Here is a 288,358-nt window from a genome sequence, read left to right as displayed (position 1 = left end):
TATCGGCTCCAACGCTAGTTGTATGTGGCAGGGCTTGCAGACGAAAACGGATCACAAAGGGAAACCCAGCCATGAGTTGCCCAGCGATGCAGAACTCACAAGTCAAGCTAAATGCCTTTCCTGCTTGCTTCGAGGAATCTTAACAGTGTCCCTGTTTTTCCGAATGACTGTGTGATCTCTCTCTCTGTGGCCGATATGAGCAAAAAGTTTAAACAGGTTAACAATCACAAGGCCGGCAGGCAGAATACCAGCGCGCATTCTCAAAAACCAGCTGGCAAGTGTCTTCACAGACATTTTCAATCTTTCCTTGTCCAAGTCTGTAGTCTTAACATGTTTCAAGATGACCACCATTGTCCCTGTTCCCAAGAGCGCCAAGGTAACCTGCCTATCTCGCTGTAGAACTCATCTGTAATTATGAAAGGCTGGTCATGACACACATCAACACCATCATCCCAGACACCCTAGACCAGGTATTCCCAAACTGGGGTATGGGCTACGCACAATGCCGTCAGGGGTACGCCAAATAAAAATGTGATTCACATTTCAAATATAAATATATTTTTTTTTCTTGACATTTTCTTGAGTTTTTTCTCTCTCGCCTGAATAGCCTCGTTACACTGCCAAAAATAAAATTAAACCATCTAGTGTTCAGAGAAATAACAACACAATGTCAAATACAGGTAGCCTCGTTAAATATTTGACTAATTAGCATTCAATCACATTAACTGTTACTCTCTCGCGGGAATTCTACTAACGGTTTGTTATTTTTTCTTCACATTTTCAAACAATCCATTTATATTTTCCAATGGGGCTAAGCAATTGGGTGAGTTTTTTCTCTCTCGCCTGAGTAGCCTCGTTACACTGCCAAAAATAAAATTAAACCATCTAGTGTTTAGCGAAATAACACAATGTCAAATACAGGTAGCCTAGTCAAATATTTGACTAATTAGCATTCAATCACATTAACCGTTACTCTCTTGCGGGAATTCCACTAACGGTCCATGTGTAGCCAAACGCAGCTTCTGCTCATTCCTTTTGCTCGAAAATTGATAAATGGTTAAAAAAAGTAAGGCCCATGTCCATAGAGACACATAACAGCTCTACTGGAAGTACTGTTACTACCAGCAGCACTACAACAGCACCTGTCGATGACACAAGTTGTCAATTTGGTCAATTAAGGAAGACATCCTCTTCAGCAAAAGATTACAGGGACTCTCCGCAACTACTTTATATTCAATGTGCGGGACAAAATTGACTGTATGATTAGGAAGTTGGAGCTCTTCTCTGTCTGCATTAATAAGGACAACACACAGGTCTTTCCATCATAGTATGATTTTTTTGGTGCAAATTAACTCAAGCTTACAGACAATGTCAAAATGTCAAATAGCAAAGCACCTACAGTGCCTTGCGAAAGTATTCGGCCCAATTGAACTTTGCGACCTTTTGCCACATTTCAGGCTTCAAACATAAAGATATAAAACTATATTTTTTGTGAAGAATCAACAACAAGTGGGACACAATCATGAAGTGGAACGACATTTATTGGATATTTCAAACTTTTTTAACAAATCATAAACTGAAGAATTGGGTGTGCAAAATTATTCAGCCCCTTTACTTTCAGTGCAGCAAACTCTCTCCAGAAGTTCAGTGAGGATCTCTGAATGATACAATGTTGGCCTAAATGACTAATGATGATAAATACAATCCACCTGTGTGTAATCAAGTCTCCGTATAAATGCACCTGCACTGTGATAGTCTCAGAGGTCCGTTAAAAGCGCAGAGAGCATCATGAAGAACAAGGAACACACCAGGCAGGTCCGAGATACTGTTGTGAAGAAGTTTAAAGCCGGATTTGGATACAAAAAGATTTCCCAAGCTTTAAACATCCCAAGGAGCACTGTGCAAGCGATAATATTGAAATGGAAGGAGTATCAGACCACTGCAAATCTACCAAGACCTGGCCGTCCCTCTAAACTTTCAGCTCATACAAGGAGACGACTGAACAGAGATGCAGCCAAGAGGCCCATGATCACTCTGGATGAACTGCAGAGATCTACAGCTGAGGTGGGAGACTCTGTCCATAGGACAACAATCAGTCGTATATTGCACAAATCTGGCCTTTATGGAAGAGTGGCAAGAAGAAAGCCATTTCTTAAAGATATCCATAAAAAGTGTTGTTTAAAGTTTGCCACAAGCCACCTGGGAGACACACCAAACATGTGGAAGAAGGTGCTCTGGTCAGATGAAACCAAAATTGAACTTTTTGGCAACAATGTAAAACGTTATGTTTGGCGTAAAAGCAACACAACTCATCACCCTGAACACACCATCCCCACTGTCAAACATGGTGGTGGCAGCATCATGGTTTGGGCCTGCTTTTCTTCAGCAGGGACAGGGAAGATGGTTAAAATTGATGGGAAGATGGATGGAGCCAAATACAGGACCATTCTGGAAGAAAACCTGATGGAGTCTGCAAAAGACCTGAGATGGATGGAGATTTGTCTTCCAACAAGACAATGATCCAAAACATAAAGCAAAATCTACAATGGAATGGTTCAAAAATAAACATATCCACTTGTTAGAATGGCCAAGTCAAAGTCCAGACCTGAATCCAATCGAGAATCTGTGGAAAGAACTGAAAACTGCTGTTCACAAATGCTCTCCATCCAACCTCACTGAGCTCGAGCTGTTGTGCAAGGAGGAATGGGAAAACATTTCAGTCTCTCGATGTGCAAAACTGATAGAGACATACGCCAAGCGACTTACAGCTGTAATCGCAGCAAAAGGTGGCGCTACAAAGTATTAACTTAAGGGGGCTGAATAATTTTGTACGCCCAATTTTTCCGTTTTTGATTTGTTAACAAAGCAAATTTGAGAAAATTCCAATAAATGTCGTTCCACTTCATGATTGTGTCCCACTTGTTGTTGATTCTTCACAAAAAAGTTTTATATCTTTATGTTTGAAGCCTGAAATGTGGCAAAAGGTCGCAAAGTTCAAGGGGGCCGAATACTTTCGCAAGGCACTGTAAGTGTCACGTCCTGACCATAGAGAGCATTTATTTTCTATGGTAGAAAAGGGCGTGACTAGGGGTTTAGTCTAGTTTATATTTTCTATGTGGGGTTCTAGGTTGTTTTTTCTATGTTGGGGTTTTGATATGATTACCAATTAGAGGCAGCTGACTATCATTGTCTCTAATTGGGGATCATACGTAAGTAGCATTTTTCCCACATTTTTTTGAGTTATTGCACGTAGCATCTCTGGAGTCACGGTTCGTTGTTCGTTTGTTTGTTTCTTGTTTTGTTTTATAGTTTCACTTTAATAAATAATGTGGAACTCAACATCCGCTGCGCCTTGGTCCGATATTCATTCTAATGAACGTGACACAGAGTGAATTGGGTGCACAATTACACAGGTACTTTCCCGAAACGGATGACACAAACAACTGGATTCGTTATCCCTTTCATGCCCTGCCTCCAGTCCACTTACCGATATCGAAACAAGAGAGCCTCATCAAAATTGCAACAAGCAGTCCTGTGAAAATTGAATTTAATCAGAAGCCACTGCCAGATTCCTGGATTGGGCTGCGCTCAGAGTATCCTGCATTGGCAAATCGTGCTGTTAAGACACTGATGCCCTTTGAAACCACGTACCTGTGTGAGAGTGGATTCTCGGCCCTCACTAGCATGAAAACTGAATACAGGCACGGACTGTGTGTGGAAAATGATTGAAGAATAAGACTCTCTCCAATACAACCCAACATTGCAGAGTTATGGGCATCCTTTCCAGCACACCCTTCTCATTAACCTGGGGTGAGTTATTCACAATTTTCGATTACCAAACAAGGTTTTACATTTAAGATGGTTAAATAAAGAGCAAAATTATTGATTATTATTAGTTGTGCCCTGGTCCTGTAAGAACTCTTTGTCACTTTCCACAAGCCAGGTTGAGACAAAAACTCACACTCATTTTATGTTAAATAAATGTATCGTATAGTGTGTGTGCTTACAATGATGGCAAAAAAAAAACATTTGAGAGTGCGCTGACCCTGGTGCTAGAGGATGTACGCAGCAGGAGGTTGAATGTTTGAAGGGGTATGGGACTATAAAAAGTTTGGGAACCACTGCCCTAGACCCACTCCAATTCGCATACCGCCCCAACAGATCCACAGATGACACAATCTTAACCTCTTACATCTATGGGGGCGCTATTTCATTTTTGGATGAAAAACGTTCCCGTTTTAAACAAGATATTTTGTCACAAAAAGATGCTCGACTATGCATATAATTGATAGCATTCGAAAGAAAACACTCTGACGTGTCCAGAAATACCAAGATATTCTCTGTGCGTGCCCTAGAATGTGAGCTTCAGGCAAAACCAAGATGAGATGGCATCCAGGAAATGACAAGGATTTTTGAGGCTCTGTTTTCCATTGTCTCCTTATATGGCTGTGAATGCGAGAGGAATGAGCCTGCCCTTTCTGTCGTTTCCCCAAGGTGTCTGCAGCATTGTGACGTATTTGTAGGCAGATCATTGGAAGATTGACCATAAGAGACCACATTTACCAGGTGTCCGCCCGGTGTCCTGCGCCGAAATTGGTGCGCAAAAGTCACCTGCCAGTATTTTTCCATGCGATACAGAGAGGAAAGCAAGCTTCCACGAACTGCATATCAATGAAGAGATATGTGAAAAAACACCTTGAGGATTGATTCCAAACAACGTTTGCCATGTTTCGGTCGATATTATGTAGTTAATCCGGAAAAAGTTTTACGTTGTAGGTGACTGAATTCTCGTTTCGGTAACCAGACGCAATGTAGAAAACGGAACGATTTCTCCTACACACAGACGCTTTCAGGAAAAACTGCGCATTTGGTATGTAACTGAGAGTCTCCTCATTGAAAACATCAGAAGCTCTTCAAAGGTAAATGATTTTATTTATTTGGTTATCTGGTTTTTGTGAAAATGTTGCGTGCTAAATGCTACTCAAAATGCTATGCTAGCTTTGCATACTCTTACACAAATTAGTCAATTTCTATGGTTCAAAAGCATATTTTGAAAATCTGAGATGACAGTGTTGTTAAGAAAAGGCTAAGCTTGAGAGCAGACGCATTATTTTCAATTTATTTGCGATTTTCAGAAATCGTTAACGTTGCGTTATGCTAATGAGCCTGAGGCTTTAGTCACAAACCCGAATCCGGGATGGGGAGTTTCAAGAAGTTAATAGCCCTCTCCCAACTGGACCATGCTATTCATAGACTACAGCTCAGCGTTCAACACCATAGTCCCCTCCAAGCTCATCACCCTGAGACTGTACCCCTCCCTCTGCAGCTGGATCCTGGACTCCCTGGTGGGCCAGGCCAGCCCCAGGTGGTGAAGGTAGGCAACAACACCTCTGCCATGCTGACCCTCAACACAGGGGCCCCTCAGGGGCATGTGCTTAGTCCCCTATTGTACTCTTTGTTCACCCACGGCTGTGTGGCTGCGCACAACTCCAATAAAATCATCAAGTTGGCTGAAGACACGACAGTGGAAGGCCTGATCACTGACGGCAATGAGTAAGCCTACAGGGAGGAGATCAGAGACTTAGCAGTGTGGTGCCAGGACAACATTCTTTCCCTCAACGTCAGTAAAACCAAGGAGCTGATCGTGGACTATAAGAGAAAGAGGGGAGAACAAGCCCCCACCCACATCAACGGGGCTGTTGTGGAGCAGGTCGAGAGCTTAAATTCGCTTGGCGTCCACGTCACTGAAGACTTAACATGGTCCACACACCCACACAGTCGTGAAGAGGGCAAGGCAGCATCTCTTTCCCCTAAGGAGACTGAAAGACTTGGCATGGACCCTCGGATTCTCAAATAGTTCTGCAGCTGCACAAATGAGAGCATCTGGAAAGCCTGCATCTCCATTTGGTATGACAAATGCACCGCCCTTGACCTCAACGCGCTACAGAGAATGATGCAAACACCCAGTACATCACTGGGGCCGAGCCGAAATCCCCCCCTCCTAATTTCCTTAATTTTGCGGCTTGAGTCAAATACTTTCTGTGGCACACATCAGAGTCAAATACTTTCTATAGAACAAACTTCAAGTCAGGATAGGCAACGGAAATTATGTATGTGTGTTATATTAAACATAGAGGAGGGAGTAAAATGTAGGTAAGCAATAAACATTTCAGAACAACTACTAGTCGAAAAAGACATGGGAGAGATGACGAATTTTGGCAAAGAGATTTATTTATGGACTAATACACTTGAAACAAATAGCAAATAGATGTATTTATAAACTAATACAGTGGAAACAAATAGCTAAACCGAAAACTGCAGACATTACTAGTGCCTCCCCGTGATCAAACCGCCATAAAAAAATGAAACGCAGCCTAACGTGATCATTGACAGCTGACTTGAAGGACACAAATAAAACATGCTTTCTGCTACTAAGATCAGTGAAATGTTGGCTAAACTGACAACAGAATGAAGAGCAGAAATCTCAACTAGCAAGCGAGTCACAGCAATGAAGAATTGAGTGAGTGTGGGTTCACGCGAATGGGGTGGAGAATTCTGTACTTTCAGTTTGATGCCAGTCATCCTTGTTGATTTAAAGCCTGTATTGTGTGGTTTTAATATTTAATTTCATAAAGCTTTCAAGACGTTTATGCATTTGAGCCTAAACAAAGACAATTTTGTTGATCTGAGACAGTTTTCTGAAGGACGTGACCTGAATATCACCATATATAGTCTTCTCTTTCAATGGTGTAATTAGTTAGCAAAGCATCTACTGTTGCTTGCTAGGTCTGCAGCTTGGTCTCATAGACTACACGTAACATAGCATACTAATTTGAGTGTACATTTTCTATGTTACATTTGGTATGGTTATATAAAGACATGGTTACATAAGGCAAAAAGGATGGGTGGGTGGATAATGCAAACGTCTAGAAACACAAAAGTTGCATGTTCAAATCTCATTACGGAGAACTTTAGCCTTTTAGCTTATTGGCAACTTTTCAACTACTTACTACTTATTAGCTACTTTCCAACTACTTAGGATGTTAGCTAACCCTTTCCCTAACCCTAACCGTTCAACCTAACTCCTAACCTTGAGCCTTACCTTAATTAACCCTAACACTTAGCCTAGCCAACGTTAGCCACAACAAATTGTACTTCGTAACATATCAAAACAATTGGATGATGGACATCCACAAATGAATACATACCATACGAAACGTAACATGTCATACTAAATGTGGTGTATCGGATTTACGTAAAGAATAATACGAAATGCTCTGAGACAGGTTTGTGCATGTTCTATGAATCAATTTAGCCTGGCATGTGCCTCCTGAGTAGTGTAGCAGTCTAAGTCACTGCCCTGCAGTGCTAGAGGCGTCACTACAGATCCGAGTTTGAGACCGTGCTGTGTCACAGCCAGCCGGGACCGGGAGACACATGAAGCAGGGCACAATTGGCCCAGTGTGGTGGCCGGGTGTGTGCATGCTGACTTCGGTTGCCAGCTCTATGGTGTTTCCTCCAAAACATTGGTGCTGCTGGCTTCCATGTTAAGTGGGCAGTATGGCTTGGTGTGTAAGGTATGACATTCCTCATTGTATGTTTATATGACCATGTAAAGAGCGTTTCGTAATAGAATAATAATAATAATATATGCCATTTAGCAGACGCTTTTATCCACAGCATTTATCCAAAGTGACTTACAGTCAGTTGTGCATTCCTCTACAATTATCCAAAGGGTGTTTTTATACGGCACAGTCTCAGTGTGGTGAACATAGACGATGCCAAAAGGTGGACCTTATACAGCATTCCAATTAACAGGCTATTAACAGAAAAAGATGACTGCTATGGTGTGTGGTCATATAGCTAACACATTTAGACACTATATGAAGTGATCAAAAAGTACAAGCGTGGAGGCTTTTGGGACGCACCCAGATAGAGAGCTTCTAGGTCAAAGGTCATGTCCTGCTCCCTGTGCTGGTAATTTGTCAGGCATGCACATGTAGATAGAGTTGACCTTCTCGTTGTAGCTTCTGTGCCATCTGCCTAAATTCTTCTCGTGCATACTAGAGGCCTGAGAACAGAGTCTACATATCATCACATACTATATGTTAAACAGACACATGTATAGCAGGCTTTGCAAAACAAACTATTTGTTTTTTCTTCTTAATTTTAACACCTTTCAATCACTTCTAAGTAAATAGATCAGATCGCTACCTTGGGCTGGTGTTCTACCACATCCTGTTGAGAGACAGTCCTACAACACAAACAGAGCATCAGCACAGTCACACAATTAACCCATTATGTCACAATATTCAATAACACTTGCAGGTAAATAGTTTCAGATTGATATGCAGTCTTAAAGGCAGAGATCACTTTTTACATTTAAGTAATTTAGCAGACACTTTTATACAGCACAATTTACAGTAGTGAGTGCATATATTTTTCATACTGTTCCCCCATGGGAATCAAACTCACAAACCTGGCGATGCAAGCACAATGCTCTACGAAGTGAGCCGCACGGAACTACATTGAGTTTAAGGTCTTAGTCCTATTTCCATAAATACTGGTCTTTTATCAACCAGCACATTTGAGTTCAACCGTAATATTTGTTTTATATTTTCTGGGGGATGAAATTGAAATTGTAACCAGCTCTGTGATTCTTGGTTGAAAAAGAGAGATACTTTGAAGGTTTCATTTTCAATTAATTGAAGATGAGACATGGCAATCTGCACAAAGGCAAAAAGGTCATTTTTAAACAATGGATGAGCTTTTCTTAGTAATCTACTTGAGCACCATTTTGGGTTCAAGTGAAACTTTAGAGAGAGGTTTAGTGCTTTTATTTTTAATCATCTCAAACAACCCAGTTCATATTCATTATATAGATAGGCACGCTTCATCTTGTCTGGTTTAGCATCCCAGATAAAGAGAAGGATTCTTTACTAATATGATTTGAAAAAATCATCAGGAGTAGGCAGTGCCATAAGTAAGTGAGTAAAATGAGATATGACTATGTAGTTAATCAGTGTAGTTTTTCCATAAATAGACAGGTATTTACCTCTGCATGTTTGCAGGATCTTGTCTATTTTTACTAGTTTTCTATTGAAATTCATTGTGGAGAGCTCATTAATATATTTTGAGATACAATGCTTAATATGGTACACGTATCAAAATAGTTTGTCCAGAGAGGCCAGGAAAGTTATCTAGATCTTCAATGACAATTTGCAGGGATCTAGCTTGTGGACTGAATATAAAACTTGAGTCATCGGCATACATGGACTCCTTTGTTTGGATTTCATTGGATATCTAATCCTCTAATTTTATTATTTGATCTGATTTTAATAGCTAGCATTTCAATGGCCATAACGAATAGAATGGTGACAGCGGACACCCTTGTTTAACCCCTCTTGACAGTTCAAAACTCTCTGAGAAGTAGCCCGTTTTTACTATTTTACACCTGGGGTTGCTACGATGTTGTAGTATTCAAGACCGGTCTCGGTTTCAAAACCACATTTTGAGTGTCTTGTCTTGGTGTTAGATACATTTGTACTCGGTCTTGACTCGGTCTCGGACAGTGAGGACTTGTAATTTCTTCATGAGACCAGCGGAGTAAAATAATCTAAATTATCATCTTCCAATAAGTCAGCACATGAAAGCACTTCACAAGGCCAAATATATACACTCCTTTCTTGAAACATTAATACAGTATCTTAACAGCCTATATGTATTATAGACATGATGGCAAAGTGGCAAACCTATAGGAGAGTGCACTTTTTGTTAAACACAAAGGGCTAGTGGTGTAGTGTAGGCAATACGCAGGTACAGTATAAACCATATACCCCATTTATTTCAGTGCACATTGCATATACTCACTTCTTAATTCCTACTGATGCATATCAAAGTAGTGTAGTGGAGGTATACGATTTATGAATTATGTAGTACAATAGAGAAATCATGCACAAAGTAGCCTACACAATCGCAAAGCACGCAGCCTAGTTTTAGCGGAATATTATCTGCAGACAGCAAGTGTGTGCAGCTCTCAACTGGTTTTGACATGGAGCAGCTCACAGAAGAATGCCATCAGTAGCAGGTAGGGTAGGAAAGATGTTTGAACTTATGATAACTACCAGTAAATGCTAAGTCAACAACGGGTATGCAAACCAGGTATTGAAAAAGTTTAGTCCAAAGTGTTGGTTGTTTGCATCAGGGGTGTAGACATGGACGGGCCTGGGTGAAAAATGCTGACAGGCACATGCTATCCTGCCTGTTTGGCCCTGTCCGGGGGTATCATCGGATGGGGCAACAGTGTCTCCTGACCCCTCCTGTCTCAGCCTCTAGTATTTATGCTGCAGTAGTTTGTGTCGGGGGCTAGGGTTAGTCTGTTATATCTGGAGTACTTCTCCTGTCTTATCCGGTGTCCTGTGTGAATTTAAGTATGCTCTCTCTAATTCTTTCTTTCTCTCTGAGGACCTGAGCCCTAGGACCATGCCTCAGGACTACCTGGCATGATGACTCCTTGCTGTCCCTTGTCCACCTGGCCGTGCTGACCTGTTTCACCCTCGACAACCACTGTGATTACTATTATTTGACCATGCTGGTCATTTATGAACTTTTGAACATCTTGGCCATGTTCTGTTATAATTCTCCACCCGGCACACCCAAAAGAGGACTGGCCACCCCTCATAGCCAGTTGGTCCCAATCATAAGAATACAACACCACCACCATTAAGCATTTCCCAATCTAAATTATTACTTCCCATTGCAGAAAACATTTCACGTTTAGCACACAAAAAAGTGGAACTGACAGCAGTTTAACTACTTTGCAGATATGAAACAAACAGTCAATCATACAGTGCATTCGGAATGTATTCAGATCCCTTGACTTTTTCCACATTTTGTTAAGTTACAGCCTTATTCTAAAATTGATTTAAATTTAAAAAATCCTCATCAATCTACAAACAATGCCCAATAATGACAAAGCAAAAATAAAAATACCTTATTTACATAAGTATTCAGACCCTTTGCTACGAGACTCAAAATTGAGCACAGGTGCATCCTGTTTACATTGATCACCCTTGAGATGTTTCTACAACTTGATTGGAGTCCACATGTGGTAACTTCAATTGATGGGACATTATTTGGAAAGGCACTCACCTGTCTACATAAGGTCGCACAGTTGACATTGGTCTCAGAGAAAAACAAAGCTGTAGACCTCCGAGACATGATTGTGTCGAGGCACAGATCTGGGGAAGTTTACCAAAACATTTTTTGCAGCATTGAAGGTCCCTAAGAATCCAGTGGCCTCCATCATTCTTAAATGGAAGAAGTTTGGAACCACCAAAACTGAGCAAACGGGGGAAGGGAGGGCCTTGGTCAGAGAGGTGACCAAGAACCCAATGGTCACTCTGACAGCTCTTCAGAGTTCCTCTGTGGAGATGGGAGAACCTTCCAGAAGGACAACCATCTCTGCAGCACTCCACCAATCAGGCCAGACAGAAGCCATTCCTCAGTAAAAGCACATGACAGAACGCTTGGAGTTTGCCAAAAGGCATCTAAAGGACGCAGATGGTGAGAAACAAGATTCAGGTTGTAAATCACAGTTGGTACATTGTTTGCTGCCTCCATTCAGGATGCACAGGACAAAAACAGATGAATGTAACTAAGACTGGGAATGTCAATGCAATCCAACTAGCAAGGGCAATGATCACAGGTCAGTCATAATGTGGCTAATAGGCTAGCGTATCTATTTATGTAGCAAGGTAGGTAAAATCCAGGAGCCTAACGTTAGCTAGATAGCTGCTAAGAGGATGTCATGTCATGTCATGCTATTGGAGGAGTGGGTAAGTGACTGACTCTTCCCCCTCATATCGTTTTTCGGAGGCTATACACAGCTAGAAATGCAGGTGTCATTTGTTTAGCTAGCAAGAACTTGAACGACTGTTATCCAATTAGCATGTCTCTTGCGTTTGCAAATTCACTCTGGCTATCTACTCCGATTTCAGAGCACTCTCATCTGAGTGTGCCAGAGCACAGAACAACTGATGAATTTATGAACGTGCAACACCTGCTGAAAAGGACCGGTGTCAGTAAACGTAGACAAATTTAATAGTTAGTCAAGGCTCTAGATACCATGTAAACGACCCAACCAGCTCTGCTACAGTGAGTAAAATGGTCAGAGTTGTTCTTTCATTTGTTTCTGGAAATAGCTAGCGAGCAAGCTAGCCAACTTTACACAGTTAGCTTGGGTGCTTACTTGGGACAAGCATGCAAGCTGTAGAAGAACAACAAGACTACAATTCTCCATCGTTTATCGGTGCAATTTTGACAGCCAACTAGCTGAAAAAGTTTGAGAGGGTTTATGTAATGTTCCTTTGTTAGATTTCAGCTCATCTTGCTCTGGCTAGCACTAGTTGTTGATCTTGTTGTTGTTGATGTTTATAACTGAGGGAGAGAGAGAATATATTTTCATGGTTGTTTGATCAATAGGAATGTAAAGTTCCCAAATGTAATTGGACTCCCGTGGTGTTTACATATTTGCAGAAATCCATTCAGGTTTATTTTGTGGCTTTTGGCAAATGTGCTCAAATGATCTAAAGTCACGTTGTTGCAACTGCCTGATTACACACAGTCCAGTTCAAAGTGAATGATTGCAGGTATGGGTGGCAAATGTCTTGTTCATATAAAGGCCTACTGTAGCTCTGATTGGCTATAGCGCACCGGTCTGTGTAGGTCTGTGTTTTTACTCTGTTGTATTTACTGCAGTGTCTATTAATAGGCCAAACAGCACAGCCACTTTCCCACTTCATATTGCTATAGAGTTTTTACAAATGCCTTAGTATACATAATTTCCAAACAATCCAAGAATTTATGAAAATGTGAAAATTACCATATCTAAGCGGTCGCTTCTTTTGAAGTCCTGGTCTCTGTCTTGAACCAGACTCGATTTGCTCTGGTCTTAGTTTTTGAATCAGTCTCGCTTTAGGTGGTCTCGAACACAACACTGGGTTGCTATACATTACTTTTACCCATTGAATAAGAGACTCACTGAAATTGAAAAAATCCAGGCATTCATTTATCAAATCCAGTTTGATTGTTTTTGTTAACGGTCATAGATGATATTGTACTGCCAAAATCAGAACAGGGCCACGATCACCTACCTGTGTATCTTCAGTTTGTGAAGGGGGGTGATGACAGCATATGCGAGAATGAGCATGATCGACAAACCCAGACACGTGATCGACAGTCGAGTAAAATCAGGAAGTCGGCTAATTTCTGAAATTTCTCACTTTTCAAATGTGTTCTCAATGAATTATCTGGTAAAATAAAAGGCACAATAAAAAATTAACACACACGCACATTATAATTGGCCATGACTTTCACCACTTGCACTTATTTGAGTGTCTGCTAGTGTCATACTGTGATAATGTAATACATATTTGATTATTACTGTAGGCCAAATACACTCCACAAAGAGCTCATATTGAGAAGCATGATTCTGTAAATGTGAAAAGATAAACAATTTGAAAGGACATCATGTTTCATCACACTGTGACCGATAGGGAGCAGAAGAAAACTAAACTCTTGATCAGCTCAGATTGTTGTAGTAGTGTAGTCATAGCAAGCAACATGATGGCTGGGCATAGAGTGCTTCAAACTCTGAGGTAGTACAGTAGCTTACGTTTTAATTCCTGTGTGTGTGTGTGTGTACACCCATGCAGACTCCGACATAGGTGTATTGGATTCAGCAGCTGTAACCGCTGGACCACACAGGCACTGAGGCCACTAGTCATTGATTCTGCATATTGATTGCCTTGAACATGTAAAATAACTGATCTAAAACAATTAATCTTACATAAAAATACATTTACCCCCACAAATATGTACAGGTATTATAATCCACATGCGAGATGCGCTTAGACTGCATGTAGCCTACATAGACTACTTGAACTGGCACCCAGTGAACCTGCAGTCTAAGGCACAATGTAGGTACGGTACTGCATTGTATAAATACCGCTTCTAGCTGCCTTCTGGCAGTCATTCTAAATATTTCTTCAGTTATTCCAACCCTTCTGCTGCAGGATTATTTTCCTACTGCTATTAAACAGGCCAAATTAAGATCCGACATCTGTATGATAAAATTCTACCTGTTTGCGTGTCTGTTTCACACACATTTTTTTTTAAGAAAAACCCATAGTCTATACAACATGTCAATTTATATTTGCACATTGTAAAAATAAAAAAAAGTCAAACAGCTTAATGGCATGCGCCCCCTGTTACCATTGGTGCCAGGTGGCGTACACCACTAAGGCGGTAAACTCTGAATCTTCCGGTTGCAGTAACTGTGCATTCGAGGAAAAAACGATTCACTTCTGGTCGCATATGTGACGAAGTGGATGATTATTATAATAAGGCATATAAAAGGTTGTACATTTAAGTGTACACGTCTGCATACTGTGTCTAATAGCAGATTAAAACTGGAGATTTGACTCCATGTGACAAAGCAGTCTATAACATAGAGTGCACATATCCATTTGGTGTGTGTGTGAGGTGTGTATGTTTATATGATTACATGATGAGCCCTGTATCTTTATATGACCATGTAATATAATAATAATAATATATGCTATTTAGCAGACGTTTTTATCTACAGCTTTTATCCTATGACTTACAGTCAGGCGTGCATTCTTCCTCTACAATTATCCAAATGGTGTTTTTATATGGCACAGTCTGTGGGTGGTGAACATAGGTGTTGCCATAAGATGGACCTTATACAGGATTCCATGAACAGGCTATAGCAAACAAATTTAGACACTATAGTGTTGGTAAAGTACAAGTGTGGACGCTTTTGAGACGCACCCAGATAGAGAGCTTCTAGGTCAAAGGTCATGTCCTGCTCCCTGTGCTGGTAATTTGTCAGGCATGCATGCAGATAAGAGTTGACTTTCTCTTTGTAGCTTCTGTGCCTTCTGCCTACTCTCTTCTCCCGCATACCAGAGACCTGAGAACAACAGAGACTACATATGCTATATGTTAAACAAACATGTTTTGCGTCATCATCAAACAGGGGATATAGCACATGCATAGCAGGCTTTGCAGAACAAACATAATTTGGCCTTTTCGCTTTAACAACTTTTAATCACTTCTAAATAAATAGATCAGTTAGCTACCTTGGGCTGGTGTTCTACCACATCCTGTTGAGACAAAGTCCTACAGCACAAGCAAAGAGGATCAGCACTGTCACAGACACACAATTAACCCTTTAAGTCAAAGAGCCTAATGACCTTGTAAAATAACTGGAATGTTTTTGTCACAATATTCAATAACACTTACAGGTAAATAGTTTCAGATTGATATGCAGTCAGAAAGGGAGAGATCACTTTTTACATTTAAGTCATTTGGCAGACACTCCTATAAAGCACAATTTTCAGTAGTGAGTGCATACATTTTTTGAGCCACACAGGACTACATTGTGTTTAAGGTCTTAGTCCTGATCTTAATCTTAATCTAGTGTCCTCCAAATCACTTTTCATCCATTAGCTGGATTAAACTATCAACATCCAGAATAACCTGGCTAGAATTTTTGGAGAATGAGGTAATTCTAGCAGAAACTGGATTGTTTAAAAAAAGTAATTTCATTTTTGGGGTATTTATTGAATATTAAAACATACAACCTACCTGCAGTGAAGCCGCTCAACATTTACATTACATTCAGTCATCTAGCAGACTCCCATGCAGAGCGGCCCACAGGAGAATCTAGGGTCATGCGCCCCGCCCAAGGGCACATCGACAGATCTCCCACCAAGTCAAATCGAGGACCCGAACAAAATACTTTTCGGCCACCGGCCCAAGCTCCCAACTGCCAGGCTACCAACCATCCAAGATCCCCGGACAGTTCCCCAAGAGCTGCCCCTCAACCATCCGAGACCCCCACCCCCAAGTCCCTTGCCCTGAAAAAAACCTCTCCCTCCACTCTCCGCTTTTTGTTGGTTTATTTTGACATTATTTTTTACTTTAATCTTTGACCGTCATTCTATCCCTCGCCCAGCAACTCCAGTCCCACTTGTCTCCAGTTCCACATCCCAACCCTCAATTTCCCTCAGCCCATCCCACCTATCTCTGATGGCCACCCTCTCCGGATTTCTACTCGCCATATATCTTTCAACTATGCTGTGATGTTTAACCTACAATTTGAATCTATCTAATAGAATAGAATCCACAAATTGCGAGTTGAAGATAAATACTTTTACTAAGAGTAGTAGTATATTAGTAATTGACCAACCAAGTTTCTTCAGATCTCCCAACAATGCTATTTCTATGGTCAATTTTAGATTAATGTTATGCTTTTTCAGCCATTCCTGAACTGGAGACCAGAAACAGGCTACCTGAGAGCAAGACAAGAACAAAAGCTCCATTGATTCTGTATCCTCACAACAAAATTTGTAGAGCTGCGATGATTGTATGCCCCAAGTATTCAACATTTTGTTGGTGGCAAGAATTCTGTACAAGCATTTGAGCTGAAAAGCACGATGTCTTGAATCTTGCGTCTTTTTATATATCAAGTCCTACACCCTGTGCCATGAAATCCGTACATAAAAAAATCTATTCACAGTTATTTTTTACAATCTGTATGGCACAGCTGTCAACATCCTGGTCCTCAAATGAAACTAGTATACTTTCCTATTTTTTCTATTTTTGTTCCTCCGCCAGTTTTGATCATTTATATTAGACAGACAGACGAGTTCCCTACTTCCTACCGCTGCCACTTGCCTCCTCCATTTTTGGTGTAGTGCTGTAATCAATTAGTTGTAATCTTGAAATGAGCAGACCTTCCTATAACTCCATGAAAGACATAATTCTACCAATCCAATTTACAATATAATTTAGGAAAAAAATACCCTTTTCAAACATCTTTTCCATAAATAACAGTCTTTTATCAACCAGCACATTTGAGTTCAACCATAATATTTGTTGTAATATTTGTTCAATATTTTCTGGGGGATGAAATTGTAACCAGATCTACAATGCTTGGTTGAAAATGAGAGATACTTTGAAGAAGGTTTAATGTTCAATTAATCAAATATGAGAGATGGCGATCTGCACAAAGGCAATTTTTTAACAGTGGATGAGGTTTTCTATTTGTAATCAACTTGAGAACCATTTTGGGTTCAAGTGAAACTCGTGAAGCTTTTAGAGAGAGGTTTAGTGCTTTAATATTTAATAATCTCAACCAACCCAATTCATATTCATTATATAGGCACACATTATCTTCTCTGGTTTAGCATCCCAGATAAAGCTAAATATGTTTTGCTCATGTGATTTGAAAATAAAAAAACGAATCATCAGGAGTAGGCAGTGCCATAAGTAAGTGAGTAAACTGAGATATGACTATGGAGTTAATCAGTGTAATTTTATATATAAATAGACAGGTATTTACCTCTCCATGGTTGCAGGGTCTTGTCTAATTTTATGAATTTTCTATTGAAATTCACTGTGGAGAGCTAATTTATATATTTTGTGATATGAATACTAAGTATGTCTACTTCACCGTCAGCCCATTTTATAGGTAAGCTGCAGAGTAATGTAAAATCTGTGTTGTTTAATGATTCAATTCTTAATATTGTACACTTATCATCATTGTTTGTCCTGAGATGCCAGAAAAGTTATCTAGAGCTTCAATAAGACGTTGCAGGGATCTAGCTTGCGGACTTTGTTTTTAAGCCTTGGATTTCTAATCCTCTGTTATTACTTGATCTGATTTTAAAAGCTAGCATTTCAATGACAATAATGAATAGATATGGTGACAGCAGCTTCGGGACTGGGGTGGGGCCCACTGCAGCACCCGCTGCTCGTTGAGAAGAATAAGAAGGATATGTGCTTTCATAGAAAAGTCTTCAATAACACCAGAAAAAGTTGCTATATTTGTCGCTCGTCGATTTTTAAAAGATGTGTCGCTAGAGGGTTTTGAATACTTGCTAAATAAAGCGACAAAGTCGCTAAGTTGGCAACACTGTTTCAAGAAGGCAGAAGTTTACGTAGGTTTTTGTTCCCACCCATTAAGTCAAAATATGATTGGATGATTCCACTGTCACTCCAAAATTAGGCCCTAATACAGTTCGCATTTGCAACTGCGACCTGGCCAAGATAAAGCAAAGCAGTTCGACACATATAACAACACAGTTACACATGGAAAAATCAAACATACAATCAATAATACAGTAGAAAAGTCTATATACAGCATGTGCAAATGAGGTAGGATAAGAGAGGAAAGGCAATGAATAGGACATGGTGGCGAAGTAATTACAATATAGCAATTAAACACTGGGATTGTAGAATGTGCAGAAGATATACTGGCGTGCAAAGGAGCAAGATAAATAAATAAATACAGTATGGGGATGAGGTAGATTGGATGGGCTATTTACAGATAGGCTATGTACAGGTACAGTGATCTGTGAGCTGCTCTGACAGCTGGTGCTTAAAGCTAGTGAAGGAGATATGAATCTCCAGCTTCTATGATTTTTGCAGTTCGTTCCAGTCATTGGCAGCAGAGAACTGGAAGGAGAGGCGGCCAAAGGAAGAATTGGCTTTGGGGGTGACCAGTGTAAGAAACATATTAAACGCATGTAATAACGCATTCACTGACTGTTGTCTGCCTGTGGCCTAACCATGCAATTGTGGCTTGTACACTGTGTCATAACCCTACCCTCCCCCTGTTCCTTGTGTAGATACTAATCGCACTGGTACAACCCTGTTTGAGTGTCTGATTGAGATAACACATTAGCGTCACTGCACATATATATTGGAATCCCTAAAACACCCGACCTCCTTTGGGATGGGCTCCAAAGACAAAGAACTCTGTCAAGAACCAACGGGATACGGACACCAGGCTGGAGGGGACTGTCTATCACCTACAAGCAACCTACCAGAAACCAGGACTACCAGAATCTACCTACGTCACTTCAATGTATTTAAGGGACTGCATATCATGTTTTGAGCCCTCTTTTTCCGAAAGTTCCATAAGAGCTGGACGAAGGAGCCGTGCGCACGCTTTGCCAGACATCATTACGCATTGAATACTTGAGTAAAAGTCTAAAAGTATTTGGATTTTAAAAATATTCTATAAGTAAATGGAATTGCTCAAATGTACTTACGTATCAAATCACCACCTTCCGGAGACACCTGAAACCCCACCTCTTCAAGGAATACCTAGGATAGGATAAAGCAATCCTTCTCACCCCCCCTTAAATGATTTAGATGCACTATTGTAAAGTGGCTGTTCCACTGATGTCAGAAGGTGAATTCACCAATTTGTAAGTCGCTCTGGATAAGAGCGTCTGCTAAATGACTTAAATGTAATGATGTAAATGTAAAAGTATAAACCATTTCAAATTCCTTATAGTAAGCAAACCAGACAGCACAATTGTATTATTTTTTATTGATGGTTAGCCAGGGGCACACTCCAACACTCAGACATCATTTACAAACAAAACATTTGTGTTTTGTGAGTGGGCAGATCAGAGGCAGTAGGGATCACCGGGATGTTCTCTTGATAAGTGTTTGAATTGGACAATTTTCCTGTCAATATGTAACGGGTACTTTTGTGTGTCAGGGAAAATGTATGCAGAAAAAAGTACACCATTTTTTTTAGGAATGTAGTGAAGTAAAAGTAGGCAAAAATATAAATAGTAAAGTACAGATACCCCCCAAAAATACTTAAGTAGTACTTTAAAGTATTTATACTTAAGTACTTTACACCACTGCGCACATGTAGCCTATAGCCTGTTTTAGAGAAATGTAATCATTGAATATTGTAAGAGCTTTCATTGTCTGCTTATATGCCCCTTTTATTTATCCTACGGTTCTGACTTGGTGTACAGGGAGAATACTGTAACAACGGCCCATGTTCTGAATTCTGTCGCTGTACATTTCAAAAGTGCTGAACAAATAGTTATATTGACTACGTCCTAGCTCGCTCATTAATGTCGTAATCGAAATTACGGATTGCCTCTTATCCGCTCGTCATCTCCTTATGCCATAGTTTGTACATCTCAAATGTCAGTAGAAACCACATTTGTTTAAGCAAGTCAGCCATAACAGCTATATATTTTTTAAAGGCAGTAAATGAGGCTGAATTAACTGTTTCGGTGCCAGACAAGGCTCCGCTGATAGCCTGGTGTAGCAGTGGTAAGGTGTTGGGACAGCTTTATGTAGGCCCTAACAGTGTGTGGATACTTTTTGTCACTGTTCTAGTGCAATGAATGTATTGTTTATTGTTGTGGAGTGGCTTTGCTGGCATGCATAAAAAATGTAATAGAGTTTACCCCACCAAGATTTAGATGCTAAAATCGGCACTGATTACCGGATAGCCAGGGGCATACTCCAACACTCAGACATCATGCAGAAACAAAGCATTTGTTTACCCGCCAGATCAGAGGCAATAGAGATGACCAGAGACGTTCTTAATAAGTGTGTGAATTGGACCATTTTCCTGTCCTGCTAAACATTCAAAATGTCACGAGTACTTTTGGGTGTCAGGGAAAATTCATGGAATAATGTTGCTGGTTCAACGTCACAATATACTGTATGCTTCCCTACATTTCTTCAAATGGTAAAGGTAGAACTTCAGATGAGTCTTGTGAGGCCTGTGGGCGTCCTAGAGCAAAAAACACAAACATGTACAGTGCCTTGCGAAAGTATTCGGCCCCCATGAACTTTGCGACCTTTTGCCACATTTCAGGCTTCAAACATAAAGATATAACACTGTATTTTTTCTGTGAAGAATCAACAACAAGTGGGACACAATCATGAAGTGGAACGACATTTATTGGATATTTCAAACTTTTTTAACAAATCAAAACTGAAAAATTGGGCGTGCAAAATTATTCAGCCCCCTTAAGTTAATACTTTGTAGCGCCACCTTTTGCTGCGATTACAGCTGTAATTCGCTTGGGGTATGTCTCTATCAGTTTTGCACATCGAGAGACTGAAATTTTTTCCCATTCCTCCTTGCAAAACAGCTCGAGCTCAGTGAGGTTGGATGGAGAGCATTTGTGAACAGCAGTTTTCAGTTCTTTCCACAGATTCTCGATTGGATTCAGGTCTGGACTTTGACTTGGCCATTCTAACACCTGGATATGTTTATTTTTGAACCATTTTTGAACCATACAGTGTTATATCTTTATGTTTGAAGCCTGAAATGTGGCAAAAGGTCGCAAAGTTCATGGGGGCCGAATACGTTCGCAAGGCACTGTACGTGTTCTTGAGAGTCACCTTGCCATAACTGCAGGCCACAGGGTTTTGGAATCTCTTGCCCTTTTGATTATGGAGTGTGGTGCCGTCTGAAGATTATGGAATATTTTGCCGTTGTAATTATGTTGTTTATGGCACAGTCTGTGAGTGGTTTAGATAAAGGTGTTGCCATAAGGTGGACCTTAGACAACATTCCAAAAACAGGCTTATAGCGAACCAGTTTAGAAACGACTGTATATAAAGTGATCAGGAAAGTACACGTGAATTTTACCATGCACATTTACGGATTAATACTTACATTTGCATTTTTTTAAATGTAATCTCAAATCAGAGCAAATATATTTTACTAATTAGTATTTTACTCATTCCTCTGTCTTTAAAGATTGAAGAGACGAAATATCTATTTTCTCTTTATTCATGTATTACACATGTAACATTCACTTAATTAGGTTTAAAGAGAATGATTAATCAGTAATTGTTGTGAATTACTTGCTCAAATCTAGAGTCAGACTGCAGTGTTTCCAGGTTAGAGGTCATTCCCTGCTTCCTGTGCTGGTAATGGTCAGGCATGCACAAGTAGATGGAGTTGATCTTCTCTTTGCAGCTTCGGTGTCCTCTTTCTACTCTCCTCTCTGCACACCAGAGACCTGAGAACATACAACAACAGAGTCTACATATCATCACACACTTTATGTTAAACTGACATGTTTTTTCGTGTCATCATCTAATAGGGGATATAGCACATGTATACAGATAGGATCATATTTTGATAACCCCGTTGTTGCAGGAAATGTCCGCAGGTTGACATAAAGTGCAGTCAACTTAACTCTAAGGGCAACAATTATCTGATTGGTTTAGGGCAGCACAAATCTGATTTGGTTTCTTAAAAAATCACAGAAATGTCCTACACAGCAGGAAATGTAAACTTATAGTTTATATGAGGTTGAAAAAGGCCTCTAAAGTGTATTTCTACTTTAAAATGGCAGACTTGATTTAGCACTACCTAAAAATGTAACCAACAAAATGTCCATTAATTATAATCCACAGATTAATTCATATTTCCTGTTGCTGCAGGAATATTTTCCCGCTATGAGAAACTGGTTAAATTAAGATCCTACACCTGTCGTAGCCTTTGCAGGATAACATAATTTGGCTATTTAATTTGAACACCTATCAATCATTAAGTAAATAGATCAGTTAGCTACCTCAGGCTGGTGTTTTACCACAGCCTGTTGACACAGTCCTACAAAACAAACAGAGAGCATCAGCGCTGTCTCACATACACACATACACAATAATTCAGCCCTGGCATTCTATCCACACCTGCCCACATCACTGTGCGCGCCATCAACTCAAGTCATGAGGAATCATCTTAGAAAAGTTATTCATATGCTTTAATAGGAAGTATGATAAATAGACTATTGAGGTTTTCAATAAATGAGTTGCTTCATCTAACACGTCAAAAAATCATGCATTCCGCATGATTCAAAATAATTTGATGTGTAACCTAATCTAGTGATCAGAGCCCCCAGAAAACGTGTGGCGAGACAACATTTACCCCAGTACTTTTCAATCTAGTGTGGCGTCGCCTCACCGCTTTCAAAGCACCAGCACCGAACGTGTTTACCAGAGATATTCATTAGTTCATTTCATAGACAAGCATAGAAAAACGTTTTGCAATGGAAAATAAAGCAGGCGTTTCAGCCCATTTGTGTCGGCTTTGTCTTAGTAAATGCAACTCTCCCCCGATTGCACACGGTAACCCCCACACTTGCAGCGACAGGTGGGTTCACTTGTCAGTCACTTGTAACTCCTAGCTACAGCCTACAGAGCCTCATCAACCACTCCTCTCAACAACTCTGACTTTGCACTTGGTTTCTTTCCTCACTCATGCTACTCTCCGGTCTGTGGGAATCCTGGTGGAATCTGACTTTGTAGCTGTGTTATCTAGTGGTGACTCTCCTCTCCTGCCTGCCTGGTTGCCTTCCTCATACGAGAGTGAACACAAATGTCCATGGAAAACAAGGTATGTGTTAATAAAAGCAGTTTAGTCATTCTCTAAAACTATCTAGAATGATTCAATCTATAGCTAGCTATAGTTAGCTTGTTGGTGATTATTGACGAATTAAGCAGAGCCAGAAAGGAAACCCGAGTGCCCCACCTCAGCCGACGCATCAGCTGAGATGGTACCAATTACAAGCTAGTATCAATCACGTCTACCTTATTTGACGGTTTAATTAAACTGACTGTGTCCCCTCACTCATTCTGCTGCTGCTTACTGCGCTGAAGTCTTCTTGGGTATGACGCCACAAGCTTGGCATACCTGTATTTGGGGAGTTTCTCCCATTCTTCTCTGCAGATCCTCTCAAGATCTGTCAGGTTGGATGGGGAGCGTCGCTGAACAGTTATTTTCAGGTCTCTCCAGAGATGTTCGATCGGGTTCAAGTCCAGGCTTTGACTGGGCCACTCAAGGACTTACAGAGACTTGTCTCAAAGCCACTCCAGCATTGACTTGGTTGTGTGCTTAGAGTCGTTGTCCTGTTGGAAGGTGAACCTTCGCCCCAGTCTGTAGTCCTGAGCGCTCTGGAGCAGGTTTTCATCAAGGATCTCTCTGTACTTTGATCCATTCATCTTTCTCTCAATCCTGACTAGTCTCCCTGTCCCTGTCGCTGAGAAACATCCCCACAGCATGATGCTGCCACCACCATGCTTCATTGTAGGGATGGTGCCAGATTCCCTCCAGATGTGACACTTGGCATTCAGGCCAAAGAGTTCAATCTTGGTTTCATCAGACCAGAGAAAAACATCCATGTGACTTTTACTGAAGAGTGGCTTCCGTCTGGCCACTCTACCATAAAGGCCTGATTGGTGGAGTGCTGCAGAGAAGTTAGTCCTTCTGGAAGGTTCTCCACAGAGGAACTCTGGAGCTCTGTCAGAGTGCCCAATGGGTTCTTGGTCATCTCCCTGACCAAGGCCCTTCTCTACCGATTGTTCAGTTTGGCCGGGCGGCCAGCGCTAGAAAGTGTCTTGGTGGTTCCAACGTTCTTCCATTTAAGAATGATGGAGGCCACTGTGTTCTTGGGGACCTTCAATGCTTCAGACATTTTTTGGTACCCTTCTCCAGATCTGTTCCTCGACACAATCCTATCTCTTAGCTCTATGGACAATTCTCTCGACCTCATGGCTTGGTCTTTGCTCCGGCATGTACTGTCAACTGTGGGACCTTACATAGACAGGTGTGTGCCTTTCCAAATGATGTCCAATAAATTGAATTTACCCGAGAGGTGAACTCCAATCAAGTTGTAGAAACATCTCAAGGATGATCAATGGGAACAGGATGCACCTGAGCTCAATTTCAGTCATAGGGTCTGAATACTTATGTAAATAAGGTATTTCTGTTTTTTAAACCTGTTTTTGCTTTGTCATTATGGGGTATTGTGTGTGGATTGATGATTTTTTGTTTATTTAATACATTTTAGAATACGGCTGTAACGTAACAAAATGTGGGAAAATTCAAGGGTCTGACTACTTACCGAATGCATTGTATATTGCCTTAATAAATTGTTAAAGATATTACAACACTGAACAAAAATATAAACACAACATGCAACAATTTCAAAGATTTTACTGAGTTACAGTTCATAATATGAAATCAGTCAATTGATATAAATTCATTAGGCCCTACGGATTTCACATGACTGGGAATACAGATATGCATCTGTTGGTCACAGATACCTTAAAGAAAAGTAGGGGCGTGGATCAGAAAACCAGTCAGTATCTGGTGTGAGCACCATTTGCTTCATGCAGCGCAACACATCTCCTTCGCATAGAGTTGATCAGGCTGTTGATTGTGGCCTGTGGAATGTTGTCCCACATCTCTTCAATGGCTGTGCGAAGTTGCTGGATATTGGCAGGAACAAGAACACGCTGTCGTTCACGTCGATCCAGAGCATTCCAAACTTGCTCAATTTGGTGACATGTCTAGTGAGTGGGAGAACTGGGACATTTTCAGCTTCCAGGCATTGTGTACAACTATTTGCGACATGGGGCCATGCATTATCATGTTGAAACATGAGTTGATGGCAGTGAATGAATGGCACGAAAATGGGCCTCAGGATCTCGTTACTGTATATCTGTGCATTCAAATTGACATTGATAAAATGCAATTGTGTTTGTTGTCCGTAGCTTATTCCTGCCCATACCATAACCCCACTGCCACCATGGGACTCTCTGTTCACAATGTTGACATCAGCAAACTGCTCGTCCACATGACACCATCTGCCCTGTGCTCATCGAAGATGAGTCAGGTCACCTGCAGTCAGGTCAAGATCCTGGTGAGGACGACAACCACGCAGTTGAGCTTCCCTGAGACGGTTTCTGACAATTTGCGCAGACATTCTTTGGTTGTCCTAGTTTCATCAGCTGTTCAGTTGGCTGGTCTCAGACGATCCCACAGGTGACAATGTTGGATGTCAAGGGCCTGGGCTGGCATGGTTACATGTGGTCTGCAGGTTGTGAGGCTGGTTGGACGTACTGCCTATTCTCTAAAACGACGTTGGAGGCAGCTAATGATAGAGAAATTAACATTCAATTCTCTGCCATCAGCTCTGGTGGGCATCCCCCCAAAAATATATTTTATGTGTTGTGTGACAACTTCATATTTTAGAGTGATGATTTATTGTCCTCAGCACAAGGTGCACCTTTGTAATGATCTTACTGTTTAATCAGCTTCTTGATATGCTATAACTGTCAAGTGGATGGATTATCTTGGCAAAGGAGAAATGCTCACTAACTGGGATGTAAGCAAATTTGTGGACAAAATTGGAGAGAAAAAAGCTTTTTGTGCATATGGTAAATTTCAGGTAAATTTTATTTCAGCTCATGAAACATGGGACCAACACTTTACATGTTGCATTTATATTTTTGTTCAAGACCATGGCATTTTCTTTCTGGACCATTTGCGGCGCAAGTCCTTTTACTTTTAGATTTGTGTGTATTGTTGTGAATAGTTAGATACTACTGCACTGTTGGAGCTAGGAACACAAGCATTTCGCTACACCCCCAATTACATCTGCTAAATATGTGTATGTGACCAATAAAATGTGATTTGAATTTCATGGCGTAAAAGTAAAAAAGCTACAAATTCTTTCCCCAAAACAGTCTACACTGACAATATGAACCCATTTGTCCAACCATAATATACCAAACAAAAATAGAAACACAACATGTAAAGTGTTGGTCCCATGTTTCGTGAGCCTGTCTTGTGATTCTCACACTGTTCAAACCCCACAGTTGAATAAAAAGATTGTGAAGCTCTCTTAACCTATAGATCACATAATTGCAAACAAATCATCTGAACTAAATATTATTATAAAAAAAAAAACATTTTTGAACGCTGAGTTCACAAAAATTGTCTGAAAGGAAACAAGTGTGAAAACACCCTTAATGATAAAGATCGAAGAACATAGACCAATAGGAAAGAAGCAAAGCGTCTAAACATGGAAATGTAAACAATATTGCCTGGTATGTGATAACGACAGAGTGCAATATAAAGGGGAAGTTATCAGGGGGGTGATGAATTCCAGGAGTACCTAATGAGGCTTAGGTGTGAGTAAGGATGTGTTGCCAGGACCGGTAGTTAGTAGACCGGTGACGTCGAGCACTGGAGAGAGGGAGCAGGAGAGGGCGTGACAAGGGACAACAAAGACCTGAACTCAATTGGTTTTAGATGTGTATGTCATTTGGACTGGAAGTTATTGAAAATGTGATATGTAAGTGAATTAATAATCGCAGCTGTATAGGATAAATATTTGTAGAAAATCAAATGAAAGGTGTACCTTTGACAAGAGAGGTCAAGGAACCCACCACACGTGTCTGTAGATCTGTAGCTCATATGCACAGAGAGCTATTTGACCCATTCACAGGAAATATATGTGTCAAATCAGTGAAATGAAAATGGGCAATTCTAATGGGGGTAGCCTATTATGGACAGGGGATGTCAGAGACCTAACCTCAAGTGGTTTTAGATGTATATGTCATGTGGATAGGAAGCTATTGAACATCAGATATGTATGTGAATTAATATCTAAATCTGTAATAGTAAAAATATTTGTAGAGAATCAAATGGGAGGAATAAAAAGAAGTGTACCTTTTGATAAGAGAGTTGAAGGAATCCACAGCCCTTGTCTGTAGATCTGTATCTCATCTGGATTGAAAGGTTTTCAAAATTAGGCCTATCAGAAGAAATATGCCTATACAATCAGGGAAGTGGTAAACTGGAATGTTGATGAATGTAGCATGGATGAGGGGAGTCAGTGACTTCACAGTATGTGGTTGTACATTTCCATTTCACCTGGATAGGGAGCTTTTGAAAAGTATCCTTGTGAATGGGTCAAATATAGTACCCTTAGTAGTTAGAGGTAACTAATAAAAATGTTGGGCCCGTCAGCGGCTGGCGGCCCTATGCAGTGTGTGTAATCTTCATGGGAATGCAAAACATAAACATTTTTGCGTACATGCAATCACATGTATTGCACTTTAACGATGGTCCCTAAACCACCTGAAAACAGCACAATGCCTCATTTTCGGCTCTGTTAAAGATGAACATTTCAGAAATTCCTCTGCCATTTCATGGCTAATAAAATTCAAATAGTTAGCCTAATTTCAGTTTAAAGGACATAAGAAGGAACTATAGTGTAGAGAATCGTTGTACCATCGAAACCGCTGTGAAATATATTTTCCACAACCAAAAATATTGTATTTCCAATTGTTTGAAATGTGATATGTAAGTGAATTAATAATCGCAGCTGTATAGAATAAATATTTGTAGAAAATATAAAAGACGCAAAAAACGAAACATCTCTCTCATCATCCTAGGACCTTGAGGAGCGAATTCAGAAAATCTAAAGTAAACATTTTTTTACTGTGGTGGAAGTAAACCATCTGGCGCGAGCAACTCGTTGAGGGAGGGAGACTAGAGCAGAGCCAGAAGTTCTGACTGAATGGATACACATTTGAGCCCCCCAGGACGGTGCATTTACTTTGTGTTATTTTAATTTATGCTATGAAATCCTACGATGCTATGAAATCCTACGATTTCATTGGGGCAGTTCCCCCTTATAGCAAATATCTGGCAAAACAATGGAAGCAACGTTTGCATGACCTATGCGCCCACGGAGCTGGCAGCCAGTAACCAGGTCTCCATCTAACCTTTTTATACCATGTCAGATAAGAAATGTCATGTAACAGTCCTGATGGAAACAGAAGATTTGTCAGTAAACTTTCCAAATGTCAGAGACACACAGAGACACTGAGGCTGCATTTTTACCACTAATTGGTATTTTGACCAATCCCATTAGACCTTTTCACATCAGATCTTTTTCAGAGCTGTTCTCGATTGGTCAAAAGACCAATTAGTGAGGAAAAACACTGAATTGGGCTGCTTGTGTAAATGCAGCCACACACAGGCACACACACACTGGTAGTAAATAGTAGGAATTCCAATAAAACATATGCTATTGTGCTACCTTAGAGTTTGAAAAGAAAATTATGCTCTATGCCCAGCCATCATGTTGCTTGCTATGACTACACGACTACAACAATCTAAGCTTGTCAAGAGTTTAGTTTTGTGCTGCTGTGAAGAGACATATTGTCTTTTCACATGTATAGTAACATGCTTCTCAATACCAGCTTTTTTGTGGAGTATAACCAAAAATGTGTTGCATTATCACAGTATTTGACAAGCAGACACTCGGAGTACCATCGATTCTATGAAATGTAAGTGTTTAGGTCAGGTGAAATGTATTACACACCGATACAATTGATGTAAGTCATGGCCTTTTATACTTGCAAATTACAATACATACTGTGTGTGTGTGTGTGTGTGTGTGTGTGTGTGTGTGTGTGTGTGTGTGTGTGTGTGTGTGTGTGTGTGTGTGTGTGTGTGTGTGTGTGTGTGTGTGTGTGTGTGTGTGTGTGTGCAACCCAAGTCTGTATGTGTGATGCAGAAAAGACAAGGAGGCGGCACCTCTTGACCACACCTGACCTTTAATTGGCCTTGTTCACAGTTTCAGAAGATGATACTTGCACACAACTATGAGCAAATAGGACTACAAGTTAGTAAAACGTTTTTTTTTTCTAAGACTAAGAATACTTATTTTCATTGTAAAAACGGAATAAAAGAATGACTTTGATACCGCTAGGACACTGAACCCTATGTTGAGGTTTGAAGTCACACGGCCCTCGTCTGTCTCTTGATTATTGGAAATGAACACAGCTTGATAATAAACTAATATTTCCTACTGATATTCCCGATATTCCCTAATATCTCAGATATTCCCTACTGATAAAGGAATTTATATGTTTAAAGTAATGATTAAAGTATTACACCCTGTAATCATATAATTGTATGAAATGTGTTAGTCATAATTTAATAATGTGTGTGCCTAGACCATTGTGTTACTATTTCGCAATATGAGCTGGTAGGGCCTTACACCCTCTGGGGAATTGGTCAAAGCTATAAAATAGTTCAGTTAGAACATTGGGATAAAAAATCTCATTTACACCTACTGACATTCAGATGAGCAGGGCAGCAAGGCCGATGACTTTCAGCATGGCTCAATGTTTAACTGGATACCTTGCCAACGTCATGAATTCGTTTTGGATTTAATTTTTAAATGAGATTTCATCAAAATGAACAGCACCCCATCTGGAGCAGCCCTAAGAAGGGAATGTCTGCCCTGTTCACATTACACACATATCTGAGCTTTGGGCTAAGTTGATAACCGTGCAGCCTGTAGCGTCTTGTCTAGGACAGGGGGTTGAGGGGCCTCTACACTATACTGAAATGGTTTGCGTTTGTTGGTTGAACAAGGCTCAATACTCCCCCCTCCCATGGAAGCATTACTTTCCAAATATATCAGCACTCAGAAATGTTTGCTTTAACTCCTCTGGCTGGTGATTGTGCTAAACGCCTCTCATTATTTGTTGCAATGTGTTCATGGCGATACTGATTGCTGAATCATTCGGCCTCTGGCGAAATGGTAGGACTTAGTCGGAATGAAAGCACCATTGAAATGTTTATCAGAGAAAAATCTGTGTTTCAAATCAGTCTTAAAAGGCACATTGTCTGGAGCGTGGTGATCTCTCGTCTGGGTCCTGTTCATTTGGGCACACAACGGAACACGTTTTAAAATGTTTTTGCCAAAGCAAATGAAAACAAACCAGTTACAGTACTTCCTTTCTGTTTGTCTGTTTGGTGCCTAATCAACACAACCCTGGTGTTTTTCTAAAGTAGGGTGATGGGTAACATATATGCCAAACTTTGAGGAAGGAAGATAGAAGGGAGATTTTATTTCTCTAAACTGTATGTTTTGAATAACCTAAAATAGAATTGTGATTTAATTCAAATTAACGACAGTAGAGCAGTTCCCAGAGCAACAATGCCTTAACCACTACACCGTTTTAAATAGCATTTTTTTGTAAAATAATGAAAATAGAAATTAAAGCGACAACACTAACGCGCTCATAAAAACATTACAGACATCCCATTTAGACACACAATTCCACCTTCAATTTCACAATATGATGTTTCAACGTCACAATATAGAAGGGCTCAGACAGACTGAAGACAAGTAACAGAAAGTATATCTTTAAGGCACTTACAGTACTAAATGTTTCCATAGTTCAAAAGCAAGGTTGATTTTAAGGCCCGTAAATTGTTTCACTTCAGCATTTAGGTTCTGCCACTGTCCAGTTAGCAGAATTAGTGTCAATGGGTTTCTGATATGTATAGTTTTCATTTGTGGCACAAATCAATCGACTGGATAACCAATACAATTTAAATACCTCTTCATCATATATTTGTACATATGAACATCGGTAAAGCAGGATGGCATATTGCCTGACAATATGACTCTTGGTTGATCTGTGTCGACACCTGACCGACATGATAGACGTTAGTGTGTTGACCACTGTGTAAATTAATTCATTGCGAGGCCCTCATTCTAGTTTTGAAATATACATTGCGAACTGAGCACTTTGGCTACACTGCTTATGGTTGTTACATTTCATGAGATGGAATCAAAACGTTGTTTTCTTTCAAACTTTGTCAAGGAAGGCCTGTTTTGTGAATATTTGTTATTTATTTGTTTCTCTCTTGTTCAACAATACTTTGTGCTGATAGGGCAAGATCTTTATCATCATAGCGGAAGAAAGTATTTGGCCCTCGGTAGCTTCCATGGTTCCCATAGTTATCAATGAAATACGTTTATCAAGGTTTTTCGATACATGTTGTGGATTAAAAACGTAAATGCCAAGATTGATGTCAATTTGCATTTAACCAGTGGTCCTTTATTTTTGTTATTTTTTTTAATGTTGTTGGCAATTCTACGAGAATGTGATGTTTCACCTCACAGATAAAAAAAAATAAAAAAAATCTAATGGACATTATACAGCTTGCACACATACTGTAGGTCTATTAGGTGAAATAAATTAGTTGTATATGTTTGAGTAGATGAGGTGTACTGATTGTAATACATACACACACGATCAAGTGTAACCCTGACAGTACTGCAAAAATAGCTTGTTCAATAGAAATATAACATTTAACATCAAGCTAAATGGCTAGTCAAAAAATGTAAACATCAGAAGCGTTTGATCATTTTTGGTTAAAACTCTTGATAGAAAATATGTGAATTAAAAAACAGCACATTTGTGTTAAATAATAACCTCCTCTTGTACAATACAAATCATGCTGAAAATGGCCTTTTTTCTTTCTGTTACCTTTTTAAATAGATTGATAAAAACAGTACAAAAAATGCTGTCTTATAAAATACAGGTTTATCTTTCTTTTAAAACTAAAGGCTCCTTGCACATTGCACAGCATTTTAAACTCTTTTTTAACAAGCTGATGTTAACTTCCCTCACAGCGAGAGTTAAGGCTCTGTGAGGCTTTGCTCCCATGCTTTTTCACATTGATTTCACTTTCATACTGTCAAATCATCTGACCTTGCCCTGCTGCTGGCTTTGCTTAAACTGCTGAGTGGTCTGGTGTCTGCTATCGTGTCGGTAGCCTCAATGTCGGGGTCCGCGGGGCCCTCGTCCTCGCCGCTTTCCGGTAGGACCCTCACCTCTGCCCCAGTGGTCTGGACGTAGGAAGGCAAAGACTCGTCGTACACTTTAGAGACATTCTCACTTTCCACCTGGTAAGGTACGGGCAGCCTGCCTGCCTCCATGCCCACCTCTGTTAAGGGGAAGAAGTGCGATGCGTGCTTGTCCTCCTCCAGCTGCCGGTAGCCCTTGGCCTTCTGGATGGACGACACGGCCATGGAGTGCAGGCTCTTTTCCTCAGGGGGGCTCTGGTCTTCGCCGTCCTGACCGCCCTGGGTCTGGGGCGGCGGCTTGCGGAACACGAAGCGGATCTTCTTCAGGCCCAGGTGGCTGATCTCCACAAAGTTGAGGAAGAGCGAGACGCATGCCACGGCCAACATGAAGATGATGAAGACAGTCTTCTCGGTGGGGCGCGACACGAAGCAGTCCACGGTGTTGGGGCAGGGCCAGCGGCTGCACTGGTACAGCGGCAGGATGCGGAAGCCGTACAGGAAGTACTGGCCCACCACGAATCCCACCTCGAATAGCGTCTTGAAGATGATGTGGCAGATGTAGGTCCTCAGCAGGGTGCCCTCTAGCCTGAACTTCTTGCTGCCCTTGGTGCTGGTCTCCTTGGTGGTGCGCACACTGCCCTGGTCAGGCGCTAGCGGCAACCTCTCCTCACTCAGCTCCTGCTGGCGGTTCAACTCAGCCTCCTCGCGCTCCTTGCGCTTCTCCTCCATGTGGACATAGTGCACAGCGTGGCCCACGTACACCAGCGAGGGTGTAGACACAAAGATGATCTGGAGAACCCACAGACGGATGTGCGAGATGGGGAAAGCCTCGTCGTAGCACACGTTCTCGCAACCAGGCTGCTGGGTGTTGCACACGTAATCCGACTGCTCGTCGCCCCACACAAACTCAGCGGCTGTGCCCAGGATGAGGATCCGGAAGATGAAGAGCACTGTGAGCCACACCCTCCCAATCACCGTTGAGTGTTCATTTACTTCCTCTAATATGTTTCCCAAGAAGCTCCAGTCACCCATGATCAACAATCAGCGCTACATATTGAGGTTTGGAGAAGAGAAAAGCAAGTTATAAATCAATCTGACGACAAAGAATGCAAAGAATCCTTGCATCCACAACTCTCCTTTGTCGACCCCCATATAACAACCAAAAATGTTCTTTATAGCTAGCTACAGCAATGATGAGCCACTCACTCACTCTTTGTCAAATCCAGAGAGCGCAAACATAAAATCTCTGCATGCCTCTTTGCCTCACCCCAAATGGCTAAACCCAACAGTCCAAAAGCACATTTTAGCTGCAAACACCATAGCAATAAACACCTTAACTCTCTAAACTCTATATAAATAATCAATCCCAGGATAGATTATTCCAGAAACACGAATATAATATTGGTGAAAGTTAACAAATGGGCAACTTGCCACAGTGAGAGCTCCAGTGTAGTTGTGTTCCCCTTCTCTTGGCACCCAATGGTGTGAAGTGAACTTTTTTCCTCTCTCTTTCCCACCTAAGGCCCCTAGTCCTTGTCGCACCACTGAGCAGAAGTGAATGAATTGAGTCTGATGGTTGGTTTTTAGTTTGCTGCAATATTTAAGCTGGGAGCCAGACAGCCTTTATTCGCCGGGCGATGTGTGGTGACGCAGAAAACAATGGGATCACCCAACACAAACGGGAATGTATGGGACACCGCAGTTGGGAATGATACCAACTCATGTAGTGTACAATATACATGGTGTGTCCTATTGAATGGTTTTATATTAGGGAGGGGAAGGAGGACAGGCAAGGCACATCCTAATGAGGTTGCTGCCGACAATAAAGCTGTTTACTGACTTGGTTAGACAGAGAGATATATCAACTGATGTAGATTGTTTATTGGATGAATTAGATATTTCATGTGGAATGTACTGTGATCAGCAACAAATAATATACTGTACACTGTTCTGAAATGTGTGTGATTTTTTTGGGGGGGGGAGAAAGTTTACATTTTGTTGGTATTGACAATGTTGATTGTAAGGTCAGGTCATCCTTGTTTCTGTGGGCTTTTATAAATGCCTAGGAATGTATGATCTAACATTTTAGCAAAAATAAAAACAGGACTTTGGTTTGCTCATAATCAAAATAAATATTGGTAACACTTTAGCATCCAGGTATAAAGCTTTTCCAATTTTGTTCTTGGATTTTACTATATCAAAAAGGTAAGGTGTTGGTTTGGTCAGCTGTGACCCACAAAAATGCAAACTGAGATGTGGGGACAACGGTATTCTTCTACCGTCTAAACAGTTTCTCTTATGATGTTCCCAGGAAACTGTAAGCAGAACAAATGTTATAAAGAGACAAAAGACTTAACAATTATTTGCTAATGTTCATTTATTTGCAATTTGTCTACATACCATTTCCACTACATCTGTGTATATGGATGTTCATCAAGATATCGTACACTCAATGGCTAAAAGTGTCCCTCAAAGACAACCAGGAACTTTACAGCAGCTATTTCAGATGTACAGAGATCTCGGTAGAAATTTGACATACCCAAATCTAACTGCATGTAGCTCAGGACCTGAAGCAAGGATATGTATATTCTTGATACCATTTGAAAGGAAACACTTTGAAGTTTGTGGAAATGTGAAATGAATGTAGGAGAATATAGCACGTTAGATCTGGTAAAAAAGAATACAAAGAAAAAAAAAAAACCTTTTTTCTACTTTTTTTGTACCATCAATTTTTAAATGCAAGAGAAAGGCCATAAAGTATTATTCCAGCCCATGCGCAATTTAGATTTTGGCAGCAGTGTATGTGCAAAGTTTTAGACAATAAACCATTGCATTTCAGTTCCACATTTTGAATCAAGACTGCCCAAATGTGCCTAATTGGTTTATTAATAACTTTTCAAGTTCATAACGTTGCACTCTCCTCAAGCAATAGCATGGAATTATTTCACTGTAATAACTACTGTAAATTGGACAGCACAGTTAGATTAATATATTAACAAGAATTTAAGCTTTCTGCCAATATCTGATATGTCTATGTCCTGGGAAATGTTCTTGTTACTTACAACCTCATGATAATCCTATTAGCCTACGTTAGCTCAACCATCCCGCGGGGGACCCACCGATCCTGTAGAGGCGTTAACCTCACACGACCATGGTTTATTACCCAAATACAGTTACTATGTAATGTAGTAAAATGGTATCAGAGCTGGAAAGCGTGAAATTACCTATTTCCGTTATTACCATGTTATTGCAAATGTATTCTGCGCCATAGAATGCTACCAATATTTCTGTATTGATATTATTGTATTTGTCTATGAATAATTTTTATTGCATCTGTATTTTATTTGTATATTTAGCATGGCCCCAGTGTTTAAATGTACACAAACTACCACATTATCTGATGTTATTGTCTGCCGTGTTTAGTCGTACTCAAACAAAAAAATAAGTCATAAGATTGTACGTGTGGCCTACCTAATGTGTTAGATATGGGGTTAACACTTTGGTGTGCAGGGGTATAATGCATATGAGTGCATCATAATAATAATAAGTACCTTTGAACTATTTATAATGTGTTAGTATCGTCAAGACCTGCACCAGGCTGGGAAGACTGAATCTGCAATAGGTAAGCAGCTTGGTTTGAAGAAATCAACTGTGGGAGCAATTATTAGGAACTGGAAGACATACAAGACCACTGATAATCTCCCTCGAGAGATCTGGGGCTGCACGCAAGATCTCACCCCGTGGGGTCAAAATGATCACAAGAACGGTGAGCAAAAATCCCAGAACCACACAGGGAGACCTAGTGAATGACCTGCAGAGAGCTGGGACCAAAGTAACAAAGCCTACCATCAGTAACACACTACGCAGTCAGGGACTCAAATCCTGCAGTGCCAGACGTGTCCCCCTGCTTAAGCCAGTACATGTCCAGGCCCGTCTGAAGTTTGCTAGAGAGCATTTGGATGATCCAGAAGAAGATTGGGAGAATGTCATATGGTCAGATGAAACCAAAATAGAACTTTTTGGTAAAAACTCAACTCGTCGTGTTTGGAGGACAAAGAATGCTGAGTTACATCCAAAGAACACCATACCTACTGTGAAGCATGGGGGTGGAAACATCATGCTTTGGAGCTGTTTTTCTGCAAAGGGACCAGGACGACTGATCCGTGTAAAGGAAAGAATGAATGGGGCCATGTATCGTGAGATTTTGAGTGAAAACCTCCTTCCATCAGCAAGGGCATTGAAGATGAAACATGGCTGGGTCTTTCAGCATGACAATGATCCCAAACACACCGCCCGGGGAACGAAGGAGTGGCTTGGTAAGAAGCATTTCAAGGTCCTGGAGTGGCCTAGCCAGTCTCCAGATCTCAACCCCATAGAAAATCTTTGGAGGGAGTTGAAAGTCCGTGTTGCCCAGCAACAGCCCCAAAACATCACTGCTCTAGAGGAGATCTGCATGGAGGAATGGGCCAAAATACCAGCAACAGTGTGTGAAAACCTTGTGAAGACTTACAGAAAACGTTTGACCTCTGTCATTGCCAACAAAGGGTATTTACTGGTTTGATACATTGACCTCTGAAGGTCAATAATGTACTTGAATTCAGTAATCTTGCTCTGATTTGTCATCCTGAGGGTCACAGAGATTAAATGTAGCATAGTTTTGTTTGATAAAAATCAATTTTTATATTCAAATGTAGGAACTGGGTTCTACAGTTTGAACCCCTCCTATCTCTGGCTCCACGCCCACCCCGCCCGGCCATCTAGATGTGTGAAAGTTAGTGTATAAGCTAATGATCCATCATGTATGACATTCCTGGGAGTGTGTTAAATTCAATTTTGTATTACCATATTATTTTTGTATGTTCTCTATAGTTATGTACTTGAAAATGTATCAATTGACCAATCTGAAACTTTGCACACACTGCTGCCATCTAGTGGCCAAAATCTAAATGCCGCCTAAACTGCAATATTATATTATGGCCATTCTCCTGCGTTTCAAAGATGAGAAAATAAAGGAAAACACGTTTTTTTGTTTGTATTATCATTTACCAGATCTAATGTGTTAAATTCTCATTCATTAATTTCACATTAAAACAAACTTCAAAGTGTTTCCCTTCAAATGCTATAAAGAATATGCATATCCTTGCTTCAGGGCCTGAGATACAGGCAGTTATATTTAGGCAAAAATTGAAAAAAAGGGTGTTACTAAAGTGTTACTAAAACCGGTTTCAACAGGGAGTGTCCTCAGGGTCATAATTCACAAACCACATCCTCTCTGCTGATTCTATTGGATCCACAACAGGACGTACCTTTCATCCAATGAGAAAGCAATCTGCAGATGATACCTTCTGTCTCTCATTGGCTGAAGTGCGACAGTGGGCCCTCACGTATGAGGGGGCTTGCTGATGACCCACTTGTTTTTAAGTAGAATACTGCATATTTTCTTTGCCGCAGCTGTAAGTATCAGTTCCATGGATTGCAATATGCCCCAAAAAAGTTCCGTCATCCCTCGAGATTGGAAGTTTAATTCCAAAACGCTATATATCAGAAATGTTGGTAAATAAGCTTTAATTGTTTAAAGAAATTAGGAAAGAGATGTGTTTTTTTCACTATATAATCATGGCATGGGGTCGTTCAATGATAAACATGTACAGTATAGGTTTACAATATGTCACATGATGGTTTCATTTCAGATTGACAAATAATCATGTTTTTTTTTTGCAAAATGCTATATATCCGCCCCTCAGAGAAATAAGTAGTACTGCTAGGTTTTACACAGTCAAATGTAACAAATAACAAAACTATTTTACAAAGAACTGCACAAATGATACATTTGTGACATCAATATAAAAACATGAATATATTAATAATATTATTCAATACAGTAATATGAGATCTGTATTTAAAACATTTACATTTGACATTTTTGTAATTTAGCAGATGCTCTTATCCAGAGTGACTTACAGTCAGTGCATTCATCTTAAAAAAGCTGAGTGAGACAACCACATATCACAGACAAATATACAGGATATGAATGTTCCATTCCAGCTAAACTATTTATATACTGTATAGCGTTTTGCAAAAAAAAATATTTTCATGCACATCTAAAATGTATATATTTGAAATCTAAGAATTAGTTATATTTTACATCCACATGAAGGTACCCATAAGCAATTATTTTCTGATTAAAAAAAACCCCACAAATGTAAAAAATCGGTGCGTTTTGGAAATAAGCTCTTCATTTATATCCCATTTTATCTGAAATGTTTGATGATTGACCGGAGGTGGAAAGCATGGGTTAGAGTCTTTGAGTTACTATATAACTGGTCCAACTATACGATATTACAGAAGAAAAAGTATAATGCTATATTTCAAAACATAGCAAGTCTAAAAAAATCAGTTGTGTGAGAACACCGGACAGCCAGCAGTAGTGATGCCCTTCAGCACATTGAGGCTGGGGTCATGGAGGTCATAGCACTAGAGGGAAGAGTCAGACCAGACAATAGTGGGTCAAGGATGCCTGCTAGTTATGACCGTGTGGTTTGGTTAATCAGGAACAAAATTAACTGCCATTTTTTTATACAGCTTTTACATTGTTGTCCCTACATCTTGTGCATCATTAACCCGTTTTCCCCGTACTTTCCCTAAAGTGAATTTGAAAGGATATCCAGGTACAGAGACACATGTAGGCTAACGGGGCTAGTTCTCCGCGCTGTACTTGTCTGTTAATGGCACTACTTGTTGATATTGCCAGTGCTAACGACCTAAGCCGAAAGCAGAGCTGTGAATGGCGCAGGGATTTTGCACAAAAGCATGATGTCATGATGGGGCATGCGGGCTCTATTGAGCAAGGGCGCTGAAGCGTGAGCCCAGATTGTGCCAATGAAGCACCTACTCGTTGCAAAGCGGAGGACTATCCCGCCAACAAAGTTATCTTATGCTTATCTGCCTACACGCCGTCGCGCCACACGTTTCCTGCTCTTGGGGTTGCGATTTAGCTGACGATCCCATAACGATGCGATGATTTGGGATAGAGAGGATGCAAGGCATTAGGGGAAATGAAGGCCAGAGGGGACTCTCACGCTAGCATGTAGTAGTTATTTGGAGGGGAAGCATGCTAGTGCGAGTGAGTCTGGCCTCCATTGCACTCTATATGGAAATAGGACAGCGCAGCCATTTAAACAGGCATAACAATGCAGACTAATGTCTCTCTCTTAGGATATCCCACCTGCATGAACTTACTTAGCAGTACCCAATACCCAAAGCACTGAGGTTATTTCTTCGCTATTTCTTGCACTGTAATAATATGGCTATAAGTTTTCTCCTTGATCTTTGGGTGCTGCACAGTGGGTCTCTCTGTCTGTCAGTTAGTGAACGTCCCAGTCCCACATTGATTCCCCTCATCTCGTTTTCCTGTCATAATCCCATTAATCTCTATTCCAGGATCAGTCTTTTGATGATACCCAGGCGGGACGCTCTCTTCTATGTTCTTTGTGCATACCAGAGATACCAGCCACAATAAGAAGGATTTATCTGATTCAGCTCACTTACACTGGGGGATAGAGGGATGGTCCCTCTTTGCTGCCTTACAGTGGAAAAGCGATGTTATAGTTGGAGTGGGACTAAGCCAGGGCAGCAATGATGCTTTGTATGTGTAATAAACTGTGGTCTCACCCTCTCAGCCAAACTTTATTGTATGATTTGTTTGTTGATGTTATTTGATGTCATGGAATGCAGTCAAACTAAATGTGCACATACGTGACGTTGTATTACGTGACTGTTGTTCATCGAATGATTAAAGTTTCTAATTGTGTGATTAACTGAATCGAGCGATTATTAACTCATTAACCTGGGGCACCATGGGAAAACTAGTTTTTATTGAGTTTCTATTTCCCAAAAGAACTCAAAGAATATCAGAATATCGATTTTACAACAGCCGGTAATTAACCAGTTGCCTCTACCAATCTCGTTCTGAACGTCCTATAGCCCATGAATCTGCACGGACCCGGGTCTCACCAATGAATTCGTACCACACCAATCTTAGTTGAATATCTAAACTCAAAAGCTAAAATGATGATAAAAGATACACATAGACCAAACACATTATAGGCTATTGATTAGAACTTAGTATAACGGGCCAACACACAATGGCGCATGTTACCCACAATGAGGATTTCAAAAGAGAGAGAAAAAGAAAGTACACAAGAGAAATATACATTTGGGTGAATTTGTCAGCTATGCTATTCTAACCCTAGCCTTGCCCCAAACTGCCGCACTTATGGGTCAGAATATAATGATGTAATTACGTGGGGATGATCTCCGAGGATTCTCTAAGTAGGTCTTCAGCTGTTCGATGACACACTACTCCAGCGCACCTCTTTGAGAGTCCTCCCGCTGTCAGTGTCCTTTTTGGCTTAGGAGTCTGTTCCCTCACCATTTGCTCTGGAAGGGGTCTTCTGAGGACAGACAGCTCTGTAGCTCAGAAACCCTTTAGATACCACGATTCGATGGGAGATGGAGGCTAGGTGGTTATCTTGAATTCAACCGCTTAGACACATCTACTCATCCATAGCTTGGGTAGAAAAGGTTTTCTTTGTCCTCAAACTTGCGTTGCGTTCTGGGTTTGTTGACTTTTTAGACCTTGCTGCAGCTGGGGTCACGTAGTCCTCCTGTAAATTCTATACTCACAGGTTTTATATCCTTGGGTCAGAAGTGGGCTAACCGCCTTTAGGGCAATTCTCTGGGCGTACCAAGTTAATGAGGCAAGGTCTAGATTTTATTCAAATCCAATTTTAGACAACTGACTTAACATTTCATCTTCCCCAAAACATTCTCTTTGATTTGGATATTTTCCATACAACGTACAATGTATAAACATCAAACATATACTCGGAAAACAATGTTTTCATAATAAAGTCATCTATTAACCTTTAATAACAAAACAAAAATAACATTCATTTTCATATTCCATCTATCGTCATGACCTCCATTGTGGCTGATGGAAACCATTGTTCCAAAGTCCCTTTATTTCATGTTTAATGTTCTGAGGCTGTTTCTCTTAACAGGTGTGCCTTGGAAATAATTTTCTTCCTAATGCGTTTGAGCCAATCAGTTGTGTTGTGACAAGGCAGGGGTGGTATACAGAAGATAGCCATATTTGATAATGACCAAGTCCATATTATATCAAGAACAGCTCAAATAAGCAAAGAGAAACGGCAGTCCATTACTTTAAGACATGAAGGTCAGTCATTCTGGAAATTTCAAGAACTTTGAACATTTCTTCAAGTGCAGTCGCAAAAACCATTAAGTGCTATGATGAAACTGGCTCTCATGAGGACTGCCACAGGAAAGGATGACCCAGAGTTTCCTCTGCTGCAGAGGATAAGTTCATTAGAGTTACCAGCCTCAGAAATTGCAGCCCAAGTAAATGCTTCACAGAGTTCAAGTAACAGACACATTTCACCATCAACTGTTCAGAGGAGACTGCGAGAATCAGGCCTTAATGGTCGAATTGCTGCAAAGAAACCACTACTAAAGGACATCAATAATAAGAAGAGATTTGTTTGGGCCAAGAAACACGAGCAATTAGACGAGTGGGAATCTGTCCTTAGGTCTGATGAATTTGAGATGTATTGTTCCAACCACTGTGTCTTTGTGAGACGCAGAGTAGGTGAACGGATGATCTCCGTTCAAATGCAAGAGACAGGCCATAATGTATTATTCCAGCCCAGGTGCAATTTAGATTTTGGCCACTTTAGCCTCAAACAATAGCATGGTATTTTTTCACTGCAATAGCTACTGTAAATTGAACAGCAAAGAGAAACGGCAGTCCATCATTACTTTAAGACATGAAGGTCAGTCATTCTGGAAATTTCAAGAACTTTGAACATTTCTTCAAGTGCAGTCACAAAAACCATTAAGTGCTATGATGAAACTGGCTCTCATGAGGACTGCCACAGGAAAGGATGACCCAAAGTAAATACAATATAGCAAGTAAAACACTGGAATGGTAGATTTGCAGTGGAAGAATGTGCAAAGTAGAAATAAAAATAATGGGGTGCAAAGGAGCAAAATAAATACAGTAGGGAAAGAGGTAGTTGTTTGGGCTAAATTATAGGTGGGCTATGTACAGGCACAGTAATCTGTGAGCTGCTCTGACAGCTGGTGCTTAAAGCTAGTGAGGGAGATAAGTGTTTCCAGTTTCAGAGATTTTTGTAGTTCGTTCCAGTCATTGGCAGCAGAGAACTGGAAGGAGAGGCGGCCAAAGAAAGAATTGGTTTTGGGGGTGACCAGAGAGATATACCTGCTGGAGCGCATGCTACAGGTGGGTGATGCTATGGTGACCAGCGAGCTGAGATAAGTGGGGACTTTACCTAGCAGGGTCTTGTAGATGACATGGAGCCAGTGGGTTTGGCGACGAGGATGAAGCGAGGGCCAGCCAACGAGAGCGTACAGGTCGCAATGGTGGGTAGTATATGGGGCTTTGGTGCCAGAACGGATGGCACTGTGATAGACTGCATCCAATTTGTTGAGTAGGATATTGGAGGCTATTTTGTAAATGACATCGCCGAAGTCGAGGATGGGTATGATGGTTAGTTTTACAATGGTATGTTTGGCAGCATGAGTGAAGGATGCTTTGTTGCGAAATAGGAAGCCAATTCTAGATTTAACTATGGATTGGAGATGTTTGATGTGGGTCTGGAAGGAGAGTTTACAGAGGCTTGCCTGGAGGGTTGTTAACACAGTGTCCAAAGAAGGGCCAGAAGTATACAGAATGGTGTCGTCTGCTTAGAGGTGGATCAGAGACTCACCAGCAGCAAGAGCGACATCATTGATGTATACAGAGAAGAGAGTCAGTCCAAGAATTGAACCCTGTGGCACCCCCATAGAGACTGCCAGAGGTCCGGACAGCAGACCCTCCGATTTGACACACTGAACTATCAGAGAAGTAGTTGGTGAACCAGGCGAGGCAATCATTTGAGAAACCAAGGCTGTCGAGTCTGCCGATGAGGATGTGGTGATTGACAGAGTCGAAAGCCTTGGCCAGATCAATGAATACGGCTGCACAGTAATGCTTCTTATCGATGGAGGTTAAGATATCGTTTAGGACCTTGAGGGTGGCTGAGGTGCACCCATGACAAGCTCTGAAACCAGATTGCATAGCAGAGAGGGTATGGTGAGATTCGAAATGGTCGGTAATCTGTTTGTTGACTTGGCTTTCGAAGACCTGAGAAAGGCAGGGTAGGATAGATATAGGTCTGTAGCAGTTTCGGTCAAGAGTGAGGTCCCCCCCCCCCCTTTGAAGAGGGGGGTGACCGCAGCTGCTTTCCAATCTTTGGGAATCTCAGATGACACGAAAGAGAGGTTGAACAGGCTAGTAATAGGGGTGGCAACAATTTCGGCAGATAATTTTAGAAAGACAGGGTCCAGATTGTCTAGCCCGGCTGATTTGTAGGGGTCCAGATTTTGCAGCTCTTTCAAAACATCAGCTGACTGGATTTGGGAGAAGGAAAAATGGGGAAGGCTTTGGCGAGTTGCTGTGGGGGGTGCAGTGCAGTTGACCGGGGTAGGGGTAGCCAGGTGGAAAGCATGGCCAGCCGTAGAAAAATGCTTCTTGAAATTCTCAATTATAGTGGATTTATCAGTGGTGACAGGAAACACTGTCTTCAGTGCAGTGGGCAGCTGGGAGGAGGTGTTCTTATTCTCCATGGACTTTACAGTGTCCCATAACTTTTTTGAGGTAGTGTTGCAAGAAGCAAATTTCTGCTTGAAAAAGCTAGCCTTGGCTTTTCTAACTGCCTGTGTATAATGGTTTCTAACTTCCCTGAAAAGCTGCAATTCACGGGGGCTGTTCGATGCTAATGCAGAACACCATAGGATGTTTTTGTGTTGGTTAAGGGCAGTCATGTCTGGGGAGAACCAAGGGCTATATCTGTTCCTGGTTGTATATTTCTTGAATGGGGAATGCTTATTTAAGATGGTTAGGAAGGCATTTTTTTTAAATAACCAGGCATCCTCTACTGACGGGATGAGATCAATTTCCTTCCAGGATACCCCGGCCAGGTCGGTTAGAAAGGCCTGCTCGCTGAAGTGTTTCAGGGAGCGTTTGACAGTGATGAGTGGAGGTCGTTTGACCGCTGACCCATTACGGATGCAGGCAATGAGGCAGTGATCGCTGAGATCTTGATTGAAGACAGAAGAGGTGTATTTAGAGGGCAAGTTGGTTAGGATGATATCTATGAGGGTGCCCGTGTTTACGGCTTTGGGGTTGTACCTGGTAGGTTCATTGATTATTTGTGTGAGATTGAGGCCATCAAGCTTAGATTGTAGGATGGCTGGGGTGTTAAGCATGTTCCAGTTTAGGTCGCCTAGCAGCACGAGCTCTGAAGATAGATGGGGGGCAATCAGTTCCTATATGGTGTCCAGAGCACAGCTGGGGGCAGAGGGTGGTCTATAGCAGGCGGCAACGGTGCGAGACTTGTTTTTAGGGAGGTGGATTTTTAAAAGTAGAAGTTCAAATTGTTTGGGTACAGACCTGGATAGTAGAACAGAACTTTGCAGGCTATCTTTGCAGTAGATTGCAACGCCGCCCCCTTTGGCAGTTCTATCTTGTCTGAAAATTTTGTAGTTTGGGAAGAAAATGTCAGAATTTTTGGTGGTCTTCATAAGCCAGGATTCAGACACAGCTAGAACATCCGGGTTGGCAGAGTGTGCTAAAGCAGTGAATAAAACAAACTTAGGGAGGAGGCTTCTAATGGATGATAGCGGGGTGAACAGGCAGTGGCTGGGCTGGTTGATGTCCTTGGTAATCTTTTTGGCCTTCCTGTGACATCGGGTGCTGTAGGTGTCCTGGATCGTGAGTAGTTTGCCCCTGGTAATGCGTTGGGCAGACCACACCACCCCCTTCGTGAGCTTTGCGGTTACGGGCGGTGCAGTTGCCATACCAGGCAGTGATACAGCCTGACAGGATGCTTTCAATTGTGAATCTGTAAAAATTTGGGAGGGTGTTAGGTGACAAACCAAATTATCTGTGTGGGTGGTGCATTTTAGTTTGTCAGTGATGTGTATGCCGAGGAACTTGAAGCTTTCCACCTTCTCCACTGCGGTTCTGTCGATGCAGATAGGGAGGTATTTCCTGAAGTCCACAATCATCTCCTTTGTTTTGTTGGCATTGAGTGAGAGGTTGTTTTCCAGGCACCACCCTCCCAGACCCCTCACCTCCTCCCTGTAGGCTGTCTCGTCATCATTGGTAATCAAACCCACTACTGTTGTGTTGTCTGCAAACTTGATGATTGAGTTGGAGGCGTGCTTGGCCACGCAGTCATGGGTGAACAGGGAGTACAGGAGGGGGCTGAGCACGCACCCTTGCGGAGCCCCAGTGTTGAGGATCAACGAAGACGAGGTGATGTTTCCTATCTTCATCACCTGGGGGCGGCCCGCCAGGAAGTCCAGGACCCAGTTGCTCAGGGCGGGGTTCAGACCCAGGGCCTCGAGTAGGTGTCCAAACTTTTGACCGGTACTGTATATACTGTCATTTTTCTTTTTAAGCAAAGTGAAGTTATCTTGCTTGATTTGAATGAAATTGAGATTCATTGTACTGTGTACTTCCCACACAGGAATGGCCCTGGAGAAATATGACCACTCTTAAAATCACAGATGTCACAAATGCCTGCATCCCTGTACATCACAATAGGCCTGCACGGCAACACCTTATCCCTGTTCTATAGTCACCAATGGTCTCACACCTTATCATGCTTCCTAACAACCAGTGTTGGCTATAGATCCCACCCTGTTGGACACAGCCTTAACCACACACACACACACACACACACACACACACACACACACACACACACACACACACACACACACACACACACACACACACACACACACACACACACACACACACACACACACACACACACACACACACACTTACTTAATGTACAAGAGACAAGGCCATATAAGAGAGGGGAAAGGGGTGATTGATTGTTCCCTCCCTTTTGAGCAGAAGTGAATCCAAAGCTTCCTCTGTGACTGTGTGGGACTGAAGGGCCCGTGGGAGGAAAGGCTCATACAGTGGAGGAAAGAGAAAGAGTGGAATTGGTGCTGCAGTCATAGTGGAGAGAAAGAGAGAGCGGTGGAGAGTAAGAAATTGTGTGTTTAGCAATGAGAAAGAAGAAGAAAAGATAAATAAATAAATACACGTAAGAAGGAAGTAGAGATGATGAAAGAAAGGGTGAAGAAAGAGAGCGAGTTAAAGGAGTATCAAAACTCAGCGCTTTTGTTCCACCCAAAGCATCCAGTCAGATATGAGTTCACCCCCAAGTTCCTGTTGCCAGCTGCTGCAACACAATGTTATCAGCCTGTGTGCACGCAATGGCCATTCCGTTCTGTTTGGACACACACACACACGCATGCACATGCTTAATCGTTCTCTCAGGCGTACACACACAAACACACCATCTCTCAGGGCCAGGATTCTATCAGGTTTCAGATACAGGCTTCCCTCAGCACCACCCATGTGGATGGGACACACTTTGTCAGACGATAACCCTGCCCTGCATGGTGTGGCTATCACACGCCAGGGTTTAACAGTGCTGGGGGCTCTTTATAAAAATAGGGTATCAAGAGATTAGGGTTTATGTCCCACTACACTCTAGATTTATTTCACAGAAAATACACAGAAAATAAATCTGGGCTAAAAGTAACAGTTGAAGATGTCAATGGATGTGAAGGTGTCACACCCTGATCTGTTTCATCTGTCTTTGTGATTGTCTCCACCACCCTCCAGGTGTCGCCCATCTTCCCCATTATCCCCTGTGTATTTATACCTGTGTTCTCTGTTTGTCTGTTGCCAGTTTTTTTTCTTCAAGCCTACTAGCATTTTTCCCCTCTGTTCCTGTCTCTTGATTGTTCTGTTTTTCTAGTTTTCCTTGTTTTGACCTTTTCTGCCTGCCCTGAGCCTGCCTGCCGTCCCGTTCCTTTGCCCCATCTATCTGGATTACTGACTTCTGCCTGTTCTTGACCTGTCTTTTGCCTGCCCCTGTTGGATTAATAAACTGGTGTTAATTCGACGTTGTCTGCATCTGGGTCTTACCTTGAAACGTGATAGAGGGTACCTGGAAATTGTAATTGTAAATTGTAATTTTGTCTAAAACTTGAGTACTTCTTGTTAAAAGGTTAAAAGGCCACAGTTCAAAAGATTGTGTTATGATACTCGTTAGCACTCACATTTAGCTTCCTGAGAGACATCACAATGGAACTTGGTACATTTATTTCCCTCAAACTCAAACATCTATAACTAGATCTGTAATCTATACCAAGGTTTTGTTCTTTTGCCATTTCATAAATCCTATTTGTGGACAAATAAACTGAACAGGGTAAATCGGTAGAAACTGAATGACTCTATGAGTCTAGCATGTATGTTATGTGCAGTCAGACGGTGAGGTGCCCCACCAAGCAGTGTGAAATTAGGCCAAGGCAGACGGATGACTGAGAGTCAGGTATCTAGACCAGGAGACCCAACCCTACAGAATGTTGTAGTAGTAGTAGTAGTAGTAGAAAATGTCTGTAAAAACACCAGCCAATTGTATAGCACTGTGCTGAACAATTGGCTGGTATTTTTTACAGACATTTCCAATCTTCACTCGACCAGCAACACTTGCCAGTAATGTGGAAAAAGTCAATAATTATACCTATTCCTAAAGCAGATATCCATCTGTGCTGAATGACTGTTGCCTTGACATCCTCAGTAATGAAATGACATGAGAAAATTGTGAATTGTAATGTTCTCAGCGCCACCTAGAAGCTCCTCGACCCATTTCAGTTTGCCTATCAGCTCAGCAGAGGAGTTTATGATGCCATTCTTACTCTGCTCATCATGGTCTATAGACATCTAGAGCAGTGGTTCTTAACCCTGTTGGAGGTACTGAAGCCCACCAGTTTCATATGCGCATTCACCGAACCCTTCTTAATTGGAAACATAAAATATGATTTTTTCAAATTCAAAACATAGGTACATATTTTGCAGGTGCACAAAATGAACCGTGCATCAACATCACTGTGTTCAAAGAACAAAATCATCAAAACACCATTTTCACACAAAAACAAAAACATAATAATTAATATTTACTGCAAATCAGTGTTACTTCTGCTGTTGCCTTTCAGAGACCAGTTCAAAAATGCGCGGCTTCACCTTGGCAAGTGCCACTCTCATGTCATTTTCGCAAAAAAAGTCTGTTCCTTTTCTTCGTTTTTATGTCCAGCATCCTCGAAAAGGATTGCTCGCAAAGTTATGTTGTAACAAACGGTATGAAAATCTCCAGAGGTTTCTTAGCAATAACAGGGTACGTTACCATTTGTTGACACCAAAACGTTGAAAGCGTTGTTGTTCTGAAGAGTTGCTGTTGAACCTGGCTCTGCTGAATTTCAATGATTTCATCGAGGTATTCATCATTGACATCTGTTGTCTCAACACTAAACGTGAACGGCTGTCTCACCCATGCTAGATATGACTCTCTTATAGGGAAGTATCCGTCGAGAGACTTTGCAAGCTCAACTAAGTGCGTGGCAATTGCTTGCTTCAGTTCCGCGGGTACAGAAATGTCTCCGATTCCAGATACATCTTCGATCTTACTTACACCCTTTCGTCCAGCAGGGGAAAGTTTGCGAAGTTATCGTTCTCTGTTCGTCGTTTCCATAACGGTAGCTTTTTTTGAAAAGCCTTCAGGTTTTCCTCCGCTTCGATGATGTTGACTCCACCGCCCTGCATCTTTTGATTGAGATGATTGAGAGCTGCGAAGATATCAGCCATGTACGCTAAAATGAGAATGAACTCAGAATTTTTGAAGCAATCTGGATGACAATGTTGGTGCACTTCCAAAACAGGGCTAATTCCACACGCACGGCAAAAACACGATTCAGCACCTGTCCCCGGGATAACCACCAAACGTTAGAATGGTACAGAAGTACCTCAAATTCAGAGCCCATTTCTTTACACAGCTCACTGAAGATGCGGTGCCTCAGAGCACTAGTTCGCACATAGTTCAGTCATTACACTACAATATTTAATACTTCTGCCAGTTTTGGAAGCAAGGTTTTTGTTGCCAACGCATGCCTGTGCAGAATACAATGCGTAACAATGATGTGTGGTGCATCGGCTTTCACTAGCGCACCAAGACCAGACTTTCTTCCCAGCATGACTGGAGCTCCGTCCGAACAAACTGCAGAAACCATATCCCACGAAAGATTGTTGTCTTTGAAGAAGTCATCCACAAGTTTCTTCACATCGGCTGCCTTAGTTGTTGTTGTAAGAGGCTTACAAAATAAAAAATCTTCCTTTATCACGTCGTCTTTCACATAGCGCACGAATACAGCAAGCTGGCTTAGATTGGAAACGTCTGTGGTCTCGTCGAGTTGAAGGCTGAATTTTGCCGGGATTGAAATCAGATCTGCAACTACTTGAGCCAAGATGTCTTTGCTCATGTCCTCTATTCTGTCGCTGATGGTGTCATTTGAAAGAGGAATTTGGGATAACTTAACTTCAGCCTCTTTTCCCAGCATGATATTCCCCATCTTCAACACAGCTGGTTTTATGAGTGTTTCACCAATGGTGTGTGGTTTGCCCTGCTTTGCGATCAGGTAAGCAACTTCTTTTGAGGATCGGTTGCTTTGAGGATCAGTTTTTGATGGGTACCATGTCGAGAACAGGTAGAGTAGCCTTTTCATCGAATCTGGCTCTCTTCACCTTGAATTCAGTGAGCGTTGTGTTCTTGTATTTTCCATCTCCATGCAGCTTAAGGAAGTGTTCTCTTAGTTTTGCCGGTGCTAGACTAGAATTACTCAACTTGGCATTGCAAATCATGCAGTTAGGACGCTGACTCCCATCACGTTCCATCATACATGTGAATCCATATTGTACATATTCGTCCAACCACTTTCTTTTTTTGCTCGACATAGTAAGTATGAAGGGATTAAAATATTAAGAAAGAAATCACAAAACGTACCATCACGACAGTCACAAGTTGACTACTGAGCAGCACAGATAGGCCAAGTGATGTAGCGTGATCACCTGCAGCCAATGATGGCCAAGCAGGGCGTGTCATCACGAATATGAGTCGGATGTGTGTCTTGACCTCCGCCGAACCCCTGAGACTGACTCACCGAACCCCTGGGGTTCGATCGAACCCAGGTTAAGAATCACTGATCTAGAGGGTGCCAAATCCCATGTCAGGGTTTTGTTTGTTGACTTTTTTCTGCTTTCAACACAATCCAGCCTTACATTCTGGCACAGAGACTCATTCGGGACTTCTCCTTAGATGAGGGGCTGGTTTTGTGACTGTTGGACTTCCTAAGCCAGCGGTCACAGCGGGTCAACATAGGTCCCCACGTGTCGGACATACGCACCACCAACACAGGCTCTCCTCAGGGATGTGTTTTGTCCCCACTCCTGTACAACTTGTACACTAATAGTTGTACTAGTTCCCATCCTGACAGACACCTCGTTAAGTTCGCTGATGGCAATGTCTTGATTAGCCTGTTGCATGATGATGAGGAACACCTTGGCCCAGTCCTAAATGACTTGGTAGAGTGGTGTGAGGAATCACACTTGGTCCTCAATACCAACAAGACCAAAGAGATGTGCATAGACTTCATAGACACCTACCTCTGCAACATCTATCAGAGGTCAGAACATAGAGATTGTAGAGGAATACAAATATCTGGGTGTCCTCTTGGACAATACACTTCAGTGGAGTAAATGTACAGACCTGATCTACAAAAAGAGTCAACAGAGACTGTACTTTTAATGTTGACTGTACTATACTGACTCTGTTTTACAAATCTTTCATTGAGAGTATTTCAACTTTATTGTATTGTTTGTTGGTTTGGCAATGCCACTGTCAGCCAGAGAAATATGCTGAGAACGATTATCACCACAGCATGCAAGGTACTTGGAGTCAAACAGACAGGCCTGGATGAGATCTTTAAGGTCAGGGCCCTCTGCAAGGCTCACTAAATCATTTTAGACCCAAGCCACCCCCTGTACCCGGACTTTGAACTACTCCCTGCTGGGCGCAGGTATAGGGCCCCTCTCTGCAGGATAAACAGAACTAGACAATAATTTGTGCAAGGTGTGATAGCCCTTCTAAATAGCTCTGGCTAATGTTCCTATCGTCCCAGTAAGGCCAGCATGTAGTATGTAACTGTTATGAAAGTTCTGTTGTCAATTTGGGTGGCAAGTAGCCTAGTGGTAGCAAGTAGCCTTTGAACGTGTACATGACACTGCAACAAAATTTCCCCATGGGGACAATAAAGTCAGTAAAATGTAGCAGTAGTAGTACTTTTGCTTCACTACACGTTCCCCTGCTTCCCCCGATTGGTGTAACGTTAGAAGCCACAAGTGTTTATTCAGATAATGAAAAGGCACCCTCGAAAGAAAGTTAGAAAGTTTCATGTCGTTCGTGGCGTGCATGTTCATTAGCAAACCCACTGGGTAAAATTTGGTTGAATCAATGTTTTTTCCATGTCATTTCAACTAACACCAAAAAATATGATGACGTTGAATCAACGTGGAAAACTCGTTGGATTTACAAAAAGTAATCCATGTAAGGGCATTTTTTTTATGTCAACTTTAACCTAAATCCAATGACCAAACCATTTTTATTGAATTCACGTTGAATTCAGAATAGTTGACAACTCAACCAAATATAAATCAAAACTAGACATTGAACTGACGTCTGTGCCCAGTGGGAAGTCATTGTAGCCTATTATTTCACTTCCCACGTGAGAATCATGAGCACATGCTTTGTTGTACCGCAGCAGAAGCCTGCCAGCAGCCTGACTACCGAGGGTTGCACCAAGTCCATTACAATGTAGAAAAACACATTTCAGCTATATTTCAATGGTTATCCATATTACAGGCACTTCATCTTATTGTAACTATTTCTATGATGAATTTGCGGCCGCAATTTATGAAAGCTGACAAAACGTTGGAGATAACAATAGATGACAAAGTCAAAGATAGGCCACTGGTTTTCCTAAATCAATGCTTATGACAAGTCCTGCTCCAGAAACAGCCATAGAGCCAGCTGGCTAATCTATTGAATACACTGTAGTAAAAAAAACACCAGCAACAACAGATAATATTAGTTAGCTAGATAAGGTTAGCATGCTAGCTACACTGACAGCTGTCAGTGCCCTATTTGTTGATGTTTACTCCACATTGAAATTCCCACACCCAATTCATAAATAAGTATAAGTAGCCTTCGTCATTCTTCGGAGGTGGAACCTAAACGTGCGTTTTCTCTCTAGGACAGGAAATTAAGTTGAAATAGTGGCGGCAATTTCCTCTGGGAGGGTCCTTTAAAATAATTTCAATATCAATAGAAAAGTACAGACATTTAATGATTAGATAAAAGAACAGCTTCCCTTCTTTCTAATCGCATCATCAAATATATTAATACATGTTCACACATAAAAAGGATAGTTTAAAAATGACAAATACACCATATCCTATGGAGAACATTGCTATAGCTTAGCTTTAGCAACATTGCTAAAGCTTAGCTCTGGATGAGTAAACAAGTCCCAGATCTCAGATCTGTTTTGTGATGTCTCCCTCTTTCATGACCTCACCTTGCATATCATTATTTTTTATTGATAACCCAGCTATGTGTGATTGGATTGCAGATAGTACCATGTAGCACCAAGTTTAAAGGTGTTTGTGCACATAGAACTTTAAAAAAAAAAAAATTTCATCGTAATGTATATATTTTTTCTGACATATCTCACATGTGAAGGGCCAAGTAAAGAGCAACTCTATATGAATAACAATTTGTTTCCTGCAATTCATATGATATGTTAGGAATTCCGATTCGTACGATGTGTTACAAATTTGTAAGTACTTAAGATCCTGTTCAATCTCTTTAAATCGTTTAGCCACTTTCTACCTAGCTTTAGTCGTTTCAGTTCAGACTGGAGTATTTTTTCTATCAAAGTTGGGTCGGCTAAAGGGCTTCTGAGAAATGGCACTGAATATCAACACGTAAAATTGTTGTCACAAAGTCATTGTAGGCCTATGGTTTTCTAATCTATTTTTTCTATGGCTTCATGACTCTTCAAAAGGCACTATAGTGGATATTGTGTGTGACCGTAGGACATCTTGTATGGACTTTTCAGGAACACTTCAAACGTTTGGACTGCAATGAGCAATTTTGTCTTGTTGGTTGGATCGACTGCTAATTCAGAATCATCCAAAGATCAATGTAGAATGAATGCTATCTGAATTCATGTTCATTTCAATGTCAAACTCTTATTTTAAACTGGAAGAATTCCTAATCATTCCAACGCCACATACTTTATCTTGCATGAGGTCATTCAGAGATGAGCAAGGATTTGACAGAGTACGTGAAATTGAAAATTGAATTGAAAATGTGTCTGGTATTCACTTTTCCTTGCAGTGAGAACGTTCCCAGGCCGGGTCGCCATCGCAGAAAGTGCTTTCCCCTCTCGGTCTCTCTCTGTCGCTCGCTCTCTCTGTTCTTTCTATTCTTAATACCAGGTTCAGATGTCAGTTCGGGGGAAAGAAAGAACTTTTGTTGGGCGGAGTCGATAAGAGTGAACCCTTTTGCTGAGTAGGGAAAACTGCTGCATTTCTCCCTATTGTTCAGGGAGGTTAAAGAAAAGAATGAGAGGTGACACGGGTCCACCAGGGGAAATGGAGGCGAACACCAAGGGGTCTACTTTGCTTTTTGTTTTTGTCTCTTTTTGTGCTCGAAACAGAGATTTTAATGGTCAAAGTATTAACCTCATAAAGAGACACCTGTGTCTTTTGTTTTACCATTGTGAAGCCAGACGACATGATTGTGCTGGAATTGCACAACAGTGTTCATTTCGCCAATAAAAATAATGACTAAAATATTAGTCAAACACCTATATTTCAGTGGCATTTGACGACACTATAATTGACTAAATAGGCCCAGAACAAACTATAACTACATTTCAGTTGACTAAAACAAGATAAGACAAAATGATCTCTGTGACTAAAATCTGACCGCTAAGTGGACTGAACTAGAGGTTTTGGAGAGATTGAGAGCTTTACAGTGATAAGCACAGGTCATAATAGCAGGGCGACGCGCTGTGCAGTTCTATTCTGCAGTGGGAAGGACACCACACAGCCTACATCAGCGGGGGAGCAAGCAATGAGCGTGGGCAGACAGACAGACAGACTCCGCTCCAGCTCCAATTATAAACCGTCCGACTCGATTCAGACTTGAGGTTTAGTGACTCGACTACATCACTGGGCGAAACAGTCATTAGCTCCCGTTCTACTTTTGGACACCAATGCGGCTGCAGCATCTGTGGAACGTTGATAACAATGGAAATGTCACCGAGTGATGGAGGTGCAATCCATATTACTTTGCCAATACTCTGCGGCACCATCTGGTGATTGTGCTACTCTCTCTCTCTCTCTCTCTCTCTCTCTCTCTCTCTGTCTCTCTCTGTCTCTCTCTCTCTCTCTCTTCTATATGTTTGTCATATTTCTGCTGCTGGGAAGAGAATAGTATTTTATGCAGAAATATATGTTGGTAGGACAAGGCTATGTATGTTTGTGCACATGGAAGTTAGTGATGTATGTTTCCTTTAGGGTTAATGAGGCAATACAAATGTGATGTGACTAAAAAGACAATAACTAGACTAAATCATTATTCAAATGACAAAATGACTAAGACTAGACTAAATCCAAAAAATAATGCCAAAACGAACAATGCACCCAATTTCCAACAAATATGTCACTTATGAATGAGACATCTAATATGCATGTCACATATTGACACAATGTGAAAACTTTACATATAATAATAATACTATATTCCACTTAGCATATGCTTGAATGGCAACACATAATGGTACACATGCTATTGGACTAGGACATTTTTTTTTCACATTGTCCAAATCCTAAACCTAAGGCTCGATTCAAACAGTACCGCAGACGTACAGCAGAAGATCCGCGTTATTGCTCGATTGAAATTCCACTAGGCAAGCTCAGTCAAGTGCAGCGAATGTATTGGGGCGGAAAACAAATACTATTTGAACCCGACCCACCCCTAGATGAAATATGTACTTTAAGTATTCTGAACGGTTACATTAGGTTGCTGAATCTAGTCAGTGTACCCATCCTCACCACATTAGTATGTCCTCTCTCTCCCCTTTCCCCTTTTATCAGGACATAAGCAAGGCTCTCCCTGACAGGCTCACAGGCAGGCGGTTGTCATGGCATTACTCTCACCTAAGCTGGGTGGAGTGAGAGAGGGCTAAATAAAGGGAAGGCATTTTATCTTCGTTCTCATGACCAGCAATATGGAGAGGCGATATGAGAGGTGTCGGGATTCAGAGAGGTGCTGATGACAAGTGCTAGAGGCCTGCTCACACGTTCCACTTAAAGTTATAAACCCCATCCCCGTAGAGGGAGGGAGGGAATTACCGAGAACAGCGGAAGAGACAGAGAGTGAAAGGATTATCAACGTAGTCTAATGATTATCACCTAATGCGTATCACATAACATTTTGACGCCAACCGACTTCATCAGAAAGAGGAACCTCGATGTTTCCCATTTGCTTCAACTGGGGCCAAAAGGTCAAAAGCCCCCTAATGCTGGCACAGGTCACTGCATTATCTACTGCTCCTTGACAGAGCTGCGATTGGTCCAACCCAAAGCATGTTGAGTGGCCAACCGAACTAGGACATGAAAAGATTTAGAAACCTGTAAAGATTGAGAAGCTGTAAACAGCTTCCTGGTACAGGCCTATTCATTCAAATTAAAGGGGCAGTTCACTCCAAATATGTAACGTGGATGTTTTCAGACGTTAAATGTGGTCTAGTGTAGAGATGAGTCTATGTCATATGCCATCAAATGTGTAGGTACAGCTGCATGTATATGCCTCAAATTCCAAATAAATGGAAAATGATAAGTGCATACTAAAAATCTGGAAGTTATGTGGCGATTCTCTTTTCCATTCCACAGATGGCCTGGGACAAATACTTATCTCAACATAAGACCACTTTTGAAATGTCTGAAAACATCGGACCAACTTTGATTTTGGAATGTACGTTCCCTTTAACATAATGGTCAACATTTAAGCAGGAAAACAACACCTTTGTTATTGAAAGTCTAAAGTAGTTTAACTTCGCCCAGATTTGTGTGGACACTGGTGCCAGGACCTAACTCCAGACGAGACAATCACCTAGCAGGAAAACTCATGATACCAAGACAACCGGCTAAATGTGTACCCTCTCGGACAGATGTTTTGTCACAAGTCTGAACATCACAAAGCTGTTCTTTCTGATTTGAAGTTGGAGAAGAAGGGGTAAATAAAGGCCTAGCACCCACAGGAGACAAACACGCTCTCTGTGTGGTTACGATTGAGCTCCTCTGGCCATGCTGATTGGTCTACAATGACTGACATGACAGTTGATGCCATGAACCTGAAATTTTCAGACCAACCATGTGCTTGCCTGAAAATTCTCCATGGTCCTTTGTGAAAGGCACATTTGTTTTTGTAGAAGGAATAATTGTCGTTGAATCATGCCAGAGCTGTAGGCGATCAGTCGAATTTGAACGGTTGGAATACTGCAGCTGTCCATATCAATGCCAGAACACAGCCTATATTCTGATTATTTAAGAATGTGTTCCAAAAGGTTTCTTTGGCTGTCCCTATAGGAGAACCCTTTTTGATTCCAGGTAGAACCCTTTTGGGTTCCATGTAAAACCCTTTCCACAGAGAGTTCTACATGGAACCAAAAAGGCTTCCACCTGGAACCAAAAAGGGTTCTCCTATGGGGACAGCTGAAGAACCCTTTTGGAAACCTTCTTTCTAAGTGTGTACTTGCTTATAGCCATAAGGCTGTAATGGTATTCCAAACATGCCTTGCAAAGCAATCAGTAAAACCCAGGAAGTCATGGAAAATCAAGTTGTAATTTGGGTACTTGAAAATAGATTGCATGTACCCCTCTCTTTCTCTCAGTCTCTCTCTCTCTCTCTGTGTGTGTGTGTGTGTGTGTGTGTGTGTGTGTGTGTGTGTGTGTGTGTGTGTGTGTGTGTGTGTGTGTGTGTGTGTGTGTGTGTGTGTGTGTGTGTGTGTGTGTGTGTGTGTGTGTGTGTGTGTGTGTGTGTGTGTGTGTGTGTGTGTGTGTGTGTGTGTGTGTGTGTGTGTGTGTGTGTGTGTATGGTTTAGGGTGCAGAGACAAAATGGGAGTTAGTGGTCAATGTAGAATTGCCATTGTGTTCTAATACAATCTGACTTCCCCTCCTGACCTGAGATATTCCTCTCTCTAGAATAGATTACCAGGCAGGCAAACCGAGGGCATTGTGGGCTGAGAGAGAGAGGAAGCCAAAGGAGGAGAGGAGGAAGGGAGGAGGCTATTAGAGGGCTGCCGGGTGCTGGGTATGTTAGGAAGGACAGGCCACAAGTGATGTCTGGTATTTCTTCCACTGCCACCATGCTTAAGGCTGCATTTCTGCCCGTGTTCTGTCTAGTAATCTCCTACATTACAGACAGCTGCTCTAGCTCATCAGCCTGAGGTCTGTGCCCTCATCTACTCCGTCCGTCCTCGAAGTCTGCATCACCCGTCCCTCTACCCTGATCTCTGCCAAGGAATGAAAAAAGGGAAAGAGAGGGAAATAGTCATTATAGTTGACGAAAACATTTCAGTTTTCTTAAAGTTGAAAGATTCTGTTTTCTTCCGCTGATCATTGACAGATAGTGGATTTGATCTCTCAACACATCAAGCCAACTGGTGATAGACTCAATTTTCTGCCTCAGGGGAGAGAGATAAACAGCTTTCTGTTTGGACTCTAGAAGAGAGACTCGACATTGGGGGACAAACCCAGTCATCTTTAGCCAGGACACTGAAAGAGACTAAGTTTTCTGCTTTACCCTGACAGACACAACTTTCTGTGTCAAGACAAGACATGACGAGGAGTCTTCTGTCTGAACAGAGACACACAGCCTAGAAAGAGAGACCAAGACTTGAATTTCACCCTCTCAGGGACAGCTTTTTGCCTTAATACTGAAACGGAGACTACGACTGCTCTACTACAATATTCCTTAGCCCTAATATTGAGAGTCCTTCACTTTTCTTCCCTGTCACCTGAGCACTGAGAAAACCTTTCTGCATTTTCATTTTCAACAGAAAAGGAACCTGCCTGGTCTAAGCAGCTGCATCTCAGGTAGAGTAACTGTGTGTGTGTGTGTGTGTGTGTGTGTGTGTGTGTGTGTGTGTGTGTGTGTGTGTGTGTGTGTGTGTGTGTGTGTGTGTGTGTGTGTGTGTGTGTGTGTGTGTGTGTGTGTGTGTGTGTGTGTGTGTGTGTGTGTGTGTGTGTGTGTGTGTGTGTGTGTGTGTGTGTGTGTGTGTGTGTGTGTGTGTGTCAGTCAGTCAGTCAGTCAGTCAGGAAAAAGTACCCAATTGTCATACTTGAGTAAAAGTAAAGATACCTTAATAGAAAATTACTCAAGTAAAAGTGAAATTCACTCAGTAAAATATTACTTGAGTAAAAGTCTAAAAGTATTGGGTTTAAATATACTTAAGTATCAAAAGTAAATGTAATTGCTAAAATATACTTAATTATCAAAAGTAAAGGTACAAAATGTTTTTATTCCTTATATTAAGCAAACCAGACAGCACCATTTTCTTGTTTTTTAAATATACATGTAGCCAGGGGCACACTCAAACACTTATACATCATTTACAAATGAAGTATTTGTGTTTAGTGAGTCCGCTAGATCAGAGGAAAAAGGGATGACCGGGGATGTTCTCTTGATACGTGTGTGAATTGGACCCTTGTCCTGTCCTGCTAAGCATTCAAAATGTTACAAGTGCTTTTGAGTGTGAAGTACACAAAATACATGATTTTCTTTAGGAATGTAGTGAAGTAAAAGTAAAAGTTGTCAAAAATATAAATAGTAAAGTACAGATAACCCAAAAAATGTACTTAATTAGTACTTTAAAGTATTTTTACTTAAGTACTTTACACCACTGGTGCGTGCATGTACTGTATGTGTGGATGCATGTGTCTGTGCATGCCATGGACAATGCATACAACTTTACATTAGCAGTTTCTAAGCCAGCATAGATCTGCAGCATCTGCTGTGATGTTGAACGATTAAGCCTTGTTTTGTTAGTACTGAAATATTATCCGACCTGCCAGATGAATTTGAGATCTAAAGTTGACTCATTCAGACCAAGGGATTGCAGCCTAAACATATAAAAGCAGTTTATAGTCAACTGCTCTGGCGTTGCCTCCAAAGACAAAAAACCTCCTTGTCTTTTCGACTTCTCGTTTGTGCTTCTGGTGATCATGCTAGCAGCACCGAGCAGATTCGGATGATAAACCAGAGAGCACATGCAAGATAAGTGACGTGAAATCGAGCCCGAAAATAAAACAAACATGACATAAAGGAAGGAAAAGAGCAGCAAGCCAAACAATATAGAGAGCAGGAGAAAGTCAAAATAGGGAAGTCATACTTTCTCAGAGCTTGGACTATTGTTATTAATAATGGGTGGAGCCTTATCCTGATGTAATATCTTAATATGACATTGTCCTGTGACCTTGAGGCGAAATGTGGCCAACAGTATTCAATGGGCTTGGAGTGACATGAAAGGATGGTGTTGGAGCTGAAAAGAAAAGGACATGATGCCAATTCTGATCCACAGTTAGATGGTGCTGACGCCTTTTACACACGCGACATATACCTTTCTCATGAACCTTTCGTAGAAGCAGTTGACTTTAGACACCTAAAGAAGTCGCTTGATAAATAGTTAAGCTTCGAATGACTCGTGGCAATTATTCGGTCAAAGCTAATTCTCCAAATTGTTTAAAGTTATAGGGCTATGCTCTGTGAAATTGAAAAATGGTCTTAAGTAGTCTCTTAAAAGTAAATAAGTAAAAGGGACTGAACGATTCAGGAGGAGTCCATTACCCTCATTGGCCAGACTTCTAAAAGTAAAGAAAAGTGTGGAATTGCGTATAGACTATAAGGATAGGCTAAAGATGATCCAAACGTCCAAACCCTTTAGTCTGTAGCTCCCAGGTGGCAATAACTGGGAGTAAATGGTGTGTGTGTGTGCGTGTGTGTGTGTGTGTGTGTGTGTGTGTGTGTGTGTGTGTGTGTGTGTGTGTGTGTGTGTGTGTGTGTGTGTGTGTGTGTGTGTGTGTGTGTGTGTGTGTGTGTGTGTGTGTGTGTGTGTGTGTGTGTGTGTGTGTGTGTGTGTGTGTGTGTGTGTGCGTGCGTGCGTGCGTGTGTGTGTGTACCACAACATAACATAACAAAGTCATGTCTGCTTTACTCTACAATAACAGCACCTCTACGGAAGGCTATCATTCAGGTACCAAACTTTAGTAAACCCTGCTGGAGAGAGAGTTCACCTTTTTGACGTTTCATCTTATTTTCTACTTTCAAATGTGAGCTATCCCTGATGGGAATATTTTTCATTTGTGACTAACTGGTCCGTATGAAGATTGATTATGTTAATAATAACTTTTTTTATGAGCAGTGTGGGAAGGCAAAGGCCCCTGTGGACTGTCTCCCCTATTTCAAATGAGTCAGGGAGCTAAGAGTCAAGTCTGCCAGGAAAACGTGAGTCCAAATCATCTATCTGGCTGTGACTGACCTAGAGGGACCAGACTGTATGTATGCATTGACCTCCAGGAATGTGGAAATAGTGTTTGGTGTGGAGTGTACAGCAATCAAGCCACATTGTGTAGATCTAGACGACATGGGTGTGCGAATGATTTAATAAAAAAATATCATATATATATATATATTTAACCTTTATTTAATTAGGCAAGTTAAGAACACATTCTTATTTACAATGACTGCCTAGGAACAGCAAGGAGCATAAGAGCGAGAACAAGAATGATAAAGGGAGTCAAGGAGCTTTGGGACTATCATTATTTGGTTAACACAGACATGAGACAAAACGTAGAATAAAGGATTTCCTTATATCACAGAACAGAAAGAACCACACTGTCCACTCCTATCAGGTGTCCCAGAGTGTTTTCAAGGTATTTACCCCCTTCTCTCTCCGTTCAACAGCTGCCCTCTGTGTCACCAGCACAGAAACTTAATTACCACAAGAGACATTCCCATTTAAGTCAATGTTCTGTGTAGCCATGAGTGTGAAATTGCCGTGGACTGATGGGCTTTGTCCATTCTAGTTTTCCTATTTATATGGACTTCAGACAAGCACCAAGCACTGTAATGCGAGCATCATTGTTCTCCTTTCCGAGGTTAACAACAGCAGGAGCAGGACGGAAGGGCAGAGGGAGCACCTTCTTCCTCCCTAAAGTACCCCCAGCTGCCAAGACCCCAGTCAGGTACATTGTCCTGGTGCTGATCTAAGTAAGACGGGGCCTGCAAAGTGCCAACAAGCACTGAGGAAAACCATAATGAGCTGGTCTGGGGTATTTATTTTTAACACTGACAGCAGGACTGCTTGGCCTGCTGGGTGTGAGAAAAAACGATGGAAGAGTTTTTTCTCAAAGCTTAGAGAGACTCGTTTTCTTGAGTACGGGCGATTTCCTTTTAAGTGCCGTGGCAGTAGGAAATCATATTGTTTGACATTGCTTCCTCGACTGCCTAGGGGGGAGACAGGATGGCGACCAAGTCCCCTCAGACAGAAATGCAAAGGGAGGTGAGTTTCTATGGGAAGTGAGTCGGTCTCAATGACTGTTGTCAAAATGTGCACCAGCAGTAAAAAACATTCTTCCCCCTAGAAATAAATTCCAGGTTATTTTGCCATGTTTGAATAACCGTTTCTATACACCAATATGGGCCAGTATTATTTCTATTATGTCTTACAAAAAAAAAAAAACTTTCCACTCAGCCATAGTTCCCATAACTTGCCTGAGGTCACTGTCATGTGGCCACTAGAGCTTAAATCGTCCTCACACACAAGCTACTGGTCCGCTGTAGATGAAGAAGGGAAACCCTATTACCCCACTTACCCTCTTCCTCAGACACACACACACATGTGCACGCATGCACACACACACACACACACACACACTGTCTAATCAACACCCTCACTTGAGCTTAAAGAGCACTGATGCTGCAACTCCATACTTTCCATTGGTCCTGCCCTTCAGGAGAAAGAGGGGGGAAATGCTACAACGTTACAGTAACACACCGTCTCGTCTAGAGAGGAAGACTGAGGATCTACACAGTCTGAAGTAAATACAACCTTCAGTGCCAGATGGATTTTAGTCGAAGGAAGGTTCAATGTCTCTGCTGGTAAGACTGAACACAACTTCTTAGGAGTGAACACAACCTTAACTTGAACCACTTAGTCTGTACAACGGTAATTATCATACTGCATGGTTTGTCAAACATCAAGCTGGCATAGCTGTCTTTTTACATATGCTATTTAGTTGAAGAAAGGTTTTCACTGTGTGCCTACTGTATGAAACTAAGTACTATGAAACGTTGTTTAATAGACACTACTTAGTTTATCCATTTGTTTGAGTGTGAGTGGGGCGAGTCTGGGGTATACACTACTGTACTGTCTGTGCTCATGGAGGTGTGGAATCGCCAGCTAGTGAGCTGTGTGTGCTAGTAGTGTTCAACATAGAAGTAGCTGTTTCCTTTGCTCTGCAAGGGCCAAGGCTTTGGTACCGGGGCAGGTAACGCTGCTAGTTCGAGTGCAGATGTATATGCGCAGAGAGAAGAGCTGAGAGTAGAGTTCATGGGGTGATGAAATGGTAAAGCTCCGGTGTTCATAAGTTAGACCTAAACGACCACCAAGATGAACAAGACTTTCGTAGACTAGAAATAATATAGTTCTTTACTGTATATTGTCATATGATCATATGACGTCTGTTATTGGAAATTGCATTTTGAGGGAACGGGTCCTTTGGAAATGTCTTGACTCAGTTCTGAGACGGATTCATTTCTATCAACAGAAACAAAGTGCATTGATTTATTCGTTCTTAGCTCTTTATACATCTTTTACATCTTTTACCAGTCACCACTTCCTTATTATACCTTGTTTGTTGTCAATGTGTCAAGAAACATGCACCATCAATCTCTGGCCAAAGGACATGTAAATCAGTATGTCTCACTCTTTCCCAGGCGAAGTAATGCAAAGATAAGCCCTGTGACATGTTTATTTCTGTGTTTCTGTTGACTTTAGACTTCCTTAAAACTGACATCCGATTTCCCAGATTGCTGGGCCAGGCAGGGCTGTGGGAACATACTTGGCTCAAGCTTGGTCAGTCTGCTGAGCCCACTGTGGCCACGCAGGGAGAAAAGTCTATTAATATACCAACTCCACAGCCCCAAATACATCGCGTGGTACAATACAGCACAGCATTGCTCAGTACGGTACAGTACAGCATTACTCGGTACAGTTCAGTAAGGTACTGTACAGAGCAGAGCAGCTCAGCACAGAATAATTTGGTGTAATGAAGAGAAACTTGGAAACCAGTCAAATAATAACACAAGTCCACACTGCATGACACAAGTGAATTAAGTCACAAAGTGTGACAAGCCATGAAACAGAATAATCAAACGTCCTGAAAAAAAGAAACACAAATAAAATATCCCACAGAACAACAACAGCACTTTCATTTAATGCAGAAATGTCATTCATTTATCTATAAGCGCAGTAGATCGTAGTTAACGCGGTCCCAGATCTGTTTGTAATGTCTTGCCAACTCCTACCCTCAATGGCATCCCAGTGACCATCGGCGTTGGAATGACAACGCAAACAGATCTGGGACCAGGCTAGATGGTAGTTATAGATGGTGACTGACTGTTCCCTGACTGCTCTACTCTCTCCCAGGCCGTTCTAGAGGTGTGGTGTGTGACGGGTGATGGCCGACTGGAGTCTCCTAGGCAACTTCTTGGAAGAGGTGCAGGAGCACTCGACGTCTGTGGGCAAGGTGTGGCTCACCATCCTCTTCATCTTCCGTATTCTGGTCTTGGGCACGGCCGCCGAGTCGTCGTGGGGCGACGAGCAGGAGGACTTCACCTGCGACACGGAGCAGCCCGGCTGCGAGAACGTTTGTTACGACACGGCCTTCCCCATCGCCCACATCCGCTACTGGGTGCTGCAGATTGTCTTCGTGTCCACGCCGTCGCTCATCTACATGGGCCACGCCATGCACACGGTGCGCATGGAGGAGAAACGCCGGCGCAAGGAGCAGGAGGACCAGGGTGGAGGTGACGGGGAGGAAGGAGGAGGGGAAGGCGGAGAGGAGAAGCATTATCTGGAGCACGGGGAAGAGAAGGGGGGAGAGTGCGGGAAGGAGGGCAGCGGCATGGGCAGGGTGCGTCTGCGCGGGGCGCTGCTGCAGACTTACGTGTTGAGCATCCTGATCCGGACGCTAATGGAGGTGGTCTTCATCGTGGTGCAGTACATCCTCTACGGAGTCTTCCTCAATGCCCTGTACGTGTGCCACAGCCGGCCCTGTCCACACCCGGTTAACTGTTACGTCTCGCGGCCCACGGAGAAGAATGTGTTCATCGTGTTCATGCTGGCCGTGTCGGGCGTGTCGCTGTTTCTCAGCGCCGTGGAGCTCTACCACCTTGCCTTTAAGCAGTGTCAGAGGTTTCTGAGGAGGAAACGACAACAGCAGCAACAACAGCAGCAACAGCTGCTACAAGGACGCACGCCTTCAAGTGCTACGGTCATCACCGCTGAACCTGACAGCCCACCCCGTCCATCCATGCCCTGCACCCCACCCCCAGACTTCAGCCAGTGTGTTAGCTCTTCCCCTCACACACACCCCATGCACACCCAATCCCACCCCCATCCTAGCTGCCCCCCTTTCAACAACCGGCTGGCCCACCAGCAGAACTCAGTCAACATGGCCACTGAGCGCCACCGTGTTGTCCACAATGACCTTGAAACGGAAGACTTCCTGCACGTGACCTATGAGGGGCACGCCGACACACCCAACGCCTGCACCCCGCCCCCTTCGCTGCTCCAAAACGGCTTCCAAAATGGTTTCCTGAAGGACAAGAGGCGTCTGAGCAAGACCAGCGGCTCCAGTAGCCGTGTGCGACCCGATGACTTGGCTGTATAGCTCCACTTCCCAACACACACACTGTCCCTGGATCGTTTCAAACACACACACACACACACACAAGACTGGGATGACTATTACTCATCTGTTGTGGGGGACTAATTGGAACACTGCATGGCACAAGTCAACGAAGTCACAAAGTATCACAAGTCATGAAACGGAATACTCAAACTAATCAAACAGCTGTAGAAGGGTTAGTGCCTTCATATTTAGCCCTCAGGACTAATCCACTAATGTGACTGTCTGAGACCTTGGTCTGACTGCGTCCTAAATGGCTCCCTATTGCCTGTGTAGTGCACTACTTTAAACCAGGGCACATATAGCTTTGGTCAAAAGTAGTGCACTATATAGGGGAATAAGGTGCCATTTGAGACAGAGACATTGACTCTGACTGCTGTCGTGGAGTCTCTCCCTGAGAGACAGGGGGGCCTTGTGCCAGACCTGAGAATGAGTGGGTCACTGCCACACTATCAGCTTTGTGACACTGACTGGCTGCTGGGGACAGCTAAGTGGGACAGATGAGAGCCAGTCTGTCACTCAGAGACAGAGAGAGATATGTGAAGGACGGCTGCCTGTCAATGACCCACAAACGTATGCTTAGACGAATGCTCTGCGTGTGTAAGCTTGCTCTCTCTCATGCATGCACACGAACACACACAAACACTTTACATTTACAGAGGCACGCAGACACTTTCGTTGGCATACAACACAAACACGCAGACACACCATGTGAATCCTGATGTTGGCATCACTTCCCACCAGAGATCCAGTAGGAACCTACAGGGATGACCCATGGGATTAAAATATATTTTATTGTGTACTTTGTATGGTTAAAGAGAGACAGACAAAACTACATCCTATTCTGATAAGGGCTTTATTTATGTGGAGCCATCATCGGTTAAAGCAGACATCCCAAGCTTCCCAGGGTGTGGGGAGGACATAGTTCATAGTGCATAGTTGAGATACCCTGACTGACCTGGTTCCCCGTTTCCCAAAACCATCTTAAGGCTAAATTCATTGTTAGAACCTTCGTTGGAGCATCATTATATCTCAGAGCTGTTTCCCGAAACCATCGTTATCAACTTTGCAATTGAGAAACGCTCGTAATCTAACGACGGCCTAAAAAAAACTGCTAGAACAGCGAAGCGCGTCGGATGCTTTTTCCGCCCTCCCTCGTCACTTTATACAGATAAATCTCTGTTAAACATTGAATCACATGGTTTATATGTCTCTGTGACGCCGATAACTTCAGAACAAAGTCGACTCGAAATACAAAGGTGCCAATGTGTTTGCAATTGATACAAACAAGCGACAAATACAAATATGCTTCAAATGAAAACCCGAGATGACTGCATTAAAGTATAAACAGTAGGCTGTAGGCCTATTTCAATAATATTGAAATATATTTCATGTTCAATCAATTGAGTTCTATTTTGTTCAGGGGCACAACTTTGGTTTTAGACGTGGGGGGACATACATATATATATATATATATATATGTTTATCCAGTCAGATAAACACTCCAGAAATGCAACTTCAGAATGTGGGGGGGACATGTCCCCCGTCCACAGTGAAAGTTGCACCGCTGATTTTGCTACTGTCAGTATTTGTCTCAACATATTCCCTGATGTGTGCGCAATGATGTGCCAAATCGGTGATTTGGTGCATTTTCATTGGGTAAGCATTATTCATAAAAACTGCCTCAATGGGAGCTGATCCGTTGTCAGTATTGTGAAATAATTATAATGCTAAGGAAATATTTGAATGGAGAAAGCTGATCCGAGACCAGCGCTCTTTTTCTTTAGAGCCTATCAGTATCAATGCACCAACGACGCACTTTGCGAACGTTCTCTCTGCGTGGTGTTTTGGCAGACGCATGTTACATCTTCCTTCGGTCGTTGTAGGACAGGTGCATCATTAAAACACTCTTAAGCCTAAATTCCATCGCTATCAGAAAACCGGGCAGAGACCTTGACCGCGAATCTTGCCAAACGAGTGCCTGTCTATTGTCAAGGAAAAACCGTTTTAGAAAAGCCAGATATTCCTTAATTTTTGGAAAGTCATTCCCTTTCAGATATATATAATATATATATATATATATAGATATATATATATATATATATATATATGATCTAGCTTTTTTATATGGCAAAGTATGTGGTCAGAAACTGAAATAGTTTTGCACTGGTTTACAGAATCTGTGTGTATAGTCATTTTTAAATCTCAGATTTACGTTTTGAAATGTTTAACTAAATCTAAATACGAATTAACAAAAAACATGTTGTTTCAACACATCTTTGTTTAATGTGAATTAAATTGTATTGGGGTGGTGTCATTGCGATCACATTTTTGTCAACTTTACACTTTAGCAAAAGGCAATGTGAAAATCTATGTATCTTTAGTGTTACAAATGTTTTCATGTTAATTTTGTGTATAAATATATATCGTCTGCCGTTAAAAACACATTTACCCGTGACACATGATAGGAATTTGCAAGCTGTCTTATCTACTCATGTTTCAAGTAGAGCGATTCTATTTTGCACACTGATACCGTTCACTGTACTATCTGCATTATATTGTATATTGACTGTGTACGGTAAAGACCACTGATTCCCTTCGCATTAAGACGAAATGTAAAACGAGCACAAACTCAATATATACATCCCATATGTACCATGCACTGTATTTGACTGATATTTTCTAACCTATGAACACACCTCATCTGAGATATATTTTTTAACTGGCCTCTTATCGAGCAACAGAGTCAATAATTTGTTGAGTTTCAGTATCAGTTTCCATTCTTTTATAACCCTTCGTTATAGCCATATTTAATCTGTGTGTATAAACCAGAGGCATGAATGCCGGCTTCACAGCTGGAGGACACACTCACCGCTCTAAAATTAGTCGAGGGCAAAGCCCCCTTGACCAGGCTGACGGACCAGGCTGTTCTCTGGAATGCTGGGTAATTATAGTGCCTTGGTGGACATTCGGAGCCAGAGGAAACCTTGAGAACTGATTCCCAGCGTTTATAAGTTTTGATAATAGGCTCGGGAACTATTCCCAATGTTTCCCAGGGCATGGTCTGGATGGGAGCCAAAGAGAATTGCCTGGGGATTGGTTAACTTACATACAATGTGCATGTATGGACATTCAATGGAAATAGTCTCAATACCTGTGCTTGAATTCACAACGCATCTCAGAGTAGCAGTGCCGATCTAGGATCAGTTTAACCTTTTTAAGTTAAAAGAGGGGGGACCTGATCCAAGCTCAGTACTCCTACTCTGAGACACTGAGGAATACGGGGCCCCGATTGTATAGTTATCATTTTGGCCTGATACACTTGATTTCAACACGTAGTAGAATCACTTGCCAACACCAGTCTGTCGGATATTGCTGAAAGTTCCAATCTTCAAAAACAAAAAGGGTTTAACAATGCACTAGTCTCTACTGAGCAGTAGTTCAACCAGGTCACCCTGGGGGTGCTTTGACTATCCACAGGGAATACTCGTAGAGACTCAAAAGACCATAGGCTTTCTGGTAAAATGCACACGGGGGGGTACTTCAGGGAACAAAATGTGCTTGGGGATCCAGTAACCCAAAAAGTTAGAGAACCACTGGAGTACCACAATAGGAGAGTTGTTGGCATTGGACCCATGGGCCCTGGAACGGGATGTAAGCATCACTGACCAGGGTTTCTCCACTAGGTGGCCACATTGCTCCATACAGTTGTGAGGTCCATTGCAATCGACACAAAGGATTTTTCCGTATAGTTGATGGAAAATGACATCAATCATACGTCGATGACAACTCCAAAAGGTGTGATTGACTGGTGTGCCAGGGGGAAAACAGTATACCACACGACACAGGCCACTTGTATACCAAACAATAGATTTTATTTGTCTTCCAACACCACAGCCCTGTACCAAATTCAATGGAGTCGCATGACAAATGTGTTAACACAGGAGAGGCAGGGACACAGATACAACCCATGACCTCATTTTCTGTTGTTTTTTTGTGTGTGACATTTTTGTTTTAAAAAAATTCTGCAAAAATTCATGGTCACCCCTCCAAGTAATCCAGACATGGTTAAGGCTGCTTCTTCTTCTTCTTCACTCTCCTCTCTGTACTCCTAGCCTAGAAGGGTGAGAGCAGAGGCTTTGCTTACTGCCGTGTCCGTTTGTCCGTTAGGGCTGAGAGGGGTTTCTAAACCAGGCCTCATCAGCACCTCACTGCGTATGCCAGAGAATCACCCCTCCTACCAAGTGTTTTTTGACAAAAACAGGAGAAAAGAAAACGCTTTCTTTACAGTTAAATCATGTTTGTGCTTTCTTTTAATAATACTATTATCTGTATGAGGTCATCGTTTGGCATATCATGTAGAGTAACAAAGGAAAATGCAGTTTTTAAAATACTTTGACCCCCCCCCCCCCACATGGTAAACAGCATTTCAGAGTGGGAGTTGCAGTGGCATTTGGCTACCCTACCCCCACCCCCCTCTCCACACCCCCACCCTCCTTTACAAAAGAAGATGGGAAAACAAACTAGAAGTCACTAGTAAAATCCCTTTAACAACACAATTACAGTACGCAAATACAAAGAGCATTGAATCTGTGGAGGGTAGTGATGAGATGAGATGTAAACATACAGCCAAAAATGGGACAAAAAAAACAAAAGACAAAAAAAAAAGTGACCTTTTTGTCTGTTCATTCAGTTCATTGTGTTTTTAATGTTTCATTGTTCTTTACATTTCGTAGTTTAGCTGTTCTTATAACAACAGTAAAACTACGGACCTCTGTTCCCGGGTCATCCCTCGAGTTTTTAATGAAGAGGCCCATTTCCTATCCGCCCGTTGAACACCGGAGCTTAGACTCGTGCCGTACATTCTACGTTTATCACAAACAGAAAGATCAGTCCCCTCTGAAATGGTGTACATCCGCCTTCCCCTCAGTGGAACACACTGCAGTTGCACCACCACACCCGACAGACTGCTAAAACAGCCCAAAAGTGTCTCGGGATGTGTGAGTATGTACCAGAGTGAATGTATGTGTCCCCAGTCCACACAACAACCGCCTAAGAGAGCACAAGTCTCATTTGTATTCCTTTGTTTACGCAGGTTCTAGACTCCTAGGTTTCCGAGTAAGGTCTTTAGTTTCTACTTGGCTGTAGCAGCTCAGAACATGAGGTTCCCGGGGTTTCCGGAACCAGGGTTGAAGCCCATGCCCATATCCCCTGCCATGCCGCGAGGCCTCATCTGAGGCGGCATCATCATAGTCTGCTGGGGGCCACCCATGCCGTGGAGTGACATCATCATGTTGGGCGAGCCCACGGGGCCCGGGTGATTGTACATGGGCCCCCCCCTCTCTTTAACCTGCATCATCCCCTGCCCTGGTCCTCCCATCATGCCCGGCTGCTGCCCCGGCGACAGCATCCGGTGCTGGGGTCCCATCATGCCCTGGGGCATGAAGCCGGGGTGGCCCGGGTGTGGCTGCCGCATGGGATTGTGGCCAGGGTTCCCCATTGGCATGTCTTGGGGCCCCCCCATGTGGCCAGGGCCCGACGGACCCCCCATCCCCTGCATGGGCATCCCCATCCTGGGGTTCCCCTCCACCATCATTCCCTGCATCTGGGGAGGGAAGCCCTGGGGGCCGGAGGGGTGAGGAGGTTTCACCCCCGGGCCATCACCTCCGCGGGGGAAGTAGGACAGAGTCTGGCTGGGCTTTTCCGATGGGATAATCCGGGAGAGGTCAAACTCTGGCATTCCGGTGGCTCCTGTTCGCATGACCTCGTGGAGGTCGTTATCATTGTTGAACATGTTGAAGTCCTGGCCTCCTCCAGAGGTGTTGGGTTTACACATGCCGCCCGGATCCCCACCGGGGCCCATGTTGCCCATTCGGCCCATGGGGCCCCCCTCCACCTGGAAGCCCATGCCGTGAGGGAAACCACCCTGGGGCCCGGGGCCGTTGTGGGGGAAGGGGACCTGCTGAGGAGGAGAGTGGCCAGGGGGGAATCCCTGGCCTCGGTGGGAGAAGCCCATACGGCCCTGAGGTATCATCTGAGGGTTGCCCATCCCTGGGTCCTGCCCGCCAGGCATCATCATGCTGTGAGGCCCCATCATGCCCGGCCCCATGGGCCCCTGGTGTGGTCCCCCCATCGGGTTGGGCGAGGGCATCTGGTTAGGCATGCCGTGGGAGAGGGGCTGGGAGCCCATGGTGTTCATGCCCATGGGGCTGAGAGCGGTCATGGGGCCTTGTGACGTGGGAGCCATCATACGGTTGTGGCCCGGGTGGAGGTTCATTCCCATACCTATAGGAGGCAGCAGAGAGACAAGGCAGGGTGAGATCACTACATTCAAACCATAAAACAATGAGCAAAAACATTAAATGCTTAACCTCTTGGGTAGGGGGCAGTATTTTGACGTCCGGGTGAAAAGCGTGCCCAAAGTAAACTGCCTGTTACTCAGGCCCAGAAGCAAGGAGAATTGGTAGATTTGGATAGAAAACACTAAAGTTTTTAAAACTGTTAAAATTATATCTGTGAGTATAACAGAACTGATATGGCAGGCAAAACACCAAGGACGAGAGCGCGTTCTTTGTTTGTTTTTCTCCGGTAAAGACTAAGAATTCTCAGTCTTAAATTTGATCGTTTATTTATGTATTAGGGTACCTAAGGTTTGATTATAAACGTTGTTTGACTTGTTTGGAAATGTTTCTTAGTAATGTTTGGGAATTATTTTGTGTGCATTTTGATGGAGGGAAACTTGGTGGATTATTGACTGATGACTGAGTTTTTATGGACCATTTGTGATGTAACTGGGACCTTTTGGAGTGCCAACAGAAGAAGATCAAAGGCATTTTTTATATCGCTATTTTTGACTTTCGTGTCGCACCAATACAACACCATGTGTTTGTATGTGGGGCGCTGTCCTCAGATAATCAGATGGTTTGCCTTTTTGAAATCTGACACAGTGGCTGGATTAACAAGAAGTGAAGCTTTATTTGATATATTACACTTGTGAGTCTATGAAAGTTAAATATTTATAATACTGTAGTTTGAATTTCTTGCCCTGCAATTTCACCGGATGTGGGCCAGGTGGGAAGCCACCGTCCCACCTGCCCATGAAGTTTTAAGCATACACTTACGCCTCAGTATAGTGAATGTTCTAGGCTCCAGGGGTATGTGTAGAAGAAAATTGGAAAGGTGCAAATTTGGATACAGATATGTATAGGTATTTATGATTTGTGATGTGTTAACGAAAAATGGCCTGGTCTAAACAGCTACCTCTCTGGTGCAGCTGTGTGTGTTTGTATGCTAAATATAACCGCATGTTGGAGCTCTTACCAGGCATGTTCATGGGTGGCAGGTTCGGCGAGCGGGCCGGTGGCGAGTCGTCGTCCGAGCTCGCCACCGTTTTGATGGCGTCGTGGTAGAGGGGCGTGGAAGTGGGCATGGCGAACTTGGACATGCGTGACATCATGATGGACAGCGGGTTCTGAGATATCGTGGGCTCAGGGGGCAGGGCGTAGGGGCTGCCAGACGGAAGACTGGAAGCACTACTGGAAGGGGGTACTGTGGTGGGACCATTCCCTCCTGAAGGGGACAGGATGACGAAAAGGGGGGAGAGAAGAGAAGGGGAGTGAGAGAAGAGGGAGAGAGAGGAGAGATCAGATACATAAATATCCATGGTATCTTCTTATGCAGAGCACATGTAGGGCTGAATCCTACTTAAACTCAAGCTTTCACACAAATCTCCCATTGCCTGAGTCCGAGTTAAAAGCACAGATCTCAAGTCAAGATTCAGTCCATAAAGCACAATCTACTGAACTGATGGAAAGCTAACAGAGGAGAAATTCCTGGGACTCACCTTGCTCCACGTTGCCCATCATTTTGGGTGAGGTCATGCTGAGCGGGGGCTGCTTGTTGTTCTGGGGGATGCCTGGGCTCTGCATGGGGGGCTTGGGAGACGATGTCCACCCTGGGGAGGGTGCCGGGAGCGAGGGTGACTTCATGTGGACGGGAGAGGCTCCGGCCGAACCCATCATGGGGGGAGACTTGATGGAGGCAGCGGCCGCGGCCACTGCCGCCGCCGAGGGTCCCTGGAGCATGCCGGCCAACTGGGAGGGTGTCTGGGGGGACTTGAGGTTCCCAGAGGGCGAGCCCAGCATGGGGGACTGGACCTGCCTCAGCGTAGGGGACTTGAGGGGGTTGATGTTGGGTGAGTTAGCCTGGCCGCCCTGGATGTCCTGAGGACCCTTGCGGCCCCCCATGTTCCTCTGGTTGGGAGGCGGGCCCGAGTTGGGGGGCATGTGGCTGAGGCGACCGTTGCCGCCGTGGTTGGGTCCTCGCTGGTCAGGGCCGAAGGGGGGTTCGACTCTGGGGCACCTAGGGTTCCCTGGCCCGTGAGGCCCCATACCCGGGAAGTGGCGGTTGGGGCCCATGTTAAAGTCCCCTGGGTGGTGTCCCTGGTCAGGAAAGGGAGGCCCCTGCATCATCTTCTGAGGGCCCATGTTCTCTGGCATGGAGCCTCCTCTCATCTTCATCATCTCCTCGGGGCTCATGTTCATGGGAGGCTCCCCCCTCATCTTAGCCTGCATCATCTGTGGGTTGGGCCCCATGTTCATGTTCCCAGGGCCCATGCTGAACTCGGGGCCCATGTCCCGACCCAGGCCCTTGACAAACTCCATCCTGGAGGATGGGCTCATAGGGCCAACATCGCCAGGCATTCTGGGAAACATCATGCCTCCTCCGTTAGGGCCGTTGCCGGGGCCGTCCATTGGCCCTCGGGGGCCGTTTCCCCCCATCATCCTGTTCATCTCCATGATCATGCCCGGTGGCAGCCCCATGCCCTGCTTGTCACCCCCCATGCCCTGCTGGAACATGGCCTCCTGCACCGCCTGTGGGTTGGGGAACCTCTCCACCCGACCCCCTGGCCCTACAAACGGCCCCTGTCCGGGCAGGAAGCCCCTGCCGTCGCCCATGTTGGGTCCCATGTCGTCAGGCCAATTCATTCCAGGCCGGGGCCCCCTGGGGTTGGGGCCGCCCTCCATACCTGGGTTCATCATGCCAGGAGGGAAGCCGCCGGGCATCCTCTGCATGTGGTGATGCATGGGGCCCCGGGGTCCCATGCTCATCTGCTCTGGGAAGTGCTCGGGGCCCCACATCTCCCCAGCTGAATTGATCTGGTAGGGAGGTGGGGGCCCGCGCATCATGGGGCCCCGGGGGCCTTGTTGGTGCATCATCATGTCGCCCATGGGCCCCCGGTGCTGCATCTGCTCCTGCTTCCTTTTCTTCTCCTCGTAGAACTCCTGCTGCAGCTTCAGCCATGCCATCTGCTCCGGGTTCATCCCTGTGTGATCTCCGTGCTCACCGCCGGGCCCTCCGTGAGAATTCATAGGCGGTCCAGGAGGCGGAGGCCCCAGTTCGTCCGGGGAGAATGACATGTCTCTGAGGCCTCCGGGCCCAAATGGAGTGCCATCGGGCCGGGGCCCCACAGGGCCTCCAGGCTTCCCCAAGCTCTGGGACTGGGCCATCATGGCCTGGAGAGGGCCCTGCTCCCCAGGTTTCTTGGGCCCCCCCTCCATCATGCTGGGGTTGGGCCCAGGAGGCCCGCCTGGGTTGCCCTGCCCCATGGCTACCATGTCTTTGAGGGATAACTCCTTGTCATCGGGGAAGAGCATGCGCTGGATGTCCCTTAGCGTCTGCAGTGAGCGTTCGCGGTGCTCCAGCTGCTCTTGGGACAGGCCCTCAGAGTTGTCCCCCATGCTGGACATCAGCTCGTGTGCCAGTTGCTGCTGCTGGGCCGTGAGTTTGGCGTCAGCGCCATTGGGAAGGTCCAGAGAGGGGAAGCCCTGTTGGGATGCCCCAGAAGGGGTCTGGTGGCCGGGCGTCCCTCCAGGGTTGCTGTTAGCGTCGTGGGGCATGCCGTTCTGGGGGCTTCCACTCTTAGAGTCCATGCCCCCAGAGGCGGCCACGTCCTGGAGGAAGCTCCCAGGCTTGGCCCCCTGAGGCTGGGCCTCTGCTGGCTGCTGTTGGCCTGGTGGAGGTGCTTTGGAGGCTTGCTGGTGGTTCTGGTCAGAAGGGTGAGATGACTGCTGCTGGGGGGCTCCAGCCAGCTGCTTGGAGTCACACCGTGGGGGTCCCATCTGATTATTCTACAACAAAGGGTGAGGGCGAGAGAGGGGTTGGTGGGGTTACCAAAAGTCTCCACTCACTGACATGCACACATTGAGAGGCTTATCAAAGCATGCCAGGGTGCATAATTAATATAGCTTCAAAAAAATACACAATTATTTTGAGTTGGACAAATATCATAATTGTCCGAAACATGCTTAAAGTTTTAACATTGTTATATAACATTATATTACCAGACCAACAAGGGGCACTATGCAAATGGTCTGATAACGGCAAAATGGCCGATTTCGATGACACCCCAAATGGTATGATAAATAATAGGCTCGTTAAACGTGGTTTTTGTATTGAAGTGGGTTAGACTTACCACAGGTAGATGGGTCTTGTTGCCGTTGGAGTTGTTGTTCATGTGGAAGGCAATGATGTTGTCCGAGTGGCCTGTGAAGACCGCATCAGCCGCCCTGCAGACAGCGGAGCACACTCATGAGTAGGTAGCACATAGTAGTAGCGCATGCGTTTCAAACAGGCAACAGGTGGAAGAGGCCCATTTCAAAATCAGGTTAATAAATGAATAATTGAAGCCGATCATCAAAGTCATATATTGAGCACAATTGTGAACAATACCCACTGAAGACATTAAACAAGTTCCAATGCGAACAGGTATTTTTTTTTGAGGTAACAATTAGGTACCTTACTGTGAATGTTCTCATATTTTGTTACTAAAGCACCTTATACCACCCACCAGTGCGACCTGTATGCTCTAGTCGGCTGGCCCTCGCTACATATTCTTCGCCAGACCCACTGGCTCCAGGTCATCTACAAGTCCATGATAGGTAAAGCTCCGCCTTATCTCAGTTCACTGGTCACAATGGCAACACCCACCCGTAGCACGTGCTCCAGCAGGTGTATCTCACTGATCATCCCTAAAGCCAACACCTCATTTGGCCACCTTTCGTTCCAGTTCTCTGCTGCCTGTGACTGGAACAAATTGCAAAAATTGCTTGCGTTGGAGACTTTTATCTCCCTCACCAACTTCAAACATCTGCTATCTGAGCAGCTAACCGATCGCTGCAGCTGTACATAGTCTATCGTTAAATAGCCCACCCAATTGACCTACCTCATCCCCATACTGTTTATATTTATTTACTTTTCTGCTCTTTTGCACACCAATATCTCTACCTGTACATGACCATCTGATCATTTATCACTCCAGTGTTAATCTGCAAAATTGTAATTATTCGCCTACCTCCTCATGCCTTTTGCACACAATGTATATAGACTCTTTTTTTCTACTGTGTCATTGACTTGTTAATTGTTTACTCCATGTGTAACTCTGTGTTGTCTGTTCACACTGCTATGCTTTATCTTGGGCAGGTCGCAGTTGCAAATGAGAACTTGTTCTCAACTAGCCTACCTGGTTAAATAAAGGTGAAATAAAATAAAAAATAAATAAAATTAAATAAAAAGAAAACGGTCAAAAAGAAACAAAAAAAACTCCTCCTTAGCAAAGGGCAATTTCTCAAGCAATGATTTAGCCAGGACTGTCTGGGAGTGGTCTGAGTAGGGAGGGAAAAAGCTCTTATTGTTCTGTTAACTAAGTTACTGCATGGTGAAATCATGGGCCTTTAAATACATCTGCTTAGCGTAGTCCTTGGACCTTGGTTCACTCCTCAGAATCCCAGACAAATGGCAAAAGTAATGGACAGAAGATGAAAAGGGAAGGCATCTATACTTGGTTTCAAACAGCAATAACCACGAAGGACCCTCGAGACGATCAGAAACCATAATCGCCCATCTTTGAATAGGCCACAGCGGCCTCAATTACTCTCTCCAATTACTTCGTCCATTCATGTAGACTAGAGTGCAGAATCTAGAACACCTCCATCCGTCTCAGAACATTCCAGCCCGGAAGGTGGTGGCAATGCACCCAATACTGGAATGCACACCACCGTAAAACCCCAACGAGGAAGGAGTCCTCCGTTCACTGCAGCTCAAGGATTCTACTAATCAGAATCCTACTAATCAGTCTTCTGACGAGTCATATCAGCTCTTTTGTCAATGATTGGGCAAAACATCTGAATTGGAATGCCTGTGTAAACACAGCCAATGTGTTCTGGGCGGGAGTTCAAGCAACTATAAATCAGTAATAGCCAGTTGAACTACACAGGTGAACTAAACAGTTGAGCGTTCCATGGTAAGAGGCGAGTGGCAGGGCCTCCTGTTGTCCATTTCTCCTCATCAATCTATCAAAAGCATTTATAAAGTCCTTTTTACATCAGCAGATGTCACAAAGTGCTTATACAGAAACCCAGCCTAAAGCCCCAAAGAGCAAGTGACGCAGATGTAGAATCACAGTGACTAGGAAAAACTCCCTAGAAAAGCAGGGAACTCTCTAGAAACCTAGAGAGGAACCAGGCTCTGAGGGGTGGCCAGTCCTCTTCTGGCTGTGCCAGGTGGAGAATAAAAGAATACATAGCAATTAAGGCTAGATTGTTCTTCGAGATGTTGCAACAGGTCAGCACCTCGGGAGTAAATGTCAGTGGGCTTTTCATAGCCGAGCATACAGAGGTCGAGACAGGCAGAACACACTGATTGGGGGGTTGGCTGGGCTACTCAGGGCAGATAAGTGGCGGGGGGGGGAGAGCGAGAGCTTGTCATCATCACTTGTCAATCAAATGGGACCACCCCACTAGGGGACAGACCGGAGTTTGGGTGACCCTCTGTCATTATTCACAGCCAGTATGTCAGTGACCAGCAGAACACAATGACCGATGGCTGGCTAGGCTCCTCAGGGCACACCAGGGTGTGTGCAGGGGGAGAAGGGTGTGTGAGGAGTGGATGGTAGTGCACGGGTCAGAGACAGGGAACTGGCTAGATCTCTCCGAAGAGTCAGGAGGGAAGGGGACAACACCCAACACTAAGGTTTCCATCAGGTGTCTTCACTTCATTTTGAATGCATTCACTAGTCTCCACCTTTCTCCAGAAGTGTGAACTAGCACCCTCCTTGTCAGATTTAAAAGCATCGGATTGGTCAAAGAAGCATTGGCCTGAGGGAGTTTCCACCATTGTTAAATCCGGAGAGAGAGTTCAGTGTGTGGTATACTTTAAAAGTACAGATCATGAACAATGACCAATCAACCATACAAACACACAGCCAGAGCTCGCTTACTTGTTGGCCATCTCTGTGGTGAAGACGTACACAACCTTTGACCCGGGCTTGGGACCGCTGCTGCCCAGCTCCATGCTCTGCCCTCCAACGGTATTGTGTGTCGACGTGGCTGAGCTGAGCGCGTTGTTGGAGTCCAGAGGCTTCATCTCTATCAAATTGCAGTCTGGGGAGAGAAACAGGAAGTAGAGGTGAGAATAAGAGAACACTATGGACCAGACCATGATGGTCTGGTTGTCTCCATTGTGCATCTCAAAATATAAACATTTCTCCTGGAGCGCTGTGAGATCAGATATAATGTGTTCACTGAAATAAATACAACCTGCAATAAATACAAACTATTCAGATGAGATATACAGTATCAAGCGTCTCCGAGTAGAATCAGTTCCTCGCTGTCCAAGTAGTCTTATTCACTGTGATCTAAAAAGTTACACTGCTCCTAGATCAGCACTCCTACACTGAGACGCTTGACACCAGATCATTAGGCCTGTGTAATCTGATGTAGGAGGGCCATGGGGAGCACGCAAAGCAAATCACGCTTCTATTCCTTCCCAACCCCAGTTCACTGGTCTGGCCCCAGATCTGTTTGGCTGCGTTTACACAGGCAGCCCAACTGACATTTTTTCCAATAATTGGGCTTTTGACCAGTCACATCAGATCTCCTCACATCATATTTTTTTCCAGAGCTGATCCGATTGGTCAGATGATCAATTCGTGAAAAAGAGGTCTGAATTGGGCTGCCTGTGTAAACGCTGCCAGAGGACTGTTTGTGGCAGTGGCCATAGGAGTTGGTAAGACTGTACAAACAGATCTGGTACCAGTTGACCAGGTAGCTACAGTACTTACTAAAGAACCCTGGGTCTTCCTCGTCACTCTCGCCCCCAGAGCACCAGTCCGCTCCACTGTAGGGCTGCCGCCGCTCAGCTACACATAGCCTCTTGGCTCGGCTGCCCAGCTCTACACCAGAGAGAGAGAGATGAAGGAGCTAAGTCGTGCTTGATTGACACTAGCCAACCTATAAAGCTGTACTCATTACAACTTACTGATTTTGTCATGCACATGTGAAGGTAATTGAACAACACATTTGGGCCGAGCTGGTGTTTGATGGGTTTACAATAATGTGATGCAGCATTCTATGCTTGGTTCCAGATCCGTTTGTGCTGCCTTGCTAAATCCTATGGACAATGACGATATGAGTTGGCTGTAACAGCACAAACAGACCTGGGGCCAGGCTAGGCGACAGCATTAAGCACATTACGACCAAATAACGTGTTGACTATTCACTAGTTCAGATCAATGCTCTCAGCGGGCCAATGGGTGGAGGGAGACGAGCTGCCTGTGAGGCATGTTGGGGTAAAGTGGGCGCGCCTGATTGATCTCTAAGAGAGAGAGAGAGAGAGACTGGGGGGGGGTAAATTATTTAGCCCGGTGTCTTAAAACAGACAACAATCACAGGGAGCCCAGCGGGACACTGGGGGGTGGCCTGGGTTGTGTTCATGAGGCAAAACGTTGTGCAACGGAAAACAAAAACAAGTGTTCAGATCGTACAGCCCCATTTCACTCCATTTTTGAGTGTTTTCGGTGCCAACCGAATATGACCCTTACCTCTTACCCCAAAGTCGTACATGTCGACAACCAAACATGCACAAACAGTCACTAATTTAAGATAGCATTTGGAACTTTAAAGGCCGGTTTCCCTGACCCAGATTAGGGAAACCGGGGCTCTCCAATAAGTCTAAGTACTTTTAGTCCAGGACTAGGTTTAATCTGCGTCCCTACAACAGCTCCCGGTCTGACATTGTACGTACACTTTTAAAATGAAGTCAGTCTCACATCACTAGGAGTGTGCATTGTCGACACACCAAACCACTCACTTTCAGAACTACAGAACCTTCTGTCCCTATCGCCAGACCCAAACCCGTGGGCACCTCCAGGCAAGCAGCTGTGAGCAGTGCACTGCAGGCCCCGAGGCCAAGAGCCTGAAAACTTTATGAGGCGGTGTGTGTGTGTGCGCACGTTACAGTGGAAGCTCCCTGTGCAGAATGATCCACATGCTACATCAATAGACACGCATGCCACAAACAAAATGGCCACTGGCACACACCTAAAGCATGTCAATTAAATCAACAATTACCTACATTAACACTAAGCAATCATACTGACGTGTCTGGAGGGGTATTCTGGGAGTGTGTGTTTTATTCATATACACTACACCCATTCCCATTTCTTTTCACATGCTTTTACCATTTGCCCCACTGTCATTTTCATTCATCTCTAAAATATCTAGTTGTGGTAGGCTCAATACCCCCCCAAAAAATTCTGTTCACATTTATATGATTTCATATCATGAAAGACGTAGAACCAGATCCCGCTCAGTAACAGCAATCTCAGTAGTAACCACCAGATGTCTCAGTGAAATAGAAATACTAAAGGGGAAAATGACTGGACACCCCCTTGAACACAGTGAGATGGTTTCTTCCAAGGCTCCAGCCTTCACAGAGTTTCTTCCACCAGGAGATAAACAGGGTTGTGGATGTCTTAATGCAGCACTACAACCAGCCCCGAGGAGGAACACACACACACACTCCCTCTTACTAGGGTGAAAGCTACCAAGAATAGTGTGACTAATGACATTCCCTGTGGGGTCCTGGGGGCCATCGTGACATGCAAGATAAGCCTGGGAGCCATCTTATAAGGACACAACTCTATGTCTGTCACAAAGCCCACTCAGACAACTCCATATCATGAGTTAATAATTCACACCTCAACATCCTAGACCCAGTCTTTGTATTTTGGCACTTTGAGTTCACCCCTCTGACTAGTTGAAGTCCCGGCGTACCGTTGAGAACAAGGTGATGTTGAACGTGAAAAGAAAATGCTGGTTTTCAACGGGACTTTCTTACTATTTGATATGAACAGTCATTTTCACTCGGGGACAATAATCTACATTGAGATTCTAAAGAAAATGACAGTAAGAGGAGCATGTGCATATCTGAACTCTGAATCGGGCCACATAAGACTATTATGATAGTCGTAATACTGTAGGTGCCATGGGATGTTGATCATTACCCCGTCTTCCATATCAAAAGCATTCTTTTAGGTTGACAGACTTAAACCTGTCGATGGCTCCATCACTAGTTGTAGGGGAGGGGCTCGGCCTTACCTTTCTGGTCCCCCTCGTTGTTGTTCGTCCCCGTGTCACGATGCTCAAACGACTCCACCGAAGTGCTTCTTTCCCTCTTCATTTTGCCCTTGGCCCCGTTGCCTGCATTCAGGCCTTGTCCGTTTTTTAATCCCAGGCTCCCTACGGGCCCCTTAGGGCCTAGAACTTTGGGGTCACAGGGCGAGGGCTGCGATTGGCTGCCCGCGCCCCCCGGCTTTCCCTGATTGGGCAGTTTTGAGTCCATCTGGGCGGCGCTGGAGGGAGACATGACGGGTGGGGAGCGCACCATGGCCTCCTGCTTCTGTTTGGGACTGCTGATGGAGAGGAAAGACAACCAGAGTTAGTCGGTGAAAATCAAACAATATGCAATTGCTGATCTCAACAAACAAAAAAAGGAAAAAAACAAGCAAGTCTAGTCACATGCGCTTAATAGTAGAAACTAATACACCCGTCGTTATCAGCGTCGTTATCAGGCTGAGGGAGGCTCAAGGCAGCTCCCCGCCCTGAGAAAGCATCACTCTTAAACGAGCAGCTGGGTCATGTTCATTAGGCACCAATGCGTTAGAAAATGGACTGAAACATTTTGTTGCGTGCCCTAATGAACACAGCCCAGATCCTGGTTGGGAAAGCATGACGCACGCAGGTGAGTGATTAAAAAAAAGGGTAAACAGGGCCACCTCCAGTCCTCACCCATTCTTTGTTGACAGAGTTGGGAACAGCAGGGGAGGTGGAGGGGGGTGTTAATATATAAATCGGTGCCTTGTTAAAAATAGGCACTAGTACACAGCCTTATTTCTCCCTGTGCTGGGCTGACACCTAGAGACAGGAACACAACTCGCCCCATTGCCATGGAGACCAGTTACACATGGACAAAGCAGGGGGAAAAAGGGGGCTGCTCGATGAAGTTGGAGGAGAAACGGGAAGTAGAACACAGGGAAGCACAACAGATACGGAACAGGTAGTCTGACCAAAGATGGTGGATAAATGAAGATAATTCACTCATTGAAAAAGAATTGTCATTTCCGGTCTACTTAACTGGATGTGTCTTCTATAAACACCAATGCAATAGCACCTGGGTCTGGTCTACTTAGTTCATGGAATTCGCAGCCTTCCTCTTACGTCTCTGGTCTGACGACACACTAATGTAGTTCGAGAACTGCCGGAATCCTTTGCTGGTGGTACGAGTTTCTGCATGACCACTGCATTGGGCTAAAATTCCAGGGACAGATCGAAAATAGTTGACTGCACCCAATGGGAGTAACAACAATCTACAAACAGGACCCTACCAGGCCTTTCCAGCTAGCAGTGAAACATAAGCCCTAGCACTCTCCTAAAAACCTAGCCAAAATGGCCTTGCGGCCAAAACCGGAGCCAATATGGATCCGAAGCCAAACATTGAGCCAATATGGCCGGCGTGCCTACTGTGAGACAGGCCCCAGCAGGGCTTTGGCAGTGCAGCTGCAGCCTTTATACTAGTCCCAGAGGGCCTGAGTCAGCACGGGCCAGGCCGGGATGGGCTGGCAGAGAGGCAGCTGTAGGGTGGAGACACTCAGGTCACTGTTCCAGGGCTCACGCATAGCCAGGACCTGCTGCACTAGATTAAGCTTTAACAGGCCAGAGTAGTTCATCAAGTCTGGTCGTCGTGTAACTTCATACAGGATGCCAGATCTGATAGATCTGAGCTCGCCTGGCCTCTTAGCAGGTTTAGGAGCGGAGGACTTCGATCCAACTGCTCGGCAGGATTCAATAAATACCACGCTATAACTACAACACAGAACGGAGAGTCAGATGGCACGGCAGTTAACACGGTGGTCTTAAAATCAGAGAAGGACAAAAGGTTCATTCTAGGTTCTAGGTCTTTATTGCAGTGACTGTCCCGGAGAACTGCTAAACATCTCAAGAACCACGCTGAGATGATACAGCAATCTTCTGAGATATGCCGCAGGTTTGTTTTTGAGGCAACGTGGAAGGCATTCAAACTCTTTCACTGCGCAGCGGGATTGACAGGTTATCAAGCAGGGATGTACAACCTGTGGCCCGAGGAGCGGCCAAGGAGCGGAGGATAATTTGTCCTTAAAAGTTGAGTTGTACCCCTGTTTTAAAAGAGCCAAGAGAGAGACATACTAGCAGACAAGGACCCAGCTCACCTCTGCGTGTTAGCCGATGGGGAGTTCCTCACTTTGGGATTGCTGGAATGCATTGACGGCGATCCCAGGGAGACAGAGGGCGGAGTCAAGTGCTGGTGCGGGCTGGCCGAGGGTGTGGCCTTGGCCCGGGGGTTCCTGTGGCCAGTGCCGGCGAGGGCGGCGTTGTGGTTATTAGAGGAAGGGTTAGTGTTGCTATTGGCTCGGCCACTGTCCGGGCCTGCCTCGTCCCGCTCCTTCTTGACACGCTCTTTCCGGCTGAAGTTTCCTGCTGCTCTTTCCTCTTGCACCTCCAGCATCATCTGGATGTCAGTACGTGTGAGGTGTTGTGTGCCTGGAGTCTCAAGGAGCTCTCACAGTCCTTGGGCACACTGGTAAGGACATGGGTGGAGGGAAGGGAAAAAAGAAAAACAGGAGAAAATGTTAAGGAACTTCACAATGTGTGCATGTTGGTGACTTACAAAAGTTTTGGAACGCCACTGTTGTATCAGGCACCCCTGGCATCTCCTCAGATGGTTCGCGTATCTCAAAACGAGCCGGTGACATAGACAACTAACCAAATCATGACCACTTACTTGGTTTGACATTGCACAGCTCCATACCAACTGACAGGACAACAGTATCTTAGACCAGGGGTTGAGAAAACAGACAAAGGCTCTGTTTGAACAGCCACACTAACATGCTACTAAGTATTCAATCCTAATGCATGGCGTTATTCTAAGTGGTATGCGTGTAACCTTGTTTGGCATGTCATCCTCCTCTCCCCCAGGGCCCTTTTTCTCCGAATCACTATCATGAGACAGTTCCCTGTGCTGAGAACATGCACACCCAGAACCCTACCCCCAACAACAACCACAACCCTGCACGTGGAAATGAAGAATCCCAGCTTTTGTTACGGTCTACATTCCAACTGGAAACCTATTCCCCAAATAATGCACTACTTTTGACTAGGGCCCATAGAGGTCTGGTCAAAAGTAGTGCACTGTGTAGGGAATAGGGTGTCATTTGGGATACAGACACTGCCTGTGTATGTGAGAAGGAGCTAGTCTCCCATGTGCACTGGTAAGCATGCTAGTTCTGGTTCGTGAATGAAGGCATAGGTGTGTGTGTGTGTGTGTGTGTGTGTGTGTGTGTGTGTGTGTGTGCGCGCGCGCACGTGGGTGTCAATGTGTATTCTCAGTGTGAATAAAACTTTTATTTTCTTTTTTTTTTTTAAGTATTGCTCACTACCCTCAGGTAGTGAGCAATATGAGAAACTCCTCCATAAAGCTGCACTGTTAAGATAACATAAAATATTCAGGAAAGCTTCCAAGATACTCTGATGATGCAAGTGGTTCCATAAGCCACCTCTGGCTAAAGGGTGGGAGCCTGAAACCAGTGAGAGAATCATCCAAATGAAAATAAGGCTGTAACTTCAGCTTGGCCACAACCACCAACACATAATTCAAATCAATCAAATTTCAAATCAAATGTATTTTTTTATATAGCCCTACGATATCTCAAAGTGCTGGACAGATACTAGACTCACAATCAAAACACAAAATGAGTTCAACGATCACCAAGAGTTTCTTAACTCTCAACTAGTGATGCACTGATATGACATTGTTGCCCAATACCAGATATTTTCCTTGCCCCCCCCCCCCCATACAGATAACCGATATTTAACATTTTAGCAGCCTTTTAAGCATTCTAGTACAGTTAACACACACATTGATGCAGCGGTCTAAGGCACTGCATCTCACTCTCTGGTTCAAATCCAGGCTGTATCACATCCGGCCGTGATTGGGAGTCCCATAGGGCGGCGCACAATTAGCCCAGCAACGTCCGGGTTTGGCCGTCATTGTAAATCAGAATTTGTTCTAAACTGACTTGCCTAGTTAAATAAAGGCTACACACACACCACACTGACCAAAAAGTTATTTTGTTGCCATTTACGTATGTCCCCACTACCAGTAAAACGTAATCAAAACCTATTTTTCACTTACTTTCTTTGTTCATTTGTTCAGTCGTTTCATTCTCAACCAGGATTTCTATGGAGATACACCGTTTGAGACTTTGACGTGTCAAATAAGCTTGTTGAACAATCAGGACCTGAATATGACTGCACATCACATAATAATTCAAAGGCGTTCATATATTTTTTACGTAGTTATTACACCATCACTCGTAGTTCATATGTCACAACGATTCATCGATACGTATGCTATGATGCTGGTAAACTTGTCTCGCCCACCTACTGTGCTGGTCATTAAAAAAAGCTAGCGAGCTCATGGATGCCGACAATGTTCTTCCCCAAAAACATAGCAAAACGACACCTGTTTCAGTAGCTATAGTTAGCTAGCTAACTAACTATATAGCTAGGTGTCATCATCTAAAAATAACCCTAATTTATAAGACAGTTCTTATTTGAATAATGGTGGTTGGATCCATCTATGTGAAGCTAGCCACAATAAGAATTAGCCACAACAGTAGACTTTGCAGTTAGTCTTCAAACTAAGATTGTGTCATTGACAGTGATGCAAATGAATACAAATAGTAGAATTATGCCATAATTTAATAGATCATGCTAAACGAGGTTGGAATGTTATATAAAAATCAACAAAAGACAATAATTTGTTAATTTGTTGCCTTACCTATGGATTGTGGATCAATGACATGGGGCATCTGTCTACTCAGTGACACCCAGAGAACATTAGAGTCGTAGCTCTTATTGAGGAACTCTGAAACAACTGAATTGTGCCACATTTATTGTCAACCTATGTGTATTGAACACTATTCACGAGGAAAACAATACCGTGTGGATGTATTAGAGTCTGAGTACATTGGGAAAAAATATCTTGGGTATTGAGTAGACTGATAGCCCATTTCATTGATCCCCAATCTTTAGGTAAAGCTGTACAGTGCAATATGAATGTCCATACACACAATAGGCTGACTGGGGAGGTGATTTTATCACAGTCACAGTCCTGCAATAAGAGCTACAACACTAATATTTGCGTAAAATACAATCAAACATATCACATGCGCCGAGTACTACAAGTGTAGACCTTACCATGAATTGCTTACTTACAAGCCCTTAACCAACAGTGCAGTTCAAGAAGAGTTAAGAAACAATAACGAGGTATACGAGGTATATACAGGGGGTACCGGTATCGAGTCAGTGTACAGGTTAGTGGTCATTTGTACATGTAGGTAAGGGTAAAGTGACTATGCATCGATAATAAACAGCGACTAGCAGCAGTGTACAAAGCAAATGGAGGGGGGGGGGGGTGTATGTAATAGTCCGAAGGCCATTTGATTAATTGTTCAGCAGTCTTATGGCTTGGGGTAGAAGCTGTTCAGGAGCCTTTTGGTCCTAGACTTGGAGCTCCAGTACCGCTTGTCGTGCAGTGAAAGAGAAAACAGTCTCTGACTTGGGTGACTGACAATTTTTTGGGCTTTCCTCTGACAGCGCCTATTAAATAGGTCCTGGATGGCAGGAAGCTTGGCCCCAGTGATATACTGGGCCGTACACACTACCCTCTGTAGTGCCTTACGGTCAGTTGCCGAGCAATTGCCATACCAGGCAGTGATGCAGCCAGTCAGGATGCTCTCCATGGTGCAGCTGTAGAACTTTGAGGATCTGAGGACCCATGCCAAATCTTTTTAGTCTCCTGAGGGTGAAAGGTTTTGTTGTGCCCTCTTCACGACTGTCTTGGTGCATTTGGACCATGATAGATCATTGGTAATGTGGACACCAAGGAACTTGAAACGCTCAACCCGCTCCACTACAGCCCCGTCGATGTTAATGGGGGCCTGTTCGGCCCGCCTTTTGCTGTAGTCCACAATCAGCTCCTTTGTCTTGATCACATTGAAAGAGAGGTTGTTGTCCTGGCACCACACTGCCAGGTCTTTGACCTCCCCCCTACAGGCTGTCGACGTTGTCACTGATCAGGCCTACCACTGTTGGGTCGTCAGCAAATTTGATGGTGATGGAGTTGTGTTTGGCCACGTAGTCATGGGTGAACAGGGAGTACAGGGGGGGATTAAATACACACCCCCGAAGGGCCCCAGTGTTGAGGATCAGCGTGGCAGACATGTTGTTACCTACCCTTACCACCTGGGGGCGGGCCGTCAGGAAGACAAGGATCCAGTTGCGGAGGGAGGTGTTTCGTCCCAGGGTCCTTTACTAAAAACTCTTCACAGTTGTGTTCTGTGGGTGTCACCGAGTAGACTGATATTGCTTCACATTCCAACCTTGTTTAACATTATCTAGTCTAAATAAGGCATGATTCAACCAATTGTAACCTTCTGCATCACTTTCAAATAGGTACTTTTATTTTGAAGGCAAACCGCAAATTCCATTATTGTGCCTAGCTTCACAACACATAACATGTTCCGGTTGAGCCTCACTAGCCAGATGAAGCTACCTGGCTGCTTATAACGTTAGCTTTGGGCAACAGGGTCAAGTAGCTGGCTAGCTATTTATTTTCATGAACTGAAGTTCAACTTCAATAGGCGAACAACAAGTTGCAACATAGCTAATACTTACTCACAAGGATTCCTAAATCATTGCTAAGAGTAATGAAAATGACTGCAGTTTATACTGGTCATTGTTTTCAAGCTGGATGTATTGGTGCTAGCTAGATACCAAGCTAAAGCTAGCTAGCTACCCCAGAAGTTGCGAAAAAACAAATAATGCTTTATTACCAATGCGGTATTGTAAACACATCGTTCGTGGCCAGTGTTTGCAGACTTTTTTTGTACAGCTTTGACAGAGCTACTGATAGTAGTGGTGGCACTTGGCTTCCAGGTGCAAATTCAGAACACACAACATTCTATAATAGAACTAAGTTATTTGACGTGTCAAATGAAAAGCTTATTTAACATGACACATAGCTTTATTGTCAAATAGTGTTATTAGACGTGTATCTTTTTGAAGTCGGAAGTTTACAGACACTTTGGAGTGTTGGAGTCATTAACACTTGTTTTTCAACCACTCCACAAATTTCTTGTTAACAAACTATAGTTTTGGCAAGTCGGTTAGGACATCTACGTCGAGCATGACAAGTCATTTTTCAAACTATTGTTCACAGACAGATTATTTCACTTATAGTTCATTGTATCGCAATTCCAGTGGGTCAAAAGTTTACATACACTAACTTGACTGTGCCTTTAACCTGTTGATGCTCTGGGGGCGCAATTTCATTTTTGGATGAAAAACGTTCCCGTTTTAAACAAGATATTTTGTCACAAAAAGATGCTCGACTATGCATATAATTGCTACCGTTCGAAAGAAAACACTCTGACGTGTCCAGAAATACAAAGATCTTCTCTGTGCGTGCCCTAAAACGTGAGCTTCAGACAAAACCAAGATGAGATGGCATCCAGGAAATGACAAGGATTTTTGAGGCTCTGTTTTTCAAGATCTCCTTATATGGCTGTGAACGCAAGAGGAGCGAGTCAGCCCTTTCTGTCGTTTCCCCAAGGTGTCTGCAGCATTGTGACGTATTTGTGGGCAGATCATTGGAAGATTGACCATAACAGACCACATTTACCACGTGTCCGCCCGGTGTCCTGCGCCGAAATTGGTGCGCAAAAGTCACCTGCCAGTATTTTTCCATGGGACACAGAGAGGAAAGCAAGCTTCCACGAACTGCATGTCAATGAAGAGATATGTGAAAAAACACCTTGAGGATTGATTCCAAACAACGTTTGCCATGTTTCGGTCGATATTATGTAGTTAATCCGGAAAAAGTTTCAAGTTGTAGGTGACTGCATTTTCGGTTCGTTTCGGTAGCCAGACGCAATGTAGAAAACGGAACGATTTCTCCTACACACAGACGCTTTCAGGAAACACTGCGCATTTGGTATGTGACTGAGACTCTCCTCATTGAAAACATCAGAAGCTCTTCAAAGGTAAATGATTTTATTTATTAGGTTATCTGGTTTTTGTGAAAATGTTGCGTGCTACATGCTACACAAAATGCTATGCTAGCTTTGCATACTCTTACACAAATTAGTCAATTTCTATGGTTCAAAAGCATATTTTGAAAATCTGAGATGACAGTGTTGTTAAGAAAAGGCTAAGCTTGAGAGCAAACGCATTATTTTAATTTTATTTGCGATTTTCAGAAATCGTTAACGTTGCGTTATGCTAATGAGCCTGAGGCTTTAGTCACGATCCCGGATCCGGGATGGGGAGTTTCAAGAGTTAAACAACTTTCAAAATTCCAGAAAATTATATCATGGTTTTAAAAGCTTCTGATAGGCGAATTGACATAATTTGAGCCAATTGGAGGTGTACCTGTAAATGTATTTCAAGGCCTACCTTCAAACTCAGTGCCTCTGTTTGAAAACACGGGAAAATCTAAATGATTCAGCCAAGATCTCAGAAAAAAATGGTACACCTTCACAAGTCAGGTTCATCCTTGGGAGCAAATTCCACGTTCATCTGGTACCACGTTCATCTGTATAAACAATAGAACGCAAGTATAAACACCAGAGCCGTCATACCGCTCTGGAAGGAGACGCAGTCGGTCTCCTAGAGATGAACGTACTTTGGTGAAAAGTGCAAATCAACCCCAGAACAGCAGCAAAGGACCTTGTGAAGATGCTGGAGGAAACGGGTACAAAAGTATCTAAACTCAGCAAAAAAAAAAAAAAAAAACTTTCAAAGATCGTTTGTAAAATTCCAAATAACTTAACAGATCTTCATTGTAATGGGTTTAAACACTGTTTCCCATGCTTGTTCAATGAACCATAAAAAATTAATGAACATGCACCTGTGGAACGGTCATTAAGACACTAACAGCTTACAGATGGTAGGCAATTAAGGTCACAGTTATGAAAACGTAGGACACGAAATAGGCCTTTCTACTGACTCTGAAAAACACCAAAAGAAATGGTCCCTGATCATCTGTGTGAACATGCCTTAGGCATGCTGCAAAGAGTCATGAAGACTGCAGATGTGGCCAGGGCAAAAAATTGCAATGTCCGTACTGTGAAACGCCTAAGACAGCACTACAGGGAGACAGGACGGACAGCTCATCGTCCTCGCAGTGGCAGACCACGTGTAGCAACACCTGCACATGATTGGTACATCTGAACATCACACCTGCGGGACAGGTACAGGATGGCAACAACAGCCCGAGTTACACCAGGAATGCACAACCCCTCCATCAGTGCTCAGACTGACCGCAATAGGCTGAGAACGGCTCGACTGAGGGCTTGTTGGCCTGTTGTAAGGCAGGTCCTCACCAGACATCACCGGCGACAACGTTGACTATGGGCACAAACCCACAGTCGCTGGACCAGACAGGACTGGCAAAAAGTGCTCTTCACTGACAAGTCATGATTTTGTCTCACTAGGGGTGATGGTCGGATTCGCGTTAATCATAGAAGGAATGAGCGTTACACAGGGGCCTGTACTCTGGAGCGGGATCGATTTGGAGGTGGAAATTTCGTCATGGTCTGGGGCGGTGTGTCACAGCATCATCGGACTGAGCCTGTTGTCATTGCAGGCAATCTCAACGCTGTGCGTTACAGGGAAGACCACCTCCTCCCTCATGTGGTAGCCTTCCTGCAGGCTCATCCTGGCATGACCCTCCAGCATGACAATGACACCAGCCATACTGCTCATTCTGTGCATGATTTCCTACAAGACAGGAATGTCAGTACTTCCAAAGTTGTGGCAAATTGGTTTAAGGACAACAAAGGCAAGGTATTGAAGTGGCCATCACAAACCCCTGACTTCCAGCCTATAGAACATTTGTGGGCAGAACTGAAAAAACGAGCAAGGAGGCCTACAAACCTGACTCAGTTACACCAGCTCTGTCAGGAGGAATGGACCCAACTTATTGTGGGAAGCTTGTGGAAGGCTGCCCGAAACATTTGACCCAAGTAAACAATTTAAAGGCAATGCTACCAAATACTAATTGAGTGTATATAAACTTCTGACCCACTGGGAATGTGATGAAAGAAATAAAAGCCGAAATAAATGACATTTCACATTCTTAAAATAAAGTAGTGATCCTAAATGACCTAAGACAGGGAATTTTTACTCGGATTAAAATGTCAGGAATTTAAGAAAACTGAGTTTAAATGTATTTGGCTAAGGTGTATGAAAACTTCCGACTTCAACCGTAGCAGTGACACTATTACGGTGTAACTCCGGTAGGGCAACATCTGAAAAATAGCTCACTTGGTAGTGTGTACTGGTGCCCGACCAGTCGCGAAAGCCAACATCAACCACGACAGAGAACGGTTGATTGTCAAGGGCAATGAATTCCATTATCTTGGCGTTAATGGATTTCACCTTTGAGTTGTCTCGCTGAAATGTTCTTACTCTTTCAAATGACTGATAGACTTGTTGACTGCTAGATCCACACAGCAGACATTGTGGGCTAGGTTAGGAATGCTGTGTTGCACGTGCAGCACAAAATGTTACGTGTCGTCATTATGTCATGTATAGAGGTCGACCGATTAATCGGAATGGCCGATAAATTAGGGACGATTTCAAGTTTTCATAACAATTGGAAATCTGTATTTTTGGACGCCGATTTTGCAGTTTATTTTATTTTATATAAAAACAAATAAAAAATTACACCTTATTTAACTAGGCAAGTCAGTTAAGAACACATTCTTATTTTCAATGACGGGTAAATGTAAATGGCCTAGGAACAGTGGGTTAACTGCCTTGTTCAGGGGCAGAACAACAGATATTTACCTTGTCAGCTCAGGGATTCAATCTTGCAACCTTACGGTTAACTAGTCCAATGCTCTAACCAACTGCCTCACGAGGAGCCTGCCTGTTACGCGAATGCAGTAAGGAGCCAAGGTAAGTTGCTAGCTAGCATTAAACTTATCTTACAAAAAAATAATCAATCAATCATAATCACTAGTTATAACTACACATGGTTGATGACATTACTAGTTTATCTAGCGTGTCCTGCGTTGCATATAATCGATGTGGTGCGCATTCGCGAAAAAGGACTGTCTTTGCTCCAACGTGTACCTAACCATAAATATCAATGCCTTTCTTAAAATCAATACACAAAAGTACAGTGGGGCAAAAAAGTATTTAGTCAGCCACCAATTGTGCAAGTTCTCCCACTTATAGGTACACTTCAACTATGACAGAGAAAATGAGAAAACAAAATCCCGAAAATCACATTGTAGGATTTTGTATGTATTTATTTGCAAATTATGGTGGAAAATAAGTATTTGGTCAATAACAAAAATTTCTCAATACTTTGTTATATACCCTTTGTTGGCAATGACAGACGTCAAACGTTTTCTGTAAGTCTTCACAAGGTTTTCACACACCGTTGCTGGTATTTTGGGCCATTCCTACATTCAGATCTCCTCTAGAGCAGTGATGTTTTGGGGCTGTTGCTGGGCAACACAGACTTTCAACTCCCTTGAGATCTGGAGACTGGCTAGGCCACTCCAGGACCTTGAAATGCTTCTTACGAAACCACTCCTTTGTTCCCCGGGCGGTGTGTTTGGGATCATTGTCATGCTGAAAGACCCAGCCACGTTTCATCTTCAATGCCCTTGCTGATGGAAGGAGGTTTTCACTCAAAATCTCACGATACATGGCCCCATTCATTCTTTCCTTTACACGGATCAGTCATCCTGGCCCCTTTGCAGAAAAACAGCCCCAAAGCATGATGTTTCCACCCCCATGCTTCACAGTAGGTTTGGTGTTCTTTGGTTGCAACTCAGCATTCTTTGTCCTCCAAACACAACGAGTTGAGTTTTTACCAAAAAGTTATATTTTGGTTTCATCTGACCATATGACATTCTCCCAATCTTCTTATGGATCATCCAAATGCTCTCTAGCAAACTTCAGACGGGCCTGGACATGTACTGGCTTAAGCAGGGGGACACGTCTGGCACTGCAGGATTTTTTGTCCCTGGCGGTGTAGTGTGTTACTGATGGTAGGCTTTGTTACTTTTGTCCCAGCTCTCTGCAGGTCATTCACTAGGTCCCCCCGTGCGGTTCTGGGATTTTTGCTCACCGTTCTTGTGATTATTTTGACCTCACGGGGTGAGATCTTGCGTGGAGCCCCAGATTGAGGGAGATTATCAGTGGTCTTGTACGTCTTCCATTTCCTAATAATTGCTCCCACGGTTGATTTCTTCAAACTAAGCTGCTTACCTATTGCAGATTCAGTCTTCCCAGCCTGGTGCAGGTCTACAATTTTGTTTCTGGTGTCCTTTGACAGCTCTTTGGTCTTGGCCATAGTGGAGTTTTGAGTGTGACTGAGGTTGTGGACAGGTGTCTTTTATACTGATAACAAGTTCAAACAGGTGCCATTAATACAGGTAACGAGTGGAGGACAGAGGAGCCTCTTAAAGAAGAAGTTACAGGTCTGTGAGAGACATAAATCTTGCTTGTTTGTAGGTGACCAAATACTTATTTTCCACCATAATTTGCAAATAAATTCATTAAAAAATCCTACAATGTGATTTTCTGGATTTTTTTTTCTCATTGTGTCTGTCATAGTTGAAGTGTACATATGATGAAAATTACAGGTTCTCATCTTTTTAAGTGGGAGAACTTGCACAATTGGTGGCAGACTAAATACTTTTTTGCCCCAATGTATATATTTTTAAACCTTTAAAAGAAATCCAGTATAGCAGGCAATATTAACCAGGTGAAATTGTGCCACTTCTCTTGCGTTTATTGCACACAGAGTCAGGGTATATGCAACAGTTTGGGCCGCCTGGCTCATTGCGAACTACTTTGCCAGAATCTTACGTAATTATCACATAAGATTGAAGGTTGTGCAATCTAACAGCAATATTTAGACTTAGGGACGCCATCCATTAGATAAAATATGGAACGGTTCCATATTTCAATGAAAGAATAAACGTTTTGTTTTTGAAATGATAGTGTCTGGATTCGACCCTATTAATGACCTAAGGCTCATATTTCTGTGTGTTATTATGTTATAATTAAGTCTATGGTTTGATAGACCAGTCTGACTGAGTGATGGTAGGCACCAGCAGGTCCGTAAACATTCATTCAAACAGCACTTTTGTGCGTTCTGCCAGCAGCTCTTCGCAATGTTTCAAGCATTGCGCTGTTTATGACTTCAAGTCTATCAACGCCTGAGATTAGGTTGGTGTAACCGATGTGAAATGGCTAGCTAGTTAGTGGGGTGCGTGCTAACAGCGTTTCAAACGTCACTCGCTCTGAGACTTGGAGTGGTTGTTCCCCTTGCTCTGCATGGGTAACGGTGTTGTCGGTGTGTTCCTGGTTCGAGCCCAGGTAGCGGTGAGGAGAGGGATGGAAGCCATACTGTTACACTGGCAATACTAAAGTGCCTATAAGAACATCCAATAGTCAAAGGTATATGAAATAAAAAATGGTAGAGAGAGAAATAGTCCTATAATTCCTATAATAACTACAACCTAAAACCTGGGAATATTGAAGACTCATGTTAAAAAGACACCACCAGCTTTCATATGTTTCATATGTTCTCATGTTCTGAGCAAGGAACTGAAACGTTAGCTTTCATACATGGCACATATTGCACTTTTACTTTCTTTATCCGACACTTTGGTTTTGCATTATTTAAACCAAATTGAACATGTTTCATTATTTATTTGAGGCTAAATGGATTTTATTGATGTATTATATTAAGTTAAAATAAGTGTTCATTCAGTATTGTTGTAATTGGCATTATTTAAATATATATATATATATATATATAATAAATAGGCCGATTAATCGGTATCAGATTTCTTTGGGCCTCTAATAATCGGCATCGAAAAATCATAATCGGTCAACCTCTAGTCATGTACCTACATTATATAGGTATACGCTTTGACATCAGCATTAAACTAGACATCGGGCCGGGCCGATGCCGATATTGGCATTTTTGGCAAATATCGTCCGATTCCGATATATCATACATCACAACTCTCAATCCTAAAAAGTTGGCTGCCAGTCAATGAAATATTTGGTTCTGGCTTCTGAGATGACTAAATAGCTTAAAGATGAACACTACTCAGTAAACTACTTCAACAGCCCTCCTACCTTGACGTGCAAACTACATGTGAAAATCTAATAATCTAGTGACAAGAGGACGGGATCGGACTCAGGAAACTAGGGTCCTATTCACTTGACATCGGAAGCAAACGGACCGAAACGGGCAGCAGCTACCTGGACTTAAAAGATAACCAATAAGAAACTAATTTTCGTTGCAAGACATACCTTTCTACGTTTAGCTATTGTGTGCACTAATGAATACGGCCCAGCAATGGGAGCACTTCTCAGCAGACGTAACAGGCTCGGTATCAGAGTGCGTGAGTCAGGTTTTGTAGAGGTCCTGCTATATCTAACACCTCCGTGCCCTCCGGGGTATGCAGTGGGGGAAAAATTAGGTCATCAAAACCCAGAAAGAGAGGAGGAGTCAGTTGGGAGGATGTGAAAGAGAGGGGTGAGCTCACCAGTATCAAGCCTTGAACAGCTCTACCTCTCCCATCAATGACAGGGTTCTGTTCATTAGAGCACATCATTGCAAAACATTTCTAACAGGCAGACACGTGGGCTTGGTGGGTCCATCAATTATGAATGACGAGCCATATAACAGAGTTGTGTTCATTAGGGCACACAAGTTTTTTTATTTTTAAATGCAACGGAAAACATAGCATATATTATTGGATAAGTTCAGATCGTACCTCTCCGTTTCACTGGAGCGTTTGTCCATTTCGTGCATAATGAACACAACCCAGGCCAGTTATGTTCATGATATTCAAAAAAGACACAGAGACACGTGTCTGTATAAGGCCACTGTTTCCATTCCACCACTCGAGTGTGGTAAGCACAAGCAGAGGCATAGTGTCAGTCGAGCTTCTGCGCCGGGGAGAGAAAGACAGAGACATTACACTTCACTAACAAGCGTGCACCCACGCGGTCGCCGTGGCAACGCCACTGGTATCTGAATCTGAACGACTCCCAGCACAACAACACGGGAGTGTTTGAGTGCGCTGTGCCGCTCAACAGACAAGCACCCACCCCCGCACACTGGGAGAAACACTGGGAAAGATACACACACAGTGGGTTTTCAAATGATCTGGACCCTACACCTTCATTTCAGACTAAATGGAATTTCCTTCAGAAAGTAGAAGACGCCTTAAACACTGAATAGCCCAAATTGGGCACCTCAACATTCAGAAATCATCTAGAAGAAAACCTACACCGAAGCATGCTGTGAATCAAAGCTGTCTGACTGAATATGATGTGTGAATGCAGACATGCATGCTGCGTGTTTGTGTTTACCCCAGGGGCAGAGGGAAACTAGGCAGCCTCCAGCACTGCAGGGGAAAGAGGCAGGAGGACCACAACCTCCCCAACCAGCCTCATTCAGACCGACCTTCCCCCACACACACACTTCCCTCACGGAACCAACCTAAAATTCCAGAATGCACCAGCATTTATCTGCTCCCTCCCTTGGCCTGTACTGTGAGATCTTGGGTGGACTAAATAACGGGGATGATGACACAGTGTAGCAGGCCCGCTGGTCCAGCGCCAGGACAGGAGAACATAACAACCGGACGACAAGAGTGGTGCAGCAGCAGCCTTCAAAAGGCCGGGTCAGGTCAGGTCACAGTGCCTTGGCTAATGCCCCTCTCAGCAATGGACCAGAAAACAAGCCAAAATCGCTGACACTTTGTGTGATGATGCTGAGAGAGACAGTATGAAAAGGATAGGGAAAGGGGAAAAGGGAGAGGGGGGAGTAGAAGGAGCGGAAGAGAAAGAAGATTGGAAAGAGAGAAAGAGGAAAAGCGGGAGAATGAGGAGAGAGAGGAGGAGGAGCAAGCGAGGGAGGGAGGGAGACGAGGAGAAAGGGACAGGTGCTCACCCAACCGGCATCCTCTCCCACCGATAACTAGCCAGGTTCGTCTCAGTCTAGCGATCATGGCAACTAATTGGAAGAATTTAAACAAACTATTAGCCCAGCTCTGCGCAACAACAGAGAGCCATTCACACAGACAAGACGGAACAGACCCTCTACGGCAGTCTGCTTTGCTGTGGTGCCACAGGGGCTCCATGCTAATAGCTAACGCGTCTCCTTAAAATGCCTGTATGAACCGCAACTGCTTGCGGTTTACTCTAACAGCCTTCTCTGTGTAACTGTTTGTGTTTCGCGAGAGAGGGGGAGAGACAGAGTCAATGAAAAAGAAAGAAAGAGAGAGTCAACAAGAGAGACTCACATTTATTTTTGCATTGCTGGAGGGATGTGCAAAGCGTTGCAACATGCCCTCTCTCAAAGAGCACTCATTTCCATACTCCCAGCGAAGAGATGAGCGCTCTCAAATTGACCTTGAAGAGGGCTCCGAACAAACCCGCCGCAAAGACACCAAAGCATGTCTTTTTATCCTACCGAGCACCAGATAAACATCACGCAACTGTGCGAAGTCTCCCCCTAGACGTGCTGCGCACTCCAGAAATATCCTGAAACAGGGGGGTGCTGGATAGAATTAGTCCAACCAACAAATCTCATAGAGTGCATGTAACCTGGTGGTGGTTATGCAATACGCATGCATGAATGGAAAGTATGGATCCCAAATTACACTCCGATGTTTCACAAACGCAGATCTCAACTTGCTGAAGGACCCATTTTTCTGGCCCAGACAGGCACATAGGGTACACACACGCAGGGCACATACACCCTGGCTGTGCCCACCAGCATCTACCAGCCATATTATGTCAATTCCATTTTGAAGCAAAGCCACTACTGATCAGTTGCTACTCTCTCCCCCTCCCTCTAGCCCTCCTGTAGTAAGGACATAACCAACAGAGGGAGAGTATAGGCTATGTGCTTGGCTGCCAACAGGCACAAAGGCTCACACACATGAAAACGAAGCCTGGCCAAAATTTACAGATTCAAAACTGGCAAAAACATGTGTGCATTTTTCACATGCGTGTGAATAAACACACACACACACCTATACACAAACGTGTACAAATGTACATGCACAATAATAATGTATGATCAAAGTGTAGAAGAGTGCTACACTGAGACAAAAAAGGGGTTTCTAAGCTTCTTCTTAACACAGACAAGGCAAAGTCATTCTGCAAAGCATCGGTCAGTCTGTTTTCTGCCTGCCTGCCGGTCCATCCAACCTCCTTCCCGTTCCGTCTGTCTACACTAGGCGTAAACCTTGGTCCTTGATATTTACATCTGTATCGCTTTCCAAACACGCTCACATTTCAATAGAGGTCAGGGATAATTAACTGGTTGGCTGCTTGCAGAAGTAGGGTAGCATACATTGTGATCCTCTTCCAAAGACAAAACTAGCATCACACCAAACCGTTTCACTGGCTAACGGTCGCCGTCAGTCTTGACAAATGTCATCGGTGTCACCTCCACTCCCTGTGAACTTTAAAACCACAGTTTGCGCTCAAGGAGCGTGACACGTGACACACTCTCGGGAGGACGACACACTCCTACGGGACTCTGGCTCGGCTCAGTGTGTGCATGTAAAAGGTTGGTTGCAGCCATTAACCGGTGGGTATAAGATGAAACTGAAAACCCTTCATTCAGAATGAGCCAGACATGAAAGCTAGAGAAGGCTATGGCTCCTCATGAGTCTAAAACAGCCTTTTAGATCGAAATTAGCATATTTTAAAATGTTTCACAAAGCCAAAACAAATATAATAAAATGGTGATTTGGGACTTTAAGAGCAGCTAATGTTATAATTCTCCGCTAACTAATACAGTCTGTTTCCACTAGCATTGCTAACATGCTCCAAAAATGCTAGCCAGGGGATTCCAGCCATTGCTAAATAACCAATGACTTGGATGAAATGATAGCCTATGTAAGACGAAAATAAGCTCAAATGTATTTTAAAGCCAACTATCCTTTTTAAATTCAGGTGAGTATTACATACTCTGGGGGAAGAAAAAAAATCTCAGACTGGTTCAAGGAAGGAGGAGAATAGGAAGGCTTAACTTCTGAACATACAGTTCTTTGTTGCCAGTTTTCTTCTAGGAAATTGATTATGGTTGACGTCAGGGGCTCATTCCAGGGAACTGCTGTTCTGTGAAAAGGCAACTAGCTTTTGTTTAGAAATCACCATCCTCAAACTAACTCCTTGTATAGCTTTCATAGAGGATGCCCAAGTCAAAGCGCTTAACTCTGAGATCGTGTGATCTCTATTTTGCTTTCTAATCTAGATACCCAGTAATCTGCAGGCGCCTTTGAGCCAATGTCACAGAAAGAGGCCCGAAGCAAAATGTTCACCTGAGCTAGCTAACTAGAGGGAGTGCGGTACACTGTGCTGCCTCTAGTATGTCTGTGCCTCAGGGACAAAGGCGAAGGAGAACTGAATGTACCCTCCCTACCAACCACTTACTCTCTACCTCTCATCCAACCTGTACTGCTCGCCCTCCTCTCCATTCCCCTCCACCCCCTGCTCTTGCTTCACCAGGCTAATGCCCCGCCCCCCCCCCCTCCACCCCCTGCAGTCAAGCGGCTTGTCTGTGCGTGTGTAGCACTCACCATGTCCCTCTGTGTCACGATATAGCCGTGGCCATGTCTGCATTGCAATGGGCCGGCGCTCGTCAAATCCCCAACGCTGCTGGAGACAAAGAGAGGGACATCTCTCAAATCACAACAACACACTGTCCAACATGGCTGGCACACACACACAGGCTTAGCAGACAGAGCTACGGGCAAGCACTTGAGCGGCTCCCCTTTTCATGATATAACGCAACTCGATTTAGCAGTCTATGACAGCACGTAGACAGCTAGTGGTTCAGTATAGCAGGAATGAGGACTATTTACATGTACAAATATACATGATTAGGAATAGCACGAAGCAAAATCAAAAGGGAAGACCATTAAATGTCATTTAAAACATTACATTTCATCCTAATTTCAGAACACCTCCACCGGACGTTCTAATTGGTTTGTTAATTACATTTCCTATTAGTCTACCTGCTCATTGCGGCAATTTAAAAAGAGATCTATTGAAATGAACACTGAATGCATATCATATTGAAATGAACACTAGATGCACATCATATTGCAATGAACACTAAACGCATATCATATTGAAATGAACACATGATGCTGATCAGAACATGATGCCGTTCAGTCATGATGAAGTGACACCCATGTCAGATGTAAAATATGCCCGGTTCAGTCATGATGCTGTTCAGTCATGACGGAGCGACGCCCATGTCAGATGTAAAACATGCCCTGTTCAGTCATGATGCTGTTCAGTCATGATGCTGTTGGGTCATGATGGAGCGACACCCATGTCAGATGTAAAACATGCCCTGTTCAGTCATGATGCTGTTGGGTCATGATGGAGCGACACCCATGTCAGATGTAAAACATGCCCTGTTCAGTCATGATGCTGTTGGGTCATGATGGAGCGACACCCATGTCAGATGTAAAACATGCCCTGTTCAGTCATGATGCTGTTGGGTCATGATGGAGCGACACCCATGTCAGATGTAAAACATGCCCTGTTCAGTCATGATGCTGTTCAGTCATGATGGAGCGACGCCCATGTCAGATGTAAAACATGCCCGGTTCAGTCATGATGCTGTTCAGTCATGATGGAGCGACGCCCATGTCAGATGTAAAACATGCCCTGTTCAGTCATGATGCTGTTCAGTCACGATGGAGCGACGCCAGTGTCAGATGATGTAATCCCCACTCTCTCCCACACGCTGGTGTGGACAAAAGTAGCGTGGCAGTTCAGCGTTCACCTTTCAGCGGGTGAGCTAATCTGCTTACAGTGGCTGTGGGGCCAGGGCCAAAATCTCATCAGCACAGCCCAAGACGATCATCCGGAGCAGGTCAGCCCTAGCACCAGCACACTCACTTAATTCCTCTAATCTGCCCACGCTGTGTGTGTGTGTGTGTGTGTGTGTGTGTGTGTGTGTGTGTGTGTGTGTGTAAGCCTCATCTGCGTGCTTGCGTTTGCATGCGGTGCATCTGTGTCCAAACAAGCAATCCTTCACCACCAGGAAGTTCAGTATGATGCCAAGGAGTAGCAGCCAACACTAACTTGAAACCAACATGATAACAACAGTGCACCCAGGCAGGCACACTTCATTAAGCACAGCTCAAGTATGAAAGTATTTGACCCAGGTCTTCTGTCCCTGCTTCTGGGTTAAGACATCCTGATTGGCCCCAACACTGCCAGGGTCAGCTCATCACACAGTTAATAGGTCACAATATCTGCAGCCAATCATGGTTCTAAGATGATCTACCAACAGCGCCGACTGAACAAAAGGCCCACAAACCAGCAAGACGATCACAGAAATCTATACCAAAGCCATAGCCAAACGTTTCCTAGCCTGCGGGTAAGAAATATCATTTGACGTAAAGAAGAAGGCTGTGTGTAAATACATCCTTCCTTGAAGTCATGGCTGATCTGACACGAGTGGATTGGTGTAAGCTATGAAACCTACGGGGAGGAACGGAGGAAGAAAGGCAGCATCCGAAGAGGGAAGACGGATCAACACGAATGCCGGCAGTGGGCAACGGGTGGCCGTCCCTTCGCCTCCAACCACAGAACATCGGACGTTATTATCTATTCATCACTTGACGGTCCGGCATGTTGAGTCAGCACTGGCCGCCGACACCAAGCGGGTGATCTACTGCGTGCGCCCGACGTTCCTGTTCGTCTGTATTCACTCTAACTGTATTCAAACCGAGCCAGAGAATCTGAATGACTGTGTATATGAAGAGTGAATTGGGCATTGGGATTTGATCTCAGGAGAGAGAGCGAGACCGTATCGGTAGAATAGTAACATTGATGAGCAGATGAGGAAATAGAAAAGATTAATGCAGAGGGCTATCAGGCATCCCAGTCACAGGGGTTGCATTACGGCTTGACTGCGGCAGAGCGGAGGGGCAGAGAGGAGGGGTGTCACTGCATCGCTCATACATAATGAGAGGAGCATGATCAGCAGATGTGCCTCCCTCTCAGACTCAACACACACAAACACGTATCGTTACTGAGATACTCAAGCCGAAACCAGTAAACCGATTGCCGTCCGAGCCCTACACAAGACAGAAGTCTCAAAAGACACAAACACACAGCTCACTAAACAGATTAAGCTGCTGACAAACCAAAGCCCACTAAACCTATTACCAACAAAAACCCTACAAATACCCCTCAATAGACAAGCAGACCCACAAACATTTTACCAACATATCCAGTGGTAGACCTAACCCTGTGCAACACCCTCTGACATGGGGCTGCGACGATACCAGTATCACTGTATTTTGTCCATGGCAAAAACATAAACACGACACAGATCCAAACTCTTTGGTCCTTTAAAAACCCGCAGCATGTCAAATAGCGTGCTATAGCTTGGGAAATAAATCAAATGTGACTCTGGTTGACAACATGTTTGTTTTCAACATTAGGGCTGTTTTCCGAAATAAGTTAAAACCATGTGTTTTGTTTCCTTGCCACGATACTAATGAGTAGTCCCAGCTCTACTCTGTATTACGGGCCAAATAGTTTTGACCTCGACTTAGGCCTGAACTAGCCTGGTCCCAGATCGGTTTGTGCCGTTGACGCAAACTGGTGAGGGCCAAAAAAGGAGACCAAAAATGTGCGCAGCAAATCTGTGTAAACAGCAACAAAATGTGTCTATTTTTAGAGTGGGGTTGTCACAATACATTTGACATTTTAATTTAGCAGACACTCTTATCCAGAGCAACTTACAGTTGTGAGTGCATACATTGTTTGTACTTTTTTCTTCTTCTTCATACTACCAGGCCAAGTATCACTATACCAAGTCCCCCCCCCCAGGACACATGTTCCCTTTTTCTATACGTTTTTGCACAAAAATCTTCCCCTGATAGTCACACCTCTACTCAATGCAACAATTGAATTTAACGTCACACTTTTTACTGTATAATAGAAAAGGCTACTGCTGAAAATAGCTGATTTTCTCATATCCAAAAGCCTACCTGTGATTGGGCAGGAGGAATGTAGTACGGTATATAAAAACAAAATCTGCATTTTCAAATTGGCCTATATGAAACCATTTTTAGCCTACTCTTCAGACAACTTTACAGTCTACACACACACTCCTCACTTACTCCCTCCCTTCTCCCACACACATTCCATCCCCCCCCCACACACACACACAGCTCCCAAAAGTTAGGCAAGAATTTTAGGAATTTTGTTAAGATTTATCTTAGAACCACATTGATTAGACATATGGATCATTTCTTTCGGTAGGCCATCTCGATTTTTCCTGTGCCATCCAAATTTGTGCATAGACAAGGTACCATGTTGTTAGCTAGCTATCCTGGTAACATGACTAAACAGGGTTGTTTGTACTCAAACTAAACACTTGCAGCCCGTGAGTAGATCAAAGCGGTCCGAAACATGGTTAATTGAATTATATAAAAATGGCCTGCTTGTCCTTACAGGCGAAATGAAAAGAAACGCTCGCGCTGTGAGCCGTTCCAATATTTAAACAATTGTAACAGACGCCCCCCCACTGTCTGCACACCCCAGCTCGCCATCACAGCTAAATAAACATTTTAAACTGATTGAGATACGCAGAAAGAATGGACGGAGAAAAGTGGCTGAGTAGACTAATGGCTGGTTAGGAGATGCAGCTGGCTGCTCACAGCTGATTTCGGATGAAGTACTAATTCTGATATGACATTTCTGACATCAGCCTCTGAACTCTGTCCTTACAAATAGAATACGTAGGGATGAATTATGTGCTGTCATTAACTTAGAGAGAGAAGGCAGTGACCACACAGGGAGATTTGTTTGCGTCTCTTTTTTTAGATCTATGGGTGATAAACTCCGCGTCTGAGCCCTTTGCCACAATTTTTTGCCGTTCTTCACGATTCGCGTGGGTGACTTATTTTGAGATCAAAACGGGCAAATAAATCGCCTTTAAAGTGACAAGTTTTCGTCCCTGTCTATGACAGTGGCTTTCAGAGTCTGTGTGACAGCGAAGTTTAGTCAGACTGGTCTGTTTGTTCTTACAGTCGAAAATAAAACGTACCCACTTTGCTCGCGCTCTGAGCCACTCCAATAATTAAACAAAAGGTAACAGAAAACCCATCACGGTCTGCAACACCCCAGCTTGCTATCACGCGCAGAAGGAACGGACGGAGAGAAGCGGCTAAATTGGCTAATGGCTGGTTTGGGGGATGTGGCTGGCTGCTCACAGCTGTCACACCTGATATTGGATGAAGCGTCTGCTATCACGCTCTCAACTCTGATATTCTATTTGTAGGACGCCATCTGTGCCCAGTCGTCATTTCGATACGAGAACATACACCATTATTTAGTGATCACACGCGGAGAAGATCCGTTTGCGCCCCTCTTTTATAGCTCGCCCTGCGTCTGCGCACTTTTCGTCAGACTGACGCGTCGATCACACCAACAGTGCGGGCACGTTGGTACACCAGAAGTACATTCATTTCTTTGAAACTATATATTTTTTACTTTGTTTATTGAATTTAACACCAGCATTTACAAAATAATTGCACTTGTAAGTTATTTGGTAGTAATAAAAAACACATTAAAGACAACAATAGAGCAAAACCGAGACTGAGACAGACATAACACAAAAAAATGAAAAATATATTTTGATAAATGGATTAAATCAATTTTGAATTGCATAAAGTTGGGAAAAAAAATCAACACACTCAATGGGTCTGTATACAAATTCTATGCAATGTGGGTTCTCTTCTTTTCTTATGTAACATGACTACATTTCCCTGCAGTACATTAATTTCCAATGGCACACTGCGTTTGTCTTGCAGCATTGCGGTTGCAGAGGCAGTTGTAGTACGTTCTGTGTGGTGCATACATTGGATTTATTGAACAAATGCATCAAACGGTACGCATAGGCGACTTGACAGAAATGGTAGTAGAAGCTGAATGTTGAACTTTTGTTGCACACATAACCAGATGATGATACCGTGTACCGTTTTGCGCAAAAACACTGTCTGTGTGATAGAGGCATTATACAGTTGAAGTCAGAAGTTTACATAAACTCAAGTTATTTGTCTTAGGTGTAAGTGTTTCACAATTCCTGACATTTAATCCTAGTAAAAATGCCCTGCCTTAGGTCAGTTAGGATCACCACTTTATTTTAAGAATGTGAAATGTCAGAAAATAGTACAGAGAATTATTAATTTCAGCTTTTATTCCTTTCATCACATTCCCAGTGGGTCAGAAGTTTACATACAATCAATTAGTATTTGGTAGCATTGCTTAAAATTGTTTCACTTGGGTCAAACGTTTCTGGCAGCTTCCACAACCTTCCCACAAGAAGTTGGGTGAAATCTGGCACATTACTCCTGACAGAGCTGGTGTAACTGAGTCAGGTTTGTAGGCCACCTTGCTCGCACACGCTTTTTCAGTTCTGCCCACAAATGTTCTATAGGCTGGAGGTCAGGGCTTTGTGTTGGCCATTCCAATACCTTGACTTTGTTGTCCTTAAGCCGTTTCGCCACAACTTTGGAAGTACTGTATGCTTGGGTCATTGTCCATTTGGAAGACCAATTTGCGACCAAGCTTTAACTGATGTCTTGAGATGTTGCCTCAATATATCCACATAATTTTCCTTTCTCATGATGCCATCTATTTTGTGAAGTGCACCAGTCCCTCCTGCAGCAAAGCACTCCCACAACATGATGCTGCCACCCCCGTGCTTCACGGTTGGGATGGCGTTCTTCGGCTTGCAAGCATCCCCCTTTTTCCTCCAAACATAACGATGGTCATTACGGCCAAACAGTTATATTTTTGTTTCATCAGACCAGAGGACATTTCTCCAAAAAGTACAATCTTTGTCCCCATGTGCAGTTGCAAACCGTAGTCTTGCTCTTTTATGACAGCTTTGGAGCAGTGGTTTCTTCCTTGCTGAGCAGCCTTTCAGGGTATGTCGATATAGGACTCGTTTTACTGTGGATATAGATACTTTTGTACCAGTTTCCTCCAGCATCTTCACATGGTCCTTTGCTGTTGTTCTGGGATTCATTTGCACTTTTTGCACCAAAGTACGTTCATCTCTAGGAGACAGAACACGTCCCCTTCCTGAGCGGTACGACGGCAGAGTGGTCCCATAGTGTTTATACTTGCATACTATTGTTTGTACAGAAGAACGTGGTATCTTCAGGCGTTTGGAAATTGCTCCCAAGGATGACCCAGACTCGGAGGTCTACACTCTTTTTCTTTTGAATTTCCCATGATGTCAAGCAAAGAGACACCGAGTTTGAATGTAGGCCTTGAAATACATCCACAGGTACACCTCCAATTGATTCAAATGATGTTAATTAGCCAATCAGAAGCTTCTAAAAAGGTATGATATCATTTTCTGGAATTTTCCAAGCTGTTTAAAAGGCACAATCAACTTAGTGTATGGAAACTACTGACCCACTGGAATTATGATACAGTGAATTATATGTGAAATAATCTGTCTGTAAACGATTGTTGGAAAAGTTACTTGTCATGCACAAAGTAGATGTCATAACCAACTTGCCAAAACTATAGTTCGTTAACAAGAAACGTGTGGAGTGGTTGAAAAACGAGTTAATGACTCCAACCTAAGTGTAAACTTCCGACTTCAACTGTATGTGGGTCACGTGTCTTGTTCGGAGGTGTTGACTGATTTCATGTCAATACTAATATGGCTCAAATTCAGTAGCTAGCTAACCAACAACTGTAACGACGTATTTGAGAGACAAGTGCTCATTGTGTAAATGTGTTCGTTTTCAATAAACATTGGAGACTTAATATAATTTACATGTTGTCAACAAGCTCTGCCAACCCCGTCTGTTTTGCACCAGAGTTGCGCACACGTCGGTTTAGTTGCTAAACAACCAACAAGTCAATAGCAAATATCACCCGATTGGTACTTCATGAAACTGGTCAATGGTTCTACATGAATCTCATGTACATGTTCTCATATAACACTGTTCACTCAATAGGCCTATGAAGCCATGAACTACTTGAACAGGTAAGTTCTCGGCTAAGCGGTTAAAAGTACGTACGGTATTTACCACTTGGAGTAGTGGAACCGAGTTTGTGACTCACCAATCTACACAACCCGGGCTCTTTCTCCATGGTCTAACAATGATTTAACGAAATCATTGTATCCTTCCCTTCAACTGCAATGATAAGCTGTGACAAGGTCAAATATCAGCTTGTCGAACAGGAATTTCAGTTGTCGTTGTGGAAATTTCAGTTATGTCATTACAGTATTCGTAGTGCAGGAAGTTCAGCTCTGTAATTTCAGAGCAGGAAATATATATATTTTTTAAAACAGGTCAAAGAGAATCTCTGGACCGCATAGAGAAGCCAAGCTTCGTCTAAAAAGCCCTGTTCATTTATCACAAGGCTGATCTACGGCCCCTGGCATTCTCCTCTGCCAGTCTGTTTCCCCCTGCCACCCCTTTTGGAATGGGTTCGTGGGCACAGGCACACGCAGCCAAATGGTTGGCGCATGGGCGAACACGGTGTCAGACCATCAGTCGGTGACGCGACAGACACACAGAGCCGGACAACTCACAGTGGTGACGAGAGGTTGTGCTTACAATACCGCTGACCAGCGCTCGTGTTCCTATCATAACATCCTAGCACCAGGAGCATTTCATCTATGGGTGATGAAAGCCTGTGCCCCCCCCATATCAAACTGTGTTTAGCTAGAACAAGCACGCCGCAGGAACTGGAGCAGAATCCTTTGCCAGTGAGAGAGAGTTCAAAAAGCAGCCCATTTAATGTCCTGGCAGGCCTCAGCTCCTCTTGGCACACTGGCAACGTGACACAACCTGGCCTTGGCATCGGGAGAAGCCATTGGCAATATAGTGCCACTCCAGAACTCATTGCGCTTGGCAAAGCCTCGCCAGTGCATTCATATAGCATAAGGTTACAATGTCTTGCCAATGCTTAACCAGCCATATTATGGTTACAGAGTGAAAAGAAAAAGGAAAATGTGCCTTGTTAGCAGAAGGGATTATTTGGGATAGAAAGGGGGGAATGGAGGAGAGAAATCACAGAGTTCTCCTCTTTCAGTGGAGGATGCCAAAACACACCCCTCCCCCACCCACCAGTAAAGCGTTCCAAATCAGCGCACCCTACATTTTTCAACTCAGGGAGGGATAAGGTATCAGGAGACCTGGCAACCTTCATATTCGCATCATGAGCTGAAATGAAAAGATTCCACTACAAGGAACTGAGCTAAACTCAGTGGCCACCAGCCAATCAGAGAGTGTTTCCATTTTCAGGGGGTGTCACTGGCCAATCACAAAAAGCCATTCCCTCACTGGGGGTAGTAAGCGCGACACGCCCAACACAACTTTGGCTTGCTTATATAGAGCAGGTACTACCCAGTTGCTGAAATTGGTGCGAGAGGGAAGTTCGTAACGTGGCTTGAACACTTTCACGAGGTACTGAAACCCCCCTATTCTCAACCACCGAGAATGGGCGCAGCTTTAAACACCTATCGCTCTTGTAATTTCTTTGGCCAGGTCCGAATCTGCTGCAAATGGCAGCGCGAATACAGACGGGAGACAAAGTTGTGTTGTTTCCATCTTGCTCCGGTGGTAGGAATACTGGGGAGATTTCGGCATAAATGTTAAGTGTCAACATGTTTGAGGTGTTGGCAGCAACATAAGCCACTCTCGTTGAGCAGTGGCGACATACTGTTGAAGTTTTATCCACAACTCTCTGTCCATCGCCGTTATAATCTAACGGGAAGCCAAAATGTTCCCAAACTAGAGATTTAAACGAGGATGGAGGATCCTGTGTGTGTGTGTGTGTGAGATAGTTCATTTAGAGGTATGTGACAGTACCGGCAAACTCTGAACCACTGCGAAACCCTACAATTTCAGATTACACAGGGAGAGGAGAGAGCGCGAGAGAGACCATGACAGAGAGAGATAGGCGATAAGAATTCTCATTATGCAGGAGGGAGAAGTAAAAAGAGAGCGTTCCATTTCTCCAATGGGGTTTTGAGGAATAGTAACCAACCATGCCAGATTAAAAAGGAGGCCCATTTATTAGAGCCATAGTATGTGGCAGCTGTGGCAGTGACAGATGGCCCAGTGCACTATGGGAGAGTAGCTGGGTCACAGCCAGGTCAGTTGGGCACTGGTGGAAAGGGCAGCAACACCCACACACTGCACATGAGTGGGGGGAGAGACAGCACTTCACCATGGTCATGTTCATTAGGCTTTAAATTGTAGAAAACCGACTGATACTGGGTTGTACGATCTGGATTTATCCAATTGATAAATGTTTGAAAACATTTCCAGTTCAGTGCCCTATGAACATGACCCAACATGGCCTATTCTTATGAAAACATAGGGACTGCTCACAGCAGACTCTCCCAAAAGTCTAACACCGTCAACAGTATGTGAAGAATGTCACCAATCGCAATCAACCAGAACAGAACACCCTCCAATACCTAATCCACACACCTGAGTCAAGCCAAAGTTGCTAGAACTGTGCTAGGAAGGACAATGTTAACAGAAACATTTTAGCCAGTAAGGATTTGGTGAGCATTTTAGTGTCACTAATTTACATCACGATGTGCAAAACTGATAGAGACATACCCCAAGTGACTTACAGCTGTAATCGCAGCAAAAGGTGGCGCTACAAAGTATTAACTTAAAGGGGCTGAATAATTTTGCACGCCCAATTTTTCAGTTTTTGATTTGTTAAAAAAGTTTGAAATATCCAATAAATGTCGTTCCACTTCATGATTGTGTCCCACTTGTTGTTGATTCTTCACAAAAAAATACAGTTTTATATCTTTATGTTTGATGCCTGAAATGTGGCAAAAGGTCGCAAAATTCAAGGGGGCCGAATACTTTCGCAAGGCACTGTAGATTAGGGCTGGGCGATATGGCCGAAATATTATATCACCGTATTTAAAAAAATATATGTATTTATTTTTAAATAATTGGACAGTATTTGATGGTATTTTTAGTTTTTCAGTAATACAAGTTCTACATTGGCTTTATGAGTAGTGAGTGATCCTAGGGTGGCAACACAGACTCGGTGAAATCACTTACAGGCTGACTACACCGCTCGAGGTCAGTTCTATCTATGATGCAGATCACGCTGCAAGTCCTGCCTCTCCCATCTCATTGGTTTATAGAAGCAGGTACCCACGTGCCATCTCCTCATTGGTTATACACACGTGGGTGACTGAAAGACGAACGAGGTCAGTGGCGGTAATGCACCTAATTTATGAAAGTTGCCAATTGCAATATAAAGTGAAGAGAATAAATCAAATCCAAGTTTATTTGTCACGTGCACGGAATACAACATATCGTCCAGCCCTAGTCTAGTTATGTCCTTTAATTCGGACCAGTTACGTCCAGTTCGTCCAGTTACGTAGACCTTACAGTGAAATTCTTACTTACAGGCTCTAACCAATAGTGCAAAAAAAGGTGTTTGGTAAGCAAAGAAATAAAACATTAAAAAGAGAGGCTATATACAGTAGCGAGGCCACATACAGACACCGGCTAGTCAGGCTGATTGAGGTAGTATGTACATGTAGATATGGTTCAAGTGACTATGTAGATATGATAAACAGAGAGTAGCAGCAGCGTAAAATGAGGGGTTGGGGGGGGGAAACAATGCAAATAGTCTGGGTAGCCATTTGATTGCCTGTTCAGGAGTCTTATGGCTTGGGGGTAAAAACTGTTAAGAAGCCTTTTTGTCCTAGACTTGGCACTCCGGTACCGCTTGCCATGCGGTAGTAGAGAGAACAGTCTATGACTGGGGTGGCTGGGGTCTTTGACAATTTTTAGGGCCTTCCTCTGATACCGCCAGGTATAGAGGTCCTGGATGGCAGGCAGCTTAGCCCCAGTGATGTACTGGGCCGTGCGCACTACCCTCTGTAGTGCCTTGCGGTCAGAGGCCAAGAAATTGCCGTACCAGGCAGTGAAGCAACCAGTGCAACCATGCTCTCGATGTTGCAGCTGTAGAACCTTTTGAGGATCTCAGGACCCATGCCAAATCTTTTTATAGTTTCATGAGGGGAATAGGCTTTGTTGTGCCCTCTTCATGACTGTCTTGGTGTATTTGGATCATTCTCGTTCGCTGTTGATGTGGACACCAAAGAACTTGGAAGTTCTCAACCTGCTCCACTACAGCCCCATCGATGACAATGGGGGCGTGCTCAGTCCTCCTTTTCCTGTAGTCCACAATCATCTGTCTTGGTCTTGAGTCTTGGTAACGTTGAGGGATAGGTTGTTATTCTGGCACCCCCGGCCAGGTCTCTGTTCTCCTCCCTATAGGCTGTCTTGTTGTTGTCGGTGATCAGGCCTACCACTGTTGTGTCGTCTGCAAACTTAATGATGGTGTTGGTGTCACGCCTTACCATGCAATCGTGGGTAAACAGGGAGTTCCAGGAGGGGACTGAACACGCACCCCTGTGGAGCTCCAGTGTTGAGGATCAGTGTGGCAGATGTGTTGCTTCCTACCCTCACCAAACTGTGCAGCCGACCAGTAAAATACTACTTGAGTAAAAGTCTAAAAGTATTGGGTTACAAATATACTTAAGTATCAAAAAAGTAAAAGTATAAATAAATTTAAAATTCCATTCATTATGCAAGCCAGATGGCACCATTTTCTAGTTTTTTGTTTATTTGTTTCGTATTTACGGATAGCCAGGGGCACACTCAGACATAATTTACAAACAAAACATTTGTGTTTAGTGAGTCCTCCAGATCAGAGGCAGTAGATGACCAGGGATGTTCTCTTGACAAGTGTGTGAATTGGACCATTTTCCTGTCCTGCTAAGCATTAAAAATGTAACAAGTACTTTTAGGTGTCAGGGAAAATGCACGGAGTAAAAAGTACAGTATTTTCTTTAGGAATGTAGTGAAGTAAAAGTAGTCAAAAATATTTAAAAAAATAGTAAAGTACAGATACAAAAAAAAACATACATTGTACTTTAAAGTATTTTTACTTAAGTACTTTAAACCACTCCTCAATTGAGAAAATGTCCACACTGCCACGTAGGGTTGCACGATATGGACAAATCATCTAGGACTTATTTTTAACCAAATGTTGCAATTGCAATTTGACTTTCCAATAAGAGCAAAAACAACTGTTGGAATCATGGAAATAGAATGACTATTTTAATTATTTTGTTAGAATATAATAGTAGGAACTTTGAATACAGTGTTGTTTGAGATGACAAAATGCCAGGGAGGGGTTATTGTGACAGTAGGAACTAAAGTGTCGATAAGCGTTTCCTAGGGGACCCTATAAGTTTTGGCTATATTGCATGTTCTCTCTTACCTACAACATGTAGCCAACATATTCCTGCTTTGCATATTCCTCTTTGATTTAGAAGATACTCTTGCACAAACAAAATGCTGATTTAGGTCTACACCATCACTGGTATTAGCTAGCTACGTATGCTCTTACTCAGTACACTTATTAGCTAGCTATTAGCATTAGCGGCTAACAAGATTTAGGGCAACTTGCTAAGAAAAGACAAACTAGCTGTTTGCTGATGTAAGAAACACAAACCTTTAGTGTCATTATAGAATGTTAGTGGATTTATATTAAGAAGCAAAGTGAAAACAGCACTGTCATCATCAACATTGTTGCATGTGCTGCATTGACCATGCAGACTGAACGCAAGTGTCTCGTGGTTGAGGAACATCAAATGTGCTCCTTGAGTGACAGGGGGCATGGCTAGGTATGTGTTGTGCGGAGAGAAATGACTCAAGTAGCAAAGTAAACTCTAAAAATTGACATTACACATGGCGTATCACATTTAACAAACCAAAACATTCAAATACTGGTATAGAAGGTAAAGTAAAAACCCAAACCGGTCCCTGCTTCAATACCGGTATATCATAAAATATGGTATACCGCCCAGCCATGGAGACAGCGCACTCCTCACACCACACAGTCTCCAATACATATGCGCACACACACACACCATTTCCTGTCTGTCAGCCTCTGTGTTCCTACATCTGAGGCCATTAGTGGGTGTGTAGGTCACGGAATGTGATTACAGGATGGTATGCTGGGCTGTTTCATGCCATTTGCATGTGACCGCCTTCAGCTCTGCCCAGGCTGGCGTCACACATGGTGTGTGTGTGTGTAGGTAGGGCCTGAGATAAGCCCTGTAACACAGCATACCGTTCCATAAACAGGGTGCCCCGTCCTCTGCCCAGGGCCTGAACCCATGCGCCCCCCCTCCCCCCACATCTGAGATTTGTGGAGTAAACGATCACGTCAAGATGTCCCCGTTACTGCTCCTTGAGTTCTTTAAGTTTAGACTCTTAGATCCCATGCACAAAAAGAAAAACACATCTTAGGCAGTCAGATGTAATGGGAGGAGTCGATATCTGTGAATACGTTGTCATACAAAAATAATAAAACGTTTGATTAACCATATTGTAGTCCGTAATACGTGTTGTCACTAACATTCCTAATGCTTGAATATAATTGACACATTCGCCAACCAGCACAAAAACATTTTCACATATCACATGCCTGTAAAATCCAAACCACAACAGTGACAAAGTAACATGGCGGCTACATGCGTGTGTGAGTTTGTGATGTTCCTTACCTTAAAATGACCCCAGTTCTCAGAGACCCCGGCTACTCCTCATGAGGAGAGCCTATCCCTGGGTTCCCTTTGTCGTGCCCTTTGACCTTGGCCTGGCAGATAAAGCAAGCTGACTGGCTTAGCGTCGGCCCGGAGTCACAACTGTCACAGAGCCTCAAATCCCGGCACTCCCTCTCAGCAGAAGATCACAGTGCCCATTCACAAACCTGGAGAGTGGAAAAAAAGACAACCATCAGGGGTGTATTCAGGGTCTTTAAAACGCTCAGAATATCGCAGATGGAAATAGAACAAATCCAGTTGACACAATCCCCTATTCCATCTGAGTGACAATCATTTCTGTTCTACGCAATACATTCTCTCTCCGAACATTCCGTGACATTACATCCTCCTAAACAGGACTCAGATCTCCAAAGAAGACCTAAATACACTTTTGGTCGAGGAACATTATTATCAACGGACCACACGCACGTTTACATCTCATTCATAAACTCAGCAAAAACAGAAACGTCCCTTTTTCAGGACCCCGTCTTTCAAAGATAATTCGTAAAAATCCAAATAGCTTCACAGATCTTCATTGTAAAGGGTTTAAACACTGTCTCCCATGCTTGTTCAATTAACCATGAACAATTAATGAACATGTACCTGTGGAACAGCTTACAGACGGTAGGCAATTAAGGTCACAGTTATGAGAACTTAGAACACTAAACAGGCCTTTCTACTAAAAACACCAAAAGAAAGATGCCCAGGGTCAATGCTCATCTGCATGAACTATGTGGCCAGGGCAATAACTTGCAATGTCCGTACTGTGAGATGCCTAAGACAGCGCTACAGGGAGACAGGACGGACAGTGGCAGACCACGTGTAATGTTTGGATTGGTACATCCAAACATCACACCTGCGAGACAGGTACAGCATGGTAACAACAACTGCCCGAGTTACACCAGGAACGCACAATCCCTCCATCAGTGCTCAGACTGTCCGCAATAGGCTGAGAAAGGCTGGACTGAGGGCTTGTAGGCCTGTTATAAGGCAGGTCCTCGCCAAACAACACGGGCAACAATGTCGCCTATGGGCACAAGCCCATCGTCGCTGGACCAGACAGGACTGGCAAAAAGTGCTCTTCACTGACGAGTTGCGGTTTTGTCTCACCAGGGGTGATGGTCGGATTCGCGTTTATCGTCGATGGAATGAGCGTGACACCAAGGCCTGTACTCTGGAGCGGGTTCAATTTGGAGGTGGAGGGTCCTTTATGGTCTGGGGCGGTGTGTCACAGCATCGTCGGACTGAGCTTGGTGTCATTGCAGGCAATCTCAACGCTGTGCGTTACAGGGAAGACATCCTCCTCCCTCATGTGGTACCCTTCCTGCAGGCTCATCCTGACATGACCCTCCAGCATGACAATGACACCAGCCATACTGATCGTTGGGTGTGTGATTTCCTGCAAGACAGGAATGTCAAGTGTTCTGCCATGGCCAGTGAAGAGCCCGGATCTCAATCCCATTGAGCACGTCTGGGACCTGTTGGATCGGAGGGTGAGGGATAGGGCCATTCCCCCCAGAAATGTCCAGGAACTTGCAGGTGCCTTGGTGAAAGAGTGGGGTAACATCTCACAGCAAGAACTGGCAAATCTGGTGCAGTCCATGAGGAGATGCACTGTAGTACTTATTGCAGCTGGTGACCACACCAGATACTAACTGTTACTTTTGATTTTGACCCCCCCTTTGTTTCAGGGACACATTATTCCATTTCTGTTAGTCACATGTCTGTGGAACTTGTTCATTTTGTCTCAGTTGTTCAATCTTATGTTCATACAAATATTTACACATGTTAAGTTTGCTGGAAATAAACTCAGTTGACAGTGAGAGGATGTTTCTTTTTTTGATGAGTTTATCAAGCCGCTTTTTAAAAAGGCACAATCGATACATTCAATGTCTGGTTGAAAAGCGGTGTGACTTTTTAGAGGTTTCAGGGCAATGTCTTAGAGAGGAATAATTCAAATAGGAATACAATAGGAAGAGGCAAACACAGTCGGTCCCAAATCGAACGTGTTTGTTCGATTTTTATTTTAGATTGTGTTTCTTCTTTCTCTGGCTGCAACAGAGGCCATGCAATTTAGCAATTACACATGTAACAACTAAGATGCACAAGGGAAAAGATATATAGAAAACTTGTATAATGTGTACATGATACATCCCACATATACCAAGCTAATATATAAAACCATCACATATACAATGGCAATGGAACCACATGGCAGATTCTACCCACAGTGCAAAGGGAATAGATAGCAGACAACCTACATGTTAACTGCATATCCACAGCATCTGTGAGGCACGTCAGCTTTGACATTAGGTTAGATGCCCAAGTTTAAGCCACTGCACAGCAGTAAAACTATGGGACAGCTAGCAGTAAAACTATGGGACAGCTAGAATGAAATACCAATTGATCCAAAAGGACAACTTGGAAATAGCGTTACCCTAGCCTGGTATACATAAACTTTAAGGCCTTAATTATAATCTTAAACCTTGGATGCATAGTTGAAACAATGGCAACGAAGCCACCCCACCTGTTTTGGTAAAAAGCTGCGATTGGCCTGGAGAAATGTAACCACTATCAAATTCAGACAGAGATATGAATGAAACCCTGACCATGATATCAAAATGATAGTTTTAACCATGTTGAGGCTATACAGTGTTTGTTTACATTTAGGTTATTGTCACAAACATTGGCATAAAAAAAATAGTTTGGGTTCTGATGGGGTAAAACACTTGAACTAAGCTCATGAGGCATTTATAAGTTATATTCTTCAAGAATCAATGGGTATATATCATTAATTTATAAGTCCAAAAATGGATGTAACAACTAAGGACTCTAGCTGTACTGCAGCCGATTTATTTTCCATGCTGACAAAATGAGTGTTATAGGGCTTCATCAGCTCTTCTGACCATGGCATCATTCACATCTTCTATATGAATAGTCTACACCACCAAAATAACCTTTTGGCAAATATTGATTCTGCCCAAACAGTCGTGAGCAGAGTGAATAGGCCAAGGTTTTGGTTATCTAACTAACCTACCATTCAAGCAGGAACCACAACCAGGTGGACACAGGACATGACGCAGTATTCTCTATGGGTAGAACAAGTAAACAGACAGTCTTTGCTCAAGAAACAAAACGGGCTAGTTACACAGCATAAATACCATCTATATAACTACAAAGTGGTGGTGATGCAAGTTTCCAACGAACTGACAACACCTATTATGAATATAAAACGTATATAAAACATTGTCCAGTACCTCCAATCCAGTGTTTACATATGCAAAAGAGTGTGGGCTACATTCATTTCAGAACATGTTGCAGACGTCCCATTCCATATTGAGTCGGATACCATGAATGGGAAAATTACTGTACCCTCTCGTAGCTTTGTTTTTTTGTTGGCCAGACAGTTACAAACCATATCCTTTCACGCTCGCCTTTAATAACAAGCGGATCAAAACCAGTAGCCACTGCAACACGAAAGGTAACGATAGATTTAGCGTATTCGACCACGGCTGTTCAAGCCTTCCACTGGAAAACGTCGGGTTGGTCACAGAATGGGACAAAAAGCTTCAGGCCAAGTCGGCGAATCACGATCAACATTTGCAGGATGTGTTGCTTACTGCCTTGCAATGGTTTCACCACGCGTAGACCTGGATAAGTGCAGTAATTTAAGTTTTCTATGTGAAACCGAAAGTCAGAATTGATTAGTATTAGTGGAGAAAGTAAGTAACCCCCCGACAAATCGATGCATTACGAAAATAGAAAGCAGCAGCATGTGTGCTGCAATGGACAAATACCCATCTACACAAATTAATAGGACAAAACTAGCACCAGGGAAAACTTTGAAGCGATATATTGAAATAGCAAATTGAAGAATGTTTAAAGGTGTAACGTTAACTTCAGAGAATAAGGGTCTGACTTCCCAACGGAGCAAGGCCAAGTATGTTTACAGCTGAAAGGGCATGGGATAAAACATTTTTTTTAAAGATCTATAGCTTGGTTAGGTAGAGTAAGGTTAGATGCAAAGGGAAACCCTCCCTTACCCATTGTGTCTGACACAATATCCTTCATTGTTGAACACGATATCACATATGTATACAGAGCTCCACGAGTCCCATCTTTCTTCGTTGAGGACAAATGATTCCATACACAAATAGACTTGCACCAATAATTATCCTCGAGTAAAGTAAACCATTTTCATAAAAAGAGGTTAGGCCTACGTGAAAGACGAGGTTAAACTGTTATTTTTCCACGATTTAACCAGAGCAGTAGAATAGTTCCAGATTTTGCATGAATAAATCTCCGCTCCTGACTAGTATACTCCAAGCGATAACAAGGGCTTCTCCAAGACGTTCCAAACTTGTGCAGCTTTTTTTTTTTCTCTCTCTCTCTCTCAGAGGAGTTGTTCCTGTTTCGCCAACGCTTGGGGGAGGGGTGTTTGTCAAAGCAAGCTGAAAACCCCAGCCAGTTTAGAACACAGACCAAATTCACAGAGAAGTGAGAGCGAAGTCAATCCGTTATAGCCTACTAGGAACGACAGGGTAAAGGTGATAATGGACTAACCGATTGCAAGACTAGGATAACCATACAATATCCTATGCATTTTGGGAAATTAAAATGTTTGCCAATTAGGCCTGACAGTAAATAGAAGTGGTGTAAAAAAAAATACTTTTTAGTATTTTTACAACCGCTTAAGTCGTTTTTGGTGTATCTGTACTGACAACTATTTCTTACAACTTTTACTTCAAGTCATTCCTAAAGATGTATATTTTACTCCATACATTTTTTCCTGACACCAAAAGTACTCCTTACATGTTGAATGCTTAGCAAGGACAGGAAAATGGTCCAATAGAGCCCCACAGTGGAGGTGTCATAATACCCATAAAACCGAGCTGTCAAACAGGGAAATGGTTCCAATAATTTTTCCACCATTCATTTTTCCCATAGGGGATTTTAGAGAAAAAAAAGGGGCTGTTTGTGTATGCTTACCCAGGAAGGATGTTTCAACAACCATGTAAATCTCTCTCGGATAAGGTGACTTTTATCAATATGCTCGGCTCTATTTACTCTTAGATTAAAAAATGTTAATTATGATCAAAGTAGACATCGTGCAAGGCTACAAATCCCTGCAAGCTCCTGCACATCACATCTAGCTGACACCTTTGCAAACAGGTATTGTATCGATGTAAAACTTGCACAAGATAGTTCACAGAATTGTCCATTTAAAGAAATGTTGCCAATTTATTAATTACTAGAGTTAGTTAACATTAGATAGTTAACCCAGAGATGTTTACCTTTGCCTCGATTCGGCAGTCTCGTTTAGATCATGGCATTTGTAGTTCTTTATGATAGCCACATTTGCAGCTAATTAGCATTTCATTTTTGGTGGGTAAATACAGGTGAATATATATGTAAGTCACCTTGTCCTAGAGAGATTTACACGGTTATCAAAACATCACGCAAGGGTAAGCCTATGCGAAGCACAGCCCTTATTTTAAGTTTCTAAAATCCCCCATGGGAAAAATGAATGGTGGAAAAACTATTAGAACCCTTTCCTTGTTTGACCGCTAGGTTTTCTAGGTGTTATGACTCATACTGTGATACTCTATACATGCGCTGATCTCTGGTCTGCCTCTGATCTGGTGGACTCACTAAACACACATGCTTCATTTGTAAATGATGTCTGCTCCAGCCTCTCCAATCTAATGTGTGTTTGTGTGTGTATATCAGGGGGGTTGGATGAAAGCAGAAGACAAATTTCCACCTCGTGTGGACAAATGAAGTATACTTCTTGTCTTGTTTCCTCTGCTACCCCCACGTTGAAAGAATAGCTTAACCTAAATTCTTAATCAGATTCTAGGTCAAGTCAATGTGCCATACTGTATGTGAGCTGTTAGATCAATTGTAGTTGAAAGAGCTGTGTCCCCCGCATGCCTGCACAGGAGACGATAGTAAATGAAAAAGCAGACACTTTCCTATAGCCTGACGTCTTTTTAGATGTCCTCAACGGTTTGAACATCAAAGGTGTAGGTGTGTTCTCTTCAAACTGCACCTGGCTACTCCACCACCTCAACCCTTGATTCCCTCCACCCTTGCACTTATCCACTTGTTCTTCTTTGAACAGTTTAGTTTTATATGGGTCTACCTGGCACCTACTTTGCCCCTCCCCATAGGTTATATATTGGTTTAGGTAAGAGTCTGTTAAATGACAAGAAGTGAATGTGAAAGTATGTCCGTCATCTGTCTGTCTAACTGTCTGTGTCTGTCTTTATCAAATGTAGTAGACTGGAGACATGAACAGTCAACCTGGACAGATTCATATGATGGATCACCTAAATCCCTGGCATCTCAAGATGTCAGTAATAGCCAAACTAGATATAACAAAGTAAATGGAAATCTTGGGCACTCCAATTAGTATAATATGTTAAGTTTCGTATGGTATGTATTAATTTGTGGATGTCCATCTTCCATTTCGTGTCTTAACTTACAAATTACAATGTGTATTGTATTACGAATTTCAATTCGTACAATATGTTAGGAATTGCAATTCTTACTATGTTATGAATTTGCAAAAATGTATGATATGTTACAAATTCCAATTTGAAGTAGCTAACGTTAGCTAGGTGGTTAACACTAACCTTAGCTAGGTGGCTAATGTTAGCTAGGCTAGGGGTTAAGTGTTAAGATAAGGAGTTAGGTTAAAGGGTTAGGGGAAGGGTTAGCTAGCATGATAAGTAGTTGCAAAATGCTTAAGTTATCCATGATGAGATTCGAACGTGCAACCTTTGGGTTGCTAGACGTTCACGTTATACGCCCACCAATATACCCTGACCAACCCTCATACTTTTGATTTTGCCTTTAGTAACATTCTGTCCTATGTAGCCATACCAAACAAAACATACCATACCAGTTCGATTATCCCGTTTTTTCATTTACTATGTTACGTCTAGTCTATGAGACCAGGCTGTACTAGCAGCCAGTACAGACGTCAGGATTGCAGTTTGTCTTTTGTCACATTTGGGTTTCCCTGTGTCCCTTACTGAGGACATGCTATGGTCTGAACTCTATAGTATCCTCTGCCCGTACCTCAGATGAAGGGTACAACACACTCACAAAACCAAAGAAAGAGAATGCCATCTCAGAGATACCAATTGCAATTTTTCACAGTCACTTGCCTCTCTTAAAACACTCTTCCTTCAAATAGCTGAGCAAGAGTGATAGACATGCAATAGGGATTCTTTGTGTCAACACAATAGAACAGACACTAGGCACATGTTTATCTGTTCTATTTACACAAGAAGATCTAGTTCTTATATTGGTTAGAAGTAGCAGCAAATGATCAGAGAGACCTATCGGCACATAGCTGTTTCTTGATTCGATATGGAGACAAAAGACAGTGAATGTTAGAAGGAGGAGAGGAAGCACTAGATTTTTGTCTGTTGTTCGTTCTGATGCATACTAAGCGTGCAACGGAGGGGGTGCTGGCAGACTCAAGGGATTAAAAGCATTTGTCTGCCATCTAATCCTCTGCTTGAACCCACAGCACCACCACTACGCACCCAACAGACTCCCAGGATCCCAGAAAGAGCAGAGAGAGAGACAGAGACAGAGAGTGAGACAGAAAGAGAGAGAGAGAGAAAGAGAGAAAGAGAGAGAGAGAGAGAAAACAACAACATTCTAAGTGAATACTCCATTCTGGGGGAAAACAATTCCCTTAGAAGTTCCATGGCAATTGCTTTTACCGTTTTACTCTGTCGATTCGTGTGCCTCTTAGATAACAAGGGGGAGAAAAAGAAGGCAATCCTTTTTCCTCTTTGGGAGTGATATGAAAGATCGTCCCCTGCTGATAAAATGTCTGCTCCTCTACCCCCAGAGAGTACATGACAGACATGTTTCAGACATATACCATTTACTATATGGGCAAAAACAGAGACAGTTGTCAATGTTTGCATACTTTTATATATAAATATGGTGCCTGACATCCCTAGTGTTACAGGGTTGTGTTCAGCCGGATACACCGTGGCAAATGTTTTGCAAAGGAAAACAAAACATTTTTCTTAGTAGAACAAGTCGAGATAATCCCTCCCTGTTTCAGTCTGTTATCTTCCGATTAATGCCTAACGAACACGGCCCTGTTGTGTCTCCACAGAGTTAAATGTTTGCGCAACACAGTGAGTAAAAACATCAGTTACACACGTTTTTCATGTTTAACACCCCAGCAAGAGGTGACATCTGGTAGCACGGAAAGCAAAAACAAATCCTGATCACAATGAGGCATGGGCTTTATTTCTATCCTGCTATCTTGTGTTCCAGGTCTAAGCTGACACTAAGTGAATGTATGTCATTGCCATAGGTTAATAAAGAGACCAACATATGTGACTGCTTAGAACAGTGCAATACAGTCAAACAGAGGGATTGGGTGGTGCCGCTCATACATAAAGAGGTATGTGTTTATGTGATCTATATACAGTACCAGTCAAAAGTTTGGACACACCCATTCATTCAAGGGTTTTTCTTTATTTGTACTATTTTCTACATTGTATAATACTAGTGAAGATATCAAAACTATGAAATAACACATATGAAATCATGTAGTGATCTATAATTTTGATTGTTCAAAGTAGCCACCCTTTGCCTTGATGATAGCTTTGCACAGTCTTGGCATTCTCTCAACCAGCTTCACCTGGAATGCTTTTCCAACCATTTTAAAAGGAGTTCCCACATATGCTGAATACTTATTGGCTGCTTTTCCTTCTCTCTGCAATCCAACTCATCTCAAACCATCTCAATTGGGTTGAGGTCGGGTTATTGTGGAGGCCAGGTCATCTGATGCAGCACTCCATCACACTCCTTTGTGAAATAGCCCTTACACAGCCTGGAGGTGCGTTTTGGGTCATTGTCCTGTTGGAAAATCAAATTATAGTGTCACTAAGTGCAAACCAGATGGGATGGGGTATCACTGCAGAATGCTGTGGTAGCCATGCAGGTTAAGTCTGCCTTGAATTCTAAATAAATCACTGACAGTGTCACCAGAAAAGTACCCCCATGCCATCACAGCTCCTCCATGCTTCACTGTGGGATCCACACATGCGAAGATCATCCTTTCACCTACTCTGCATCTCACAAAGGCACGGCGGTTGGAACCAAAAATCTCTAATTTGGACTATAAAATTAGACCAAAGGACATATTTCCACTTGTCTAATGTCCATTACTTGTGTTTCTTGGCCCAAGCAAGTCTCTTATTATTATTGGTGTCCTTTAGTAGTGGTTTCTTTGCAGCAAATCGACCATTAAGGCCTGATTCACGCAGTCTCCTCTGAACAGTTGATGTTGAGATGTGTCTGTTACTTGAACTCTGAAGCATTTATTTGGGCTGCAATTTCTGAGGCTGGTAACTCTAATGAACTTATCCTCTGCAGCAGAGGTAACTCTGGGTCATCCTTTCCTGTGGCGGTCCTCATGAGAGCCAGTTTAATCATAGCTCTTGATGGTTTTTGCGACTGCACTTGAAGAAATTGTTCAAAGTTCTTGAAATTTTCCGTATTGACTGACCTTCATGTCTTAAAGTAATGATGGACTGTCGTTTCTCTTTGCTCATTTGAGCTGTTCTTGCCATAATATGGACTTGGTCTTTTACCAAATAGGGCTATCTTCTGTATACCACTCCTACCTTGTCACAACACAACTGATTGGCTGAAACGTATTAAGAAGGAAATAAACTCCACACATTAACTTTTAACAAGGCACGCCTGTTAATTGAAATGCATTCCAGGTCACTACTTCATGAAGCTGGTTGACAGAATGCCAAGAGTGTGCAAAGCTGTCATCAAGGCAAAGGGTGGCTACTTTGAAGAATCTAAAATATATTTGGATTTGATTTGTTGAACACTTTTTTGGTTACTACATGATTCCATATGTGTTATTTCATAGTTTTGATGTCTTTTGTATTATTCTACAATGTAGAAAATAGTCTAAATAAAAACTTGGAATGAGTAGGTGTGTCCAAACGTTTGACTGTTACCGTAGGAGGGGATCATGTCCCAGTCACACCCTTTGTTGGTGTGCTAGTGTAACAGTATAGCTTCTGTCCCTCTCCTCGCCCCTACCTGGGCTCGAACCAGGGACCCTCTTCACACATCGACAACAGCCACCATCAAAGCATCGTTACCCATCGCTCCACAAAAGCCACGGCCCTTGCAGAGCAAGGGAAGCAACTACTTCAAATTCTCAGAGCGAGTGAAGTAAACGATTGAAACGCTATTAGCGCGCACCACCGCTAACTAGCTCGCCATTTCACATCGGTTACACTAGTATGTCAGCTCTCCCACTTGTGTATCCATCCAGGGCATCACCAGGAAGATACAAGTGGTGTATTTCTTATAGTAGCCCTCCCAGAAAACAACAGTGGTGAGGAATGAACTTGAACATCACTATGGCGCCAATATTATGGTTGCATTTGCTGACCAGTTTCATTTTATTTATTTTTTATTCTTTCACATTTATTTGTGACCCTATGGCCAACACTGTTAACTTATTGTTCTACTATAAGTCAAGTAGATGACCATGTGGTGCACAACTGTAGATTTTTAAAGGCAGTGAGTGGTCACTGAGTGAGACACAAACAACCATTCACAACATTTTGAGAGTGGACAATAATTTGTATTTCTTGAAAAAAAGGTATTTCAAATTCATTCAGGCTTATCTAACAGCAGTCTCCCAGATACAGATTTGATTGCTTTTGCAATTAATCACCACTTTCCAGTTCTCTCCTCTCCTCCCCACTCCCCTTCCCTCTCATCTCCTCGTCATTCCCCTCCTCTACAATGGAGGTAGATATCTAAACAAGCTCCAATTAAATGAATGCACCTCTCTAGTGAAATTACACCAATGAGCTAGTCATCAACAAGGAATTTGATAGCAAACCATTCTATTGAGTGCCCTATAATTTATTCAATAACCGCTAATCAGGGAGCTGAAAACAGCAATAAAAATTGGATGTAATTGTTGTCATACAGAAATTAAATCATACACTCAGTTTAGAGTGGATACGTTGAACAACAACCTGGCAAATTAACTAATTAAATATTGATGTCATATTGAAGTGAATCCTGTTCATTTGTGAGCAACGCACAGTTTTTTCCCTACCCAATAAGGAACCTTTGAAGACAATGTTTATCTCTCAGCTTGTTAGTCTGTGAGGTTTTTTGTCCGTGAATATATCAGGCCCTGCGAAGAAATATGATCCTTTGACTCTGAACAAACCTCATAACAAAGAAAAGTACTTCTGCTGAGCCAGCACTCATTCCTTAATTAATTTTCACCACTTTTTTCCCCAGTGGACTTGTTTTACAATGTCCCTAGCTCTGGGTGCTTTGCTGTCACCACATTACAAAGCCCTTTCTTCACTCCTCCTGCAGGAACACTGGTGACTCAAGGTGGGCAACCCAGATGACACTCTATTCCCTATGTAGTGCAGTACTTTTGACCAGGACCCAAAGGGCTGTGGTCAAAAGTAGTGTACGACATAAGGATTAGGGTGCCATTTGGGAAACATCCAAGGCCTTTCATAGTCTTTACTGCTGTAGACCTTTTGTGAAACCAACAGCTTCAGGATATTCTGTTACATTTACATTTGAGTCATTTAGCAGACGATATTATCCACAGATACTTACAGGAGCAATTAGGGTTAAGTGCCTTGCTCAAAGGCACATTGACCGATTTTTCACATAGTCGGCTCGGGGATTTGGTTACTGGCCCTTCTATAGATGTCCTTGGTAAATACTGGCCAAGGAAACAAGTCATGTAAGCAATGAAATGCTGTGACTCACCTTTGTGTACCTCTGGTACTTGTGTGTGTTGTGTGTGTCCATGTGCAAACATACAGTTGAAATCGGAAGTTTACTTACACTTAGGTTGGAGTCATCAAAACTCATTTTTCAACCACTCCACAAATTTCTTGTTAACAAACTATGGTTTTGGAAAGTCGGTTAGGACATCTACTTTGTGCATGACACAAGTCATTTTTCCAACAATTGTTTACAGACAGATTATTTCACTTATAATTCATTGTATCACAATTCCAGTGGGTCAGAAGTTCACATACACTAAGTTGACTGTGCCTTTAAACAGCTTGGAAAATTCCAGAACATTATGTAATGTCTTTAGAAGTTTCTGATAGGCTAATTGACATCATTTGAATCAACTGGAGGTGTACCTGTAGATGTATTTCAAGGCCTACCTTCAAACTCAGTGCCTCTTTGCTTGACATCATGGGAAAATCTAAAGAAATCAGCCAAGACCTCAGAAAAAAAATGTAGACCTCCACAAGTCTGGGTCATCCTTGGGAGCAATTTCCAAACGCCTGAAGGTACCAAGTTAATCTGTACAAACAATAGTATGCAAGTATAAACACCATGGAACAACGCAGCCATCATACCGCTCAGGAAGGAGACATGTTCTGTCTCCTAGAGATGAACGTACTTTGGTGCGAAAAGTGCAAATCAATCCCAGAACAACAGCAAAGGACCTTGTGAAGATGCTGGAGGAAACAGGTACAAAAGTATCTATATCCACTGTAAAACGAGTCCTATATCAACATAACCTGAAAGGCCGCTCAGCAGGGAAGAAGCCACTGCTCCAAAACCTCCGTAAAGAGCCAGACTATGGTTTGCAACTGCACATTGGGACAAATATCATACTTTTTGGAGAATTGTCCTCTGGTCTGATGAAACACAAATAGAACTGTTTGACCATAATCTCCATCGTTATGTTTGGGTGAAAAAGGTGGGGGCTTGCAAGCCGAAGAACACCATCCCAACGGTGAAGCACGGGGGTGGCAGCATCATGTTGTGGGGGTGCTTTGCTGCAGGAGGGACTGGTGCACTTCACAAAATAGAGGTAATCATGAGAAAGGAAAATTATGTGGATATATTTAAGCAACATCTCAAGACATCAGTCAGGAAGTTAAAGCTTTGTCACAAGGTATTGGAGTGGCCATCACAAAGCCTTGGCCTCAATCCTATAGAACATCTGTGGGAAAAAATAAATAATTCTCTCTACTATTATTATTATTATTATTATTATTGACATTTCACATTCCTAAAATAGTGATCCTAACTGACCTAAGACAGGGAATTTTTACTATGATTAAATGTCAGGAATTGTAAAATACTGAGTTTAAATGTATGGCTAAGGTGTATGTAAACTTCCGACTTCAAGTGTGTGTGTGTGTGTGTGTGGGGGGGGGGGGGGGGGGCAGAGGAGATGTTGTCAGCAGTTGTACAACGGGTGGGTCTAATCCTTAATGCTGATTGGTTAAAACCGCATTCCAGCCAATGTCTATTCCACAAGTTACCAATGGCTAAATCTATGACGTAAAAATGCCTATTTACTCTGTTCCATCTGACTGCGCAATCCACTGTCTCATCAGCCCAGCCAGGTAATTTATATACTTGATCTCCACTATTAAAAGCATCTAGATACTATCTCACATTTATTTTAGACTAACATTTAGTTTTCAACAGCAGAGATTTTGTATAAACCTTGCTGTCTGTCTCTACTACATTTGCAACATTGTTTCAATATTCAAATTCGATATCCAGCTGTCCCATAGTAATGAACGTGTCGGGAGTCGGGACGAGAAAGACAGGCAGGCAGCGTTTGTCAGCCAGTCGAAATCATGAATCAGCTAGCATCATTTTTATGGATATATACAAAGAAATGTCAATAAAAATCAGGTAAAAACGAAACAAAGTGCAGCTAGTTTGCAGTCTTTCCAGCTTCAGTTGGAAGTGATTGTGTTAGCTGTGTTGTTGACTATCTCCGCTGAACAAGTGTCCTGATGAAAGCAAGTTTTCCATGCCAAGCAAAATCAAGCCTCGTTAGCTCATTATTATGGATGTATCCAACTAACCAAATGCAGCTACTTTGCTATTATTATGGCTACACTGTTAAATGACCAGCCCGCTTGGGTAGCAACCCTAGATTTGTGTCGGGACTATATCTTGTGGAAGGTTGAAATATCATGAATAAATTAATCAAAATGTTAAAAAAAATATGAAAATATGTAAATCAATATTTGAATATTTGTTTAAAAGTGATAATGTCCTTGAAGCCGGTTTTTGGAGGATATATTGACACAGTTAACAACACCCGTGCCAATATATCCTCCAAACACCGGCTTCTCTGGCATTATCACTTAAATATGCAACAGAGCTATCATTGCAGTTCCATGCAGCTTCTAGGCACTGAGGGTTGCTGTATGGCTGTGAGAGGACCACCTCTATGTACACAGATAGAGGGCATCAGGGTGTCATAAATTCAGACAATTAGCTCCTCTTTGTGGGGGGGGTTCTTCTATCCTAAAATCCCCCTAAGTCCCCACAACTATAGTAAAACAAGGAACATTTTCCCTCGTGGGATCATTTCCCAAATCCTCATGGGGACAAAGGTATTTAAGCTTAGAGGTTACGTGTAGGGTTAGGCTTACAATTAGGTTTAGGGTTAGAATTAGGGTAAGGGGTTAGTGGTTAGGTATAGTATTAGGGTTAGGAGTTAGGTTCAGGGATTTGGTTAGGGTTTGGGTAAGGGTTAGGGGTTAGGGAAAAAAGGATTTTGAATGGAAATGAATTTTAGGTCCCCATGTGTGTGTGTGTGTGTGTGTGTGTGTGTGTGTGTGTGTGTGTGTGTGTGTGTGTCTGTGTCTCTTTGTGCCTGCACCTACATCTGTGTGTGTAGGTATCATTTTGAACCAAAGGTTTCAACTGTAAATTCCTTATCAATTCCTTTATAAACTGGATGCCCATGTAGACCACTTTTTCATTACTTACATCGTGGACATTGAGCAAGCTTCTCTATGAATACTGGAAGTCACATGCAAGGTTAAGACTCGTTTTGAGTGGAAATCAAGTGAATCAGTTGGCTAGCAAGCACTGTGAGTGAATTACTCTTCATTATCACAAGACTGAACGACCTGCCAGATATAGAGCTTTGTCAAAATTTAATGTAGCTGTCGTGTACTGTAATAAAAGGTTCAAAAGATGTCCAGGTTTATTCTTAGTCTCTCTTATAACACAAATTCACAGGTCTCAATCAGAGACACGGGTCTGTGACCTGCAATCGATATCTATGCTATGCCGTAATATACTATACAATACTATATACTATTCCGTACTGTATGTAATACTATTGTATTCTATAGGATCCTTTTCTTATTTAACTGCATGCATACTGAGTTGAGCCAACCCTGCCCAGAGCTTAGGGTCTGACTAGTATTTTACATCCACAGCTGTGTGGAAATCAAAGTGACTGGTGCCATCAACTGCCCAGCAGACCAACTGCCCAGCAGACCAACTGCCCAGCAGACCAACTGCCCAGCAGACCAACTGCCCAGCAGACCAACTGCCCAGCAGACCAACTGCTCTGCTCCATGGATCAGTAACCCATTTTATATAATACATCAACATGATGGGTGAGCGTTTGCCATGTTACGTTAAGGAATGAGGTTAGCCTGAATGTTAGGTTTTTCAACAGCGTTCTGTTATTTGCAAGACTACACAACAAATGATGATCTTCTGTGTTAGTTTGTAGCCCAGTTCTATAGCCAGAGGTATGGCTATGCAGTAAGTATGGCTCAGTATAGATCCGCCTGCTGCGATTTGGGTGGAAGCCGACCTGAACCGTACAGGTCTGGCTCTGAGATACTCTTTTGTCAACAGGAAACTATGCAGGAAGCGTAACACGACCAACAAGTGATTTATACACGTGATTGTTGATTTTTAACTGGTGATTCTGTTGTTTTTAATTGCATCGAGTGTAAACGGTCAGTCTTTCCCACCTGTCATCTCTCTGAGAGGACCACAATGGAAATAGGCATTACTGTGTTTAATCCTTGATCATTTTTCATGTATATATTATTGTCTCTGGCTGGAGGACCACTACTTATCCATTAAATTAAAATCAATCAATCTATAACGGTGTAATTAATGGCATTACATTTGTGGCACACACACAGGTGAGGTGATAGCAGGTAGGGCTACAAGATTCTCCTGGGGAATTGGAAATAAAAGGCCTCTGATGCGTGGTCAGACTGCGTCATAAGTCATTCTGCGCCCCTCCAATGTAAATATACCTTAAAGCTAAGCTCAGCTCAATAGTATGAAAAGGGTATCCTATAACGGAGAACCAGTGGCTCAGAGAATCACTCACACCATTTTTCTGAACCCCATCCAGCCCAGAACTCCTCCCATGAGGAGGCTGTGAATATCAATGAGATTTCACTTGGTGGACCCCTTTGTTGTCTTGAGGCATCATTGAAAAATCAATATCTTTCTCCTAAACCTTGGCAATGTGGCAAGCTATTGACTTGGGAGGATTTTACCCTCTCATCTTCCTCATTCAAACCCCGAAAACAAACGGCAGCAACCACACACTTGACGACTGTCACACCCTGACCTTAGTGTTCTTTGTTTTCCTTGTTATTTTGGTTAGGTCAGGGTGTGACATGGGTGATGTATGTGTTTTGACTTGTCTAGGGGTTTTGTATGTTTAAATGGCTGTTTCCTTTCTAGGTAGTTTGTATGTCTATGGAGGCAGCTGTCTATCGTTGTCTCTGATTGGGAACCATATTTAGGCAGCCATATTCTGTCTGTCTGCCAGCCAGCCAGCCAGCCAGCCAGCCAGCCAAGCCAGCCAGCCAGCCAGCCAGCCAGCCAGCCAGCCAGCCAGCCAGCCAGCCAGGACTGTTTCGGTTTTTCCACATTTGTTGTTTTGGTATTTTGTAGCATTTATGGTCTTTATTAAACACGTTGAACTCTAACCACGCTGCGCTTTGGTCCGATCCTTCGTCCACAGAAGAAAGCCGTTACAACGACAGTCAGGCAAGGAGAGAAGACACTGTAATCCGGGGGGAAGCAACAATGCCATGTTTTAATTGAAGAAATACAGCAAGAGAAATTGAACAGAAAAAAATGAGAATATTTCAAGTAATTGCTTAAATTTCTATTTACTTCCTGAATTGTATTGATCAACCCTGGCACCAATAGCTGAGTCCTCCTATAACATCCCAGCTATGTCAACAACAAACACAGCACTGTTGTCATCTACAGCCATGCTGGTAGGGTGGCACCATATCTTGTGCCGGTGGGATCTCTCTTTTCTCTGTGAATGTCCTATAAACAGAGTCAAGGCGGGGGGTAGACAGGAAACGGACACAAGCTCCTGCAGGTCAAAGGTCATTTGACCTTTGTAAATGTATATTGGTGTGAGTGTCCTGTGTTGACCCTATTTATGGGGCCAGCTAGCCGGCAGGGTGGTGAGCAGGCGCAGTGGTTTCATTTGGCCTTCCTTTGCGGGGAGAGCTTTATCAGTGCAGTGTAGCTGGCTAACATAGGCGTGTATGCCTAGTGCATTTGTGTGTGTGTGTGTGTGTGTGTGTGTGTGTGTGTGTGTGTGTGTGTGTGTGTGTGTGTGTGTGTGTGTGTGTGTGTGTGTGGTGATGACGTCAGAGGTCAAGTCTTGCAAGCTTCCTGTGGCCACAAATTGACGAAAAACAGGCTTCCATCACACCCCATCGGGGACACACAGACCTCAAGTCTCTAGATACCTTAATAGGACTCCAGGTCCTCACTGAACCAAATAGCTACTAGGAATGGTATAGGCCCATTCTCCCCTTTCAAGAGCAGCCGATTGCATGCACGTGCGTGTCTGTGTGCTAAAAGGGAAGTCAGCCAATCCAGCCAAACTCATTGACCCAAAACTGATTGACTGTTTCCAGGTCAGCCTCTATCTTGGTGTTGGGCAATTGCCACCTCAGGTTCTACAGCCACAGCCTTCCCTCAAACTGATTCCAGATCTTTTTAGGAAAGCAGTACTTGTCCATGTGGAGGAGAGCCAACACTGTTGCAATAACTGTTTTGCTCTTTTCCCCCCAAAATAACATGGCAGCCCTGTGAGAGCAGGCTAAAAATAAACCACCGACACCGTAGGAAGGCCAAGGAGGCAGAGAGAGAAACCAAAGGTATGGCTGCTCTCTCTCCCTCGCCTCAAGTACACACATTACCATTGACCCAAGGCTCACTGTCAAGGCTATTGGGTTATCTAGGTTGTTTGTGTGTGTGTGTGTGTGTGTGTGTGTGTGTGTGTGTGTGTGTGTGTGTGCACGCGCTCTGTATGTGTGCATGTATTCATTGAGATGTACAATGTATTTTTCAAGAGAGAGCTGTTTCAGAAAGGCAGCATTAGTATCTTTACCTGTTCACACTGATTCTGGTTTGGCACTCTCTGAGCTGAAATAATTATACGAGGTCTGCTTTATTTCTTAAGATTGTTTAAGTACAAACTTGGACAAGTATTCCCATTTTGCCCAAAAATATATTATCCTTTAAAAATACTACTAAATTCATTATTCACACCAAATGTTTTCATTCACATCTAATCCTGAGGCAAATCCTCAATCAAAATGCTTTCTTTATAATGAATGGATGAGATGGTGTGGATGACACACAAGAGTCAACTTGGGGAGGGGCTTGAATTTCATGAAGCATCCTTACAGTACCGACATTACGTGTACTGAAACGCCTATCTGAATCTAAGCATGCAGGAGAGAGCTGTAGGAGAGAGCTTAGACAGTTACCTCGTTAAAGCTGTCATTAGAGAGGGATCACTGTGGCTGACAACGCCCCACCTACACACACAAATGCACACACACCCACTCGCACGCTCTAGCATACACACACATGCATGCATGCATGAATTCAGAGACACACCCATGCATGCACACACACACACACACACATACAGGGTGCAGCACTGTTTACATCCAGACCCTGCCCCCCCCCCCCTCCCCTCCCATGAGACCCATTTCACATTCCTCCACCAGCCTCCCTGCATTCTTTGCGTGGTGAGGAGGGGGCCTAACCGGTCTCTCTTTCCTACATCTCTCTCTTTCTCTCTGTTTCCTGCACTCCCTTTGTCTTTTTTCACTCTCTATCTCTCATTCAACACTCCTTTTCCCTCCCATTCTCTTTCACTGTTTATTGCAGTCCTTTCTTGGTCACCTCTTTCTCTCCATTTCTCCTGACTTTTTAAAAACATTTCTCTCTCACTCACCAAGTCTCTCTCACATACACACCACTCATCTATTTCTCTTTTTCTCCTAGTTCCCTCCCCATCTCCCTCCCTCCCACTCCCCATCTCTCTCAGTGAAGGTAATCTGGGAGTAATGAGAGCTGAGGAGAGCTGAGCTGAGTGGCCAAGGTGGACGAGAGGAGCGAGAGAGGAGCATATATTTGCATCAGTCATCGGTCGGCGCCCCTCTTTCAATGGTTCCCTTTAGTCCAGTTTAATGGAGTCTCACACCAGGTCTTTGTCCTGCCACAGGGCTTTATACCTAACCCCACTCCTCCCTCCTCTTTGTCCCTCCCACCAGAGAAAAGAAGGGGGAGCCAGACCGCATGGGAGCTAGAGGCAGTCTGCAGGCAGTGTCTCCTCTATCTAAATACAGGAGCCCCAATTTATTACAAACCCAGTGGTGGGAATAAGAGAGAGAGATAGAGGGAGACAGAGAAAGACGAATTGGCGAAGGCACCCCAACAGTCTACAGCACCCGGCCTCACCCTACTGCAATCAAGAAACCTACCAGGTACAACCCTAAATCCGTAACAATGAGCACCCTCTTAGATATCATCCCAACCAACTTGCCCTCTAACTACACCTCTGTTGTCTTCAACCAGGATCACAGCGATCACTGCCTTATTGCCTGCGTCCGTAATTGGTCTGCGGTCAAACGACCAACCCTCGTCACTGTCAAACGCTCCCAAAAACACTTCATCGAGCAGGTCTTTTTAATCAACCCGGCCTGGGTATCCTGGAAGGATATTGACCTCATCCCATCAGTAGAGATGCCTGGTTGCTCTTTAAAAGTGCTTTGCTCACCATCTTAAATAAGCATGCCCCATTCAAAAAATGTTGAACTAAGAATAGATCTAGCCCTTGGTTCACCCCAGACTTGACTGCCCTTGACCAACACAAAAACATCATGTGGTGTTTTGCATTAGCATTGAATAGCCCCCGCGATATGTAACTTTTCAGGGAAGTCAGGAACCAATATACACAGGCAGTTAGGAAAGCTAAGGCTAGCTTTTTCAAACAGAAATTTGCATCCTGTAGCAGTAATTCCAAAAAGTTTTGGGACACTGTCAAGTCCATGGAGAATAAGAGCACCTCCTCCCAGCTGCCCACTGCACCGAGGTTAGGAAACACTGTCACCACTGATAAGTCTACGATAATCAATAATTTCATAAGCATTTTTCTACGGCTGGCATTGCTTTCAACCTGGCTACCCCTACCCCGGCCAACAGCTCTGCACCTCCTACAGCAACTTGCCCAAGCCCCCCCTTCTTCTCCTTCACCCAAATCCAGACTGCTGATGTTCTAAAAGAGCTGCAAATTCTGGATCCCTGCAAATCAACTGGGCTAGACAATCTGGACCCTCTCTTTCTAAAATTATCAGCTGAAATTGTTGCAACCCCTATTACTAGCCTGTTTAACCTCTCTTTCGTATCTTCTGAGATCCCCAAAGATTGGAAAGCTGCCGCGGTCATCCCACTCTTCAAAAGGTGGAGACACTCTAGACCCAAACTGCTATAGACCTATATCCATCCTTCCCTGCCTTTCTAAAATCTTTGAAATCCAAGTTAACAAACAGATCACCGACCATTTCGAATCCCACTGTACCTTCTCCACTATGGAATCTGGTTTCCGAGCTGGTCATGGGTGCACCTTAGCCACGCTCAAGGTCCTAAAAAATATCATAACCGCCATTGATAAAAGACAGTACTGTGCAGCCGTCTTCATCGACCTGGCCAAGGCTTTCGACTCTGTCAATCACTGAATTCTTATGGACAGACTCAATAGCCTTGGTTTCTCAAATGACTGCCTCGCCTGGTTCACCAACTACTTCTCAGATAGAGTTCAGTGTGTCAAATCGGAGGGCCTGTTGTCCAGAACTCTGGCAGTCTACAGGGTTCAATTCTCGGGCCAAAATTTTTCTCTGTATATATCAATGATGTCGCTCTTGCTGCTGGTGTTTCCTTGATCCATCACTATGCAGACGACACCATTCTGTATACGTCTGGCCCTTCTTTGGACGCAGTGTTAACAAACCTCCAAACGGGCTTCAATGCCATACAACTCTCCTTCAGTGGCCTCCAACTGCTTTTAGATGGTAGTAAAACTAAATGCATGCTCTTCAACCGATTGCTGCCGGCACCCGCCCGCCCGACCTGCATCACTACTCTGGATGGTTCTGACTTAGGTATTTGTAGTGTCCACATATTCTAAGTGTTTGGTTAGACGGTGAACTCTCCTTCCAGACTCATATTAAACATCTCCAATCCAAAATTAAATCTAGAATCGGCTTCCTATTTCGCAACAACGCCTCCTTCACTCATGCTGCCAAACACACCCTCGTAAAACTGACTATCCTAACGATCCTTGACTTTGGCGATGTCATTTACAAAATAGTCTCCAACACTCTACTCAGCAAACTGGATGTTGTCTATCACAGTGCCATCCATTTTGTCACCAAAGCCCCATATACTACCCACCCCTGCGACCTGTATGCTCTCGTTGGCTGGCCCTCGCTACATATTCGTCTCCAAACTCACTGGATCCAGGTCATCTATAAGTCTTTGCTAGGTAAAGCCCTGCCTTATCTCAGCTCACGGGTCATCATAGCAACACCCACCCATAGCATGCGCTTCAGCAGGTATATTTCACTGGTCACCCCCAAAGCCAACACCTCTTTGGCCGCCTTTACATCCAGTTCTCTGCTGCCAATGACTGGAATGAAATGCAAAAATCAATGAAGCCAGAGACTTATATCTCCCTCTCTAACTTTAAGCATCAGCTGTCAGAGCAGCTTACAGATCATTGCACCTATACTCAGCCCATCTGTAAATAACACACCCAACTACCTCATCCCCATATTGTTATTTACCTTTTTGCTCTTTTGCACCCCAGTCTCTCTACTTGCACATCATCATCTGCACATCTATCACTCTATCAGTGTTAATGCTAAATTGTAATTATTTTTGCCTCGATGGCCTATTTATTGCCTTACCTCCCTAATCTTCTACATTTGCACACACTGTACATAGATTTTTCTATTGTGTTATTGACTGTAAGTTTGATTATGTGTAACTCTGTGTTGTTGTTTTTGTCACACTGCTTTGCTTTATCTTGGCCAGGTTGCAGTTGTAAATGAGAAATTGTTCTCAACTAGCCTACCTGGTTAAATAAAGGCGAAATAAATATAATTTATTAATTAATTAAAAAGTCTGAAGTTAAATGTCTGCTGTTTGCTGATGATCTGGTGCTTCTGTCCCAAACCAAGGAGGGCCTACAGCAGCACCTTGATCTTCGGCCTAGATTATGTCAGACCTGGGCCCTGATAGTAAATCTCAGTAAGACAAAAATACTGGTCTTCCAGTTGCCAGGACCACAAATACAAATTATACACCGTTGTTCTAGAGCACACAAAACAAATATACATACCTCAGCCTAAACATCAGCGCCACAGGTAACAAAGCTGTGAAAGAAGGGCATTCTCTGCATTCAAAAGGAACATAAAATTCGACACACAAATTATCTTCTGGCTAAAAATACTTGAATCAGTCATAGAACCCATTGCCCTTTATGGTTGTGAGGTCTGGGGTCCGCTCACCAACCAAGAATTCACAAAACACCAAATTGAGACTCTGCATACAGAATTCTGCAACAATATCCTCATAACATAAAACACCAAATAATGCACGCAGGGCAGAATTAGGCCGATACCCACTAATTATCAATATCCAGAAAAGAGCCATGAAATTCTACAACCACCTAAAAGGAAGAGATTCCCAAACCTTCCATAACAAAGCCATCACCTACGTAGAGATAAACCTAGAGAAGAGTCCCCTAAGCAAGCTGGTCTAGGGGCTCTGTTCACAAACACAAACAGACCCCACAGAGCCCCAGGACAGCAACGCAATTATACCCAACCAAATCATGAGAAAACAAATAGATAATTACTTGACACATTGGAAAGAATGAACCAATGACCATATTAGAGACATATATTTCCCTCAGATTACACAGACCCACAAAGAATTCAAAAACAAATCCAATTTTGATAAACTCCCATATCTGTTGGGCGAAATAACACAGTGTGCCATCACAGCAGCAAGATTTGTGACCTGTTGCCACAAGAAAAGGGCAACAAGTGAAGAATAAACACCAATGTAAATGTAACCCATATTTTATGGTGATTTATTTTCCCTTTTGTACTTGAACTATTTGCACATTGTTACAACACGCTACAGTATATAGACATAACATGTCATTTGAAATGTCTTTATTCTTTTGGAGCTTTGTGAGTGTAATGTTTACTGTTTATTTTTATGGTTTATTTAATTTCGTGTTTTGTTTCACTTGCATTGGCAATGGCAATGTAAACCTATGTTTCCCATGCCAATAAAGTGAGACAATATAGCCCTTTGAATTGAGTCAGAGAAAGGGAGATACAGAGACAGAGAGAATGACAGACAGAGAGAGACAGTGACACAGAGAAAGAGAGAAAGAGAGGAACACAGATACACAAATGAGAGAGAGAGAGAGAGAGACAGAAAGAGAGAGAAACAGAGAAATATATACAGAAGAGAGGTAGAGAGAGAGAGAGATAGAGAGAGAGATAAAGAAAGTAAAAGAGAGAAAACAGAAGAAACCAACTGGTGGGAAGCTATTATATGGCGTAGTAGCATCTGTGGCCCTCCGAATTTGAGTATAAATGTGATTTTCCCCTCCATACCGAGAGAGAACACTGAGCCAGACAGTCCACTGGAAATTACCGGCGGAGTGAAATGGTAAACAGGCAAGAAGAAGGACACCAAATACGTCTGCCTTGCCAACAGCCTCTTCTCTTACATACCATCAGTCTCGGCTATAAATTCCAACAGCATCTAATAGAAGTGAAATGCCTTCAAGAGAACTGTAAATAGTGCCTCTCCTTCTAAAGGTACTTATACATTGCACTGCTGTCCCCTGTGTTGTGCTGTGCTGTGCTGTGCTGTGCTGTGCTGGGATTCTGTTCCTCAGATTGACACTTGCTTGATAGAGTGGCCACATCTCATCAGTCACCCCAATAATGTGTGTGCATCTATTCAGTCAGCTCATCCACAACAAGAGACAGGCCACCTAAACACTACACTTCAAATCTGCCTTTCCTTTACATCATCACCACACCATGTATTGTACCCCATTTTCTCCCAACACAAAAACATCACCATATGATGCATGCATGTACACTCCCAGCAGCAGTATCACCTGTCTAATCATTGAGATTGATGCACAAAGTATGCACAAACACATACACACATACAAAAACACACACATCCCACTGGGCACAGACGTCAGTACAACGTCTAGTTCTGGTTTACATTTGGTTGAGTTGTCAATTAACATGAATTCAACCAAAATGGGTGGAACAAAAAAGGGTGAAGAAAAATGCTAAATTCTGTTACGGTTGATTACTTTTTGCAAATCCAATCAGTTTTCCACATTGATTCAACATTACATTCACATTACATTTTTCAGTTGAAATGACATGGAAACAAAGTTGATTGCACACATGCTTGCTCGCATGCACGCATGCTTTTGAGTTTCTACCTTGTGTTTTGTTTAGTGTTTGTTTGGTCTTCGTCCCTGTGCCTTTACACGGCACGCCATAATTTGGGTTTAATAAAAAAAACTTTTACGCATGCCAGCGTCTGCCTCCCAATCCTTCATGCCAACGTGACATAAAGGTTCAATTTTAAAAAATATATACGTTTTGTGGACAAAAACAGCATAAATCCAGGTGTATCACAAAGCATGATCAAATGAATTAACTACAGTAATTATGAGAAACGCTGTGAAATAGTTTGGTAGATTTTTTGTGTCAAATTAACCAGTTATATAGAGTTGAAGTCGGAAGTTTACATACACTAACATGCTGTCCAGAACGGACACGTCGCGTGCGCGAGCATTTCAAAATATACTTTTGAAATCCACATTATTCAATTATTGCACCCACAATGCTCACACACACACGAACGAGCGTCTGCGTTGCCAAGGGCTAAAATAGAAGTCATTCCTATTTCTGACGCAGATCTCGCTGCAAGTCCTGCCTCTCCCATCTCCTCAATGGTTTACAGAAGGAGGTACCCACGTGGGTGATTGAAAGACAAACTGTTTTGCCGGTCGTCATGGTAATACAATGAAAGTTTAGATGCCAATCACCATATAAGTTCAAAGATGAAAAAGCCTGGAAGGAGGAGAGATGAATAGAAACGATTTGGTTGATCGTTTTATGTGTGGATTGATTGTCGGAGTAGAGGACCTTTCAGGTAAAATAACAACTCAATGTTTATATCCCAAGAAAAATTAGCTAGCAACAGCAAGCTAGCTAAATAGGACAAATTAGCTAGCATGTGCAAGCTAGCTAGCTAAATTGCTATAAATGTTTAATGCTTTTCGAACTGTCCCCAAATTAATGTAATTGATTCAGAGTTTGTTTTGATATTTTAACATGCGTTTTGTGATTGCGTTTTGTGATTGCGTTTGGTGTGGGGGGACAAAACACATTTATGCACGATGGCGCACGCGTGCAGCAAGTTTGGGTTCCGTGTCAGGTTGGAGCCATTAACACTCGTTTTACAACCACTCCACAAATTTCTTGTCAACAAACTATAGTTTTGGCAAGTCGGTTTGGGACATCTACTTTGTGCATGACACAAGTTATTTTTCCAACAATTGTTTAAAGACAGATTATTTCACTTATAATTCACTGTATCACAATTCTAGTGGGTCAGAAGTTCACATACACTAAGTTGACTGTGCCTTTTAAACAGCTTGGAAAATTCCATAAAATTACGTCATGGCTTTAGAAGCTTCTGATAGTCTTCTGATTATTTGAATCAATTGGTGGTGTACCTGTGGAAGTATTTCAAGGCCGACCTTCAAACTCAGTGCCTCTTCGCTTGACATTATGGGAAAATCAAAATAAATCAGCCAAGACCTCAGAAAAACAATGGTAGACCTCCACAAGCATGGTTCATCCTTGGGAGCAATTTCCAAACGCCTGAAGGTACAAACATAAACACCATGGGACCACGCAGCCGTCATACCGCTTGGGAAGGAGACACGTTCTGTCTCCTAGAGATGAACGTACTTTGGTGCAAAGTGCAAATCAATCCCAGAACAACAGCAAATTACCTTGTGAAAATGCTGGAGGAAACAGGTACAAAAGTATCTATATCTACAGTATAACGAGTCCTGTATCGACATAACCTGAAAGGCTGCTCTGCAAGGAAGAAGCCACTGTTCCAAAACCGCCATAAAAAAGCCAGACTATGGTTTGCAACTGCACATTTGGACAAAGTTCATACTTTTTGGAGAAATGTCCTCTGGTCTGATGAAACAAAAATAGAACTGTCTGGCCATAATGACCATCATTATGTTTGGAGGAAAAGGGGGAGGCTTGCAAGCCGAAGAACACCACCCCAACTGTGAAGCACGGGGGTGGCAGCATCATGTTGTGGCAGTGCTTTGCTGCAGGAGGGACTGGTGCACTTCACTTCACAAAATAAATGGCATCATGAAAATAGAAAATTATGTGGATATATTGAAGCAGCATCTCAAGACATCAGTCAGGAAGTTAAAGCTTGGCCGCAAATGGGTCTTCCAAATGGACAATGACCCCAAGCAAAATGGCTTAAGGAAAACAAAGTCAAGGTATTGGAGTGGCCATCACAAAGCCCTGACCTCAATCCCATAGAACATTTGTGGACAGAACTGGAAAAGTGTGTGCGAGCGAGGAGGCCTACAAATCTGACTCAGTTACACCAGCTCTTTCTGGAGGAATGGGCCAAAATTCACCCAACTTATTGTGGGAAGCTTGTGGAAGGCTGCCCAAAACATTTGACCAAAGTTAAACCTTTTAAATGCAATGCTACCAAATACTGTTTGAGTGTATGTAAATTTCTGACCCACTGAGGATGTGATGAAGAAATAAAAGCTGAAATAAATCATGCTCTCTTCCATTATTCTGACATTTTGCATTCTTAATCACCCCGCTCCTCCGCTCTCTCCACTGGCTTCCAGTTGAAGCTCGCATCCGCTACAAGACCATGGTGCTTGCCTACGGAGCTGTGAGGGGAACGGCACCGCAGTACCTCCAGGCTCTGATCAGGCCCTACACCCAAACAAGGGCACTGCGTTCATCCACCTCTGGCCTGCTCGCCTCCCTACCACTGAGGAAGTACAGTTCCCGCTCAGCCCAGTCAAAACTGTTTGCTGCTCTGGCCCCCCAATGGTGGAACAAACTCCCTCACGACGCCAGGACAGCGGAGTCAATCACCACCTTCCGGAGACACCTGAAACCCCACCTCTTTAAGGAATACCTAGGATAGGATAAAGTAATACTTCTCACCCCCCCCCCCTTAAATGATTTAGATGCACTATTGTAAAGTGGCTGTTCCACTGGATGTCATAAGGTGAATTCACCAATTTGTAAGTCGCTCTGGATAAGAGCGTCTGCCAAATGACTTAAATGTAATGTAAATGTAAAGTGGTGATCCTAACTGACCATTGCCCTGGCATTTTTACTAGGATTAAATGTCAGGAATTTTGAAAAACGGAGTTTAAATGTATTTGGCTAAGGTGTATGTAAGCTTCTGACTTCAACTGTACCTTTGATAAGCAGCTAACTAGCTATAGCTAGCTGGAGGCTTGCTCCCATGCCGAATTCAAGTCTTTCAAAACTAATATCTGACTAACTCTGAAATATGAAGTTATTTCAAAATGAAGATTAACTGGCTAGCGCATCATGCTTTGTGACATTATGTTAGCTAGCTTTCCTCAGTTAGATAATGTGTTTTCACTTATTGCATCTGCATGCTTGGTGCATTCTCCCTGGTGCACTCGTTCGTTCCTGAGCTGGCTGCTAGTTCTAAATAGTAGAATCTGTTTGAAACAGTGGCAGCATGTGCAGCAGTGGCCATTCGGTTTCTGACAAGCAAAAGTGAAATAGGTGTATTTGTGGTGTTGTTCAAATGCACAGATCGCTTTATATATCGTCACAAAGAAACTACCGGTAGCTCGAAAACTTGGCATCATATTTCTGCCACGCTGCTTTGTTGGCAACTCCAACCACCTCGGGTCTCGGGTATTCATCTATCAGTGCCCCCCCCCCCCTCACACACACACACACACACCATACACACACTCCCTCTCTCTTTCTGACTCTTCTATCACGTGTCACTCTGTCTCTCCCTCCATCTCTTTCCCTCTACGTGTACAGTATCTTTCTCTTCTTTGCCTCCCTCCCCATCACTCTATATTTTTCTGTCCTCATCATGTTCCCTCCTTCTCTCCCACCATTTCTATGCGTTCCCCTCTCTGTCTTTTTTGAAAGACTGTCAATACTGTCATGGTTCCACCTGCCACCAGAGGGTGGCAGAGACCGTCCTGGAGACATTAATGACACTCATGTGTGTCTCAATACTAATTAGGATTTCCCTTGAAGAGAGGTGTGTTTTCTGTTTCCCTTTGCAGCAGCTGGATTTCGGTTCCCTGTGTGTTCAACCCCAGGGTGAGTGCTCTAGCCCTAGTGTTTGTTGTTTTTCCATTATCGTTATGTTCTCATTTTTCGAGTAAAGTATTTACGTTTATCCTGAATCATTGATTTCTCGTCTGGTCCATTCTCTGCACCTGGGTCCAACCACGTCACAAGTACAGAGACACAGTGGAGCTGAAGCATGGGACTAAAAACAAACAACAGAGAACCTTTGTAAAAAATACACTGTGACTTTAAAATGTATATAGTATGTATACGCTGGAAGTGTTGTTGTCCATTAGTTTACCCTAATTAGGGGAGGGGTGTTAGAGTTAGGGGAACATAATAAAGGAAAATATATTTTTAAATGATATATTCTTTAATTTATATATATATCCAAAAAAATGTGGGATTGGAAATGATACAGACAATTACATTGATGGAAGCCACAATCTATCTGCAATATTAAAGCTGATCTACCCCCTCAATAAAATGTGTGTGTATATATAAGAATACAGCGAGAGACGGGAGAGATAGCTGTGGGTGTGTGTTCTGATTCTGTACTCTGGCTGAGATGTCTCTCCAGACAGTGCACTATTTCTGTCATCCTACTCAGTTTCCCAGCTGTAATCGGAAGCCTAGCAGCCTTCTGTGACTTCATGCTCCAGGCAAGCTGCTCCCAGACCCTAACTTTACACCAATAAGAGCTCTACACACTCCCACAGTAACACAAAGATATGCCTCGTTGAGTTGTTCCCGTTGTTCCCGTATAAAACAAGCATCTTTAGAAAGAGCATTAATAATCAAATCTGTGGGTATTTCATCCATATAACAACTGATTCCACCTGTACTGCCTTCGGACAAACTAAAGCCACACTAACAAAAAATGCACACACACACACACACACACACACAGAGCTCTTCATTCATTACTCAGTACCATACTGAAAAGCAACCAAATGAACACCACTTTATCAAAGCAGCAAATGACCCTGTTCATCAAAGCAGCAAAGCAACTTCTGAAATAGAATTGGGATCCATTCACAATGGAAAATAGGAATTCACAGTCAATCAAATCTTTATACAACAGTCAATACATTGGCAATGACATGAGGATGTCATCCATAACTACTAGGATACCTACTGTCAACAATACATCAATGGTGAGCTACCAGCAAACAACAAATCTCAGAAAACTGTCATTTGGGACAGTAAGCAAAGAAACTGCAGTCATGCACCTCAATTGAAAGTCAATTTTGTGTACATAAAACAAAATCTATTGAGTGTTCCTTTAAAATGCTTTCAGCTCCAGATAAAATTCCTGGGATTCCTCTCTGTCTGGCCTGGATGTATCCTGTTTGTGGGACTGTGAACACTGAAAAAACCAACGACAAGGCAGGAGGACACAAAAAAAATCTGCCCTCCCCTGTTCCTTAAAGGGTTCATCTGGGATTCAAATAACAACAAAGCGGCGACCACCTTTTTTGGTAAACAGCTGAGGGATGGGGCTGGATGGTCAGTCCTTGCATCCATATCACCGTCTATGAATTTAAAAATGGTTGCATTTCGCCAACCCCATCCCTCAGCTGTTTGCCAAAAAAAGTGGTTGGGTTGTTTAAATCCTAGATTGCTCTTTTAGAGAATGACCACATCTGGCCACAATGGACATTATGTTATGAGCTCCAAGACAGGGGGCGAGTAGGTTTATCTATATCACACAGAGGATCAATATGGTATACAGTATACACAGCCATTACTGCTTGGCGTGGTTTCAAATTTGAATGTCACGTGCACAAGTACAGTGAAATGCCTTTCTTGCAAACTCTAAACCCAACAATGCAGTGATCAACATCAATGTAGCACTAAAAATAGCATAAGGTAGAACAAAAACACAGAACAAATAAAAATAAGAAAAACACAAGAAAGTACGAAGCTATACAGGGTCAGTTCCAATACTATATTTTCAATGTGCAAAGATACTGGAGTGATAGAGGTAGATATATAAATATATAGGGATAATGTGACTAGGCACCTAGGCGACTAGGCATCAGGATATACACAAATAATGTATGAGGACACCTGCTCGTCAAACAAATATGGAGTTGGTCCCACCTTTGCTGCTATAACAGCCTGCACTTTTCTTGGAAGGTTTTCCACTCGATGTCAGAACATTGCTGAGGGGACTTGCATCCATTCAGCCACAAGAGCATTAGTCAGGTCAGGCACTGATTTTGGGCTATTAGGCCTGGCTCGCAGTTGGCGTTCCAATTCATCCCAAAGATGTTCGATGAGGTTGAGATTAGGGCTCTGTGCAGTCCAGTAAAGTTCTTCCACACCGATCTCGACAAACCATTTCTGTATGGGCCTCGCTTTGTGCACTGGGGTGTTGTCATGCTGAAACAGGAAAGGGCCTTCCCCAAACTGTTGCCCTAAAGACGGAAGCACAAAATTGTCTAGAATGTATGCTGTAGCTTTAGGATATTCCTTTACTGGAACAAAGGGGCCGAGCCCGAACCAGTAAAAACAGCCCCAGACCAGTTCTCCTCCACCAAACCTTACAGTTGGCACTATGCATTGGGGCAGGTCGTGTTCTCCTGGCATCTGCCATACCCAGATTTGTCCGTCAGACTGGCAGATGGTGAAGCGTGATTCATTACTCAAGAGAACGCGTTTCCACTGCCACAGAGTCCAATGGCGGCGAGCTTAGCACCACTCCAGACAACACTTGGCATTGCGCATGGTGATCTTAGGCTTGTGTGCGGCTGCTCGGCCATGGAAACCATTTCATGAAGCTACCGACGAACAGTTATTGTGTTGACGTTGCTTCCAGGGGCAATTTGGAACTGGTAGTGAGTGTTGCAACCGAGAGTAGACAATTTTTACGCGCTTCGCGCTACAGCACTTGCCGGTCCGGCGTACCACTTCGCCATTTAGTCGGTGTTGCTCCTAGATGTTTCAAATTCACAATAACAACACTTACAGTTGACTGGGGCAGCACTAGCAGGGAATAAATTTGACAAACTGATTTGTTGGAAAGGTGGCATCCTATGACGGTGCCACGTTGAAAGTCACTGAGCTCTCCAGTACAGGCCATTCTGCTGCCAATTTTTGTCTATGGAGATTGCATGGCTTTGTGCTCGATTTCATACACCTATACACCGCAACGGGTGTGGCTGAAATATCTGAATCAACTAATTTGAAGGGTTGTCCACATACCTTTGTATATACCTTTGCCATGTAGTGTATGATAGTAGCAACAGTGTAACTGATGATTGTATTTGAGTGTGTGTGCGTGTGTGTAGAGTCAGTATAAATGTGTCTGCATGTTATGTGTGTTTTGGAGTTTCAGTGTGTGTGAGTATGTAGAGTCATGTGAGTGTGCAAAAATACAAATAAAATACAAGGGTCAACTCAGATCTGTGTACCCATTCTGTTAGCTATTTAGCAGTCTTATGGCTTTCGGGATCGAAGCTAATCAGGAGCCTGTTGGTGTCAGAGTTGATGCACCAGTACTGCTTGCTCTGCTAAAGCAGAGAGAAAAGTCTATGACTTGGGTGGCTGAAGTCCTTAACGATTTTCTGTGATTTCCTTTATAGAGGTCCTGGGTGGCAGGGAGATTGGTCCCAGTGATGTACCGGGCTGTCCACACCACCCTCTGTAGAGCCATGCGATCGAGGGCGGTGCTGTTGTCAAGCAGTGAAGCAGTCAAGATTCTCTCAATGGTGTAGATGTATAACTTTTTGTGGATTTAAGGGCCCATGCCAAACCTTTTTTAACTTCCCGAGGAGGAAGAGGCGCTGTCCTTGGGGATTTGGACACCGAGGAACGTGAAGCTCTCGACGTGGGCTGTTATGGTGACTGTATTACCGCCACACCGGCGGTCAAGAGTCATGACGGCGGTCAAATTCCACGGTAATTGGGCTTCTCCAAGCTCTGATGCTGCGGATGTTCATTAGTAGCGGATGCATCACAACCGGCCGTGGTTGGGAGTCCCATAGGGCGGTGCACAATTGGCCAAGCGTCGTCCGGGTTTGGCTGGGGTAGGCCAATATAAATAAAAATAGCCTACCAAACTTGTTAACTGCCTTGTACTCAGCACTCTATTGTCCCTCTAATCACTTTGACGTCAATGCAAATGTGTTCGAAAATCTAATCAAACACTTCGTGAGAGTCCATGAGCTCATGTTGCGCAACATTTCTATAGGCTATGCAATTGCGGGAGAAAACAGAGTGATGTCCTCTACTAAATAGAGGAGGATCCCATCAGCTTTCTATAGGCTAGGCCTACTATATTTATTTCCCAACTTTCCTAATATTAATCACATTGCTTCTCTTTACAACAGGAGTATATATATTCTACCTGGCTGGCATTAAAATGAACCACAGGAAAAGCGTCCTCCATTCGCAATTTTCGAGACAGGTGCATGATAATGGACCATTTTAAATCACAACAAATTTCACTTATATATTATTTAGTATATGTAAAGACACAATTAAATCAAGAATTGTCTGATGGTGTCAATATTAGCCTGTCCCTTGTGAATGATATATTATTAGTTGTGAATGATGCCCAGCGTAAGGCAAGAAGGCAAGTCTTTTTTTTGCGACTTTTTCAAAATCATAGTCGCACACCCCATGTAGCCCAGCCCATGGGCATAATATGTTTTAATAAGGTTTGTATCACAACTAAAGTGGCCAAATATCTTCTTAAAATTAAGCAAATTACTACAATTTACAAAGGGCGTAGAGCCTAACTGGCATACATAAGCAGCGCGTGAGTTTCAAGTTTGGGGAAGATCATTTTCACCATAAAAATGCACCTTTTATAATATAAGCATTGCATGCATAATCGCTATTGCGGTCACTTTTGAGAATGGTGTTTTCCTGCTAGTGGAACATTCAAACTTATAGCCTACTGCCATGTGTGCATTGCTGCGCATATAATGTGAAGAAGTAGCCTAATAGTTTATCAACATATTAAGCTAAACGTTCTGATTAGTTACGTCAGCCTCATTGCTTAAATATATATTTTTATGTTAGTGGTTGAATTAATTTGGGATCTACAGAATCTCGCACAGAATAGGTCAACTTTTGTACTATGGGGGATCGCAGATTGATGTAGGCTAGTGCTTTTGCTGCTCATTAGGCCTACTCACCTTGTTGGCTGACGAAAAGTAAATGTGGAGAGTTCTTCCAATATCTTCAATATGCACCTCGGAATTAGATAAGGCCGCGCGCGGTTGCGTCCCCGATGTGTCTGTCTTCACTTGAGGCCAATCAGAAAGACCCGATCACCTGGCAGAGAGCCATGCAAAGCTTTATCTTGGCCAGGTCGCAGTTGCAAATGAGAACTTGTTCTCAACTAGCCTACCTGGTTAAATAAAGGTGAAATAAAAAATAAAATAAATAAATGCAAGTGAGAGGTGCTTCGGCACAAGCAGCTGGGAGAAGGGAATTCTAATTATATTCAGCCCAAGGGCACAACCGCCACTGGCCACAAAAGGCATGGATTTTTTTAGGGGACATTACAGCCACACAAAGGGCATACTGCCAGGAAATTCAAGGCTTTATCAAGTGCTTGTCAAATTGTGAATAAGAGACTGATCAAGTGAATACAGCCAGCGCAAAGGAAAACAAAGCAAAGCTCATGCCTTTCATGCAACATTCTAAGTCACATGCATGCAGAATTAGAATGTATTAAAAATCAAAACATATAGCCCAATGTTTGTATCACAACTAAAGTTACAGAAATAGCTCTAAATTAAGCATATAGGAGTACCTGTTTCTTTGTTAACTGCTCAACACAGAATAGCCGCATGTGCGCACTCCCTCAAATCGTTTGGAGAAAATATCCTTTCTATTTTATTCAGCTATGTTCAATTGTATTCTTCATACTATAATTAAAATAATGTCACAGAATTCTAATCAAATCAATCTTGTCTGCTAAATGAACTAGCGTCGCCCACAGCCATATGACGTAGCCAGATCAGGGCCTAACATAAGGACAATTCTGAGTATGCTGTTCTGTTCTTCTGAAATAGACTCAATTTTCTTCCTATCGTGTTATTTTAGAGCCGTCGAAAATAAGTTATGGATTTACTGTGATGATGTAGGCTATATTACATGGATTTATTAGACTTTGTCAAATGTAGAAGTTCCAAAAGGTGTGCATCAAGGGGTTGTAGGTTATGCATGGAAGCCAGGAGATGCTGAATGTGTGTAAAACCCTGTTAAAACATGTATTTAGAACTATGGTTTAATAGGGATAATAATATGTGGATGTATATTTTGTATACCATGTGTACATTTAATCCAATTTGCTTTATTTTCATAAGCTCTGTATTACTACAGCCTTCGCTGCTGGTCCTATGTTAGAGTTTCTGTTGAGGTGAAAATCAAGATGGATTATGGGTGGTGTGCAGAGGGCTTCGCAGGTTTTTTCTGTTATTACTGGGAAGAGCGAGAGAAAAAAGGCTTAGCGGGTTTTTCCGTTGTTGCTGTGGAGAGTAAAAGAAAATATATAGGAGAGATGCTCTTGTGAAACTGGAAAACAGTTTGTGGGCTAAAAATAGTTTTTTTTCCCCCGAATTGGGTTTAACTGCATACTCACCTTAACAAAATAAGATTTATAGATTAATACTTTAGAGAGTCGTCTCTATTCGCTTGCCGTTTGGCTGGATCAACGAGGGTTTCGGACGCTTCGGGAGCTATCTTGGGCTTGTCGGATCGGGAGCTGAAGAGGACGGCTTGGTCTAAGGGAATTTGATGGCTTCGTTGACGCTGGACATCGTTTTTCGGATGCATGCAGGGCACTTTCTGACAATTGGATTATGAATGGACGGCCTTGGAACTGTTAGTTTCATGTTTTTTTCCCTACGAAACCGTGAATAACTGTGGTGTTAGTCTAATGTGTTTTGAGCACCGACGGCGCCAACAAACATTTTCGGTTTAGCACCCGGTTTTAGATTAAACTGTCTTAAAATGGTATTGTGTCATGTGTATTGCAGATCGTATGCAAGTGTATCATTCATTATTCATTGTTTTTCTATATAAACATTCTATCCGTAAGAACCCTGGTCTCTGGTTTTTCCCTAGCGAGTTAAGCCATGCTAGGTTTAATATGTACCAAGAGTGTCCTTTTCACCATACTTACTGAATTCATTTATCTGAGCCTGTGGTGAAAGGGTTACATGTGTTTATGTTCATTAACAGTGAATTACCACGAGACCGGCAGGTATTTGCTTTACAATGCTTGCCCATCCGTTTCCTGTAGTCTACGATCATCTTCTTGGTCTACTGACGTTGAGGTAGAGGTTGTTGTCCCGGCACCACACTGCCAGGTCACTGACCTCATTCCTATAGGCTGTCTCATCATCGTCAGTGATCAGGCCTACTACCGTCATGTCGTCAGCAAATTCAATGGTGGGGTTGTCGTCGTGCATGGAAGGCAGTTGTAGGTGAACAGGTAGTACAGGATGGGACTAAGCACACACCCCTGTGGGTCTACCGTGTTGAGTGTCAGTGTGGCGGAGATAATGTTGCCTATCCTCACTACCTAAGGTCAGCCTGTCAGGAAGTCCAGGATCCAGTTGCAGAGGGAAGTGTTGGGTCGGTATGCAAACTGGAGTTTGTCTAGGATGATGGCCTTGATGTGTGTCATAATCAGCCGTTCAAAGCGCTTCATGATTACAGATGTGGGTGCTACAGTAATTGTGGCATGAAGCCTTCTTGGGGACGGGAATGATGGTAGTCATCTTAAGATGTGGGGAATACAGACTGGGACAACGAGAGGTTGATATGCACATCCCACATTTCTCCACCAATGCTGGGCCAAGAAAGGTAGCCCGCCAACCTACCAACGACCCTGGGCCTCTCTTTGCAGCTGCTGCCAGGGGGCCTCTTTCCCTAGACTGCACCCCTCAGCTCCTGGCCCTGGTGCCTCTCTCCCCCTCTCTCGCCCCCCTCCACCTGCCTCCCAGACAGGCAGAGCTCTGACTCTGGGGAGGATCTGGGGACACTACTGCCACACGGGATCAAGTAACCAGTGGCCCCTCGTGTTGCAGGGACTACACAGAGGGCCAGTGGATATGCACTATAAGATTTACTGAGTCAGACACTAGGAGGCATGCAGGAAGGAGTGTGAACAATGCAACCACCAGCCACATACATTTGAAGTCGGAAGTGTACATACACTTAGGTTGGAGTCATTAAAACCCGTTTTGCAACCACTCCACAAATGTCTTGTCAACAAACTATAGTTTTGGCAAGTCGGTTAGGACATCTACTTTGTGCATGACACAAGAAATGACATGTCATTTTTCCAACAATTGTTTACAGACAGATTATTTCACTTAAAAGGTCACTGTATCACAATTCCAGTGGGTCAGAGGTTAACATACACTAAGTTGACTGTGCCTTTAAACAGCTTGGAAAATTCCAGAAAATGATTTCATGGCTTTAGAAGCATCTGAGAGGCGAAATGACATCATCTGAGTCAATTGGAGGTGTACCTGTGGATGTTTTTCAAGGCCTATCTTGAAATATCTAAAGAAATCAATCAAGACCTCAGAAAAACAATGGTAGAACTCCACAAGTCTGGTTCATCCTTGGGAGCAATTTCCAAATGCCTGAAGGTACCACGATCATCTGTACAAACAACAGTACGCAAGTATAAACACCATGGGACCACGCAGCCATCATACCTCTCAGGAAGGAGAAGTGTTCTGTCTCCAAGAGATGAACGTATTTTGGTGCGAAAAGTGCAAATCAATCCCAGAACAACAGCAAAGGACCTTGTGAAGATGCTGGAGGAAACAGGTACAAAAGTATCTATATCCACAGTAAATCGAGTCCTATATCGACATAACCTGAAAGGCCGCTCAGCAAGGAAGAAGCCACTGCTCCAAAACTGCCACAAAAAAAGACAGACTACGGTTTCCAATTGCACATGGGAACAAAGATGACACTTTTTGGAACAATGTCCTCTGGTCTGATGAAGTAAAAATAGAACTGTTTGGAGCCAAAGAACCTCATCCCAACCGTGAAGCATGGGGGTGGCAGCATCATGTTGTGGGGCTGCTTTGCTAGAGGAGGGACTGGTGCACTTCATGAAATAGATGGCATCATGAGGTAGGAAAATTATGTGGATATATTGAAGCAACATCTCAAGACATCAGTCAGGAGAATTGACAATGACCCCAAGCATACTTCCAAAGTTGTGGCAAAATGGCTTCAGGACAACAAAGGCAAGGTAATGGAGTGGTCATCACAAAGCCCTGAACTCAATCCTATAGAACATTTGTGGGCAGAACTGAAAAAGTGTGTGCGAGCAAGGAGGACTACAAACCTGACTCAGTTACACTAGCTCTGTCAGGAGGAATGGGCCAAAATTCACCCAAATTATTGTGTGAAGCTTGTGGAAGGCTATCAAAAACGTTTGGCACAAGTTCAACAATTTAAAGGCAATGCTACCAAATATGAATTGAGTGTATGTAAACTCTCTTCTATTATTCTGACATTTCACATTCTTAAAATAAAGTGGTGATCCTAACTGACCTAAGATAGGGCATTTATACTAGGATTAAATGTCAGGAATTGTGAAAAACTGAGTTTAAATGTATTTGGCTAAGGTGTACAGTGCCTTGCGAAAGTATTCGGCCCCCTTGAACTTTGCGACCTTTTGCCACATTTCAGGCTTCAAACATAAAGATGTAAAACTGTATTTTTTTTGTGAAGAATCAACAACAAGTGGGACACAATCATGAAGTGGAACGACATTTATTGGATATTTCAAACTTTTTTAACAAATCAAAAACTGAAAAATTGGGCGTGCAAAATTATTCAGACCCTTTACTTTCAGTGCAGCAAACTCTCTCCAGAAGTTCAGTGAGGATCTCTGAATGATCCAATATTGACCTAAATAACTAATGATAATAAATACAATCCACCTGTGTGTAATCAAGTCTCCGTATAAATGTACCTGCACTGTGATAGTCTCAGAGGTCCGTTAAAAGCGCAGAGAGCATCATGAAGAACAAGGAACACACCAGGCAGGTCCGAGATACTGTTGTGAAGAAGTTTAAAGCCGGATTTGGATACAAAAAGATTTCCCAAGCTTTAAACATCCCAAGGAGCACTGTGCAAGCGATAATATTGAAATGGAAGGAGTATCAAACCACTGCAAATCTACCAAGACCCGGCCGTCCCTCTAAACTTTCAGCTCATACAAGGAGACGACTGATCAGAGATGCAGCCAAGAGGCCCATGATCACTCTGGATGAACTGCAGAGATCTACAGCTGAGGTGGGAGACTCTGTCCATAGGACAACAATCAGTCGTATATTGCACAAATCTGGCCTTTATGGAAGAGTGGCAAGAAGAAAGCCATTTCTTAAAGATATCCATAAAAAGTGTTGTTTAAAGTTTGCCACAAGCCACCTGGGAGACCCACCAAACATGTGGAAGAAGGTGCTCTGGTCAGATGAAACCAAAATGAAACTTTTTGGCAACACTGCAAAATGTTATATTTGGTGTAAAAGCAACACAGCTCATCACCCTGACCACACCATCCCCACTGTCAAACATGGTGGTGGCAGCATCATGGTTTGGGCCTGCTTTTCTTCAGCAGGGACAGGGAAGATGGTTAAAATTGATGGGAAGATGGATGGAGCCAAATACAGGACCATTCTGGAAGAAAACCTAATGGAGTCTGCAAAAGACCTGAGACTGGGACGGAGATTTGTCTTCCAACAAGACAATGATCCAAAACATAAAGCAAAATCTACAATGGAATGGTTCAAAAATAAACATATCCAGGTGTTAGAATGGCCAAGTCAAAGTCCAGACCTGAATCCAATTGAGAATCTGTGGAAAGAACTGAAAACTGCTGTTCACAAATGCTCTCCATCCAACCTCACTGAGCTCGAGCTATTTTGCAAGGAGTTTCAGTCTCTCGATGTGCAAAACTGATAGAGACATACCCCAAGCGACTTACAGCTGTAATCGCAGCAAAAGGTGGCGCTACAAAGTATTAACTTAAGGGGGCTGAATAATTTTGCACGCCCAATTTTTCAGTTTTTGATTTGTTAAAAAAGTTTGAAATATCCAATAAATGTTGTTCCACTTCATGATTGTGTCCCACTTGTTGTTGATTCTTCACAAAAAAAATACAGTTTTATATCTTTATGTTTGAAGCCTGAAATGTGGCAAAAGGTCGCAAAGTTCAAGGGGGCCAAATACAAGTACAAGGCACTGTGTGTAAACTACCGACTCCAACTGTAACGATCTCAATGCAGCAACAGACAAAAAAGTCTCTCAGACATAGAGACAGACATGTTATCATGTTGGTGCACTGCACACCTGATGTAGCTCAGAAAACCAATCAAAATGTGTTAAACCTTTTTTTTTAAACGAGGCAATATTCAACACTGCATGTTTGGTGTGTGTGTGTGCCCCAGGCCCAGTTTCCTGCCCATGGACTGACTGGTCTGAATTATTTATCCCTGTGTGTTTATGGGTGCTGGCCACTCTCAAATTAAACAGCCTTGACAGCTTACCTCTCGTGTGTGTGTGTGTGTGTGTGTGTGTGTGTGTGTGTGTGTGTGTGTGTGTGTGTGTGTGTGTGTGTGTGTGTTTTAGATGTATGTTACTGCATTAGCGAGAGAGTGTGTGTGGCATGAGAGAGGGCAAGAGAGCAAGAGGTGTATCCTGGAACTAAATATATGGCCTGTCCCCTCCTCCCACACACACATGCATACCCACAACCACAACTTGTTTCTTTATCAAAAACTAAAGCAGGAAATACCAGTGACATGCTCAATATGGAAGTGGTCAGATGACGCAGATACAAAACTACAGAACTGTTTTGTTACCACAGACATGAATATGTTCCAGGATTCATCCGATGGCATTTTTGATTTATTATATATCTTTTATTCCTTTATTTATCTAGGCAAGTTAGTAAAGAACAAATTCATATTTACAATAACGGCCTATCAAAAGGCCTCCTGCGGGGACAGGGGGCAAACTGCCCTCCAGGACACCTACACCACCCCATGTCACAGGAAGGCCATAAAGATCATCAAGGACAACAACCACCCGAGCCACTGCCTTTTCACCCTGCTATCATCCAGAAGGCGAGGTCAGTACAGGTGCATCAAAGCAGGGACCGAGAGACTGAATAACAGCTTCTATCTCAAGGCCATCAGACTTAAACAACCAGGACTAACATTGAGTGGCTGCTGCCAACATACTGACTCAACTCCAGCCACATAATGGAAAAATGTATCACTAGCCACTTAATATATTTACCCTACATTGATCATCTCATATGTATTTTTACCTTTATTTTACTAGGCAAGTCAGTTAAGAACAAATTCTTATTTTCAATGATGGCCTAGGAACAGTGGGTTAACTGCCTGTTCAGGGGCAGAACGACAGATTTGTACCTTGTCAGCTCGGGGATTTGAACTTGCAACCTTTCGGTTACTAGTCCAACGCTTTAACCACTAGGCTACCCTGCTGCCCCATATATATTGCATCTTGTCATCTTTATGTAATGCATGTATCACTAGCCACTTTAAACAATGGCACTTTTATATGTTTACATACCCAGAATTACTCATCTTATATGTATATACTGTACTCTATACCATCTACTGCATCTTGCCTATGCCGTTGTGTACCATCACTCATTCATATATTTTTATGTACTTATTCTTCATCCCTTTACACTTGTGTGTATAAGGTAGTTGTTGTGGAATTGTTAGGTTAGATTACTCGTTGGTTATTACTGCATTGTCGGAACTAGAAGCACAAGCATTTCGCTACACTCGCATTAACATCTGCTAACCATGTGTATGTGACAAATACAATTTGATTTGATTTGGATTTTTTAAAATTAAATAAAAAATATATAAATATAGGGCAAAACACGCATCACGACAAGAGAGACAACACAACACTACATAAAGAGAGACCTAAGACAACAATATAGCAAGGCAGCAACACATGACAACACAACATGGTAGCAGCACAAAACATGGTACAAACATTATCGGGCGCAAAGGGCAAGAAGGTAGAGACAACAATATATCACGCAAGCAGCCACAACTGTCAGTAAGAGTGTCCATGATTAAGTCTTTGAATGAAGAGATTGAGATAAAACTGTCCAGTTAGAGTGTTTGTTGCAGCTCGTTCCAGTTGCTAGCTGCAGCGAACTGAAAAGACGAGTGACCCATGAATGTGTGTGCTTTGAGGACATTTAACAAAATGTAACTGGCAGAACGGGTGTTGTATGTGGAGGACGAGGGCTGCAGTAGATATCTCAGAATCTCAGATAGTGGGGAATGAGGGCTTATAAAGAGGGCTTTATAAATAAGCATCAACCAGTGTGTCTTGCGATGGAGATACAGAGATGACCAGTTTTGGATGAGGAGTATGACACATCAGTCACCGGCTTCATCAATAAGTGCATCGACGACGTCGCCCCCGTACTTACATACGCCAACCAGAAGCCATGGATTAGGACAAAGAATGAATCACACTAAGGTACTGCATCACAGTGCTTGAGGCGTCACTATAAATCCGGGTTCGATCCCGTGTCCAGGAGACCCATAAGGCAGCGAACGATTGGACCAGCATCGTCCGGGTTAGGGGAGGGTTTAGCCAGCCGGCATTTCCTTGTCTCATCGCACTCCAGCGACTCCTTTGGTGGGCCGGGCACCTGCACGCTGACTTCGGTCGCCAGGTGCACGGTGTTTCTTCTGACACATTCGTGTGGCTGGCTTCCGGGTTAAGTGTGCAGTGTGTCAAGAGGCAGTACGGCTTGGCAGGGTCGTGTTTCAGAGGACGCACGGCTCTGGACCTTCGCCTCTCCCGAGTCCGTATGGGAATTGCAGCAATGGGACAAGACTGTAACTACCAATTGGATATCACGAAATTGGGGAGAAAAATGGGTAAAACTATACAAACTCCATTGTTGGTTAAAGGGTTTGTAAATAAGCATTTCACGGTAAGGTTGTATTCGACGCATGTGACAAATACAATTTGATTTGTTAGATCACAAACGTGTCTGCAACTGTTACTGCACAAACTGAACACCAATCCATCAGACATAGTTCATGTACAGTGTAGGCCAACAGTATAAAGTGTCCAGTTGTGTGCTTTAACATCTGAATCGTAACATGTTCCACTTCTGTACCCCCCTGACTGACATGGCATCCCCCTCTGTGTTCAGTAGCTGTGAACATCTCTGTCACACACAGTCATCCCGCAGGGTGTACCCTTGTGATTCTAGGTGTGAGATCGCTGTCAACAGACAGACAGACAGACAGACAGACAGACAGACAGACAGACAGACAGAGACAGACAGACAGAGACAGACAGACAGAACTAAATAGATATATTTTCCTGTCTGTTCTTGGAACGACTGAGGTATATTCTGCACAGCAGGGCTGTATTCATAAGGGCATGCAACTCAAAGTGTTTTAAACATTTTGCAATGGTGAACAGAAGTCCCACCCTGTTTCAGTCGTTTTTTTCCCCGTTTGATGCCTAGTGAACACATCCCAATCTTCCACGGCTGGGGAGAGAGACAGAGGAGCCCGTCGAGTGTCGAGTGGTTAATCTACCATCACCCTTTGGGGACCCACCACCCCCAGACCACCAATCATGTGTCTCCGTCCCTCCCTCCTCACACGGACAGTGTGAGACCGGACCCCACCCCTGCCCTTGAGAAACCCCTCCCCGTTTTTCAGCACATTTGATTATATCATGTCCCTGGAAGCAACGAAGCTCTCTCTCTGTCCCTTTACCTGTGAGTGGTCCTTACCACTTTTGTTATGGCTCTCATCAAAAAGAAAAGTTTTATATTGACAGTCATCCAGGTTCTTGTTCGAATCACACACAGCATGTCACCTGCTAATGAGTAGTAGGTAAAGCCACGCACTGTTGTCCAAACTCAAGATGACAAATGACAAATGAGCTACAAATAATGTCATGCACATAAGGTACTTTGTATAATAATATGCCAACATACCACGGCTAGGATAGCGTATGGGTCGGATTAAAGAAAGCTCTGGTCAATCAAATCCTCTCTCTCTCTCTCCCATCTTTCTATCTCCTCTCTCTCTCTCTCTCTCTCTCTCTCTCTCTCTCTCTCTCTCTCTCTCTCTCTCTCTCTCTCTCTCTCTCTCTCTCTCTCTCTCTCCCCGGAGTCACCCGTATTCCAGAGCCTTTGAGTAAACCCCTCTCCGCTCCCTGCGTTGCCATAGGAACGGCAAGAGACAGGTTCACGTGTCATCTTCCTTCAGATTCCTCCTGGCTCTGGTGTGAATTTATATTCATGCACAGCATCAGCCCTGTATACAACACAGAGACACACACAAGACACACTCTCACACACAGGCGTTCTTACAGAAAAAAAAATACAATTATCTTCACAGATATACACACATCTAACACACACACACACACACACACACACACACACACACACACACGAACACACACACACATTGTTTGTGGTCAGGAATAGCCATGGGCTCTTCCTAGACTTACTATCGTAGTCCTGGTGCACAGACACAACTAGAGGAAGAGACTTAACCAGCCCCGACCTAATCACAGCTATATGATTAAGTAATGACTGTCTCCCCCTCCCTCTCTTTCTCTGTTGCCAACTCTAAATATAGGCAGGCGGGAACACTACTTCCTGGGTTCATATTGCTCTCGCCTGCAGATAATTATGTTTAATTACCCTCGCCACTAATTTGATGTGATGATCTCCCTCCGTCTCTCTGTGTGCATTTCTTTGATGACACTCCGCCGTCCACACAGTGTCGAGGGCTCTCGCTCCCTCTCTTTATCTCTCGGTCTCCTATTGTTTCTCCTGCTATTTCAGACCCATTTGCAGGGATAAGCATCTGGAGACAGACAGAGGTTTTATTTTGTGTGCTCATTTTCAATGGGTTAAGAGGAGAGTGGCTCTGGAGACAGTGACATTGCTCTCTCGCTGTTTATAAGAAGCTTATAAGAGGTACATCACAGCGATAGGAATTAAGATGTAGAGGGAGAGAGAGGGAGAGAGAGGGATGGGTGGGGGTGAGAGAAATGGGTGGGGGTGAGAATGGAGAGGAAGCTGAAGCATATTCGAGTCATCCATACCACCAGCTTTGCTATCATAAGCTAAACCCAGGCATTGACAGGCAGATATTTTTCATGACATACCTTTACATAACATTTAACATGCACACACACTTGCTTTCTTTCGATTCTCTCTCGCACATGCACGCACACACACAAAAAAAGACACACTCAGAAAGAAACACGCACACCACCCCCCAGAAACATCACACTGAGCCTTTTGGCCTGAGAGACTGACAGAAAGAGAGAGAGTGAGTGAGAGTGAGAGTGAGAGTGAGAGAGGGAGAGAGCACCCGGCCTCACCCTTCTAAAATCTGAAGTTAAATGTCTACTGTTGGCTGATGATCTGGTGCTTCTGTCCCTAACCAAGGAGGGCCTACAGCAGCATCTAGATCTTCTGCACAGATTCTGTCAGACCTGGGCCCTGACAGTGAATCTCAGTAAGACAAAAATAATGGTGTTCCAAAAAAGGTCCAGTTGCCAGGACCACGAATACAAATTCCATCTAGACACCGTTGCCCTAGAGCATACAAAAAACTATACATACCTCAGCCTAAACATCAGCGCCACAGGTAACTTCCACAAAGCTGTGAATGATCAATCTGAGAGACAATGCAAGAAGGGCCTTCTATGCCATCAAAGGGAACATAAAATTCAACATACCAATTAGGATCTGACTAAAAATGAATCAGTTATAGAACCCATTGCCCTTTATGGTTGTGAGGTCTGGACTCTGCATGCAGAATTCTGCAAAAATATCCTTATAACATAAAACACCAAATAATGCATGCAGAGCAGCATTAGGCCGATACCCACTAATTATCAAAATCCAGAAAAGAGCCATTAACTTGTACAACCACCTAAAAAAAGTGATTACCAAACATTCCATAACAAAGCCATCACCTACAGAGAAATTAACCTGGAGAAGAGTCCCCTAAGCAAGCTGGTCCTGGGGCTCTGTACACAAACACAAACAAACCCCACAAAGCCCCAGGACAGCAACACAATTAGACCCAACCAAATCATGAGAAAACAAATAGATAATTACTTGACACAATGGAAAGAATGAACAAAAACAAACAGAGCAAACTAGAATGCTATTTGGCCCTAAACAGAGAGTACACAGTAGCAGAATACCTGACCACTGTGACTGACCCAAATTTAAGGAAATCTTTGACTATGTACAGACTCAGTGAGAAAAGCCTTGCTATTGAGAAAGGCCGCCGTAGGCAGACCTGGCTCTCAAGAGAAGACAGGCTATGTGCACACTGCACACAAAATGAGGTGGAAACTGAGCTGCACTTCCTAACCTCCTGCCAAATGTATGACCATATTAGAGACATATATTTCCCTCAGATTACACAGACCCACAAATAATTCAAAAACAAGTCCAATTTTGATAAACTCCCATATCTATTGGGTGAAATACCACAGTGTGCCATCACAGCAGCAAGATTTGTAACCTGTCGATACAAGAAGAGGGCAACCAGTGAAGAACAAATACCATTGTAAAGGCAACCTATATTTATGGTGATTTATTTTCCCCTTTGTACTTTAATTATTTGCACATCCTTACAACACTGTACAGTATATAGACATAATATGACATTTGAAATGTTCTTATTCTTTTGGACGTGTAATGTTTACTGTTAATTTTTTATTGTTTATTTCACTTGCTTTGGCAATGTAAACATATGTTTTCCATGCCAATAAAGCCTCTTAAATTGAATTGAGGGAGGGAGAAAGTCCCATGCAGTCTCTCGGCCAGACACGTCACGCTCTCTCACCTCTCCTCCCCTCCCCGTGGGCCACTTCACCAGAGCTGACCTATATCCCGAGGGGGTGGCAGGCTGACTCAGGTCCTGGGTTGAGTCCCCTCAGCCTGCCTGCTGCCACCACACAGCGGCCACACAAACGGGCCCAGAGCCATGGGGCAGGGGCACGTCTGCTCGCTGCATGGGGACGAGTAGGGGGACGAGGAGGAGGGTGTTTTTTTTTGTGTCTGTAACATGGACCCCGTCTGGGATGGGCCCTGGCCGTCACCATGGCGACCCTCCGACACAGAGGGTCTCCGTCTGGTCTGGGCGATAGACAGCAGACCCTGTCTCTGTCCGCGTCCACACAGCCATTTATCTCTATGACGATGAAAGCATTGATTGAGGCATGACGCATTGCAAGTGCCTCATCATCATACAGCTAACACGCTAGCAGTAGATCTGTGACTGTGCAAGTGTTATTTCCTGTGTGTTTGGATGCAAGTTGTGACACATTTTATAGAGCTGTAAAGAAAGGACACAGAGATATGGATATGAATTAGGTGTGGATAAAACAACAAAGCTAACGTAGCTAACAGCTAACCTGTTTACAAAAGGGCCAAGTGTCCTCTTTACTCAATGTTCCAGTAAACCAACAAGGTTTTAGCCCATGGAAAGCCTCAGGCCAGACTGGAGCTGCGTTTGAAAAACAACATTGGCGCTTTGGCTTGTTGGGAACACAGCGCGGTTAGCGTGATTAGCTCATGCATGCACTCCTGTGTCAGTCAGAGCGTACAGATCAATGCTAAACAAGTACTGCCTCCACTAACGTCATCGACTTACTGGGGCACAAAGAGAACAATGTTGAGGGGAGCTAGTGTCCATTCACACCAGGGTTGTGTTCATTAGGGCACACAACAGATTTGGTTTTGTACGTTTCGCAACTGAAAATGTCAATGAACGCTGATCGTCATCACCATCAATACATATAATCAAGAGCACATACATTTGCGTGCAACCACACTTTACAGTGCAAGGAACCTTTTTTGTTGTTGTTGAAAATGTCAAGGTTGTCTTTAACATACAGAAATAATTTACCCTGGCTGGTGTGGCTGTTCATTGTTTGAGCTAGAAAAAACCCCCACCCGAGCTGGGGGAGGGAGGCAGAGGGAGAGAAGGAGCTAGGGGAGGGAGGCAGAGGGAGAGAAGGAGAGGGGGGCAGAGGGAGACAGAAGGAGAGAGAGAGAGAAGCAGAGGGGGAGAGGGCAGGAGAGACACATACCCAGCAGCCCTCTGTGACGCCCTGTTTTGACAGTCCAATACTGCTGCAGCTCTGAGCGTCGTTTACCTACAGTGGAAACATTATTGATCGTACAGCCAACCTGTGCTGAAAAGGTTTCAAAAAACGTTTTGTCTTACTTTATTTAGCTAGCTAGCTTGTGGAGTGTCTGTGTGTTTGTGTGTATGTGTCCTGCTGGGAGAGGAATGAAACCTTGATAGAAATTATGACAAATATTACTGGCAAGGGCTACAGGGAGGGTTTTGGGAAGGTAATCACACCAGGTTGAACACAATATTGGCTTCTGGCGAAATGGGCTCTCTGGGTTTTCAATGGGATTTCAGTTGTGTGTCACATCATCTCGAATTTTCAGCGTTAGGTTTCGGCAGAATTGAAACCACTTATAGATTTGGTTTAGTTTATTTAGCATAAACACAACTCTAAATTACTAATCCTCAGAACTACTAATACTCTCAACACACCTTGGCCCGCATTCTGTTTCACTGTAAAGACAGATGTTTTACCCCAGCTACTAGGCTATATGCCCTAAATACCTCTTAAAAGCTTGATAAACACTGCATAACTGCCCCTGTCTTTCGAAAATAGAATAGCTCTTGTCCTTCCTTTGAAAAACCCTCTTAGTGATACACTGTTATGTTACTAGCTCTGAAAACAAAAGCAGGCCACCCAGAGTCTGGATCTGAACAACTAACGCAATCTTCTCTTTGGCCCAATCACCTTCTTATAGAGCAAAATAATCTGGTAAAATGGCCTCCTAACTCTGGACCTAGATTAAGACTAGTCCTGGGTTAAAAATGATGTTCCATGGAGAATCCCCATTGAAATAGCTTTTTAGTCGAGAACTAGATTTACATAATCTGTGTACGGGAAACTGGCCCTGTTCTTTAGGCTAGATTGAATTATCAGCATAGTTATTCTCCGTGTGCTTTGGATGTTCTGAATCTGAACTTTCTCATTTCATAGTCCATTTCCTCCTCAAAGTACAACAAAGTGCTGGAACACGGGGCTTATCCAAACAGTGAATAGTTCAAGTTTATTTTCACATACTAACTAAGGAGCAGCTCCAAAGGCCAGGGTTCCACGAAGCCGTGGGCCAAGTAAAGCACAGGACGTTGAGTCGAGAGCCAAAATCCCTTGGGCTTTGGAGTCACACCCACAATGCATTGCACGGAGGTGTGGTGAGAGCTGGCCTGTGCTGATCTATGGGACCAATAGTATGTGGGTTTGATGGATCAACATCTAACGTACCGGTCTCTGCTTTTTGATGAGGGCTACCATGGGGATACAGCCCAACAAGCCCTTGGTGGAACCACGATTGAGTTACAGAAAGTCAGGCCGGCGTCTGAATTCACCAGAAAGAAGAAGAGGAGGTGAAGGAAGGGAGGAGGGTCAGAGGCAGGGAGAGAGAGAGAGAGAGAGAGAGAGTGAGAGAGAGACACAGAAGAAAGATAGCAGACAGTGAGAGAGCGTGAGCGAGGGGAAGTTGAACGATAGAGAGTGAGAGAGGGGAGGGAGAAAGATAGAGAGTGAGAGAGGGGAGGGAGAAAGATAGAGAGGGGAGGGAGAAAGATAGAGAGTGAGAGAGGGGAGGGAGAAAGATAGAGAGAGAGAGAGAGAGAGAGGGGAGGGAGAAAGATAGAGACGCAGAGTACAGACCGGAGAGAAAAAGGGAGGGAGGATGATAGCAGAGAGATAGAGGGATAGAGAGAGAGAGGGAGAAAAAAAAGAAAGAGAGATGGGAAGAGAAAGAGAGAGTAAGAAAGAGAAAAGACAACAGGAGGAGAGAAAGAGATGCACAGCTGCGCCTGTTCCCTGTGCTCTCGGAGGAGCCGTCACCGGCACAGCTGCGCCTGTTCCCTGTGCTCTCGGAGGAGCCGTCACCGGCACAGCTGCGCAGATGCTAGTGTGATCTGCTACGCTGAGCAGAAGCATTACTGCTCTGCACCACAGCACGCATACACAAACAGACAGACACCCAGCACATGCATACAATATACACACGCAAACACCACATATCCACACGACATTCCCACTGCAAATACAAGACATGATCTAGCAAACGAGGACCCTCGCTGACACAAGATTAGCTCGTCATCCACCCAAGCAGGTTGATATTGATTGTCATGAACCTTGCCCTGGAGGCAAATCTGAGCGATTTCCACGAGATAGGCCAGCTGCAGAGTCAAACTTGGCTATATCGTAAAGATTCATGAAAACAAAAATGTGCTTTTTGGTCTTAATTTAAGGTTAGGGTTAAGGTTAAAAATCTGATTTTTTTAAACTTTTTTGATTGTGGCTGTACCAGCTAGTCACCAGAACTGCCTCCAGGTCAAGATTCACAACAATAAATACCAACCTGCTCCACGCAACCCCGCAGCCAAAGTCACGACACACAATACACCCCCTTACACAGTAAATCCATGTGGGACAGTTGTCTATGCCTGTATGGGGTGCATGAGCGTATAGGAGCCTTGAGATAGGAGTAGGATGGAACATAGCACAGTGCTTATCATTCACAGCATGAATGTGGCGGGGGGGGGGGGGGGGGGCCCTGCCTTGCTAGTAGTACACTCTGTACAGTATAAGGAGATATCGTATTGGTAGCTGAGGTTGAGATAAGTGCTGAGAGCAGGGTGAAGGGGCTACAATGTGTGAGAGAGGTTTAAAAAATGATGCTAACCGTTGTTCCTGCAAGTACAAAGTAACGGGTAGAACGTGTGGCTCCAGTGACTCCTCACGGAGACTACGAGGTGACCTTTGCTGTGCCGGAGCAGCACAAAAGGACTCGACCTGTGATGTTGACACACACACACTACCTGTGGCACTGAGAAATGCACCTGTTGCCATGGGAGACGATGTGTGGTTTAGGAGTGTATATAACATGCTCTATGTCTGAATGAAAAGCCCTTGTCCTTGAGGAAGGCATGGGGATCCAGTGAATCGAATGATAATTACATTATTATCCGTGACGAAGCTGTGTCATAGCAGATCTGTGAGAAGAGATGGACAATTGTCAGGGTTCTGATAGCGTTTAGCTCAGTAGGCTCACAGTTTTGAGGCACATAGGAGACCTGGGTTTCGAACCCAGTTGTTCACACTTGCCAAAATAATCAACGAAGTGGACTCTGGACATGAACAGGACCATTAATCAGCTGAACCGATCTGAATCAGCTCTAACATTGGTTGTCATATCAGATTGGAAAGGATCACAGCACTTTGACTTTCCCGATCCTCTCTCGCTATGCTCTTTTTACCGTTATGCACCTACAGCAGCACATGCTGTCCAGGAATCTCCCCCTCTCCTCGTATCTCTCCCTCTCGCTACATGTCTCGGTGAGTATGTTGTTTTTTCCCAGATTCAGAGTACCTTCCTGCCCCTTTTCCACATGTGCCTCTGTGTGTCTCCCTGGGGGTATGTGTGTTTGTGTACATGTGTGACAGACAGTGAGAGATATTGGGGAAAGTCGCTCATCACCTCTCTCACACACACACACACACACACACACACACACACACACACACACACACAGGATAAGAGTCATTAGCATACTTCCAGAAGCTTCCATGGACCAATAAACATCACCAGTCAAGCAAGACTGCTTTGAATTCATCACAGCCCCCTCCCTTCTCCCTCTCCTTCCCTCCCTCCTTTTCTCCAGTCCTTTTTGCTACTTGTATATTGTGAGCGCTGGGCTCCCTGATGACTCGCCCTCCTCCCTGATGACTCACCCTCCTCCCTGATGCCTGCTATCCCACACCGCCACCAGTGCCACCACCATGGACCAGAGACCAGCAGCCAATGATCTGGTTTAACCTCTGCCCAACCAGGAGGCTAAGGCACCACAAAGCACTAAACCAGGAACCTGACCTCCACACAGCAATTCTAGATTTTGATCCCGTGTCATTAGTTTTACATTTTTCTTTTCAGACCCTCTCTCTCTCTCTCTCTCTCTCTCTCTCTCTCTCTCAGATTTCCCAAAATGCGAAGCGTATCAAATTCTCCTGTGGCTCTGTGCATGTGAATTGAAGAGAGAGGAATGTAATAGAGCAGTATAAATCCTGGGGAAATGGGAACCAGATCCAACATGCAGACACAGTCAATTATGAAAATAGAGCAGTAATGATCCCAAAGCAAAGGGGCAGGTATTATTTCCATGTGACTGTGACGAACCAGAGGGGTTCTAGGAAAGAAGTGGCACTGAAATGGAAGAGACATCACCACCTTTTACTGTAGAAGGCTTTGTATCGGCATCCTGTGTGTGTGTGTGTGTGTGTGTGTGTGTGTGTGTGTGTGTGTGTGTGTGTGTGTGTGTGTGTGTGTGTGTGTGTGTGTGTGTGTGTGTGTGTGTGTGTGTGTGTGTGTGTGTGTGTGTGTGTGTGTGTGTGTGTGTGTGTGTGCGTGCGTGCGTGCGTGCGTGCGTGCGTGCGTGCGTGCGTACGTACGTACGCTTGTCTAATATGCTGGCGAAGCTGATTCCTCACCCATGCGGAGTCCATTAATTGGAACTAAAGTGCAGGTCTGTGCCGATATCACGGAGCGCTAACAGCAAATAGATCAGCATTACAGGCCTACCACTGGAGTAGCACCATCATTTGCGCCAGCTATATCAGTGCAGCCATGGAAAAGTCACAAAACATTCCAGCCACTGAACAACAGCACTATTTCGAAGAGAAAACGACCCTTTTACTGTCCTGCCTTGTTACGGCTCTAGCAGTTAGCTGCAGAGAATATACTATCCTATTATAGTACTACATGGGAAAGCCAAGGTCAGTCCAAAGCCAGCGTTGTGATCTAATGTGCTGTACACATTCACAGAGGTGGTCATTGTCTCTCTCCTTGATCATCACCCATCTGTGTTGTGTTCATTAGGGCACATAACAGGAAACCCAAGTGACTGTTTCTTATTGGACCAAGTCCAGGTAGTCCCTCTTTGTTTTAGTTTCTTCTGTTTGGTGCCTAATGAACACATCCCTGATGTGTACAGAGCAGGAGACTATAGCAAGGTTTCCTACAGCTGTGTTCCATCGTGGAGAGAACTCTCTCCCAAATTAGATTTCCCTCGTCTGCTGGCATCTTGGCATTGAGCAGAGCCACGAGAGACCATTGACGATAACAAACAAACACCAGAGCAATGCATCTCGAACAAGAACTGAGACTAGGGCTGTTGCGGTGACCGTATTACTGCAACACCGTCGGTCACGAGTCATGAAGGCAGTCAAATTCCATGCGACCGTTGAAGGTAATTAGGCTTCTCCAAGCTCTGATGGTCAATAGTAGCCTACAAACTTCCTAACAGACTTGTACACAGCACTCTACTGTCCCTCGAATCACTCTGACATCAATGGAAATGTATCGAAAATCTAATCAAACACTTCATGAGAGCCCATGAGCTCATGTTGCGCAAAGTTTCTATAGGCTATGCAGTTGGGGGAGAAAACAGAGTGATGGCTTCTACTAAATAGAGGAGGATCCCATCAGCTTTCTATAGGCTAGGTCTACTATTTATTTCTCAACGTTCCTAATATTAAGCACATTTAATATATTTACAACAGGAGTATAGCCTTCCTGGCTGGCATGAAAATAAACCACAGGGAAAAGCGTCCTCCATTCACTATTTAAGTGCAAAGATTACATTTTGTCCCACTGCCCCTGTCTCTATACAGGTGCACGATAATGGTCCATTCTTAATCAAAACAAATTTCGCACATACAGTGCCTTGCGAAAGTATTCGGCCCCCTTGAACTTTGCGACCTTTTGCCACATTTCAGGCTTCAAACATAAAGATATAAAACTGTATTTTTTTGTGAAGAATCAACAACAAGTGGGACACAATCATGAAGTGGAACGACATTTATTGGATATTTCAAACTTTTTTAACAAATCAAAAACTGAAACATTGGGCGTGCAAAATTATTCAGCCCCTTTACTTTCAGTGCAGCAAACTCTCTCCAGAGGTTCAGTGAGGATCTCTGAATGATCCAATGTTGACCTAAATGACTAATGATGATAAATACAATCCACCTGTGTGTAATCAAGTCTCCGTATAAATGCACCTGCACTGTGATAGTCTCAGAGGTCCGTTAAAAGCGCAGAGAGCATCATGAAGAACAAGGAACACACCAGGCAGGTCCGAGATACTGTTGTGAAGAAGTTTAAAGCCGGATTTGGATACAAAAAGATTTCCCAAGCTTTAAACATCCCAAGGAGCACTGTGCAAGCGATAATATTGAAATGGAAGGAGTATCAGACCACTGCAAATCTACCAAGACCTGGCCGTCCCTCTAAACTTTCAGCTCATACAAGGAGAAGACTGATCACAGATGCAGTCAAGAGGCCCATGATCACTCTGGATGAACTGCAGAGATCTACAGCTGAGGTGGGAGACTCTGTCCATAGGACAACAATCAGTCGTATATTGCACAAATCTGGCCTTTATGGAAGAGTGGCAAGAAGAAAGCCATTTCTTAAAGATATCCATAAAAAGTGTTGTTTAAAGTTTGCCACAAGCCACCTGGGAGACACACCAAACATGTGGAAGAAGGTGCTCTGGTCAGATGGTGGTGGCAGCATCATGGTTTGGGCCTGCTTTTCTTCAGCAGGGACAGGGAAGATGGTTAAAATTGATGGGAAGATGGATGGAGCCAAATACAGGACCATTCTGGAAGAAAACCTGATGGAGTCTGCAAAAGACCTGAGACTGGGTATGGAGATTTGTCTTCCAACAAGACAATGATCCAAAACATAAAGCAAAATCTACAATGGAATGGTTCAAAAATAAACATATCCAGGTGTTAGAATGGCCAAGTCAAAGTCCAGACCTGAATCTAATCGAGAATCTGTGGAAAGAACTGAAAACTGCTGTTCACAAATGCTCTCCATCCAACCTCACTGAGCTCGAGCTGTTTTGCAAGGAGGTATGGGGAAAAAATTCAGTCTCTCGATGTGCAAAACTGATAAAGACACCCCAAGCGACTTACAGCTGTAATCGCAGCAAAAGGTGGCGCTACAAAGTATTAACTTAAGGGGGCTGAATAATTTTGCACGCCCAATTTTTCAGTTTTTGATTTGTTAGAAAAGTTTGAAATATCCAATAAATGTCGTTCCACTTCATGATTGTGTCCCACTTGTTGTTGATTCTTCACAAAAAAATACAGTTTTATATCTTGATGTTTGAAGCCTGAAATGTCGCAAAGTTCAAGGGGGCCGAATACTTTCGCAAGGCACTGTATATTATTTAGTATATGTAAAGACGAAATTAAATCAAAAATAGTCTGATGGGTCAGAATATTAGCCTATCACTTGTGTTATATATTATCGCTTGTGAATGATGCCCATTATAAGAAACAATGCCTTTTTTTGTGACTTTTTCTAATCATAGTCAAACACCTCATGTAGCCAGCCCATAGGCCTACATGTTTTAATAAGGTTTGTATCACAACTAAAGTGGCCAAAGATCTTCTTAAAATTAAGCACATTAATCCGCTTTATGGCAGGTGTAGAGCCTAACTGGCATCAGTGGTGTAAAGTACTTAAGTAAAAATACTTTAAAGTACTACTTAAGCAGTTTTTTGGGGTATCTGTACTCTACTTTACTATTTATATTTTTGACAACTTTTACTTTTACTTCACTACATTCCTAAAGAAAATTATGTACTTTTTACTCCGTACATTTTCCCTGACACACAAAGGTATTCGTTGTATTTTGAATGCTTAGCAGAACAGGAAAATGTTCTTATTTACTCACTTATCAAGAGTGAGTGGTCATCCCTACTGCCTCTTATATGGCAGACTCACTAAACACATGGTTCGTTTGTAAATTATGTCTGAGTGTTGGATCGTGCCCCTAGCTATCTGTAAATAAAATAAAAACTAGAAAATGTGTCTGTCTGCTTTGCTTAATATAAGGAATTTGAAATGATTTATATTTGTACTTTTACTTTTGATACTTAAGTATATGTTGTCATTTTTTAGGTTTGACACTTAAGTATATTTAAAACCGAATACTTTTAGACTTTAACTCAAGTAGTATTTTACTGGGTGACTTTCACTTTTACTTGAGTCCTTTTCTATGAAGGTATCTTTACTTTTACTCAAGTATGACAATTGGGTACTTGTTCCACCACTGACTGGCATACATAAGCAATGCGTGAGTTTCAAGTTTGGGGAAGATCATTTTCACCAATAAAGTGCACCTTTATAATAAAAGCATTACATAGTGAAAAGGGGACTCTTTGGATTGATTTTGGTCAATGTGGTTACAGAACAACACAGAGAAGCAGACAGAGGACAAATAATGTATGGACAAGGGAGAGGAATAGTTGGACCAGGGAGGGGAGTAGCTGGACCAGGCAGAGGAGTAGCTGAACCAGGCAGAGGAGTAGCTGGACCAGACAGAGTAGTTGGACAAGGGAAAGGAGTACCTGGACCATAAAGAGGAGTAGCTGGACCAGGCAGAGGAGTAGCTGGACCAGGCAGATGAGTAGTTGGACCAGGCAGAGGAGTAGTTGGACCAGGCAGAGGAGTAGCTGGACCAGACAGAGTAGTTGGACCAGGGAGAGGAGTAGCTGGACCAGACAGAGGAGTAGCTGGACCAGGGAGAGGAATAGTTGGACCAGGGAGAGGAATAGTTTGACCAGGGAGGGGAGTCGCTGGACCAGGCAGAGGAGTAGTTAGACCAGGCAGAGGAGTAGCTGAACCAGGCAGATGAGTAGTTGGACCAGGCAGAGGAGGCAGAGGACTAGTTGGACCAGGCAGAGGATTTGCTGGACCGAGCAGAGGAGTAGTTGGACGCACGCACGCACGCACGCACACACACACACACGCACACGCACACACACACACACACACACACACACAACTAGAGGATGCCGATACAAAGCCTTCTACAGTAAAAGGTGGTGATGTCTCTTCCATTTCAGTGCCACTTCTTTCCTAGAACCCCTCTGGTTCGTCACAGTCACATGGAAATAATATCTGCCCCTTTGCTTTGGGATCATTACTGCTCTATTTTCATAATTGACTGTAGCTGGACCAGGCAGAGGAGTAGTTGGACCAGGCAGAGGAGTAGCTGGACCAGGCAGAGGAGTACTTGGACCAGGCAGAGGAGTAGTTGGACCAGACAGAGGAGTAGTTGGACCAGGCAGAGGAGTAGTTGGACCAGGTAGAGGAGTAGTTGGACCAGGCAGAGGAGTAGTTGGACCAGGGAGAGGAGTAGTTGGACCAGGGAGAGGAGTATTTGGACCAGGGAGAGGAGTAGCTTGACCAGGCAGAGGAGTAGTTGGACCAGGACAAGGGAGAAGGAGAGGTAGGGGGAGAGGAGTAAGAATGTGTGGTGGTGTTCAAAGGAGAGTAAGAGCTGTTGCCACGGATGAAATAAGGGCCACCATCATAGACCATGTGATAAACCATGGACTATCACTGAGACAGACTGGTGAAACAGTCCAGCCTAATACCATGGTCTATCACTGAGAGAGGCTGGTGAAACAGTCCTGCCTAATACCATGGTCTATCACTGAGAGAGGCTGGTGAAACAGTCCTGCCTAATACCATGGTCTGTCACTGAGAGAGGCTGGTGAAACAGTCCTGCCTAATACCATGGTCTATCACTGAGAGAGGCTGGTGAAACAGTCCTGCCTAATACCATGGTCTATCACTGAGAGAGGCTGGTGAAACAGTCCAGCCTAGTTACCATGGTCTGTCACTGAGAGAGGCTTGTGAAACAGTCCAGCCTCGTTACCATGGTCTATCACTGAGAGAGGCTGGTGAAACAGTCCAGCCTAATACCATGGTCTGTCACTGAGAGAGGCTGGTGAAACAGTCCAGCCTAATACCATGGTCTGTCACTGAGAGAGGCTGGTGAAACAGTCCAGCCTAGTTACCATGGTCTATCACTGAGAGAGGCTGGTGAAACAGTCCAGCCTAATACCATGGTCTGTCACTGAGAGAGGCTGGTGAAACAGTCCAGCCTAATACCATGGTCTGTCACTGAGAGAGGCTGGTGAAACAGTCCAGCCTAATACCATGGTCTATCACTGAGAGAGGCTGGTGAAACAGTCCAGCCTAATACCATGGTCTATCACTGAGAGAGGCTGGTGAAACAGTCCAGCCTAATACCATGGTCTATCACTGAGAGAGGCTGGTGAAACAGTCCAGCCTAGTTACCATGGTCTATCACTGAGAGAGGCTGGTGAAACAGTCCAGCCTAGTTACCATGGTCTATCACTGAGAGAGACTGGTGAAAGAGTCCAGCCTAATACCATGGTCTATCACTGAGAGAGGCTGGTGAAACAGTCCTGCCTAATACCATGGTCTATCACTGAGAGAGGCTGGTGAAACAGTCCAGCCTAATCTCAGACGGTCAACCGTGGCTTCTATTATCCAGAGTTTTCAACGAACCAACAGGTAAGTAATGCATTTCACAAGAGCTTCTTCTATCATTACTGTTGCTATGTCTCACAGGAACTGTAGGGCACCAATCCCAATGCAAATATATTTGTTGTATTTTTGTTCCTCTAAAGGACGCTAATGTCTTCCTCCCTCTGGGGGAAGAGGAAAGCTCCCCAGTGAAAACCAAGACCATTGTAGGATTGGTCATTGCTGACAATGCAATAAAACTGAGAGATATTCAGACCAGAATTGTAGAGGACAACCTGGTGTTTCACAGTGTGGAAAGCATCAGTCTGACCACCATTGGCTCGGACTCTGACCAAACACAGAGTTTGAATGAAAGTTTTACACAGTTCCTTTTGAAAGGAACAGTGAGTGGGTCAAAGAACTCCGACACCAATACGTCCAGGATTGGTGTCTGTCCTTTATTTCTTGTTCTATAGTGAGTTTTACACTATGCTACATGTTAACATGAGTTACAGTACATACAGTAGGACATACTGAAAAGCATTTACACATACTGTGTTTTGATTTATTTCAGAGAGTCATGGAGTTGGAGACTAATCAGACCCTACTTGAAATAATGTATGTAGACGAGGCAGGGTTTAACCTGGCGAAAACACGTCGGTGGGGAAGAAACATCATCGGGAAAAGGGCCACCGTTGATGTGTTGGGTCAGAGAGGAGCTAATATCACAATGTGTGCTGCATTCTGGAGTGCTGGTTTGGTCCTGCAGAAATGCCAGATTGGTTCCGACAACACTGAGCGCCTTCTTTTGTTTTGAGATGACCTCCACCAACAACTGGTGCCAGAAGCAGAAAGGGAACAGCTGGGAGGAAACATGAGGACATGTGTGATTGCATGGGACAATGTAGCATTCCACCATTCACATGCAATCACAAACTGGTTTGCAGCCCATACCATTTTTAGCTTTTTGAAATGTAGAGTTGGTATTTAATGAACAAAATGTGGTTTTGAGCAGAAAATTAACTATTTGGCTAATTGTGTGATGTAGGTGTGTTGCTGTGTTAAGAGTTTAGAAAAGTATCTTAAAGTATAGGTAAATGCTTGTAAGCAATTGTAAAAAAAAACTGCAATAACTCCAAATTAAGCATATAGGAATACCTATTTCTTTTGTTAATAACCGCTCAACACAGAATAGCCGCACGTGCACACTCCCTCAAATTGTTTGGAGAAAATATTATTTATATTTTATTCAGCTTTGTTCGGATGTATTTTTCATCCTATAAAATAATCGAAGCAAATCGTGTCTGCTAAATTAACAAGCGCAGCCCACAGCCATATGGCATAGCTAGATCAGGGCCTAACATAAGGACAACTCTGAGTATGCTTTTATGTACTTCTGAAATAGTCTACATTTTCACATCATGCTTCTTTAGACCTGTCTAAAATAAATAATGGATTTATTGTGACGGTGTGGGCTATATTACATGGATTTATTCGACTTTTGAAAATGTAGATGTTCCAACGGTCTGCATCAGTGGCTTGAAGGCTGTGTGTGGAAGCCAAAAGATGCTGAATGTGTGTGTGTGTTAATTAACGCTCAATTATCATGAGGCCGACAGTTATTTGCTTGATAATCCCCAGTTATTTGCTTGATAATCCCCGGCTGACTAAACTTCGTGACCGCCACAGCCCTAGTTGAGACAGCAGCACTGCTAATGTTATGCGCTAATGCTAATGCTATCGCTAATGTGTGTTCCCCTGCATTATCTCTCACCTGCTCCGAGTACTTTTGTAGAGCCCACCCAGGTGTGAAGAGCCTCTTGTACAAGCACATGCTTTGTGTGCTGTAACGTGCCTGATAGAGATGAAGTGAAGCTGGGGAGTTCAACCAAGTCTTGTGTGCTATTATTTAGCTAGCATCGGTGATATCACGCTGAAGAGCTCTGAAAATAGGCCAACTCAACTTAATGTCGGTTTGACACTTGAGGAAGGTGGCAACTCTATAGAGTAGACACAGTCCTCAACACACACCTTGATAACTTATGAAGAAAAACACACTGGAGATTCACTCTGAGTGTTTACACTGTATCGGAGGTGCTAAGTGTTTTCAAACGACACACCATGCAAGCTGATTCTTTCGTGGATATCGCCATTTGAGATTGACACAAAACCTTGCCTGTCCTTAAAATACAGCATAAACATTCTCAATGCACAGTGTGGTTTCCCTTCATTTACAATTGGTTGAATTCTGGCTCAAGCCTCCTTAGACATTTCTCAGTAGCATTACTTGAGGGAAGTTTTTCCCCAGTGACAGAGGCTTAGGTAGATGTCAGGGACTTATGGTCTTTGTAGAGAGAACTTGGGCTGTCTGGACAGCCCCTGTACTCTGTGGAGCCATGCAGCTGAATGAGTTCAGCAGCCATCTCAGACAGACTGGCTGGAACACATGGGGAAGTCATCAAGCAGAGAGAGACTGGGAGATAATCTGACCATCGGAGTGAACTAAGAAAAATGATCCAAACACTCATCTACCACCTATACTTCTGACCCTGCGTTCATCAACCTGTCTCTCTCTCTCTCTCTCCTACCCCTCAGTCCGGTCCTGACAGAGTAGGGAGCTGAGGCCAAATGTCTGATTGCTGTCTGCCCATCCAGCAGAGCTCCTCTGTTTCTCTCCTGAACCACAGCCATTGATCCTTCTATCAATTATTGGATCCTCTGCTCGTTTTTCCTTGAAATTGCTTAGCTATAGCACCGGTAAATTTGTCACCACTTTGGGCAGAAATCCATGTTGATTACCGGGCCTGTTGATGGGGGATGGGTCCCCGAGGCCAGGCTGTGCTGCAGGGCTTACAAAGACTCTTTCTCACTACCCTCTTCTCCAATAGCCAGCGCTAGCTTAATACATGAACCCGAATCAGGGCACAAAAAGGTGCGGTGATTATGCCGAGGGTGTGTAGTATGCTCAAATATAACTGTGATGTGATTCACTCTGGTTTCCAGATTGAAGCGACAATCTCAGCAGTTGCATGATTCATGGGAATCATCTCTCTGCCATAGACCGCTCTAAAAATGCAACTGTCTTTGGAATGTCGTCATCCCCCCCAAATACACAGCCTGATGGACACCTCCAAATGAACCTCCTAGAATCACCATGTCTTCAAGTTAAGTCCCCAGTCTACATTCTCATTCTAAAGTTATTTCTGCTGACCAAAAATTTGCTACGGAACCCCCGGGACATAATGAAAATATTGCGAGCGTTCATTCTCACATCCTGGCATTAACTAAACTGTCATCTAACTAAATGCTTTTTTATGTTTGCAGTGGAATATTAACTGTTGCTGTAATATAGGCATAATTTATGCATTAGATATTTGACAACTGTGAAGAATAAACCCATTTATTCTGTTGCACTCTCCCCAGTGAACTATCCCTTTCAATGATAGAATTTCCCTCGTTTTAAACCCTAGAACTCATGAACTATCCCTTTCAATGATAGAATTTCCCTCGTTTTAAACCCTAGAACTCATGAACTATCCCTTTCAATGATAGAATTTCCCTCGTTTTAAACCCTAGAACTCATGAACTATCCCTTTCAATGATAGAATTTCCCTCGTTTTAAACCCTAGAACTCATGAACTATCCCTTTCAATGATAGAATTTCCCTCGTTTTAAACCCTAGAACTCATGAACTATCCCTTTCAATGATAGAATTTCCCTCGTTTTAAACCCTAGAACTCATGAACTATCCCTTTCAATGATAGAATTTCCCTCGTTTTAAAACCTAGAACCCTTTTTTTTCTTTTACCTAATTACTCAGTATGATTTTTTTAACTGATTCTACAGCAGTATCATTTTTGTTTCATGCCATTTCCTGTTGTATAGAGAAACAGACTTAAGTTGCATTCTCGAGGTCATATGCAAATTCATAAGTTGCCAAGTCTGCCTTTTTTTTGCGTAACAAAAATGCTCACAACCTATTCGCTTTTCCTACTCTGAAAAATGTCCAGAGAAATACGCTTAGAAAAGTTTTTTTTTGTCTTGAACACACAAAATGTGTCTGTGTCACAGCGGCACAAATATACTCTATCAACAAATCCAAGTACTCTTTGATGCATTATTAGGTCAAGCTTACACAAATAAAGCACTCATGATTGCCCACGCTCATTCATTCAGTGCTCATTTACTTCTATTTAGGTGAGTTAGATGTAGTATAAACGGCAGTTAACGCAGGTAGATGATTTCTTCTCAGTTTTTTGACATATTAAAATCCTTTTAATGAATTGCTTGAATCAACTGGAAGTGAACTCTGCCTCTTATACTGTAGCACTGACTCCACAGTGTGAATTTAAATCCCTTTAAACGACTACATCTTTGAAGCTGATGTCTGAGGACCCAGACAGGAATAATGTAGAATAGAGTGTATTTCTCCTCTCCTCCCCTCTCAAGTTTTTAACTTTTAATGTCACGTGCACAAGTACAGTGACATGCCTTTCTTGCTCGCTCTAAACCCACCAATGTAGTAATCAATATCCTAAAAATAACATAAACAAAAACACATGAGAAATAAATCAAAAATACGAAATAAGAAGAACACGAGAAGTGAGGAAGCTATATACAGGGTCAGTTCCAATACTATATTTCCAATGTGCAGGGATACTGGAGTGACAGAGGTAGACATATGCAGAAGATGACTTTGCATCCGGATACATGATAAACAGAGTAGCAGCAGGGTACGTGATGATTGTATGTGAGTGTGTGTAGAGTCAGTATAAACGTGTGTGCATGTTGTGCGTGTGAGCAAACCAAATGTGTGTGTGTGTAGAATCCTGTGAGTGTGCATAGAGACAGTACAAAAATAAAATAAAGGAGTCAACTCAGATACTCTGTGGAGCCATTTTGTTAGCTATTTTGCAGTCTTATGGTTTGGGGATAGAAGCTGCTCAGGTGCCTGTTGGTGTCAACGCTGTTGCACCGGTAGCGCTTGCCGTGCGGAAACAGAGAAAACAGTCTATGGCTTAGGTGGCTGGAGTCTTTAACGATTTTCCAGACCTACTTTTCACACCACCTGATAGAGAGGTCCTGGATGGCAGGGAGCTCGGTCCCAGTGATTTACTTGGCTTTCCGCACCATCCTCTGTAGTGGCATGAGATCGAGGGCGGTGCTGTTGTCATACTAAGCAGTGATTTAGCCAGTCAAGGTGCTCTCAATGGTGCAGCTTTTTGAGGATATGAAGGCCCATGCCAAACCGTTTCAATCTCCTGAGGGGGAAGAGGTGCTGTCGCGACTTCTTCATGACTATGCGCGTGTGTGTGTGGACCATTTTAAGTCACAGAGGAACTTGAATCTATCTACCCACTCCACTGCAGCCCCATCAATGTGTAGGGTTGACCGGAGATGAACTGCTTCTCCTAGTGTTTAGGAGAAATAATACTGTGACGAAAATGACATGTTGTCTGCATAATCAAATAACACTCAGCTAAGACACCCATGCATATCCCCAGGGGTCTCTTCACAGTCCCCAATTCCAAAACAAATGAACGATAACGCACAGTTTTATACAGAGCCATGATCGTATGGAACTCCCTTCCATCTCCTATTACTCAAGCAAACAGCAAAATTACCTTTAAAAAACAGATGAAAGAACAACTCATGTTTGGTGTTTATTTGTGGACTCGAAGGAAAAGTAGATACTGATTCTGCAAAAGCTAAATGGGATCCAATGAAAGAAAGAAACATACTTCATTCTATCATGTCCTCTTGACAGAGAGGACTTCCTTTGACTCAGGACCAGAGTGAAGAAAAACAATCATATCAAAGACTGACAGCAGCACCTCTCAGATTAGATATACTGCTGAATTGGGAGAGAATGGAAATGGCCAAATAATTCCAAAAACAAATGCCTATACAATCACATTGGTCAACTAATGTTATGGTGAACTAAAGTCACTGTGAACCATTATTTGAAACGAATCAGAATTGAAGTCAAGGAATCAAGCAAAAAAAAGATATATATTTCCTCCACAAAGACATTGTGTATAAAATTCGAATGCTTTTCTTTTGTATACGTTTTGATTCCATCTGAATCCCAACAATGGTACACAGTTCACTCATTGAATCGTGTGTTGAATGTTAACCAAGTGAATATGACAGACAATCTCAGAAAGATGAACCCCCCCCAAACTGCCATTCACTGCTAGTGCCTAACAAAGACTCCGTATATATAAGATGGAGAGTTCTAATTCTCAAGATACAATGCAGCTGTGGACAAGCATCATAACATGAAAAGGGAAGAGAGACAGAAAGGAAGGAACGGAGAACCAAAAATCACAGCAGACTTTTTTTTCCTAATCTAACCGCTGGTTGTGTGAAATCTGCCCGCTACCCACATACTCACTTGGTTCGACAGACATAGACCCCCCCCCCCACCCCCAAAAACCCTCAGGGGCAGATAGGTCCACCCTACCCCCCACACACTCCCCCAACATTGTGTTCAGCCACAACCACAAGTGACAAAGCTGACACGGAGAGGGCGGTCTCATTGTCTCACCTCTGTCTCACACATGGAAATGGGGAGATCTCAGGCGGTTCTCCCTCCCCACCTACCTAACACCCTCCCTCACCGCCGTTACTCTCTCTGTCTCACACACAGAGGGTCAGACTATCATAGAGGGGGTTATCCCATTTACAGACTAATCAATCCCACATTCCAAACCACACTGACAATCTCACACACACACACTGCTGTTTAAGCACGCTTTGCCACACAGCTAGTACAACAACACCATGCAATTCACCCAGTAGCTTCCCAACTCCAGCCTCCACCCCCACAAACCCCTAAATACAACTAACCCCTGGAAATAAATAAAAAACAACCATAGCTGAAGGAACACACACAGAGACTACTCACCCAATCAGCCTGTGCTGCTGCAGCTCTCTTCTCCTCACTCGCTCTCTCCTTCCCTCGCTTCCCCACTAGCGCGGACACAAAACATCTAGAGGAGCGCTTTGGTTTCATTTGTTTGGTGTTTTTCTTCTCTTTGGGCTTCTTACTCCCCACTCTTTTGTCCTGGACGGTGAAAAAGTGCACACAAAGACTTCTTCCTCCTCGCAACCCCTGGTCCCCTCTAGCATCTAGACACTAGGACAACATCAAAGCAAATTGGGGGGGTGACACTTCAGGGGCCTATTGTCTCTGCATGGATCTGTTTTTCTTGCAGCTCCCCCCTCGTGACTCGCCGCCACTTGGTACAGTCCGGGCATTCACGCCAAGTAGCTTTCACACATGGTGGAGGGGAAGCTTGTCTCAAGCAATTGCTGACAAGCTGCAAACAAGACAGCCCCCACACAAACACACACACTCACAGACCCCCCCGTCTCTGTCCTCTCTGCCACTTGCTCTTTATCCCCCACTATTCAGGTTGCCCCTCCTCTCCCTCGTTCTGCGAGTAAGCCTCCCAGTCTCTGACCTGCTCACGCACACACACACACTCACACACACACACACACACACACACACACACACACACACACACACACACACACACACACACACACACACACACACACACACACACACACACACACACACACACACACACACACACACACACACACACACACAGCAGAGGATTGCACAGGCATCATACTGCTCCCGCTTTTACAGGTGAAAAATCACATCGAGAGGGGAGGGTAGGATAAAACATTGTCAATTCCAACTGAGGGAGAGAAGGAGAGGCACCTACATAGAAAGAGGACAAGGGAGAGTGAGGGAAAGAGAGAAAGGTGGGGGGTTGGGTAGGATCTGTCCTCTTGCCTGTCCTGAGAACAGAGGTGTATGTGTGTGTGTGTGTGTGGGGGGGGGGTAATGGTGGAGACTAGAGCAGGGGGAAGGTGTTGATTTTGAAACAACGAACCATGAGCAACAAACTTAGCAGTTAAAAGTAAAAGTCAGCTTCAACCCACAGAAACTGACCCACAAAGTGAGTGTGTGGGTCTGTGGGATTTTTGGTGTTTATGATTGACAGACACAGATGGCAGCCAGACAGGTTAACAAATCAATCCTGAGAAACGTACTGTTTATCACTAAAACCCCATTGTTTTGCGGTTATATGTTTTATGATTGTGACAACTGCACAATGGTATCTTTATCATACAGGTACGTGGTCAGTTTTACCCTCAGCTTTCAAATCACCTCACTGGCCGTGACCATGTTGCGTCACACGCAGCTTCATACTGCTACCAACTTGTTTCAAGCAGACCACCATAGTCTCTGTGCCAAAGAACGCCAAGGTAACCTGTCTAAATGACTATTGCCCCGTAGCACTCACATCTATAGCCATGAAAGGCTGGTCATGACTCACATCAACACCGTCATCCCAGACACCCTGGACCGCCCCAACAGATCCACAGAGGATGCAATCTCTGTTGCACTCCGCACTGCCCTGACCCACATGGACAACAGGAATACCTACGTGAGAATGCTGTTCATTGACTACAGCTCAGCGTTCAACACCATAGTGCCCTCCAAGCTCATCACCAAGCTCAGGACCCTGGATCCTGGATTACCTGGTGGGCCACCCCTAGGCGTTGAGGGTAGGCAACAACAAATTCACTGCAGTGACACACAGGGTTAGGACTGGCTGCATCACCGCTTCGTAAGGCAAGGGCAAGGCCCCCGACCGCAAGCGCTGCAGAGGGTGGTAAGTCCGGTACACCACTGGGGCCGTGGATCTCTACACCAGGCAGTGTCAAAGGCTCGAAAAATTGTCAAAGACTCCAGCCACCCAAATCATAGACTGTCCTCTCTGCCACCGCACAGCAATGGTATCAGTGCACCAAGTCTGGAACCAGCAGGACCCTGAACAGCTTCTACCCCCAAGCCATGACCGCTAAACAAGACTGTTAGATAGCTGATCAAATGGTTACCTGGACGGATGATTTTTTTTGCACTAACTCTCTTGCACTGACTCTATGCACACACACTGGACTCTTCCCGCACACTCACACATACTCACACTGACACCCCAACACACACATACACAGACAGACAGACACACACACACACACGCTACATACAGTAACATGTGCACACGTGCATACTGGCGCCACACATACACATTCACACACTTTCCCACTCACCAAATACGCTGCTGCTACTGTCTATCCTCATACCCGTATGTACATAGCTACCTCAATTACCTCGTACCCCTGCACCTCTGACTCGGTACTCTTTATAGTTATTTGTTATTCACTGTGTATTCATTTCTCATGTCACTGTTTCATCACTCCTTTCTGAAGGAGGGTTTTGACTAAAACCTCAAAACCAGAAGAGGAAAGTGAAACGGTATGCTGTCACTAACATGCCTACATCTATGAACAAATAACAGTAAATGGTATTGACAATCTCTGCGTGATGTATTTGGTACTAGATATCTCCAATACAGAATCTGAATGAGTAGCTGGGTAAGCAAAGGGTTAAATATACCAGCAACTGACCCAAAATGGGGAGGGAGGTGGGGGGCGGGGCAAGGGGACAGGATCCCATTGAGAATTGGTGGTATTGCAATGTCTGAGATTGGGTTGAACCAATGTGAGCTGTATGGCGGGGGTGCTCCTCCCTCAAGCCTCTCAGCTGCTTCCTCCTCTCCTCGTTCCCTGTAACCGAGAACTGCACAAAAACCTACAATTGTAATGTGTATGTTGGGAACCATCAACTCTGGTTTTATAACACCTGTGTGAATGAATGGGAAATATTGTGTCCCTCTATGAAGGAGGGGGGAGGAGTCGGGTCAATAAAGAAAGGGGTAGAAGATCACTGTCACACTGAATGTTTGTCAGTTTCAATAAACATGTACTGTATGTGACTCAAGTGTTTTGTGTAGAATAAAAAAGATGTAATGCTGTGCTACTGTTAACTAGAACATTACGCAGTGACCTTGCGGTAATTGTATGCGCGTGAGAGAATCTCATGTGTATTCAATGCACATTAGTTTGAGGCGGGAGGAGTTTTTCACCAAAGATGACACATTAATGGTCTGTACAGAGTAGTAGGACTACCCTTTGGTTTCATTGCTACTCCTGTGTTAATCGTACCTGCTACTGGTAGGACTGGGATTTGTCTCAATGTATGTTTTTACCCTTTGGTACATATCCCGTACTCACAGTCAATGGCTTCAAGCATATGGAGACTAAATTCTATATATTTGAATTAATTGTGTATGAAAAATAAGACAAATTGTTGTTATATTTTTGTCCTACAATTGATCAAAATTATACGGCATATAGCCTGAGACACAACTGGTATAACCCAGTAGCGTAGTGAGACATTTGTTGGTGTGTGGGCCTGCAGATATTTTGGGGGAGGAGGGGGACAGCTAACTTCCTGCAAGTCTACACATTTTGTCATGGGACAAAGAAAATCATGTGCAGTTTTATAGGTAATCTCCTGCTATTCTACCCATTTTGCCATGAGGCTGAGAGAAAACGTGGCTGTTTTAAAGCTAATTTCCCCCAATTCTATACATTTTGCCATGGGGCAGAGAGGAAAATGTGCAGTTGTATAGCTAATCTCATGCTATTCTACACACGTTTCCAGGAGGTTGAGAGAAAATATAGCATTTTTAAAGGTAATTAAAGCTACAATATACAGTGAGGGGAAAAAGGTATTTGATTCCCTGCTGATTTTGTACGTTTGCCCACTGACAAAGAAATGATCAGTCTATAATTTTAATGGTAGGTTTATTTGAACAGTGAGAGACAGAATAACAACAGAAAAATCCAGAAAAACGCATGTCAAAAATGTTAGAAATTGATTTGCATTTTAATGAGGGAAATAAGTATGGATGAGCTCCGATCAAGACTATCCTACCAACGGGACATTAAAAACTGTAATATCTTGTGTTTCCCCGAGTCGTGGCTGACCGATGACTTGGATAACATACAGCCGGCTGGGTTTTCGGTGCATCGGCGAGATAGAATGGCTGCCTCCGGCAAGACAAGGGGTGTAGGACTGTGTCTATTTGTAAATAACAGCTTGTGTACGAAATCTAATACTAAGGAAGTCTCAAGGTTTTGGTCGCCTGAGGTAGAGGATCTCGTGAAAAGCTGTAGACCGCACTATTTACCAAGAGAATTTTCATCTATATTTTTGCGTAGCTGTCTATTTACTACCACAAACCGATTCTGGCACTAAGACTCAACGAGCTGTATAAGGCCATAAGCAAACAAAAAAAATGCACATCCAGAGGCGGCGCTCCTCGTGGCCGGGGACTTTAATGCCGGGAAACTTAAATCAGTTTTACCTCATTTCTACCAGCATGTTACATGTGCAACCAGAGGGGGAAAAAACTCTAGACTACATTAAATCCACACACAGAGAAGTGTACAAAGCTCTCCCTCGCCCTCCATTTGGCATATCTGACCATAACTCTATCTTCCTAATTCCTGTTTACAAGAAAAAAATTAAGTAGGAATAACCAGTGACTCGGTCAATAAGAAAGTGATCAGATGAAGCAGATGCAAAGCTACAGGACTGTTTTGCCATCACAGACTGGAACATGTTATAGGATTCTTCCGATGGCATTGAGGAGTACACCACATCAGTCACTGGCTTTATTAATAAGTGCATTGATGACGTCGTCTCCACAGTGACCGTACGTACACACCCCAACCAGAAGCCATGGATTACAGGCAACATTGCACTGAGCTAAAGGTTAGAGCTGCCGCTTTCAAAGAGCAGGACTCTAACCCAGACGATTATAAGAAATCCCGCTATGCCCTCCGACGAACCATCAAACAGGCAAAGCGTAAATGTGGCAGGCCATAGACTGTTCTCTCTGCGAAGGCTTCTTAACAGCTTCTACCCCCAAGGCATAAGACTCCTGAACAGCTAATAAATGGCTACCCGGACTATTTGCATTGTCCCCCCTATTTTACAGTGCCGCTACGCTCTGTTTACGATCCATGCATAGTCACTTTTCCACTACCTACGTGTACATATTACCTCGACTACCTCGACTAACCTGTGCCCCCACACATTGACTCTCTACCGGTATCCCCAGGATATAGCCTCGCTACTGTTAATTTAATTTATTGTTGCTCTATAATTATTTGGTATTTTTTCATTTTATTTATTATATATATATTTTTTATATCAGTTTATTTTAGTAAATACTTTTTAACACTTATTTTTCTTAAACTGTATTGTTGGTTAAGGGCTTGTAAGTAAACATTTCATTTCAACATTACCTTTATATCCAAGGTATCTCGAAGGCACACTTTTATTATTGACCTGGGTCACATCCATTAGGCACAAAATGTTAAACGTTTTTTTAAACGGTTTGCATCGGAACCTGCTAAAGCGTTTCTTATTGGATAAGTTCAGGTTGTCCTTAGCTGTATCAATACGTTTTCTTCCGTTTGGTGCCCTGCCGGTACCAAAACACTGACATGTCATATAATTAAGAGTACAAAAACCTTTCTGCAGCATTGAAGGCCACTGTGTTCTTGGGGGCCTTCAATGCTGCATAAATGTTTTTGTACTCTTCCTCAGATCTGTGCCTCAACACAATCCTGTCTCCGAACTCTACAGACAATTCCTTCGATTCCTTCCATGATTCTTAAATGGAATAAGTTTGGAACCACCAAGATTCTTCCTAGAGCGGGCCGCCCGGCCAAACTGAGCAATCGGGGAAGAAGGGCATTGGTCAGGGAGGTGACCAAGAACCTGATGGTCAGTCTGGAAGATGTGAGAGAAACAAGCATCCTTGTCAGGGGACAAGTCTTTTAATAAAAGTAGTACCTTGATTGATTCATTTAGCCTCTCCTCATTATTGATTAAGGGTAGAATGTTCACCAAACAGAGCTCAGAGTTCCTCTGTAGAAATTGGAGGACAACCATCTCTGCAGCACTCCACCAATCAGGCCTTTATGGTAGAGCCAATCCTCAGTGAAAGGCACATGACAGCCCTCTTGGAGTTTGCCAAAATGTCCTTGAGTGTCCTGGCCAGAGCCCGGACTTGAAACCGATCGAACATCTCTGGAGAGACCTAAAAATAGCCGTGCAGCAACGCTACCCATCCAACCTGACAGAGCTTGAGAGGATCTGCAGAGAGGAATGAGAGAAACTCCCCAAATACAGGTGTGCCAAGCTTGTAGCGTCATACCCAAGAAGACATGAGGCTGTAATCGCTGCCAAAGTACTGAGTAAAGGTATGTAAATGTGATATTTCTGTTATTTATTTAGTTGTGTTTTTTTTATTTGATCTAAAAACCTGTTTTTGCTTTGTCATTATGGTGTATTGTGCATAGGTTGATAAGAAAAAAACTTTTAAAATCAATTTTTAGAATAAGGTAACAAAATGTGGAAAAAGTCAAGGGGTCTGAATACTTTCCGAATGCACTGTATGTACCTTGGATGGTGTCCATACTGATCGTGTCCCTGCTTACAAATATCTGGGCATCTGGATAGATGAAAATCTATCTTTTATAAAGCGTATTGATGAGTAGGTAAAGAAGCTGAGAATAAAAATGGGCTTCTTCTATAGAAATAGGTCCCGCCTCTCGCTAAGTAGTAGAAAACAGATTATTCAGTCGACATTACCATTGGTCCTAGACTATGGTGACATCATCTATAGGAATGCAGCTCCCACTTCATTAAAGCCGTTAGATTAAGTTTATCATAGCGCACTGAGTTTTGTTACAGGTGCCAATTTTAGTACTCATCACTGTTTTCTCTACCAGAAAATCGGTTGGCCCTCTTTGATGTCATGCAGGTTGATACATTACTATGTTTTCATTTATAAAGCCCTTTTACAAAAAAGTCCCACTGTACCTAACATCTTTACTAGACTTTAGACATTTGAGTTACCACACCCGGTCTCAAGAGATGGTTAACTCTGGAAATTCCTTTGGTCTCTACGGAGTTAGGGAAATTAGCTTTTTGTTTTCTTGCACCTTATTTGTGGGGGGAAAAATTCTAAATGTTCTTGAACTAGATGCTCTGGGGCCTCTAGCAGAATTCAGAAGGTTGATTGAGGACCTTACTAGAGATGAATGTTTTTTTTTATGACCATGTTACATCTCTCCATGTCAGCTGTCTGCAGCAGAGACAGCCGGGGCGTCAATTGAAACAGGGCAGATTGGCAGCAAATGCTGGTTATGTCATTCGACTGTCTCCAGAGCGATTTGATAATATACTGTCTGGAGGCAGGGGATAGAGCGTGCACGGGCAAGGTCAGTGATGTACTTGCAAGACTCAACAGGGTACATAAGACATTTTTGTAAATGAGCCTCAATCCACCATCATTGTGTATCTATTATTTTCTCTTTGGACTGGTGAGGATGCATAGATACACATGTTTCTACCCTCACCTCAGTTTCTCCTTTGTCCTGGATACCTGTACCCCGCTGCAAAGGGATGTCAGAAGGTGACATTTTCTTGATAACACGATATCTAGGATATACTGGATCTGTGAACATGCCTGCATATACTACTTCAGAAAAGCATCACCTCTGATATGACCAGTTAGCACCTAATAGTCCCTCTCAGCCCTAAAGAACAAAGTCCATCTCCACCAACAGCAGTTATAGGTCCTCTCATATAATAGAATCTATTTCAGTCTATTTTTACGGTCCTCTCCCCAGTCAGTGCAGTTGATTGCTATGCAGTGGTCTAACATTTCAAGGTTTTCGAACTGACGCTGGATGTTATGCAACGCCTGCTCTCGGGGACTCTGTAACGTAAGCAGAAGAGACAGGAATAGAGCAGAAACTGGCAGTGAGGCAGAGCAGGAGCCTGTTGTCTCCCCATAAAAGAGCAGGCACAGCCACTGTCCAGTCACTGGCTAGCTGATTATCCACCCTGCTGGCTGCTGCCCAACATGGCCCCCGACATGGCCCCCGACATTGCTGAGATGGACAGATAGCGGATGTCTGATTGCCGTTGAGTACATGGGAATAACCAAGGAAAACGATTTTATTTGTCAAGAGACCATGGGACTGATTGAGCACAGTTAAAGGGGATGGGCAGCAATTTGAATTAGTCTGGAATCAAAGGGGATATGGTTAGAAAAGGCAAATACACACATTTATATTTATTATTATTCACATACATTTACAATGGCAGGGCAGGTACTGCCGTAAACCATAGAACATAAGCAGAAGATCAAGAGACTGTCCTTATTATCCCAGCCTAGTATTTTGAAATCTAGAGAGAATATGGATCACAGATTTCCTTGTCTGAAACAGCTTGGGGTTAGGTCAGCGTTTTAAAATGAAACCATCATTCATTCTGCCAAAATATGTTCATGTTTATACTCAGTCAGAAGACAAACCTCCGCTCCTTGTTGAAGTTACACTTCGCAAAGGAAGAAAGAAATTATCGGGTTGGAAAGTGTCAACTAAGAACAGGGGACGGACTGTTTCGTCACACTGACATTTCATTGCAACAGGCTGTATCATAAAGACCTGTTACATTCATTTGACAAAACCTCTGCTTCACTTTTCTCCATAGACAGAATACATCTAGAGTTTGTAGGTGCTCGACAGTGCACTAGATGTCATTCTGCCGCTGAAGTTCAATTCCTTTGACAGCAAGGTACAGATTTATCAATTGCTTTAGGCGAGGAAGCCATCTTGTGGATATTTCATGTACTGACGATTTATCAACAAACACCTAAGCATCAGCATGACATTATCCCCCAAGTTGACAACTACTGCTAAAGGCCTAGCTGTCCCCCCCACTTTCTTTGGCATTCCGTTAAAACATTAACATGAACAGGACCGTCAGGGTTGTTTTGGGAAACCGGCGGAAGCGGATGATCTGTTTGAATCGGATGACGTGTCGAGTGGAGATGAGAGTGAAGAAGAATTCGATTACAGTGGAGAATCCAGAGAGGAAATGAAAGAAGTAAAGAAGTAAATAACGAGAAGTGGGCTTCTTTCGTTTTTTGGGGGGTGTTTCTATGGAACAGAGAGAGCGTACTCTGTGCTTCAAGAAGATGTCGGGTTGGAATGTGTCGTGTGTGGATCTTTGAAGCAGGGCGCCTATCAAGGGTGTTATCTTTGGGGTGGCGCTAGAAGTAAATGCAAAGGATATACGTGAAGAATTGAATCAAGTGCTTGGTGCACAACGACTGACCCGCATGGTAGATGGAGTGAGGAAGCCCACTCCATCCATTCTGTTGTTTTTTGATGAAACTCTCTCCCTCCTCACATGTATCTGGGTTATATGAGATTACCCGTGAGAGCCTTCATGCCCAAACCCATGCAATGTGATAAACGTAAGTTATTTGGTCATGTGTCAAGTGTACGTAGAACGTATTATATGCCAGCTGAGCCTAAACGCTGCAATTGTGGTGGTGAACATGCACCCAAATTTCTGAAGGAGACGGAGCTACCACAAATAAGGGATGTCCAGAATGTCTCCTTATCCAGAGGGATTGAGAAGAGCGGAAGAAAGGAGTGAAGTTGAAGAAGTAACGGTAGTAGGAGTAGATGAGACACCAGATGATGTTCCTTGTCAATAGAGGGATCCTGACATGTTGCGTGTGAAGAAGTTGGACTTTGTGGCATTTATTACTTTGGTTATCAACTGCACAGCGCAAACGGAGAAGAAATCTTAGACAGTAGGCATCATTGTGAGTGCGGGTGAGCGTTTGTTTGGGACTCAGGAACTTTTCTGCAGAGGCATTACAAGGAATCCTGTCGAAGAACGCTTCATCCTCACAGTCACCTGAGCCTGTGTAGGGATGTGATTTGAATGTGACTGAAGGAGTGGGATGGTTTTTATTTTTTTATTTTGTATTATCTCAGGTCCCCCCTCTTCCCGCAATGGAATATATCATTTTGGTTTTGTTTCAATTCCCCGTACAGTACAGTAGGTGGCGGCAATACACCAATACGTGTCGTCTGCCATAAAACTTTAACCTCTTGAAACTCCCCATCCCGGATCGGGATCGTGACTAAAGCCTCAGGCTCATTAGCATAACGCAACGTTAACGATTTCTGAAAATCGCAAATAAAATGAAAATAATGCGTCTGCTCTCAAGCTTAGCCTTTTCTTAACAATACTGTCATCTCAGATTTTCAAAATATGCTTTTGAACCATAGAAATTGACTAATTTGTGTAAGAGTATGCAAAGCTAGCATAGCATTTTGAGTAGCATTTAGCACGCAACATTTTCACAAAAACCAGATAACCAAATAAATAAAATCATTTACCTTTGAAGAGCTTTGGATGTTTTCAATGAGGAGACTCTCAGTTACATACCAAATGCACAGTTTTTCCTGAAAGCGTCTGTGTGTAGGAGAAATCGTTCCGTTTTCTACATCGCATCTGGCTACCGAAACGAACCGAAAATTCAGTCACCTACAACGTCAAACTTTTTCCGAATTAACTACATAATATCGACCGAAACATGGCAAACGTTGTTTGGAATCAATCCTCAAGGTGTTTTTTCACATATCTCTTCATTGATATATCGTTCGTGGAAGCTTGCTTTCCTCTCTGAATCCCATGGAAAAATACTGGCAGCTGACTTTTGCGCACCAATTTCGGCGCAGGACACCGGGCGGACACCTGGTAAATGTGGTCTCTTATGGTCAATCTTCCAATGATCTGCCTACAAATACGGCACAATGCTGCAGACACCTTGGGGAAATGACAGAAAGGGCAGACTTACTCCTCTCGCATTCACAGCCATATAAGGAGACAATGGAAAACAGAGCCTCAAAAATCCTGCTCATTTCCTGGATGCCGTCTCATCTTGGTTTTGCCTGAAGCTCACGTTCTAGGGCACGCACAGAAAATATCTTGGTAGTTCTGGACACGTCAGAGTGTTTTCTTTCGAAAGCTACCAATTATATGCATAGTCGAGCATCTTTTTGTGACAAAATATCTTGTTTAAAACGGGAACGTTTTTCATCCAAAAATGAAATAGCGCCCCCAGAGCATCAAGAGGTTAAAGAAGAAGCAGAAGAAGAAGGCACCGTCGGGGTTTGAGAAGACAGAGGATGTTTTGTTTGAAACTGATGTCGAGTGGAGAAGGGAGTGAGAAGGAATGGATTACAGTGGTGAATAAGAAAATGAAACAAAACTAGTCAAGTGGTCGTGGAGTCTAGTAAATCCAAGCCTAGTTCTGACTCATTATTTGTTGGAGTGAGGGTTTTGGATGGATCGAGATACCTGGGAGATCCGTTTGAAGTCTTGATGATCGGCTATAAAAAGCCAACCGACATTTACTCCTGAGGTGCTGACTTGCTGCACCCTCAACAACTACTGTGATTATTATTATTGGACCATGCTGGTCATTTATGAACATTTGAACATCTTGGCCATGTTCTATTATAATCTCCACCCAGCACAGCCAGAAGAGGACTGGCCACCCTTCATAGCCTGGTTCCTCTCTAGGTTTCTTCCTAGGTTTTGGCCTTTCTAGGGAGTTTTTCCTAGCCACCGGGCTTCTACACCTGCATTGCTTGCTGTTTGGGGTTTTAGGCTGGGTTTCTGTACAGCACTTTGAGATATCAGCTGATGTACGCAGGGCTATATAAATAAATGTGATTTGATAAAATTATAGACGTGATAGATGAGGTGGCGTCAGTGAAAATAACAAGAAATTGCAGACTGACCCGTATGGTGGTTGGAGTGAGGAAGCCCCCCTCTATCCATTATTTTGTTATTTGAAGAAGAGTATCTCCCTTCGTACCTATATTTGGGTTATGTGAGATATCCGGTAAGAAGCCTTCGTGCACAAACCCTTGCAGTGTGATAAATGTAAACTATTTGGACATGTGTCAAGTGTATGTAGATGGGAGGAGTATCCATATGCCATTTGAGGCAAAATTCTGCAATCGTGGTGGAGACCATGCACCTGAATTCATCAAGTACCCTGAAAGGGTGAAGAATGTCGCCTCTCCGTTGGCAGTGAGAAGAGTGGAAGAAGGGAGTGACATTAAAATAAACCTGGGATGTTGCATATTAAAAAGGTGGAATTTGAATCGTTTACTGCACTGGTTATCAACTGCACAGAGCAAACAAAGAAGACATTTGAGAAAATAGTCATCGTTGTGCGGCTGAAAGTTTTTTGGGGGATTCAGGCATTTTACAGCAGAGGCATTGCAAGGAATCCTGTCGATGAATGTTCAGTCCACACAGGCACCCCCGAGCCTGTCTAGGGATGTGCTTTGGATTGTCATTGAAAGGGTGGGGATACATTTGTACTTTGTTTATTGGGTTGTACATGATGTTGGTATCCACCCTCCCAATGGATTTTTTTTCACTACCTGTACAGTAGGTGGCGCCATTACACCAATAGGTACAGTCTGCCATAAAACCATAAAGAAGAAGAAGACACTGATGTCTTTTGGAATGGTGTGGGTCTTCATTCCTCAGTACATTGTTTGTTCTTCTCAGACTTTAGCACCTAAATACACAGATTTACGGGCCGATTTAATCCGCATAGTGGAAGATCCAAGATATAACGCAATTTAAATTTAAAGAGCAACTGCCACTAAAAAACAACTACTCATTTAGGAAGCAGCCTACAGTGCATTTGGAAAGTATTCAAACCCCTTGTCTTTTTGCACATTTTGTTATGTTATAGCCTTACTCTAAAATGTATGAAATAGTTTATTTTCCTCATTAATCTACACACAATACCCCATAACGACAAAGTAAAAACAGGTTTTTAGATTTTTGGTATATTTTTTAAAATATTAAGAGTACATAAGTATTCAGACCCTTTATTCAGTACTTTGAAACACCTTTGGCAGCGATTACAGCCTCGAGACTGCTTTGGTATGGCGCTACAAGCTTGGCACACCAGTATTTGGGGAGTTTCTCCCATTCTTCTCTGCAGATCCTCTCAAGCTCTGTCAGGTTGGATGGGGAGCGTCGCTGCACAGCTATTTCCAGGTCTCTCCGGGGATGTTCGATCGGGTTCAAGTCCGGGCACTGGCTGGGTCACTCAACATTCAGAGACTTGTCCCGAAGCCACTTCTGCATTGTCTTGGCTGTGTGCTTAGGGTCATTGTCCTGTTGGAATGTGAACCTTCGCCCCAGTCTGAGGTCCTAAGCGCTCTGAAGAAGGTTTTCATCAACGATCTCTATGTACTTTGCCGTTCATCTTTGCCTCATTCCTGACTAGTCTCCCAGTTCCTTCCACTAAAAGGGAAGGTGCCAGATTTCCTAAAGATGTGACGCTTGACCTTCAGGCCAAAGTGTTCAATCTTGGTTTCATCAGAGCATATAGTCTTGTCCTTTAGGTGCCTTTTGGCAAACTCCAAGCGGGCTGTCATGTGCCTTTTACTGAGGAGAGACTACCTTCTGGCCACTCTACCATAAAGGCCTGATTGGTGGAGTGCTGCAGAGATGGTTGTCCTTCTGGAAGGTTCTCCTATCAACTGTGGGACCTTATATAGACAAGTGTGCACCTTTCCAAATCATGTCCAATCTATTGAATTTACCACAGGTGGACTCCAATCAAGTTGTAGAAACATCTCAAGGATGATCAATGGAAACAGGATGCACCTGAGCTAAATTTCGAGTCTCATAGCAAAGGGTCTGAATATTTATGTAAATAAGGTATCTGTTTTTATGTTTAATACATTTACAAACATTTCTACACACCTGCTTTCACTGTGTCATTATGGGGTATTGTGTGTAGATTGATGACAATTTTATTTGATCAATTTTAGAATAAGGCTGTAATGTAACAAAAATGTGGGAAAAATCAAGGGGTCTGAAAGCTTTCCGAAAGCACTGTATGTGGCATCAATACAAGTCAGAAATATTTATCCTAATTTCAAAATTGACAACTAAGTGTATATATGATAATTTTTTACCAGTCAAAAGTTTGGACACTCCTCATTCAAGGGTTTTTCTTTATTTTACTATTTTCTACAATATAGAATAATAATGGAGACATAAAAACAATGAAATAACACACATGGAATCATGTAGTAGCATGTTAAACAAATCAAAATCTATTTTATAATTGAGATTCTTCAAAGTAGCCACCCTTTGCCTTGATGACAGCTTTTGCACACTCTTGGTATTCTCTCAACCAGCCTCATGAGGTCGTCATCTGGAATGCATTTCAATTAACAGGTGTGCCTTGTTAAAAGTCAATTTGTGGAATTTCTTTCCTCCTTAATGCGTTTGAGCAAATCAGTTGTGTTGTGACAAGGCAGGGGTGGTATACAGAAGATAGCCCTATTTGGTAAAAGACCAAGTCCATATTATTGCAAGAACAGCTCAAATACAGAGTATTTCTTTCAACCAGCTTCAGGAGGAATACTTTTCCAACAGTCTTGAAGGAGTTCCCACATATGCTGAGCACTTGTTTTCCTTCACTTTTAACAAGGCATACCTGTTAATTGAAATGCATTGGTTGAGAGAATGCAAAGCTTGTGCAAAGCTGTCATCTAGGCAAAGGGTGGCTACTTTGAAGAATCTAAAATATATTTTTATTTGTTTAACACTTTTTTGGTTACTACATGATTCCATGTGTTATTTCATAGTTTGTCTTCACGATTATTCTACAATGTAGAATTAAAGAAAACCCCTTGAATGATTAGGTGAAAGCATTTAATGAGAACTAAAAGGTGTGCAACATGAAAATAGTGTCTCATTTACATTGTACAATTTATTGATGGTCCTTAATTAGCCCCAGGGATAGGCTTTACAAAGTTCAACCAACTTTAACACCTGCAAACCCACACACACCCCAAATGCAATTTATGTTTGAATTCAGTCATAGCATCCTTTAATTAATGACACAAATCTAAAAGGAGGCAAAATCAGGACATGCAGTCACCTTTTAAAGGTAATTTCCAATTGAACAGACATATGCAGCGTTTACCACACATCGAATCGAGCCCCTAATTCAATTTCACTGGCACCAGAGTCGATCAACATATTAAAACAGTAGATTAGACAATCTATAAGAAAACCACACAACAATCTAATCAGTACCCCAGTAATCACATTGATTTTATTCTTACAAATAACTCCATTCTTTCTAACATGAAAATAATTAGTGTTAGGTTAAATTCTGATTAAAAAGGTGTTTGTTAGTGTCTGTTAGCTTTCTCGGTCAAATAGTGCATGTCTGATATAAGCAACAATGCATACATAGTTTAACGATTCAATTGACACATGCTAAGTGTGTTTTTACACGTATGTGTGTAGTTGCACATAGACAGTAGTTCCTGTCCATCCTAAGACACTGGAGTACAGGTGCTTTTGATCAGAATCAGCTGCTTCTTCCAAGGAGCAGTCACAATGACAAAATGACAACGGAAAATCTGGAACGAGAGAGAGAGAGAGAGGAAAGGAGTTTTGGCATTAGGGAGTCAGCATAGCAGAGAAACGTCCATATCCAAGTTCTTTGTGATAAGGACTGTTACCAAGGCAAATAGTGCAAACATGCACAGCCTCTGTGCTATTAGCACTAACTCAACCCCCTTAACAAGAGATTAGATTAAAGACTAAATACTGATAGCTCTCGAAGAACTTTCACTGCCTCAAAACAACATGCCGACCCCAGTCTGAAATGCAAGGCTCTCCCAAAGCCATTCTAGAAATGAATTCAGAAAATATTTACATCCTCCATCTCTATCAGAAGGAAATGTAGTTTATTTTATACCTATTGGTAATGGACGTTCAGGTCTGCCTGCCCCCCCCCCCCCCTTCTCTGCCCCCCCCCCTCTCATGCCCCTAAATTAAATCCATAAAATACATGCTGCAGATACCGAGCGGGTTCAAGATGTAGTTAAGGCATACCTGGGTGTTGGAATTGTCTGGAGAACAGAAGGAGGACTGGCAACCTCTCACCTCCACATCAATATCGTACTGACCTGCACCGACCTCCTGAGAGAGCCACACCTTAGTTCAGCTTCACTTGTGAGTTAAAGGGATTTCAACAAGACATCGGACACAGCAAACACAAGCAATTGCAAAATCATACTTCAATGTACAATGCAAATGCAACAAAGCTATGTTTATCTAGTTGGGAAGTGAAAATAAAATGTACAGAATTAGGGGAAACAAACATATGTAAAAGTACTAACTCTGAAATCATCATACCTAGAAAGAAGAAAATGCACTCCCTAAATGTTTATTAGGAGTTGCAGTCTTTACAAACAGATTGCCCATAAGGTATGATCCCTTAAAATCAATTATGAGCTGGAGAGACTGCAGTCAAACAAGGGGGTCTCTCACCTCTCTGTGGACAGAGTGGAACTTGGTAATGTTGTGGAGCTGATGAGTCTGGCTGTGGAAGTTGAAGCTCTTGATGCCGAAGGCAACACAGGCCTGTACCTCTGGGTCAGCTGGGTCCACATCCTGCCCAAGAGGTGCCGCAGTGGCCATGGCTGACAGGAGGAAGAAAGGGCAGAAGAAATGCCAGAAGTAGAACATATTCAGTCTGGTTAGTAACAGGTTTTCCTAAGACTTAGAGAGACTCTCTGGCTGGCACCAAGAAGGGCGGCTCCAGATTATACACTGTATGTACACAGAAACTCACACGCACGCCCACGCTGGTTTGTCAGTAGCTTAATCTGTTTAGTGAGCTGTGTTTGTGTGAGCCTTTGATACTTCTGTCTTGTGTAGGACTCGGACAGTAATCAATTTAGTGGGTTAGGTTTGAATATCTCATGTTAGGCATGGCCTGCAGTAACACATGGTGAGGTCAGTGGCTGGATAGGCACTGGCAATTATCAAAGCACCAATTGACCTTGATGAAGGCCAAGTTCACCATACAACAAATACTGTAGCTTCAACAACCAGGGTGACATAGGCCAGGGTTTCTGAAACTTGGTCCCGGGGCCCTCTCTGGGTGCACGTCTTGGTTTTTGCCCTAGCACTACACAGCTGATTTCAAATAGTCATAGCTTGATGATGAGTTAGCTATTTCAAACCGCTGGAGGGGGGTTGCTGGCATACGCTATTAACTGAAATTGAGAAGCGATTTGATGTAGCCATCCACAATTTTAACCTATAGGTGGCACTAAAGACCAATATATGGACACATTTGTAAAAGTCAAGATAACGTTGTTCAGCCTACTACTTACTGTAGGGGGAGAGAGGGTGAGAGAATGACCTGTGATAAAGACTGATGAAGACAACGTCAGTGGCTTGCTGGTCCCAGGGCACAGCTGGTGATCAATCACAATTCATGGCATTGTCTGGAGGAATGGCCATACCACAAGGACTGGGGAGATTTTCAGGATAAAATAAACAGAATGGAGCTAAACACAGGCAAAATCCAAGAGGAAAAAACAGGTTCAGTCTGCTTTTCTCCAGAGACTGGGAAACTAATTCACCTTTCAGCAAGGCAATGACCTAAACACAAGACAGAATCTACACTGCTGTTGCTTACCAAGAAGACAGTGAATGCTCCTGAGTGGCCTAGTTAGATTTTTGACTTAACTCTGCTTGAAAATCTATGGTGAGACTTGAAAATGGCAGTCTAGCAATGATCAACAACCAAACTGTCAGAGCTTGAAGAATTTTGAAAATAATAAATGGGTAAATATTGCACAATCCAAGTGTGCAAAGCTCTTAGGGGCCAATCCCAATTTAGGAATTTATGCCTTTCCTACGCACGTCACTGTATTTGGTGTTCAGACTTGCCTTGTTCAGTCATGTATTGCGCTCTGCAGGTGTGGCTACCTTTGCACACTGAGTACATTTCATTCAACAACTGAAAACCATCCCACTTTCTGGCCAACAGATTTTCCTGTAGAGTTTTCATTCAGGGGGGTTTTCAGTACATTTATCCGAAGCCACCCCTTAAATACGGTTCACTTTTAATTATAATTTGTCGACAGACTCAATAGAATACATTCTTAGAACGGGTTCAGAATACAGGACCCAATACAGCCCCACAGAGGAGGTGTCATAATACGGTGACTCCCGATAGTGGAGCCGGTTCACAACGACTTTTAAAATAAAACGGAGAAAAGCCCGGGTATATAATTAAAACATTTTAATGCGCTTACGTCAAAATTGACCGGTTCAGCCCTACAGAAGCCTATAGCTTGGGTCTACAAATTTCATCCAAGCAAATTATGATGGCACACAAATCGATTTCTGAATAATGGCACAGCTAGCTATGTATATCCAAGTTCACTGTGGACAAGGGGCCGCAATACATGTCGTGTTTATATGATTTTCAGTTTGCTTCAATATGTCTGGTTTCATATTCGTCCCCAGGGATCATCTAAAACAATTGCTATGTGTATGTACAATCCCCCTTTCCAAACTGATTACTAATTTACCGAGCTCTTATCAATCGAGATTATCAAATTGTCAATGCCAGTGCATGGAGGATGGTCTTATTTCTACCGGAATTATTAGGGAGTTAAATCAAGGTCAGAATACAGTCTATCTGTAGACACACCTCCGCCACACTTTCATTCATTTGAGCTCCACCTCAAAACGCTTAAAATCAATGTCAGAAAACGCATAGAGAGAAGTGCATAACCCGGGTCGGAATCTGGCCCTTACTCAAAATAACTCAAAGTTGTAATTGCTGCCAAAGGTGTTTATAACATGTACTAATTAACTCAGGTGGGTGAATACTTAGCTAATTTATGTGCGTTGTTAGTGGTTAATTAATTAATTCATGTTATTGTTTATATTTTTATTCTTCCACGTTGACATGAGTGTTTTGTGTAGATTAAAATCCATCTCAATCTCACTGTGTAAAATAAATGTGAAGAATTGCAAGAGGGTGAATACTTATGATGAGCACAGGTAGCCTATTCAATTTCATGCCCAAATCATCTTATACCATTTTAAACCATAAACAAAAACCCAGTACATGTTTGTCTACTTCTAAAAGGTATTCCTCGACATTTCCATAACTACAATTATCAGTGGAGGCTGCTGAGGGGAGGACGGCTCATTATAATGGCTGGAATGGAGAAAATGGAATGTTATCAAACACATGGAAGCCACGTGTTTGATACCATTCCATTAATTCCGGTCCATCCATTTACTATGAGCCTTCCTCCCCTCAGAAGCATCCACTGGTGGATTGATTCTTTGTGAGATTACGAGATGAGATGACCAGAGCACCATATGAATGAATATAGACCTACCATTGCCATCATCTTTGGGCGTTTCTGTAATTCTATCCTCTTATTCCAGGCTCAAAACTACTACAGTGAACAATAAAATCCCCAACATTTTCCAGATGCACAAAAAGGCTATTTCTCTCAAATCTTGTGTGGAAATTTGTTTACATCCCTGTTAGTGAGCATTTCTCATTTGCCAAAATAATCCATCCAATTGACAGGTGTGGCATATCAAGAAGCTGATTAAACAGTGATCATTCCACAGGTGTTCCTTGTTCTAGGGACAATAAAATGCCGCTCTAAAATGTGCAGTTTTGTCACATAACATAATGCCACAGATGTCTCAAGTTGAGGGAGCATGCAATTGGCATGCTGACTGCTGGAATGTCAGCCAGAGAATATCATGTTAATTTCTCTACCATTAGCCGCCTCCAATGTCATTTTAGAGAATTTGGCAGTACAACCGCAGACCATGTGGATGGCATCGTGTGGGCGAGCGGTTTGCTGATGTCAACATTGTGAACAGAGTGTCCCGCAGTGGGGTTAAGGTATGGGCAGGCATAAGTTACGGACAACGAACACAATTGCGTTTTATCGATGGCAATTTGAATGCACTGAAATGCCGTGATGCGATCCTGAGGCCCATTTTTTTTAAAGGTATCTGTGGCCAATAGATGCTTATGTGTATTCCGAGTCATGTAAAATCCATAGATTAGGGCCTAATGAATTTATTTCAATTGACTGATTTCCTCATATGAATTGTAACTCAGCAAAATCTTTGAAATTGTTTCATGTTGTGTTTTTATATCTTTGTTCGGAATATTTTACCTAAAACAAGCACCCCATTAAAACCTATACCACCAGACCTAAATACTAAGGCAACAATGGTTTTATGACCAATAATGTATCATTTACTTATTCAACATTTTGTTGTGTTAGAGCCTGAATTCAAAATGGATTACTGTTTTTTTTTCCTCCCTCACCCATCTACACAAAACCACACAATGACAGTGAAAACAAGTTAAGACATTTTTGCAAATGTATCAAATTAAATACAGCAATATCTAATTTACATAAGCATTCACACCCGAGTCAATACTTTGGAGACGCACTTTTGGAGACGATTACAGCTTTGTGTCATCTTGGGTATGTCTATCAGCATTACACATCTGGATTTGGGGATTTTCTCATGGCTCTGTTAAGTTAGATTGCTGTTCACTTGCGATCCCCAATCTTCGTCTTTCCAAAGATTGTCTGGACTTTTGGCTGGGCCACTCCAGGACTTTCACATTCTTGTTCTGAAGTCATTCCAGCGTTGCTTTGGCTGTTAGCTTGTCCTGTTGGAACATACATCTTCCCCAGTCTAAGGTTGATTGCACTATTTGACTCCATTCATTGTTCCCTCTATCCTTACCAGTCTCTCAGTCCCTGACTCTGAAAAGCATCTCCATATCACGATGCTACCACCACTGTGCTTCATGGTAGGGATGGTGATAGATGGGTGATGAGCTATGCCAAGTTTTTCTCCAGACATAGCTCTTTTCATTCAGGACAAAGAGTTACATTTTTGTATCATCAGACCACAATCTTTTGTATTATGCTCAGACTTTCTCGTGCCTTTTTTGCAAACTCCAGTTCATGTGCCTTTTTCTCAGGGGTAGTTTCTGTCTGGCCACTCTCCCATAAAGCCCAGATTGTTGAAATGCTGTCAGGAACGGTTGTCCTCCTGGCAGGTTCTCTCATCTCAGCCAAGGAACTCTGTAGTTTTGTCAGAGTGGTCATTGGGTTGTTGGTCACCTCCCTTACCAAGGTCCTTCTTGCCCGGTTGCTCAGCTTGGTCAGACAGCCAGCTCTAGGCAGAGTCTGGGTAGCTCCATATTTTTTTCAATTTCCAAGTGATGGAGACCACTGCGCTCCACTGTGCAGTTGATAACCAAAGTAATAAATGCCACAAAGTCCAACCTCTTCACACGCAACATGTCAGGATCCCTCTGTTGACAAGGAACATCATCTGGTGTTTCATCTACTCCTACTACCATTACTTCTTCAACTTCACTCCTTTTCTTCCACTCTCACCGCCTCTGGATAGCAGCCCTTATTCTTGACACCTCTGTCTCCTTCAGATATTCCATGTTCATGTTCATGGGTCCATGTTCACCACAATTGCAGCTTTTAGATTCAGCCTGCTTATACTGTAATACTCCCCCGTTTGGGCATGAAGGCTCTCACAGGGAATCTCATATTACCCAAATATACGCCAGCTGATTCAAACAGAACATCTGCATCCGCCATTCCCCGGGGGCGCCATGTCTTCCTGCTCTCACCCTGACATGCACTATCAACTGTGGGACCTTATATAGACAGGTGTCTTTCTTTCTAAATGTCCAATCATGTCATTTCTAAATGTCCAATCAATCATTTCAATCATGTCCAAACAATTGAATTGGCCACATATCAAGGATGATCATAGGAAATTGGATGCATCTGAGCTCAATTTGGAGTTTCATAGCAAAGGGGTGTGAATACTTACAGTTGAAGTCGGACGTTTACATACCTTAGCCAAATACATTTAAACTCAGTTTTTCACAATTCCGGACATTTAATCCTAGTAAAAAACAACCCCTGTCTTAGGCCAGTTAGGATCACCACTTTATTTTAAGAATGTGAAATGTCTGAATAATAGTTAATACATAATAAATATAATTTATTTATTTCAGCTTTTATTTATTTTTTCATCACATTCCCAGTGGGTCAGAAGTTTACATACACTCAATTAGTATTTGGTAGCATTGCTTTAAATTGTTTAACTTGGGTCAAACGGTTTCGGGTAGCCTTCCACAAGCTTCCCACAATAAGTTGGGTGAATTTTGCCGCATTCCTCATGACAGAGCTAGTGTAACTGAGTCAGGTTTGTAGGCCTCCTTGCTCGCAAATGCTTTTTCAGTTCTGCCCACACATATTCTATAGGATTGAGGTCAGGGCTTTGTGATGGCCACTCCAATACCTTGACTTTGTTGTCCTTAAGCCATTTTGCCACAACTTTGGAAGTATGCTTGGGGTCATTGTCCATTTGGAAGACCCATTTGCGACCAAGCTTTAACTTCCTGGCTGATGTCTTGAGATGTTGCTTCAATATATCCACATCATTTCCCTCCTTCATGATGCCATATATTTTGTGAGGTGCACCAGTCCCTCCTGCAGCAAAGCACCCCCACAACCTGATGCTGCCACCCCTATCCTTCACGGTTGGGATTGTGTTCTTCGGCTTGCAAGCATCCCTCTTTTTCCTTCAAACATAACGATGGTCATTATGGCCAAACAGTTCTATTTTTGTTTCATCAGACCAGAGGACATTTCTCCAAAAAGTATGATCTTCGTCCCCATGTGCAGTTGCCAACCATGGTCTGCCGTTTTTATGGCGGTTTTGGAGCAGTGGCTTCTTCCTTGCTGAGCGGCCTTTCAGGTTATGCCGATTATAGGACTCGTTTTACTGTGGATATAGATAGGTTTGTACCTGTTTCCTCCAGCATCTTCACAAGGTCCTTTGCTGTTGTTCTGGGATTGATTTGCACTTTTCGCACCAAAGTACGTTCATCTCTAGGAGACAGAACATTTCTCCTTCCTGAGAGGTATGATGGCTGCGTGGTCCCATGGTGTTTATACTTGCAAACTCTTGTTTGTACAGATGAATGTGGTACCTTCAGGCGTTTGGAAATTGCTCCCAAGGGTGAACCAGACTTGTGGAGGTCTACAATTATTTTCTGAGGTCTTGGCTGATTTCTTTTGATATTCCTATGATGTCAAGCAAAGAGGCACTGAGTTTGAAGGTCGGCCATGAAATACAACCAGAGGTACACCTCCAATTGACTCAAATGATGTCAATTAGCCTGTCAGAAGCTTCTAAAGCCGTGATATAATTTTCTGGAATTTTCCAAGCTGTTTAAAGGCACAGTCAACTTAGTGTATGTAAACTTCTGACCCACTGGAATTGTGATACAGTGAATTATAAGTGAAATAATCTGTCTGAACAATTGTTGGAAAAATGACTTGTGTCATGCACAAAGTAGATGTCTTAACTGACTTGCCAAAACTATAGTTTGTGAACAAGAAATTTGTGGAGTGGTTGAAAATCAAGTTTTAATGACTCCAGCCTAAGTGTATGTAAACCTCAAATTTGACATTTCTGTATTTCATTTTCAATAAATTTGCTGAAAGTTTTTCATTATGGGGTATTGTGTGTAGCTGGGTGAGAAAATACAAGATTAAATATATTTAGAATTCAAGCTGTAACACAACAAAATGTGGAACAAGTCAAGCGGTATGAATACTTTCTGAAGACACTGAAGACACTTTTTCCCCCTCATCACCATTCACTTACAGTGGGGCAAAAAAGTATTTAGTCAGCCACCAAGTGTGCAAGTTCTCCCACTTAAAAAGATGAGGCCTGTAATTTTCATCATAGGTACACTTCAACTATAACAGACAAAATGAGAGAAAAAAATCCAGAAAATCACATTGTAGAATTTTTTTGAATTTATTTGCAAATTATGGTGGAAAATGAAGATTTGTTCACCTACAAACAAGCAAGATTTCTGGCTCTCACAGACCTGTAACTTCTTCTTTAAGAGGCTCCTCTGTCCTCCACTCGTTACCTGTATTAATGGCACCTCTTTGAACTTGTTATCAGTATAAAAGACACCTGTCCACAACCTCAAACAGTCACACTCCAAACTCCATTATGGCCAAGAACAAAGAGCTGTCAAAGGGCACCAGAAACAAAATTGTAGACCTGCACCAGGCTGGGAAGACTGCATCTGCAATAGGTAAGCAGCTTGGTTTGAAGAAATCAACTGTGGGAGCAATTATTAGGGAATGGAAGACATACAAGACCACTGATAATCTCCCTCGATCTGGGGCTCCACGCAAGATTTCGCCCCGTGCGGTCAAAATGATCACAAGAACGGTGAGCAAAAATCCCAGAACCACACAGGGGGACCTAGTGAATGACCTGCAGAGAGCTGGGACCAAAGTAACAAAGCCTACCACCAGTAACACACTACGCCGCCAGGGACTCAAATCCTGCAGTGCCAGACGTGTCCCCCTGCTTAAGCCAGTACATGTCCAGGCCCGTCTGAAGTTTGCTAGAGAGCATTTGGAGGATCCAGAAGAAGATTGGGAGAATGTCATATGGTCACTCAACTCGTCGTGTTTGGAGGACAAAGAATGCTGAGTTGCATCCAAAGAACACCATACCTACTGTGAAGCATGGGGGTGGAAACATCATGCTTTGGGGCTGTTTTTCTGCAAAGGGACCAGGACGACTGATCCGTGTAAAGGAAAGAATGAATGGGGCCATGTATCGTGAGATTTTGAGTGAAAACCTCCTTCCATCAGCAAGGGCATTGAAGATGAAACATGGCTGGGTCTTTCAGCATGACAATGATCCCAAACACACCGCCCGGGCAACAAAGGAGTGGCTTCGTAAGAAGCATTTCAAGGTCCTGGAGTGGCCGAGCCAGTCTCCAGATCTCAAGGGAGTTGAAAGTCTGTGTTGCCCAGCAACAGTCCCAAAACATCACTGCTCTAGAGGAGAGCTGCATGGACGAATGGGCCAAAATACCAGCAACAGTGTGTGAAAACCTTGTGAAGACTTACAGAAAACGTTTGACCTCTGTCATTGCCAAAGGGTATATAACAAAGTATTGAGAAACTTTCGTTATTGACAAAATACTTATTTTCCAACATAATTTGCAAATAAATTCATAAAAATCCTAAAATGTGATTTTCTGGATTTTTTCCCCCTCATCTTGTCTTTCATAGTTGAAGTGTACCTATGATGAAAATTACAGGCCTCATCTTTTTAAGTGGGAGAATTTGCACAATTGGTGGCTGACTAAATACTTTTTTTGCCCCACTGTATATTGATTGTTAGCTAGTGGTGGCTAAAGTTAGCTGAAGTTGTAATGGTTATTGTGACGACCATCTGTCAAATTCTCTTTGCTCTTGTTTTCCCCAATAGGATGTCAGTGGGCGGAGCCGGGAGGGTCGTCAGCGAAATGGGACACACCTGGGCCCAGGTGAATTCTGGGATAAATACATCTATTTCCCATTCATTGAGGAGTCTTCTCCATGCAGACACATTGTTGATTGGATTAGTTGCTTGGGCACCTTTCTACACCACTCATTATCACATCTATGCATGCAAACACTCACTTACACTACTGGCTACATACACCATTGTATGTAGGTTACTTCAGTTATTAAATATATTTTTTGTTATTCCTTATGTTGTGTCCCTTTTGTTACGGGCTTCGAGCCATTATGTGACAATTTTTAAAGAAAAACAAACCTTGGTATACAGTTTATCCTGGCCCAGACTACTTTAATGGTGCAGAACCATCTAACATCGAGTTGTAAAATCCTGACCTACCTCTATTTTGTTTGAGTCTTTTTACTTTTGTTGTTTTACACCAGTTTCAACATTTTTTATAACACTGAGCCAATCACGGTGCAACTCGAGAACATTACCAACCCCCTATGCTCCATATTTTCCGCTGCCTGCCCAAGCACCACAGAAAGCACTGAGCTCGGCTGAAACACATGCATCTTGGAGCTGCCTTACTAAAGAAAGCAAAAAAAAGACACCAAGTTCGTATGCAGCTTTATTAACTAAATTATGAAATTACATTGTTTGCAAACTGATATGTGACACAAAACATGCTAAACAATTTTTTTTGCTAAACAGAGCCCACCTGATTGTGTGAAAATAAGTTGTTTGTAAAATGTTGAATACAATATCATACGTAGGTGCTAAAAACATGGTTAATTCCATTGACCTGAAAAACACTATTAGAGTGAGATTGGATAAACACACACACACACCTGGGTTTACACATTTGTGTTACCAAAAATCAACATTCCTGCATTTTCCTGTGATGTTGTCCTTTCCAATGTATACAGTGCATTTAACCCACATGCCCACAGATAAGAACCAGACTCTAAACCCCTCCAGAATACACACATTACTCGATAACCTACTCCTCACCACGGATGGACCTTCTTGTCCATCACAAACTGTCCCTGCGGCTCCCCAGCCCCCGCAGGAAGCAGGGCCAGGTAAACGGGGGTGATGGCGCCCTCGTCAGGTGACTTGGTGGCGGTGGGCCCGGCCATATCGGTCCTCACCCAGCCCGGGCAGCACGCATTCAGAAGGATCTGGTCAGCTGGTCTCTCATGCCTCAGCTTGCGGGCGTGGATCCTGGAGAGCACGGTGAGGCCTGTTTTGGACACCCCATAGGCTGTGTCGGGCCAGCCCCCCTGGGAGTGCGCCCCTGCCTGGGCCTCCTGGACAAACCTCTCCATCAGCCCCACCAGCTCCTCCTCTGTGATGTCATTGCTGCGGAACCGGGCCTGGAGTTCAGGGCTGCAGCGGTTCAGGGCGATGGAGCTCAAAACACTAGACACGTTCACCACCCTCCCTGAGGACAGAGAGACACAAACAACTGTGTTGTTAGTAAAATAAACAGTTACGGTATCTACTGCCAATTGACACAGCAAAATAACCCTACAACTATGAGAGAGGGCGGGTCATGTGGTTGTGATGTTCTGTGGCACAGGAAAAACACAGGGTCCTAGATTGTGTATGGTCATAGGACATCATTGTTCTGAAAGTGATAAAACACAATGATGTGTGATCATAAAAGGTCCCTCTGTTCCAGGGGATAGGCTCTACAATCTACTGCTATGCATCAGTGTTCCAGCTGTCAGTTGGCTTGTTCTAACAGTATTACCTCCTGGTTTGATGATGGGGAGAAACTCATTGCACATGTCTCTTGTGGCAAAGAAGTTCGTTTTGAGAGTCACCTCAGCTTGGGTTCCAAAGGGTGTAGTATCAGCATCTGTAAAATAAACATCAGTCGTCTCTCAGATCAAAGGGGCATCATATAGCATCATTATGGCCAATCATAGTAGCTATTACATTTGATCAACTTATTTCCATACTTTTAAAGGCAATCCCAGCATTGTTAATGAGCACATCAAGGCCACCGTATTTCTCATTGAAGAAATCTCGGGCCGCCCGCACACTTTCTGGGTTGTCGATGTCAAGCTGTTGGAAGAGGGGTTTCAGCCCTTCCGAATTCAGGCTCTCCACAGCCGCTGTGCCACGGCCAGCATCCCGGCCACTGAGGAAAACATCACCATTGAATTGCTTGCAAAGCGACCGCACAATTGCAAATCCAATCCCCTTATTGGAACCAGTCACCAGTGCAACTTTTGGCATACCTGAAATGCAAAGTTCGAGAGAATTAGATTATACCAGAGGTGTATTCATTAGCCAGATTCCGTTGAAAAACGTTGAGGACCTGGATTTGTCCATTAGAAACTCTCGTTTGCGTAGCAAAACTTTTTTCGTTTGGCGTAGCTACACGGTTTCCATGGCAAAACATTTTTGCAACGGAATCCGACTAATGAATACACTCCAGGCAGAGAACCATTTTCTGACTGACAACTCTAGAGCGCTTTGCTGCTCAAACTAGCGATATGTTCTAATTTGCTAACGTTAGTTAGTTGTGTGCTAAATTGAAGTGACTACTCCAAAACAGAAGCAGTTAAATTAGTCGATGGTACAGCAGTTTTGATGTACTTACTTTAGAGTGGGGGTACTCTTGACGTGTCGTACAGTACTGTCACAGAACTGGCTTCAAACCACTGAGGTTGACACGCTTCAGTCTACTTCCTGGCTTCCGTAATAATAACAGCCTACTGCGCAGAACCGGAATAACAAACTAAAATGTAGATCCGGGTGAGCATGCGCTGAATTACAAAATCATTTTTTACACAATTATAATCTGTCTATGCTATTATAATTGTATTTTAACATACTCCAATAGACGGATAGAGCCTACTGAGAGATACTTGTGACGCCACTGGTTTTGACTAGATGGGATGCAGTTTGTATCAGAATTTACTTCTCGGAGCAGGTTAGAATTACGCTGCAGGTTAGGACAGTTAGGTTAAGGTTAGGAAAACGGTTAGCTAAAATGCACTAAAAAAAGAAGAGAAAAAAAACACCTTTAGACCCAAGTTTGACAAACTGCATCTCCTCTAGCCATGACCACATGCTGCTTGCTTGGTCAAACAGTTGGATAAACGCAAAAGTAGTTAGGTTTGCTAGCCGGTCGTCTATTTCTTGGACATATGATATACTAACGTTACACATTACTAATGTCAAAACGGGTTTAGCAACAGCATTAGCTAGCCACGAACATCAAACCTACATGTTTACAGTTAAACAACATAACCATGACAGTGAGGCATGAATGAGATTATTATCAACATTAGAACACGGAGTTTGCCAGTTAATACGAATGTCTATGGATCTGATTTCCCATCAAAGCCCATCAACATGACGAGGAAGCAACATGGGAGAAGGGCGAGAAAGAAGAGGCAACGGGAGTGCAGAGAAACAACTGTTCAGTCTGGTGCAAATCATTACTGTCACAACCTCATAATTCTCAAATTGGGTTCATGTTTCTTAGCCTTACCTTGTGCTATTTGTTACCTCTCCAGTGACACTATCTCATGAACCACAGTTTGTGGCTCTAAGAAGATGGCTGCAACAGAGAGGCTTCAGCTCCAAGCTTCTAGTACCTGCACACTTCTCAGGTAGAAATCCTTCAGAGGCAGGGTTGTCTTCTATTCTTCATACATTTCTGACCAGCAGCTTTGTCTTATTTTTCCTTTACAGACACGGGACGTGGACTGATGACCTTACAGCCTATCAAGGTTATGAGAATACCTGTCTTCTTTACTTAAAATACCAACTTGGTTCCAGTACGCCTTCAAACTCTTGTTCTGATTGACTTTAGGCTGAGGATTTGGTGATCTCCTTACCAGAAAAATGCCTTTTAACTACCTCTACTGTTCTAACGAGCTACATTGGTGAATACATAGAAAGGTAAAATACAAACAGCATCACACACACCAGGGGTGTATTCATTAGTCACACAGTAGAAACATTTTTGTGGTGGAAACCGTTTACTCAATGCTCTGCAACTTCACGTAAAAACTGCTCTTAAACGGAAGTTGTAGTTAATAGGCATTTCTGTCTGCTACCCTGCTTCAAAATAATTAACTCCAACTTCCATTTCAGAACTAAATGGAACTGGACAGCTTTTACATCACGTTGTAGAGTTTAGAGTTAATGGGTTCCATTTAAAATGTTCTCTGCTGAGAACTTGATGTTCAAGTCCGGTTCAAATACAAAACCCTGGTTAAAAAAAAATGATATTTATATTTCTAGTTTGTTGATATGTTTAATTAAATCCTCTCCTAGATGGAAACCACCTGTGTCTCCTCTCCTTGCTCTCTGTGCTTTCCTCATCTCTGAGAGACATTTTGGCCAACGTGCAGAATGGAAGCCCTACATCGACGTCCTGCCCCAAAAATACACGTGCCCTGCTTACTTCTCAGATGAGGTCATCGACCTGCTGCCGGGGAGTCTGAGTGGGAAGGCCCTGGAGCAGAGAGCCATGGTTCAGGAGCTGCACTCCTCTTCGTTGGACTTCTTCAGCTCCCTCCAGCCTCTCTTCAGTCAGCCCGTGGAGAGTGTGTTCACGTATGATGCACTGCGCTGGGCATGGTGCAGTGTGAACACGCGCACTGTGTACATGGAGCACCAACATACCCCCTACATGTCCAGGGAGAGAAATGTGTATGCCTTAGCCCCCTACCTGGACCTGCTCAACCACTGCCCAACCATACAGGTGAGAGCAGTGAGTGCACCTATAATGTAGGAACACACAACTTAGTCATTACTAACCTGGAATCCAAACTGAATTCTGCTCAGTGAAACAGCAGTGAAATGGAACAATATTCAGTTTACATTTACATTTAAGTCATTTAGCAGACGCTCTTATCCAGAGCGACTTACAAATTGGTGAATTCACCTTCTGACATCCAGTTTAGATTCCAAAAAATATAAACGCAACATGTAAAGTGTTGGTCCAATGTTTCATGAGCTGAAATAAGATCCCCAAAACTTTCCAAATGCACAAAGCTTATTGGTCTCAAATTTTGTTCACAAATTTGTTTACATGCCCTGCTAGTGAGCATTTCTCCTTTGCCAAGATAGTCCATCCACCTGACAGGTGTGGCATGTCAAGAAGCTGATTGAACAGCATGATCATTACACAGGTTCACCTTGTGCTGGGGACAATAAAAGGCCACTCTAAAATGTGCAGTTTTGTCACACAACACAATGCCAAAGATGTCTCAAGTTTTGAGGGAATGTGCCATTGGCATGCTGACTGCAGGAATGTCCACCAGAGCTGTTGTCAGAGAATTGAATGTTCATTTAGCAGCCTCTAACGTCATTTTAGAGAATTTGGCAGTACGTCCAACCGGCCTCACAATTGCAAACCACGTGTATGGCGTCATGTGGGCAAGCAGTTTGCTAATGCCAACGTTGTAAACTGAATGCCCCTCGGTGGCGGTGGGGTTATGATATGGGCAAGCATAAGCTAGGGACAACAAACACAATTGCATTTTATTGATGGCAATTTCAATGCACAGAGATACCGTGACGAGATCCTGAGGCCCATTGTCTTGCCATTCATCCTCCGCCATCACCTCAAATTTCAGCATGATAATGCACGACCCTATGACATCGCAAGGATATGTACACAATTGCTGAAAGATGAAAATGTCCCAGTTCTTCCATGGCCTATATATATATATATATATATGACATCTCATCTCTGTCTGGTGACAGTTCAAATTCAGTTCAAATCAGTGAAGCATTAAAATGTACTATGTCCTCAGGTGAAGGCTAGCTTCAGCCATGTGAGCAGGTGCTATGAGATCCGTAGCATCCAAGGCTGCAAGAGATTCCAGCAGGCGTTTATCTGCTACGGTCCCCATGACAACCAACGTCTCCTGTTAGAGTATGGGTTTGTTGCTCCTGGAAACCCTCACAGTGTGGTGTATGTGGACCAAGGTAAGGAGGGCTACCTTAGTGGGATAACACAGTACACTGACCAGTTCTTTTCAGCAACTATTATATGTTCATGGTCTCAATCCTAACTTGAGTTCTGGACTCCATTGACATAAATGCATGATGTACGCAAAAGTCAGAGCTCGCACCTCAAGTTAGTTTGGCCTTATGTTTGCTGTAATATTTAGCATGCATTTATTACACTGTCCCTATCCCAATTTCCAAGCAATAGAGCCAATTGACTTTTTTTTTTGGTTATTCGTGTGTTTTCCAGTTATCCTTCAACAGTGCGTCTGTAGAAAAGACATAAATCAGCTGGCACAGAAGCTACTCTTCCTGAAGAAAAATGACTTTTTAGCGTAAGTGTTATCAGCATCACAACTTACTGCTGTCTCGTACAGATACCAGTATTTACAGTACCATGAGTTCACTTGCGCTCTCTCTCTCTCTAAATCAGAAACTTGACCCTTAGTTTGGATGGGCCCTCCTGGAGACTGATGACCGCCCTCAGGCTGCTGTCACTTAAGACAGAACAATAGTAAGAAATATAATCTTTCAGTTTTATAACACAGTCAACAGCAGCTGCAAAACATTCTTAAAGGGGCAATCTGCAGTTCAAATAATAACAAAGCGGTCATGCCCCCACCACTGCTTAGGTAAACAGCTGAGGGGTGGGGCTGGAGAAATCTAACAAATAGGATCCAAGAACTGACCATCCATGATATTAAAACCATGTTGAGGCTATAGTGTTTTCCAATTACATTGTTTACAAACAGTGGAGTAAGAAAACAAGCTTATATTTAGTTCTGATGGGGTACAATCGTTGAATTTAGCTCATGAGGCATTTATAAAGAATCAATGGGTATACACAGCATGTGGACACATGCTCGTCGAACATCTCATTACAAAATCATGGGCATTAATATGGAGTTGGTCCCCCCTTTGCTGCTATAAACAGCTTCTACTCTTCTGAGAAGGCTTTCCATTCGATGTTGGATCATTGCAGCGGGGACTGGCTTCCATTCAGCTGCGCGCATTAGTGAGGTTGGGCACTGATGTTGGGCGATTAGGCCTGGCTCGCAGTTCGTGTTCTTAATCAGCCCATCGTGTTCGATGGGGTTGAGGTCAGGGCTCTGTGCAGGCCAGTCAAGTTCTTCCACAACGATCTCGACAAACCATTTCTGTATGGACCTTGCTTTGTCATGCTGAAAGAGTTAAGGGCCTCCCCCAAAAACTGTTGACACAAAGTTGAAAGCACAGAATAGTCTAGAAGGTCATTGTTAAGATTTTAAGCTTTCCCTTTACTGTAACTATTGGGCCTAGCCCGAACCATGAAAAACAGCTCCAATTGGCACTATGCATTCAGGCAGGTAGAATTCTCCTGGCATCTCCCAAACCCAGATTCGTCTACCGAACTGCCAGATGGTTAAGTGTGATTCATCACTTCAGACAACTTGTGTCCACTGTCCAGAATCCAATGGCAGCGAGCGTCACAATAACATAACTTAGTTACTGGGGCAGCTCTAACAGGGCAGAAATTTGGCAAACTGACTTTTTGGAAAGGTGGCAGCCTATGACAGTACCACCTTGAAAGTCACTGAGCTCTTCAGTATGGGCCATTCTACTGCCAATGTTTGTCTATGGTGATTGCATGGCTGTGTGGTAAACTGTATACACTTGTCACCAACGGGTGTGGCTGAAATGGTCAAATCCACTAATTTGGCCATGTAGTGTATTTAAATATAAAAGTCCAGAAATGTGTGTACTAATCGCAGATCAAGATTGCTTAAATTTGGAATGATTTTGAAGTGTGTGAATGTGTCTTTCAGCCCTTTCTGGAAGAGTGTCCTCTTGGGGGCGGGGGTGAGCCACGACAGAGAGGAGTGGAGTGTCGATGCAGCCCTTAGGCTTTGTCACTACCTGATGGTTGACAACACTAGAGCTCTGAACAAGGTACCGTAGGAAAAAGAGACCTAAAATTTAAATCCAAAATAGAAAAAGCAAACCCATAGACGCTCAAAACGTGTCATGAAAAAGTATGGGGGTGTGACTTAAACCAAGAGATGTCGGTCTAATGGCAGGAAAACTGGTCCTCGGGTGACAGGATTACCAAGAACTTGAGGTCCATATATAAGAAAGAATAGTTGTAAACTCTGTCACCCTTAACAAAAAGGCAGTATGTATAGTGCGGATCACTTGAAGCCTCTTGGAGGTAGGATGAAGATTAGAGAAGGACAAAAACTCATGAAGAAGACTGACAGAAGTGGGATATAGATAGGAAAGACAAAAACAGAATTCAGGAGCAGAGGACAAAAATGAATACAGACAAATCGAGAGCAGGAAAGAAATGCGGAGAACAGATACAGAAAAGCACAAAGAGCGAAGCAGAATAGCGAAGAAAATCATGAAGACAAGGTACTGTAGTTGTGAGTTGAACTTGATACCCATGGCTATAACCATAACATTCAAGTTTAATTGGTTTCAGTTATTCTCCATTGGCCACTTTAACAGATACTTGCACCTACAGACAGAGTGGAGCAAACTTAATTAGGATTTTGCTGATGTGCTGATTCTAGGATCTGACAGTTTGTTTTGAAATTGTGTTGAGGCTTTATCCTCTTTTTCCAGATCTCCCAACTAACAGAGAGGGCAGACGCGTCTCTCAAGGAGCAGCTAGCTGTTGTGGAATGTCTACGACGAGAGGAGCAAGACATTCTGGGTCTTAACCAGGAAATGGTGCAGGGTCTTCAGAAACAATTGTTGCCAAGCAGACAGCATGCACAACTTAGAACAGCTTGCACAACTTAGTATGACATTCCAGAACCGGTCACTTTATTTATCTATCACTGGCTATGCTTCTATGAGGAGACAACCATGTCTGTTTCATTATCAGTGCAATGAAGTGTCCCAGCAAAAGGGCACTGTCACTAGTTATGTTTCCATAAACTCGTCCAGTGATTTATTTTTTGGGGCAACATTTAACTTTTGCATAGAAAATAGATGCGACAATTGCCTGCTTCGGGTGCATTTCCATTAAACTATTTTGTCGATTAAAAACAGCTGGACGTAATGACAACTCACCTAAAAAACAATTTACAACAAAAATAATAGCAGCCTGTATGCCCTCCCACCGATCTGTTTGTCTCAGGTAGCCCGAAAAAGCCAGCATGGATAGAATGCAATAATCAGGGGCACAACTTTGGTTTTAGAAGTGTTGGGGACATTAAATGTTTGTTTTTTTATCCAGTTGGATAAACAGCCTACCTGACCGCTGAGGCATCGGCATGGTCCTAAAGCACACCGGTGCCTCGTTTTGTATCACATTCCAATTATAAAAATGCAATTTCAGAATGTGGGGGGGAGACATGTCCGCAGTGAAAGTTGTGCCCCTGGCAACAATTGACTAATATTTGCCATATTCTAATAATTCTCATGTGCCAACGTATAGCCTCGGATCTAGCGCCCTTGGGCAGGCAATATCGGCTGCCTAGGCTAGTCTGTGCCATGTTGAAACTTGCACTGAAATAATTGGAAGGTGAAACTTGCATTCAGCCAACCAGAAAAGCAAGGGAAAGTATTCTTAGGTCGGGACAATCCTTGTGCTATTTTTATAGATGGAAAATTGTTATTTTGTAAGCAGTGGGCATTTAATATTAAATGTAGAGTGGATGATGACATCACATACCCTAAAAGTATTCAGCAATCTTGTTCAAAAAACGGTTAATGTCAATTTGTCGAAAAGAAAGTTAGAAATGATTTATTTTGGTCCATCTTTAGAAAATGTCTCATATCTGCCGTTTCCATTACACGCCGCAATGATTTTGTTGAATAAACCTGGGTCAATGGAAACCTGTCTATTGATAGGTCAACGACCTCAGACATCAGGGGTACGTTACAAACCTTTCTGCAATGTAGCAAATGTTTGTATTGAATGACACATTTTCCCAGAATTTCTTGTGTATGTTCTTGAACAGACTTTGAAATACGTTTGCGCCAGTCGGTGGGTTTGCCAGGGTGTGGGTTAAAGCAATGAGTGACGTATTTAAAAGGATAGCTGTGCATTTTGAACCCACAACCAAACCCTGCCATGTTTTTTTATCTTTTTTCCAATTGGTCGTTCAGTACAGCACGATTTCTGTTCAATTGAACTTTCTACTACGTTATGTACTGAATGCAGCCCAGTTAACTCTGGCCAATCACAGTGAGGGTCACTTGACAACAGAGCGTTGACTGGAAGGACAAACTATTTGGAATTGTCCTGTCTCTCAACACTTCTGATATGCCCTCAGAGAGCGGTACAGATCGACAATGGTAATCTCCAAAGCCTCCAGAAACAGGACATTGTTGTTTCCCCACCTTAGATTAAATCATTTAGCAAGAATTTCTCTGGTCACAAATGACACACGAAAAGCAGTTGCAGTTCATGTAGAATTCAAGCTGAGTCATGTTCAGTAAGGCACCAAACGGAATAAAGCTTTTAGGTTCTACAGATGTTTTGTTTTCTGTTGCGAAATGATTTGCTATGGTGTGTCATACTAAACGCCACTGATGTATTGCTCTGTTGGAGGCTGTAAAGAATTACAATGCTTCATGCTTGAGGGTTAACCACAGGTTTTTAATAACAAGACAACCCTCAATGTGTTGAATGTAATTACATTATTAGATATCCATCTCATTTGATCCCTGCCAACCAAAAGTACTTGTTACATTTTGAATGCTTAGCAGGACAGGAAAATTGTGAAATTCACGCACTTAAAGAGAACACGTGGTCATCTCTACTCCCTATGGTCTGGCGGACTCACTAAACACATGCATCTTTTGAAAATAATGTCTGAGTTCTGGAGTGTGTCCCTGGCCATCTACATTTTAAAAACAAGAAAATGGTGCCGTCTGCTTTGCTTAATATAAGGAATTTACTTTTGATAAAGTATATTTTAGCAATTACATTTTGATAATTAAGTACATTTAAAACCAAATCCTTTTAGACTTTTACTCAAGTAGTATTTTACTGGGTGACTTTCACTTTCTATTAAAGACATCTATAGTATGACAATTGGGTACTTTTTCCACCACTGCTGGCCACAAATACATAGGAAATATGAGAGGCAGAATTTGGGAGCCTGCCTTTGACAAGGGGAATGCTGGACCAGAGTGTCTGTCCGCCTCAGAGTTGAATAACCAACCTCTTCCGGACTTGATTCTTTTGCACCATCTCCATGGAAACTGTGGCATCATACAAAGGCACCGGGTCCTCTAGCTGGGGCCTGCATAAGACAGAGGGCAAAGTGAGCACTGTCCACCAGGATAAACAAACTCATCAACATACCAAGAACATAACCATGCTTATTCAAACATATATATTTTTTTACTTTTCACCCCTCTCGTGATATCCAATTGGTAGGTACAGTCTTGTCCCATTGCTGCAACTCCCATACGGACGAAGGTCAAGAGCCATGTGTCCTCCGACACACGACCCTGACAAGCCGCACTGCTTCTTGACACACTGCTCGCTTAACCTGGAAGCCAGTCGCATCAACGTGTTGGAGGAAACACCATACAGCTGGCGACCGAAGTCAGCGTGCATGCGCCCGGCCCGCCACAAGGAGTCGATAGAGCACGACGGGACAAGGACATCCCGGCCAGCCAAACCCTCCCCCAACCCGGACGACGCTGGGCCTATTGTGCGCCGCCTCATGGGTCTCCCGGTTGCGGCCGACTGCTACACAGCCTGGGATCAAACCCGGGTCTGTAGTGACACCTCTAGCTCTGCGATGCAGTACCTTAGACCACTGTGCCACTCGGGAGGCCCTAGCTTATTCACACTTGCACTGCACATACACACTCATTATTGCAGTTCTGTACCTTAAGGTTCCAGTGGAAAGCTTCTCGACTATATCCTTCATGATGTCTGAAAAGGAGCATGTAAGGTTAACATGTAACATATTAGCAATTATATTATCCATGCTCAACCCCTTATCATTTTAATTTCAATACGTCTTTCATCTCAATGAATTTTAGTTAGGAGATTTTAAAATTCCTGCCCCCTCCAGAGGCTGACCCAGAGGGGCTGGGGTAAGCTAAAGGATACGGAGGTACCTCCCCTGGCGGGCACTGGATGCCCCCCACACTTCCTCGTTGAGGAAAGACAGGGAGGCGGCCTTCAGGAAGAGGCTGCGGCTATCTGGAGGGTCCAGCTGAGAAAGAGAAGCGAGACGAGCAAAGATTAAACCCCAAACAAAGACGCTATGTACAAACTTGAGCAAATCCACTTGAAGGTCAATGGGAAGACATAAATACACATTATTACAAGAAACACCATCTAACCCAGATGTCTTCACTACTCCCAACATAACATTGGTCATTGGTTCATGGTCTGTTTTTTTTGCAGTATGTTTAACTTCTCAGAAAGCACACATTAATAAGCTGTAACAAACAAACAATATTTCAATCACCCATGGTATGTATGAGTGTGACAAGTAGTGATGAATAAATCTTATATGATGACTAGTGGAAATGAACTGCCAAATGGCTACTCTAATCCAACACAGATGGATAGAATACTTGACTTTATCGAAAACTTCAACAAGCATTTCTCAACGGCTGGCCATGCCTTTCTCCTGGCTACTCCAACCTTCGGCAATGTCATCTACGAAATAGCTTCCAATACTCTACTCAGCAAACTGGATGCAATTTATCACAGTGCCATCCGTTTTGTTACTAAAGCACCTTATACCACCCACCACTGCGACCTGTATGCTCCAGTCGGCTGGCCCTCGCTACATATTCGTCACCAGACCCACTGGCTCCAGGTCATCTACAAGTCCATGCTTGGTAAAGCTCCGCCTTATCTCAGTTCACTGGTCACGATGGCAACACCCACCCGTAGCATGCGCTCCAGCAGGTGTATCTCACTTATCATCCCTAAAGCCAACACCTCATTTGGCCGCCTTTCGTTCCAGTTCTCTGCTGCCTGTGACTGGTTGGAGACTTTTATCTCCCTCACCAACTTCAAACATCTGCTATCTGAGCAGCTAACCGATCGCTGCAGCTGTACATAGTCTATCGGTAAATAGCCCACCCAATTTACCTACCTCATCCCCATACTGTTTATATTTATTTACTTTTCTGCTCTTTTGCACACCAGTATCTCTACCTGTACATGACCATCTGATCATTTATCACTCCAGTGTTAATCTGCAAAATTGTAATTATTCACCTACCTCCTCATGCCTTTTGCACACAATGTATATAGACTCTTTTTTCCTCTACTGTGTTATTGACTTGTTAATTGCTTACTCCATGTGTAACTCTGTGTTGTCTGTTCACACTGCTTTGCTTTATCTTGGCCAGGTCGCAGTTGTAAATGAGAACTTGTTCTCAACTAGCCTACCTGGTTAAATAAAGGTGAAAAAAACAACAGCCATCTACCTGCAGGTTTTGCTCAGTTGTAACCCAGTGACCTCCGACCCCAATCAGGGTGATGATGTCATGCTTGTAGGGCAGAAGACACCTGGCCTCTGGCTCCTCCTCATGCAATCTCACTGGAGACCACACACACACACACACACACACACGTCAATGGTATAAAAACATCAGGGCTCAACAGTGAATCCATTTTCCTTCTATTCCTGTTACAAACCTTTACTGTTTTGTGTTAAGATACAAAATCACAGAAGCACACTCACAGCACTATGATTCATGTTAGATAAAGCTAGCGAGCATAATGGATAACAACAACCTACGGCCCTACATTGGCTTCTTACCTCCGGAGTCCATGACAATGTCCACACCTAGACCGCCCGTCTCTTCCAAACAAGAATCCACCAGGTCTACCTTGGCATCCCACACACCTATCACCCTGGCTAGACACAGGACAGGGGAAACCCTTTTGAAGGCTACACGCTAAACAGTGTACCAACAATAAATAAGCATTTTTGATACTCCATTTCCCTCCAAGAGGACACACACACAAGACCTACCTACAAGAGACTCTCGCACTCCTAGAATGCGTGATTTGAGTGGAAAAGTGACAGAGGAAACAGAGAGCATAGACTAGGATTAAATACTACGGGCAAGTTTCCCAGTAAATTTCGATCTAGCACGCTTTTCAGTCCGGGACTATGCTTAACCTGTGTCTGAGAAACTGGGCCCTATGTGTTGCTGTCAGAACTTTACTACTGTATTTTTCATGATGAGTGGTTTAGATAACAGATAATAACGCTGTCTCTTCGCATTCGTTATTACCAGGCTGCATAAATTTACAATCCTCAACTTCCAACACCTTCTCTACTGTGACACCGCTACTCTATTCACACACACGCCCCCTCCCTGTTCTCACCGACGCTGGGCCGAAGCTGCTCCAGGAACTTCTGGTCTTCGGAGGACAGGGCTGACGCCAGTACTTTAACTCCATGGTAGTGGGCCAGCTGGATGGCCAGAACTCCAAAGGGCTGAAAGGTATAAACACAGCCAAAATAGCAGTTAGTAGTCTTGTTCTCTTCAAGAAAAATGGTGTGCTACTATTAAGATTCTTTGCTGACATCTCATTGTGATGTCCAACTATGGATTTATACCGTGTCATTGAATGCTCAGATGAGGGGCCACTATGGGGAAATACCTACACTGGCTCCGTCCAGCACCAGCAGAGTGTGCCCGGATGCCATACGGGCTAGGGTATGGAGGGCTGTATAGGCCCGCAGTCCATCCCGAATGGCCCCTGCTGCCTCCACCCAGCTCAACTTCTCTGGCTTCTGCACTGGTGAGCGAACACAAGTCAGTCATTATTGCAGAAGAAACAATTGCTTAATTTGTACCAACAAATACTAATAGATGCTATAGATGTACTCTTGCGTAACTTTTGGATGTGTGCAACATACCAAGATGATGCTCGTTGATGACAACGACGTCGCACAAACCAGACATTGCTGTATCCAAGGGCAGAATTCCTGTCATGTGGAAGAAGGGAAAAGCAAAGTCTAGATAAATACACAATCATATCCCAAAAATATAAAAAAAGGGTCTTTCAATAGGTTATCGGGAACATGGCCGTTGACAATATAAAAATCATCAAAATAAGGGGATGTTTTGAAGCTCTATGATTTATCCTTATGTAGCAGGTTCAGATCCCACCTGTAACATTTACCTACAACTTCATCATCAGGTTGGAAAAAGGTCACCTTAGGCCCAACTGAAAACAGGACAAAAACATTGCAAAATATTAAAGGTTTGCTCCAAAAATATAGCACATTGTGTAATTAACATCAAAGTGATAAACAAGGTCAATTAGTGGATATTCTGTTTACCTTGGAGGACGATCCCAACAATCTCCCTCCCTACTGGCACCAGGTCCCTTTGGAACTTTAGATCCTCGTGGAGCTAACCAGAGGAGAGAGGGTAAGGAAATGTGACAAATAGCCCATACATGCTGTGTGGTCATATAAGGCAGGCCTATCCTATAGCAACACACATACTTTGGTCTAAAAAAAAATATTTAAAAAAAATACAGGGGCAGATACTTAATTTCAGCAGCATATTGAGAGCGACAACAGTAAGTCTTGTCCATTATGACTAAGACAGTAGGGCTATTGCTAGATCTATATAGTCAACATTGACAACACAATGAGTATAACACACATTTACACTTACTTTTATATCCAGTGGACTAAGGGCACATGCCTTCACTTGCACTTTGACCTGGTTGCTACCAAGGACACTGGGTACATTCTGTGACATGTTGAAAAGACAATCAGTGAGTTTGTCCGACAGCAAACTAGCGTTATGAGCCCTCCTGCAAAAACGGTTGGCATGCTAGACTAAAGGGACAGCTACATTATTATGCTGGGCACTCACCGTCTCCCGGACGACAAATTTCGCATCTGCAGCGGTTTCACCCAGTTTACAGTAAAGCCCTTTCATGGTGGAAAAACGGTCAGCAATGCAGGTGAAATTCACGCGCAATAAGAGCAACTAACGTTTGCTAGCAATGCTGTTTGTTTACCTGTGCATTGAAAGTAGAAACTTGTACTGCCAAAATTACTGTTAAACCATGTCAATGAGTATGCAGATATCTTACAAAACAAATACATGTCATTTTGGACATATTATATTAGTAAACGGTCTTCGGTTAAAAGAAAATGGGCAGAAAGTTAGCTAACTACATGCATCAACAAATATTTGTATGTTTTCCTTTAGTTCCTCTGTACGCCCAAAAATGTTGATACCGCGAGATTGGCTTAAGCTGCCCATTGGTCTTTTGATTTATCGTGTTCACAAAATTCATTGTCAATCAACGATTATAGTCCAATAGGGCACTTCCATCACATTTGTGCTATTTGTGATTAGTACAATTTTACGTCGATCATATAATATCGTTCGCTGATTGGCTCGATAATGCCGATAGTCAGAAAACTCAACATCTCGCGGTAGTACCCCATTTTCCAATTTGCTTAGCCTTACGGCGGACCCATGGTGGAAGGGAATTTGGAATTAAAGGGAAAATATATCGCTAAATCGACCATTCGATTTTATCTTATACGTACACACAGTACCTTAGCTTATCAATTATTTAAGAATGGAAAACGAATGATGAGGTAAGAAAAATATGTTAATCAATCAGTACAAATTTGGAAGAATTTCTGGCTAGCCTGGCTCGCGCTAACTGGTAACAGTAACGTTAGCTGGTAGGGGGCAGACTAGACGGTCGGTAGGAAAGTGCAGTGCAGCGATTATCAACCCATTTCGTGTTATTAGCTAGCTAACCAGTCCGATGCCATTGTATGAATTTTAGTGTATGATGTTTCCAAGGTTCCTTACCCTGCTAACTAGTTAGCCAACCAAGTTAATTTGTGTTGAATGTGATGTTAACGTTAGTTAGCAACCAGTCGGATTAATCAGACTGTAATGCACAATTAATTGGTAAGTTATATGCGGGCTGAAACAGTTGTGTGCAAAATCGTGTAAATGTTCCTTACAAAACAGAATGTTGTATATTTGAACTTATTCTACCAGTTGCCTGTGTGGTTTGTCCTTCCCTTCAGCTGCTCTTAATATGAGACAAAATATCGACAGGAAAGTATTGTGTACCCGACTGTTTAGAGCGCAAGTTGGTAGCTACATATATTATTATATGGTTGGGTTCGTCACTGAGGAAAAGGCAGTTATATATTTGATATTCGGTTCTCTCGTCAATAGATATTGACCTAAGCATACCTACCTACTGCTAAAAAGTTGGGTAAATAATAAACTATTCTTTCCTGTGGATATTACCCTCAAATTTCAAGCAGCTGAAGGACAAACTGCACAACTGCACAGACAACCGGTAGAATAAGTTTCAATGTCATTTTTTGCAACATTCTGGTTTGTAAGGAACATTTTACAAGATTTTTCACACGTGTCCGGCTGCATATACCAATTAATTATGTATTACAGCCTGACTACTCAGACTAGCTAACAATCAATCATTTAAGCCAACCGGCTAGCAGACTGACAAGCTAGCTAACGAAGCTGCATTGACAGTTAGCTGCCAGTTAGCTTGCTAGCTAGGTATGCTTTAGTTTGTGCTGTGGGCTTTTAAGAATTTAAATATTATGCTTAGCTTCATTAGGAATGACATGGCCATAGCTTTGTATTTGCAATAGAAAAGAAGGCTCTAGACCTGGCCATATCTAACAAGAACTGTGCTGTGCCCTTGCCCTAACATATTTAGTCTTGCACAGGTTGGATTATGTTGTTTCTTTTGTTTAGCTAATGAAATGAATATCCCTCACAAACATGTCTACTCTAGGATATTTCTGTCTGACATCTCGCCATGCCACTACGCGTGCATTTGCGTGTGTATTTATCAGAGAGACCGGCAGAGAAAGAAAGAAAGGGCATGATTTTTAACAGCAATGTTTGGCATTGCCTCACACACCCTGTGGGCCTATCTAAACCTAGCCCCACTGTCTGATGCTGTCTAGAAGCCATGCCAGCTTAGCTGTCAAGAAAGATCATATAAATGATCAATGTGCATTGAACTTTGTTGTTGGCATTGATACCCTACCCCAAATTATCTCTATTTGAGGGGCATGAAGGAAGTGACATGCTTTGATTTTGTAATATGATTTTGGTCATAGCATAGAATCCTTTTGTCACTGTAGTTTTGCTTTCCAGTGTTATAGCCTGCTGAGTTTTGTTTGACTTGTAGGAGACCCACTATACTGCTCTGGTGCCAATGATTAGTGTTAGTGTGCTAATTCAGTTATTTGGTTTTCTGCTTTGTCTTACCACACCTTAACAGCAAAGGCTGGTTGGAACTCTGCTTTGCTGGACTTGCATCTCCCTCTCAAATGGGGCTTTGTATTTTTCTTCATCAGCTTTATTCAGTATCATAGAGTAGGGCTGGGCGGTATATACCAGTATTGATGCATGGACCATTATGTTTTTTTACTTTCTTACATCTGCAAACAACTAGTTTGTTTTTCCTTGGTGTGTTTTAGCTAAATTGTGTTAGCCTCTAATGCTAATCGCTTGCTAGCTATTAAATGTACTGAGTCAAAGAAAACGTAGCTAGCTATACCGCCTGATACCAGTGATGGTGTAGGCCTAAATCAGCGTGTTGTTTGTGCAACAGTATCTTTTAAATCAAAGAGGAATAGACAAAGCATGAATATGTTGTCAACATGAAGAAACATTTAATGTAGCCAAAAATTATATGGTCTCCTATAAAACACTGACCAACACTTTGGTTCCTACCCTGTCACAATAACTCCTCCCAGACATTTTCATTCGTTGTCATATCAAACACATTTATTACCATTCCATTTACTCCATTGCAGCCATTATTATGAGTCATCCTCCCCTCAGCAGCCTCCACTGTTATATTCTAAATATAACATTTGAATAAACATTCTATTTCCATGATTCCAACTGTTCACCCTAGTGTTTTGATGTAAAGCACAAGTCAAATTGCAATTGCAACATTTGATTAAAAATAAGGTCTAGATTATTTTTTTCCCATATTGTGCAGCCCTACGTGGCAGTGTGGAAATGATCTCAAATGAGTGCAGGAATTGATTAAAAGGAAGGAAATTATTTTTGGTTTAATTGAACAGTATTAAACAATCAGAATGGAGAAACCCACTGAAATCACTTCGAATGTATGTGTTGCCACCCTAGGTTCACATACTACTCAAAGCAAATTTCAAAAACACAAAATACTGTCATATCAAAAGAAAATAACCTGATATGATCATTTGGCTGTATCACCCAGCCCTACCATAGTCAGGGCAAGAAAATACAGAAAATTGCGCTGTCTGATAGGAAATGCAATCTTGTTGACGGTAGGTAGATTTTCAATGCATATAGTATTGACTTGGCTTTTGAACTGGGGCTGTGCTGATGTAGGATCTGGAAATCTTCCTCTAAGGGCTGAACATAGTGTTCTTATTGCATAGAGAATTCCAGACTTAGAAAGTTAATTGAATTGCCTCCGATGCCAACTAGTGCAGGGAAAACGGCCCACCAAACCTCCTAATCTTTTCTGTGATTTTACATTAACCTTTGACGATGTTGATCCGCATCGGGGCTTATGGGCTGACTGATAGGTAACAGGCGTGTGTGTGCGCATGCATGCATGTATGTTTTTGAAAGAGCTTTGGCTTCACTGTTGCTGATACTGCAGCGCTCCTATTGCCCCTGGGTTGCTCAGCTACAGGGCAACCTTGCCTTGACATTGGCTGGAGCATGGTATTTCAGGTCCTCAACAGAAAAGTGTCACATTAAATCTACCCACCAGCAGTCCACACAGTCAACTGCAGTCCATTTTCAGCACAATTATACTGCCAATGCGACATGATGTAGGTTACAGCCAGATATGTTTCAAAGATGCAGGCAATGCCCTTGTCTTAGCGTGCACCATAGACACTGTCACTACCCCAGTGCCCAGTTCCCCACCTCAATCTTTTGATTATTGACCAGTGGACCAGTGCTGCCCTTTGGTCACCAGACTACCAATCGGTTGCACAGCATTCACTGCAGGATCGAGATTGACAAGTTATATAGTCGTCTGTTTTTTTAAACACCAACTCTCTTATATCCAAGGTCATGTTAGTTTGATGAGCGATAGTTCTGATGTTGGTGCTGCAGTTTTGGAGTAGGATTCCCTCATGCTATCTGCATGCAGTTTGGACCTCTCTTGGGGATGGTGGAAAGAACTCTGTGTGCTGCACAGTTCTCAATTTGGTTGTACAGTGCATTAAGTATTCAGGCCCCTTGACTTTTTCCACACTTTGTTACGTTACAGCCTTATTCTAAAATGTATTAACCCCCCCCCCCCATCAATCTACACACATTACCTGAAACATCACATTTACATAAGTATTCAGACCATTTACTCAGTACTTTGTTGAAGCAGCAATTACAGCCTCTCCTCTCCTTGGGTATGACGCTACAAGCTTGGAACACTTGTATTTTGGGAGTTTTTCCCATTCTTTTCTGCAGATCCTTTCAAGCTCTATCAGTATTGGATGGTGAGTGTTGCTGCACAGCTATTTTCGGTCTCTCCAGAGATGTTTGATGGGGTTCAAGTACGGGCTCTGGCTGGGCCACTCAAGGACATTCAGAGACTTGTCCCAAAGCCACTCCTTCATTGTCTTGGCCTTGTGCTTAGGGTCATTGTCCTGTTGGAAGATGAACCTTCAACCCCAATCTGTGGTCCTGAACACACTGGAGCAGGTTTTCATCAAGGATCTCTCTGTACTTTGCTCTGTTCATCTTTCCCTTGAGCCTGACTTGTCTCCCAGTCCCTGCCACTGAAAAACCTCTCCACAGCATGATGCTGCCACCACCATTCTTCACCGTAGGGATGGTGCCAGGTTTCCTCCAGACTGAATGCTTTGGCTTGAATGCCAAGCGCCACATCTTGTTTTCATCAGACCAGAGAATCTTGTTTCTCATGGTCTGAGTCCTTTAGGTGCCTTTTGGCAAACTCCAAGCCGTACATTGCACTCCACGAGGAGCCTGCATGGCAGGCAGTCTACCTGTTGCGCAAGGGCAGCAAGAAGCCAATGTAAGTTGCTAGCTAGCATTAAACTTATCTTACAATCAATCTTATCATAATCACTAGTTAACTACACATGGTTTGATGATACTACTAGTTTATCGGGACGGAAGCTATAATGTTACACTGGCAATACTAAAGTGCCTAAAAGAACATCCAATAGTCAAAGTATATGAAATACAAATCGTACAGAGAGAAATAGTCCTATATTTCCTATAATAACTACAACCTAAAACTTCTTACCTGGGAATATTGAAGACTCATGTTAAAAGGAACCACCAGCTTTCATATGTTCTCATGTTCTGAGCAAGGAACTTAAACGTTAGCTTTTTTACATGGCACACATTGCACTTTTACTTTCTTCTCCAACACTTTGTTTTTGCATTATTTAAACATGTTTCATTTATTTGAGGCTAAATTGATATTATTGATGTATTATATTAAGTTAAAATAAGTGTTCATTCAGTATTGTTGTAATTTTCATTATTAGAAAGAAAGAAAAATCGTCCGATTAAAATAGGTATAGTTTTTTTTTGTCTTCCAATAATCGGTATCGGCATTGAAAAATCATAATCGGTCGATCTCTAGTTTTGATTGCTTTTTCTCACAATGCTTTTTTTTGCCACTATTAGTATTCTACTGAGCACCTCAAGGACACCTATATAAGTCACTTGATTACTTAAATAACCACCTCACCTGTGCAGGGATTCTTCTGATGTAACCCTTGAATGTCTGTAAAAAAAAAAATGCGTGCAGGAAAAATCAGACACTAGTTGAGTGTCTGGAGCATCAGCATTTGTGGGTTCGATTACAGGCTCAAAATGGCCAGAAACAAATAACTTTCTTCTGAAACTCGTCAGTCTATTCTTGTTCTGCGAAATGAAGGCTATTCCATGTGAGAAATTGCCAAGAAACTGAAGATTGCGTACAAAGCTGTGTTCGACTCCCTTCACAGAACAGTGCAAACAGGTCCTAACCAGAATAGAAAGAGGAGTAGGAGGTCCCGGTTAAGTTTGAGCACAAGAACGCAGCATTAGCCATTGCATAATGCATACAATTGCAGGAAATTATCTATAAAAACTGAAAAATTTTCTCTCAGGTCCATGGCTAAATGTGTAGAATTGCAGGAAATGTATGTTAAAACTGCAAAATTGTATCCTGGCTCCATGGAAAAATTAATTGAACTGCAAGAAATTGTCTTAAATGCTAAAATTGCTAATGAAAAGATGTGGGGCCGTGCCGACAGCGCTCATAAATTTTTTTGCATGTAAAATAATCTTTATGAAAGTATTTTATAAATAATAGATATGATTACAAATGTGTTTTCACATCAATAAATGGGTTCATTATTATGCTACATGATTTACATATTTAATAGTGTCCATTGAAGTTTTTGTAGGTCAACTAGTTTTTTGGAGTCAAGCATTCAAATATAATTTTTCCCCCGTTTGATTCATTTAAAACAATAATGTTTAAGTGGACAAAAAGTCATAATACATTTTGTCTTCCAAATCTTATTTTTCCCAATGCATAATATTGTCCACCATATATCTTTAGTATTGTCATCCATGTGAGTATCAAAAACACAGTGAGACTGTCTTGCAATTTATGCATACATCATTTACCATACTTCTTTAGTTCTGTAGCAGTTCAATAAAAGGTGTTTTAAACTCTCTTCATCACTACGATTTGGCATTGCCACGTCCCCTGCCACGCCCACCACCTAAGGCCCTTTTTGATCCAGAAAAAATACTCCTGTGCCATTAGTCAGCCCCACTTGATGCTGTTCACCTTAACTAGTAGGGTTGTGACTCGCAATGTTTTTTCCATGGCAAAACTGAAAACACGAAGCAGGCCACCTATTTGGTCATTTAAAAACCTGCTGTATGTAAAATATTATGTGCTGTAGCTTGGAAAACAACTAAGCGTGGCTCTGAATGACAACACAAGGTTTCTTTCCAACATTAGGGCTGTTTTTCTAAATAATCTAAATCCAGTTTGTTTTGTTTCCTTGCCATGATACTAATGAGGATCGCGTTACTGGTAGGGTCTCGGCCCTAATATTTAGGCCATATCAATTGTCACATGCGCCGAATACAACAAGTGTAGACCTTAGAGTGAAATGCTTACTTACGAGCCCTTAACCAACAATGCAGAGTAAAGAAAAAGTTTGAAACATGTCCTAAATAAACTAAAGGAAAAATGGTAAAACAGTTCAGATAATAATCACAAGGCTATATAAAAGGGGTACTGGTACCGAGTCAATGTGCAGGGCTATGGGGTAATTGACGTAATATGTACATGTAGGTAGAGGTAAAGTGACCATGCATAGATAATAAACAGTGAGTAGCAGCAGCGAATGGCAAGAAAAAGTATGTGAACCTTGGTGCTCCGGTCATCAAATTTGATCTGATCTTCATCTAAGTCACAAAATAGACATAGTGTGCTTAAACTAATAACGCACAAATTATTGTATTTTTCTTGTCTATATTGAATACATAATTTAAAAATGCATAGTGTAGGTTGGAAAATGTATGTGTACCCCTAGGCTAATGACTTCTTCAAAGCTAATTGTTGTCAGGAGTCAGCTGACCTGGTGTTCAATCAAAGAGACAAGATTGGAGATGTTGGTTTGAGCTGCCTTGCCCGATTAAAAAAACACCCACAAAATTTGAGTTTGCTATTCACAAGAAGCATTGCTTGATGTGAATCATGCCTCGAACTAAAGAGATCTCAGAAGACCTATGTTTAAGAATTGTTGACTTGCATAAAGCTGGAAATGTTTACAAAAGTATCTCTAAAAGCCCTGTAAGACAAATTGTCTGTAAATGGAGAAAGTTCAGCACTGTTGCTACTCTCCCTAGGAGTGGCCGTCCTGCAAAGATGACTGTAAAAGCACAGTGCAGAATGCTCCGTGAGGTTAAGAAGAATCCTAGAGTGTCAGATAAATACTTACATAAATCTCTGGAACATGCTAACATCTCTGTTGGCGAATCTACGATAGGTAAAACAAGAATGGTGTTCATGGGAAGACACCACGGAAGAAGCCACTGCTGTCCAAAAAAAAACATTGCTGCACGTCTGAAGTTTGCAACAGTGCACATTGATGTTCCACAGCCTACTGACAAAATGTTATATGGACAGATGAAACTACAGTTGAGTTGTTTGGAAGGAACACACAATACTATGTGTGGAGAGAAAAAAAGACAGCACCCCAACATCAAAACCATCCCAGCTGTAAAGTATGGTCGAGGGAGCATCATGGTTTGGGCTGCTTTGCTGCGTCAGGGCCTGGACAGCTTATCATTGGCGGCAAAATTAATGATCAAGTTTATCAAGACATTTTGCAGGAGAATGTAAGGCTATCTGTCCGCCAATTGAAGCTCAACAGAAGTTGAGTGATAAGATAGGACAACGACCTAAAACACAGAAGTCAACAGAAGAAAATACCCCTTCTGGAATGGCCCAGTCAGTCCTGACCTCAACCTCATTTGAGATGCTGTGGCATGACCTCAAGAGAGCAGTTCACACCAGACATCCCAAGAATATTGCTGAACTGAAGCAGTTTGGTAAAGATGAATGGTCCAAAATTCCTCCTGACCATTGTGCAGGTCAGATCTGCAATTACAGAAAACATTTGGTTATTGCTGCCAAAGGATGGTCAACCAGTTATTAAATCCAAGGGTTCACATACTTTTTCCACACTGCACTGTGAATGTTTACACTGCATGTTCAATAAAGACATGAAAATGTATAATTTGTTTGTGCATTATTAGTTTAAGCAGACTGTGTTTGTCTATTGTTCCAACATAGATGAAGATCAGATCAAATTTATGCAGAAATCCAGGTTTTTCTAAAGGGTTCACATACTTTTTCTTGCCACTGTATGTGTGTGGAGTCAATATGCGTGTTTGTGTCCAGTGTAGTATATGTGGGAATGTGGTCAGTCCAGTGAGTGTACATGGATCCTGTGCAAGAGAGTCTGTGCAAAAACCTATAATAGATGAGAATAAAAAAATATATATATATTTTTTTATTTCACCTTTATTTAACTAGGTAGGCTAGTTGAGAACAAGTTCTCATTTACAACTGCGACCTGGCCAAGATAAAGCATAGCAGTGTGAACAGACAACACAGAGTTACACATGGAGTAAACAATTAACAAGTCAATAACACAGTAGAAAAAAAAGGGGAGTCTATATACAATGTGTGCAAAAGGCATGAGTAGGTAGGCAAATAATTACAATATTGCAGATTAACACTGGAATGATAAATGATCATGTACAGGTAGAGATATTGGTGTGCAAAAGAGCAGAAAAGTAAATAAATAAAAACTGTGGGGATGAGGTAGGTGAAAATGGGTGGGCTATTTACCAATAGATTATGTACAAAATAAGGCTGCCACTGCAAATAGTCCAGTTAGCCATTTGATTAACTTATGTCTTTTGGGGTAGAAGCTTTGTTCCAAGGCTTGGCGCTCCGGTACCGCTTGCCATGCGGTAGCAGATAGAACAGTCTCTGCCTTGGGTGGCTGGAGTCTTTGACCATTTTTAGGCCCTAGCCCTACGAGGATGACAGTCCCTCAACTTGTCATAGCCACTTTTGTCCTCCAGTGTGTCACTGCTTTGGACGTCAACAATACAGGAATGTCATAACGGTAGTGGCACAGGACTTTCACACCGGAGTGGGTGTCTAGGCGTTGTTAGTGAGGGTGAAGTGGGGGGGCTATTATTACCCCTCACACTGTCCCATCACCCCATGCCCCAATTAAGATGGAGAGAGAACAAAAACACATCGACTTCCAGTTCCACACACATTTTGTTCATCATCGTAATTCCCTCATCCACTTAATGACGATGGAAGAATTAGCCCAAAGAGTAATGCCCAGGATTTATTATTGCTTTGTCTGGTTGGTTGTTGTGTATCAGGGATATATTCAACCTCCACTGGAGTTAACATGGTCAGCTCAGACACAGAGAAAACAGCCATAAGCCTGACTTAGTGTACTCAGGGCTTAGTGGACACACATCTGCTATGGCGGGCTCAATGAGAGGGCTTTGGCCCCATGTCACCCTAAAGCATTAGTTACTAATCATTTATGCATACATACAGTGCCTTCAGGAAGTATTCACACCCCCTGACTTTTTCCACATTTTGTTGTGCTACCAAATTTTTGGGTCATTGGTCTACACATAATGTCAGTGGAATGATGTTTATTGAGATTTTTACAAATGAATTAAAAATGAACAGCTGAAATGTTTCAAGTCAATAAGTATTCAACCCCTTTTAGTTATGGCAATCCTAAATAAGTTCACGAGTAAAACTTTGCTCAACAAGTTTCATAAGTTGCATGGACTCACTCTGCAATAATACTGTTTACCTAATTTCTGTACTCTTCACATCTGTAAGTTCCATAAAGACCAAGGAGGTTTTCCAATAACTCACAAATGGGACCTATTGGTAGATGGGTAAAAATACATTTAATAAAGCAATTGTACACACGGTTGTGCAAAACTACTTTTTTAGCAGGGATATGCTGATCTACAGTGCTCTGCTCCACCTTGTACCTATGACTGCAGCACAGCCGTGCTAAAAAGGTAGTTTTGCACAACCTTGAGTGTACAATGGTTTTTCTACAATGGGTTACAAATGAAATAAAAACGTTATTTTTGATAAATGTGTTCATATGCTACTATTTCATCCATCAATGAAAATATAGGCCTAGTCCCAACACATCTGTTTCTAGCCAAGCCATCAGTTATGTTGCCAGACACAATCGTGAAGTATTTTTGTTCTAGATCTATGGACACAACCCAGTCGTTTGTTCTAAATGTTCCGTTTCCATGCTGGTTGGCAACACTCTTATCCCTTGCTTGCTAGCTAGCCAACTACGGCTAACAGTCGCGTCAAACTGCAGCAAGAACAACACAAAATGACTCGACCCAATAGAAACTGTGTTGAAATGATAGTGGATCTACATGCATACAGTTTCTTGACTGGGTCCAGCTCGCCAAAAATAATCTAAAAATGAAAGTTAGACAGTCAGGGAGCATTGACAATTTACAAACAAGACGGGTAGAGGACACTATTTTCACACTCACTGTTCTCACCCTTTCCCTTTGGCCTCTATATTAGTTTGAGCAGTGGAAATGTGCAGAGGCAGTGTAACTGAGACAATCCATGTTGTCCTATGAGCAGGCAGAATGTTGTTCTGCACTGTTGTCCTGTCCTGCCCCCTGAGCTGTGAGTGACACTGCCGTGGTGTTGCACGGTAATATCACAATACCAAAACATGCTACCAACATTTTAGAATGCTTTGGCACTATTTCGTTTGATACCACCAACTCTTTCAGCTCTATAAATCTAAAGAACCTGCTAGCGTCTTTTTAAAATGTTTATAAAGTCAGTTTAGTTCATAAATTCAGCTAAGTTTAAAGCCACTAGTCTTTTGTGTGCACAGGTCCAGTAATATCCACTTCACTTTCCTGCTATGTTCACGTGACAGCTGTAACCAGCCAGCAGTGTCCCCTACCAACCCTCAATAACCAGCTTTTCTCCGCCCCGCTGTCAGTTTTCTTTTTTAAATCGAATTTAGCCGTGATGTCGAGCAGAGATGCAGATCCTGATGAGTCTTCTGTTATTAGATTTGTACATTTTGTTAAATTGGAGCAGTGCGTAAAGCGAGCAATGTTGATACGTTGTATAATTGAATCTGTTATAACCAAGAGCACAGACCAGTCTGAGTAGACTTTGCAAGTTCTGTCATGTAGCCTCTGAGTGGCAGAGACGGAAAATGGAGCACCTGCTTTGTGACAGGCAAGCTTGAATCTTTACAGTAAAGAAAACGGCGTGTCTGTAGCCTAAATTGTCCAAAACAAAGAAAGGAAAAGTGTCTGCTGCTCATGAGATGTGCTTCAATGGTAGCATTCATATAGGCCTAATGTAAGCCTAAACTATATTTCTTTCTGGTGCACCTTAATAAATTGTTTGGTGTTTGTGGGAGAGGTGTGTGTGTGTGTGTGTGTGTGTGTGTGTGTGTGTGTGTGTGTGTGTGTGTGTGTGTGTGTGTAAGGGAGACAGAGTGAGGAAGGGAGGGAGAGTTTGTGTGTTAACTGAAGAGTGTTTCATGCCGTGTTTTTCCTTTTATTGGCACAATGATAATGCAGATCATTATGCATGTATATTCCTTCCTCCCATTCCTCCAGCCAAATCACAGGTAGGCCTTTGCAAATATGTGCAAATCAGCCATTCTATGCAGAATTCCATTGGACACTGAACAGTGAAGTGAAATTCAATGTGTTCACATTTCAGTGACAGATTTTTGGAGAACGGTTAGAAAACGTGAACAAGTGTGCGTCCAGGACAAGGCAAACGGGATGCTTGGCGACAGAATTATTTTCCCCACCGTGGTATCGCGATACTCGGCCTGGTATCGCATCGTTTGTAAAATGTGGGTATCGTGACAATACTACACTGCAGTATACAGGGCCAAACAATACCTGCTTCCTGTGTTGGGCCTCTTAAAAAGAGGGAAGTGGTGCATGAAATAGCGGGACACTTCGAGTCCCACAGTGGGGCTAAGGGAGATAAGTTTTATACTGCAGGAAATCAAACTGAGCGAGAAGAACACTGGAGAGGAGAGAGGAAGTTGGTGTCTGAGCCTTAGACTCTGAGGAGAAGTAGGACTCAGTCATGACCAAAGTAATGACTCACCACTTCTTCCATCAAATTTTATTGGTCACATACACATGGTTAGCAGATGTTATTGTGAGTGTAGCGAAATGCTTGTGCTTCAAATTCCGACAGTGCCGCAATGTCTCTAACAGGTAATCTAACAATTCGACAACAGCTACCGAATACACACAAATCTAAGTCAAGGAATAATATATACATATAAATATATTCATGAACAATGACGGAGCGGCATAGGCAAGATGGTATAAAATACAGTATGTACAGAGGCTTGCGAAAGTATTTACCCCACTTGGCATTTTTCATATTTTGATGCCTTACAACCTGGAATTAAAATATATATTTTTTAGGGGGGTTGTATCATTTGATTTACACAACATGCCTAGCACTTTGAAGATGCTAAATGTTTTTTTATTGTGAAACAAACATGAAATAATACAAACCTGAACTTCAGTGTGCATAACTATTCCCCTCCCCCAAAGTCAATACTTTTTAGAGACATCTTTTGCAGCAATTACAGCTGCAGGTCTCTTGGGGTATTTCTCTATAAGCTTGGCACATCTATCCACTGGGATTTCTGCCCATCCTTCAAGGCAAAACTGCTCCAGCTCCTTCAAGTTGGATGGGTTCCGCTGGTGTACAACAATCTTTATGTCATACATCAGATTCTCAATTGGATTGAGGCCTGGGCTTTGACTAGGCCATTCCAAGACATTTAAATGTTTCCCCTTAAACCACTCGAGTTTTGCTTTAGCAGTACGCTTAGGGTCATTGTCCTGCTGGAAGGTGAACCTCCGTTCCAGTCTCAAATCTATGGAAGACTGAAACAAGTTTTCCTCAAGAATTTCCCTGTATTTAGCGCCATCATCATTCCTTCAATTCTGACCAGTTTCACATTCCATGCCGATTAAAAACATCCCCACAGTATGATGCTTTCCCCACCCTGCTTCACTGTGGATGGTGATGAGAGGAAAATTGAGGAAAAGCTAAATTTTAGTCTCATCTGACCAGAGTACCTTCTTCAATTTCTTTTTTTTGGGGGGGGGGAGAGTCTCCCACATGCCTTTTGACGAACACCAAATGTGTTTGCTCATTTTTTTCTTTAAACAATGTCTTTTTTATGGCCACTCTTCCGTAAAGCCCAGCTCTGTGGAGTGTACAGCTTAAAGTTGTCCTATGGACAGATATTCCAGTCTCTGCTGTGGAGCTTTGCAGCTCTTTCAGGGTTATCTTTGGTCTCTTTGTTGCCTCTGATTAATGCCCTCCTTGCCTGTTCCGAGTTTTGATGGGTGGCCCTCTCTTGGCAGGTTTGTTGTGGTGGCCTCCACATGCCTGTATGACCTCCCTACAACGCCTGGGCATGCTCCTGATGAGGTGGCGGATGGTCTCCTGAGGGATCTCCTCCCAGACCTGGACTAAAGCATCCGCCAACTCCTGGACAGTCTGTGGTGCAACTTGGCATTGGTGGATGGAGCAAGACATGATGTCCCAGATGTGCTCAATTGGATTCAGGTCTGGGGAACTGGCGGGCCAGTCCATAGCATCAATGCCTTCCTCTTGCAGGAACTGCTGACACTCCAGCCACATGAGGTCTAGCATTGTCTTGCATTAGGAGGAACCCAGGGCCAACTGCACCAGCATATGGTCTCACAAGGGGTCTGAGGATCTCATCCCGGTACCTAATGGCAGTCAGGCTACCTCTGGCGAGCACATGGAGGGCTGTGCGGCCCCCTAAAGAAATGCCACCCCACACCATGACTGACCCACCGCCAAACCGGTCATGCTGGAGGATGTTGCAGGCAGCAGAACGTTTTCCACAGCGTCTCCAGACACTGTCACGTCTGTCACGTGCTCTGTGTGAACCTACTTTCATCTGTGAAGAGCACAGGGCGCCAGTGGTGAATTTTCCAATCTTGGTGTTCTCTGGCAAATGCCAAACGTCCTGCACGGTGTTGGGATGTAAGCTCAACCCCCACCTGTGGACATCGGGACCTCATACCACCGTCATGGAGTCTGTTTCTGACCGTTTGAGCAGACACATGCACATTTGTGGCCTGCTGGAGGTCAGTTTGCAGGGCTCTGGCAGTGCTCCTCCTGCTCCTCCTTGCACAAAGGCGGAGGTAGTGGTCCAGCTGCTGGATTGTTGCCCTCCTACGGCCTCCTCCACGTCTCTTGATGTACTGGCCTGTCTCCTGGTAGCGCCTCCATGCTCTGGACACTACGCTGACAGACACAGCAAACCTTCTTGCCACAGCTCGCATTGATGTGCCATCCTGGCTGAGCTGCACTACCTGAGCCACTTGTGTGGGTTGTAGACTCCGTCTCATGCAACCACTAGAATGAAAGCACTGCCAGCATTCAAAAGTGACCAAAACATCAGCAAGGAAGCATAGGAACTGAGAAGTGGTCTGTGGTCACCACCTGCAGAACCACTCCTTTATTGGGGGTGTCTTGCTAATTGCCTATAATTTCCACCTGTTGTCTATTCCATTTGCACAAAAGCATGTGGAATTTATTGATTTATTGTCAATCAGTGTTGCTTCCTAAGTGGACAGTTTGATTTCACAGAAGTGTGATTGACTTGGAGTTACATTGTGTTGTTTAAGTGTTCCCTTTATTGTTTGAGCAGTATGTGTGTGTATGTGTATATATATATATATATATATATATATATATATATATATATAATATATATATATATATACTGAGATCATATGACAGATCATGTGACACTTCGATTGCACACAGGTGGACTTCAACTTTATTTAACTAATTATGTGACTTCTGAAGGTAATTTGCTGTTTCCTGAAGTCCACAATCATCTCCTTTGTTTTGTTGATGTTGAGTGAGAGGTGTTTCCTGGCACCGCACTCCCAGGGCCCTCTCCTCCTCCCTATAGGCTGTCTCATCTTTGTTGGTAATCAAGCCTACTACTGTTGTGTCATCTGCAAACTTGATGATTGAGTTGGAGGCGTGCATGATCATGTAGTCATGGGTAACCAGGAAGTACAGGAGGGGGCTGAGCATGCACCCTTGTGGGGCCCCAGTGTTGAGGATCAGTGAAGTGGAGATGTTGTTTCCTACCTTCACCACCTGGGGGCGGCCCATCAGGAAGTCCAGGACCCAATTGCACAGGGTGAGTTTGAGACCCAGGGCCTTAAGCTTATTGATGAGCTTGGAGGGTACAATGGTGTTGAATGCTGACTTGTAGTCAATGAACATATAGGTATTCTTCTTGTCCAGGTGGGGTCGATGACGGTGTCCGTGACGTGGCTGGGTTTTCTTTTGTAGTCTGTAATTGTCTGTAGACCCTGCCACGTACATCTCGTGTCTGAGCCTTTGAATTGCAACATCACTTTGTCTCTATACTTACATTTCCCTTGTTTTATTACCTTGCTGCGGGAATAACTACACTGTTTGTATTCGGCCATATTCCCAGTCATCTTTCCATGGTTAAATGCGGTGGTTTGCTCTCAGTTTTGCGCGAATGCCGCCATCTATCCACAGTTTCTGGTTAGGGTAGGAATTAAGTCGCAGTAGGTACAACATCTCCCATGCACTTACTTATAAACTCACTCACTGAATCAGTGCATAAATCAATATTATTCTCTGAGGCTACCCGGAACATGTCCGGGTGATCAAAACAATCTTGAAGTGTGGATTCCGATTGGTCAGACCAGCGGTAAATAGACCTTGTCACGGGTACATCCTGTTTGAGTTTCTGCCTATAGGAAGGGAGGAGCAAAATGGATTCGTGGTCAGATTTGCCAAGGGGGGGGGGGGGGGGGCTTGTTTGCATCATGCAAGTTAGAGTTGCAGTGATCCAGAGTTCTGCCAGGGCAAGTACTACAATAAATATGCTGATACAATTTAGGTAGCCTTGTTCTCAAATTTACTTTGTTAAAATCCCCATCTACAATAAATGCAGCCTAAGGATATATGGTTTCCAGTTTGCATAAAGTCCAATGAAGTTCTTTGAGGGGGGATATACACGGGTGTGACAATAACCGACGAGAATTCTCTGGGGAGATAATACTCTGCATTTAATTGTGAGGAATTCTAGGTCAGGTGAACAAAAGGACTTGAGTTCCTGTATGTTGTTACAATTACACCATGAGTCGTTCATCATGAAACAAACTCCGCCCTTCTTCTTCCTGGAGAGATGTTTATTTCTGTAGGCACGACGCACAAATAATCCCGGTGGCTGTACCGACATATATCCCGGGAGTTCTATGTTTCCGTGATACAGAGTATGTTACAATCCCTAAAGTCTCTCTGGAAAGCAACCCTTGCCCTAATTTCGTCTACCTTGTTGTCTAGACTGGACGTTAGCGAGTAATAAACTCGGAAGCGGTGGGTGGTGTGCGCACCTCCGAAGTCTGACCTGAAGGCCGCTCCGTCTACCTCTTCTGCAGCGACCTTGTTTTGGGTCATCCTCTGGAATCAGTTCAGATGCCCTGGGTGGTTCGGACAAAGGATCCGCTTCGGGAAAGTTGTATTCCTGGTCGTAGTGTTGGTAAGTTGACGTCATTCTGATATCCAGTTCTTCCCGGCTGTATGTGCTAACACTAGTTAGTGTTACTGCATTAATATCTGCCCTTGAAGGGTGGAACATGAGTGTATGTAGTGAATGGCCTTAACAAAATCGTACGCCTTCTTTTTATGTAATTGTATTTAATCTGTTAAATAAAATACCAAATCCAACTCCATGTGATGTCCTTCAAAAATACATTATTTTGGCCTGGCCTTGTCTTCTGCGGGAATAGGCTTCAAATCCGGTTGATTTAAGAACAATTCTCCCCTTCACCTGTGTGCCAGGTGTGTCTGTCAGTCTGTTTGCTCTCTGTCACTTCTGACCCTGCATTGGGCTATGCCCTCCCTCAGACTGCATACCTCTGCTATGACATCATGTGCGGTGGTGCACTAGACCTAGCCCTAGGCGTCTAGCCTGTCTGTCTTATAAGGGGCATTCCACCACAACAGGAGCTTGCCAAGTGACAAGATTATGTAGATAAATCCACCTTGCAGCCTAGCCTATGTTTCTCTCTCTGAACTGTCCTGTTCAAGACCCTGGGTCACAGGGAAACACTCATCACCACCAAAGACAATCAGAAAAGTTTGAGGGAGAAACTAGGTCAGAGGGACAAAACAGCCTTGCCCCTGCCCTCATTTGCTTGGTATGTGCGAGGCGTGTGTGTCTGTGAGTCAGTAAGTGTGAGGCTAGCTCAGAATGTGTGACGAGGCTCTTGTGTGCCTCTCGAGGGCGACGTGAATGAAGTGTAGGATGATGAATCACTGTGGAACAGCATGGTAATCTGCTCTGCCTTTTCTCTGCTCTTTCTGCCTGGAGGACAGAGAGCGAATCTGGTAGCAGCGTCAGTGCACTGCTGGCCTGGCTTTGCTCTTACGAAACAGAACCTCTCAAAGCTCCGGAAACAGTCACTACTCCCATAATTAACGCACATGAACAAGCTTCTTTTCTTTTTTTTTACCAAACAGACACTGCCTAGTATGTACATGTCATGGGAAATTACTTATTTTTTTATGAACAGAGAGAAGAATACAGTGCCTGTGTCTCCTTGTCATTGAAATGTTTCAGCCTGCTTGGGGCTCCCACTGTGAGGGCTGTACGGGAGGAGTGGTCTGGCTCTGATTAAAATACCTTGGGGGGGTGTTTGTGTCTGTGTGTGCTGCTCCCTTCCCCCATGTCTTTGTTTTACTGATACTCCGGCTATGGCTGTCCTTTCTCAACATGACGTTTACACAGCTGGGAGGTAGCATGGCCTCTCTTCCATTCCCTCTCCCGCTATCCCCCCCCCCTCCCCCCATCTTTGTATCTAGAGGCATCACTACATACCATGGTTCGATTCCAGGCTGTATCACAACCGGACATGATTTGGAGTGCCAGAGGGCGGCGCACAATTGGTCCAGCGTCATTAGGCCATCATTGTAAATAAGAATTTGTTCTTAACTGACTTGCCTAGTTAAATAAATAAAATCTCATTCATCCACTTTATAAAAACATGAAGAGGGCCCTTCTGTCCCCCCTCTTCCCCTCTTGTGACAACCACCCCAGGCTGAGTTCTGCCTAATCAAAATCAAATAAAGTGTTATTTGTCACATGCTTCGTTAACAACAGGTGTACACTAACAGTAAAATGCTTCCATGCAGGCCCTTCCCAACAATGTAGTGAGATTTTTTATTTCTTTTTGATAATAGAAACATAGAAAAATAATAACACAAGTAATGATAATTTTGCTATATTGACGGGGTACCAGTACCGAGCCAATGTGCATGGGTACAAGGTAAATTAGGTATATATGTAGATGTAGGGATAAAGTGACTAGGCAACAGGATGGATAATTAACAGTAACAGCAGCACTTGTGAGGAGTCAAGAATTACTGCAAAAAGGGTCAATGCAGATATTCAGGGTAACTATTGGTTAACTGTTTTAACTATTTAGCAGTATTATGGCTTGGCGGTAGAAGCTGTTCAGGGTCCTATTGGTTCCAGACTTGAACCAAAAAGCTCCTTAACAGCTTCTACCCCCAAGCAATAAGACTGCTGAACAATTAATCAAATGGCCACCAGGACAATTTACATTGACGCCCACCCCACTTTTGTTTTTACACTGCTGCTACTTGCTGTTTGTCTATGCATAGTCACTTTACAGATTACCTCGACTAACCTGTACCTCCGCACATTGACTCGGTACCGGTATAGCCTCGTTATTGTTATTTATTTATTTATTTTAAACTTTAGTTTTTGTAAATATTTTGAACTGTATTGTGGGTTAAGGGCTTGTAAGTAAGCATTTCACAGTAAGGTCTACACCTTAATTTAAGTTATTTAGCAGACACTCTTATCCAGAGTGACTTACAGGAGCAATTAGGTTTAAGTGCCTTGCTCAAGGGGCGGCAGGGGAGCCTAGTGGTTAGAGTGTTGGACTAGTAACCGAAAGGTTGCAAGTTCAAACCCCCGAGCTGACAAGGTACAAATCTGTCGTTCTGCCCCTGAACAGGCAGATAACCCACTGTTCCTAGGCCGTCATTGAAAATAAGAATTTGTTCTTAACTGACTTGCCTAGTTAAATAAAGGTAAAATAAAATAAAGGGCACATCGACAGATTTTTCACCTTTTTGCTCTTAACAGCTCGGCTTCCTGCTGCCATCGTCGTCGGTGATCATCGTCGTCGGTGATCTGGCCTACCACCGTGTCGTCAGCAAACTTAATTATGGTGTTGGGGGGGGGGGGGGGTGTCCAGGGTCCAGTGTCCAGTTCAGAGGGAGGTGTTTAATCCCAGAGTCCATAGCTTCGTGATGAGCTTGGAGAGCTCTGTTGTTGAACACGGAGCTGTAGACAATGAACAGCATTCTCATGTAGGTGTTCCTTTTGTCCAGATGGGAAATGGCAGTGTGGAATGCAATAGCAATTGCGTCATCTGTAGAGCTGTTGGGTGGTATGCGAATTAGTTGGTCCACGGTGTCTGGGTTGATGGTGTTGTGAGCCATGACCAGCCTTTCAAATAATTTCTTGGCTACAGATGTGACTGCGAAGGGGTGCTAGTCATTTAGACAGGTTACCTTTGCGTTCTTGGGTCTGCTTGAAACATTACAGCCTGGGTCAGGTAGAGGTTGAAAATGCTCTGAGTATGCATCCTGGTAATCAGTCTGTCCCTGCGGCCTCGTGAATGTTTACCTGTTTAAAGTCTTACTCACGTCGGCTACAGAGAGCGTGATCACATATTCGTCCAGAACAGCTGGTACGCTCATGCAGGGTTTAGTTTTGCTAACCTCGAATTCAGTATTGTTAACCAGATGACAATCCACCCATACATAATGGCTGTCTCAAATGGCACCTTATTCCATTTATAATGCACCACCTTTGACCAGTAAGCAATGCACTATAAAGGGAATAGGGTGCCTTTTGGGATGCACCCCACGACAACCATTTGTCTGTCAGTGCAACACCACTGACCGACTCGATGTACTTTACAGACAAGTGATGCATTTAGGCCTATCAACCTATTACCAAACAAGTCTCTATTGCAAAATTTTAACCTTGTCTGTTAACAACTTGCTGCCTGGCCTGCCCTCCCTCTGAGGAAAGGAATAGAAAAAAGGGCATAGAACATGAAGCTGCTTTGGGAGATGGAGGAGAGGAGAGGATATAGACACAGTTGTGGACCTGTTGACTGTTCCGGACCTTCCTGTCTTTCAGGTGTTTGCAGCGAGGCTGCAGTTGACTGACCCACTGAACAATGGCTCAGTTTCCCACGCCCTTCGGAGGTGAGTGCCACGCAACCAGATTGACAACCGTCTGTGTGAGTCACAAGCGTGCATGTGTGTCAGAGAAATGTCTGTGCGTGCAGGTGTGTTTGTCCTGATCTCCCTCTACACATGGGTTATTGAGAGTTATACTGTAACTTTAGCACAAAGGAAGGGCCACTATCAAGTTATTACTCCCAGGTGGTGGAAGCCTGCCTGCTGGACCGCAATGGCTGCATCCCTAATGCCACCCTTTCCCCTACATTCCTCAACATCAACTCTGAACCTCAAAGCCAGTTCCACTGCATTTTAGCACTGTTCCCCTTTAATCAGGGACTGATTTAGACAGACACCAGGTGGGTGCAATTGGTTATCAGGTAAAACAGAAAAGCAGCAGGAGCCGTACCTCGTAGAGTAAGAGTTGTATACCCCTGCCATACATAGCGCACTATATAGGGAATGGGGTAGCATTTAGGATACAGCCATGGTGTATGGTGGACTTAACCCCCCTCACACACGCGAACACACACACACACACACAGGCCAGGCGAGAGCTTCATCTGATCTTTCTCTTTCTCAGGAGGTCTGGACGCCTGGGTGATCTCTTTGGACGAGCGAGCCAAACATGACCAGCAGTTTGTCAGCCTGGCCCCCTCACCAGCTGGCTACATCACAGGTTAGCTTTACTCACAGCAGGGGAGGGGATGGACAAACGGAGGGAAAGAGCGGTGAAGGACAGTCTTTGCAGTACATCATGTCAGGCAGAAGTTGCTTGAAGATAGCAGAAAGTCACTTCATAAGGGCTTTCGCTTATATGACACACAGAGTACCAGGTCAAAGGTGAAGGGTTAGTGCTTCTATATCTGCATTGCTCGCTGTTTTTGTTTTTAGGATGGGTTTCTGTACAGCACTTTGACATCGGCTGATGTAAAAAAGGACTTTATAAATAAATCTGATTGAATGAAGCCTGGTGGACTGAGTCTAGGGCAGGCCTTGAAGTGTTTCATTCCCTACAGCCCACACCGTAGCAAGCCTCGTCATTCTCCACTTTTCTCACTTTCAGAAAGGACATTTCAGTCACTCACACTCACTCATATTATCATCTGATACCATTGCCTTGGGTGTTTTGATGTTCAACATAACCTTGCAGAACCTCCTCACACAATTTTCGAGAAGTGTTAGTGCTTGTTTCACTCTGCTACTTCAGCAACAAGTCTCAAAATTGCTGATTGTGTTCAAATTGAAATCATTTGCCCTATGATTCCCCTTGAAAGAGGAACCAACTGGCCTTCTCTCTCTGCATTTGAATAGATATATTCATAATGGTGTACAACAGACTCGACAGTATTATAATGTAATTTTCCCTTCTCATTGTCCGTAGGTGACCAGGCCAGGAATTTCTTCCTGCAGTCAGGCCTGCCCCCTCCCATCCTGGCACAGATATGGTATATATATATCCTCTCACTCCATCTCTCCAATTCTTAACTCAATCTGCTGCTAATGTCAACCACTGTTGTCTCTCTCTCTTTGCCCTTCTCCGGTTTTTGTCGTTCTCCTCCCTCTGTCTTCCACTCCAGTTTCACTCATTCCTTCTTTCTCTCCTTGTATCTTTCTCTCACCCCTCCCTTACTCTTCAATTGCTTTATTGACATGACATCCGCACGGACATATTGTGAACAACAATGATAATAATCAGTATAGTGTAATCAAATCTTTACTTTCTCCCTCTCTTGCTCTCGCTCCCTCTCTCAGGGCCCTGGCCGATATGAACAATGATGGGAAGATGGACATGCACGAGTTCTCCATCGCCATGAAGCTGATCAAGCTCAAGCTGCAGGGTCACCCCCTGCCCCCCTCTCTGCCCCCCTCCATGAAGCAGCCGCCCCTCACCTTGCCCCCGCCACCCACCGCACCCTTTGGTAAGGGATTAGACAGGGGCAGGGTGCGTCTCAATAGTCAAAAGGGGCTTCCTTTTCTCCATCTGCACTGATCTGTACAGCAGGATGGGTAAAAGCAGTGTGGTGGATGCAACAAACAAAAAAAGTACATTTTTGCTTTGACCTGTCCACTTGTTCTTTCATATCAATGCAGGTGATGTACAAGAGACTAGGAGTGTGTGCCACTAGGCTATGAGATACACCCATGTTACTGTCCCCATGGCCACCATTAACTAAATGGACTTTGGAGTGCTCAAAGCCAACTCTGCCATATCATCTGCACCATCTATGTTCATACAGTTGAAGTCAGAAGTTTACATACACCTTAGCCAAATACATTTAAACTCAGTTTTTCACAATTCCTGACATTTAATCCTAGTAAAAATTCCCCATCTTAGGTCAGTTAGCATCACCACTTTATTTTAAGAATGTGAAATGTCAGAATAATAGTAGAGAGTGATTTATTTCAGCTTTTATTTATTTTATCACATTCCCAGTGGGTCAGAAGTTTACATACACTTAATTCGTATTTTGTAGCATTGCCTTTAAATTGTTTAACTTGGGTCAAACGTTTCGGGTAGCCTTCCACAAACTTCCCACAAGAAGTAGAGTGAATGTTGGCCCATTCGTCCTGACAGAGCTGGTTTAACCGAGTCAGGTTTGTAGGTCTCCTTGCTCGCACACACTTTTTCAGTTTTGCGCACACATTTTCTATAGGATTGAGATCAGGGCTTTGTGAAGGCCACTCCAATACATTGACTTTGTTGTCCTTAAGCCATTTTGCCACAACTTTGGAAGTATGCTTTGGGGTCATTGTCCATTTGGAAGACCCATTTGCGACCCAGCTTTAACTTCCTGACTGATGTCTTGAGATGTTGCTTCAATATATCCACATAATTTTCCCTCCTCATGGTGCCACCAATTCTGTGAAGTGCACCAGCCCCTCCTGCAGCAAAGCACCCCCACAACATGAAGCTGCCACCCCCATGCTTCATGGTTGGGATGGTGTTCTTTGGCTTGCAAGCCTCCCCCTTTTTCCTCCAAACATAACAATGGTCATCATGGCCAAACAGTGTAGTTTCAAATCGTAGTCTGGCTTTTTAATGGCAGTTTTGGAGCAGTGACTTCTTCCTTGCTGAGCGTCCTTTCAGGTTATGTCGATACAGGACTTGTTTTACTGTGAATATAGATACTTTTGTACCCGTTTCCACCAGCATCTTCACAAGGTCCTTTGCTGTTGTTCTGGGATTGATTTGCACTTTTCGCACCAAAGTACATTCATCTCTAGGAGACAGTACGCATCTCCTTCGTGAGCGGTATGACGGCTGCGTGGTCCCATGGTGCTTATACTTGCGTACTATTGTTTGTACAGATGAACGTGGTACCTTCAGGCTTTTGGAAGTTGCTCCCAAGGAAGTTGCTCTCCTTTTGATTTTCCAATGATGTCAAGCAAAGAGGCACCGAGTTTGATGGTAGGCCTTGAAGTACATCCACAGGTACACCTCCAATTTACTCAAAGGATGTCAATTAGCCTATCAGATGCTTCTAAATCCATGACGGAATTTTCTGGAATTTTCCAAGCTGTTTAATAAAGGCACAGTCAACTTAGTGTATGTAAACTTCTGACACACTGGAATTGTGATACAGTGAATTATTAGTGAAATAATCTGTTTGTAACCAATTGTTGGAAAAATTGCTTGTGTCATGCGCAAAGTAGATGTCCTAACCAACTTGTCAAAACTATAGTTTGTTAACGAAACATTTGTGGAGTGGTTGAAAAACTAGTTTTAATGACTCCAACCTAAGTGTATGTAAACTTCCGACTTTAACTGTAGCTAGATGTTTCACTGGGGCAATTTAAAACCTTTAACTTCCTATTATCTCAAAGCACAACCGTGTTGTTTCTGGTATTTGAACAGGCAACGCCCTGGGTCTATATTTGGTTGCTTCCCCTGACAACCAGGGCATTTTGCTGTGCACTGCCTGTTTATGACCAGGCTAATGTTGTTAATTTTCAAGTGAATCAGTCAGAACTCAGCACTTGTAGACTCATCGGCTTTGGGTGAGTGGGGAAAATAATAATAATAAACAGTGTTAAAATAGAAAATGAATGGAGGTCTGTTGTCTTATGTTTGTCTGACATACCTTACTTCATTCTACCCTGCAGGAATGCATGGTTTAGGGGTAATGCCAGGCCTCCCAGCAGTCCCTCCATTACCCATGCCCCCTATGCCAGGGGTGGGTATGTCCCCCCCTCTGGTGTCGTCGGTTCCTCCGTCTGTACCCCCCTTGGCCAACGGAGCGCCAATGACGGGCTTCTCCCACCCAGGTATGGCCCAATCAGCATCGCCGTAAGACATACCACTGATTATTCAAAGCGGAGTTCTAGTGAATGACAGTGAAGCCCTCTGGCAATGTTTCAGAGCATATCACTTTGTTGATTTAATCCTCTCTTAACCTCTTTTTGTGACCCCATCTCTCTCGGTCTCTTTCTCTCTGTCTCTCAGCCACCACACTCAACAAAAGCTCTTCTTCCAACCGCTCCGGTGCCAAGATGCAGGGCCAGTCTTTTGAGACTTCTAGGTGAGTCACGGCACCCACTTGGAAGAGCATCCACTTGGAAGAATGGCCCCTGCTCATTGAGCCCAAACTCAAAGGGACAAATGTAGCTGTGTTTGTGCTTAGACACCGAGCCTTTTTTTTTTGAACACACAACAGGCTAGCTCATTAAAATGCCATCACATCACTTTTAGATGAGATCCCTCTGTTAAAAAGAGATGCACAGTTGACGTCCCATGTTGTCAGTTGGAGAAGAGCAATTCTTCTGTCCAGACCGCTTTGCTTTCTCACGTTACACAAAAATAACTTAATGTTTCAAGTACATTGTTTTCAGAAGTTAACCCTTTACACTTGTGGGAGTTGGTCTATATGGATAAATTGAAATGAACACAAACGAGACTCAGTCCAAACGTTACACTGTTGATTTTATGTGCATTTTACATCTACTGTACTTTTTGCTGCATTTGTTGACAACTAAATGTGAAAATACTCTGGATACATTCAGTAACGTGATGAGAATAGTCTTGTTAAATGTGGGCTAGGTGCAACATAAGACAACACATTTAAGGGTTTGAGTGAGAAGACTAACTGGTGTCTTCAAGTGGCGCCACACACCTCTCCAAAGTGTGCACAGTTCCTAAGTTGTTTCAATGCACTTTTATGACTCAAAGAAGAGTCTTCAACTATAATGTGCTTCAATAATGTACAGTAGACATTCTGTTCAGAACAACCCGGATATAAAACCATGTCATTTTGTAACTGTACATTAAACATAGTGATCATAAACGTTGACACTATATGACGTGAGTTTTATGTTATGGAAATGTTTAGTGCACATTTGTACTCACAGGTGTTTGGCTTGCTTGTATGACGTCAAAGCGGTATTTCTTATCCTCAACATCTCATCTTTCTAAATATATCAAGTCTTCTTCATTTCCAGCATTTCCCTCACTCAGACAACAAAACATTTGCAAAAGTTGCAGGAGGGATTAGTGGGAGGGATGTGGGGCAATTTCTTATCTTGTGTGGCGTAAGTTCAGAACATCTGTGAGTCAAAACCCATTCAGCGCTGTGAAGCGTAGAGCCTGAGCTCTAGCGTCATGTATAGCATGTTACTGTACAGCCACTGTGTTCCAATTTAGGCGCTTATCAGTGTCCAAACCCGTATACCGGTACGAGTGTAAAGGTTTATCATGGAAATTTGTCTTCGTCTTAAATGCAATTTCCATCTGGCTCCGACACAGACAGCAAAGCAAAAACACACAACTTAACACAACAGTACTATAAAAAAAAAACAACGAATAGATACAAGCAGATATGAGGCATCATCAAAAAGTCTGTTTAAAAATACGCATTTAATAAGATATTGTCTCCCCCCCCTCTCCATCTTAGCGCCCCTGTGCCCCCCCAGCCTCCCACTGACTGGGCTGTTCCCAGCTCGTCCCGGCTAAAGTACCGGCAGCTCTTCAACAGCCATGACAAGATGATGAGCGGCCACCTCACCGGTAAGACCTTGTCTGTCAACAATACACACTGCTGGTTTGTCCAGTCCACATCAGCGGTTTCTCAAAAAAGCTAATGTTTTTATCCTCGTCTTTCAGGACCCCAAGCAAGAACCATCCTGATGCAGTCCAGCTTGCCCCAGACCTCGCTGGCATCCATATGGTAAGAGATGGGAGCAGGGCCAATACTTAAGACACTTGGCACTAATTCCTATATGTTCACACATTGCTGCTCTTTGTTCTCTGACTACTGCTTCTCTCTGCTGACTCTGGGTAGAAGTTACTTTTAGACACAGATCTAGGATCAGCTTAACCATCAGATGGCAAAACGAATCATATCAGTTGCTGTTTAGGAGGGTGAAACGCAAAACTAGTCTCGGATCAGTGCCGTCGGGGTGCCCCTAAACGGCACTTGTAACACAACACGTCTTTCTCTCTCTCTCCCCCTCTCCCTGTTTCTCTATAGGAACCTGTCGGATATCGACCAGGACGGCAAGCTGACGGCCGAGGAGTTCATCCTGGCCATGCACCTGATTGACATGGCCATGTCCGGCCTGCCCCTGCCCCCTATCCTGCCCCCAGACTTCATCCCCCCCACCTTTAGGTACAATCCACTGCCCCCTCTGCTGTCTGGAAATGCCCCTTAACTCTACCTCTGTCTGCAGAGCATTGATACCGGCACTTACCTTAGAGAGTCTTTGCTAAAGATGCTTTATTGATCTTATTGCCCTTCACCACGGCCAGGGAATTTTTCCTTAACCCCGTGACCTGACCTGGAAAAACACTGGCTCCTATTGTTTTAACTATCAATCAGTCTATATTGATTCCATTAGGAGTTTTTCCTGGTCAAGTCACACGGTCAGGAAAAACACCTGGTCCTGCTCACCCATGCCCTATATGAGGTGCTGTAGGTTAGTGAGCTGCTCTGACTGTGGTCTGATGTCCGTCTCCAGGAGGGTACGTAGTGGTAGCGGGGTGTCTGTCACCAGCCTGCACTCCACTGACCAGCGGGTCCAAGAGGAGGCCGAAGAGGAGCAGGAGAGCGAGAAACAGAAGCTGGAGAAACGTAACCACTCTTAAATTCATAGACCGAGCTATGGGTGACTGACTGTCCATGGGCTCGCAGTGATAGATCTGAAGCTATGCAGTGTTTGTTTACAATTACGTTGTTAATGAACAATGGAGCAAAACGAGCTCACGTTTTGGGTGCGATGCGTCAGTTGAACTAAACCAAAATGCTTGGGGGCTATGTTCTTCTCGAATCTATGGCTATGTGTCATCAATTTTAAAGTCCAAAAATGTATGTACCAATCCCTTTAAACACACAGCAAAACGCTCCTTTTTAAATATAAACAGGTATCTAAAAATGGCCCCAGTTTTCCAAGAAATGCCCATGAAAATTTGGCAACAGGGCAAAATATGTTCCCCATTTCTCTCTCCATTTCTCTCTCTCTTTCTATTTCTCTCTCTCGCTGACCCCTCCTATCTCTCTCTTTCTCTCTCCCCAAAGTGACTTTCGAGGACAGGAAGCGGGAGAACTTTGAGCGGGGAAACCTGGAGCTGGAGAAGCGTCGACAGGCCCTGCTTGAGCTGCAGCGCAAGGAGCAGGAGCGTCTGGCGGCGCTGGAGCGCGAGGAGCAGGAGAGGAAGGAGCGCGAGCGGCTCGAGCAGGAGCGGCGGCGGCAGCAGGAGCTGGAGAAGCAACTGGAGAGGCAGAGGGAGATGGAGAGGCAGCGGGAGGAGGAAAGACGCAAGGAGATTGAGAGGAGAGAGGTGAGGAGAAGAGGTGGAAAAGGGGAGTAAGGAGGACAGCGAGGATAGATCAAGAGAGGGGGCTGGAGAGGTGGAGGGGGAGATATTAGGGGAAAGTGAAGAACACAGGAACCAATGCAGTGTGTGTGTGTGTATTAACAATTTTATTACGTTGTCTTTTTAAGATTTTTAAAATTCATTCTCCTTATTGTGTTGCTTTAATGACAGGGGGAGACGGGTGTAGAGAAAAAGGTGGAAACGCGGGTTGAACCCAGGTCTCCGGCAGGAAGTTGAATATGTGCGCAGACCTGGAAGTGTTACCACTCGACCACGGCTGGCTCTGCACTATTTCTGTATCCAGTATAACATTCCCTCTGTGTTTCCTCGGGCTAGGCGGCAAAGCGGGAGCTGGAGCGTCAGCGTCAGTTGGAGTGGGAGAGGAACCGCCGGCAGGAGCTGCTGACCCAGAGGAACCGAGAGCAGGAGAACATTGTCCTGCTCAAAGCCCGCAAGAAGACCCTGGAGTTAGAGCTGGAGGCACTGGTAAAGACAGACACACACACACACACACACACACCATCATAACTGTCTTTACTTTGTTCTTTGGAAGAAAAGACAATAAGGTATGATAATTAGTTTCACCCTCCCTCCCCAGAACGACAAGAAGAGCCAGCTGGAGGGCAAGCTGCAGGACATCCGCTTCCGCCTGTCTGCCCAGCGGCATGAGATCGAGAGCACCAACAAGACCCGCGAGGTCCGCATCGCTGAGATCACCCACCTCCAACAGCAGCTGCAGGTACGTACACACCTTGTGTAACACATACAGTCCCCTCCATAATTATTGGGACAGTGAAGCATTGTTTCTTCTTTTGGCTCTATACTCCAAAGGTTTGGATTTGAAATCAAACAATGACTATGAGTTTAAAGTGCAGACTGTCAGCTTTAATTTTGGGGACACATTCACTTGTATGTATATTAAAGTAGTCAAAGGTTAAATAATTGGTCCCATATTCATAGCACGCATTGACTACATCAAGCTTGTGACTTCATATTTGTTCCATGCATTTTCTGTTTGTTTTGGTTGCGTTTCAGATTATTTTGTGCCCAATAGAAATGAATTGTGAATAATGTTGTGTACATTTAGTCACTTTTATTGTAAATAAGAACAGAATATGTTTCTAAACACTTATCAGTGTTCACTTATCACATACATGCATGTGGATGCTACCATGATTACAGATAATCGTGAATAATGATAAGTGAGAAAGTTACAGACGCACTAATATCATACCCCCAAGACATGCTAACCTCTCACCATTACAATAACAGGGGAGGTTAGCATTTTATATCATACCCCCAAGACATGCTAACCTCTCACCATTACAATAACAGGGGAGGTTAGCATTTTATTTCATACCCCCAAGACATGCTAACCTCTCACCATTACAATAACAGGGGAGGTTAGCGCTTTATATCATACCACCAAGACATGCTAACCTCTCACCATTACAATAACAGGGGAGGTTAGCGTTTTATATCATAGCCCCAAGACATGCTAACCTCTCACCATTACAATAACAGGGGAGGTTAGCATTTTATATCATACCCCCAAGACATGCTAACCTCTCACCATTACAATAACAGGGGGGGTTAGCATTTTATATCATACCCCCAAGACGTGCTAACCCTCACCATTACAATAACAGGGGAGGTTAGTATTTTATATCATACCCCCAAGACATGCTAACCCTCACCATTACAATAACAGGAGACATGCTAACCTCTCACTATTACAATAACAGGGGAGGTTAGCATTTTGGGGGGGTATGATATTTAGGCTTCTAACTTTTTCTCTCATCATTATTCACGGTTCATTCAGGACTATCCGTAGTGTATGGTAGCATCCACATTCATGTAGAAGTGTTTAGAAACATTCTGTTCTTATTTACAATAAAAGGGACTCCAAAATGACACCATACATTATTCTAGAGCCAAAAGAAGAGGAAATGATTCACTGTCCCAGTAAGTGTGCAAAGCTGTAACGGTATAGGGTGGCTACTTTGAAGAATCTAAAATATATTTTGATTTCTTTAACACTTTTTTTGATTAGTACATGATTCCGTATATGTTATTTCATAGTTTTGATGTCTTCACTATTATTCTACGCTGTAGAAAATAGTAAAAAATAAAAACCCTTGAATGAGTAGGTGTGTCCAAACTTTTGACTGGTGCCTTGACTTTATTCACATTTTGTTACGCTACAGCCGTATTCTTAAATGGATTAAATAAATAAAAAATCTCAGCAATCTACCCACAATACCCCATAATGACAAAGTGAAAACAGATCTTTAGGAATGTTAGCAAATCTTATTAAAAAAACAGAAATACCTTATTTGCATAAGTATTCAGACCCTTTCTCATGAGACTCGAAATTGAGCTCAGGTACATCCTGTTTCAATTGATCATCCTTGAGATGTTTCTACAACTTGATTGTAGTTCACCTGTGGTAAATTCAATTGATTGGACATGATTTGGAAAGGCACACACCTATCTATATAAGGTCCCACACTTGACAGTGCATGTCAGAGCAAAAACCGAGCCATGAGGTCGAAGGAATTGTCCGTAAAGCTCCGAGGAATGATTGTGTCGAGGCACAGATCTGGGTAAGCTATTCCTCAGGAAAAGGCACATGACAACCTGCTCGGAGTCTGCCGAAAGGCACATAAAGACTCTCAGACCACGAGAAACAAGATTCTCTGGCCTAATGAAACCAAAATTACTCTTTGGCCTGAATGCTAAGCGTCATGTCTGGAGGATACCTGGCACCATCCCTAGGGTGAAGCATGGTGGTGGCAGGACCATGCTGTGGAGATGTTTTTCAGCAGCAGGGACTGGGAGACTATTCAGGATCCAGGCAAAGATGAACGGAGAAAACTACAAAGAGATCTGTGATGAATACCTGCCCCAGAGCGCTCAGGACCTCAGACTGGGGTGAAGGTTCACCTTCCAACAGCACAACAACCCTAAGCACACAGCCAAGACAATGAAGGAGTGGCTTCGGGACAAGTCTCTGAATGTCCTTGAGTGGCCCAGCCAGAGCCTGGACTTGAACCCAATTGAGGATCTCTGGAGAGACATTATGGTGCATATCCTCCACCCAAAGCCTCTACAGATTAGGGATGTGACAAATAAAGTTTGATCTGATCATTAGCAAACAGACAGAGCAGGCAGGCAGGCCAGCATGAGGGAGAGAGAGAGAGCGAGAGAGATGGAGAGGTGGGGCAGGCAGAAACGATCTCGTATGGTTTTGTAATCTCGCAATGTCTTACCTTGCAAATTCACCAAAGTAGCCTGAAGTTTGCCTCTTCCTCTCTGCCTTTATTTGAATTACACAACTTTCCCAGGCCTTTATAGCCTATGGACTATAACCCACAAAAGATGACTTTTTGTGATAACTGCACTGAGATTTTAATTAAGTGCTTTGTTTGTCTCCCCAAGGACTCTCAGCAGTGGCTCGGCAGGCTGATCCCTGACAAACAGTGTCTAAACGAACAACTCAAACAGGTTCAACAGAACAGCCTGCACAGTAAGTACTGCTTCCTCACCTCACCTCCGGAATTCTTTCTACAGAGACCGTCTCCCAGGCCTTTGTAACCCACCTGCAAACAAAACTAAGGGAAATACTGACTGCCCTACTACACTTAAGCAATAAGTCCAGAGGAGGTGTGGTATATAGCCAATATACCACAGCTAAGTCCTTATGCACAACGCAGTGCGGAGTGCCTGGATACAGCCATTAGCCGTGGTGTGTGTGTATATAGGCCACCGACCACAAACCCCCTAGGTGCCTTATTGCTATTATAAACTGGTTACCAACGGAATTAGAACGGTCTGATATATCACGGCTTTCAGCCAATCAGCATTCAGGGCTCAAACCACCCGGTTTATAATAACCGATACGGCGCTTGCTCTCTGGGTTATATTCACTAGGCTCAAAATGAACGGGCCAAACGGGGAGGGGCTAGCCGAACTTGTCCAATAAGAAATGCTTGTTTTAGTTTTCTGCTGCAGAAAAAAATTGCTACGCTGGGCACTAATAAATACAACCCCGTCCTTGTCCAGGAGACTCCCTGTCGTCGCTGCAGAAGGCATTGGAGGTCAAGGAGTCTAGTCGGCAGCAGCTGAGAGAACAGCTTGACACCGTGGAGAGAGAGACCCGCTCCAAGCTGCTGGAGATAGATGCCTTCAACACCCAGCTCAAGGTAGTACTACCCACTAACCACTCATCTTACTAGGTTACAGACCAGGACCCCGGTTTTCAAGGCTAAGTTCATCGTTAGAACCTTTGTAGGAGGTTGTTTCTCAAAACCATTGGCATTCAAGTTTCACTTGAAAACACTCGTTATTTACCGACTGCCCCAGACCACTCATAGAACAGCATAGTGCATCATTAGATGCTTTTTGTACCCTTCTGCATCACTTTGTCACTCCGTGACCGCAGCTGACTTCCGAAGGAAGTTGACTACAAAATAGAAAGTTGTCAACGGTTTGTCAATCGTTACAAACAAACGAAGGATAAAAATGCATTGAATGAACACCGAGATGACTGCATTAAAAGAAAATAAGTATCAGCTACTTAGGCCTATTGCCTATATTTCAATCATAAGATATTCAAATCAATTTCATGTTCAATCAAGGAGTTCTATTTTGCAATGCTAATGTCTATCATTTTTGTCTCAATTTATTTCATGCTGTGTGACATGTGCGCAATGATGTACCAAATCTGTGATTTAGTGCATTATGATAGGGTTGGCATTAGAATAAACATCCTCAATATTTGCAGCCACATAGGGGATGATATCCTCTAGTGACTCCCCATCCTGGGTGCGGGAGCCAAATCATTGACTGACACTAATTAGCATAACGCAACGGACATAAATATTCCTAGAAAATATTCTTATTCGTGAAAATCACAAGTGAAATATATTGTGACACAGCTTAGACTTTTGTTAATCACCCTGTCATCTCAGATCACATCTCAGTTTGTAACACGGAAATCAGAAAAGCAATCAAATTAAATTGTTTACCTTTGATGAGCTTCGGATGTTTTCACTCACGAGACTCCCAGTTAGATAGCCAATGTTCCTTTTTTCCAAAAATATTATTTTTGTAGGCGAAATAGCTCCGTTTGTTCTTCACGTTTGGCTGAGAAATCGCCCGGAAATTGCAGTCACGAAAACACCGAAAAATATTCCAAATTAGCTCCATAATATCGACAGAAACATGGTAAACGTTGTTTATAATCAATCCTCAAGGTGTTTTTCAAATATCTATTTGATAATATATCCACCGGGACAATTGGTTTTTCAGTAGGACCGATTGGAATAATGGCTACCTCTGTATTTTACGCGAGAATCACTCTGGGAGCCATCAGGTGACCAGTTGTGCAATGTTGCTGCTTACGGGTATTCTTCAACATAAATGCGTAAAACTACGTCACAATGCTGTAGACACCTTGGGGAATATGGAGAAAAAGTAATCTGGTTGATAGCCCATTCACTGCTCAATAGGGACGCATTGGAACGCAGAGCTTTCAAAAGATGAGTCACTTCCAGATTGGATTTTTCTCAGGCTTTTGCCTGCAATATCAGTTCTGTTATACTCACAGACTATATTTTTACAGTTTTGGAAACAATAGAGTGTTTTCTATCATTCTATCATTCTAGCATCTTGTCCTGACAAAATATCCCGTTTACTACGGGAATGATATTTTTCCAAAAATGAAAATACTGCCCCCTAGTCACAAAAGGATATCTCTCTGAGTGCAGATCTGTTGTCAGTATTGTGGAATAATTCCTAATGCTAAAATAAGATTTGAAAGGAGAAATCTTGATCCGAGAGCAGCGCTGACTTTCTTTCGTCTCGATCAGTATCCACACATGCTCCAACGACGCGCTTATGGACATTCTCTGTACGTGGTGTTTTGGGAAAAGCGTGTGACAATCTTCAGCCGTTTTATAGGAACGATGCCTCGTTAAAACATTATGGGGAAGCTTTAAGTTCCATCGCTATCGGGAACCCCGGCCCTGGTCTCTCCAACCCTGTTCCTGGAGAGCTATCCTCCTGTAGGTTTTCTCTCCAACCCCAGTTGTGACTAGCCTGATCTCAGTACTTTACTCCTTTCTTTTCAACTTTGTTAATTGCTCCACATACCACATCAGGGCCCCAGCGTAGTGGAGTAGGGTTAAATTGCCTGTAGACTCTGATCTTGGGTCAGATTTGGGGAAGGGGAGCTGATCCTTGGTCTGTACCTAGGGGAAAAACGTGGGGTTTTTCACTGTTCTCTCACTGTATCTGACTGTTGCTCACTCTGTCGCCCCGCCCGCCATCCACCCTGAAACCCCCGTCTGGTCTGTGTGGCTTGGCTGACCTTTTCCCCGTGCCCTCTGACCTCTGCCCTCGCCTGTCCTTCCAGTCTCTGGCTGTGTTCTATCAGGGCCACACTGCCCGGATAGAGGGCCTCCGCCTGGAGCTGCTGCTGGAGGAGCAGAGGGGGCGACAGGTAGTCCACTCACCAGCACTGCTGCCCACCGCAGGACACTCTAGAATAGTGCACCCCTCTGGAGAATAATAACCAATCAGAATAACTCAGTGTGCTGTTACTAAGCAGATTTGAAACCCAATGATAAAGAAGGAAACTGCCTTACTAACTGATGAAGAAAGTTAGACCCATGTCACACTACAGGGCCAACCGGAACTGTAGTGGGCTGGCTCAATTTCACATTGCCCTTTCAAAACACTGTTCCAGCAACTATGGTGGATGTGTAACCAGGCCTAGTGCAGTACGGTTCTGCTCAGCTGGGCTCAGTAATGTGATGGGTATGTTAGGCTCACCCTGTGTCTGTACCTGTGGTAGGCTGTGCTGTTTCCGAGCAGAGTGGCCCTCTTCTCCACAACATCCTGTGGGCTCAACCTGGGGAATCAAAAATGGTTAAGCTGTATGTGGGTTGCTATGGTTTGACGTCGGACACAGCCACGTGTGGCTGTTGGGCCACCTAATTCAAGGCGCCAGGTCAGGGCTAGGGGTTGAGTCTAGTCTGGATGTTTACCTGGGTCGTGTTCATTAAGGACAACGCAATGGAAAACAAAAATGTGCTTTCCTTATTGGGCAGGTAGTCCCTCCCTTTTTTCTTTCTGTTTGGTGCCTAATGAACACGACCTTGTTGTTGACCTCGGTGGCACTGCTGCTGTTCTATCTGACCCTTGACCATGGGGTCCCTGTGTGTCTCTTTTCAGTCCGAGGGGGGCTCGGTGGACCAGATGCTGCTGGACTGTCTCTCGGCCCTCCTGGCCTGTTTGCAGCGTATAGACGTCTACCTGCAGGTGTCCCTACTGCCTCCCCTTCCTCCTCCTCTTCCTCCACGCCCTCCCCCCCGCGCTCCCCCACCCCAACCCCCTTACCACTCCTCTGCTTCCTTTGAAGGGCTGGTCAAAGCAAGCCATGCTGTCCTTCCGCTTGAGCGTCTTTAGCTTTAGCCTCGGTAGCCCTGCAGCGAGTTAATAAATGCCAGCTGCCGCTTCCCTCCTTTATCTGTCCTCTGGGTGGTGCTGGAGTATATCTCTCTCATTGCCTCCTCAACCCTCTAGACTAGGGCCCAATAAAAACACTAGCATACTATTTAGTATGCGTTTGCCAAGACCAGAGTCAATTGGGTCACACTAGGTAGTATGCAAGTGTATACTGGGACACAGCTCCGGTCAATGTTGTTAGCCACCATGTGCGTGAACCTGGTTGTTTGTCTATTTCATTTTTATTAAATTGAATCAATGACAATTTTATATTTTTCAGCTCCTTGAGCACTTGAGCTTTAATTTTTCAGGCTTTGTAGTTTTGGTTATGGTGAGAGGACAACATTTACCTATTTGGAATCCCCCAAAAAAACATTAAGACATACGCTTGTTGCGTTAGTAAACATCTGTAGAAAGCACAAAAACACTTCTCAAAAGACTCGTAAGGCACTCTGTCTTATTGGAAAGAAATGAAATGCCTTTGTTTAATTACATGGCAGGAGGACAAGATTAAAAACAGCACACTCGACCGACGCTTTGCGGCTATACAGTCCTTCTACTGGGTGAGTGACCACTAGTGTTAGTGATGTATTTATTTAACAGTGAACTGTGGTGTAGAGCCTACTATTTTGGGAGACCAAATCCATACAGACATAGGCTAATTGAAGACTTGCTACAGTAAAGAAATATAGAACAAGGTAGTGAACAGGGTAATGTCATTTATGAGTAAATTGAAGTGATATGAAAATGATCCTCAATTTGTTATTGTGAGACTATTTGAAGAAATCTTTACAGTTGCTCAGTCAGCCGTGCATCTCTCACCATTTTAACCAAGTACTAAACAAATATTGCTTTCCTGAACGTACCTCACTCTCTCCAGCCCCATGTGTTGATGACACGCCAACTAAACATATATGGGTGAAGCCTTTGGTTGCATGGTGTTGCATCTAATACTGATTAATGATCTTGATAGTAATTCATTCAGGAAAATCAAGTCCTCAGAACTTAATTCCCTGCTCAGACTGTATATTAAGACTTTCTTAACCCTTTAGAGACGATGGGTTTGAATTCCACCTACCTATGATCCTTGTGAATTTCCCATTCAATTCTTTTGACTGATCTCCATATCAGTCTCTGTGCTTTTGAGAATCATAGTTTGGCTCAGATTTCTTCCAGAGCCATGAATGTTCTCTGTGATTGGTTGGTACCACTTGGCTTTAACCAGTAGTGTTTCCATTTGGTGCTCAAACCAGAGCAGAGAGAATTTGCCCCTAGATGCTGATCATAGGTCAGTTTTGCATTTTCCCCTACTAGGTTATGGTTAGGATTGGGGAGATGAAGCTGATCCTAGATCTGTACCTAAGGGAAACTTCACCCCGGAGCGCTGAAACACTGCAATCTTCCAGTTCCAGTGGTGTCAGTGTTGCCGTAGTAACCCAGGGCTTGTTTAACCCTCCCTCAGTGGTTCATGTGCAGCACTCGCCAGACTCCGAGAGCTGTCCAACTCCCATGAACGTACTGTGGTGGCGGCCATGTTTTGTGCAAGTGTGTCTGCCCCAAAAATCCAACTGACACCTAGATTTCAGTAGTAGTAGCCCAGCATTAATTGGAGAAAACACCGAGATGAGATTAAATGGAAGGAAGCAGTAGACTAAACACAGACTTTGCATCTGGTAACTGAGCCCGGCTGGGATCATAATGGCGCTTACAGGGCACAAAATGGCTGACGCCTCACTGTGATGTGAGTGTTGTGTTGAGTCCCGGCGACCCCGCCCACACTTCCCCCTCACCGGTCCTCCTCTATCCCACGCTGCCTTGCAGGAGCTCCGAGAGATCCACAGCAAGCAGCAGAGGCAAAAGCAGAAGGATCACCTGGAGGGAGAAATCAACATCCACGCCATCGCCCAGGAGAGGGCCAAGTCCGCCGAGCTCACAGACGGAAGGTGTGTGTGTGTTTGCGCACAGGACACCATATGTGTGAGCGAGCTGCTCCTATGTCCGCTCATTCTGTATGGATTACGCGGATGCAGCCCCATCACTGTGATCCAGTCATTTTAGAGGTTACCTCTTAACACCCCTTTCCTCTCCCCAGGTTGTCTGCCACTGACGAGGGCCTGGCGTGGCGAGATGAGGGCACGGTGGAGGCCCCCACCCCACCCCCCCAGCCCTGGATGAAGCGCGTGAGTGAGGAGGAGGGGCGCACTAAGAAGGACATGCAGGATAAACTCAACCAGCTCTTCATGCAGCAGCCTGAACCAGGGAAACTCATGAACCAGAGCCCATGGCCCACGGGCGGTACGTGTCAAAAATAAAATGTATAACAGAGAAGCCTTGAAAGAGCGTGCATACAGTAGAACCTCCGATTTACAAATCCTTCGATTTCTGGACTGACCTGGGGCAATGTCGAACTGGGACAATTAAATCAGACAACCGAAATGTGTGCTGTAGGTATCTGAATAAATTATTAGGAAATGTAGATTCAATTCAAATTTTCTGTGAAGTTTAATGCGGTTTTTAAGTAGTCTCGAGTATTTCAGTGTTCCCGAATGACATCCATTCCAAACATTTTCAAATCTCAGAGGTCCTACTGTAGACGTTCTAAGAACGTTTGGATGTGCCTGGTTCTGTGGGTGAGAGAGAAAGATGTGACCCTGTCCTGTGTTCCTAACTCCCTTCCTCGTCTCCTCCCTGCAGACAAGATTCCGGTGACTGGGTTCAACCAGGACAAGGTCAAGGTGGTCTTCTACCGGGCGCTGTACCCCTTTGATGCCCGCAGTCACGATGAGATCACCATCACCCCCGGAGACATTGTCATGGTGAGAGGCAAGCTGTCAATCACTCCTGCCAAGCACCATTTGTGTGTATGTTATGGAGGTTTATGTAAAGTGATTAGTCTATATGAACCAGGAAGTGTGTGGTTGAGTGTCGAGGTCAACAGATTATGATTTTTCAACGGCGATAACGATTATTGGAGGACCAAAAAAAGCAGATACCGATTAATCGGACAATTTTAAATATATTTGTAACAATGACAATTACAACAATACTGAATGAACAATAAACCCTTTTATTTTAACTTAATATAATACATAAATAAAATCAATTTAGTCTCAAATAAATAATAAAACATGTTCAATCTGGTTTAAATAATGCAAAAACAAAGTGTTGGAGAAGAAAGTATTTGTATTTCATATACCTTTGACTATTGGATGTTCTTATAGGCACTTTCCTATTGCCAGCCTAGGTTCAGGAGTTGATAGGCTTGAAGTCATAAAAGCGCTGTGCTTCAAGCATTGCTAAGAGCTGCTCGCAAACACAGTAAAGTGCTGTTTGAATGAATGCTTACGAGTCTGCTGCTGCCTACCACCGCACAGTCGGACTGCTCTATCGAATATCAAATCATAGACTTAATTATAATAAACACACAGCAATACGAGCGATTGGTCATTAATATGGTCAAATCCGGAAACGATCTTTTCAAAAACAAAACGTTTATTCTTTCAGTGAAATACGGAACCATTCCGTATTTTGTCGAACAGGTGGTAACCCGAAGTGTAAATATTGCTGTTACATTGTACAACCTTCAATGTTATGTCATAATTATGTAAAATTCTGGCAAATGAATTACGGTCTTTGTTAGGAAGAAAGAAACATCGTTCGCAACGAGCCAAGTGGCCCAAACTGCTGCATATACCCTGACTCTGCTTGCACTGACCGCAAGAAAAGTAACACAATTTCCCTAGTTAATATTGCCTGCTAACATGCATTTATTTTAACTAAATATGTAGGTTTAAAAAAATATACTTCTGTGTATTGATTTTAAGAAAGGCATTGATGTTTATGGTTAGGTACATTTGTGCAAAGAATGTGCTTTTTTTCGCGAATGCGCTTTTGTTAAATCATCACTCGTTTGGCGAAGTTGAATTAGGCTGTGATTCGATGATAAATGAACAGGCACCGCATTGATTATATGCATCAACCTCGTGATTATGTGAAGATTGATTTGTTTTTTATAAGATATGTTTAATGCAACCAAGCAACTTACCTTGGCTCCTTGTAGCCACAAGATCCTGTTGATGCTGCACTCACGTAACAGGTGGCCAGCCTGCCGCGCAGTTTCCTCATGGATTGCAATGTACTAGGCGATAATCGGCCTCCAAAAAGTCAAATTACCGATTTGTTATATGAACTTGATATCGGCCCCAATTAATCGGCCATGCCGACCCCTAGTTGAGTGTGTGTCTGCCTGCATGCGTGCATGTGAGTATTAACTTTTGCCTCCTGACTCTCTCCCGACTTTGCTCACTCTACCTGAAGGTGAAAGGGGAGTGGGTAAGTGCAGGTCCACTGTCTAATCAGCTGCTCACTTGTGATCCCAACACCTGCTTTCATTGGTCATGTGTCCATCTCAACTGCTGTCATCTCTACATAAGCGCTTAAAGAATTTAACCGTTGGGTTGCATGTTTGTGGTTGTATTTCCGTTATATGGTCAGTATACTCGGAGGATACACACTTGTTCTCAAAGGGCATATGATTATACATCTATACAAATGAGCCTCTATGTTGGTTACTGGAAAAGGCATTTTATAAGCTGCCGAGAATGAGACGATCATACAGACACATTTGATCCCATTTCACCAAGTACTCCTTCAACAAAGCAGTCCCAAAGCCATCCACTGTCATTCTTAATCCCTCAGCTTCTCTTCATGACCATCCCCATGCTTGGAAAGGAAGCGGTGATATTCAACTTGTCTTGTGAATCTCGAACATCCATTCCAAAAGTGGTCCAACCACTCTGTTGTATGTTGTAAATAAGGAATAACCACACATGGCTGGGCAACCCCAGTCCACAGGATTTATTGTAACCACTCTTAATTTAATTTGTTTCCCCACAATTGATCAATCTAATCCTGTGTTGGCTCGCCACTATCTTATTCCAGACTACTCGCCTTTTCTGTCAGTCAGAGTTGGGGTCCATTCAATTTTAACTCAAGTCAATTCAGGAATTTCCCCATTGCTTCTCAACAAAACTTTTCAGTACATGTTCCTAATTTGAAATAGAATTGATCCTAACCCTGCTGTCAGCTATGAGCCTGTAGCTGGTTAAAGGGAAAGGTCCAATGGATAGTGTGATCCCTGAGAACTGGGGTTGTGGGTTGTTCTTGGCATAGAAATACAATTACTAGAAGGTACACTCAATATGGCCCACCCGGTCCACTCATCCCATGACTTAAATGAGAATATCCGTTCTATTCATTTGAGTCATTTCTATAGTCTTCTTTGGCTCTGTAGTGCTATGATAGTGAGCTGATCTTTGACCTTCGCCCCCCAGGTGGACGAGTCCCAGACAGGTGAGCCAGGCTGGCTGGGGGGCGAGCTGAAGGGGAAGACGGGCTGGTTCCCTGCCAACTACGCAGAGAAGATCCCAGAAACCGAGGTTCCCATGAGCCTGCGGACCAGTGCTGCCACCACGGGCGCTGCGCCCAAACTGGCCTCACGGCTCACACCCACCGCCGTCTCCACCACACCCACGCCACCCAGCCAGCCAATGGCAACCCCTCCACCGGCAACAGCTCCCCCTGCCCCCGGGCCCTGCCCTGGTCCTGCCTCTTCCTCCTCCTCGGCATCTAGTAACTGGGCAGATTTCAGCACCACGTGAGTGACAGCTCCAACCCTTCCTCTCACACAGCACTCAATACATTAAAATGCAATACAAGTGTTTTTCAGTCATAGTCTTACCTACACCAGGTTATTAATTGAAGAGAAATCAGAGTTTGAGTTGGTAAACTCTGTGTGCCTCTCTCCGCTCAGATGGCCGTCCACCAGCTCTGTAGAGAAGACTGAGACTGGGGAGGGCTGGGACGCTTGGCCCACCCAGCCATCTCTCTCTGTGCCCAGTGCCGGTCCCGGGGGCCAGCTGCGCCAGCGCTCTGCCTTCACACCCGCCACCCTCACTGGCTCCTCTCCGTCTCCTGTCCTGGGACAGGTACAGTCGTTTTTAAAATGTATATATTTTTTTTTTACCCTTTTATTTAAAAAGAGGGAGTCACATTGAGACCGAGGTCTCTTTTACAAATGAGCCCTGCAACATGCAAAAATGTAATTAAATACAAAGTACACACATCAGTCAAATAATAGTAATAATAATACAATTGATTGTAACACTCAGTTTAGATGACTCTGAGGAGCACAGGAACATATCACCTAGGCCTAGCAGGAGAATGATATTGACTCTACCTGAAGCAGTGCGGTTGTACTGTCAGATGAATGAAGAGCAGGACTTAGAAACAGCACATAGAGGTTCTGTAGTACGTCCCTTCCTTCTCTCACACTCCCCATTCCTTTCTCTCGCTCTCTGTTTCACCCCCGTCTCTCTTCCTCCATCTCTCAGGGGGAGAAGGTGGAGGGCTTGCAGGCCCAGGCGCTATACCCGTGGCGGGCCAAGAAGGACAACCACCTCAACTTCAACAAGAGCCACGTGATCACAGTGCTGGAGCAGCAGGACATGTGGTGGTTCGGCGAGGTGCAGGGCCAGCGGGGCTGGTTCCCCAAGTCCTACGTCAAGCTCATCTCTGGCCCAGTACGCAAGTCCATGAGGTGAGGAGAATGAGGATGAAACTGTCCCTCCCCATAGTCACATTTATCAATAATGTATGTTTGTATGTTTGTGTGTGTGTATATATATATATATATATCCCATTATATATATATATATATATATATATATATGTATATATATATATACGTATATATGTATATATATATATATATACGTATATATGTATATATATATATATATATGTATATATATATACGTATATATACGTATATATGTATATATATATATATACGTATATATGTATATATATATATACATATATACGTATATATACATATATACGTATATATATATATATATATATATATATATATATATATACATATACATATATACGTATATATATATATATACATATACATATATACGTGTATATATATATATATATATATATATATATATATATATATATATATATACGTGTGTATATATATATATATATATATATATATATATATATATATATATATATATATATACGTGTGTATATATATATATATACGTATATATATGTATGTGTATATATGTATGTATATATATATATATATATATATATACGTATATATGTATGTGTATATATATATATATATACGTATATATATATATATATATATATGTATATATATATGTATATATATATATATATATATATGTATATATATATGTATATATATATATATATATATATATATATATATATATATATATATATATGTATATATATATATATATATATACGTGTATATATATATATGTATATATATATATATATATATATATATATATATGTATATATATATATATACGTGTATATATATATATGTATGTGTATATATATATGTATATGTGTGTGTGTGTGTAATAATATAAACTATTATTGGAGTATTATTATTAATCAAAACAATTATTTATATACAGTGGGGAGAACAAGTATTTGATACACTGCCGATTTTGCAGGTTTTCCTACTTACAACGCATGTAGAGGTCTGTAATTTTATCATAGGTACACTTTAACTGTGAGAGACAGAATCTAAAACATAAATCCAGAAAATCACATTGTATGATTTTTAAGTAATTAATTTGCATTTTATTGCATGACATAAGTGTTTGATACATCAGAAAAGCAGAATTTAATATTTGGTACAGAAACCTTTGTTTGCAATTACAGAGATCATACGTTTCCTGTAGTTCTTGACCAGGTTTGCACACACTGCAGCAGGGATTTTGGCCCACTCCTCCATACAGACCTTCTCCAGATACTTCAGATTTCAGGGCTGTCGCTGGGCAATACAGACTTTCAGCTCCCTCTAAAGATTTTCTATTGGGTCAGGTCTGGAGACTGGCTAGGCCACTCCAGGACCTTGAGATGCTTCTTACGGAGCCACTCCTTAGTTGCCCTGGCTGTGTGTTTCGGGTCGTTGTCATGCTGGAAGACCAAGCCACGACCCAACTTCAATGCTCTTACTGAGGGAAGGAGGTTGTTGGCCAAGATCTCGCGATACATGGCCCCATCCATCCTCCCCTCAATACGGTGCAGTCGTCCTGTCCCCTTTGCGGAAAAGCATCCCCAAAGAATGATGTTTCCACCTCTGTGTTTCACAGTTGGGATGGGGTTCTTGGGGTTGTACTCATCCTTCTTCTTCCTCCAAACACGGCGAGTGGAGTATAGACCAAAAAGCTCTATTTTTGTCTCATCAGACCACATTACCTTCTCCCATTCCTCCTCTGGATCATCCAGATGGTCATTGACAAACTTCAGACGGGCCAGGACATGCGCTGGCTTGAGCAGGGGGACCTTGCGTACGCTGCAGGATTTTAATCCATGACGGCATAGTGTGTTACTAATGGTTTTCTTTGAGACTGTGGTCCCAGCTCTCTTCAGGTCATTGACCAGGTCCTGCCGTGTAGTTCTGGGCTGATCCCTCACCTTCCTCATAATCATTGATGCCCCACGAGGTGAGATCTTGCATGGAGCCCCAGACTGAGGGTGATTGACCGCCATCTTGAACTTCTTCCATTTTCTAATAATTGTGCCAACAGTTGTTGCCTTCTCACTAAGCTGCTTGCCTATTGTCCTGTAGCCCATCCCAGCCTTGTGCAGGTCTACAATTTTATCCCTGATGTCCTTACACAGCTCTCTGGTCTTGGCCATTGTGGAGAGGTTGGAGTCTGTTTGATTGAGTGTGTGGACAGGTGTCTTTTATACAGGTAACGAGTTCAAACAGGTGTAGTTAATACAGGTAATGAGTGGAGAACAGGAGGGATTGTTAAAGAAAAGCTAACAGGTCTGTGAGAGCCGGAATTTTTACTGGTTGGTAGGTGATCAAATACTTATGTCATGCATTAAAATGCAAATGAATTACTTAAAAATCATACAATGTGATTTTCTGGATTTTTGTTTTTGATTCCGGCTCTCACAGTTGAAGTGTACCTATGATAAAAATGACAGACCTCTACATGCTTTGTAAGTAGGAAACACTGCCGATTTTACAGGTTATCAAATACTTGTTCTCCCCACTGTATGTATATATATTTATAGTTATAGTAATGTATTTTTATTCAACCCTTAGGGCAGACAAAATTGATTCACTGCTTAATGGATTTTCCCCCAGAAAAGTGAGGCGAGCAAAAAAAACGAAACATTCAGTGTATAAGGAATAACAGTACTTTACCACATTATATGGACATGAACAATAGGAGAACTATTCCATTTCAGACTGATTTTCAGATGATTATTATTAATACACAAGTTAACATTAATGAACATTATTTTCATAAGATGTATAATAGAATGCACTATTCTATCAAATTGAGAGAAAAAGTAATGTATTATCAGTTCATTAATCTACTTAAATCAAATGTTATTGGTCACACGTGATTAGCAGATGTTATTGCTGGTGTAGTGAAATGCTTGTGCTTCTAGCTCTGACAGTGCAGAAATATCTAACAAGTAATATCTAACAAATTACACAACATATACCCAATACACACACACATCTAAGTAGGAATTAATTAAGTCTATATACATATGGACGAGCAATGTCAGAGCGGAACGGTCTGTCAAGTATTATAGAAAAACAGTATATACATATGAGATGAGTAATGCCAGATATGTAAACATTATTAAAGTGACTAGTGTTCCATTCCTTAAAGTGGCCAGTGATACCTAGTCTATGCCAATACGCAGCAGCCTCTAATGTGCTAGCGATGGCTGTTTAACAGTCTGATGGCCTTGAGATAGAAGCTGTTTTTCAGTCTCGGTCCCAGCTTTGATGCACCTGTACTGACCTCACCTTCTGGATGGTAGCGGGGTGAACAGACAGTGGCTCGGGTGGTTGATGTCCTTGATGATCTTTATGACCTTCCTGTGACATCGGGTGTTGTAGGTGTCCTGGAGTGCGGGTAGTTTGCCCCCGGTAATGCATTAGGCAGACTGCACGACCCTCTTGAAAGCCTTGTGGTGGTGCAGTCTGCCTAATGCATTATCACAGTTGCCGTACCAAGCGGTGACACAGCCCCAACAGGATGCTTTAAATTGTGCATCTGTAAAAATTTGTGAGGGTTTTAGAGAAGCCAAATTTCTTTAGCTTCCTGAGGTTGAAGAGGTGTTGTTGCGCCGCCTTCACCACTATTTGTGTGGGTTGTCCATTTCAGTTCATCAGTGATGTGTACACCAAGGAGCTTGAAGCTTTCCACCTCCCGTCTATGTAGATCGGGGGGTGCACCTCTGCTGTTTCCGGAAATCCACAATCATCTCCTTTGTTTTGTTGATGTTGAGTGAGAGGTTGTTTTCCAGGCACCACAATCCCAGAGCTCTCACCTCCTCCCTGTAGGCTGTCTCATCGTTGTTGGTAATCAAGCCTACTACTATTGTGTTGTCTGCAAAATTGATGATTAAGTTGGAGGCGTGCTTGGCCACGCAGTCATGGGTGAACAGGGAGTACAGGAGGGGGCTGAGCACGCACCCTTGTGGGGCCCCAGTGTTGAGGATCAGCGGAGTGGAGGTGATGTTTCCTACCTTCACCACCTGGGGGCGGCCCGTCAGGCAGTCCAGAACCCAGTTGCACAGGGTGGGATTCAGATCCAGTTGCACAGGGCAGGGTTCAGACCCAGGGCCTCAAGCTTAATGATGAGCTTGGAGGGTACTATGGTGTTGAATGATGAGCTATAGTCAATAAACAGCATTCTTACATAGGTATTCCTGTTGTCCAGATGGGATAGGGCAGAGTGATGGCGATTGTATCATCTGTGGATCTATTGCGGCGGTAAGCAAATTGGGTGGCAGGTAAAGTAGAGGTGATATGATCCTTGACTAGTCTCTCAAAGCAGGTGAGTGCTACAGGGCGATAGTCCATTTGGTTCAGTTACCTTTGCCTTCTTGGGTACAGGAATAATGGTGACCATCTTGAAGCATGTGGGGACAGCAGACTGGGATAGGGAGAGATTGAATACTTAATTGTTTTGCCTAGAAAATTAAAGAATGATTGACAATAAATAATTGTAATCAAATTAAAATATTGATGCATAATAACGAGTTCATTACCTGAATGCATCTCTATAGCCTAGGCGTTAGGTCTAATCATATTTGTATGAATATTTTGCTATCATAGACTAGGCCTTGTAGAAAGAGGGTCAATCAAGTTAGGTCTGCCAAATTTAACGTAGCATTGGAAAAAAGACGCACAAAACATAAATCCAGACAGAGTATAGCCTATCGTCAACAAAATAAAAAATGTTGTTTATAACTTGCACAATTGGAAGCATCAATCTATATACAGTTGAAGTTGGAAGTTTACATACACCTGAGCCAAATACATTTTAAACTCAGTTTTTCACAATTCCTGACATTTTTTCTTAGTAAAAATGCCCTGTCTTAGGTCAGTTAAGGACCACCTCTTTATTTTAAGAATATGAAATGTCAGAATAATAGCAGAGAGAATTATTTATTTCAGCTTTTATTTAGAATAATAGCAGAGAGAATTATTTATTTCAGCTTTTATTTCTTTCATCACATTCCCAGTGGGTCAGAAGTTTACATACACTCAATTAGTATTTTGTAGCATTGCCTTTTAAATTGTTTAACTTGGGTCAAACTTTTCAAGTGGCCTTCCGCAAGATTCCCACAGTAAGTTTGGTGAATTTTGGCCCATTCCTCCTGACAGAGCTGGTGTAACTGAGTCAGGTTTGTAGGCCTACTTGCTCACACATGCTTTTTCAGTTCTGCCCATACATTTTCTATAGGATTGAGGTCAGGGCTTTGTGATGGCCACTCCAATACGTTGTCTTTAAGCCATTTTGCCACAACTTTGGAAGTATGCTTGGGGTCATTGTCCATTTGGAAGACCCATTTGCGACCAAGCTTTAACTTCCTGATTGATGTCTTGAGATGTTGCTTCAATATATCTACATTGTTTTCCTTCCTCATGATGGCATCTATTTTGTGAAGTGCATCAGTCCCTACTGCAGCAAAGCACCCCCACAACATGATGCTGCCACCCCCGTGCTTCACAGTTGGGATTGTGTTCTTCGGCTTGTAAGCCTCCCTTTTCCTCCAAACATAACAATGGTCATTATGGCCAAACAGTTATATTTTTGTTTCATCAGACCAGAGGACATTTCTCCAAAAAGTACGATCTTTGTCCCCATGTGCAGTTGCAAACCGTAGTGGTGGTTTTGGAGCAGTGGCTTCTTCCTTGCTGAGCGGGCTTTCAGGTTATGTCGATATCGGACTCATTTTACTGTGGATATAGATTATTTTGTACCTGTTTCCGTCAGCATCTTCACAGGGTCCTTTGCTCTTGTTCTGGGATTGATTTGCACTTTTCGCACCAAAGTACGTTCATCTCTCGGAGACAGAATGCGTCTCCTTCCTGAGCGGTATGACGGCTGCGTGGTCCAATGGTATTTATACTGGCGTACTATTGTTTGTACAGATGAACGTGGTACCTTCAGGCGTTTGGAAATTGCTCCCAAGGATGAACCAGACTTGTGGAGGTCTACAATTTGTTTTCGTAGGTCTTGGCTGGTTTCTTTTTTTCTCCTCCATGATGTCAAGCAAAGAGGCACTGAATTTGAAGGTATGCCTTGAAATACATCCACAGGTACACCTCCAATTGATTCAAATGATGTCAATTAGCCTATCAGAAGCTTCTAAAGCCATGACGGAATTTTCTGGAATTTTCCAAGCTGTTTAATAAAGGCACAGTCAACTTAGTGTATGTAAACTTCTGACCCACTTCTGACCCACTGGAATTGTGATACAGTGAATTATAAGTGAAATAATCTGTCTGTAAACAATTGTTGGAAAAACTACTTGTGTCATGCACAAAGTAGATGTCCTAACCGACTTAGGTATGTAAACTTCTGACTTCAACTGTAGATCAAGCGTGACTAAATTCAAGCCCAGTAACCTTGTTCACCACATCCTCCTTCTATTGTCTCGTCTGGCTGCCACGAAAAGCCCACACCTGCGGATCTGCACAAAGTGTGTGCGTGCCACTGGCAATGTACTTTGCTGGACACGCTAGCTGTTCTCGGCGGCGCATCATCACTTCAAACGCATTCCGTTGTGGTGTTATCGATTAGCCTACTACTACTGGTAGTACCAGTAAAATGTAAGTTAAGAATCGCAAATCACCATACAGTTGACACACTTCGATTTCATCAATCATTTTGACTTCAATTTGGTTGTCCAAAATACTATCAGCTTGCGCTGCGTATTTTCTGATGAATGCCCTGATTTCTGGCCAGTCAATTGGTAAAATTACGTTGTTGTTTCGTCTATTACTCGCTTCTAATAGATCTGAAAATGATTCAATAACCACATAAATTAGTAGGAATTTGTGCTGGCTTCAGCCATGACTGTATGAGAGAGAAATGAAACATCTGCACATTGCCTGCAGGTGCGAGCGTGTGTGTTTCACTGTCCAATCCGAGGCTTGAACATGATCTGAGAGTGTGATCTGAGGCTGCTTGGTCTGTTGGGCATCAACTTGGGAAAGCCTCAAGGGAGAGCGGACAGTTCATTATAAACATATATTGGCCAAAATATAATATATCTGATTTAGATTTTATTGTGGTGTGGAGAAAATTGAGGCGGGGCATCCATTAAACAGTAATTCAACTTTGTCTGGCCTTTTCAACCAGGAAAGACACTTGAGGTTAAAAACCTATTTTGCGTGGGTGACCTGGTCAGCAGGATAGATTGCAGTAGGGCTGCTCAACCATCTTCCTGGACATCTAGCGTCCTGTAGGTTTTCAGTCCAACCCTTAACAAGCATACCTGATTCCGTTAGTTAAGGTCTTGTTGAGCAACTAATAAGTAGAATCAGGTATGTTCAATTCGGGTTGCACTACAAGACGGTAGATCTCCAGGAAGAGAGTTGGGCAGCCCTGAACTAAAGACTTCAGCCAACTTTAGAGTAAATCCCAACTACTATTGCTTGATATTGTCTAGGAGGGAGCAACATGGCTGCCATGGAATGATGTGACATCATTATGGTTTTTTATTGAAACCTCAATGGCCAAGTTCTCTGTGTATGGCTTTAGTCCCTCCCCCTTTTAGAATGTATTGTTATATTATCCACTGGCTTGGCTGTCGGAGTGATTGTTTGCCCTCTCTCTGGTGCAGCATTGAGTCTGGCTCGTCCGACAGCCCCCCGATCATGAAGAGACCCACCCCGTCCCCTACCAAGTCCATGGACCCAGGAGAAGGTGGGTGATGGCCCTAGACACACGCTCACGCACACACAGCTCAGCATACGCTTGGAATCCCTTGAGGTGAAACTGCCACGTCAGTTTGCAATATTACAAATACAAATAAATGACTTCAAACAATGAACGCTGTTGTTTTTTTCTCTGACATCATTGCATTTCATTGTATGTGCGATAGAACAGCAGTGTATGTACTACGATTAGTTTTACCGTGACGCTGGACGCTCATGTCCTTTTGGATAAGCTCAACAAAACAATAACAAATACGCCTGGAGCAACCAATGGCACCGTTTCACCTATCATCAGATCTAGGCTTTAAATGACTCTTTCTCTCAGAATATGTTCCACCATATATACAATATAAAACAGAACAATTACACCAGAGTTTATCATGGAACACAGTATGTTCCTGTTACTCTACCCATTTAGATGAAATCCTGTGTAAAACACAACTAAAAAAGTCTATAAACAGACCCTGTTGCTCAGATATTGTGTTTTCCCAGAATACATAGCCATGTACACCTACGAGAGCAATGAGCAGGGCGACCTGACCTTCCAGCAGGGCGACGTCATCGTGGTCACCAAGAAGGAGGGCGACTGGTGGACGGGCGTGGTCTCAGGCAAGACGGGGGTATTCCCTTCCAACTACGTCAAACCCAAGGACTCTGAGGTAACTTCTAGAAAACAGTCTTTTTGTGGCGATTCGTAAGCTCTGCGATGCAGTCCTATTTGTCTGATCAGCTCTCCCAGTAAAACCAAAGTGCTCTCCTTTAAAAAATAAATACAAATATTTTAGTTTTCTTTTTTAGGTTTCAGACAGCTAAAACAACAGTAGGACAGTAAAATGATTTTGCCGTGTTAATACATACACGTAGAAAATATATACTTTATACGTGTTCCAAAGCGCTCTCCTAACATTAGTGAACGTTCGCGGTGAACATAAAACAAATGGAGTATGTTAGTTGGCCAGCGTTAGCTAACTTTTCACGAACTGTGTGCCTTGTTTAACTCCCAGTAAAACCAGAGCTCTCGGTCTTCCCTCTAGGGACTGGGACCCGCAGGGAAGACTGGAAGCCTGGGGAAGAAGCCCGAGATAGCCCAGGTCATCGCCCCGTACACGGCCACGGGGGCCGAGCAGCTCACCCTGGCGCCCGGCCAGCTCATCCTCATCAGGAAGAAGAACCCGGGGGGCTGGTGGGAAGGGGAGCTGCAGGTTGGAGGACCATCTCTCAACACTACTCACCACAAACCAACAACACTTGAAATATCGTAGTAGATGTTTAAATACTAAGTTGTATTAATATGTGGACTTAGATGTGCCAATAATTGTCTTAATATATAGTACTAATATACAAGGTGATATGGTAATTTATACGTAGACAGTGATGTAGAAATTACAATACAGTAATGTAGATTCATTGTCATCCACACATTTGCTTTAAAAACAAATAAAAGGGACTGTTTCTAACTGTTAAAATTCTTGCTCTGCCCCTGTGGCCTCTCTCATACTCACAAGTCCTCTCATTGGTCCAGGCCCGGGGAAAGAAGCGGCAGATTGGCTGGTTCCCGGCCAACTACGTGAAGCTCCTGAGCCCCAGCACCAGTAAGACCACGCCCACAGAACCCACACCCCCCAAGCTGCCAATGCCCAGTGCAGGTAGGGGCCAGGAGCAGGGATCTGACGGGGGCCCGCCAGGGCCTTGGGGCCCCTCCTTGACTCAACATATGACGGGTACTAGCACGGTGCAGACATTCGCTGTGTACTTTCATGTTATAGTAGCGTCCTTGATAATAACATTCTTTCCTGTCAAAAAAAAAAAATAATAAAGTTATAGTAACGTTCTTTACAAGAACATTCTTTCATGTTAAAATAACATTCTTGATAATTACATTATTTTGTGTTATAATAACATTCTTTTCAAGAACATTCTGTCATATTATTAGTAACAGAGGACTGTGTTGTGCAGTGAGCCTAATAGTAGTGTTTTAATGTCCTGTCCAGGAGTAAACCCCTAGCCCCCTACACCCCTAGTCTCCTGTGTGGGTCTGAGGGGATTGGATAGGTATAATTCATTTGGTAGCAGCTCTACCTTTCCCTCTGATAAGCTATACGTAGAATTGTCTCCATAGTGGCCTATATAATACCCATTCCAATCCTCTCAGATCCTAAACAAGAGTTGTTGGGGGGCCGACTGATTTGATATACAAATCGCCTTTTTTGCTTCATTAATATCGAATAATTATTAGATCAATCAGTCGGTAACAATTTACCCACAAAGTATCACAGATTTGATCGAACACTGCCTTTTGTCCCTTTTCTCGTGGACATGGCCCAAGTCTCTTGTGTTGTATGACTAACCCTTCACTTGTATCTGTATGTTTGTCTCCAGCAGTGTGTCAGGTGATTGGCATGTACGACTACATGGCGCAGAATGATGATGAACTGCCCTTTGGGAAGGGCCAGATCATCAATGTGCTGAGCAGGGAAGACCCTGATTGGTGGAAAGGCGAGCTGAACGGTTCCGTGGGCCTCTTCCCCTCCAACTACGTCAAACTGACCACCGACACAGACCCCAGCCAACAATGTGAGTGCACACACTCTGCTAAAGTCTACCTCTCTGTCACACCCAGCAGTTTGAGTACATACTGAACCCTTTCTCACACACACAGTCACATACACACACACAGTCACATACACACACACAGTCACACACACACACACACACACACAGTCACATACACACACACACACAGTCACATACACACACACAGTCACATACACACACACAGTCACATACACACACACAGTCACATACACACACACACACACAGTCACATACACACACACACACACAGTCACATACATACACACACACACACACAGTCACATACATACACACACACACAGTCACATACATACACACACACACAGTCACATACACACACACACACACAGTCACATACACACACACAGTCACACACACACACACACACACAGTCACATACACACACACACACACAGTCACATACACACACACACACACAGTCACAGTCACATACACACACACAGTCACACACACACACACACACAGTCTCACACACACACACACACACACACAGTCACATACACACACTCACAACCCAGCACTTGTCATAACGAGTAATGTGACTACATTCCTTCCTGTCTCTTCCACACACTCACGCATAAACATTGGTGATAATGAGTACTGTGATTACATTCCTTCCTCTCTCTTACACACACACACACACACACACACACACACTGATGTGGACTCCTGCTTTGTATAGACGTGATCTTTCTTGTATCCTCTCACTCTCTTCAAAATCTAATTCATTTCAACTAAAAAACCCTGGAAACCTCTGGAATCTAATCAAATGGGACAGTGTTTGACAAGGGTACAATCTGTAGTCAACTGATCATACTGATACCTATGGGCCCCCTCTTTGAAGACGTTTCAGATCATGTACCATCCTCAGTTGAATAGAGGTGTGTGTCTGTATGTACAGTCCCTCCTCACTAACATCTCCCTCAATGTCCTGTAGACCCCACATCCCTCATGCATATACTGTACCATGGTTAGACTCCACCTCATCTGTTATGCTGCACGCTGTGTGTCGTCTCGTGAACTCGTCCGCCACCGACGTCCATTTAGTTCTGCACGCTCGTGTATTTGCATATTTTTCTTTCTTTTGTTGTTGTCTTGTTGGTTTGTTTCCGTTTTTGGTTTGCGTTTTTTGCTTATGTGCTGTGTTCTCCTCCTCTTTCTAGGACTCATATGTTGCCCATTCCCACTCAGCCTTGAAAGTCCTCAAAGAGACCCACTATCCCCTAAACACTGCCCCCGCGGGATGATGGGAGATGCAGCCACCCCGATCATGTGACTGCCACATGATTACCACCTGGCCTTGTGGGCTAGAAGAGTCAAGCTGCAGAGTGCAGGCCGCATATTCGAACTGTTAGACGCTTTCGCCAAAATTGCCAAGCAGCTTCCTTATCCTACACCGTTTATTCTTTTAAACAATATACTTAAACAAATTAAACATTTATTATTCATCGAAACATTTCAATGTTTTTTTTAGGAAATTGAAAAAAATAACTACTTGGAAGTGATCATATGAATGGGAGACTGGATAGTGGGTCCTTTTGTGGCTTTCTGTGAACTCAAATTTTTTTGGGTAGATTTAGACATTCTGCTTTTATCATTCTGCTTTTTTTTATCAGCGCACCACGGATTTGGTCTATTTATTTAAAAAATAAATTACTAATGAGTCAAATGGCTTCCTTTTGACGTTAAACTTCTCCCTCCCCTCCCTTACTAACCCCTCCCCCATCCGACCCACAGCTCCACAGAAAGACCCACTATTCATGACACACAGCATCAGACGGGTCCCCCAAACAACCGGGGCCTGGCCCGAAAGACAACCCCAAGCCCCTTCCCCCTTCAGTTTGCAGATCTGAAGGAAACGGGATCGGTTGTAACCACATTGCTTACGTCTTACAGATCTGCACAAACCGAAGGGTTATATGGGAATGGGTGGTGGGTTGGTTGTCCGACTGGGCCCGGGATTGGTTCATCATGAGCACCCTGTCTAATGGACTAGTCTAGGGGTTCAAAGGTCACTGAAACACACATGGGTCACGTTATAGGATGGAGGGAGAGCTTATTACATTTACTGTGGCTTACATCCAGACCACCCCTGCCCCAAAGTCAGCTCATACAGTGGACAGAAAAGCTGTCTGTCAAACCTATGGGCGGGACTGAACCTGTCCATTTATCCACTCACATCTAGCTGTGTTTTTTTTATGTTCATACTAAACGTTCTTTGGATGAGTGTTGTTGTTTGGAGGTGCTGGGGTGTTTACTTTGTGCTGTGGCGTTTTGTGAAACGGGGTTATGATCGACGCAAACCAAATAATGCACAGCCGCCACAAGTGGAGTGGGGATGGTACACACACAGTATGCACAGGCTTGTAATTGTGTGATTTGAATGGCACACACCAAGTAAGTAAGGATGTTATGTCCTCAGCAAGTCAGTTCTTGTCTCCTCAGAACTATGTATTATTCAGAGTATATGGGGTGTTTTGTATTCATGAGTTGGTTTACGTGTTTTCTCCTAGATTTATGTCTATTGAAGTGTAATTTCTACACAAGTTGAACAACTCTAAATCCCCAGTCACTATACCATGACAGTCTATTTTTTATAAATGAATGCAATTATAATGCATAGTGTTTTAAATATATATGGTTATGTTGTATTGTATTTTTTCCCCTTCCCTCCTGAAGTTATTTTTTTACCGGTTTATGCAGTTGCCATTCGTAAAACTCAGAAGCAACATGTCCATTTAGTTTGACCTTTTCCGCAGTTATTTTGTCAAGAAAATCCTATTGAAAAGAACTGTGATTCAGCTGAATATGAACATACTAAATATGAAATGAATAGCCTCCTGATAATAGCTTTTTAACAATGTTTACATATGAAGACTAAGAAAAAACTAAGACTATGGTATTTTTTATTTGTAGTCCTTGTAACAGAGTGGAATGCCAAGTTCTAGGGCTATATAGCTATGGCCTTAACCTATTATTATTATTCTCCTCAAACAAAAGGAAAAAGCATGGCATCATCCATTCAAAGCAATATATACATACAGTAGTATTGTACTGGTACCATATCAATCTTGTTTGCTTTTGTCACAACAGTATTGCCATTTCATTGTTCTTCTAAAACACAAAGATGAAATTCCTGTATGCCGCCTTTTTTTTTTTTATATAACCGTTTGGTTCCTATTGGTTCCACTATGTGACAGTATTGGTGTTTGCTGCTTTATGATTGGTTTGTTGGACTTTCCCAATGTGTCTTTTTGAGACTCATCAGTTTCAAGGGGGTTTGTACTCCTTTGCTGACTCGGGTTTGAGAAGCACAACAAAGATTCTAACTATTACGGTATATACAATACTCTGACTATAAACTGAATTGCTTCTGGTATGTTATGGAATCAACAACCAAATCCAAAATGTAATCGTTACACTTGGTTCCTGAAGCATTTGATCAGAAATGAATGTACAAATTGAAAAATGTATACAAACAAGTCGGCTTTAATTTTTAAAAAGTGTCATGCCGTCTTTAATATAGAAAATGACGTGTATAATGATTAAAAAGCTCAATGGCAACGGTGGACTTGTGTTTTCTATTTTTTATTTACTGATTTTAAAAAATCAAAAGGTTTGTTTACTTGAGCAAGAGACCTACCACCATTTATTTTTAATTCCTTTTATAGATAACTGGAAAAATGTCAATTACAAGGGTCTAAAGAACTTTCAACTTTTTATTTTTATGCATGATGTTTGGCTGGCCTTTGAGGGGAAGATCCTTTTACCCGACACCTTGTAAATACTTTTCCAGGGAAGTATTTTGTAGTGTATATTGTTTAATTCAGTGACTTGTTCAGGTGTCAGTCTACATGCCTAGAACTCTGAAGATAGAAAGTCCAAAGGGCCAGCAATTGGCTTTCTGTGGAAGTTTGTTTGAGAGACGGGTCATTGAGATTGTGTTTCTGATCGAAGCTGTTGTCCTGTTCCACAGGGTGCGCGGACCTGCACCTGCTGGACATGCTGACCCCCGTTGAGAGGAAGAGACAGGGCTACACGCACGAGCTCATCGTCACCGAGGAGAACTATGTCAATGACCTGCAGCTCGTCACCGAGGTAGCCATATTTATATATTTATTTATACTTTTTTTTATCTTTGTTTAACTAGGCAAGTCAGTTATGAACAACTTATTTACAATGACGGCCTGTCGGGGAACAGTGGGTTAACTGCCTTGTTCAGGGGCAGAATAACAGATTTGTACCTTGTCAGCTCTGGGATTCAATCTAGTAACCTTACTGGCCCAACAATCTAACCATTAGGCTTCCTGCCGCCCCATATTCAAATGTGTGTGTGTGTGTGTGTGTGTGTATATATATATATATATATATATATATATATATATATATATATATATCAAATGCATTCCCTCCATGGTAACATGATCACACATGCAGTCCAAGCATTACATGCAAACGTTTCCGGAATGCTTGCGTTAACATTGCGTCAACGCTTCCTCGCCAGGTCTTTCAGAAGCCTCTGCTGGAGTCGGAGCTGCTGACTGAGAAAGAGGTGGCCATGATCTTCGTCAACTGGAAGGAGCTCATCATGTGTAACATCAAGCTGCTCAAGTACGCTCCCTAGCCACCTCTGGTCCTGTTGTCATAACTATAGTTTAACTAGCTATATGGTGGATAGCAGCTGATTTCCTGTGGGTCTTTATGACTCGTGGCTTAAAGGGGCAATCTGGGATTGGAACATCCATTTGTACACTTTCAAAGTAATAATATTTTGCCATTGATTCTTGTAAACAAACACTGTTCAGCTTCAGAACTATAGCCAGACTCACCAATCGTCCCATTCTCTTCTGCCCCCTTCCTCCGGTCCCCCATCACTAGGGCTCTGAGGGTTAGGAAGAAGATGTCGGGCGAGCGGATGCCGGTGAAGATGATTGGAGACATCCTGACGGCTCAGCTGCCCCACATGCAGCCCTACATCCGCTTCTGCAGCTGCCAGCTCAACGGGGCCACGCTCATCCAGCAGAAGACCGACGAGGTGCCCGAGTTCAAGGACTTTGTCAAGGTAATGGAGAAAGGTCGTAAAGAACGCGTTGACTGCGTCACCATCTGAAATGCCACCATATTCCCTATATAGTGCACAACTTTTGACCAGAGCTCTATGTTTGACTTATTTGTATCGATATTTTATTGGCCCCTAGTGTCTCGTGCACAATTGGTTTGTTCATGCCTTTTGTTTGGATGACTGTGAATAGCCTCGACTCCAGCCGTTCTTGGTTTCTTCGCCTGATGTCTGACACCGCAAGACTAGACTGTGATATACTAGCGTCAGTGTACTTTCTTATTTGAGGGTAGCCGAGCCACAGCACTAGGTTGGGACTGATCCAACGTGATTCCTGTGTATATATATATATATATATATATTCATATGTGAGTGTTATTAGGTTCTACGCTGATATCTGATACTCATAATATTTCCTCTCCCCTACAGAGACTGGCCATGGACCCAGGTTGTAAGGGAATGCCCCTCTCCAGCTTCCTCCTCAAACCCATGCAAAGGGTGACGCGCTACCCCCTCATCATCAAAAATGTATGTGCACACATGTTTTCTCACACCCACTCTTCCCACCATCTGAATAAAGTGTATGTGATTTGAAAAGCCTGACCATGGCCTCTGAAGCTAAGCAGGGTTGGTCCTGGTTGGTCCCGAGATGGGAGACCAGATGCTGCTGGAACTGATGTTGGAGGGCCAGTAGGAGGCACTCTTTTGCTCTGGTCTAAAAAAAAAATATCCCACTGCCCTGTGTAGGTTGCTGTCTTTCGGATAGGACATTAAACGGGTGTCCTGACTCTCTGTGGTCACTAAAGATCCCATGTCACTTATCATAAGAGTAGGGGTGTTAACCCCGGTGTCCTAAATTCCCAAGCTGTCCCTCATACCATCACGGTCACCTAATCATCCCCAACTTACAATTGGCTCATTCATCCCCCTCCTCTCCCATGTAATTCCCAGGTTGTTGCTGTAAATGAGAATGTGTTCTCAGTAAACCTACCTGGTAAAATAAGGGTTAAATAAATAAAACATTTAATTGATACACACACACACACACACACACACACACACACACACACACACACACTGGAATTGACCAACTATGTGTGATACGGCTCAGATCCTAGAGAATACTCCGGAGGCTCACCCGGACCATAGCCATCTGAAGCAGGCTCTGGAGAAGGCTGAGGAGCTGTGCTCCCAGGTCAACGAGGGTGTCAGGGAGAAGGAGAACTCTGACCGGCTGGAGTGGATCCAGGCCCACGTCCAGTGTGAGGGGCTGTCTGAGGTAATACACACAGAGGCAGACACACAAACACACACACAAATCATTATTAATAAAATAAGGAAAAAAATCTTAATTGACTCGCCTGGTTAAATAAAGGTCAAATAAAACACAATGAAAAACACAGGAACATGTACTTGTTTCCACAAAAATACACACACAATTGATGCATTTCCACACCGTGAACACAGACTCAACTCCCAACTCACTCACCTGGCCTTTTTTCTTTTAACGACTTTCTTTTTAGCAACTCGTGTTCAACTCGGTGACCAACTGCCTGGGCCCGCGCAAGTTCCTGCACAGCGGCAAACTCTACAAGGCCAAGAGCAACAAGGAGCTGTACGGCTTCCTATTCAACGACTTCCTCCTACTGACTCAGATCATCAAGCCCCTGGGCTTCTCGGGCTGCGACAAGGTGTTCAGTGCCAAGTCCCACCTGCAGTACCGCATGTACAAGACCGTAAGTACTCTCCTCTCGCCAACCTATACATTGTCCGCACCCCAAATGGCACCCTATAGGGCAGCAATTCTCAACTTGTGGGTCGTGACCCAAATTTGAATCGTATGAGGTTTTGAGTGGGTCATGGGTGTCTGATTTGCTGTACAAATCCCCAAGTACAGTAGTATGGCTGTTTTTGTGGCATGTTCAAGACCAGGGCTACATCCCAATTATCTCTCCTTCCTGTACATTTGTTCACTTCTCTTCACTGATTCGAAAGACAATTACCTGTATAAGAAATATTGTGGAAATCCCCTCGAGCCCAAACCTGCACCAATCCTGTGCTTTTAGATTTATGGGATGTAGTAAACGAGTGCGCACTTCAGGAACGAGACGCGATATTATTGCGATGCACCCCAGGAGTTCTGAACTTGTTGTGACCTCTGACCTTGTTGTGGCCTTTAACCCCCGCCACAGCCCATCTTCCTGAACGAGGTGTTGGTGAAGCTGCCAACAGATCCCTCGGGAGATGAGCCCATCTTCCACATCTCCCACATCGACAGGGTCTACACCATCCGGGCAGAGAGCATCAACGAGAGGTACGCACACAGACGAATGCATGCAGTCACAGACACACACACACACACACATTGCCAAGGCTTTCTTTTGACCTTGTTGTGATGACTCATGCAGGACTGCTTGGGTGCAGAAGATCAAGGCAGCTTCGGAGCTCTTCATCGAGACAGAGAAGAAGAAGAGGGAGAAGGCTTACCTGGGTATAACAGTCTGTCTCTCTGCTCCTCTGTAGGTCCACTGTGTCTGGGAGGGACAGCTTTGTCACCTACCCTTCCAGACCATGGTCTCAAAAGCACTGTTGGTAACACTTTATATGAGTGTATTTTTTTAAGCATCTTTGGGTTTCATAAAAGCCCTATATAAGTACTTTGTATTATTACTTGAAGTTACCCCCTTATCTATGTAACCTTGTATTTATGCTAGTAACATTTTATGAAAATGTTGCTACATAGTAGTGTGGGAATTGTGGAGTTCAGCGATTTCTGTGTTATACTTGAGGAATAGTGACTACTTATTCCAGTTTTAACAAAACGGCTTACTTTCACTAAGAAGCAAAGAACAAGCTAACAACGATTTTGGTCTTTAATGTATGTACAGTGTTAGTACACAGGTATAAGACCAACTTCATGTAAAGTGTTACCAAACTATCTCTCATGACCACTGAGGGTTTTCATGCTGGCTTTGTCTCCTCTGACTTTGCCGCGTGTTTGTCTCAGACCATTACGTTTAGGTCTGACCATTACGTTTGTGTCTGTCTCGATGCAGTTCGCTCACAGAGGGCCACGGGCATCGGCCGGCTGATGGTAAACATTGTGGAGGGCATCGAGCTGAAGCCCTGCCGCTCCCACGGTAAGTCCCTAGAGATGACCCCCTGCCACACCCAGACCGGAGGTTGATCTCAACACTTGATCTGTGTTTCTCTGACACAAGAGAGTGACACACACCACCTTTTAATACATGTGTCAATTTCTGTTCAGTACACAGGAGAAGAATGATAGTGTTAACAGTACATGCAGGGGTTCAAATAGTATTTTGAGCCTGCCTGCAGTGCCAGATGTTTGCCCTTTCGGGACTATTCCATTGGTTCCATTTCACCAAGCCAGCTTAATCGAGCACACGTATGTGGAAGATCTAATCTCTCTAGGCCAACATCCAGTGAGATTGTAGAGCGCCAAATTCAAATACAGAAATACTCATTATAAAAATTCTGAAAATAAAACATATTTTACATAGGTTTAAAGATGTACTTCTTGTGAATCCAACCACGGTGTCAGATTTTTTAAAATGCTTTACGGCGAAAGCATACCTTTCGATTATTTGAGAACATACCCCAGCAGACAAATCATTACAACCAGTAACCAGCCAAGCAGAAGAGTTACACAAGTCAGAAATAGAGATAAAATGAATCCCTTACCTTTGATGATCTTCATATGGTTGCACTCAGAAGGCATTCATTTACTCAATAAATGTTCCTTTTGTTCTATAAAGTCTCTTTATATCCAAAAACCTCAGTTTTGTTCGCATTTTCTTCAGTAATCCACAGGCTCAAACGAAGTCAAAACATGCAGACAAAAAAATCTAAATTGTATCCGTAAAGTTCATAGAAACATGTGAAACGATGTTTATATTCAATCCTCAGGTTGTTTTTAGCCTTAATAATTGATAATATTTCAACCGGACAATAACGTTGTCAATATAAAAGGTAAACAAGAAAGGCACTCTCAGTCGCGCACATGAAAAAACTAACTCATTCAGACTGCTCTTACTCCCTAATTATTTCATTCAGACTGCTCTTACTCCCTAATTTTTCAGAATACAAGCCTGAAACCATTTCTAAAGACTGTTGACATCTAGTAGAAGGCATATGAACTGCACATTGAGTCCTAAGTCAATGGATACTGTAATGGCATTGAATAGAAAACTACACACACAAAAAGAAAACTACTTCCTGAATGGGTTTTTCTCAGGTATTCGCCTGCCAAATCAGTTCTGTTATACTTACAGACACTATTTTAAAAGTTTTGGAAACTTTAGAGTGTTTTATATCCAAATCTATCAGTTATATGCATATCATATCTTCTGGGCCCGAGTAGCAGGCCATTTAATTTGGGCATGCTTTTCATCCAAAATTTCGAATGCTGCCCTCTACCCTAGAGAAGTTAAAATACTATTTTGAGGAGGAATACCCATATTGGTCTATTCTAAACATCTATACAACTGTGCCAATCTGTTATTGGGTTGTAAAATTCTGGTAACTTGACAAAGTTTTTTCCAGAAATCCCAGTTTGAGGGTTTAGGAATCAGGAGGGAGTAAGCATGGAGGGAATCCTCCAACTTGGAATTCTTCAACCGGGATTTCTTTCAAACCAGTGGATCTGGGGAAAGTGAGTGGAATTTCCCAACTCTAAGGTGTGATCTCTTCTCAGGTAAGAGCAACCCGTACTGCGAGGTGACGATGGGTTCCCAGTGCCACATCACCAAGACCCTGCAGGATACGCTCAACCCCAAGTGGAACTCCAACTGTCAATTCTTCATCAAGGACCTGGAACAGGACGTACTGTGTGTCACCGTGTTTGAGAGAGACCAATTCTCTCCTGACGGTGAGGCTGTGGGCACACACACACACACACACACAAACAGCTTTTTATTGACCCGGCCTTTTTGATTCAGTGTGCTGTCATGCGATAGAATATATCACAATATTTGGTGTGACAACCTTGCATTGAACCCTCATTACTTGTCTCTCCTGTCTGTCTGTAGATTTCCTAGGCAGGACAGAGATCCGTCTGGCGGACATTAAGAAGGACCAGGGCTCCAAAGGGCCCATCACCAAGAGGCTGCTGCTCCACGAGGTGCCCACAGGAGAGATTGTCGTACGACTGGACCTGCAGCTCTTCGAGGAGCCCTAGCCCATCCCAGTTCATCCCAGCCCTGCTCAGCTCAGCCTAACCCAGCCTAGCCTAACACCCATATACTGTACACCCCCCCCCAAAACCCCGTTATCCCTGCCCGAAGACTCACCAAGCTCTAGTGACAATCCCTAACGGCCCAGCCCCACACTCGTGTGTGCGTGTGCGTGCGCGTGCGTGCCTGCCTGCAGAAGGGTTTTAGTTATGGTGTGGGTTTTTTTTCTCCTCTTTATGATTTGTATCATTATGGTGTATATATGATATCATGATTCCACTATTATTTGGTTGAACAAAATTATGAAGCATTCCACAGCTAATCGAAAATCTCAAAGGCCGTCTTATAACGCAACGAACCTTTGAGACATGATATACTGTGGAGAAATGTTTGAACAACACATATGATCATTGCTTATGCACTGTATGTCTTAAAGAGCCCACCCTGTGGCATTAACACCTGGGGCGTGTTCATTAGTCAACAAGCGAAGAAAACGGACAAACCGGGAGAGACTCCCTTGTCCAATAATAAACGTTCATTTTCTCTTCACGTTGCAAAAAGTTTTGAAACGCCTTCCGTTGTGTGGCCAAATGAACACCACCCAGGTGACCACACTGTTGTTGTGCCATCCCTGTGACAACATACGGAAACCTCCCATATAACCTTTGACACTGTTCATGTTTATAAGCATACGGCTATTATGTCATTGCAGGTCAGACAATTTCAAAAGCTTGTCTGAAGCCCATCTAATAATACCCCTGGTTGTTTTAGCTGGAACATCTTCCCTTGTATTTCTTTCATTCAAACGTGACCCAGGTTTCGAGTGATTTGTTCGTTTCTGTGTACGTCTGTTTGAGACCAGGGTACAAAAGCAGGTACAGTACATAAGTGAATGTGAGGAGGAGAGCTATACTTTGTGATATACCTTCAAAGGTTTGGTGAGACACTTTGGAAAAATGTGTTAGGGAATTAAAGAGATGTTGTGTTAGTATACTATAGTATGCTGAGACTGAAAATGAAGCTATCAGTAATCTTAACACTGTACCTTAATATGGTCCACATATTGAGCGTTGTGTTTTAGATTGGAAATTCAAATGAAAGGCCAGACGAAATGTTTGGGTGCATTTGAAACGTTACAGAAGTACTGTACGAAAGTACACACTATCAAATTGGCTTAGCCCAAAATATATTGTTGTACGGTTTGAGGGAAATTGAAGAGCAGATTTCCTGTTTTCTAAATGATGTGTAAATGAGTGCCGATTTCTAGTTACATTTGCAGCGTAGGCCAAGTTGATGGAGTAGCAATGTACTACAAATCATTAGTTTTTTGATGGTTAGAAGAATCATACGGTGATGTCAGGAATGTTTTTGTACTTGTTCCGAAAAATCCTGTTATTTTCAACGCATTCATATCTTCACGTTTTGTATGTATATTTTAGTTGTTTTTAAATTACATTTTTTCATATGGCAAAAAAGCACCATTTAATATAGAGTGCTATATTTATGTGTTGGAAAGCCATTTTGTAGGTGTTTTGTTTTGGAGACTGCGGTCAGGCTTTGTTGTGATGGACATATTCGGCCAATGCTGTAACTGTTTGTGAAGAGGAGGCATTTCAGGTTCATTCAATTTGGGTCTCAAATTAATATATTTCCTTTGCGAGAGAACAGGAATGATTTTTTTTTGTCGAGTTTTGTGTGGCACTGTGTTCAGTTGAACAACACTGTATTTCATATTTATTGACGTTAAGAAAGACCATTCGGGACAAAGGGAAATATCAGCCTCCAGGTTGCTGCAATATGCAAAATCTACTCCGAGGTATGAGACCATTTGAATCTTTCGTAGGGTCTTATCTGTTATTTTGTTCTTTGTGACGACCCTCCCATTATCTTGGGTTCCGCGTTCGAAAGGAGATGTACAAGGATATCCGAAGGCAGCAGAGACAACTGACTTCAGGCTTTTAAGTCTGACATTGTTAGCATAGTTTGTCCAATGTATGTTGTTGTTGTTACCAGCGATGTGTCCCTGTAGATAATGTACAAATACTAGTGAAATTCCACTGCCGTGTTAGTGAGAGTGGTCAAGGAGAACAGCGTTTGCAGAGCCTGTGTTCCTTATGTGTATGTCTAGGAGGGAGTGCGTAACATTAACTTACTGTTCTCGAGTGCTTTTGGGTTTGTGCTGGGTCTCTGTTCAAGTTGGAGGGCTTAGATTATGACTAGTCATTTCCCTATAGCGTGCGACCTGTACCTCCACTCCTTCCCGGTTACCCCACAGTAGTGCCCTTTTAATGTTCACTCTAGAACCAGTGATGGTCTCTCTTCTTTTTAATGAGCAAAGTCTTAACTGATAAAGTACAGTATGTGAATATGTTGAAATATTTGAAAGGAGTATAAGTAATATATTACAACAACTACCGTAGAATAATGTTGATGACAATGTATTGTTATCAAGGTATGAGAAGTGTATTGTCTTAAATGTTGAAAATAAAATTTGATTGGACAAAGGAGTTTGGTTGTTAGCCTTAATTTACAAACCTTATTTCATACAAAATATACTTAAATGTTTTGGAGTTTACCTCCATATATTACTTTTCCATTAAATGGGTCTCATAGATAGCGTTCACTTCAGTCAGTGCCTGAAAGGTTTGTACATTGAACGTATCATTCATGTTAAAGCAGTAACCTTGATGATTTGAAGGGGCTGGTGTTTCAGCAGGGCGCAATTTTGTTATGCAAGGATTGTTTGGGGCAACAGAACTTCGCTGGATTTGGTGGAGTTTGACATTGAAATAGCAATATGTATTGTTTTTGTGTCGAACTTGCGTATATGTCACATTGAAACTGAGAATGTCTTGATGTGTGACATTTTGGTCATTTCGTTCTTTGAGGTAAGAGGGTGGAACTAAATTTGTTTTCACATTTGTGTCCATTTAGATGGCATTCTGTGATTGCTCATTCAAGGTAGTAATGAAAACGAATATCAAATCAAAATCAAATTCAATTTTATTTGTCACATACACATGGTTAGCAGATGTTAATGCGAGTGTAGCGAAATGCTTGTGCTTCTAGTTCCGACAATGCAGTAATACCCAACGATTAATCGAACCTAACAATTTCACAACAACTACCTTATACACACAAGTGTAAAGGGATGAAGAATATGTACATAAAAATATATGAATGAGTGATGGTACAGAACGGCATAGGCAAGTTGCAGTAGGTGGTATCGAGTACAGTATATATGTATGAGATGAGTAATGTAGGGTATGTAAACAGTAAGTGGCATTGTTTTTAAAGTGGCTAGTGATACATGTATTAAATAAAGATGGCAAGATGCAGTAGATGGTATAGAGTACAGTATATACATATGAGATGAGTAATGTAGGGTATGTAAACAGTAAGTGGCATTGTTTAAAGTGGCTAGTGATACATTTTTTACATCAATTTTTCCATTATTAAAGGGGCTGGAGTTCAGTCAGTATGTTGGCAGCAGCCACTCAATGTTAGTGGTGGTTGTTTAACAGTCTGGTGGCATTGAGATAGAAGCTGTTTTTCAGTCTCTCGGTCCCTGCTTTGATGCACCTGTACTGACCTCGCCTTCTGGATGATAGCGGAGTGAACAGGCAGTGGCTTGGGTGGTTGTTGTCCTTGATGATCTTTATCGCCTTCCTGTGACATCGGGTGGTGTAGGTGTCCTGGAGGGCAGGTAGTTTGCCCCCGGTGATGCGTTGTGCAGACCTCACTACCCTCTGGAGAGCCTTACTGTTGTGGGCGGAGCAGTTGCCGTACCAGGCGGTGATACAGCCCAACAGGATGCTCTCGATTGTGCATCTAAAAGTTTGTGAGTGCCTTTGGTGACAAGCCAAATTTCTTCAGCTTCCTGAGGTTGAAGAGGCACTGCTGCGCCTTCTTCACAATGCTGTCTGTGTGGGTGA

General features: G+C 43.1%; 7 protein-coding genes across 30 annotated transcripts; 3 read left to right on the top strand and 4 right to left on the bottom strand.

Annotated features, from left to right (window-relative positions):
• Positions 1-32,228: 32,228 nt before the first annotated feature.
• LOC135541179 (gap junction alpha-8 protein-like) lies at positions 32,229-33,377 on the bottom strand. Its single transcript, XM_064967290.1, has one exon. It carries the CDS (start codon positions 33,375-33,377, stop codon positions 32,229-32,231), a length of 1,149 nt encoding a protein of 382 aa, XP_064823362.1.
• A 24,351-nt stretch (positions 33,378-57,728) lies between these two features.
• Positions 57,729-68,109, top strand: gja5b (gap junction protein, alpha 5b). Of its 11 annotated transcripts, none has more exons than XM_064969477.1 (3): positions 60,580-61,720; positions 61,987-62,037; positions 64,186-68,109. In XM_064969477.1, the coding sequence occupies exon 3, from the start codon at positions 64,217-64,219 to the stop codon at positions 65,429-65,431; it is 1,215 nt and encodes a 404-aa protein (XP_064825549.1). In that variant the 5' UTR covers positions 60,580-61,720; positions 61,987-62,037; positions 64,186-64,216; the 3' UTR covers positions 65,432-68,109. The 11 variants fall into 11 exon arrangements, with proteins under 11 accessions (XP_064825548.1, XP_064825543.1, XP_064825551.1 ...); XM_064969472.1 differs by having other exon boundaries at positions 62,492-68,109; XM_064969476.1 differs by adding an exon at positions 57,729-58,573 and having other exon boundaries at positions 60,898-68,109.
• Positions 68,110-69,951: 1,842 nt separating this feature from the next.
• LOC135542484 (B-cell CLL/lymphoma 9 protein-like) lies at positions 69,952-179,973 on the bottom strand. Of its 7 annotated transcripts, none has more exons than XM_064969464.1 (11): positions 179,721-179,973; positions 114,590-114,795; positions 100,533-100,611; positions 84,033-84,400; positions 81,886-82,199; positions 79,569-79,679; positions 78,726-78,888; positions 75,924-76,017; positions 73,293-75,579; positions 72,770-73,018; positions 69,952-71,734 (listed from the first exon to the last, which is right to left on the bottom strand). In XM_064969464.1, the coding sequence occupies exons 4-11, from the start codon at positions 84,329-84,331 to the stop codon at positions 70,602-70,604; spliced, it is 4,650 nt and encodes a 1,549-aa protein (XP_064825536.1). In that variant the 5' UTR covers positions 84,332-84,400; positions 100,533-100,611; positions 114,590-114,795; positions 179,721-179,973; the 3' UTR covers positions 69,952-70,601. The 7 variants fall into 7 exon arrangements, with proteins under 7 accessions (XP_064825536.1, XP_064825532.1, XP_064825533.1 ...); XM_064969460.1 differs by lacking the exon at positions 179,721-179,973 and adding an exon at positions 118,672-118,998; XM_064969461.1 differs by lacking the exon at positions 179,721-179,973 and adding an exon at positions 118,672-118,998 and having other exon boundaries at positions 100,533-100,608.
• Positions 179,974-205,547: 25,574 nt separating this feature from the next.
• cbr1 (carbonyl reductase 1) lies at positions 205,548-207,657 on the bottom strand. The gene is made up of 4 exons (XM_064969459.1): positions 207,547-207,657; positions 206,900-207,181; positions 206,689-206,796; positions 205,548-206,376 (listed from the first exon to the last, which is right to left on the bottom strand). The coding sequence occupies exons 2-4, from the start codon at positions 207,177-207,179 to the stop codon at positions 205,940-205,942; spliced, it is 825 nt and encodes a 274-aa protein (XP_064825531.1). The 5' UTR covers positions 207,180-207,181; positions 207,547-207,657; the 3' UTR covers positions 205,548-205,939.
• setd4 (SET domain containing 4) lies at positions 207,649-215,385 on the top strand. 2 transcript variants are annotated; one of them, XM_064969456.1, is made up of 11 exons: positions 207,649-207,701; positions 208,296-208,380; positions 208,469-208,564; positions 208,647-208,684; positions 208,768-208,856; positions 209,235-209,664; positions 210,722-210,896; positions 211,168-211,252; positions 211,351-211,431; positions 212,723-212,846; positions 213,522-215,385. In XM_064969456.1, exons 2-11 carry the CDS (start codon positions 208,305-208,307, stop codon positions 213,699-213,701), a joined length of 1,374 nt encoding a protein of 457 aa, XP_064825528.1. In that variant the 5' UTR covers positions 207,649-207,701; positions 208,296-208,304; the 3' UTR covers positions 213,702-215,385. The 2 variants fall into 2 exon arrangements, with proteins under 2 accessions (XP_064825528.1, XP_064825527.1); XM_064969455.1 differs by having other exon boundaries at positions 207,691-208,380.
• Positions 215,386-215,480: 95 nt separating this feature from the next.
• On the bottom strand, positions 215,481-221,103 carry LOC135542482 (quinone oxidoreductase-like protein 1). 2 transcript variants are annotated; one of them, XM_064969457.1, is made up of 13 exons: positions 220,891-221,103; positions 220,743-220,801; positions 220,539-220,616; positions 220,196-220,268; positions 220,036-220,080; positions 219,770-219,838; positions 219,515-219,648; positions 219,232-219,343; positions 218,657-218,755; positions 218,322-218,434; positions 216,982-217,087; positions 216,756-216,801; positions 215,481-216,157 (listed from the first exon to the last, which is right to left on the bottom strand). In XM_064969457.1, exons 1-13 carry the CDS (start codon positions 220,976-220,978, stop codon positions 216,058-216,060), a joined length of 1,122 nt encoding a protein of 373 aa, XP_064825529.1. In that variant the 5' UTR covers positions 220,979-221,103; the 3' UTR covers positions 215,481-216,057. The 2 variants fall into 2 exon arrangements, with proteins under 2 accessions (XP_064825529.1, XP_064825530.1); XM_064969458.1 differs by having other exon boundaries at positions 220,743-221,103.
• Positions 221,104-221,338: 235 nt separating this feature from the next.
• LOC135542480 (intersectin-1-like) lies at positions 221,339-286,922 on the top strand. 6 transcript variants are annotated; one of them, XM_064969453.1, is made up of 41 exons: positions 221,339-221,482; positions 237,943-238,138; positions 241,844-241,911; positions 242,471-242,566; positions 243,272-243,335; positions 243,643-243,809; positions 245,995-246,156; positions 246,335-246,410; positions 247,779-247,891; positions 247,988-248,051; positions 248,355-248,492; positions 248,842-248,954; positions 249,399-249,661; positions 250,034-250,183; positions 250,296-250,436; positions 253,139-253,226; positions 253,763-253,902; positions 256,116-256,202; positions 256,937-257,023; positions 259,031-259,152; positions 259,302-259,504; positions 259,904-260,025; positions 262,543-262,865; positions 263,022-263,196; positions 263,602-263,807; positions 271,460-271,542; positions 272,046-272,212; positions 272,588-272,755; positions 273,076-273,274; positions 273,933-274,127; positions 278,146-278,267; positions 278,674-278,780; positions 279,048-279,231; positions 279,658-279,756; positions 280,340-280,507; positions 280,752-280,964; positions 281,421-281,542; positions 281,637-281,719; positions 282,285-282,368; positions 283,946-284,119; positions 284,280-286,922. In XM_064969453.1, the coding sequence occupies exons 3-41, from the start codon at positions 241,884-241,886 to the stop codon at positions 284,426-284,428; spliced, it is 5,445 nt and encodes a 1,814-aa protein (XP_064825525.1). In that variant the 5' UTR covers positions 221,339-221,482; positions 237,943-238,138; positions 241,844-241,883; the 3' UTR covers positions 284,429-286,922. The 6 variants fall into 6 exon arrangements, with proteins under 6 accessions (XP_064825525.1, XP_064825522.1, XP_064825520.1 ...); XM_064969450.1 differs by lacking the exons at positions 256,116-256,202; positions 256,937-257,023 and having other exon boundaries at positions 273,936-274,127; XM_064969448.1 differs by lacking the exons at positions 256,116-256,202; positions 256,937-257,023.
• The last annotated feature ends 1,436 nt before the right edge of the window (positions 286,923-288,358 follow it).

Source organism: Oncorhynchus masou, chromosome 6 (assembly GCF_036934945.1).
Source record: "Oncorhynchus masou masou isolate Uvic2021 chromosome 6, UVic_Omas_1.1, whole genome shotgun sequence".
Taxonomy (NCBI): domain Eukaryota; kingdom Metazoa; phylum Chordata; class Actinopteri; order Salmoniformes; family Salmonidae; genus Oncorhynchus; species Oncorhynchus masou.
This window is presented reverse-complemented; position numbering and strand designations above follow the sequence as displayed.

What these genes read in the sequence shown, in the direction of transcription:
- cbr1 (XM_064969459.1), bottom strand. Translation starts at nt 207,179, where the DNA reads ATGCCAAAAGTTGCACTGGTGACTGGTTCCAATAAGGGGATTGGATTT. An exon ending in TGCTGGGATTGCCTTTAAAA is followed by an intron (nt 206,797 to 206,899) that starts GTATGGAAATAA and finishes TTTATTTTACAG; the next exon opens with ATGCTGATACTACACCCTTT. An exon ending in CCCCATCATCAAACCAGGAG is followed by an intron (nt 206,377 to 206,688) that starts GTAATACTGTTA and finishes CTCTGTCCTCAG; the next exon opens with GGAGGGTGGTGAACGTGTCT.
- gja5b (XM_064969476.1), top strand. Translation starts at nt 64,217, where the DNA reads ATGGCCGACTGGAGTCTCCTAGGCAACTTCTTGGAAGAGGTGCAGGAG.
- LOC135542484 (XM_064969464.1), bottom strand. Translation starts at nt 84,331, where the DNA reads ATGATGCTGGAGGTGCAAGAGGAAAGAGCAGCAGGAAACTTCAGCCGG. An exon ending in CCATCGGCTAACACGCAGAG is followed by an intron (nt 82,200 to 84,032) that starts GTGAGCTGGGTC and finishes CCTCTCCATCAG; the next exon opens with CAGTCCCAAACAGAAGCAGG. An exon ending in ACCACAGAGATGGCCAACAA is followed by an intron (nt 76,018 to 78,725) that starts GTAAGCGAGCTC and finishes CGCTGTCTGCAG; the next exon opens with GGCGGCTGATGCGGTCTTCA.
- LOC135542480 (XM_064969453.1), top strand. Translation starts at nt 241,884, where the DNA reads ATGGCTCAGTTTCCCACGCCCTTCGGAG. An exon ending in ACCTCCAACAGCAGCTGCAG is followed by an intron (nt 250,437 to 253,138) that starts GTACGTACACAC and finishes TGTCTCCCCAAG; the next exon opens with GACTCTCAGCAGTGGCTCGG. An exon ending in GTCCATGGACCCAGGAGAAG is followed by an intron (nt 271,543 to 272,045) that starts GTGGGTGATGGC and finishes GTGTTTTCCCAG; the next exon opens with AATACATAGCCATGTACACC.
- LOC135541179 (XM_064967290.1), bottom strand. Translation starts at nt 33,377, where the DNA reads ATGGGTGACTGGAGCTTCTTGGGAAACATATTAGAGGAAGTAAATGAA.
- LOC135542482 (XM_064969457.1), bottom strand. Translation starts at nt 220,978, where the DNA reads ATGTATTTGTTTTGTAAGATATCTGCATACTCATTGACATGGTTTAAC. An exon ending in TTTCTACTTTCAATGCACAG is followed by an intron (nt 220,802 to 220,890) that starts GTAAACAAACAG and finishes CCACCATGAAAG; the next exon opens with GGCTTTACTGTAAACTGGGT. An exon ending in CTTTCCACTGGAACCTTAAG is followed by an intron (nt 216,158 to 216,755) that starts GTACAGAACTGC and finishes TGTCTTATGCAG; the next exon opens with GCCCCAGCTAGAGGACCCGG.
- setd4 (XM_064969455.1), top strand. Translation starts at nt 208,215, where the DNA reads ATGAATGAGATTATTATCAACATTAGAACACGGAGTTTGCCAGTTAAT. An exon ending in AGAAACAACTGTTCAGTCTG is followed by an intron (nt 208,381 to 208,468) that starts GTGCAAATCATT and finishes TTACCTCTCCAG; the next exon opens with TGACACTATCTCATGAACCA. An exon ending in TCACTTAAGACAGAACAATA is followed by an intron (nt 211,432 to 212,722) that starts GTAAGAAATATA and finishes TGTGTCTTTCAG; the next exon opens with CCCTTTCTGGAAGAGTGTCC.